The sequence below is a fragment of the Chionomys nivalis genome, chromosome 2 (assembly GCF_950005125.1).
Source record: "Chionomys nivalis chromosome 2, mChiNiv1.1, whole genome shotgun sequence".
In the NCBI taxonomy this organism is placed as follows: Eukaryota; Metazoa; Chordata; class Mammalia; order Rodentia; family Cricetidae; genus Chionomys; species Chionomys nivalis.
This window is the reverse complement of record NC_080087.1, coordinates 92242235-92530592: the sequence shown is the minus strand read 5'-3', so window position 1 is coordinate 92530592 and position 288358 is coordinate 92242235. Positions and strand designations below refer to the sequence as shown.

The 288358-nt window shown below is 39.0% G+C and overlaps 1 protein-coding gene, 1 non-coding gene and 3 pseudogenes across 4 annotated transcripts; 3 read left to right on the top strand and 2 right to left on the bottom strand.

The window, feature by feature from the left end:
- The first annotated feature begins 36565 nt into the window (after window positions 1-36565).
- On the top strand, window positions 36566-41770 carry LOC130869257 (alpha-enolase-like; annotated as a pseudogene).
- Window positions 41771-47905: 6135 nt separating this feature from the next.
- Tmem232 (transmembrane protein 232) lies at window positions 47906-280399 on the bottom strand. Of its 3 annotated transcripts, none has more exons than XM_057762323.1 (13): window positions 280281-280399; window positions 262752-262863; window positions 262288-262393; window positions 261033-261190; window positions 256159-256258; window positions 254139-254296; window positions 245251-245405; window positions 234872-234995; window positions 230289-230541; window positions 193220-193398; window positions 166703-166950; window positions 62590-62683; window positions 47906-48265 (listed from the first exon to the last, which is right to left on the bottom strand). In XM_057762323.1, exons 1-13 carry the CDS (start codon window positions 280397-280399, stop codon window positions 48029-48031), a joined length of 2043 nt encoding a protein of 680 aa, XP_057618306.1. In that variant the 3' UTR covers window positions 47906-48028. The 3 variants fall into 3 exon arrangements, with proteins under 3 accessions (XP_057618306.1, XP_057618309.1, XP_057618307.1); XM_057762326.1 differs by having other exon boundaries at window positions 245251-245384; XM_057762324.1 differs by having other exon boundaries at window positions 261033-261187.
- On the top strand, window positions 127928-128034 carry LOC130870639 (U6 spliceosomal RNA). The gene has a single exon (XR_009056775.1). It is a non-coding gene; the product is annotated as a U6 spliceosomal RNA (small nuclear RNA).
- LOC130862571 (ribosome biogenesis protein WDR12-like) lies at window positions 147491-156642 on the bottom strand (annotated as a pseudogene).
- LOC130869861 (nuclear autoantigenic sperm protein-like) lies at window positions 156735-158276 on the top strand (annotated as a pseudogene).
- Window positions 280400-288358: the final 7959 nt, after the last annotated feature.

Below are 288358 nucleotides of genomic sequence, written 5' to 3'. Positions count from 1 at the left end.
CCTTCAGATCTTTTAACACTATATAATCAATCTGCTATTCTACTCTGTACTTAGCTTGCTAAGGTTTAAACTCCCTTTAAAAACATAATTTAATTCCTTGAATTTCTCATGTAATCAACTTTTATATCGTAAGCTAAGTGTATAGCTTTAATCTTGCTGTGTACTAAGGGCCCTGACCCAGGAAAATGTATGTATGCTTGTATGCATGTTATTGCAATCATTTGCTGAAAAAAAAACTGGACAGGTTGAAAGCAATCTTAAAACAAATATCTATAATAAATGTTGGAAGCAACATGGGTGTAATATGAGAACATCTGTTGGCAATTGCTTTTCTGAGAGCTGTGGAGTCAGTAAAATTTTTCCCTTGTAAAACTTGGTTAACAATTTCTATGAGGAATCCTGCATTCCTTTCCCTTGCAGTACTTTCTGCACTGTCCAATTAATAGAGAGCAAAGTCCATTGTTACAGAGAGACAGAAGACAAAAAATGGGAAGTGAAGAATTCAAGCCTGGGTTCACTTTTGAACAATTAATCTGAGAGAATCAGTCTGTGATTTCATTACTTAATTAGAAACTAATACATCATTATTCTTTTTCAGAAAGCAAAGATGTTGTTGTTGGCATTTTCTTGTTATTTATTGTTTTGCCCAATATCAATGAGTTTTAATCAACGTCCTAATAAGATCGCATCTCCTTACCTTTTCTCCAAAATGAGACTTTTGAGTCACAGAAAAGATGGGGAAAGATCATCTGGGCTTTCACTGAAACCTGTACTCCAGGTCTGTATCACCAGAAACACTTTCCAAGAGCCCTTGCTGGTATTTCCTGTGATCATCTGATTCTTTGCAAAAATAGAAACTGGAATTGATGAGATTCTCCCTCCACAAGTGTAGAAGGAACAGTGGGCTGCATTCCTGCCACCCATCCTCTGGCCGCCTGGCTAGCTTATGCCTTGAAATAATTACACGGAAACTGTATTCATTTCAACACTGCCTGGCCCATTAGCTCTAGCCTTTTACTGGCTAACTCTCACATCTTGATTAACCCATTTCTATTAATTTGTGTAGCACCACAAGGTGGTAGCTTACTGGGAAGATTCTAACCTACGTCCATCTTGGGCTGGAGCTCATGGCATCTCCCTCACTGCCTTTTTCCTCCCAGCATTCTGTTCTGTCTACTCCACCTACCTATGTTCTGACCTATCAGGCCAAGCAGTTTTCTTTATTAATTAACCAACAAAAGCAACAGATAGATAGAAGACCCACCTACATCACACAGGTTGCCATATAACCTATACTAGGACTTTGTCAGTGTATTTAGGCATTAAGCTAATATGTCTTGCCTACAACAGACTCTATTTCAGGGCATTAGATATTCAGGTGTCAGTGCTGTCTTCTATGCTATCTGTCCATGTCTTTCCTTACATTTCAGATTAGTAAGTAGTCATACATTTTGTGCTAAGTTCAAGAATGGCCACAGAATTTCAGAGGGTTGCGGTTGCTGCTGTGGTGGTTGTTGCTATAATAACAGGAATGATGGTGCTCTTTATAGCATTCTGTATTTTGAGCAGTAACAGGAAGTCCTAGCATATACAATATTTAACTGGGAAGATAGCCAGCTGGAAGCAAGACTCCATTTCCTGGTCCCTCATGACTCCATCTTCCCAATTATATGTATGCAGAAGTTGTGCAACTTCCAACAAATGTCCTTAAAAGGAAAATGGATGCGTTTTCTTTCCATTTCTTTTCTTGCCCTGCTGACTCAGCAGCCTATGGGAGATTTAAAGCTCGTGTCAGCACTTTGCAATGTGAAGTGGATCTAAGAATAGAGCGCATGCCCAGAAAAAAAAGAGTAGGAGAAATGCCACAAACTGCTGTGTTACCTGAGATTGAAATAACTACCTTGACTGTTTTGTGTCATGTGGGATAATCTCTTTAATTGTCAATTAAATCTTCAATAATAAGCTTATAACATTTTGTGATGAACTGTTGGCATCGAGTAGAGAGCACTTTGAGGCATTGGGCTGCTAGTTGGCCTTTCCAATACAGTAGACTTTCTCCCTCCTATATCTACCTTCATCACCCAGCATCTGGGCCAGAGCTCACAACTAGTAGCATTTTACCAATATTCAATGCTGAAATGTCTACAGTTAGCACACAGCTAAGGCTTTTCCAGACTGTAAACAAGCTGCTACTTTATTATGTTGTTTTACATACTGATTTCTAAGGACCTGGTGCAACTGTTCCTTTAAGCTGCCCTTTTGTCAGAAATAATGAAAAGATGGAATTATTTTTCGCCTCTGTTGATACTTCTCACTCTTTGAGATGTAAAGAGAGTTGAAGAAAAGAAAAGCGTAAGTCCAGAAAGGAGAGAGACAGAGACAGACAGGGGAGAAGGCAAGGTCTGAAAACTGGTAACTACAAATGATATCCTCTCCTCACTGAGAGCCGGCTCCAGGCTATCGCTGCAGACGATTCTTCCCTCCTTGGTTTTTTGACTGAAAGTTGGGTCATGATAGGATTCTTGGAAGAAATATTTCATTTTCCTTCCCAGAAAGACAGTATCTTCCAGTTATTTATGTCACATGCTGAAGAGGATAACACTTAAAGTGGGTCTCCAATCTGTCACTAGGCCACAGAGAAAATGCTAACACTGCAGCCAAGAAAGCCAGGGCCACCTCGGCTAAATCGTCAATTCCTCAAGATTAAAATCGCTGCCATCCATTTAAGTTTCAAATGTCATGCCACAAAAAAACATAATATGTAATATTTTTTTACACCTATAACAGCTGTTACTACAAAAACATCAGAAGCCAGTAACTCGAAGGATTTAATTGGAGATAAAGGAGGCTTTATGAAAAATATCCTTTCTCCGTGTAAAAGGCTAAGCGAATGCACGCATCTATTCTCTCCATGTTCTGAGGCTTATCTGCCTCCCTTAACACATCAGCCCTTGAAGGATAATTGCTTTGAGTCATTTGCTAGCCACAGAGAAGGTAAGATTAATAAAAGAACATTTATTATAACTTTGCAACCAATTTATGTAATGGACTCATAATAAATAACCACACTTAGCACAAGCATTCATCAAAACCAATTTACACATCAATTTGTTCACTGTGTGTTAAACCAACCATTTGTACGAATAAGTTGGTTGCTTTCTATGTCTTCTATTCTCGCTATTCAAGTAAAAATTATTGTTAGATATGGTAATTTTTTGGCTCTCATAGCAGCAGTATTGATAGTGATGTATGTTGACTTCCCAGCTGCTGCTACATGATGTATAATTTTGCACAGCATGCTGCTTCAGTCTGAAGTAAAAGGAAATTATTATTTCAAAAATATAAAGCTATTATTGATAGTCAGTGACTTGTCACCCCAGGTATACACAGTTCACCCCATGGGAGGCTGTGGGTTTCTATAGACTCACTACTCATAATCATTCACAGAGAAATAGACACAGGTAGCACAGTAAGCGAAGTTCACAAATCATAAGTATTTTATTTAAGCCATTTTCATTTGGGTGTGGTGGTACATGTCTACAGTCCCAGTACACTGGAGACCAAGACAGGATTAAGAGTTTGAAGGCAAAGTGAACAACAGAGTGAGAACCTATTTCGAAGACAAAACAAAGCAAACAAACCCACATATATGCAGAAATTATTCATTACCATATTACAAAGATTTCACCAGTATTATGTTTCCACTATTATAGGAGGAAGGCGGTTATTTTTATGGTATGCTCTAAGATAGCCTGTTAAATGTTCACGTACAAATACATGTATAAGTAAAATGGATTCACAGCATTCTGCTGGCATGGAAAAAACTGAAGTCAGCATTATTGTTTATGATTGCAGAGAAGAAAATCTTCTGCAGAGGACTTACATTTAAATGTTTGGGGAGTTCATATAGTATCTTCACAAGGCCCATCCTTTAAGAAATCCATACCTAATTTCAGAAACCTATGAGTATGTTAGCCAACATGGCAAAGGTTCTTGACTGTTGTCTTAGGAAGACATAGGAAGAAGGTTCTCATTTTCCCAGGAAGTACCAATGCAATCCTATTATCCTTATAGGAAGGAGACAGGCAGATTAGAATTAAACAGGCAGTTGAGTTGTTGGCCTGAGAATATCCACAACCTTCAGGAGGCAGAACACACCTAGTGCTATTGTAACACAATGCTATGGATTGGCCGATTTGTGAATGACAAAACTGGGTTTTACTGTTCCAGACACTGAGGAATTCAAGACTGAGGTACCAGTAGTTGTATCTCATGCTGCCTCTCTGCAAAAGAGACAGTGTAGAATCATGTCACTGTGTCCCTATTGAGCAGAAAGTAGAAAAAGCAAGATAGCTCTCCCTTGGACATCAGTTCTTTTACACGGGAGCTATGCCAACTCATTTGGGGACCACCTTTGTCTTCATCGGCCCCTAAAAGCCACAGCTCTTCATAATGTTCTGTGGGGATTAAGTGTCATTGTGAACATTTGGGTAGACATCATCATTCTAACCAGGAAATGGGCTTTCCTACGGAGTGTGTCCTGTCACCCATTTGATTAAAGAAGTCTGGTGTCACCCACTTGATTAAAGAAGTCTGGCATCTCTCTTCTGATATTTGAGATGATCTATGAACTCCCTTCCTTGTACCCTTTTGATTCTTAATTTTAGAAAGTATTTATTCCCCAGTGCCCATGCCTAAATATTCACCCATTGCTTTCCCATTGACTCTGCCTTGGCAAAAGCTTTCCTATGTGACTGTGTTGATCATTTACAAAGCGAGTACAGCTCACGTTATCCTAATTTACAGTCTGAACCTTACACATCATTTCAGCTTTTCCCTGGCTATTGTCATTCCAGCTCTCACGGAACGAACCTCAGTTTATTTCTTGTGTCCTCTGCTAATTGTCTTATGTGTATTATTTTTATTACTAAGAAAGAAAAAGTTCCTTAATTTTCTGAACCATGTTTATCTGAGACCTTCAAACACTACAGTCAGTTAATGGTAGACAGTATTTATTTGTATGTATAGCGTCTCTGCATGTACACGTTCATGTGTGTGGGTGCACATGTACGTGTAGATGCCCAGGCATGTATGCACAAGTGTGTGGAGGACAAAGGTAAATATCCTAGATCTTCCTCAGTCATTCTCCAGCTTAATTTCCAGGACAGGGTCTGTCTTTGAATCAAGAGCTTCCCAATTACACTTCATGGAGCCCCATGGAGCCGCCAGCCTCTGCTTCCCTAGTGCTGGAATTAGGGGCATGTGCAACTATGCCCAACATTTCACATGGCTACTGAGGATCCAAATGTGAGTCCTCCTGCTTGTTCAACCATACAGTCAGCACTCTACTGACAGAGCCATCCTCCAGCCCCAGGGCTTAGACACCAGCCTTTTCATTCATCCTTCATTCTAATATTTATGTTAAGTATCTGGAATGAATGACATCTTTAGGATTTTATTTCACATCAAAGTTTTTTTTTTATTTTTGATTTATGCTAAAGAATTTTCCCCTGTATAACTCCATTCTGTTGAATGATTCCTAATCCTCCCATCAACTCCTACTTGCTTTTGAAATGAATAGGCCTGCACTGTTGTGCTCCAGCCTCATCTCACCATTGCTGTGCAGAGAAATGGTCTGTCGGTTTCTACGCCCCTCTTCTAGACAATGGATCCTGAGTCAGACTTAAAGTCTGTGAATGGGTGCCTTCAGGTTGTGCATATGTACAAAAGAGGCTGAGGGGGAGGCGTGGTTGTGTGTGAAACCATGGTGTTCCTTCCTTCTCTTCCAGGCAGAAGGTGCAGCCTTGGTACTCTGTTTACTCTGACTTACTATGTTCATTGGCTGTGTGCTCACAAAGGTTCTACAGGAGATAAGAGAGTCCTGAAGCATACAGATGATGCTGAAAAAATTCCAACCTGTCCAGACCATGACTGCTTAATCAAAGAGATGGACAATGACCCCTCAGTCTTTCTCAGCTCTCAGACTTCCTTTACATCACAGATATTCTTCACTGAATAGGATCAGTAATTACTAGGGTTATGATTTGGGGTAACAGCAAAAACCGAAGCTACCTAGTTTGCTGACCAAAAGTAAATAAACAGGTAATGAAAATGACAGCAAAGGAGTTCCTTTGGACAGCGCTGGAGGTGGCTTCCTATGTGTCAAAAGCAGCAGGACCCTTGTAACCTGTTAGCCATGGGGACACTGTTGCTGGCATTCATACTAGAATCTTTTCCCACAGCATCCAAGGATGAATGGCGCCTACCCTATGGTCCTTTGTGCTTTTGCTTTCAAGTTCCGTGGACCGCCCCAAAGAACTCCAATGAACGTCCCATCTAGGGGAGGGAAAGGTTTACATAGAACAAAAGGGTGGGGGAAGAAAGCTTTGAGAAGAAAACTTTTTTGACACTTGGCTTTCTCCCAAGCACAGCCATTAATCCTGCTGTCTGGAGGAATAAAGGCACTTCCTAAAGAAGGTGTGAAGAGCTGAGCCCTGTACCCATCCACAACAGCATCTAAATGCCAGTAAGCCCTCAGAGCCTCCCTCCCCCTGCTTACTTGCTCTGCCACAGACCCCTGTCAAATCTTTGGTAAAATAAACTCTCTTGCTTTAGACCCAGAAATAAGATACTTAATCTCTTTGGGAGACAACAAGTCTGCAGGAAAGCCAAGATCTTTCTATTTATTGATTTCTATTTTCATGTTTGAAGGGAATGAGGATTATATAAAGATGAGGGGGGAGGGGTCGGAGGAAAAGGAGAGAATTGAATTGAATTATTCTTTAAATACGCTGTCTATCTAACCGTTACGACAGAAAGAAGCAGTACAGTAGGCTAATTTTCATAGCTGTGCTTCATCCACTTCTGACAGGTTCACACACTGACCACTCTTTGGTTGTCTCTGCTCAGGGTATCCAGCCACTGGTAACCATGAGGACCCTGGTGGGATGGGCCACTGAGGGCAATCCCCAAGTGGCTTATTTACCACTGCTGAGCAATATGGTCTATTGCTGTTGCTTTCCTATCCAGCCCTGAAAAGACAGTGTGTTTGGGCTTGTTAAGTCCTGTCTTTTTCCCTCACCAGACTTCTTTATTTATTGACAGTCAGTCTCCAGTCCCTCCTCATCCTCTGAGAGCCCTTCCTACTTTCCATTCCTCTCCAAAGCATGCTGACTTCTCTCTATTGCTGTCAGAGGCAACAGTAAAACAAGGCAGTCCCTCTAGGTGGCAAAAATGCAGAACTTGCAATAAAGTTTAAAGTTCTGACTGCTTCACCTACAAAATATAGGACATGAAGCCAATTTAAAATAATAATAATAATAATCTCAGTTTTCTGTAAAAAATAAACAAATAAATAAGTGGTATCCACAATTTAGCTGGTATTTTGATTAAAACTGAAGTGATACAAGAAACATAATAATTTCTTCATATCATTATGTAATCAAATAACTTATATAAATTCCGCATCGGTAAGAAGCCAGATTTATTTTAATAGAAACAGAATATTTTGCCACAATAGTAGAAACCTGAACAAACAAAAACAATCTGGATTTAAAACAATCTGGATTTAAAAGCACATCAGATTCCATATGCATATTATACCATTTGGGTCTATCATTGAAGGTAATAATCAAATAATCCTGTTCTATCACTTCCTGCTTGTGCAGTTCCAGAAATCAAACTAATTATGTTTATTTTTGTAGGAGCCAGCCCTGGTAAGCTAAACAGAAACAGATCACCAAAAGGAATTTCTTTACTTCTAACCATTATCACCTGCCAGAGAGTAGGACTCAGCCATGGATAAGTTTAATGGAGACCTGAGTTTCAGTAGTTTACCCTAAGCAATACCTGGTTGCAGAAAGGACCACAAACTAAGATTACCTGAGCACCACCCAAGAACAGACCGTCCAAAGGAAATGCCTAACCTTCCAACCGCTGTAGATAGGATCACCTGCTAGCACACATTCATTAGGACACACCTACACAAATGTCAGCCAATCAGGGGTTCTGAACCTCAAAAAACCCCTCACCCCCACCTTTACTATTATAAAAACCCAACTCTAACTGAGCTTGGGGCTCTCCGTTTATTCCAATATGCTGGACATGCGGAGAGACGAGTTTGCAAACTTGCATTTTAAAAAAGACTCTTTGTCTCAGTGGGTGGGTGCACCCCTCGTGGCCCTGACTTCGTTGTAGATGTTCTCCCTCCTCCTGCTCCTCATTAGGACCTTGGGAGCTCAGTCCGGTGCTCCAGTGTGGGTCTCTGTCTCTATCTCCATCCATCGCTAGATGAAGGTTCTATGGTGATGTGCAAGATATTCATCAGTATGGCTATATGATAGGTTCATTTCAGGTTCCCTATCCTCAGGTGCCCAAGGAACTAACTGGGGACATTGCCCTGGGCATCTGGTAGCCACTCCAAGTTCAAGTCTCTTGCCAACCCTTAGGTGGCTCCCTTAACTAAGATATGAGTTTCCCTGCTCCGATCTATTGGGAGCTCACCAAGGCCAGCTGGACTGTGACTGAAAAAGCATGGGATAAAACCGGACTCTCTGAACATGGCAGACAATGAGAGCTGACGAGAGGCCAAGGACAATGGCACGGGGTTTTGATCCTACTTCAGGTTCTGGCTTTGTGGGAGCCTAGACAGTTTGGATGTTTACCTTCCTAGATCTGGATGGAGAGGGGAGGACCTTGGACTTTCCACAGGGCAGGGAACCCTGACTGCTCCTGGGACTGGAGAGGGAGGAGAAGAGGAGTGGGGGAAGGGGGAGAGGGGCGGGAGGAGTCGGAGGGAAATGGGAGGCGGGGAGGAGGCAGAAATTTTTTTTTTTCAATAAATAAAAAAAAAATGAATTATGATTGAAATCACAGAGATAGGTAAATGCCAGCTGGGTATATTTTCTTTTCACTCCATGAGACAATAGATATATTGGTCTTTATAGTCTAAAAGTAAAGAGTTTGTACAATGAAAAAAAAATCATGACGTCATAAAAACCAGATTGAGTTGATGTCGTGGGGCCCCATCTTCATCCTGGAAACTTTAAAGATTACTGTAGGAAAATTTATTGCTTGTCATGGGAAATTTAAACATTAACAACAAAGACATATATTGAAATATAAAGAAAGACACAGATATGAGGAAAGGCAAAGAAAGTTTATCAAGTACATAATTATTCTTATTCTGTCCCATTTCATGGCTCCTGACCTGAGACAGAAACTCTGAGATATTTCTTATCAACAGGCTTGGAATTGAAGAGGGACTGAGCCATACTCCAACTCTAAAACCAGCTGTACATATTTATAAAGAAATTTTTAATAAGACATATAAAAAATTAATACTTACAAAATGTATAGAATTTTATTGTTGATGCTTAGTGGGTCATAACTAGTTTCTATCCATCAGTAATTAAATACTCAGGGTCCCTTAAATTCTTTGAAGATGAGTATTTTCCTGTGGAGATAAGAAAAGAATCCTGCCCCCAACCTATTTGTATTTCTTACCATCAGTATGATCGCCATCCTTGTGAATAAATTGTTATTTATCTTTTCAAAAAAAAAAAAAGAAAAGACTCTTTGCTCGGTCTCTTTGTTGGCTTTTGGGGGACTTTGTGGATTTGGGCATAACAATTTTGTTTGTATTTAAAATTTATTTTTAACTAACAACACAAAAATCATGATATTTGCCTCTATTTATGGGGTACTAGATATCATTTTAATACATAAACCCTTGTATGCCATTTGGACCAGGTTAAAGACATCTAGACCCTCAAATATTTTTCATTTACTTACAGTAAAGACACCAAAGTCCTTTCTTCTGGCACAGGACACAGAGCAGGCCACTGTTATCTACTGTCACTCTACTGCAACATCATGCCATGACTTATTCCTGTCTAGTTCTAACAGTGCTCATTGGGCAAGCTGTCGCACAGGAAGTTCAGGAATAGCATGCTAGAATCTACTGAAACAATGACTTCCATGAGCAAACAGATGCTTCTACTTTTCACAGACACACTTGGACCTCTATGTCCTGTGTTTTGACGCTATCACTGTGGTTGTCACACTTGGTGATTTTGTGCTGTGTTCTCACATTTCCATAATTATTTTAATCTTGTTCCTAAGGCAATTGTGATGTGGGAGTCCCTTCTGTGTGTTGCTTGTATTGCTTAATAAATAAAGAAACTGCCTTGGCCTGATAGGGCAGAATTTGTGTAGGCCGAGAAGACAGAACTGAATTCTGGGAGGAAGAGACCAGAGTCAAAGAGAGACACCATGGATCTGCGGCACAGATCTTGGGAATTTTGCCTGGTAAGCCACTACCACGTGGTGATGATACACAGATTAATAGAAATGGGTAAAATTAAGATGTAAGAATTAGCCAATAAGAAACTAGAGCTAATGGGCCAAGCAGTGATTTAATTAATACAATTTCTGTGTTGTTATTTCAGGGCTAAGCTAGCCAGGTGGCTGGGACGAACAAGCAGTCTCTCCTTTCAACACAATTGAGTTCCTTCATATGTATAGGCATTAGGAAACAGGGGTTTTCTGAGGGTTCCCCTTCTATTTCCAATCCTTAAAAGCAATGTGTGTCAGAAACCACCTTCTGCTTGTATTTGGGAGTCTTGTGTCGCTGAGAAAAGCAATGCTTCTTTCAGTACACACACGCACACACACACACACACACAGAGAGAGAGAGAGAGAGAGAGAGAGAGAGAGAGAGTATGGTGTACATGAGACTGATATATTTTGGAAACTGCCTGTTTGAAGCCTCTATAGTTTGCCTAATGCATCTGGACAGTGGTGGCAATCTTATTCTCTTCTAGGCTTAAAGATCCCCCATGACAAGACAGTGGGTTGCTTTCCTCAGGAATCCAGCAGTGAACCATAGTAACCCCAAAGTAATGTGACATGGGTATAACATTCATTGCTAAGCTCTGGGGACTGCAAGACCTGAAATGAGTAAGCTTCATAAACTTGTATCGACAACGAGTGTTAACCTGTTCCTACACATCACAGACTGACTGACTACACAACCCCACAGAGAGATTCACCTTCCTAACGTAGCAAAGTGTACCTTGGCTCCTAAGCTACCAGGAACAGGGAAACTTTTCACATTGCCCTAATGTGTCCTCCAGCACATTTAGGCCCTCAAGGACCTTGTCTGGTATCTCTGGGTGTTTATCACACAACTGAGGTGTCCTGTTAAGGTTGATGCATTTGATGTGTTAAAATATAAATAAAAATCCTCTGTTCCTAAGACTTTTAAATGCCTCAATTTTGTATCAAATATCATGAGTTTATTTCTCTGTAGCCTAAGAGCAAAAGGTGAATTGGTTTATTTTTTAAATCAACTTTAATATATAATAAAGATATTATTATACATTTAATTGAAAACATTTTTTTCTAATGACTTTTGGTAACATCAGAAGCTATAGCAATATTGAATAAATCTTCCTGACAGAAGTAGCTGGTTAGAACTGAGGGGTGCTGTCTCATTTAAAGGGGATGGTTCAATTCCTGAATAACAATGACCCCTATGACTTTCCAGAGAACAAGGTTGAGTTTCAGCCACTTTAGTTCTTACATGGGCATTGTTATTTTTCTTGGAGTAAACAATCTAAACATGACTTTTCCTCAGCAGAGGAAATGAGGAAAACCAGACCAGATCATCATCCTCATGGAAGCAGGAAGCCCTGCCTATGACCCACCCATCTATGTCACTTACTCCCAACAGATGCTTCAGTTTGAAATTCTGGTTCTAAAGCTTGTCTCTAGGGGCAGCTGGATACAGGGTCCTGTTGCTCTGCTAATTGCTGCTGGAGACTGTTCTGACTAAAACTGCTACATCTTCCCTCAGAGTACTGACCTATGCTTAAATAGCTCCTTCAGAATTCTACTCTGAATATTAAAATAATTATTTGTCTGTTAAGAAATCAGGGCCTGACGGTGGTGGCGCACGCCTTTAATCCCAGCACAGAGGCAGGCGGATCTCTGGGAGTTCGAGGCCAGCCTGGTCTACAAGAGCTAGTTCTGGGACGGGCACCAAAGCTACAGAGAAACCCTGTCTCGAAAAACCAAAATAAAAAAGAAAGAAAGAAAAAAGAAATAAAATCAATTCCTGTTCCCTAATTTTGATTCCTTAGCACACAAATATTTATTTTAATATTTAGAGTAGAATTCTGAAAGAGATATTTAGGCATTGGATTGTAAAATGAGAGAAGCCAGTTTTGCTTTTTTAAATATATATATATATATATATATATATATATATATATACAAACACACAAAAGAAATCAAAATTGCAGATAGATTATAAAGCAAGTAAGCACTATTAAAATCACCTATCATCTAATGGGAGACATCTTTATAAGTCATATTTCTATATAAATAATACAAGAAAGTCCTAGGCAATTTAACAAAATGTCGTTAGGATTTAGGAAGGTTCCACAACCTGTAATGGCCCTGGAGAGGGAGAGGCTCAGTGAGGTGGAAAGAGCTCAGCTCACAGAACTTGAGTGACAGTTTTTTTGTTTTGATTTGGCTTTTATTTAGGGTAGTTTTACTAGGTCTTTTTTTATGTTGTATGCATTAAAATTTTTTCACCATAAATGGCTTGTCCTTTCAAATTGATATGGATATTTTAATTAGGAAATGTTCAAATATGGATGTTATAGTTATTAAGTCTTATTCTCTCTGATATTCTCCGTGTTGTTCATTTAGAGCCTTTTTATTGTTTTTATTGAGCTATATATTTTTCTCTGCTCCTTCCCCTTCCCAACCCCTTTTACCCTCACCTGTGACCACCCACACTACCAATTACTCAAGAGATCTTATATTTTTCTCCTTTCTATGTAGAGCAAAGTATGTCTCTCTTCAGGTCTTCTTTGTTGTCCAGATTGTCTGGGGTTGTGGACTATAGGTGGATTTTTCTTTGCTTTATGTCTAGAAGTCACTTATGAGTGAGTACATATTATATTTGTCTTTCTGGGTCTGGGTTACCTCACTTGCTATGCTTTTTCTAGATCCATCCATTTGCCCGCAAATTTCAAGGTGTCATTAATTTTTACTGCTGTATAATACTCTATAGAGTAAATGTACCACATTTTCTTAATCTATTCTGTGGTTGAGGATCATGTAGATTGTTTCCAGGTTCTGGCTATTATGAATAATGCTGCTATAAACATAGTTCAGCACATGTCCTTGTGGTATGATTGAGCATCTTTTGGATATATACCCAACAGCAGTATTGTTGGATCTTGAGGTAGATGGTTTCCTAACTTTCTGAGAAATCACCATACTGATTTCCAAAGCTGTTGCACAAATTTGCACTTCTCCCAGCAATGAAGGAATGTTACCATTACCCACATCCTGCCTAGCATATGCTGTCATCAGTATTTTTTTTTATCTCGCCCATTCTGATTTTATCTTGCCCATTCTGACAGGTGTAAGCAGAATCTCAGAGTTTTTGATTTGCATTTCTCTGATGGCTAAGGATGTTGAGCATTTCTTTAAGTGTCTCAGCCATTTGAGATTCATCTGTTGAGAGGTTTCTGTTTAGATTTGTACCCCATTTTTATTGGATTATTTGTTCTTTTGATGTCAAGTATCTTGAGTTCTTTGAATATTTTGTTGATCAGCCCTCTGTTTGATGTGGGGTTGGTGAAGAGCATTTCTCAATCTTTAGGCTGCTGATTTGTCTTGTTGACCGTGTCCTTTGCTTTACAGAAGCTTCTCGGTTTCAAGAGGTCCCATTTATTTGTTGTTGCTCTCAGTGTCTGTGCTACTGGGTTAATTTAGGAAGTGGTGTCCTATGTCAGTGCACTCAAGCATACTTTCCACTTTCTCTTCTATAAGATTCAGTGTGGTTGGTTTTATGTTGAGGTCTTTGATCCATTTGGACTTGAGTTTTGTGTAAGGTTATAGATATGGGTCTATTTGCATTCCTAAATGTTGATATCCAGTTATGCCAGTACCATTTGTTGAATATGCTTTCTTTTTTCCACTTTATATTTTTAGCATTTTTTGATCAAAAATCAGGTGTTCGTAGGTGTGTGGATGATATCTGGGTCTTTGATTTGATTCCATTGGTCTTCCTGTCTGTTTTTATGCCAATACCAGACTGTTTTCAGTTCTGTAGCTCTGTAGTAGAGTTTGAAGTCAGGGATTGTGATGCCTCCAGAAGTTCCTTCATTGTACAGGATTGCTTTGACTATCCTGGGTTCTTTGTTTTTTCATATGAAGTTGCATATTATTCTTTCGAAGTCTGTGAAGAATTTTGCTGGGATTTTGATGTGCATTGCATTGAATCTGTAGATTGCTTTTGGTAAGGTTGCCATTTATACTATGTTAAGTCTACTTACTCAAGAGCATGAGAGATCTTTCCATTTTCTGGTGTCTTCAATTTCTTTCTTCAACATTTAAAAGTTCTTGTCATACAGGTCTTTCACTTGCTTGGTAAGTGTTACCCCAAGATATTTTATGTTGTTTGTGGCTGTTGTGAGGGGTGATGTTTCTCTGATTTCTTTCTCAGCCCATTTATCATTTGCTACATTACTAAAGGTATTTATAGAATGTAGGACTTCCCTGGTAAATTTTGGAGTCACTTATGTATATTATCATATTGTCAGCAAATAGTGAGAGTTTGACTTTTTCTTTTCTGATTTGGATCCCCTTAATCTCCTTTTGTTGTCTTATTGCTCTTGCTAGAATTTCAAGTACTTTATTGAATAGATACAGAGAGAGTGGACACCTTGTCTTGTATCTGATTTTAGTGGGAAATTCACTTTGAATTTCTCTTCATTTAGTTGGATCTTGGCTGTTGGCTTGCTGTATACTGCCTTTATTATGTTTAGGTATGTTCCTTGTATCCCTGCTCTTCCCAAGACTTTTATCGTGAAGGGGAATTGAATTTTGTCAAAGACTTTTTTAGCATTTAATGAGATGATCCTGTGTTTTTTTTTTTCTTTCAGTTGGTTTATATAGTGAATTAAATTGATAGGTTTTTGTATGTTGAACCATCCCTGCATTTCTGGAATAAAGCCTACTTGGTCATGATAGATGATTTTTCTATCATTCATCTACCTAGATGAATTCAGTTTGCCAGTATTTTATTGAGTTATTTTGCATCAATATTTATGAGTGAGATTGGTCTGTAATTCTTTTGTTTACTAGTGTCTTTGTGTGGTTTGGGTATCAGCATAACTATAGCCTCATTAAAAGAGTTTGGCAATGTTCCTTCAACTTCTATTGTGTGGAACAATTTAAGGGGTATTGGTATTAGTTCTTTGAAAATATAGTAGTATTCTGCGTTAAAACCTTCTGGGCCTGGGCTTTTTGTTGTTGTTGTTGTTTGGGAGACTTTTGATGACTATTTCTATTTCCTTAGCACTTACAGGTTTAGTTAATTTGCTTATCTAGTCTTAATTTAATTTTTGTAAGTGATATTTATCCAGAAAATTGTCCATTTCATTTAAACTTTCCAATTTTGTGGAGTACAGGTTTTTTGAAGTATGACACTATGATTCTCTGTATTTCCTCCGTGTCTGTTGTTATGTCCCCATTTTTTTGCTGATTTTGTTAATTTGGGTATTCTCTCTGTGTCTTTTGGTTAGTTTGGATAAAAGTTTGATTGGTTTGTTGATTCTTCTCAAAGAACCAGCTCTCTCATTGATTCTTTGTGTTGTTTTCTTTGTTTCTATTTTGTTGATTTTAGCTCTCAAATTTGACTATTTCCTGCTGTCTAGTCCTGGTGAGTTGGCTTCTTTTAGTTCTAGAGTTTTCAGGTGGTCTTTTAACTCACTGGTGTGGGATTTTTCCCTATTCTTTATATAGATATTTAGTGCTTTGAGCTTTCTACTCTTAACACTTCTTTCATTGTATCACGTAAATTCAGTTACATTGCACAGTCATTTTGTTGAATTTTAGGAAGTATTTAATTTCTTTTTTTATTTCTTCCTTGACCCATTGGTGGTTCAGGTGAGCATTGTTTAATTTCCATGTGTTTGTGGTCTTTCTGAAATTAGTTTTGCTGTTGAATTCTAACTTTAAACCATGATGATCTGATAAAATGCATAGGGTTATTCCAATTTTTTTGTACCTGTTTTCTTAAAATGACAGTTTTGTTAACATGCTTCTGAAGACAGGTAACACTGCCAAAGAGGCATGGTTTTATTTTTTTTTTCTGCTTTGTTTCTTTGTTTGTTTTCTGTCTTATTCTCCCATTTCTTAATTTCAGACTCAAAGTCCATACAACCAGCATCCCCAGAGAAAATGACATTTTCCCCCAAGAAAAAGTCAATGTACCTTGATTGCCAATCACACCATGGAAAGAATAATCATTTTCTAAAAAAAAGTAAATCAGACATTTAGGAGCAGATCAAAAGAGGAAGGATGCTAAACCAGAGCAAATGCCCCTTTCTTTTGTTTATTAGAGTCTATTAGGAGATTTCTTTTTTATTTATTTATTAAAGATTTCTGCCTCCTCCCTGCCACCATTTCCCTCCCTCTCCCCCATTAAGTCCCCCTCCCTCGTCAGCCCTAAGAGCAATCAGGGTTCCCTGCCCTGTGGGAAGTTCAAGGACCACCCATCTCCATCCAGGTCTAGTAAGGTGAGCATCCAAACTGCCTAGGCTCCCACAAAGCCAGTACGTGCAGTAGGATCAAAAACCCATTGCCATTGTTCTTGAGTTCTCAGTAGTCCTCATTGTCCGCTATGTTCAGTGAGTCCGGTTTTATCCAATGCTTTTTCAGACCCAGGCCAGCTGGCCTTGGTGAGTTCCCGATAGAACATCCCCATTGTCTCAGTGTGTGGGTGCACCCCTCGTGGTCCTGAGTTCCTTGCTCGTGCTCTCTCTCCTTCTGCTCCTGAATTGGACCTTGAGATTTCAGTCCGGTGCTCCAATGTGGGTCTCTGTCTCTGTCTCCTTTCATTGCCTGATGAAGGTTAATATTCAGGAGGATGCTTATATGTTTTTCTTTGGGTTCACCTTCTTATTTAGCTTCTCTAGGATCACGAATTATAGGCTCAATGTCCTTTATTTATGGCTAGAAACCAAATATGAGTGAGTACATCCCCTTTTCCTCTTTTTGGGTCTGGCTCACCTCACTCAGGATAGTGTTTTCTATTTCCATCCATTTGCATGCAAAATTCAGGAAGTCATTGTTTTTTACTGCTGAGTAGTACTCTAATATGTATATATTCCATACTTTCTTCATCCATTTTTCCATTGAAGGGCATCTAGGTTGTTTCCAGGTTCTGGCTATTACAAACAATGCTGCTATGAACATAGTTGAGCATATACTTTTGTTGTATGATAGGGCATTTCTTGAGTATATTCCCAAGAGTGGTATTGCTGGGTCCAGGGGTAGGTTGATCCAAAAATTCCTGAGAAACTGCCACACTGTTTTCCAAAGTGGTTGCACAAGTTTGCATTCCCACCAGCAATGGATGAGTGTACCCCTTTCTCCACAACCTCTCCAGCAAAGGCTATCATTGGTGTTTTTTATTTTAGCCATTCTGACAGGTGTAAGATGGTATCTTAAAGTTGTCTTGATTTGCATTTCCCTGATCACTAAGGAAGTTGAGCATGACCTTAAATGTCTTTTGGCCATTCAAACTTCTTCTGTTGAGAATTCTCTGTTCAGCTCAGTGCCCCATTTTTTAATTGGGTTGATTAGCCCTTTACGGTCTAGTTTCTTGAGTTCTTTATATATTTTGGAGATCAGACCTTTGTCAGTTGCGGGGTTGATGAAGATCTTCTCCCAGTCAGTGGGTTGCCTTTTTGTCTTAGTGACAGTGTCCTTTGCTTTACAGAAGCTTCTCAGTCTCAGGAGGTCCCATTTATTCAATAATACCCTTAATGTCTGTGCTGCTGGGGTTATACGTAGGAAGTGTTCTCCTGTGCCCATGTGTTGTAGAGTACTTCCCACTTTCTCTTCTATCAGGTTCAGTGTGTTCGGACTGATATTGAGGTCTTTAATCCATTTGGACTTGAGTTTTGAGCATGGTGATAGATATGGATCTATTTTCATTCTTCTACAGATTGACATCCAGTTTTGTCAGCACCATTTGTTGAAGATGCTCTCTTTTTTCCATTGTATACTTTTAGCTCCTTTATCAAAAATCAGGTGTTCATAGGTAGCTATTTACAGCAAGCCGACAGCTAACATTAAATTAAACGGAGAAAAACTCAAAGCCATCCCACTAAAATCAGGAACACGACAAGGATGTCCACTCTCTCCATACCTCTTCAATATAGTGCTTGAAGTTCTAGCAATACCGATAAGACAACATAAACATAAGGGGATCAAGGGGATTCGTATTGGAAAGGAAGAAGTTAAGCTTTCGTTATTTGCAGATGGTATGATAGTATACATAAGCAGCCCCAAAAACTCTACCAAAGAACTCCTACAGCTGATAAACACCTTTGGGAATGTGGCAGGATACAAGATCAACTCCAAAAAATCAGTTGCCTTCCTATACACTAAGGATAAGGAAGCAGAGAGGGAAATCAGAGAAGCATCACCTTTCACGATAGCCACAAATAGCATAAAATATCTTGGCGTAACTCTGACCAAGGAAGTGAAAGATCTATTTAACAAGAACTTCAAGTCTTTGAAGAAAGAAATAGATGAGGACACCAGAAAATGGAAGGATCTCCCTTGCTCTTGGATTGGGAGGATCAACATAGTAAAAATGGCAATTCTACCAAAAGCAATCTATAGATTCAACGCAATCCCCATCAAAATCCCATCAAAATTCTTCACAGATTTGGAAAAGACAATAATCAACTTTATATGGAAAAACAAAAAACCCAGGATAGCCAAAACAATCTTATACAATAAAGGATTGTCTGGAGGCATTACCATCCCTGACTTCAAACTCTATTACAGAGCTACAGTATTGAAAACAGCTTGGTATTGGCATAGGAACTGAGAAGTCGACCAATGGAATCGAATAGAAGACCCTGGCTTTAACCCACAAACCTATTAGGAGATTTCAAATGTCTTTAAATTCCATAAAGATGTGATAGAATGAAAATGGAATGGCTAACTCTGCACTCCAGCTACAGATTGCTTCCCATGGAAGCATGTGTTGGTATGTGTTGGCCATGTGTTGGCAGCCTGAACCCCTGTGTAAATAAATATCCGAAGTCCCCACATAAATGGAAGTGTCTTAGTCTTGACATTTCAACTCTATAGAAACACTTAGAGAGCAGAATTAGAAAATGTATAACTGTATTTAAGCTGCTATAAGACAGAAAAATAGATCTAAGAGCTAACCAGCATTTGAGTTTTCTCTAGCAAGAGTAGCCCTAGTTACCAGCACTCTCAGTTAGATAACATTAGTCCATGATGGTGCCTCAGGATGGAACTCAACTTCCCCTTTAGGATTTGTTAGAAAAACAAAGAATGCCCCAATCTTATTTTGATGTGTTCAGCTTTTTTTATCCATAGACTTCTCAGCAGGTGAGACAACAGCATGGCTGAGAGCTGCCAATAACCAGTCAGTGCTCAGGAGATTCAGCCAGAATATCAGAAAATATGTGGAGTTTGTGACATGGTAGACATGATGCAAGGATTCATGTAAAGAAGAGGGATTATTTTTGCCAGAGGGAAGAATCACAATAGGAACATGTGGGGATTTGGGTGGATGAATTCAAAACTGTGGTGAATTTATCTTTTGTTTGTTAATATAATCCAACAGACTTTGAAGCCCAGCAAGCTGAAAATGGTCAGTAGGTAGTGTGGGCCTCTCAGCAAGATCTCTGAAATTATTGCAGTTGAAGGAGAAAGACAGGGAGTACGGAAGGGAAGTGTGGAAGGAAGACATTATTTTAAGCAAGAGCTGGCTGTAACGTTTGCAAGTCCTCTGAGTGAAGGAATAGAATAAGCAAAAAAAGAATTGGTTACAAATTCCAATAATTAATTAATTAATAATTAATCTGTGTTTTGCCACGTGACTATGGCTTACCAGATAAAGTTCCGGCATCTGTCTCTGGTGAAGCTACATGACATCTATTGACTGCACCTTCCTTCTCCCAACATTCAGTTTAGTTTTCCCTGCCTATCTAAGTTCTGCCTTATCAACTGATGTGGGAGTCCCCTCTGTATGTTGTGATTACCATTAATGAATAAAGAAACTTCTTGCTATAGCAAGGCAGAAATTAGGTAGGCAAGAAAAGCTAGGCTGTATGCTGGGAGAAAGAAGTGTGGAGTCAGAGACGCCATAGAGTTGCTGCCAGAGATAGACATGCTGAAACTTTGTTGGAAGGCCACGACCTCATAGTGATATACAGATTAATAGAAATGGGTTAAATTAATATATAAACATTAGCCCAATGAGAAGTTAGAGCTAATATGCCAAGCAGTGATTTAATTAATACAGTTTCTGTGTGATTATTTCATGTCTAAGATAGCAGGGCAGCCGGGACTAAAAAGCAGCCACTCTTTCCAACAATCACCAGGCCAAGGCAGTTTCTTTATTCACCAGTGTTATTCACAGCATACAGAGGGGAATCCCATATTATATTTTTTTAGCCATTAGAAAAAAAAACTACTTTGAAGCTTTAGCTTAATACAGCCAAAATGGCTAAGATCAAAAAGAAAAAAAATACAATAAATGCTGTCATAGAAGTGGTGAAAGAGAAACACCATTCACTGCTGCTGGGAGTACAAAGTGGTGTAGTCTCTATGGAAACCAGTGTAGAGGCTCTCTACGAGAAGTAAATCTACCACGTGATCCAGCTATGTAACCCAAATGTCTCTATATCCTAACTGATACCTGCTCATCTCTGCTCCATTCATGAGAGCCAGAAAGTGAAAATGGATGGTAAAAATGTGCATTTCTACACAATGAAGATAGAATGCAGTAGCATAAAGGTTTAAAGGGGAATAATGGAACAAGAAGGGTTAAATTGAGGTAGGGAATGGAGCGGAGAGTAGAGGAGGAAATATGAGTTGAGATTCCTAATACTAGCAATTAAGGTTGTCATGAAGTTTCTTTCTCACCTTACCACCTCCTTGATATACTAAAAATTAGTACAGAAGAGTCATATATGAATATACTTTTACACTCTACCCTCTCTCGTCTCAAAGATAGGCAATACAGAAATGGTGATTCAGGCAATTGGAGGAGGGTTAGGCATATGGTGCTCAGTGCTATGAGTAGCAAAAGCTGGCCTTCACTATGAACACCCCAAACCATGGTGTGATCATCTTACAGCCAAAGAGGAGTCTGGAATTCTGCTCCCAGACAAAAGAGTAAACTCACAAAAAAATTTACATCATAATCTATAGTAATATCTAAAATATAGAAGGACATCTGAAGATGATGAAAGAAGAAACAGAAAAATATTTTCCATTACCAAGAGGAAAACGGGCCAGGTAAGTGGAACTACAAAAGAACAAATATTGTATTTAACAGATCCAAAGTTAATTCTATCTGTTGAGGAGTAAAAGATAGTTTAAAATGAATAAAGAGATGAAATGCATAGATATTAACAACTGTCATAAAATGAAAAATTATCAAACCATAATTCTAATAATACTCATACTTGACAAGTAGGATTGCATAACACTTGAAAGCTTCAGTACAGTACAGTATAAAAAATTTCGCCTGCTTTTCTTGTGACAGTAGATTGATATCTAGAATATAGAACAAACTAGAAAAGTAAAACACACAAACAGACACACACACACACAATCCAAGCCATCTAATCAACAAAGGGAGAAAATAATCGAATTGGCAGCAAAAGGAGAAACACAAATGTCAATAAGATTGTGGGGGAAATATTAATATCCTTAGTCAGCAAAGAAGTGAAAATCAAGTCTGCCATTAGATTCTAATTTACCCAGGCATATTGACTGTCATCAAGAAAACAAAGAACAAGTCACATAGCTGTCACCCACATTCAGAGGGTCCAGTTTGGTCCCAGCTGTCAGTCCACAGTCCGTGAACTCTCACTAGCTCGAGTCAGCTGACTCTGTGGTTTTTCCCATCATGCTCCTGATCCCCCTTGCTCATATGACCCTCTTCCCTCTCTTCAACTGAACTCCAGAAGCTCAGCCCCCCAGTACTTGGCTGTAGATCACTGCATCTGTTTCCATCAGTTACTGGATAAAGGTTCTAAAATGACAATTAGGGTAGTCACTAATCTGATTACAGGGCCAGGCCAGTTGAGACACCCTCTCCACTATTTCTAGGTCTTAGCTAAGGTCATCTTTGTAGATTCCTGATAATTTCTCTAACACCAGGTTTCTCCATAACACCCCATAATGGCTGTTTCAATATGTCTCTCTCTTTCAGCTGTGTGGTGGGGGCTTTAATCTCAGCATTTGGGAGGCAGAGGCAGGTGGATCAAGGAAAAGGCAGGTGAATCAAGTGTTCAAGGACAGCCTGGTCTACAGAGTGAGTGCTAGGACAGGCTCCAAAGCTATAACAGAAAACTCTGTCTCAAAAAAAAAAAAATCCAAAAACATACAAATAAATAAATAAAGGTATCTCATTTCTTTCCCACTCTGTCCCTCCCCCAACATGGTCTTCTTGATCTCTCATGTTCCCATCCCCCATTCCTTCCTTCTATACACCCTCCCAGTTTACCCAGAAGATCTTAACTATTTCCCCTTTTCTGGGGCTCTCCATATATGTTCCTCTTAGGGTCCCCCTTTTACCTAGCTTCTCCGGGGCTGTGGACTGTAGCCTGGTTATCCTTTGCTTTACATCTAATATCCACTTATGAGGGAATACATACCATGCTTGTCTATCTGTACCTGGCTTACCTCCACTTGGGATGTTTCTTTTTAGTTCATCCATTTGCTTGCAAATTTCAAGATGTCATTGTTTTTTATTCCGTATTAGTAGTAGTATTCCATCGTGTAAATATACCACATTTTCCTTATCCATTCTTTAGTTGATGGTCCTCTAGGTTGTTTCCAGGTTCTTGCTATTACGAATAATGCTGCTATGAACATAGCTGAGCAAGTGTCATTGTGGTATGAGTGAGCATCCTCTGGGCATATGCCTAAGAGTGGTATTGCTGAGTACTGATTCCCAATTATGTGGCTTGATCTGTTGGGGGGCCCTGGCAGTGGCACCAGGACCTATCCCAGGGGCATGAACTGGCTTTGTGGAGCCCATTCGCTATGGTGGGATACTTTGCTCTGCATTGATTCGGGGTGGGGAGGGCCTTGGTCCTGCCTCAACTCGGTATGGCATACTTTGTCAACTCCCTTGGTCAAGGAAAGCCTTATCCCCTCTGAGGAGTGTTTGGAGGATGGGAAGGGAGGAGATGGAGGGGGGCGAGAGAAAGAGAAGGAGGGGGAATTGGGGTTGGTATGTAAAGTGAAAAATAATTTCTTTAAAAAAATTAAAGTTAGCCAGGTGGTGGTGGCACACACCTTTAATCCCAGCACTTGGGAGGCAGAGGCAGGTGGATCTCTGTGAGTTTGAGGTCAGCGTGGTCTACAAGAGCTAGTTCCAGGACAGGATCCAAAGCTACAGAGAAACCTTGTCTCAAAAAAAAGCAAAAACAGGTGCTGGAGAGATGGCTCAGAGGTTAAGAGCATTGCCTGCTCTCCCAAAGGTCCTGAGTTCAATTCCCAGCAACCACATGGTGGCTCACAACCATCTGTAATGGGGTCTGGTGCCCTCTTCTGGCCTGCAGGCATAACACAGACAGAATATTGTATACATAATGAATAAATAAATATTTTTAAAAAAAAGCAAAAACAAAAACAAAAAAAACAAATTAAAGTTAATAAAGCATTATGCAACTGAAAAAAAGAAAAGAAAACAAAGAACGAAAGCTGGTCAGGGTGTAGAGAATAAGGATCTCTTACACATGGCTGGCAGACATGTCACTAAGCAGCGACTATACAGATTAGTATAGAATCTCACAAAATGAAAGACAGAACTACTGTATGCTTGGCTTGGGGAACTTCTGGATATACACCTGAATGAATCTATGTCAGTATACTACAAAGAAAATGACATGACACATTCACGTTTATACGCCTCTTAAGTTTCTTTTCTATTTACCTTTTTTGAGATAGGCGCAATGACATGACACATGTGTGAAAGTCAGGGGACACTTGAAGGAGTCAGTTTTCCTCTTCAACTTTGTAGATTCTGGTGATATCACACTCAGGTCATCAAGCTCGGCAGCAAGTGCCTTGCCCCCATTGAGCCATCTCAGTCACCCTATATTACATTTATTAGGACACTATTCACAGCATCCGAACTGTAAAATTAGCCTATCAACACATGAATGCATAAAGAAACTATGGTGTATGTACAAAGTTTTATTCAAACATAAAAAAGAACAAAATCCTGTTACTTGTGGAAAAATGGATGGAACTAGAGACCATCATGTTAAATGAAATAAACTGGACCAAAAAGACAAATATTGCATCTTCTCTCTTGTACACAGAATATAATTTAAGTATACATTTAGTTAAATATAAACATATAATTTGCATCTTTATAATGAAAACTTAAGAGAGAGCATTAAGAAGAATAAAGATTATGAGAGGACACTGAGGATGTCTGGATGAACAAAATACATGACATAATGTAAGAAAATGCTATGATAGTTCATGATTTTATACACTAAAAACAACTGAAATCCTAATAAGAAGGAGGCACTGGAGCATTTCTCTAAGCCCAGTTACTTTGGGGGCTAAGACAAAAAAAAAGAAAGAAAAAAAAACCCTCATACAACTAGAGACTAGCCTATGTGATATAGCAATGCCTGCTGAAAACAACACAAATTCTACTGCTGAAAATTTTGAGTCAGAGAAATAGCTCAAGGCATAAAGGTCCTTGCTGCCATCAAGCCTGACCACTTAAATTCAACCCTCGGCGCTCAACTCACTTGGAAGAAGAAGAGTGATTTCTATAAGCTTTCCTTGGACCTCCACATGCACACCACTCTGCAAGTCAGAGCAAACCCTGATGAGAGCAGATAAAAGGGAAAAGTGAGTTGTGTTGACATAGAGTTGAACCCTCATATACTTATGGGAATACTGTAACATAGTACGCAAATTTAAAACATATTTTAGTTTTTCTTATATAGCTTGGCTTTCATACACCTACAACTTAGATGCAGTGTTGTAGGTATCTATCTGGAAAAATAAAAGTATTTTTAATGACACATTTCATGTCAGCATCTTTATTGCCAAAACTGGAAGCAACCATCAACAAGAAAAAGCACAAAGTCTTCAATAAGCTCATGCTATGCAGTAAGAGCTTAGAAAATCAAAGAATGAAGCTGCACACATTGTGAACGAAACTTAAAAACCATACTGAGCAACAGTTTCAGATGGAAAAAACAACCCACATACAATATGAATCCATTTATATGAACTTCTGTGGATTAGGTGTGTAGGCATATGACTGAAGCAGGAGGGTCATGAGTTCAAGACCAGTCTGGGCTACATAACAATGTTATTTATCAACACGCACAAACACGCATGAACAAACACACATATACACACATGACAGAGAGTGAGGAAGGGGGAGGGAGAGAATAAAATGAAGAACATAGAGGGAAAAGGTTGTACAATAGGCAAAAGTAATCAATACTTATAGAAATGAGAATTGTCTTTTCCTCTCTGTAAGAGGAGAGTCTGCTCAGATATGGAGGCAGCAGAGCTTTAAGAGTTTGTTCTATGCAATCAATACCTTGAATTTACTCTGTATCCTTCAATATACATCTAACAATACTCATCAAAATAAAATTCTATTCAGTATAGAAATTATTCTTCAATATATCAAGACCTACAAGGTAAAAAAAAGACACAATGGAATTTTATGACTAAGTTTTGAAAATTAGACATAATGATTACATTTTTATTCAAATGCAAACTTCCAAATGAGCATAAGAACCTGAATGCTGTGGCAGCTATAAAATCATTTGACCTAAAGTTCAGGGAACATTGCAAAAGAGAGGACAGAAAGGCTGTAAAAGTCAGAGGATCAGAGAGTTTGCTGTGAGATTGTGCCTCCTAGTAATATCGGAAAACATACCCATAAAGTTTCACAAACATGACTGACTACCCAAACTTGAGTTGAGCAAGGACAACTATAGGCATGCTAATGTAAACAGGGAAAGCCTGTGAGGCCTCGATCCTATACACATAGCTACAAGCAACTAAGAAATTCTGGGACGGGAGAAATAGTCTTCTCCAGGGAAGAGCACACCAATTAATTATTGGATTACAAATGGTCATCTCTGAAAAATACACACAAGTAACACTATACAGACTGAGCATGTTGTATTTGGGAATATTTATGTGCACAACACATGTGCATGAAACAACGATTAATGAAAAAAGAAGACATGAATTGGAGAGAGCAACAAGGGGTGCAATAGAGGGTTCGGAGTGAGGAAGGGGAAGAAGGAAGTGATAAAATAAAATAAAAGAAGTAATAAAAAAACCATTTGTAACTATGACAAAAGAGTGTTTCCAAGGTTTGTCTGCCTATCTCCTCTCCACCTCTGCCTGTTTGCAAATTCCTTATTCTGTGTCAGACTCCTGTGTTTTGATCTTGGATCTGAATCCACTGATTATGGTCCTCTAAAGAATAGCAGAGAAGACAAACAGCGATGAGAAAAGAAGAGCATGTGAACATGGAGTCAGAGATGGGACATTTGTAGTCAAAGGCTCGAGGCTGCCTGGCAGAAGACCTGGGTGGAGCAGGCATGGCCCTCTACGGGACCTTGGCACGGACAGCAGCCTTCCTACACCTTCGTTTCTCACTTTTGACCCCAGAACTGAGAGAAAGCATTTATCTTCTTTTGGGCTGCAAATCTATGATCTTGTTTGTGGCTGCTCCAAGGTATGAATACAGTGCTTTCTGGGAAGAAATAAAATAATTATTTACTAAATGTGCAGTTTTCATGGGTTCCTGGGAAAGGGTGATATGTATCCACATTCATAGAGAGGAAACTTTACTCACATGATACTTATATATATCAAATGAAGATAGGTCATATATTACCTATAATATTTATCTTTATTCAGTAATAACCATGTTATTCAGTAAATGAAAGAACAAAAGAATAATTAACATTTGAAAGATGAGGAAAGAAGATTGAAAGTTCAAAGTTGGAATACCTACTGCAATCCTATGTCAAAAAAATAAAAACCCTTACATTCGATAATTTGTACCATCACTGCTCATTTATAGCCTGTTACTTGGAGTGGCTTAACGTAAAGATTAAGTTCTTTAGCTTTCTAATTTCTCTCTTAGTAACCAAGACTATGGCTGAATATATAGGGTAACACTTGTGGTAGAAATAAAAGATGAGTCCAGATCGTCAGAATGTTCTTCATCTTTCAACAACTGTCTGTACTTAGACAGCTTGTTTGGGGTGTACTAGATACGACAGGTTGTGACCAGACATTTGGGCACTGTCCCTGCAACTTCACCTGCTCAAATAAAAAGAAAATATATTCCTTTCACACTTTCAATAAGCCACGAGGAACTTCTGGCCTCTTTCTGCTGTTTATGGGCATAGTGAGTCGGAGTATGTTTCAGAATTCTCTTGCCTAGATAGACCCCTTCACTTACACCAAGTACACAACTACACATGACTCAGAATTGGACTGGAAACTACAGGCAACCTAGTTTCTGTACTAGATTAAGAATGTTGATGAATTTGGCTTTTTTTCCTTTAACTATTTTTGAATTAGTGTGTAAATATGTGAACCTGTGTGAGTACGTGGGCACCCCATGTATGAAACAGCCCCTTGGGCCAAGCGAGGGTGTCAGATCCTCTAGAACTGAATAACAGCCAGTGATCAGCAGCAATGTAGGTGCTGGGAACTAAACTCGGGTCCTCTGCAAGAAGGGCAAGTATTAAGTGCTAGACCATCTCTATAGCCCCTACTGGTGACTTTGGAAGTAAGAAGTATTGTATCAGACTTTCACTAACCTCAGATTTTATTTTATTTTTTTTCTATGAGTTACAATAGAATAATTACAGGTGATTTTGCTGCCAACAGAAATAAGATGTTTTTATATAATTTTACAGATCTTGAAGCTATTTGGGTATGTCATTTAAACTTATAATTATCAGACCCTTGGCTAAATCTTAGGTAATGCAAAAACGCAAATCATTTAGATTATTCTATTCAGATGCCGTTTTTGTTATCTTGACAGTTGTCTTATTTCAACCTATATTTGGTTTTCCTTATAATGTTATTTTACTTTATGCAATTAAGATTATTCTAAAGAGTTCATGAGTACCCATAATTTACCAAAATTACATCTGGGAAGGCATACTCCTCAACAATCCTGTGTTTTCTGACCTTTTATTCTAACTGGTGTTTGATTTATGTATTCTACCATGTTCCCATTCAGACAGGCAAGAACCACCCTCTATGTTCATCCCAACACTTTTATTTACTCCCCATATTTCACCAAGGATGGGAAAATAATTCAAACAGTTATTTGATATACAATGCTGTATAAATTCTTTCTTTAATTGTAATTTCAGTTCCCCTTGTTCCTTGAGCATATATGAATGGCATTGTTGCCACGGAGATGAGTTCTGCAAGAATGAAATTAAATAATCATTAATTCCTTTTGAAAATGCTACCATAATGTTTTTCCTCTAGCGCATTTCCAAACCATCACGAACGTTATTCATTATAACCTAGGTGTCTCTGCCATTCTTTAATGACAGTTATTTCCAGGCCTGTTTATCTGTCTAATCCCTCCATTTTCCAGCTTGAACTGGGCAGATAAAACAGATTCTTCCCAGAAAAGAAACACAAACTGCCATTACTATGTGGGAAAAAAGCTTAATATCATGGGCAACTCAAAACTACACTGATACCCATCACATCCCAGTTAGAATGGCTAGTTTGTAGAAGCAGATAGTAACAGATGCTGCAAGAGGTCTGAAGAGCAGAGTCTTTGCACACTATGAGGAACCAGGCAAATGAGTCTAGTCATTACAGGAAAAGCATGGAGGGTCCTCTAATTAGAACCACTATATTAAAACCACTATATGATCTACCCATGTACTCCTGGATATGCATCCAAGGCCAATAAAGTCACCACCCAAAAGAGATAACTACATCCCCATATTTAGTATAGCACTATTCCGATACCCACGCTATGGAATTGGTTGAGTCACTTGTCAACAGATATCTGGATGAAGACTATCTAGTATATACACAGTAGAATCTTATTAAGCCATGAAGAAGAAAGGAATCCATCATTTACCAAAAACAAATGCAGCCGGGACTAAACATCATGTTCAGCAAAATAGGCACAAGAGAGAGAAGAGGAGCTGGGGACCGACAGGAGAAAATGACTACTAAGGACGGGGAGGAGGAGGCTCAGGGAGTCAGAAGAGCAAATGATCACGGTCAGCATAGGACGGGATGGGCATGGAAGTGTGTATATAGTCGGCTTGGTGAAACTCATCAGTTTATATAATGAATGTGTTAACAATTGCATTTTTAATCAGATTCTGGGATCTTTATGAAAGTCTCAGCTCCCACTGTTAGAACTGCATCTTTTTCTTCTGGAAGGTTTGCTTCTTAGAGGCAGCCCAACACCGTTACCCCACCCTTCCCAGTCATGGTGAAACCAGTGTGTCTCTTCCAGCATGAGAAAGCTATGGAGGGAGGAGATGCCTCTGCTGAATGATGGAGGAAGGTCATTGGCTAATAAAGAAACTGCCTTGGCCCATTTGATTGGCCAGCCTTTAGGTGGGTGGAGTAAACAGAATAGAATGCTGGGAGGAAGAGGACGTGAGCTCAGATGCAGGGCAGCTCCTCTCAGAGGCAGATGCAATGAAGCAAGCCGCCAGGTCAGACATGCTGAATCTTTCCCGGTAAGACTGATGCTACACAGATTATTAGAGATGGGTTGATCGGGATATGAGAATTAGCCAGTAAGGGCTAGAGCAAAAGGGCCAAGCAGTATTTAAAAGAAAAAAAAAGTAAAAAAAAAAAAAAAAAGAAAGAGAGTTGTTGGGTGTGGTAGTACACACCTTTAATCCCAACACTTGGGAGGCAGAGGGAGATTGACCTCTGTGACTTCAAGGTGTGGTAGCACACGCCTTGAATCCCAATGCCTGGGAGGCAGAGATGGACGGATCTCTGAGAGTTCAAGGACAGCCTGGTATACAGAATTACTCCAGGATAGATATAAAGAGAATATAAAATAAAAGTAAAATAAACGAAATAGAGGTTAAAATAAAGTACACAAAGATGGAAAATAAACAGAAAATCTTGATACTGTATGCTATTATGCTCTCTTTGAATTGTTTGAATGCTGAGGAAAGAGCAACATCTGCTAAAAGATATTTGTTTATAAATGCTGCTGAACTAATCCAACACAGATATTTGGAAAATACCTTGACTTCAGAATTTGGATCTAAGGACATGATACTTTGGAAAAGAGTTTCTTTTGTTTTCACAGACGATGAGACCCTGTGTATTGCTTCCATCCCGATATGGTATGATAGACCACACCCTCCTGAAGGGTTGATGTGAACACCTTCAAAAAATTACTTTGCTCAACTGCCAACTGAGATGAACCTAGCACACAGATTATACCATAAAAGACCTAATTAACAGCGCCCCCATTCAGCAGGAAGCAGTTTGGAGAGAAAAAACTGCGCCCATGTTTCCAAATATTGTTTATAAATGTTCTTTTACATTTAAAGGGGGATGTGATATAGGTATGAATAATTTGCATTGATATGGATTTTGCTTTAGTGATTTAAATTTAAGGTCAATTTTGTTATATGTATATGTATTTCTGATATTGATTAAGGTATTGTGATTGTGTAGCTCATGTAAAAATGTTATGTATATAAGTTGTTAATGAATAGTTATCTATAATAGTCAAGTTTGTAGTCATGTTAGATTTTCTAGATGTACATAGATATATTTTAGATAGACATTCTTCATATCTTTCAAAGACTACGGAATATGCTATTTAGTGTTTTAATAACTTAGGACTTTTCATGACAATGAGACACTCTGCTCCTGGCAGCACCAATCTACTTCAAGAAGAAGATGGGCATCGAAGAGGATCCTTATGGAGTTTGATAGTCATTTGGGCAAGAAACTGCTCTTGCCTGGACTGTTGCATAAACTGGACACAAAGAACCCGCAGAGAGAGGACTGCTGAACTTGCCTAAAGGTGAGATGATCTTTCGGGGTTCCTGATCATGAAAGAGTCTGCGAGACATTCTGCAGGACACAGCAGATAGTGACTGAGTTGCCTTTGAAATTTCCTGCTTCATGGAAATGTCTGCTGGAAACTATGGGCCCGTAGTCCGAAGATGGATGCCCCAACGGTACAAAAGAACTTTGGGTGACTGTCCAGGCAGCGAGATGTCTCTGTCAATTCTAGAGTTTGAAAGTTGCTTATTTCTTGTTTGCTTAGGTAATATTGTATCTTTCTGGAGTCTTTGATGGAGTTGAAGAATAGTTATAGTTATAGTTTTCCTTAGTTATGATAAAGATACAATAGATGTAAATATTGTAATTTTTACTTGGTAACTGTTTTGTTATAAGTAATTTTGATATGTTAAAGTTAAAGCCTTCCTTTTTTTTTTTTGTTTAAACAGAAAAAGGGGAAATGATGGAGGAAGGTCATTGGCTAATAAAGAAACTGCCTTGGCCCATTTGATTGGCCAGCCTTTAGGTGGGTGGAGTAAACAGAATAGAATGCTGGGAGGAAGAGGACGTGAGCTCAGATGCAGGGCAGCTCCTCTCAGAGGCAGACGAAATGAAGCAAGCCGCCAGGTCAGACATGCTGAATCTTTCCCGGTAAGACTGATGCTACACAGATTATTAGAGATGGGTTGATCGGGATATGAGAATTAGCCAGTAAGGGCTAGAGCTAATGGGTCAAGCAGTGTTTAAAAGAATACAGTTTGTGTATTGTTATTTCTGGTGTAAAGCTAGCCGTGCGGGAGCCAGGCAGGATGAAAAGCAACCCCGCAGCTCCCACAACAGCTGAAGACTGCTTAAGGAAGCAGGCACTGACCCTCGGTTCAAATCCTCTCACGTGTTTATCACCCCAGCCGAAGTGCAGCTGTTGTGTCATGTAAGACACATGTATGCATGGTCACTGCCCTTTCCAGCTCCCAACTCCAGTGACCTCCCACGCTGACCTTGGCTTCTATACTACTATCTAGCTTGTGTTTAAAAGCCTGATAGAAAAAAAATAAGTTCCTATAGACCCCGGGCTTCACAAACAAAATAATTACAATTTTAAGGTATTATCTCTTGAAAGGGGTACTATTTGTATACTCAAATAAAATCTACAATATTGTTCAATCATTCTTTAGTGATAGATCTACACGATCCTTTATTTGTCCACATTAGCCTGTCCTTACTTTGATTTTTTTCATTTTTAAAGCATTTGCTGACTTTTCTCATGTTCAGTTGTCTGCACTGATATGTGACAGTCTTCTCACACCTGTCAGTGTAGGGATCTCTGCCTCACACTGGGATCCCTGATACCCATGCCCTTTCTTACGTAAACTGGTAATTTCCTTCACCAAAGAGCAGAGACCATTCCCAGCCCATAGCTTTAGTCAAGACTGCCTTGGCATCTGTCCCCAGATAACTAACAAACACTGACGCTGACACTGTGAAGATATTCTGTAGAAATGAGCCAAGTTCATTATCAGAATATTATCCTGGGAAATCCCAGTGAGACCAGTCCTATCGGTTGAAAGGCTTTAAAAGTATATGAGAATCTCCCTTTCTAGAGCCAGGCCTTTGGATAGTGTATAATATTTTACTCTTTTGCTTCTTTGAAGGCCCGTCACCCAGCTACCAAATAAATCACACGTAGATTTGTTCTTACTTCTGAATGCCTGGCCTTAGCTTGCTTGTTCCTTGCCAGTTTTTCTTAACAAATTATCCTGACTACCTTTTGCCTCTGGGCTTTATCTTTCTCTATTTCTGTATACCTTTTTTTCCTTCTTACTCTGTGGCTGACTGGGTGGCTGGGAACTGGCCCCTTATGTCCTCCTCTCCTTTTTCTCTTGCTCCTCGTTCACTCTTTTTTCTCTCTACCTGCCAGGCCCACCTATCCTTACTTCTGCCTCGCTATTGGCTGTTCATCTCTTTATTAGGACCATCAGGTGTTTTAGACAGGCAAGGAAACACAGCTTTAGTTAATCAAATGCACCATAAACAAAAGCAACCTACCTGAAAATATATTTCCCAACATATGGATTTCAGACTTGCCTCATTAGACAACCCTTACAACTGTATAAGCCACAAAGTGACAGTGATGGCTATTTCTCTTATGGTCTCCTGGCTACACTACTGTGTTGTGTCCTCTAGGCTGAGTGTGATCAACAGTGTACCAGTCCAAACGAGGTTCTTAGGAGACCACAGATGTTTCACTTGTTCTTGTTCATTCTTTGAGAATTTGGTACATGTATACAGTGTGTTAATATCATAGCAAACACCATCTCTCCCCTTTAATTTCTCCCAGATCTCCCAATATGAGTTCCTGGGTTCATGTCTTCTTTTTTTCCACTCATTCATTTTGTCTTCAATCCTAAGAAAGAGAAAAGCATGCTCCACTAGCCTGCTAGTCCTCGGAAGTGTCTAGGAACCATGTGAAACAAAGGCTTGAGAAATTGAGTCAAAGTGCTGTTTGCCTTGACCAGATACTTTCGTGACTGTAGATCAGTTATTTTAAACCTAGGACTTTGTGGATGGGGTTAGGTGATGCTACTGTATCAAAAGGTAATCAATAAACTAAGCAAGAAAATGTCCATGACTTCACTTTTGGGGGGTACCCATATTTTAAATTTCTACTTTGAAATCAAATTTAAGGTTGGTTGCAAATATTCTAATGATAAGCATTATTTCCCTCTAACTTTCAACTGGTGCCTACTGTTTCTGTCTTCTTGCACACAACTGACTTGCTTCAGTGCCAATTCACAATATAATCCTTTTGGAGACATTTTAGGCAGACATTTGACTCAGTTCGTGAAGGCCCAACAATGCATACAGCTCTTGTGATGTAAGGTTAGCTGTAAACCGCTGTGATCACATTCATGCAGGCATGGACACTAACAGCCTTGTCACAACTGCCACTGTGTGACAGTCGTTGTGAAGTATCCTCAATTAGAAAGCCATTCCCCTTTCAAAATGATGTAATGTAAGATAAATGTGCTCCTTAGAATCAGATTTTTTGTAAGAAAGAGAAAGTAATTCATTGTGCACTGCATTCACAGCCTGAATTGTTACTGTTGAAATTTGAATTCGCTCTGTGGATGAATTGTAGGTGTTTAATGACCTTCCAGCTCATGGTTGGAGTATCAGAAAGGTCGGTACCTGTTGTCCATGTCAGCATCTCTTGACATGAGATTGGTGCCTGTTGTTGATGTCAGCATCCCTTGACGTGAGGTTGGTACCTGTTGTCAGTGTCAGCATCCCTTAACCTGAGGTTGGTACCTGTTGTCAGTGTCAGCATCCCTTGACCTGAGGTTGGTACCTGTTGTCAGTGTCAGCATCCCTTGACCTGAGGTTGGTACCTGTTGTCAGTGTCAGCATCCCTTGATCTGTGGTTGGTACCTGTTGTCAATGTCAGCATCCCTTAAACTGAGGTTGGTACCTGTTGTCAGTGTCAGCATCCCTTGATCTGTGGTTGGTACCTGTTGTCAATGTCAGCATCCCTCAAACTGAGGTTGGTACCTGTTGTCAGTGTCAGCATCCCTTGACCTGTGGTTGGTACCTATTGTCAATGTCAGCATCTTTTGACCTGACAGTACAAGGTATCCATTCACAAACTTGACATGTGGGCTAGATTGCAAAATCATGTGCCTGTGGGAGAAAAGGAAGAATAGAGCCACAGGCTTGCTTCCTGTGGTCACTAGGTTTCAACTAGGAGCATTACGCTGACTCTAAAATCTACTCTAGCCTTCAAGAAAGTATGGTTTACAAAGTAAAAGGGCATATTGCATTCAACAGTTTATTAACTTGACTTCTATCTATTAAATATCTGTGCTCTTAGTAACTGAGTTCTGACTGATTTCTAGACCCAGATGTCAAAGTGTTAAGGACAAGCACACAGCTTGGGAATTCGGGAGGATTCTAGAAAATGGAATGAGAAATTTGCTTCTGTGCATTTGTACAAAAAGTGTTTTTATAGAACTTCTCTGTTTTCCCTATTCCATATTCAATTCAGTGGTAGAAGGTGGAAGGCTTAGGCTTCTCATTTGAAGCTGACTCTTATTTCTACAAGCAATACTGAGAAATTCACATTTGCTAATTCTCATATTTCTTTTCAATGATAATAAAAGATAATGACACATTTTGAGGATTGTGTGCCAATACTGCAGTAGAATTTTTCACATGCAAAATAAACTCATTTAATCCACAAGTTGCAAAATGAGATTTTTTTTCAGTTTTATATTACTGTCTCATTTATATTCTTTCACCCAGTTGAGCTGGGTGCTGTGCTAAATACATACTCTTAGACTGAGATATCCCCTCCATACTAGACAAGTTTTATTATTGGCACATCTAAACAGTACAATTCAGGGATGGGTAATGAGTCAACTTGCACAAGGTTACAAAGCTTGAAGTTGAAGGAGCCAGGAATGAATGTCAGACAGTTGAGCCTCCGAGACCACAATGATTTCAGTGTTGCTGTCCTACTTTTCCAGATAGTGACTCCACTTCTCTTTCCCCTAGACCCTGGCAACTGTCATTGTATTTTCTGTTTCAATGCATTTGGCTACTTTGGGTATCTTGTATAGGTAGAGTCATGCAACATTTGTCTTCTCATAGACAGAGATCCTTGGGGACTGTCCATGTTATACAATGCACTTAAATTTATTTAACTGTTAAAGCTGAAACATGGTATATATGTGTTCCATTTTGTCTGCCCATCCACCTGACAATAAACATGTGTAGCTTCCACCTTTTGGTTAGGATAAATAATGCTACTTTTTAACTCCCCCTTTTCTTTGAGTAATACAGTTTTTTTATTTTTGAGACAGAGCCTCACTCCATAACCTTTTTAGGCCTTGAATTCACTATATAGATGACATTGGCATCAAACTGGTACCAATCCTCCTGCCTCAGATTCTTGTATCTGGAATTATAGGCATGAGCCACTATATCTGGATGGATAAAGTAACATCTAATGATGAAGGGAGACTATAATTTATGGAAAGAAAATAAAATATGTAATATATATTAATTAAATATTTTCACAATATAATTCCTGCTGTATCTGCATTACATCTTTTTAGAGTTTTGATCTCAGAGTTTTGATCTCAGAGACACAGAAACAAACAGCCAAACAAACACACTCATCCACTTCTCCGGAACAGCACCTGCTCTTTCTTCCTCTAAAGGGAATATGATTTTCACATTAGAAATAAGTCAATATGAAAGCTAATTGCATTGGATACTGGAGACTTTGTTTTATCTTGCTTCTTACAGCAAAAAATAATTGGGAATTCAACCTTGAACAAGCCTGTCTTTCACAAATCCTGTTAGTGGAAAGCAACTGCCAAATGTAATCAAATCTATTTTCCCTTCCGTTGATATGGCAGGTACACAGTGAATGAGAACGGCGGCACACCTGCATATCCACACTGAGAGCACCAACCTGTTTTTACTTCAATTGCTACCTCTCTGGCTCAGGCTGAAATAATCATGACCGTTGATTTACCAAATACATGATGTTTCTGAGTGAAAAAAGTTAGATGGATCTCATTAAATTTGCTCCACTTCCTTTTCCCACAGCAACAATGGCAGGAATAAACCTGGATTACATAAAGTTGTGCCCATGTTTTCTTGTGACGCACCTTTTCCCAACACAACTCAAGACAGCTGATAAAAATTTCGTGTTTGTACTTGCGTGTTTTTATATTTACCAAGTTAGTATTTCATGCTTCATAAATTTCAAGATGTTTACAGAAGAAAGATATTTAGAGTCTCCCTTGTTTTGCCTGATAACATAAAAAATTGAAAGTTGAAACTTTAAGTCAGAAATTTACGCTGAAATCTGTTGTTTAAAGATTTTTTAATTAATTTGTTTAGTTTTTAGGAAAATAAATGAGGAGTTAGGCATATTAGATCTTCATTTAAAGGCATAATGATGTGGCTCAGTGGTAGTGTGTTTATCTGGAATGCCCAGGGTTTGGAATGCTCAGATTTGTATCCCAACACCTCACGAGAAAGAAAAAAAATGCAAACTTCAAATTTAAAAAGAATCATTTCACTTTTCAACATAAAATTCAAAGCATTGCATATTTGGCTAAAATTATTTAACTGGTGGATTAGCTTCATTGTTCCCATAGAAGAATTTCCCACTCAGAAAAAAATGCCTACCAGAAGCCTCAGCCTCCCTGGTTACGTGATCTATGCCAAACTCACCTCTTGGGTTTGACCTCCTTCCCAGAACTTCATCAAGAGTTCTGCAGTGTCTTTTGCTTTTCTTTGAGCATGTTAAACTCAAAAGAAACCACGTCATGCTAGACTGGACCGTTCTATAGTAACATAACTCTTAAAATCTCAGGCTCATATAGCAGAAGACTTTGTCTTTTCAGGTTTGTCATTTTTATTAAGGAGCTAAGAGAAAGAATCAGTTTTGAAAATTATTAGTTTGAAGAGGGGTGAAAAGTTTGTAAATTCTCAATCCAACACGTAAGTGTTTTAGCTCAAGGTGACACCTATCCCTTCTAGTTGCAAACACAGGGTGAGTCACGTGACCCACCACAACACAATAGGGACATAAAAAACTATTGACCAAGAGGAATGGTGATGTTTAACAAGAAGCAGAGATCATGACCCCACAGCCCCTCCTCCCGTTTTTTGTGTGTAGTGTATATGTGTGTTCATGTGGAGATTATATGAAAGTTGAGAGTCATCAAGTGTCTTCCTCCATCACTCCCTGTTTTCTGAGACAGAGCCTCTCACTAAACCTGGAGCACAATGGTTTGCTGAGGCTGACTAAGCCCCAAACTCTTCATTGCCTCTTGCTTCTGTCTCCAGAGTGCAGGGATTACAGGCTTACACTGTCATGCCTGGCTTGCTATGTAACTTCTGGGATCTTGAACTCAGTTGTCCAGCTTGCCCAATAAGCCATCTTCCCACCCCTATTTTAGGGAGTATTAATTCTGTTTTCCTTTCTCAAATACCGGACTGTAGATAACTCCCATGGCCACCGCATTCTGATCTTTGTCAAAGCTCTTCCGGGGTCACTCCCATTGGCCCTACTGAAACACACCTTCCTGACCTTCTCATTCACCGCCCTACTTAATCTGTGTCTCTGTGAAATAATATTTTGCTTGTTATTTGTTTTACATACACATTAAATTTACACACACATTAAATATATAGACTGCCGTGCTTTCTGCAATATACATTGATTCACTGATATATCTCGAGGGACTGACAGAGTATCTAGAATTTAGCAATCAATTAACATTTTTGAATAAAGAAATGAATGAAAGCAGCAGACTGATCGATGTACAGCTGTCTAGACACAGGCCTCTATCTATTCATGTATATATGCATCAATGTCAGTTTCATAAATCTATTGCAAGTAAACAAATTTAACTGCATGTTGCATTTTAAATACCAAAAGAAAACCTGTAGTTTTTGAAGTGTTGTGAGAACACCCTGATTTTCCTCATGAGTTTCCCTCTTCTGATGGTACTCTTGGAACGGGGCAAATATTAGGCTCAGGAGCTCAGATTTACAGTTAACCAAATCCAGCAGATGGAGAGACTCTTTAAATGGGAACCTTTCCACTTTGGAAAGTCAACTCACCCTTCAGATTCCCTTTCCCGTTATTATCCTTTCCGAGACCATATTGGAGTGCATAGGGTAGAACAGAGTCTGGGTGAGGCGGGAGATGGGAGCCTGGGTCCTGAACCATTCCCTGTGCCCTCTGGTTCCTCCCTGGTCTTCACTGCACAGCGAATGAACTGAGGGCTCTCTCTACTGGCGTGCCCTGAGGTGAACTAATTCTCTCAGCTGTGTGTATTTGATGTACTGAAAGACAAGGTGTTGCCTACTGTTAATTTGCTACTCACTTCCCCTCAACAGTCGTATCTTAGGAAATGGTTGTGTTCAATATTTGTTCTGTTGACTCACCCGGTCCTCAAAAATGCAGGGGTTGATGGTACCAGCCTGCTAATCCTTGGCTCTCTGAATGCTTCTAAACCATGTCTCCCTCATATCCTGCCGGCTTCCCTTGAGGGAAAGGCTGTGGTTGCAAGGACCCTTAAATCTATCTTTATTTGATGTTTCACAATTTCTCTTCTCATAATCAGCTGGAAGAAACTCTACTTTTCTTTTCTTATTCATTATTTTTTGAGTATAAAACTTTTCATTGGGAAGGCAAGAGAAAATAAGGTCTAGAGACAAACAGATTTCCTTCTCCAAATTTTGTCCTTTTTTCTCATTATTTGAGACACCATTGAATACATTACTGCGGCACGGGTATCTAGATCTTATTAAAATTACACTGAATCCTGAGATGTATGACCTTTTACTTAGTCAGTTCATAAGAGGATCCCTTTGTTGCAAATAGACTCAGTTTGGGACATTAGATTGAAAACTTGGTTGCCAAAATGTTCACCACCACGAAACCACCTTAGGATATGTGTCTTTTTGTTTATTTTAGGCTTCTCAATGAAGCAGTTTAAAGAAACAAGGCATTAGGTATTATGTAAATATGTCCCTTGGGTAAAGTGACTGTAGGAAAGAACGAGCTTGAATAACTTTAGAGCCAAATTATCCTTGAAATCTGTGTCACCATGAAAAATTCATGGAGCCCAGAAGCAACCAAATCATCAACAGAATTTTCAAGACCGCACAAACCTACGAATTTTATTTTATACAAGATAATCATTTAAAATGCATTTCCCCCTGGTTGCATACACATTCTGTGCCAGGGAAAATAGAGTTAGCACAAAGAAACACAAAAGCACAGGTCTCCAGAAGTCAACCTGAAGGCGGAACAGTTCAGTTTGCTTACCACGGGGCAGTGGAACTGCGTTGTTATGATTCCTGCCTTACTTTGCATTTAGCATTGATGCTCAGTGATAAAAAGCATTCATTAATTAAATATAAAACAACAATAAATCAAAATTCTACCAGAAAACTCCTAGAGCTAACAAAACACTTTCAGCTAAGTACTAGGACACAAAATTAACATTCAAAGACAATACTCTTCCTAGATACCAATGACAGACTGAGAAAGAAATCAGAGAAAGCGCTCCGTTCCAAACAGACTTAAGAAAAATAAAAACCTCACAATAAATCAAAGCATGGAAATGAAAGAGCTCTACAGTTAAGATAGTTAAAACACTGAAGAAGGAAACACTGAGTGGGATTCTAGCAGGAAAACATCCCATACTCATGGATAGGAAAAATTATGAAAATGTCCATCCTGTCAAAAACAATTTACAGACTTAATCCAATCTCAGTCATCAAAACAACAACTCAGTTCTTCACAAAAATAGATTCATATGGGAACCCAAGGGATCCTGGATGCCCAAAGCAATCCTGAACAATAACAAAAGCATGTTTGAGGTATTGATATATCTGAAAGCAAATTATATTAGAGTCACAGTAACATAAACATCATGATGGAGCATCTGGGAAAGTGGGGCACCTACATCTCTCTCCTTAACGTTCTCCTCACATACGTAATACTCTCTGCTCCCTGCATAGCAATCCAGCCACCAGAAACAGACCATGCCTATTTTCAAGACGCAAACTAGGGAGATCTTAGATAGTCATGAGAATCCCACTATTGTGATTGACCTCCGCACCTCCAAAGCTCTATTCTGAACTGCCATACCCAGTATCATCTGGAATCTATGAGACCCTGGGACTTTGAGACATTGATAAAATCCACTACATAGGAAAGGTTGCCCCAGTGGCTGTAAATAATGTGTGTGTATATATATATATACACACACACATAATTGTACCTGCTTTAGTTAACAAGAAACTGAATGTAGAACAAGAAAAGGCTAACAAACTATTGATTGAGATCTCTGAGACTGTAAGTAAATCCAAGTTTGGTGGAAATGTCATCCTTAACGTGTCCTTTGCTGTCTGCAAAGCTAGTGCTATGGCGAAGAGTGTGCCCTGTACCATCACATCACTGACTTACCTGGTAACCCCACAGTCATCCTGTTATCCTGGCTTTCGACATGATCAACAGCAGTGCTCACATAGACAAGCTGGCCATGCAAGAGTGCATGATAATTCCTGTGGGTGCATTCAGGCATTCAGCTTCTGGAAGGCCACGAACATTACTGCAGAGGTCTACCACAACCTGAAGAATGTCATCAAGGACAGATACATGGGAGATGCCACAAAAAGTGGTCAGAGAGTAGGTTTGCACTTAACAACCTCAGGAACTGCTGAAGAAGGCAATTGGGAAGACCTACAATACTGGTTAGGTTGCCACTGTCGTGGATATGGCTGCCTCTGAGCTCTTCAGGACTGGAAAATACCACCTTGACTTCAAGTCTCCTGATGGTATCAGGAGGGTCATCACACCTGACCCGCTAACTGACCCTCACATAACCTTTATCCTGTATTATCAAGTGGTGCCCATCAGAGACTCCTTTGACCAGGAAGACTGGGATGCACAGCAGACAGATGTTCACAGCTAGCTTCAGGCATCCAGGTGACTGGGAGTGATCCCTCTTTGACCAATCCCAAGAGAATAGCCAAGGCTGCAGGCCAGGAGTCCTGCAACCACCTCCTGCTCACATCTTGATTAACCCATTTTTCTGATCTATGTTAGCCATGTGGCTCAGTACCTTTTTTCAGTGGGGTAGATCACATCCTGCTGCTTCGGTGGTCTGGGCAGGAGTGGGAGGAATCAACTTCCTCCTTCCCAGAATGATTGACAGAATACAGACAATTCTCCCACATTCCTTGATGTTCTATTAGCAAAATAAAAACCTCAGTACCCACCCTCAATAAAATCAGCATGGTTTTGACACAAAACCAGACATGTACATCAGTACAATAGAGCAGAGGACACAGAGATCAGCCCATGTAATGACAGTCACCTGATTTTTTTTCTCAAAGAGAGCAAAAATACAGTGGAGGAAAAAAAATAGCATTTTTAACAAATGGTATGTGAAAAATACACATATATGCAGATAGATAGATAGATAGATAGATAGATAGATAGATAGATAGATAGATAATAGAAGAAAACCTGATTCTTGTCTCTCATCCTGCATATAAATCAAATTACAAGTGGATCAAGGACCTCAACGTAAGACCTGAAAGTCTAAGATTGCTAGAGGAATAATTAGGGAGTATACTACACAATATAGACACATATAGACATGCTCCATGGGACTTTGGTTGCTCAAAAAGTAAGGCCAATAATTTGTCAAGTGGGACCTTGGGGGATTCAAAGATCTCCATACAGCAAAGAAATCTGTAAAGTTAGTGAAGACATAAAAAGTCTGTGTTAGCTATACATTTGATGTAAGACTAGTGGATAGGCTACACAAAGAACTAAGCAAAAAAAAAAAAAAAAAAAAAAAAAAAAAACTAAAATCCAACCAACCGAAAACAAGGAAACATCTATGGAACTGAATGGAGAACTGTCAAAGAAATACACATGACTAATAAATACATTTAAAGGTGTTCAAAGTCATTATCTGTCAGGGGAATGCAAATTAAAACTACTTTGAGATTCCATCTCACTCCAGTCAGAATATAAATGTCAACAAGTGCTGGCAAGGATGTGGCCAAAGGGAATTTATTATACTGATGGTGGGAGTGCAAACTGGTGGCAGCTACTATAGAAATTAGTCTGGATGCGTCTCAAAAATGTAAGAATAGACCTTCCATATGATTCAGATACACCGCTCCTGGGAATACACCCAAAGAACTCTCGATCCCACAACAGAGATACCTGCTCATCCATATTCATTGCCACTCTCTAATGACTAGATTTAGGAAATGGAACAAGACTAGACATCCGTCAGCTGAAGAATGGATAATGAAAATGTGGTATGTACAGACAATGGAATTTTATTCTGCACTTAAGAAAAATGAAACTATGAAATTTGCAAGAAAATAGATTGGACTGGAAAATACCAAGCTTGGTGAAGTAACCCAGGCCCAGGAAGAAAAACGCCATCTGCTCTCTCTTTTTTATGAAGATCTTAGCTTTGAATTTTTATATTTTTATTGTCAAGCTTGTGTGTGAGTGTCTATAGCAGCCAGGAAGCAAGAAATGATTTTTTGGGGGTGTGCTTCGGCAGGGGGAGTGAGGCAGTAAGACACATTTGACATGAAAGAAGAAGGGTAAGATGCTGGATTTGAAAAGTTTTCTGTGAGAATAGGATGTGGGAAAGGCATGTGGGGAGAGAGCTACCCAGAACTAAAGATGCAATCCATATGGAAACCTACTACTAGATAATATAATTAAATAATAATAATATAACTTTTAAAAGAGAGTTAGAACTGAGGCTATTGTTTTTTGTTTTTTGTTTTTTTGTTTTTTGTTTTAATTCCAATGCCAAGCACAGAAGCTCTCCTATGAGGTTTTTCTCCACAGAGGGCTAGGAGGTTCCAAAACAATACAAGCTACTGCCAGTGCTCCGAGCTGCCATCAAAACTAGATTTTAATACCTTATTGCCTAAGATAAATTTTGGACATCGTGTGCAAAGAAGTCAAGCTGGGACCTATCTGGAGGTTCTTGCCTTGCTGACTAGTGTTCATAGTGTTACAAGGAGCTATTCTGGCTGCTGGAGGAGTAAAGTCAACATTTTCAACCAGCTGTTGTCTCTGTATGCTAGAATACCAACCTATTGGGCAAATAGCCTCCATTGGCGCAAGAGCAGAATTAAGGCCTGGGACTAGGGGGTGACTGATTTCTGAGTAGATCTGAGACTTATTCCATAAGGAAAAATATAAATGTATTATCAACCTGGTCAAAACCAAAGGGCATAGGTTGGAGCTTACTACTGTTCTTCTGATTAATGAACATGTCGTGAAACTGTCTTCTAAATATTTGTGTTCATTCACATAGTCTTACTTGACTTGCAGCAGATGAAAGTCAAGGCAGACTCAGAACTGGTCAAATTCCTGAGATTAAGTGACTATTTAATACTCAGCCCTAAGTGGGACCTTCATAGCACCCCTTCCAAGATCCAGGCAACACTGCAGAAGGGTGTCTGTGAAGGATGCAAATGCCAGAAGTCGGGGAAAAATGCCATAAAACACTCTCTTCTCGGTACAGCATCGTTAGCATACTTGTGAATTCCCAACAGCTGTGGATATCTGCATGGCCTCTACTGCAAGGAAGTGAAAAGTGCAGGTGAACAGTGCAGATACACAGAGAATTCCACCTATTAAACTATGACCCAGCCATAACAGCAGATAGAAACCTCCCAAAGCACTACAGATGTGAATATAATCATTTTGGTGGCATGTTTGGAGAAGACAATCTCTCCACTTCTTTATGGGTCCTAAGCCATATGGTCCAACTTATGGATGACATATTGAAAATTCCTTTGAATTTGTTGATACGATAAACTTAAAAGTATGAGGAAGAACACTCAGGATTACCAAGCTAGAAAAGAGTGACTTAGAATAACTGAGAGAGAAGAATGAGTTATTTAAACTATAACATCCATATGTTTCCATGGAGTTTCAAGATTATTAATGTCAGTTACTTCTGAAACTTACCTCTACATAGTGATTCCACTAGCAACCACTTAGCCAAGGCTGGGATGACGTAATTTTGGTGGTCCTGTCTTCTTTAAACATATCTCTTGAGTTCTGCCAAACCTTCGCAGGTCAATTGACCTGAGCTTTTATAATTAGTACAGAAGAAATAATCTTTTTATGCTGTGATTCAGAATGAATTACTGCTTCCTCTATTTCTTTCCTCAACGACACACACCTTCTACTTCTAGTCCTCCTGGAAAACTAAGCCAGAGTCTTGTGAGTGAGTATCTCATTCTCAACCATGTGAAAGGCTATGAGTTAATTTGTGTGGAAACTATATTCTTTTATTTTGATAATACTAGGGGAAACCTACAGAAAATCCATAACCAATGAATTCCAGAAAGCCTTGGTTTAGTCTTTCAAACTGGAAGCAAATATAAAATGTAAATTACACTAGAAATGTATTTTAGCAAAATAAAAAAGGTAGAATTCCTTACACTGCATAGTCTAGAGTGTTCCAGGCATTGTGCTACACATTTTTGCTAGCCATTTAGCAATGTCGGTTCTACATCCATCTCTCTCCTTTTTTGTGATGCTGGGAACCAATGGTTGAAGGATAACTGAAAAGAACAGAAGATCTGAATGTTTGTGGAGTTTGCTTTTTCCCAGCAGCATGTTCAACTTGTACTTGTTTTGATGATTTCTTTGTCTGTGCTCCTTAAATCAGATGTATCATGTCCCTGAGAGGCACCAGCAACAGGAGGGTGGTCTCCTCAACAAAGGTCCGAGTCTTCCCCTGAGGTGTCTCCTCCCAGCTCCAGAACCCCAATTTTGCCCTAGTGTTTTTGAGGCCATGGATCCAAAGGGTGAGCATTCTCCTGCAATTCTGAGTTACTTCTCTATTCTCCTTTCATTAGTTTCAGCTCTAATTCAGCAGTTTCTTGGAGCTGGAGAGATGACTCATCAGTTAAGAGTACTTACTGCTCTTGGAAGGAACCTGACTTCAGTTCCCAGGATGCATGTGGTTGCTTACACCAGCTTATAACTGTAGTTCCAGGAATCCAGCATGGTATCTGGTCTCCAAGAACACCTGCATGAATATGGTGCCCGTGAGCTTGTTCAGGCCCACACATACACACACTCACTCATACACACATAAGAGCTTTAAAATCAATTCTTTATATTGAATGCTCTCTGTTAAAATTATTGACAACCTTGTTTTTCTAATTAGATTTTGTCTGTGGCAATCTTTACCTAATTATATCAACCTTAAAGGTAAATGGGTTAAAGTACAAGGGCCTGATTAACTTGTCTACTATTTCAGAACAACCACAAATCAAAACTAGAATATGGATCCAGATCTATGAGCATAAAGTTGCTAATATATTTCAGGAGGAATCAGAGACAGAGAAGAACAACTATAAGAAATATGTGTTCTCATATTTTAAAATATAATTAAAGAAGAGAGGTATAAAAATCATAATAATCTCCTCCTTCTCTGATAGTTCCCTGTATCATTATCTACCTATAAATAGATAGATCCTTTTTCTGCTTCCTTCCAAATCATGACTGTGACAGAAAAAGGTTATAAAAACAAAGCTATGAATGTGCAAGGATAAAATATGATAGCATGTTGGAAATATTGAGAAAATTACGGCACTGTGAGGGTATTTGAATAAGAAGGATCAAGTCGAACTATTACAGAGAAAGATAAACAAAAGTCTCCAAGGGGATCAAAACTGACCTCAGATACCAGAAAAATTAAGAAGAGGAGGGACCAGTTCCTTTCTACAAAGGTGATATAGAAACAGGATTAATGGAAGTTCTTATCAACAGCAGATAAACTATCCAAATCCCTTTCCTACATTTTATAGCTCAATGCTAACAGGTACCAATAAACCAGTAGATGACATTAAGCAACAGCCAGATCTTGGTAAAGTTCATGTCAATGGTGGTCTTAATGAGATTCTGGTGTGAGTAGAAGGATGGTAGGGAATCTGGACCAATTAATTCCATGTCTTATGAAGTACTTCCCAGTGGTGGGAAGCATCTAAGGATATGGAGAGTATCTCATAAGACATGGAATTAACTGGTCTTCTGTACGAGTGTTTCATCTTGCATATGAATAGAAAGCAAAGACCATACAGATACGTAGGAAAGATGCATTGTGAGATTTTCTATAGGATGGAGGGGAAGAAGCAACAAGTTGGTGAAAAAAACTAAATATGAACCAGCTAAATGAGAAATGAAAACAGAAATCTGCTCATAATATTTTTCTACCATTGGTTACTATTATCCTGAGCAACAACAGCACCACAAAAGAAAAGTGATACCTCAAAATCATATTATACGGACCACAAACGTGGGGCCAACTGTCCTACTGTGAGTTCTGGGAAGCAATAACTGGCTTTTAAAAAGAAATCCTATCTATAGCCTTCTTGAAAGACTAAGAGAAACCACAGTGAGATGCATGCACGTGTGGCAGACTGATGGATTTCCCCTAGGCTCCTTTGCTAACTTAGGGTACCACCTGACCTGTGTCAGGATTGGACATTCCTGGCAAAGAATTTGCCTCTTGAGTATCACCAGACCACTTGTGTGAAATTGAAAACCATATTATCTATGTTTTCTAAAAGAAAACTATTAAGCACCAAAGGAACCCCATCTTTCTACACTGGCCCATAGACTGAGTCACAGATGAAGTGAATACTATTTATAAAATAGTTCCCGATTGGATGAGCGCTTCCCGTATTTGGTACCAAGCTTTCCTGACCCCTGCACACCCGTTTTCATAAACTCATATAGCAAGCTCAAACCACTGTCACTCATTGGTCTCTTTGGCCGTCCATTAAATATCAAGCTGATTTTGGGAAAGCACCCTTTCCAGACTTGCTTCTGCACAGTAATTTACAAGATTCTAGTCATTAGTGTGGAGCATCGGTCTTCAAAAATTGATGATAAAATACGGACCCTAGAATCACTGTAATTTCTTTATTGAAACAAAAGCGGTCAAAGGGGTTTAAGCCCATGTTCACTCGTGCTTTCAAGAACAATTCTCATCCCCCTTACACCTTCACTCATTAGTCTTCAGTTCACTTCCTTACAGTACAGTGACTATCAATGCTGAGAGAGCCCGGAAGGGCTACACCAGAGCAAGGGGAAACAGGGACAGACAGCTGGTAAAACCACCTCACCTAAGTGTGACGAAGAGTTGACTGTTAATGTGAGACTACACCATGACTACTAAGACTACAAACTGCTACCAAGATAACAATGCCTTTTTTTAAAAAACGGCCTCGTGTTAATTCCAAGAAGGCTTTCCAACCTCTTAGCTCACTGAGCTCCGTTGGTTGTTGTCGTTTCCGGCCCACAGAACCCACTTTCCTTTCCCGGGTCATCTTTTTTTTCTAATGAAGTGATTTCATAGGGTTTAGTCTGCTTGTTCAGTTTCTTCTCTCTTTGCTTCATAATTTCTTGAAAGCGAATTTCCTCCTTTTTCTCCTCGTCTTTCCTTTTCAGGGCCTCACACACTGCTTCTTCTCGCTTTCGAACCTCCATTTCTTTTTGCCACTGTGATGGAAGTAATAATTCATTTACATATTATTTCCCATGAAGAAGCACACATCAACAGAGCTTTTCAAATGCACATTGTTACCTGCCACTCTCCTTTCCCTGCTGTGCAGAAGCATTCCTCAGGTTTCTCACACTCTAACATATGAAAACTGCAGAAACATATACCTGCCCCGCAGAAACAGAATTTCCTCCTAAAAGTAGCATCTGTTTCTACAGCACAGAAAATTTTTCTGTCTTGTTCCATACTGACATTTCCATGACAGCATCGATTATAAAATGAAAGATCTAGCTGAAGCGACGCAATCGACCAAAGGCTAGAAGAAATATTAAAAGGGTGCAATCTCATATTATTCCTAATAAGGTTTAAAGTGGAATTAATAGTCAGGCAACCTCTCCACCGTTAACCACCATGGTGAGAATTAGGAAGGTGTGACCAGTGTTGGAACTAATGAGAGAGAAGAAACCTCCAGGACTTCCCCCTCTTCTCACACAGCTGGCGGGGGAAATGGCTAAAAGAAGTAGTAAGCCCTCTTCAGACTGGAGTGGAGTCAACAGTTCAGAGTGGAGTCACTCCTGGCATGATGCGCTAGACACTCATAAGACTCCTGCATCCATTGTTCTTTGTGTCCCCCTCAGCTGGGCTCACAGTCTGCCATGCAGACTTACCGACAGTAACAGTCTTGCAGAACGTTGAAATACTCGTCTGAGTAAACATTAAATCTAAAGCATAAGAAGCTACATGTTTATAGTATATGACCTGTTTAAATTTTAATGATACAGGAAATAAGTTACTATCGTGGTTCTTGAGATGTTCGCTGCACATCATTATTACATATTGAGTTTCTCATAAAATAATTTTTTCCATGAAATACTCAGAAACCGGTGGCAAAACATCTATACTATTCAGGCACAGCCTGAAATTCATTTAGTTTCTAAATCTGTGATATTCAATGGCAACAGATACATCTTCTCATATATAAAGTCTTATACTTTGTAGTTGGCCTTTTAAAAAATTTTTATTGTTTGCCCGTCTCATAAAATTATACCATGAATTTCAGTCATTGTTGCATGCTCCTGTTCCCATCTCATTCCTTTCCCTCTTCAGCTGGAACCCTTCTTATCAGCAAGTCCTCCCCTACCAGATTTTCATGTCTACTTTTTGTAGTTTAATCAAGTTCATACCCAAATGTAGAACAGAGCTTATTTACTAGAGCAACTTACTAGCTGTTATCCCACCAAAGAAAATGACCCCAGCCTCAATAACTGCCTATGGCCAATAGTCTCTCAAGGACATGTGAGGACTTATATATAATGAAATGTGCAAGTGCCCAATCTTGTGTAAGCCTTGTGCAGGTAACCATGACAACACGAGTTCAATGGCTGTGACATAACCAGAAGACATCTTTTTGCTTTGTATCTCCTGATCTTCTAGTACATACACATATATGTGTGTGTAGTTTTTATATTATTTTTAAGTAAAAGAGAATTACATCACTTACCCCCTCCATTTCATCCCTCCAGCCCTTCCTAGTCATCCTCTGCTTTAAGAAGCATTATATAGCAGATTTCCGTATCAGGTTTTTTCTTTTATATCTGCCTTCCTCTTCCCTGTGCTTCCCCTCTCCTTGCTATGACTTTTTTATTTCCAGCATCACCCCTTTATACTCTCATTTCCAACATGTTCCACTATTCCCCCTGCCCTAAGGTAGGCCTCCTCCTACCTTCCTTCAAATGACTCCTATCCTTCTGGGCCTTATGGACACTAAAATTTAAGCACACCCTCTAAAACTCCATAGCTAAAATCTGCACATAAGAGTATGGTGGTATATTATTTGTATTTTAATAAGTAAATCTTGCCAGAAGACCAGAGGCAAAGGTAAATCCACTAGAGATCAGGTAATGGTGACACACACCTTTAATTCCAGGACTTGGGAGACAGAGGCAGATGGATCTTTATGAATTCAAGGCCACCCTGGGCTACACAAGATCAATGCAGAAACAAATCCAGGTGCTGGTGACTCACACCTTTAATCAATCCTAGCACTAGAGGGAATATAAAGTTGGAAGAGAGAGAGACTTAGGCTGTTTTAGTTTGTAGTCACCCAGCCTTGGTAGAGATAAAACTTCTCCAGTGGCTTGGCTGTTTTGTTTCTCTGACCTTCAGGTTGAACTCCAATTTCTGTCTCTGAGATTTTACTATTCATGCTACATAAGGGAGAACATGAGGTGTTTGTCTTTATGGCCTTTATTACCTTATTGGGTATAACATTTTCTAGATCTACCAATTTTCCGGAAATTTTCATAATTCTATTCTTCTTTCCCACTGAACCAGAGTCTACTGTTCATCCGTGCCAACATGGAAGTGCAGGAACGTCCATTGTGAAGTATGGAGTCTTTAAGTGTGTGTCTGAGAGAGAGTGTTAGAGTTGAGCTGTGCAGCAGCACGATTTTCAGCTTTCTGAGGAACATAAACATTGATTATCACAGGGGCTGCACCAGTTTCCACACCCACCAACAGTGATGAGAGTGTCTCATTTTCATTCACCCTCACCAACATTCATGGTTACTTATTTTATTAATAACAGCCACTCTGACTGACGCACACTAAAATATCAAACTACTTGGATTTTCCAATTTTCTAGAGGCTATGGATGGTGAACATTTTTAAAAAGTATTTATTAGTCATTTGTGTTTTTTCTTTGGAGAACTCTATCTTCAGTTCCTTAGACTAATTATAAACAAATTATTTGTCTTGATATTTAGATTTTAAGCTCTTTCTCTATTCTAGAGTCTAACTTTCTGTCATGTTTGCAGCTGGCATAGGCTTCCTTTGCAGTGTCAATCCTTCCTATTTGAATGACCTGCCTATATATTCAAATATAGGACGAATATTTCTCAGATAATTCTGCAAAATAGAAATGAAGGAATACTTCCAAACTCCTTTTACAGAATTAGTATCATCCTAATTCTAAAACCAGACAAAGACATACCAAGAAAAGAAAATTACAAACCAATCTCTGTGGTGAACACTGACCCCAAAATTCTGAGTAAAATACCTGCAATCTAAATTCAAGAACATAAAAAAAAATTTATTTACCTTGGTCAAGTTGAATTCACTCCAGACATGCTGGGATGTTTCAGCATATGAAAATCAATCAATTTAATTAATTACACAGGCCTTTAAGACCTGCATACATTATTTCTAGTAATTTCAGATTTTCAAATATAACACTGAGGTCTTTGATCCTTTTGGAAATGATTGATCCAAATACTATATTAAACAAACATGAAAAAAATGAACACCCTCTCCTTCTCCCTGGTATTAATGGGAGGCTTCAAGTTTTTCTCCATTTAAGCATGATATTGGTTATAGGTGTGCCAAATGAAGTCTTTTCTTAGTAGACATGTGACTCCGTCCATCCATAGTCTCTCCAGAGCTTTTATTTTGAAGAGATTTTGTTAAAGACAATTTCTGTATCTATTAAATGATTGTATGATTTCTGTCTTTGATACTGATTTGTAGACTTATTACACAGTGATCACATGAAATATAAGGAATCATTTCTACTTTCCTGTATTTTTTGGCATTTGTTTTGTGTCCTAACATGTGACCTGTTTTAGATAATGTTCTATGCATGTGCTACTGAGGAGAATGTGTATTATGTAGTTTTAGTATAATGTTCTGTAGATGTCTGTTAGGTTCTTTTGATATATAGTATCATTAATTCCAGTGTTCCTCTGCTTTATAGTATTGAGAGCAGAGCATTAAAGTCCCTGACTATTACTGTGCTGTGATTAATATCTATTATGTCTACCTGATCTATGGTATCATTTAATTCCAGTGTTTGTCTGTTGACCTTCCTAATGGAGAGATGGGGGAGTGAAGCTACTGACCACTCATTTTGTGATTAATATGTAAGTGTAGATCTAGTTGCATTGTTTTATAAAAATTAGTTGAGCCGGGCGGTGGTGGCACATGCCTTTAATCCCAGCACTTGGGAGGCAGAGGCAGGCAGATCTCTGGGAGTTTGAGGCCAGCCTGGTCTACAAGAGCTAGTTCCGGGACAGGCACCAAAGCTACAGAGAAACCCTGTCTCAAAAAACAAAACAAAACAAAATTAGTTGAGCCTGCCTTCAGTATGTATATATCTAGAACTGTAATTCCTCTTGATTGATTTCTCCACAGTTATCAGTGACTATCTCTTCCGACTAGACTCAGGTTGAAGTCTATTTTCTCACATATTAGAACAGTGATATCTGTTCACTTCTTGGTTCTTGTTGCTTGGAAGGTCTTTGTTCATCTTTTCACCCTAATGGTAGTGTCCATCTTTGATGATAATTCATACTTCATGAAAGCAGCAAAAGAAAGGAACTGTTTCTAATCTAATCAGCTAGTCTATGTCATTTGATAGGAGAATTAATACTATTTTGAGTTTTCAATAATACATGTGCGTTGATCTTGTCATTTTGTTGTCTTTGTAGTTTTTTTATTTTATTTTTTAAAATAAAAATGAGGCATTATTAAAGCATTCAGTGGGTTTTCTCTCAAAATCAGATTACAGAAGTATCTACACTTTTAGCACTAGGTAAAGGCTTGACAACTTCAACACATTTCTTGGGGAATCTCTGGCATTGAATTTCTAAAGTGGAATGAGGCACAAACCCAACACAATGGTAAATATTTAAATGCTTTGTCTGCAATATGAATTTTCTAACATACAACAAGTTTGGAAGAAAGGTTTCAGTACATTATGTGATGGACGTTTCCTGGGGAGAGGTATCAGGTACATCTATCTGCTCACACTGAAAAGGGAACTGACAGCAAACCAAAGTATGGATGCCAAAAAAGTCCAACTTGGTGAACCAATGCACTGTTTGAGAGTTACTTACAGGAACATGGGTAAGGTGTTATACATAGGTGCAGAAGGGACTCAAAGACAGCTGCATCACAAGAGCCTACCCCGAATGGAAATTAGGTCAAGAATGCCTGAAACCTGGCACACTGTATCCATGCAGGCATCATAGGAGGCTGGAGAGTGTCCGTTCCTGGTGACTGTTGGTTTCAGCCTTGTGCAGGCAGCATTATAGGCTGGAGTGTCTTCTAGGAGGTAGCCTGGTTGCTTTGTCCTGGCTGCAAGTCTTGTCTGAGAGAGGCTCTCTACATTCTCTTCTGTCAGTTTACTCTTCTGCAGGGGATCTGCTCAGGTTCAGGGACCTCCTGGAGCTATGTTTAGGTGCTTATTTACTGTCTTAATCCACTCCCATCATGAGGGAATGTTTCAGTCTCCTGGAAACTGCCATGTAATAGCACATCCTTCAGGCTTCCCCCATTTTGTCTTCAAAATAAATTTTTTCAAGTTTGAAAAGTAAAATGTCTTAAGGAAAGATTTTTTTCTCACATTGTCACATATTCAGATTTTTTTCCAATATCAACTCTTGATGTTTTCTAAGATTTAAACGTTTCTGTAAGTCTTGCAGAAGTTTCTCATGTTCACGATGAGTCTGCAGTGTGTAGCCTACAGAGGTCTTTAAGGACAGAGCTCTGGATAAAGCATATGCCACATCACTCATTATGGAAACTTTTCTCTCCAATGTGTTTTCCTGATGTTTTCTAAGACTGGGCGCTGGGTAAAAGATTTGTCACATTCACTACAAGTGTAAGGTTTTACGCCTGCATGGATTGTCTGGTGTGCACTGTTTTGAGGTCATTTTAAAGCATTTGTCACAATCACAACACTTGTAAAGTTTCCTCCTGAGTCCACTAATATGCGTTAAGATCTGAGGACCTGGAAAAGCATTTTCTGCACTTGCTACATTCGTAAGCTCTGTCTACGGGATGGACTCTGTAGTGGTCTTCAACGAGAAACAACAGAGAAAAGCATCTGTCATGTTCTTTACATCTGTGCGGTTTCTCTCCTGTGTGACCTCTGACCCGCTGGTAAATGATATGTCACATTCACCGCATTTGCATCTCCAGGATGGGTTCTCTAATGCTTTTAAAGGTCCAACCATTAATGAAATGACTTAGCACATTCTTTACATGTGTAACATTTCTCGACAGTCTCGATTCTCTAATGTGATTTAAGACTCAAGTAATTGGTAAAGGATTCGTCACATCCCTGACATTTGTAAGATTTTTTTCCCATATGGATTCTGAAGTGGATCTGAAAATATGACAATGTGTTATAGAAGTTGCCATGTTCCCCACGCTATGAATTATCTGATGTTTGCATGTAACGTCAAAATTCTTATCATTTCCTTTACATTTATTTCCCGGGTGGATTCTCAGACTTTGACTAATGCTGGAATGCAAATGTTCTACATAGTCTTTAGTTTGCAAAGTTCTTCTCTGGTGTGCCCACTTTTACATCTGTTTCGGTTTGTTGATTTAACACAAGCATCACTGTGGTTATGAAATGCACAGCTGCTGCGCTTTCCTGTAATATCACTCGTGTTATAAGGTGTAAGTGGGAAGGATCCAGGAATCATTTTGCTAAGCTCATTACATTTATAAGACTTCTCTTAGATAGCCATGGGCTGATGGACAATATGTTTTGAGTCTTAATCCAAGAATTTCTTATGTTTATCACACCTTTAGTATGATGGTTCTCTGGGAGTCATTCTCTGGAGAAGCAGCCATTCCTCCCTGTTGCTCTTCTCTGGAATTTTGCCTCAGGTATGGTGGGTGACTGAACCTCTGTAATATAAACGTGAGGGCAGAGTTCTCATGAGCAGCAACAGAGAAACTGATCACACCTCAGTCCTGCTCCTGGTGCCTGTTCCCAGCCACACAGTTCCTCTAAGGTCTGCCACTGTGGTTTCCTGCCTAAGTCCCTGTGCCACCACCACGTGGCTCCTGGCGGCACCTCAGAGAATGGCCTTTTTCTGTTTCCTTACTGCTCTTTAGTTCAATGATTGCCTCAGCATTTTTTTGTAAGTCCTTGGGTATGTTTAGCTTTCTCTTTAATATTCAACATTCCTTTTATTATTCTTTGTAGAGCTTTCATGGTGAGCATAAATTCCTTTAATCTGTTCTTATCATGGAAAGATTTTGTTTCTCCTTCAAGTATGATGGTTTTACCTTGTACATTAGGTTGGGTTGACAGCTGTAAACTTATATACTTTGAAATACATCTTCCAATCCATTCTTACTGTCAAGGCCCCCAGTGAATGACCAACAGTTATTTGGATGGACCTTCCTTTCCATGTGACTGATATTTCTTTCTTGCAGCTTTCAATATATATTTGTTCTGCATAGTTAGTGCTATAAGGATGATACGACATTGGGAGTTTCTCTTTTCGATTCTATTGATTCGGCATTCTGTGAGCCTCTTGTCTCTGGATGGGCATCTTTTAGATTCGAGGAACTATCTTTCAAGATTTTGTCTAAAAAACATCTATTCTTTTAGCATGAATTTATTCTCATTTTATGATTATAATACATAAATTTTTCCTTTTTATGGTAGCCCAAATATCTTGTAACTCCCATTCACAAACTTTAAAAAAAAAAAAAAAAAAAAGCATGGGATAAAACCGGACTTGCTGAACATAATGGACAATGAGGACTACTGAGAACTCAAGAACAATGGCAATGGGTTTTTGATCCTACTGCACGTACTGGCTTTGTGGGAGCCTAGGCAGTTTGGATGTTCACCTTACTAGACCTGGATGGAGGTGGGTGGTCCTTGGACTTCCCACAGGGCAGGGAACCCGGATTACTCTTAGGGATGATGAGCGAGGGGAACTTGATGGGGGAGGGGGAGGGAAATGGGAGGTGGTGGCCGGGAGAAGGCAGAAATCTTAAATAAATAAATAAATAAATAAATAAATAAATAAATAAATAAGCAAAAAACAAAAAAAAATTGTCATTAACCCTGACAGAATGATCTGATCTCTCTGGTTTGTGTTTGAGCCCTGAAATTCTGTCCTTCACATGATTAATTCTGTCACTGAGGCATCCCACTAATGCCTTAATTTATTTATTATATTCTTCATTTCCATCATTATTTTTGTTTGGTTCATCTTCAGTGGTCCTGTCTCTTTACTGAGTTCAATTTTTCTCTCTTGAATTGACTTCTTTATTTAACCCAACTGTTTGTGTTCTCTTAAAATACTTCTGTGCCCTCTACAAGAAGTTTTTAAAAAGATGTTTACAGTTGTTCTTTTTTAACTGTTTGGAATTTTATCTGGTCATCTTCATTGGGGGACATTACTATGGGATTGGTATGTGCTAGTGATAAGTTGTCCTGGTTTTTCGTTTTCCTTGCATTTTTACAGTGGGACCTGCCCATCATGGTTAGCTCAATGGTTAGCATTTGCTGTTGCTGCTGTTGCTGGATGGCTTTTCCACATTCAGTGGAGACATTTGCAGATTTTAGGAGATACTAGATTTTAGTTAGTTGAGATGAAAATTTTTTTTCTTTTAGTCTGTTTCTTAGGGAACAGGCTCTATCCTCAACCTCACTGTGTGTTGAATATTATTCTGCTACAACAGTTGCAGACCATCAAAAACCCACATGAAAATGGATATCAATTGATTGCAAAATAGCCATTCCTGAATACCCATTGTTATGGGGAGTAAAAAGACACCAATACTATGGTATGCACTGGTATATTAATCATTGTGGGTGTGAATATAGAGAATAAAGAGGAGTAAATCATGGTGGGGATGCTTATTAATAACTTGTTTATGTATGAGAGGCAGAGAAAAGGAACATGCATAGCAGAAGGAGTGGCAGAAGCAAAGAAAAAAAAGATGGATTGACAATGTGAAATTTTCCCTAAAAGTACACTGGAAAGAGAGAGGTAAGGTTATGCACTCAATGTAGAACAGTGTATTTCTCAGAAGGTTGGATCAAACATGCTGTAAACTGGGTAAGCTTGTGTCCTTTGGGAGATGTAAAAGAATGATAAATACAGAGGAAAACAAAGATATGAACAATGAGGGGCACAGGTGGCCTCAAAGGCTGACCTTGGGGAATATATAAATAATGAACAACCTACAGGGGAATGAGAGCTGAATGGAGGCTTGGTACAGGGCTTGATTCTCAACCAACTTCTTGACACACTAGGCAGACCTTGGAATTGGGATGGAAGTATAGGTGGGTTCACTAACCAGAAATGGTAAACCAAAATTGAGGCCAAAGTACAGGCAGATTTTGTAATTTCAAAGGTGATAATTACCTCTTCTTTTTAATTTTCTCCATTTAAAACAATTAAGTCTTTTTATGATAAAATAAATAACAACATTTCTTCTTTCCTTTTTCTCCCTCTAAACTTTACCATGTATCCCTCCCTGCTTTTCTGTCAACTAATGGCCTCTTTCTTACTAATGATTATCAAATACACATCTATCTATCTGTCTATCTATCTATAGATAGATGTGCATTTGATATATATATATATATATAACCTAATATATAAACCTAAATATAACCTGTTTATCCATATGATGTAACTTGTATGTATATTTTCAAGGCTGGCCATTTGGCAGCCAATTGGTGTACCTCTTCTGCTCCCAGATTTCCTCAATTGCCTGTTGCTCTTTGAGTAGGACTGAGATCTTGTGGACTTCCCCCATTCAGTTTGCCATGTCTGTTGGTGTCATCCTTGTTCCTTTCACATTTAGACAGTCATGCAGATAAAACTTTATGGGTGTAGCTTCTAATGTTATGAGAAGACACACTCTCATAGCAAACTCCCTGGTTCTCTGGTTCTTGCAACCCTTCTGCCCCTGCTTATGAACTATTTCCAGAGCCGAAGAAGCATGAGTATTTATTTTATAGATGTATCATTTGGGACTGGGCTCCACAACTCTGCATTTTGATTGAATGTGGTTTTCTGTAGTGGTCTCTGTCTGTTGCAAAGAGAAGTTTCCTTGATGAAGGCCTTGGACTTCCCACACAGCAGGGTTCCCTGTCCTCTCTTAAGGAAGGAGGGGGAGGGAGGAGGGGAGTGGGGGAGTGGGAAGGGAATGGGAGGTGGGGAGGAAGTGTAAATTTTTGAATGGAAAAATAAAAAAAAAGATGATGAAACACTGTAAGAAAAAAATAAAATAAAACAACTATACTTACAAAAAAAGAGTGAATATACACTATCTGTAGGTGTAAGGACAAGTGTTTATAGCCTGCTTTTAGGGCTGATGCTGATTTCGTAAAGTAGTTGTAGATTCTCCTCCAGTAACCGTGACTTCACTAGCAATGAGTAGTTAGGTAGGTTTTCTAGTACCAAACATGGTCTCCCTCTTGTTAACCAGGTCTCAAGTCCGATTAGAGAGCTATGGGCTACTACCAAAGTATGCCGGCCACTACTGTACCCTCAACATCACTGTGTCATGATGGCTGTTGTCACAGCTGGGTGGGAATTTTGGCTGCCTCCCTCTGGAAACTTGTATAATATCTTCTGATATCATGACAGCTAATTCTTCAAAGAGGGGGAATTCAGGTCAGTTCCAGGCCGGGGTGTCTCTGGGCTCTATTTCTGAAGCAAATAATGTCTTCAGCAACAGGGCCTTAATCTTTTACGTCTTGTGGTGTAAGCAAGAGAACAACAGACTGTGTGTTTGAGGAGTGTCTTTGACAGTCGTAGCTGAACAACAAAAAAACTGTTCATGGCTGGTAGTAGGGTTTTTTCAGGTGGTCTTTGGCACTTGGAGAGTGCACTGTGAATCCAGATGATAAAAGTTTATTAAAATTGCATATGTATATTTATGCACAGAATTACATGTATTGTAGAGGCTTTTAAAAAAATAATTAGTTAATAGTATGATTCCTTGTGGGCTTTTCAGACATCCTTACTATTATTCACCAACCTCTTTTATCTCCCTCCCCTTCCCTAAAGAGCCCCCCTTTTCCCATTTCCTCCTGTGATGATTAACTTTTAAGATTTGTAAGTAAAATAAGATGTTTTAAAAATTCCTCAAATAACATATATAAATATTTCAAATGTATAAAAACAGTTCATAGGTTCTATTTATATCATTATTGTCCAGAGATTAGATTTTCTCCTTTTCCCACTCTTCAAATTTGGTATGGTCACAGTCCTTTTCACTGGCCTCCGCACCATAAATACAATGCCAGTTTGTCTTAGCAAACTATGATTGTGGCAATTTGGATGACATAGTGTATTGTTTGGACTCTTAATTGCCATTATTATTTTCATTGTGCTACCTTGAAGTTGGTGGGAAACAGAAACACCAGGAAGTAGTTAATTCAACCTCTGCACTAAACAATGCAGGTGTCATGCTATGGGCTACTGCAATGTACAAAATAACAATTTATTTTGAGTAACAAACTAACGCCCCTATTCCTTGCATGTTATAGCCACTCAACAAAATAAGTTGACTTGAGAGGAGAATGGCGCCTGGAAGCTACAAGCATATGTTTTTGTTTCTTCTCAACATTACAGATCCTACACTCTGACAATTCTGCTTAATGGCTATAATCTAAGCACTGAAATCAGCTGCAATGAGGTGAGGAGGAAGGTGGAGCACGAGCTCTGGAACTCCCATTTTGTGCACACACTCAGGGATGTGCTCGCTTTAAAACTTAGGGCAAGCAATTGAACCGCAATCCATAATTCATTGTTCCTGTTGGTAAGCGTTGAACAGGGCTGCTGTGGTTTCAGGGTGTGAAGTATAAGGACAAATCACTATTGTCTTACTCATCTCAAAGGAAATGGCATATGCAAGAAAGCTTTAATAACATAATACCCCAAAGCACATCCATAACCTTTCCCAGATTAAAACGACAAACTATTAGCAGTTTTATTAGGTAATATATCAAACAATTTGGATTTAATTTTTCCATTTGTTTTCAGAGAGGATTATTTCATACTTACTCTGCTATAACACAAGCAAACCCACAGCTCTAGGAAAAGCAAAGGATGATGGCTCATAGAAGCTATCTCATAGACTCTTTTCTGTCTATCAGACTATTATCTTCCATCTTGTTAGCCTTAAAGATTCCAAATCCACTTGAGTACATGCACCTATGTGTGTATATATTATATAACAAGATGGTGTGTGTGTGTATATACATATATGTATATTATCTGTGTATTATATTGATAAGTTGTTGTCTAATGTAATATATCTCAGATAGTTTTTCTGAAGTGATTAGGGAAATATTAAGATTAATATGTTGAAATTTGTGAATAATTAAGTCCTGAGAAGACTTATATATAATATATTGATTAGTCAACAAAATCTTTCCTTGTCTATAGCAGAACAGTAGTATACCTCTGAATTTGTGATGCAAATAATATCAATCAATCTCTAAAAACCCAATACTTATCACTATTATTAGAGTTGCTCAAATACTGTGTGATAATTAACCATTCAATGTGGTCAGTAATTGAAATAATGCCTTCTAATTATTTTAAGAAATCACCAATTTAGTAGAATGCAATATAATCTAGAATATAACCAAAATCTGATAGATCATATTAAACTACTAGCAATCAGTGTTAAAAAATAATTTAAACACAAACTATATACCATTTGGTATTTGATGAGAAAATAGAAAATAACATCTCTCTTACTTCAGTTCTGTTGCTTTAAAATGTAGAAATAAAATGATGCTTATTAGGTAAGAAAGTATCAGCAAAATGGATTAAAATATTTTTGTGAAATTTTTTATATTGCCATTGCTTGTTTAACTCTACTAAGGACAAATAAGTTATAGGTCCTTCCTAACTGTTAAGAGTAGGCTCATTGGAAAGAGAATAGAACAATCTTTGTTCTAGTTTTAGAACTATACTTCAGAAGTAACTAGTGCTCACTACCTAACACCAGATTTTTGTTGTGAGATATCAGAATTAATTCTGAAAACAGGGCTAGGTTAGTGTTTCATGAAGTGTCATGCCTCCGTTAAAGCATTAGGTACCACTGTATAAGCACTGTGGTACTTCATAGACAAACCTGGCAATGGAAATCATGAATCAGTTCTTAAATATCACTCATTCATGCTTCAGTATCAGAAAGACATTAGATAAGTCAATTTGCTTCTGAAGAATTATAGTTTTTATGCTAGCTTAAGAAAAACATTTCCAAGTAATGTCAGGAAAGCTACACCCATGAAGTCTCATCAGCATGGCTCCCTAAACAAGATCTGAACAAGGATGACACCCCTAGACATGCTAACTTAAAGGGGGGGAAATATCATAGAGTTTCAACCCTAGACAAAAGAAAGCTACAGATAATTAACAAATGCTAAGAATGGGAGAGATAGACTTCCCCAGGGAAGAGGTTCAAAATTGTTTATCCGATACCAAGTATTTAGCCCTGAAATTATGTACATACACTTCACATTACACAGACAGAACAAGTTGTATTTATATATTTAGGAATATATAAAGGTGGAAGAGGAGTGGGCAAGGGCTAAGGGGAGTGGGGAGGAGAACATGAGAGATCGGGAAGGTCGAGTTGGGGGAAGGACAGAGAGCGAGAGCAAGGGAAGAGATACCTTAAAAGAGGCAAGCATCATGGGGTGAGTGAGAAACCTGGCACTAGGGAAATTCCCAGGAATCCACAAGGATGACCCCTGCTAAGAATCTAAGTAATAGTGGAGAGATTGTCTTAACTGACCTTCCCCTGTAATCAGATTGATAACTACCTTAACTGTCATCATAGAAATTTCATTCAACTGATGCAACTGATGGAAGCAGATGCACAGATCCACAGCTAACACTGGGCCAAACTCCCAGAGTCCAGTTGAAGAGAGGGAGGAGTTATAATATGAGCAAAGGGGTCAAGGCCATGTTGGGATTACCCACAGAAACAGCTGACCTGAACTAGGAGGAGCTCAGCTCCAGACAGACAACTGGGAATCTGCATAGGACCAAACTAGGCACTCTGAATGTGGGTAACAGGTGTGTGACTTGGGCAGTTTGTGGTGCCACTGGCAATAGAACCAGTATTCATCCCTAGTGCATGAACTGGGTTTCAGAGCCCATTCATTATGGAGCCTAGATGTGGGGAGAAGGGGGAGATCTCAACTTGGTCCTGCACCAGTGAGGAATGAATGGGGGTTAGATGAGGGGAAGGTGGGGGAAGCGGGAAGAGGGAAGGGAGAGGAAACTGGGATTAGTATGTAAAATAAAAAAGACTGTTTTTAAAAAGAAAAGAACATAAAAAGGAATATATATTTATATATAATACATATTTATATATATATATATATATATATATATATATATACAAACACTTTCAAGCTATAGATTTGAAGGAGAGTGTGGGAAGGTTTGGGGAGAAGTAAGGAAGGGTGAAAATAATGTAATTATATTTAATTCTTTAATTTAATAAAAAAGAAAGTCAGTCTTACATGATGGTCAACGATTTCTGCCAATTTCTTATCTGCCTTGGTGAAGAAATCTGGATATGGAAACATGGAAACTTCTAGTACAGAAGAATGGTCCCTTCAAAAGAACACACAAAAAATACATCTAGCATTAGATTTAGGTACTATCCTTCATTAAAACATGTTTAAGTCATAATTTGCTATTAAGTGTCTTGATGCTACCTTACTAACCTAAAGAGCTTATTCTGACTAGATTACCAGTATGTTAGCTTTTAGTTTGTCAAAATCATTTTGGATAACCAAAACTAACATTTGGGAGGATAAGATATGACATACACAATAAAATCTAGAAAATGATCATTTTAACCATGTAATTCACTTGTGCCAGATACAAACGCAACAGCTGGCTGATACGCAGCAAATGAGACGTAAGGACACAAAGGGTAGAGTTAGGATATTAGAATTATCACTCTACTTGATGGGGAGGTGAACATGCCCATCTTTCCCTCATACAATACAACCCTGCCACCTTGAAAGCTCTATGGGATGCCCAAGCCTACAAATTTGACCTAAGAAATTATGAAAACTATTGTTGGAAGGCCGCTTAGTCATTTCCAGCAGCTCAGACCTAAAATAATCACATAGAACCTATATTATTTAAGTCACTGCTTGGCCCATTAGCTCTAGCTTCTTATTGCCTAACACTTACATCTTAATTTAACCCATTTTTAGTAATCTGTGTATCATCACGAGGCTGTGGCTTACCAGATAATGTTCCAGCGTCCGTCTCTGGCAGGGGCTACATGGCTTCTCTCTGACTCTGCCTTTCTTTCTCCCAGCATTCTGTTTAGTTTTCCCTGCCTCACTCTGTTTCCCTATAGCTCTGCTATAGACCCAAAGCAGTTCCTTTATTAACCAATGATATTCACAGCATACAGAGGGGAATCCCACATCAGAAAACATGATGAGATTTTAATATTTATTTAAGTTGTCATATAACTGTGGTACTTCAGCAAGAGCTTGTAAATTTGCTGCTGTTATAAACCTAGGCCCCCAATTAAGACAGATTTAGAGCAAAATTGTCCACATAATAATTCTACTATTACAGATACTAAGAGAAAATAGGTTATACTGGAAAACATGTAGAGGAATGAAATGGTAGGAAGGGGGGGGTAGTTGAGAGAAAAAAATAGAGTTTTAAAGAGAAAGGCTTAGGGAAGCGGGGTGGGGGGGAATCCTGAGAAATTTCAATATCCCCAAATGAAATCTGATCAATATATTAGTTTGGAGTTCTTCACATTAATTTTCCCATGTTTGTTGCCTAAATCACTCTAACCAGTTCTACATTCTTGATTTCCATTGTCTCCTGTAGAACCACATGGACTATTCTGTCCCATGGTGAATCCTTCTCAGATCTCCATCTATCATCACCACAATGCTCACTTCCCTGCAAACCATCCTCTCTCCTCTGGACTCAAGTCTCTTTGGAATGTGTGACTCAGTGTGGTAGTTTGAATGAGAATGGCCCCATGGGATTATTTGGTCAAGTACACTTGATTCCCAGTTGATAGAACTGTTTGAGAAAGATTAGGAGGCATGCCCTTGTTAGAGGAACCATGTTACTGGAGGTGGGCTTTAAGGTTTCAAAGACCCATGCCATTCCCAGTGAGCTCTCTCTATCTCTGCATAGTGATTGTGTCTCAAACTGTTAAATAAATGAAAGCCAAGCTACAATCAATAGACCAAGAGAGAGTTATATAGAGAGGAAGGGACTAGCAGGTATACACAGGATCTATACACGGATCAATATAGACAACCCAGGCTACTTCCAAGACAATAGGTAGCTCTCCACAACATGACAGCAGGGCACCATTGTTGAAGATGACACTCACATAGCTCACTGCATATAGAGAGTCTGAGCTGGTGACTACATAGAACCTTTACCCCTATGTCCTAGTGTCTTTGGTATAGAAAGATACTCTGAGTGCTACCACAAAGGAATCCTAAACACCAACGGAGCCACAAAACCTTTAATCTACAATGATGTCCTGCCTACAAATATGCTCAGGCAATGACAGCACAAAGCCTGTGATAATAACCAACAAATTTCTGGTTTGACTTAAAGCCCACTCCACAAGATGGAACCCATACCTGATACTGTTTGGGCAACCAAGAAACAGAGACTAGATAGTCCAGAGACCTAGGGTAAAACCAAATACTACTGGTCTTTAAAAAAAAAAAAAGCAGTAATAAAATGGCTTGAATTGATATTCCCCTATACTCTATGATCAGTGCCATGTTCAGACATTATTATATCTACATCCAAGTTATTCAGACGATGCTGATTATCACTGTCAGAGAAGCTTCTTCCTCCAGATGGAAATAAATACAGATGCACATGCAAACATTACACACAAAGAGGGAGACCTGTAGACACACAGTTCTAAAAGGGATGTCACCATCAAATTCCTCCTCTCAGAGCTCAGGAAACCCTAGAAAGAGGAGGAAGAAAGCACCAAAGGGTGTGGGGGGCACCAGGAGAACAAGGCCTTATGAGTCAACCAAGCAAAGCTCATATGAGCTCACAGAGATGGAAGTAGTAAGCACAAGGCTTACACACATTTTCCCTAGGTTTGTCATATACATAATAGCTTTCAGTTTAATATTTCTATGGGACTCCTGAGTGTATGAATGACAGGTCTCTGATTCTTGAGGCTGCTCTTGTGCTCTTTTTCTTCTGTTGGTTTCCTTTGTCCAACTTCATTGTGATGTCTTTTGTTGTGTTGTGTTTTGTTTTGTTGTTATGTTCTTCTCTGATGAAGAGAAAAGGAGTAGATATGAATGGGGGCGGGAGGTGGGCGCAAACTTGGACGAGTAGAGGAAGGGGAAACTGTAATCAGGACATATTGTGTGAGAAAAGAATCTGTTTTCAGCAAAACGGGGAAATACGTAAGCTCTCGGGTAGTGGTGGCTAGGGACTCAATCCTCTAAAACTATAAGAGACACAAAAAACTCTTTTCTCTATAAGTGCCTTAGGTCATGGAGTCTCATCACAGCAGTAGAAAAGTAAGACAGAAGTTGATACCAGAGACTGGTTGCTGTGATGGGCCTGATCATACTATTTTGAGATTTTGGACAAGAAAACCAGCTGAAGACTGTAAGCAGGGCTTAACCAACGATCCTAGTAGGAACTTGGAAGACAGATAAAGGCAGTATGAGCTATGGAGGCCCAGCTCACGTGGTTTCAGAGGGTAACAAAATTAGCAACCTGGCTAGAGCCATTTTTGTGATATTTTAGCAAATAGCATGGCTCCTTTTGCCCTTGTCCTAGGAATATACTGCAGGCTAAATTGAAAAGTTTTGGACTAATTACAGCCTAATATTGACTCTGTTGCCTGGTTATCAGCAATTACTTTTATACAGATCTATAATGAAAAAGAGCAAGCAGAGCAAGAAAAATCGTACAGTTTGAAAAAGAGCAAGATGACATTTAATGCTAGAGATGAGTCTTATGCTCAAAAAGATGAGAAGTTTAAAGAAAGGGCTCATGGGGAGTGGAATAAAGGGAACAAAGTAGCTTAATAAAGTGGAATAAAGGGAGCAGTCCCTCAGAGCAGGACCTCATCCAGCTCAGCTTCCAACTTGTAAGAAGGAAATGTCTAAAAAAAAAAAAAAAAAAAGTTTCCTCTTCCTAAGCAGAGGAAAGCTTATTCAATAAAGGAAAGCAACACATCAAAGCTTGTGTAAATGCAATCCAAGGGAAGGGACAGATTCCAACCAAGCAGCAAGAGAAGTAGGCAGCATCAAGCATGTGATTCCAGCTTTAGCGTCGTGGATACAGTAGTAAAGGGGTTGTGGACTCTTCCTCCATGTTAAGAAAAGCTGCTGAGGGCAGGAGTGCAGAGGGAAGTTCCCTGCGTGCAGGCCCTGAGAGGACATTGTATGAGGCTGTGAAGGTGAAGCCTGGATTGTGTTGGAGACCTCAAAATGTCAGAGATGCCAGAGCCGTGAGTTACCTGGCAGAAGACCTGAAGACAGGGAATAGAACCAACCTACAGAAGAGAAATGTGTTGCGTTTAGGAAAGGTGGAAGAGAGGAGCCGTCCAAGCCCTTTGATCACCTGACATAGAACTACAAGATTTGGACTTTTCCCTGTTGTGTGTCCTTCTTGCTTTTGTCTACTATCTTATCACTATCCTCCATTCTTCCTTTTGGAATGGTGTTGGGGCTGCAGACCTTTAGCCCCTTGACTTTCTTTGCCTACCTCATTCCCTTTGCCTGCGGGAGTGAACTGAACAAAACAACGTGTTTACCTGTGCCTACAGCTGCTCTGAGCACGAGACCCTGATGGCAGGGGAGTGGGTTCTGGTGAGGCCTTCAGCTGAAAGATCCTGAGAGCTGGGGCATGGCTATCAGTTAAGGATCCCTATATAAGCTTCCCTGGAGCACAATAAAGTTGGAAGTCTTGTATTAAGGATGACCCGTGTCCCCATCTATCTGGGTGTGTGTGTTTTTAAGTCTCCAGCCTAGTTCCTGGCTCACGTATACCATAGTACGTAGAACAGACTCTGTGTTTTACAGAATGGCAACATAGATTCTGCATCATTGTGTTGGAAGCATATAGTTTGCTTTTTTGATTTTATTTTATTTTTTTTTTTTTTTGGTTTTTCGAGACAGGGTCTCTCTGTAGCTTTGGAGCCTGTCCTGGAACTAGCTCTTGTAGACCAGGCTGGCCTCGAACTCACAGAGATCCGCCTGCCTCTGCCTCCCGAGTGCTGGGATTAAAGGCGTGCGCCACCACCGCCCGGCGCTTTTTTGATTTTAAAAGGTTACAATTAAGGAGTTGCCCTGAGTCTTAGGAGAGACTTTGGACTTTCTAACTATTCACTCTCTCCCTGTTAACCACCATTAGGGAATCCTGACATGGACTATGTACTGGTGAAAGCAGTTTAATAATATGATTCCCAGCTGTCTTATTTCCCTGGGTTTACCTGCCCCTAGCTCACAGGTTCACTTGCAATTGCTTCAGCACCTGTTCCCCTCGCTGCTGTTAGTCTGCAGACGCTGTCAATCATTTCCCTATCCTCTTCTCCTGCTCTTCTTCCATGCTGATTCTCTTTGGTACACTTACCTCCATTGTAACTTTACATTTGTCCCGAGCCTATGCGAATTTAGTGTTTTCCTGAGTAGCTACCTGTCGAAGGGGATTTTTGTCTGTTTTCTTATCAGTCTCAACACCCCATGATGTTTGCATGTTTCCCAAATGATTGGGAAACAAGGGGAAATTTTAATATGCTTTAACCCTCTCTATGTTCTAGAAGCCTATTCCATAACTACTAAGAGGAGCAGTACCCAAGGATGTAAGAGGATCACAATCTCAGGAGTCAGGCTGTAGAGCGAAGCAGATACTTGGTTCAAAGGCAGCAGCATGCTGCCGGGGAGCTTGGGGTGTCCCCTGTACTACTGAGAAGCAGCAAGGACCAGAGAGCACTGCTCTCTCCCCTCAGCACTCTATTAAAACATTAAAGAGAAACGCGACTCTAGGAAGCTGAGACCTGGAGGACAGGCAGGGGCTGACACTTGGGTTAACTATATTCGTTCCACAAAAGCTGGGCATAGCCAAAGTTAAGAGAAATTGCTAAGTACTGTGAAGAGTAAGATAGAATCGTAAAAATTATTTAAAGGTTAAAAGCATTTGACTGAGTTGTTTCAAATCCCTTCTTAAATAATATATACAAATTTTAAACAGTAAATTACATAAGGCTAAAAGGAAAACTTACATGAGTCTACTTACATATCTGTGGTTTCTAGCTCTAACTGTTGATGCATTCATACCCAAAAAAGCACGAATAATGATGACTGTATTCCGGGAAATAAAGACAATCATGTTAAGCACATGATTTTACTCCCTCATATAGTTTTACTGTATCCTTAATTTGGAAAAATAACACTTCCCACATCAAGGAGGTGAAGCATGCATCAAACACTGCACAGGTCTCGGTGTAACATCGTTACGGTTGTCACTATCAGCCTCATATAAAGGAGGAAGCCACGGCTTTTAGCTCAGACCATCAATTACAGGAAAGGGAGATAAATAAAAGAAAGGCATGCCAGTTTTGATGTCTTTAATGAGATGAAGTATTTTGGTGTTTTATAGTGAGAAGTGGAGAGACACTTTTCCTGCAAGGCCTTGTTTCACAGTTCTGGAACACAGGCAGTTCCTCTGGCAGCTCCAATGGGCATGCAGTTTTGGGGGAGTCGTACCTCCAGCTTCTCCCCCAGCTTCTGGAAGGATTGGCTATCCTTGTGATCCCCTGACTGGGGGAATACATTATCCTCATGTATATCTTTCCAGGGGCACCACCTTTTGAGCCTCCATGAGTCTTCTTTACTGGTTCACAATGGCTGCTCTTTTAAGAACATAGGCATATTGTCACCAGATTTTAGAGCCAAGTGACCAAAACAGCCCTAGTGTTGTTCCAGACTAACTAAGCTGTAAGTGGGTGTCTTTTAGGCTACAGGCTCCTAGCCTCTCCCTAGTTTTACAACCCAGAGAGTTTTCCTCACGGACCCAGAGCCATTCCTTTAAGTATAACTTTAAGTATAATTTAAAGTATTCCTTTAAGTATCAATAAAGTGAACCACTGAAATCCACCAGTCTCTGTGGGAAGTCTGGCCTGGGATAAATACTTCTTTGATGCAGCTGCCTAACCAAGAATGATCTTATCCTCATATTAATTACATTTGGAAAGACTTCTTTTTATTTCCAAGTAAAGGCACATTCAAAGGCACTGAGAGTTGGGGTTGGGAAGCATCTTTTGGAGAATTCACACTGGAATATATAGTGACTGCAAAATATAGGGACAAAAAATAGGAGAAAACAGAGAAGTTTCATCTGGGGAGAAGTGTGAAGACCCAGGACTAGAGAAGGTTCATCTGGGGAGAAGTGTGGAGACCCAGTGTGGGTGGAACCTAAAATGCAGCGAGGACGAAGTGCCTCACTTACTCCCTTTTCACTAAACCAATACTTACTGCAAAGAGAATGCTGTCATGAGGACTGACAAAAAGAAAGCATCTGATACTGTCATTTGAAGTTTCAGCGTTAACATGGAGAGATACACAAGGAGGCTTCTATAGGACCCTGGAAAACTGTTGCAAAATGGTATAATACAGTTTTGGAGTGGATTATGACCTGTTGAGCTGGATGAAACGTCACACTTGTGGTTTACTCAGTTTCATTCATATGTCAAGGATGAGAAATACACATGGATGCTTTCCAAAAGGCATGAGTGATGATAGGGTGATTCCTGATGCAATGCTGTTCCTGGGCCAGGCAGGACACAGGGCCACGGGGCATGCACAGACCAAGGCCTCTATGATCCTGTGTCTCACACTCTGACCTCAGATCCGGCATGAAAGGCAACTGCAATAACTAATGGAAGATATTGTATCAGCAATGCAGACCATAGAAACTCATTCTAATTTTAACAAATCAACGGCCAGACTTTGAGTTAACATAAAGCACAGCATTACACACCTTGACATAAGACTCAAAAAAAAAAAATCGTGATTCCTGTCTGTCACTATAGAACTATGACTTAAAGTAAACCAAGGCCTCTATAGACAATGGCCAAAATTACTTAAAAAAATTGTTTTTAAAGCAATATTAATTTTAATGACCCATGGAAGCAGTCAGAACAAGAATGGCCAAAACCTCAGAGAAATGAATCATTGGAGATAAGCCATGCATCTCCATAAGAGTTTTATATATTGAAGCAAAGGGGGAAAGCCGAAGGAAGGGGGTTTCTCAGAGAGTAAGAAGTTAATAGAAATGTTGAAAACCTCACAAGACACGGTGACACAAAATCAGATGCAAAGCAATCAACAACACAGAATTGAGGAAAAGAGCATAAAAAAAGCAAGTGCCACTTTCATAGCCAAGTTTGCCCTCAAAGGGATTGCTTAATACTTGGAGAAAGGTGGAAGACCTACTAGGAGTCAATGGCAAGCCCTGTGTGTGTTTTCAGAACTTTTAGAGCAGCACAGATTGCAAACTTTGAAGTCCTGAACCTGCAAATTTGGAGAGACCTTTCATAATTACCTCAGGCTCACATTTGGGTCTCATGAAAAATCTAGAATTTGGGATTATTTATGAATCATAAATAAATTTTAAACTAATACTTGGTTCTGCTTGAGTCAGATGAGCCATGGTTAGACAGACACCTTCACAATAATCGAGTTACAAAACAGAAGACGGCAATTGTATTCGGATGCACTGAGTATTAACCAGATTTATATATTACTTTTAAATGTTTACATTTACTTAATATGTGTGGGTGTTTTGCCTATATGTATGTCTGAGTACCATGTGTGAGTAGTGCTGGGGTCAGTCAAGGGAAGTGAACCTGGGTCCTCTGTGAGAATAACAAACGCTCCTAAATGCTGAGCCATCTCTCCAACCACGGGATTTATAATTTTTCACAAATATGTCTCACCTTTCATTAAGAGTGACAAAGTATACTTAGAAAACATACTGAAATTGTGAGCATAGGTTTCGAAATGTCTATGATAGCCAGGCAGAGGGTTGCCACAACAGTAGAGTGCTTGTCCAGCGGGCGTGGGTGCTGGGTTTGTTCGCCTTCTACCACCCCAAAACAGAAGAAAATAAAATAGTGGAAAAACACCAGGAAATTGGATCTTATATGGATTATATTCTAATAATCTACATATTACTGCTAGAATTAACAAGGTCAACACACAAAATGTAAAATGTTCTCAGAATGATATAACTATGGGCAGAAAAGAAGAACGAGTGGGAAGATTTTTAAAAAGGAGAAATGTCTCTGCTCAAATAAGGACATACAAAGCAAAAGAAGGGAAGAGATGAACATGGGAATGCTCAACATTGTATTCTTATAATAATGGAAAGCTAGAAATTACCAAGATTTTACCAAAAAATATGTATTTTTATTTTAAATATACTAAGTGAGTGAACCACATAAAATAGGAAACCACATAAAAGAGGAAAAGCAAAAAATTATATAAGAAAATATATAGTATAATTTTACTACAAATATTCAAATCAAATAAAAATAAATAATTAAATTTTAAGAATTTACAGAATGGAAGAAAATAATTTTAAAAAAGCAAAAGAATGACATAAAATTTATAATATGTTGTAGGAGGCAGCTTGTTCATTTCCCAGCCACCCAGACTTCAGAAATAATCACGCAAAAAACATATTATTTGCAATACTGTTTGATGGAGGAGTTATTTTTATTTAATAAAGAAACTGTCTTGGCCCATTTATAGGCCAGCCCTTAGGTGGGTGGAATAAACAGACAAAATGCTGGGAGAAAAAAGCCGAGTGAGTGAGTCGCCATGATTCTCCCACTCCAGACAGACGCAGGTTAAGATCTTTCCTGGTAAGCCAGCTCATGGTACTACACAGAATATTAGAAATGGGTTAGATCAATATGTAAGAGCTAGCCAATAAGAGACGAAAACTAATGGGCCAGACAATGTTTAAAAAAATACAGTTTCCATGTAATTATTTTGGGTAAAGCCATGTGGGCGGCCGGGTGCTGGAGACGCAGCCCGCCGCTCTTATTACAACAACTGTTTGGCCTATTAGCTCTAGCTACTTATTGGCTAGCTCTTATACTAATTTAACCCATTTCTATTAATCTGTGTATCACCACATGTGGCTTTGGCTTACCAGGTAAAGTTCCAGCATCTGTCTCTGGCGGGGCTACATGGCTTCTCCCTGACTCTGTCTTCTTTCTCCCAGCATTCAGTTTAGTTTTCCCTGCCTAGCTCTACTCTGCCCTATGAAGCCAAGGCAGTTTCTTTATTCACCAATAAAGAGTATATTCACAGTATACAGAGGGGAATCCCACATCAATAATAGTTTTACTTTCTGCAATGAAAAGAAAGCCAATCAATTAAAGACAAATTCCTCGAGAGTTTCCAATTTCAGTAATCTTTATTACTTTATCTAGATCATAGGGATTTTTCTCTTAGTCCTATTGATGACGATCATTACTAATGGTAGTATTAAATTTACACATACATACATAAAAGCCAAGTAAAAAGTACATTTTCACATACATGATGCATTTCTGGTGTAGATTTTCCTGCACAATCAAAATGAGATACAAAGCAATCTTTGTATTGATAACTGGACAGGTATGAAACGTAAGTTTTTAAAATTTAAAATACAGTTGTAATGGAACTAAAACAGGCTGCCCATGTTTGCCTCTGCCCTGGCTAGGTCCAACACAAATTACAAAGAGTATTTCATATGCTTCCACTCAGAGCATCCATCCCCCAAAATGCAGTAGGTTTTTTCCTAGAACACTTACAGCCCAGTAGGTGCTCAGCGGACAGTGTGACTTCTCCACACAGCCATGGAACAACCAGCTGAAAGTGCACCTTACCATGCCAGGCTTTCCAATAATGTGTGTTTAAGATCCCTAGGCTCGTGTGCTAGAGATACCAGGGAACTGACTGGTCTCAGTCTGCTTCACCAGAAGGCTCCATTGTCCTACATGATGCATCCAATACTGAGCATGCTCTATCCACCTGTGGCTTCTGTTCATGCTCCTTTCTCAGACTCTTTTCTTGTGTCCACGGATAACCTATTTCTCCAGGTCTATTTGATACCATACAATTGTCCGCTGAGCATATTGTTCAGTATAGACCATACTTGTCCACAGACACGGGAGTACATCCTCTGTTTAGATCCAAGATCTCAGTTTGCTTAGTGAGGTCTCAGGGAAGTCCTCCATAACATCTATTGTGAGCTGTATGTCCCATTTCATGGTCCCAAAAATCGTAAGTCTTCTTCCTCTAGTACATATTTGCTCTGTACTTAATGAGGTTCACTTAAGATTGCATCATGCTTTGTAATACATTTTCCTTTTCTATTGGAGTCACCCATTTCACTGTTGGGTTATCAGGTTGAGGGAAGGAAATGCAACATAATTTGCAGAAAATAAGACCAGAAGTCAGACTTCAAACAGATCCTAACTTTCTCAAGGCCCTGAAAGTCCCTGAGTTTAGTCTACAATGCCTTACCCACAATCCAATGCCAAAGGTCAGCTAGTCTTCAGAAAATAAGACTTGAACCATCTGTTAATTTTTCAGTCACATTTTTCTCATTTCATTTTTCTTAAGAGCTATGCCTAGAAACTAAGGATTTCAAATCTTTAGGGACATATTCATCTCTAACTTTCAGACTCAAAAGCCCACCTGTCAGATTTAATTTTTCATGCATTTCTCAAAAAGGGGGTTTAAAAGTGGGTGATTTTCTGAGCATTTGGAGGAAAGATCTTTTTCCCAATTAAATATTTTTTTAATTTTCTATTTGGGATTGCTGAGTGATGCAAATTATAAATCATGTCTGATCATACTTTGAATATTTTATTTTATTTACCTTAATTGACTCACCCAAGCACAGTCTTAAGTTTATATGCAGCTCCTTAGAAAGGATAAGATTTAAAGTACTTTTCATGGAATGGCGTCTAAAGAAACCACAAAAACACTACCACCCAAACCAAACTAACACCAGACTCGTTTTCTTGCCTACGTCTAAAAGGCAGATGTGTGAGGGTTTGTTCTCCCACCGCCTGCTCCCACACTTAAAATTCCTTGTTCTGTTCCTAGATTTTAGACTGTTGGTAGGTCACAAACAAAAGCGAGCATACTCTGCTCGCTCTTCCCTCCTCTAACTGGGCTAGCCTGAGCAAAGTTCTCATAACTATTTAATGGGGTAACAGTCAGAGGGAGACTCTGGGGTCATTGGGCTAATGACACTCCCAATAAAGCTGTCTCAGGGGCTCTGTCTAAGACATTGGTTTCTACAAGTTGAGTCTCAACATTCCCTGCCAGGCAGACAGCTGATCTACTGGTTTCCAGATACTTCCTTCTGGAGAGTTTCGAGCATCATCGCCATGTTGACTAAAGCTGCAGAAGCAAGAAAATAACACATCATAAATGCTTTTAAAGTGTTTTTTTTTTCAATTGATGGTCAAAATACCCTGTATACGTGCTCCATGGAAGCAATTCTTTCTGTATTTTTAGACGTAAAATGCTCCAGTTTGGAGCCAAACAAAATCGGCAGACACTCATACATTGCCCACTCGCTGAACGTCCTCCTGCAGCTTGTCGACAATCTCCTAAATCAATTTATAGATCAGAGTCTGGGCCCTTTTCATTACGTGAAGTGTAGACACTAATCTATGTGATTTTCACAACAGGGTTGTGATATGTTTGATGTAAAAAAATTTCTTTTACTGTCAGAAGATTCGGTCTGAGGATGATATGCAAGTGGTTTCACACAGCAGGTGACCGGGCAGGGCTCCTCCAACAGCGCGGCTCCAGCTGCACCTCTGAAACAAATCTGCAGAATGAGGAGGCAGCGCAGAAGTTACTAAGAATTGCGCTCCCTGTGCCACAAATGGCTCCGTGCATGATGTAAGCGGCTCCAAGTCTGATGCAAGGGAGAGAAGCAATGCATCCTGAAACACAAGACTAGTGAAGAGCAAGGAATGGTTTCCAGCTTGAATTTTAGTGGCTTTCTTTGATTGGTTGAATTTTTTTTATTGTTGGGGGGTTGTCAATTGCTTGGTTTGGTTTTGGTTTGGGTTCTATTTTGTTGTTGTTTGGGGTTTTGGTTTTCTTTTGCTGATTTTGTTTGCTTGTTTTGGCATTGATTGAAATTGGCTGCTCTCTTGACCTGTTAGGATAGTGTCATTATCATCCTGGGAATACTCTGTTGAGACACTTTTTCCATGTCTGTCTTCTCTTGGAACCAAGCCCTGCTTCCTGTTTCCTGACCCAGTTCTTCATTTGAGGGAGCACAATAAGAAGTTACGTAAAGAATATAACTAGTGAGCAGAAGTTAGGAGTGTGACGCCTGGCATTGCATTCTCAGATTCAATAGACTATGTTGGGATACATTTAGGTACCATTTGTTATCTTAATTCTACCCAAACAGAATAAATTTTACATAAAATCTTTCTAACTGACCAAATATTATCAGCCAAACACATCCCAGGATAGCTCCAGTTCTAGAGTTGCTCTAATTGGTTTTCAATACCCTGAAGCAATTGTTTCACGATCCTCTTACCTCTAGCGCATGGTATCATCATCCTCATCTTCAAGAAAATGATGTTAACCATGGCTCTGCCTCTATGTTCTTCATGCACCACTTGTCAATTGTTTGTGCTTATGAACAAAGTAACGCAAAGACATTTGGAAGCTCTGGTTGGGTTTCCGGGCTTGATGAAAAACGACTCTGGTTGGGTAGCGATTATATTAGTTACATAACGCTACATAACAAATCACCCCCAAATTAGCAGGCTAAAATAACAGACGTTTATCTTCTCAAATTTTCCGGGTCAGGGATTGGGGCAGTGCCCAACACAGAAAGGCACTGTCACCAAGTACCTCAGACATCTCAAAGCTCAGTCAAGTGAGCAACCACTTATGACTTTACTCACATGACTTTGGCAAACCTCGTGACCTTATTGGCTGTTGGTCAGACACATCAATTTCTTGCTACTTCTGTCTGTCCTTAAAGCAGCTCAAAATGTGGCAATTGATTTTCTTTAGGCTAAGGGCCGCCAAGACAGAAGTCACATTTTTCTACCTAACCTTGGAAGTGGCTTCTCATCATAAATGACCCACTCTATTCCTTAGAAGTTAAGAATTAAGTTCCTACCACAACCATGAAACCTATTAGGCATCGACGTGTTCACTCAAGAGTGAAGGATTACTGGGGATCATTGTGCATCTGCCCTCTCTGGAGCCAAGCCCTTTTCTTTGGAAATTCCCCCAAATGTCAGCACGTGTGGGCCTTTCCTACTGCACTGAGAAAGGGACATCAGATAGCCCTGTGCATAGGTGTGTCACTGGGAGCCTTAAGATGAGGAAGGAAGGGGTCAAAGTGGGAGTTACAGATAAAGCAGGGGCTCCAAATCCAACCACAATTTTAGACGACATCTTTGCCTTTATTCGGGACTAGAGCCTTGTAGTCTTTCCTTCCAAGCAGGAAAACAGAATGATCAGAATCCTGTTTCAAAATCATTGCTCTGACGATTGGGCAGATTGAACAAGAAATACTTAGCGGTGTGGGACCATTTCTGAACCAATTGAAGTAGAATGGCGGTGGTAATTATGAAAGATTGGAGGAGCGATCTTAGCAGAAGAGCAATTGATTGCCATAGCAACTATACAGACTTGGAGGAGGAAAGAGGAGGATGTCAAGGGTATGCTTCCCCCTCTTTTCCTGCCTCTGAGTGACTTCCTTGCTGCTGGATAACATACTCAATGGTGTGTAACTTTCAGTTTCAGACTGAACTACTAGGGATGCCAAACTTGAGTGTGTCGGGGCTGTCTCATTCTAGAAGCTTTCAATTATGATGTATTGGTTTAAGGGAGCATGTTTCTATAATTATAAGATACACTGCCATTATTAGTAACGGTAACAAGCACCAAGTCTGGCCGTTATTCCTTTTTATGTCCAGTGCTGTAGATTGACTCCAGGGTCCCAAACCTGCCAGGCAAACACTCTTCCACTGAGCTACATCCACAGTTCCAAATTATTATTTTAAAGTAGAATATCCTGGGCTTGGCTGCTCGCTCCCATTCATTACAGTATGGCCCTTGTATAGAATTTGATTAGTGGAGCCAGCATGCTGAAAAGTGAGCACAACCTGGAAGCAATATTTTCTATGAGGCCGTACCATGATCTAGGAGCCACGGGAACTGTATTTGAAAATGAGAACCATTTAAATAGAAGTGGAGAAAGTGCTTTTCAGATTCCAGTCTGAAAGTAAATGCAACCATTTGTTTTTTAGGACAGCACAGGTAGAAACACCACAGGGACTGATGCTAGCACAATGAAGCGCCTTACCCTCCCCACGTCAGATCGCCTACAATTACACTCCACAAGATAGAAGAATAATTAACGACAAGTAGAAGCAAATCAAGGGATAGAGTTTGTAGTATAGCCTAGGAAGAATACTTACCACAAATAAGAATCTGCTGAAGAAGAAAAGAAAGGAAGAGGGAACTGGGAAGGACCATGTTTCAGGTAGAGTAAGAATTGTCGTCACTGGAATACATGAGATCCAGAAAGGATAGATAAGAGACTGTCACATCCAATTCTCATGAGCTCTTTCTTCTGTTTTACATGACCATAGCCATCTTGAATCAGAGCTGCTGAGCTGTGGTGAACACCCTCATGGGACACTCGCGAGGTCAGGCCTAATTCATCCTTGGTGATACAGGTGGAGGTTCACGAGAATCTTGGACCTAAAGGGATTCCAGGACTCAAGGGGCTCATGAGGATCCTAAGGTTTGAGAGCACTTATGAGGCTCCCCCTTTCCCTGAGACTATGTAAGGGTGAAACAATTCACTTTGGTGGTATAGGTGCCCAATGTAGGCAGGAGGCTCTTCAAGGCACAGGTTTTCACAAGCCACCTGCACGGTGGATGAGTGGGACTCTTCGGGTACATGTTAGTAACCAAGGATACTTCCTGGTGGTGTAGATGCCTTTCGGTCATCCACATTCCTGTAAGTCACCCCAATAAATTCAGTGACTCATCCAGCTGGATTTGGATGGAATTCTTCATTTGATCTGTAGGTGTCCTCTCTATATGGGGTCAAGAGGTGATGTGTTTGGTGTTGTTTACATCTCAGGAAAATCTACTTGACATCAGCACAGTTATAGTCATAAATGCCTTCTAGAGCTCAGGAACAGGTCAGACATTTTGATTATCACCATGCCATATAGATGTGAATCTAAATGGTCTCCCACTGTCACATAAACATGAAGGCAGAGGCACAAAGACAATCTATAAAAATGTCTACTGGCAAATGCCAGCCCTCTACAGAGTTCACTTTCGTACACGCTGAGTAGAAGAACATTGTGAAAATCTCAAAATCGTTGCAAGGAAAGAATATTGATCCATCATGTCAAAGATGAAGGCGAATATATAATTCTAAAGATTATTTTCAGCGAGAACAGGGGAAGGCAACAAAAAGTGGCACTTGATACTTCTGACAAAATGTAAAGTGTAATGTCTATAAAATAGGAGACATTTATAAAAATGGAGCAAAGAAGAACACTATGGAATGGAAAAAAATGGCAGGAAATCAAAAGGTGTCACGGAAGAGATTAATACAGCGACAGCAATCAACAAAACAGAAAAGATATCATGAAAATAAATCTATGGTATGAATTAAAAATATAGAAGATAAACTAGAAGCATGACTGTATCTAAACTAGTACCTGACTATAATCCCTGCTGCACTCAGGTACTTGAGATTATGAAAACGAGGCAGCCTTCATTACATAGTGTGTTTGAGGTTCTCCCCGTTTTAGAATTTATTTTTAACCTTGGAAATTTTCTCATTCTTTCCAAATATCTACAGTTTTTATTCACCTCTTAAACTATTGAAAGTTCTGTCATGCTAAAGCTAACCCTCACTCTATAATGCTTCCACAGAAGCAAAAAAGCAAGGAAATTAGTCTTGGTGTTTTCACGATTACATGACGTGAGCACCAACTAGCCAGAAGGGTGGCATAAAGGTTCCGGGCAAACAAGCTGATACAGATGCTGACAACCAAACTCAGCTGCACTAGCGCTGTGTCAATCTTTGGATGTATGCACTCTCATCTATAGATGTGATCGTTGGGCCAAAACTGCTATATACACATCAACCTCTTAAAGTGCCCGTCTTTTGCATCCAGTTGGACCACATTTACAGTTTTATCAGTCTTGAGGGATAGAGTAGTAACCTCTGCCTTGTCTGTGTCAGTTAAAAACGCACACCTCTCTTGGTTATCCTTATCGGTAAAAAAGGCATTATGCACCCAGGGAAGAATGGAGCCATGAAAATCAAAGAGTACAAGTTACTGGATGACCACAAATTAGGACAACAGAGAAGGCACACCACATTGACTATAGTGGATGAAAATAAATGCTGGACCGTGGTCAGTTTAGGGTCTGTATTGGGAGCAAACTTTGCTTGGGCAGGTTGCTGACCTATTCTATTCTTCAGACTCTGTTAGAGAAGAATTCAGTGTATGATTCACATGCTTTTGTTTGAACATTTATCTTTAAAATTAAAATGCCCAGGCAATAATTTTATTTCCAGAAGTTTGTGTGTGTGCATGTGTGTGTGCGTGTTTACATGCGTGTTTGTGTGTGTGTGTGCGTGTGTGTGCGTGAGTGCTTCCCGAAGCACCCTTTAGATAATCACATTTATAAATGAGAACTGCATTTTTCTGCTGCATTTCAGCAGCTCCGGATCTTTGTGGCTTGAAGGGTCACTCTTCTGTTCCTCAGGCACAGCCTGGAGTGGGTTACTTCACCATTCACCACTTCTTCATTTCGTTGCTTATTCCTCTTGCCATTATTTTCAATAAACTCTCATAACCCTTTGCCTTCATGGGTTTTTTTTAATACTGCTCTTTCCACTTAGAGCAGCTCTCCTCCTTCAGTGCCCTCAGTTGCTTCTTCCTTCAAGGCTTAGCTAACTTAATTGCCTATAAACTGAACATTTCCTAATCTCTTTCACTGAGTTTCCTTTCTGGAATCCTCCTAGCCCATTATCTTCCTTATGGTTTTTATTATTTAGAGTTAGAATAGCTATTTATAAAAATATTGCATATATAACAGGCATTTTAAAATCTCAGTGAATGTAGAATATTTCCAGGTATAAGATCCTTTTTTGCAAATACAATAAGTCATAAGATTTCATTTTTAATAGTTCAGCAGTTTATTTAAAGACAAATTTATTTATAAATAAAGGCTGAAATGCTCAAAGAGGCTTCAATTACTGTTTCTGTTCACTGGTTAAATGAACCTTGGTCATTTTTGGTCCCTTCTTTACAAGTCCCTCCTAAAGGAAGGGTGGCGAGAGAAAGTAAAGTAGCTCAACTTTTATGACTAGGGTGAAATAATTTTCTCATGTGCCAAAAGGTTGATACATCTGCTCAAAGAAGTAAAATAAAAGACAATTTGTATTAAAGTTTATCGAATTCATTTGAGTCAGTAAATAAAATATCCATAACATATTAAGCAGGAAAATGTGTTTTGTGTCACTCATGACTGGTGCAAACATTGCCTAACTGGTTTGGTTAGTATCTTATGGTGTTTTAGTTCTTTATTTTGACACTCCTCTCAAGTTTGAACAAAGCAACAGAGCACACTTGTATTTGAAAAACTCATTCAGATCACTTTAAGTTCCTTGGGATTGATTTTAGAACCTCTGAGGTACAGGAAGTGTTTTGTTCTGTGTGCATATGAACAAACCCTGAGTGATTTCAAACGAGCCAGGTCAGTGCAGATCAATGTAGGCCGTGGTGATCCATGAGGAGATGCAAATTGAGACTCTGTAACTGAGCCCCAAAAATGGGTTTCTTCAAACGCTCTCTGTGCAAGCACTGAAAATCACGGTAAGAAGGGCGGCCCTGCTCACCCCAATTATACTATAGCAGTGTGACTGAGAGGCAATGACAGGGACAAGCATGTTAGAGATAGCCAAGCAAAAGAACGTGCCAGATGAATAGTCTTTGTCTTCATACTGTGTTGACCAGTTTAGGAGCAAAGCCCCATAGGAAGACAACTGATAGGAAAACCACTAGAGACTTCACACCGATTGTGTGTGCCACTGGCCACTTCTCTTGACCAAATGATCTTCTATTCCCAGTGTCACATGCAGACACTCCACACGCACGCGTGCAAATACTCTTTAAGCGTGTGAGTTGCTTAACATGACGCTTTTGGGTAAAGCACCACGGAAACTAAAAGATATCAACTATTCGGCAAAGTCACCACACCTGAAGGGAAAACATGCATTATCGGAATCACATTACTTAGTAGTAACTGCTTTATGATCGCTTCTGTGTCTGCTCCGTAACTCATTTATTAATCTCCTGTAAATGACCTTATAGCTTCTTTTGTTCCACTTCTCTACAGCACAGTGAGGTCTCCCTTGGATCTGTGAGCAGAGCTGTGCTGAGAGCCTCGGGTAAAAGCTGCAGATTTCAATCTCTACCATACACCCTAACCCTCAGCTTTAGAACTCAGTAACAAGAACTCAGAAAAAGCCATCTATAGACACATCTCAGGTTGGGCAGGACTCCAGATCCATAGTGCAAGGACTTCAGCTCTGCCTGTCACTGGCTAGCTGGGTACATCACCTTGTGGAGCTTAAACTCATCATTTGAGCCTCTCCTAGGAGCCGTCACCTCCCTGTCCAGACTCTCTAAACCTGGGTGGCTGGTTTTGAAGCTTTCCACCTCAGCTAGTCTTTTAGATTCTTCTACCATTTACTTTTTGATCAGCAAAGGCTCAATTTCAGTTTCATATGCCAAGAAATGAAAGTCCAGTGGCCACATCTATAAATCATAATCACCTTAGTCAGCATCACCTGAATAAGGAACAGTGTCAGGCTAGAAAGAATATTAATGATGAGAAAAATATCAAATAAAAATAAAGAACAATCCTAAATGTATATGCTTCTGAAATTCTGAAAATGTGTATGTGTCTGAGAATATAAAAAGAGAATAATGGAATTAAAAACAAACATCCATAATTATACTTGAGCACTTCAACAAGTCTCTTTCAATATAGAATGCAGAAAAAAGTCAATAAAGACATAGGAGACTGAAATAACCCTGACAAGTGTCTTTATGTAATTAATTAACACTAACAGAACTAACAGCAGAATATACAGGATTTTTTTAAAATATTTATTTATTTATTTATTAAGTATATAATATTCTGTGTGTGTGTGTGTGTGCGTGTGCGTGTGCCTGTGCCTGTGCCTGTGCCTGCAGGCCAGAAGAGGCACCAGACCCCATTACAGATGGTTGTGAGCCACCATGTGGTTGCTGGGAATTGAACTCAGGACCTTTGGAAAAGCAGGCAATGCTCTTAACCTCTGAGCCATCTCTCCAGCCCCTACAGGATTTTTTAAGTACACAAGAAACACTCACAAAACTGGATAATATTCAGGATCATAAATCAAATCACAACAAATATAAGAGAATAAAAAGTTATATAAACAGGGGGCCACAGGAACTATGTGTGATGAAATCCAGGGTCATACAAAGCTGGCCCAGCTCTTCATTACCCTGCCCCTCCCTGGACACTGCAGCAAGAGAGCTGGTACAGGCCCTCATGGGTGAGCTCTCCCCAACCCACTCCCAACTCATGGAGACATGGCCCACACATCACCACGGGGGGAGAGCTGACAACGTGGGCATAGGGGAGCTGGTTTCGCCCCTCACCTGAGATGGGCAACCCCAGGTGGCCTGGACTGGCCAGCTCAACTACCACCAAAGCCCATAATGGAGCTGGGATTGGCTCACCCTAACATCTACCCCATCTAGCCCCTCCTGAAGCTCATTCAGGGACCGGTTCTGTGAAAAGATACCCACGGGATCTCCATGACTACGTGGAGGTAGCCATAAGATATCCAAGGGGAGTTTCAGTGAGGGTCCAGTGATTCATTGCAATGAGCATTTACAAGAAAAGCTGATTGGACCAAATGGTACACCGTGTGACACACCACGAGTCCCAATCCTACCAGGATGGATGAAGGGGTGTTGAAGAGGTGAGAAAAGTGGAGGAGCCAAGAGGGGTGTTTTGGGGGAGGTTTTCTTTGTGTTTTGTTGTTGTCGTTTGTTTTGGTTTAATTTTGTTATTTACTTTTTTATTTTTCTTTTTGGTTTTGGTTGGTTGGTGGCTTGCTTGCTTGTTTTATTTTAGATTGGTCTGATTTTTTTCGGGTGGGCACTGCAGCGGTGAGGGAAGGATATGGAAGGACTTGGAGGTGAGTGGAATTAGGGTGTCTGATGAAAACTTCTCAACTATTCAATAAAAGTTATATTAATTTAGTTTAAAATAATGTTAATTGAGTTTTAAAAAACTCAAATGAATCGTAAGACCATGAAAATCTTAAACTAGGATAAAAGTAACAGAAAGGAACCTAAAACACCTCCAAGTACTCAGAATTACACTATATATTTCTAGATGTCCCAGGATTCAAAGACAAAAATCACATAAAGGTTATAAAGTGTTTTAAACAGAAAGACGCTGAAAACAACATGTTGAATGCAGTTAAAATAGTCATCAGTCCTTAGAAGGAAATGCAGAATGCTCGCTATGTTAGGAAATTTTACAAACTCTTAAAGCCATGGTCTTTAACTAATAAAGAAATACAAATTCTGCCCTCAGAAGTAAAGGGAAACATAACAAACACAGCAAGATTAAGAAATAAAATTAAAAGTAGAAAGCAAGAGAATAAATGGAAACCAAATCTCTGCTCTCTGTAAATATGAATTTTATAAAAAGAGACTAATAAAAATGGTCAAAATTTGACTAGAAGTAGAAATCTCATTTTAGAAACTCAGATACTTAAAAATTTAATACCACAAGCAAATTATTTCTCATCACTTTATCAAGAGAGATAGAATGGGCAAATGTCCTGAAAACCATGAGACACAGTAGATATTTGCTCATGAAGAAATGAATACAGTGTGACTATAAAGTACATTAAGGAGTTGAGCTCAGAGTTAAAGCGCTTCCACAAGTAAGGATGCTGTGCTGTGTCCATTGGATTCTGTGACTCGTGAAGGAAGAAACAATGTCAACTGATATCACTAGACTCAAAATGGAAAATCTTCATAGGTTTACTTCAACAAATGACATAAAACCTTATATCAAAATTCAATATAAGTTATCCACTCCTTGAAAACTAAGAATACAAAAGAACTCCTCCAACCTTAAAGAATGTGACAGCCCGTGCCCTTTTCCACAAGACGAAGACAGTTGAACACCTAGTTGCCCGAGTCAGAAATTTTCTCTCATAGCTTCCCTTCAGCATTGAGCTGGTGTCCAAGCTAGCCTCAGCTGTCAACTTGACACAGCTAGAGCCACCTGAGCAAGGAATTCAGCTGAGAAATTGCCCAGGTCAAACTGGCCTTTGAGCTGGTCTGTAGGGATTATCTGGATTGGGAGTTGATGGACGAAGGCCCAGGCCACGTCAGCAGCATCCCACATGACCCGGTGCAATAGGAACACTAGCTAAGCGTGGTCCCATAGGCTGGCCAGCAAGTACACTGCCTGTGTGGTCTCTGCTTCATACTCCAGTTTGATTTCCAGCCCTGCAAGATGGACTGTGACTTGGAAGTAGAAGACAAACAGATTCTTCCCTCTTGTAAGATGCTTTTGGTCGGAGTGTTCATCACAGCAACAGTAAGGAATCTAGGACAGGGTGGTAACTAGAAATCTTAATTTTTTTTAAAGAAATAAGAAACTAATAGGTACAAAGTTCTACAACTTGTCCAAATGTTACTTGACAGGACTATCTAGAAAGTCTTTGAACATTTTAAGAGTCATTAAATTTATCACCGAGTTTAATAAAGTTATGTGACAAGACATTTGTAAACATAAAAGTCTTGTGATTTTTATATGCTAGAAAACTAATTAGAAATTACAATAAAAATCTGTACTTACATCAAAAGTGCAATAACAATATAAATTTGAGAAATTATGTGTAAGATTCATGTACTACAAATTTTAAAACACTGATTTAAAAAAGCACCCAAATTTATGTAGGTAAAACCAAATACTACTATTCTGCCAAAGGCACAGAGCAAGAAAATGATTACTAGTGACGTTCTCATGTTCATACTTATCTTCCCGGTCATCACCAAAGAAGCTTCCTCCTGTACTAGGTGGAAAGAAATACAGAAACCCACAACTGGAAAATATGCAGTGGGTGAGTGACCTGGATACACTCGGTCCTAAATGAGAATGTCTCCATTAAGTCCCTTCCCTCAGGACTCAGAGGCAGACAGACTGTAAGAGCCAGAGGGGATGGAGGACACCCGGGGAAGAAGACCTTTCAAATACGCAGAAGTGACGTGCCACGTGTGTGAACTCAGAGACTGTGGCAGCATGCATAGGTCTGCACAGGCCTAGGCCTGATGGGGTCCCAGCACTTGAGAGCAGAAGTGGACTCAAGTCCACATCCCCAACCCAGAGGTATCCCCATTGATAACCATTCCCAAATGAAACATTAGTTTTCTCCAACAGAGTCTCACTGAGAAAGCAGACGGCTCTTAAAGACGGGTTCCATGCCGACAGTAGATAACAGCACAAAACAAACTTAGTCACATTTTTGGAGGTTTCTTTCCTCCTGGTGCTTTGACAAGACGTTGGTTTTCCTTTCAAGCTCTTTGTGTATAAATTATGGTTTCCGGTTTTCTGTTTTTATGGGATTTCATTGTGAGAACCTGTGTAACTCTGTGTCTATAGTGTTTCTTGAGCTTTTGCTTTTGCTTCTTTTTTCTTCTGTTTGTAGGTTGTTTTGTCCTATTCTGGTTTGTTTATTTTTTAATCTAATTTTGTCTTATTATTATTTTTAGATACCTGTTTGTATCTTAATGAGAGAGAAAAAGAAAGAATGTAGCTTTGGATTAGTAGTGAATGAGGAGGAACTGGGGGGTGCTGGGGAAGGTTCTCCAAAGAACCTTTCTTGAGCTATCACTGGTCAGCCATTTCAGAGTCATGAAGTCTTTAGCAAGGCCTTCTGGGAGGCACTGGCCCCTCTGAGCAGTTTTAACCCAGAAGCCACAGTCAGAATATATTGTATGAAAAAAAATCTACTTTCAATAAAGTAAAATAAACTTTTCCATTGGACTGGAGGGGAAAAAAAGAAAGGAAGGAAGGAAAGGAGGGAGGAAGGGGGTAAGTGAGGAAGGGAGGGGACAGGGAAGAAGGGAGGAAGGGAGGGAGGAAGTGAGGGAAGAAGGGAGGGAAGAAGAGGGAATGGAGAAAGGAAGGGGAAAAGGAAGTGCAGTTTTTTTTTAGCTAGGTTAGCAGACACCGAAGTGATTCCATTTTACAACTGACCTAGAAGTGGAATATAATCTCCCTGAAAATTCTTGGAAGATTTTAAGCAGTCATAGACAAACTTCAGAATTTACAAGAAATAGCAAAATTTAAAACTCTGATATAAGGAAAATGGTACTGAAAACTAAGAATACTACCTGGTTTCAAGACCTAAAAAGCTACACATAAATGAGAAGGTATGGCTTTGATATTAAAACTGACAAATACATTTTTGCAAGAAAGGAGTATACTAAGAAGTATATTCCTATACTCAGCAATGTTGTTTTTATGAAGGAAACTGCACTTGCAATAGGGAAAGTGTCTGTTAGACAAAGGGTGCTAGGTAGGTTGAACTCCCATGTGTAATAAAGGTAACATTTATCTGTATCTTCCATGACATAAAAGTGGAATCAAAATAGGCCATAAACTTAAATATAATAAGATATAAATAAAAATAAGAAAATTTTACAATAAAAGAAGAGGAAGGAGAAAACTTCCATAAATTAGGCAAGGCTTCTGATTTTCTGTTCCAAAAACAAGACCAACTAAAACTTAAAGACTGGATTTCATCCGTTTTTTTTTAATATTTCCCTGTTATTTAGAATGCCAAGAACTAAAATAAACAATAGGCAAGGACAAAATGTTTGTTAAATAACTGTGTGCCAAAGTGTCTATACTATGAAAAAATTATTGGTTAAATGTCATTGATTAATAAAAATCAAAGTGGGCAAATGGTTTTACAAAAGATGATATGGGATAAAGGATGGTGTACAGATGCCTAAGTAGAACACAAAATTCATTATATATACCGAATCCTTCAGCAAATGCAGCTTCAAGCCACAGCACGCCCATGAGAACAACTATCAGCAATAAACAGAAAACCAAAAACACTAATGACAAGTGCTGCCAAAGGGAACTCACATAAATCCCTGATGGGAAAACGAAGTGGGAACCGCATCTCTAGACACCATCGTATCTGCTTTATTAGTGTACTGGCCAAGCATCTACCACACAACCCAGAACCCCACCTGCAGGGGTTTAACCAGGTAAAAGAAAATAAAAATATGTTGATTTAAATAATGGAATATTTATGGTCCCAAAAAATTTCTGGAAAAGAAATCGCTAGAAATGGCACAGAAGTAAACACTCGGCACGTACACACGATGAAATGTTCGGCAGTATAATCGTGTAGCTACTATGGCACACAACACAGGGACATTGGAAGATCTCAAAGGCATTGCTGTAAATGAAGGAAGCCATTTAGAAGAGATTGTAGGCAATTTTGGGTTAAAGAAGTAAGAATGTGTCGCAGAAATAATGGTACATATTAGAAAAACTACTCAAACTGCTCATATTAGAAAAAATGACTCAAATAAAAAATAACTGAAAATTAGATCATTATAAAAGACATGCATTATAATTCTAATATAATTTTAAGGTAACAAAATAGTCATATATAGCTATATGAATAAATACATAATGTTTTATTATGTTGAGGATAAAAATTATATCTCTTCTCTCAATGTTTAATCTTATAAATCAGGTATTTCCCATCAACTACATCTTCAATGTCTTATACATGGTTATTATAGACCTTTAAGAGCTATTTTCTGTTATTTCAAATTGAACGAAAGCACGTTTCAAATCTTGATTTGTTTGCTTGATTCTCTTTTGTTACATGATGGTGAGAATTTGGGCTACAGGTTCTGGCTTTGTTTTTACTTTGCTTTGAAGTCCTAAGAGCACTTACCAATGGAGATGGAGATGTTAGGGGTATGGGGTTGCAAGGCTCTGTGGCCTGATCTCCCTAACCTCTCATTCTTGATGTCTTAGATGCTGATAACATGTACCCTGCACGTGGATGTTCAGCTGAGAGATTAAGATGCTCATCACTGATCCAAATGTGCTGGGTATTTCAATCAGTTTTTATGAAGCTCATCTTTTGCAGGTTTTTATTTTTAATTTTCTCTTTATTCCTTGGCAGTTCTGTGCCTGTAGGTGTTTCTTAATCATCCTCACCTCAGTTACCCTCCCTCATCCCTACGCCACACACTGAAACCCATCCTCTACCCAACCCATCTCTATCGCACACTCAGGCCTTTTATGTGTGTAACACACTGAGTGTGATCAGGGCTGCTTTAATGAGTGCAGGTGAGAGCTCAGGTATCAGGATACACCACTGAAGAAGGTGACGCCCTTTCCCCAGCTACAATTACCTGTCAATGGGCCCTCTGAGAAGGATTAATTAACTCCTAATTAACTTAATTCTTAATTAAGTTAATAATTAACTCTTAATTGACTAGGCTCAATTAACTCTTCCCACTTCCTTGGTGAAATGTTGAGAGGCCAAATCTAGTGTAGGTTTGTACTGCTAACCCCACTGCTGTGCGTTTATGACTGTGCAATGGCCAAGTCATGTCCATATGGTCTCTGTTCAACGTATACCCATTAACTAGTTCCTCTAGTCTTTCTGCTCCTCCTCCTTCAATGCTACAGAGTGCCTTTAAACATTTTGTCTTCTCTCTCATTTCTCCACCTTTCACTTGCTATTTTCTTCCTTGTCTCTTTCCCCGTGTCTTAGTTCTGGAATTTAATTTTTTTTCCCAGGGTGGCTCATTGTTTTGGAAATAAAATCAAAGGTGATGTGTGGGCTTCATGGAGCTCCTGTTGAGGAAGAAAAGGCTAATGCCAGCTACCAAGCCACCTGGAGGCTAAGCTCAGTCCCTCCTTCAGGAATTATAGCTCTTAGTTTCCAGGAACATAGCCAGGTGTAAGGCCCAACCCTAGGCAGCCATAACAGGAAGCATATTCAATACCCTTTACAGGAGAGATGGAGCCAACTGAAGGACAGCGATGAGCTGAGGGTATGTCTTCACTGCTCCATGCCTAGCACTGGGGTCGTGTCCACTAGTCTAAACTCCGTTCTCTACTGCCCCTTTCTTTTCTAGTTTTGTTAGGATTATTTTTCCTTATTTTCTTCTAGTTCTGTGGATGTTAAAGAAGATTGTTCCATCTCTCTCAGTGTCTGGAGCAATCAGAGAAGATGAAATGTTCAAGAGTTAAACATGAGTCTGTTTTTCTGCTTGGTTAGAAGTTTCAATGTGGAAAAATCTCCAAATAAATATTTACCAAACAAACTTGTTTAAGTTCTTAGATGAAACAATATACCTATATTCTACTAAAATCCCTTTTCTTGTTCTTACTTTCAATCTACGACAGCATACCAAATAAAAATGAATGCTTCTAGTAGGGTAACAAAAATTAGTTCCTTAGGATGGGTGATCTTCAGGCATCTTTGAGGCGACAAGGGTAGTTCCAAGTATATTTACCGGCCCTTTCGACATTCTCTTTGTTTACATACTGCCTGCAGCAAATATCAAAGGTTACATTTTATTCTACTGTATTAGAAGCACCAGCTTTCTGCTATTTCCATCTGCACTGGCAGCAGTCCCTAGCCCCTGATGATATGTAGGCATGATAGAAATATCTCTAAGCTGTGTGGACCAACTCTTCTTTTCGCTGAAGGTTTTGCTCTTTGATGCACCAGCAGGTGGGTGTCTCTCAGTGTCAAAGGGCTCACAAAGCTTCGAAGACACAGAGCATAAAGACTGATCTTGAAAATACAAAAATCAAAGGCCAATTTCTTTAATCTTATGAGTAAGCCCTACCTTTTTACTTTATACTAGTGAATTTAAAACTCTGCCAAAGCATTTATACTACCCATTGAAGTTAAAAATAGAAATAGTTGACTTCGAAGGTCACTAATTAAGAATTGAAAAGCTATTCTGGGAAAATGCTAACTCATCACTACAGTTAAAATTAAAATTTTGGAAGAAAAATGTCATAACTTTCCAACTTTATAGCAATACAAGAAAACCATGACTTTTAAAACTAGTGGGTAAACACTTAGCAAGAAACAGGATATTTAATAATAGCAAAATGTTTTCCTTCAAATTTGTTAATTAGAAAAGGAATGAAAAGTAGCTTTCCAATACAAGGATCTATGGGACACCCCTTAACCAGGAGCTGAAAGTGAAAGTTAGCAACAAAAGAACAGGCTAATAATACACCCCGGCTACAGTGCACCCACAAGGACGTTTATGGCTCCACTATTCATGCTGAAGATGGATCACCTGAAACCAACCATGATGGAAAACAGTCAGGTAAGCAATCTCCTGTGGTCCCTAGAAATGTTAAGATCAAGAAACACAAAGAAAGGATGGAGAATGCTTCAAATGAGAAGAAAAATGGAGAAGCAGCAACTGAACACAATGTGGGTTCTGGCAGCAGAGGCTGGACCTGGAGGAACACTAACTACAGAGACTGTAAGATGCGTGGAAACAACAGGTCATGACTGACTCCATGACAGCACTGTATTAACGTCTATTTCCTGGTTTTGATAATTGCTGTGTGTTTATATAAGAGAATGCTCTTCATTTTTATATTTGAAACTATCAGGAAAAGGGGGTGAGGGGGTACCAAAAATGCTTACAGCAGAATGCCAAATGTTTACTTATTACAAAACATTACAAGACATTTACTTAATCATTTGTCAAAACATTTTTTTTAAAAATTATCTTTAAGGAAACAGTGCTACTTCACACACACACAAAGTACTGTGTGTATATTACACACAGTAATGTGTTTATCACACACATAGTACTGTGTGTGTATCTTTTGGATATTTACTAGCTATATTAAACTTTATATGCTCCAACCACTAAATATACTAATTGTATTCATTCAGTCCTGCTTTCCCCTGTCTTTGTAAGGCATTCTTCATTATATTTTTGTAATATTCTCTCTGCTGCAGAGCCCAAACATGTAGAAGCTATTCCTGTGCTTTTTGGCAGCCTTTTCCATGGCTCAGCTGTACTGATAGTCCTACTTCCAAGTCACTCTCCTCTAACTCTATTGCTCATTCGCTAGTCCGAGTCCACTAGTGGTCTCACCAGTGTTACACTAGCATTTCTACCTGGTTATATGGGGTTTTGGTCACACTGGCTTTTCTTCTGTCCCTTAGTCCACTAAGCTGAGGGATTCCTACTTTGGGGTCTTTGTGATTGCTCTCTGAAATCTTGAGACTCCAGGTTTTCAGGGCTTTCTTGTTTGTAACATGTAGACCTTAGCTCAGCTGTCACCTGCTCAGGGAAGCCTTTCCTGTTCACATTTTAAAAAGGAGCCACACTCAAATTTTCCATGCCATTACCCGAACATTTTACTGGCAATTTCCACACACCGATCTGTTGTGGAATATTATTTTAATTGGGCAAAGATGTGTTACATTTATTTATGCTGCATTTGTTTAATGGTGAAAAAGTATGTTGAATTTGTTTCACCTTGCCTGCCTAATCAAGAGCCGAGTGGCCAGTAGCTAGGCAGAGAAAGTACAGGCAGGGCTGGCTGGCAGAGAGGATAAATAGGAGAGGAAATTTAGGTTCGGGAGAAAAGAACAAGGGAGAAAAAGAGGGACACTCCTGGGGCCAGAAATCAGGTAGCCCAGACAGACAGACAGACACTGGAGGAAGAGGGAAAGTAAGATATACAGAAAGAATGAAGGGAAAAAAAAAAAACCACAAACCCCAAGGCAAAAGTAGATAAAGAGAAGTCAGTTAATTTAAAAAAGCTAGCCAGAAACAAATCTAAGCTAGGCTGAGCATTCATAACTAGTAAGAAGTCTCCATGTTGTGATTTGGGAGCTAGATGGTGGCCCAAAAGAAAAAGCCTAGTACACTGATATTAATATTGTAGTGATTTGTCTTTTCCATTAAAAGGGGCATAAGAGGAAAAGAACTTTTCTATCCTTTTAATATTTATTGGCTGAGTAAATTGTATATGATCAATAAATGGTTATCAGTGAGTAAAATGTGAAAATTATTCATCAAATAAATGGAAAACAAGTGCTCCATAGAATCACTGCCTTGTAATATTTCCTCAGAACAACAGCATCTCACTGTGCAGTGCTCTCGCCAGCAATTTTGAACCATGTTGATTCTGAGTAAACAGGCAAATTGCTGAGTTAAAGAAAGCAAGACATCTCTCTTCAAGTCTACACAAATCATTCCTTGAGACCAACTAAGTCTTGAATCTAGACTGATGGATGCTGAAAGTTCGTTCAGAACGCCGTTAATTGCTAAGTGTTGTCAACTGGAAGGCTGCCAGAAATATAAACGGAAGCCTGGGATCTCCGCCTTGCTGCATATGGTGTGACCTTTAAGTTCAAATTTATTCGGATGACTCTCATACTTAAAAGCAACATCTTTATGTAATAAGGAAAATTTGGCATACACTAAGGATAATTATTCTGTATTTTAAAACATCTAGAGAGAGCTGTCATTTTTAACAAAAGATAACTGGGATTAATATTAATATAGCACTTGGATATACCAAGAATCTTCTACCTTTTCATGTATCATGTATCTACTTATCTGTCTATCAATCTAGCTATCATCTATCTAGCCATTAGTCACATATCTATCACCTCTCTTTCATATTTACATAATATATATATAGATCATCTTTCATGAACTTTTTATAAAATTCTATGCTTCCAGCCACTAAATTGCATACATTTCAAAGGACCTTAATATGGCAACTCAGAAGGGAAGCATACCGATGTTTCTACTGCTAAGTTCACAGAGGAAGCCCACACGAGCCTATGACTGGTTTCCTGAAGTTAGTCCATCCATAGGAATTGACAATTTCTTCCTAAAGCAGAAAGCAATCAGAAACCACACCAACAAAGCACCATCTCCACTGTGGAGAGAGAGGAGGAGGTTGTCTTCGCTCGTAGTGACTGCATTAGCACTCTGTCAGAGGAATATGCTGATGAATGAAGACAGGAAGAACGGGATCAAGAGGATCGCCCTTCTTGGAAAGCTGTTTTGGTGGCATGCTATCATCAGTGAGGCATCAAACTGGAAATTCCTCAGAGCTGTGGTCATGTCCAACTTTCTCTTTGTCACTGAGACCTTTCCCTGACGTAAACGTCACATCCAACTCCTGAAGCCACTTCATCACTGCCATTTATGATTTATGGCTAGCATCCTATGACAAGGCAGGGTTCACAGAAGGGTAGTCACTTTACTGGCCTTAAGTTAAGTACTTTATCATTTTAACTGGATCAAGACTCAGAACAACAGTTTGAATATAGCAAAATGCTATTTTATTTTTATGTTTAGTGTCCAATTTATTTGTTGAAGATCTTAATTTTCTATTTAGATGATGATCTCATCTTCATATATAAATAAAGATATTAAAGGTGTTCTTAACAACTTGACCATTCAAAAATATGCATATATGCAGGAATCTGGAAGTCAGCACTAGTAAAGTTGTGAGGTGACATATCCCTTAAGGACAAAGGTGCATTCTGGAAAATGTGCCTTTACATCGTGCAGCTCACATAGAGGATATCTACATTAGCTTAGACAGTCAGTTTGCTGTACATCTAGTCATATGACACCAATGCTGGTAAACAAAGACATGGCATATATAATATAGAATAACACATATGTTTATTATGGTTGACAAATATAGAGCATAAGTTATATATGTGCACATATATTACTATAAATATACATTATATTTATATTATATATAACAAATATAGTATAGTAATATATGCACATATAAAAGTATATATGTACACACATATGCGTATTACTATTCAGCCTATTGTTTCTAGGGCCATTAAGAAGAAAACAGTATGAGATTAAATCAAATACAAGAAGAAAATGCCTCAACTCAGATATGGAAAAAAAATATGAGCTGATGATAGACTCACATAGTTTGTTGCTTATAATAAACTTTCTTTTATATGAAAGTTTACATTAAAAGTCATATATGGGAGTATAATAAATTTACAAGCCAGTAACAGAGCCATGCACTATCATTATCTGGTATTAAGTTATACACACACATGACTGGCAGTGTGGCACTGTTTACACCAGCATCACCATACTCTACAAGACTGTGGCTGCTCCGATGTCACCAGGAAACAGGAATGTTTTGGCTGCATCATAGGCCTATGAGATCGCCATTGTAGACAAGGTCCATTGTTGCCTGAAGCATCATTATTATTCGCATGGCTTAATAAATGTATGCACAGCTGTGCCCACAAAGCCTCCGTCTCTGTCTTTACTCTTCTTCCTTCACATTTGGGCTTGAACCAGGGAATTTTGCATACTAGGCAAGTTCTTGCTTTACCACTGATCTACAGTCATGACATGTTTTTCCTTTTTATTTTGACATCAAGTTTTCCCAGGTTTCCCAGACTCCCCTCGTACTCTTCCTGTAGCCCACACAGGTCTCGAATATGAGACTCTTCTGCCTCAGCCTCCTGAGGCCAAGTCTACTGGCATTATGGATTAAAGCAACCATTTTGAATGTTAACTAAATTATGAGTGATACAAGAATTGACTGAATTAGTCCCAGCACCTGCATACAACATGTTACAAAGAACTCCTAAATTTGTTAGGAAAAAATAACAGTGTACTAATTCATCTTTTAGTTATTTACCATCTACTCTATGTTGGCTCCTTTCTGCTCTAGTAAAGAAACATAGCACTAATCCTTCAGAAAAGACCCTGCTCTTGTGACATTAATTCTAGAGATAAGTAATTAACTGAAAAAATATTTCCCTCATCCAGATAACTGAGAACAGGAACTTTTAAAAAGCATGTGCTAGCTAAGTCTCAAAGGTATAAAACAAATGAAACATATTCATCACGTGAGTGAGACTATTGGAATAGAAAAAGGTGATGAGTGCAGAGATTGAAAGTCACACACACACAAAAAAAAAAAAACCCAAGTAGCTACATTATCAGATTCCCCACACTATGTGACAATATGGACACAGATACAGCAGCAGCCCATATCAACACAGGGTAATAGGGGGGGAAAAACTCCAAAAAATCTTTGAACAAGATAGAAAGAAAAAATGCAGAATTTCAAGGTAATAATTTACAAATAAGCCTTTTTAGTGCCATAATTTGGCTCTATAAAAGACTATTCTTTGTATAAATCAACTATAAACAAATTGTTTGCATATTGAGAAAAAAAACAAAATAAAATTTTGGTTTTTCAATGTTCAATTTTTGGTTTGTTGTCTCCTGTAATCAAACATTCTCTCTTTAAATAAGTATGCTTCAATGAATGGGGACTTTCATCTAAGGAAATATATATATATTCTCTTTCCATTAAGGTGAATTAATTTCTAAATTTTAAAGATCATAGAAAAATAATATAATACTCTTCAACTTATGCTTTTAAAATTATGAGAAAAACATCAAAACTAAATTCCAGAAATGAGAATGTGAAATACAATGAATGCCTTAGCTGTTCAGAGGAATAATTTTTTAGAGTAACTGGGGCTTGAATTATTGGCTCTGCACAGGGGAGGAGAGGGTTGATTCCTAAGGCATACCACTTACAAAATCCACCTCTTACAAATTCTGGTTTGAATTATGAATGTACACTTACATATGGGATGAAATAATGGTTTCATATTTATGATCATTTGAAAAGAGGCATTTTAAATGAAAATATACATAACTTTCTTGACACACTGGACATCAAAGAAAGAAGGAATGGCCTCTTTTAGGAGAAACAAATATACACATTTGAGGCAGTTTGGAAGCTGAGAAAGAGCCCCGAGAAAATGTTAGAGAAGAGTCTCTTCCTGTGCACAAAGGGCTGTAATAACCCCCTTCCAGCTCACACAGGAGTCCCACAAAAACACACCAAGCTAACAGCCATATCATGTGTGTGAAGACCCATGCAGGTGCCATGCTTGCCGTTTCACTCTCTGTCAGCCCATGTGCAGTTGTCGTCAGACAGGCTTCCTCCAGCAGCAGAGGGGAATGGTACAGAGACATACAGCCAGACAGTATGGAGAGAGGGACAGACAGACAGACAGAGACTGAGACTGAGTTTAAGTTGGAGGACTCCATTACATCAGGTCTATCCCCTTGGAGATCAGCGAATCCCCAGGAAGGGGGGAAGAAAAACTATAGAAGTCAGATGGGAAGACACTAGAAGGACATAGCCCACTGAATCGGCTAAGCAGGGCTCACATGGGCTCACAGAGACGTGATCAGATATCAGCATCTAAATTACAATCTTCCAGTTACTAAATACCAGTGTAAAAACACAAATCAGTGACAGACAGACAGCACACGATGTCTCCACTAGGGCCCAGCAACCATACCACAGCAGGCCCTAAGAAATGCAGCCTAACTGAAATACAAGAAAGGTCTTAAAACAGCCTTTATGACAAGGATAGTGGGCATTGAAGAGGAGATTAATAAATCCTTTAAAGAAATCTATGAAAACAGAAACCAAAAGTGGAGGAAAATGAATAAAACAGTTCAAGACCTAAAAGTAGAAACAGAATCAATAAGAAAAACCCAAACTGAGGGAAATCTGGAAAGGTAAGATTGAGGAATTCAAACAGGAACCTCAGAGGCAAGCCTCACCCCTCTCCAACAGAACACAAGAGATGCAAGAGAGAATAGCAAGCATTGACGACATGATAGAATAAATGGATACCTTGGTCAAAAAAATATTAAATATTTAAAATCACATAGCAAAACCCATCCAGGAATTTGGGGACACCATGAAAAGACCAAACCTAATAACAATAGGAATAAAGGAGGGAGAAGGAAACCCAGATCAAGGGCACAGATAATATTTTCAGCAAAATCATACAAGAAAATTTCCCTAACCTAAAGAGGAAGTTGTCTATCAAAGCACAAGAAGCATACAGAACACCAAATATATTAGACCAGAAAAGAAAGTCCCCTCACCACATAATAATTAAAATACCAAACATACAGAACAAAGAAAGAATTTTAAAACCTCTAGGGGAAAAGACCAAGTAGCATATAAGGGCAGAACTATTAGAATTACACCTGACTCTGATAGAGATTCTAAAAGCCAAAAGGGCCTGGACAGATGTGCTACAGACTCTAAGACCATAAATGTCAGCTCAGACTAAGATAGCCAGCAAAAATTTCAATCACAATAAATGGAGAAAATAAGACATTCCATGAAAAAAAAAACCAATGTAAATGATATCTATTACAAATCCAGTCCTACCGAAGAAGGAAAACTCCAACCTAAATACACAAGAAAACACAAGGAATGAATAATCCCAAATCAACAAATCAAAAGAGCAGAAACACACACACAACAGCAACAAAATAGCAGAAATTAACAAATTCTGCTCAGTGATGATTCTCGGCATCTATGATCTCAGTTTCCCAGTAAAATGATGCTGAATAGAGAATGAATACAGAAACAGCACCCATCCTTCTGCTGCATCCAAGACATTTACCTTAACACCAAAGCTAGACATCAACTCATTGTAAAAGGACTAAAAAAGATATACCAAGCAAATGGGCCTAAAGAACAACCTGGTGTTATCTGACAAAACAGACTTCAAACCAAACAAATCAGAAGGGATAGGGAAGGACATTTTTCCTCATCAAAGGAAAATCCAACAAGAAGACATTGCAAATCTAAACATTTATGTACCAAACACAAAGGCACCCATGTTCATAAAAGAAACACTACTACAGCATAAATCACATATTGCCCCTCACACAGTGATAATGAAAGACTCCAATATCCCACTCCCACCAATAGACAAGTCACCCAGACAAAAACAAAACAAAAACAGCAGGAGCTGACTGCCGTTATAAGCCAAATGCACCAAACATATTTACAGAGCATTTCACACAAACATAAAAGAATCTACCTCCTTCTTTGTAAATCATGGAACTTCACCCAAAACTGACCATGTACTTGATCACAAAGCAAGTCTCAGTAGATACAAGAAACTGAAATAATCCCTTGCATCCTCTCGGACCACCACAGATGAAAGCTGGACATCAACAAATATGAAGCCTATATGTAAAAAAGGGAGAGTCCTCATATAGGTAATTTAATAGCACACTTGAAGAGGCTACAAAAAAAATCATCACAGTCAAAAGTAACATACTGCAAGAAAACATTAAATCCAGACTGAAATCAATAAAATAAAACAAAAAGCAATACAAAGAATCCATGGGGAAAAAAAAACAAATTGGTTCTTTGGAAGACTCAGTAAGATTGACATACCCTTATCCTGATCAACTAAAAAGCAGAGAGAGAATATCCAAATTAACAAAATCAGAAATAAAATGGGGATAGGTGGTGGTGGTGTACACCTTTAATCTCAGCATTTAGGAGGCAGAGGCAGGTGGATCTCTAGGAGTTTGAGGCAAGCCTGGTTTACAAAGTGAGTTCCGGGATAGTCAAGGATACACAGAGAAACCCTATCTCAAAAAAAAAAAAAAAAGAAAAGAAAAGAAAAGAAAAAGAAAGAAGGAAGGAAAATGGGGAACATAACAACAGACACCAAAGAAATCCAAAGTCATAAGGAAATACTTTAAATACTCGTACTCTACGAAATTGGAATTTTTTTTTAAAAAATCATATAATTTTCTTGATACATACCACTTACCAAAGTTAAATTGAAATAAGGAACTTAAGTAGACTTACACATCCTCATGAAATAGTCATTAAAAGTCTTCCAACCAAAAACCCAAAGCAAGATGGTTTAGCACCACATTCTACCAAAATGTCAAAGAAGACTTAATGCCAAGAGTGTGCTGCCAAAAGATAAATATAATCACCAATCCAGCCACAAGCCTTTGAGTCAACAGCAGTGTTCTACTTGCAGAAATGCTAGTGCAATAGTGCACAAAGCATGTGGGAGTAACCAACCAATATCTGCCTTGACTCAAGGCCACTCCAGGAGATGAACCCATACCCAGCACTGCATGGTAACCACAAACCTGAGATTAGATAGCCCAGGCACCTAGGAAAAACTAAATGCTACTTTTCTAAACAAATAAGCAAAAGCAACAACAATAACAAACACAGAAATAAACTAACTCCCAGTGACTTTCTGCTATGCTCGTAGATCAGTGCCTTGCTCTCATCTCCTCACTGTCAGAGAAGCTTCCCCCTGCAGCAGATGGAAACAATTACAGAGACCAACAGCCAGACATTATGCAGAGAGTGAGAGACTTTGGAACACTCAGACCTAACTGGAATGTCTACATTAAATCCCTCCCTTCAAGGTTCAGGGAACTCAGCAGAAGACAAAGCAGGCAGATTGTAAGAGTCAGAGGGGATGGAGGACACGAGAAAACAAGGCCCTCTACATCAGCATGAGCTAAGCTCATATGAAGTCACAGAGACTGAAGCAGCGTGCACAGAGCCTGCCTGGGTCTACACATATATTATGTATGCTATGACTTCAGCATTTTTATGGGATTCCTGAGTGAGCGAATGAGTCGGTTTCTTATTGCGCCTTCCCTTGGGCTCTTTTCCTTCTTTTTTATTTATTTTTTACAATTCTAATGTGCTAGTTTTTGTTTTATCTCATTATATTTTATTTTACTATTACCCCTTAGAAGATCATTTGTTTTCTAATGAGAGACAGAAAGGGAGTGTATCCGGATGGGAGGGGAGGGGAGAACTGGGAGAAGTAGAGGGAGGGGAAACCATAATCAGGATATATTATATGAGGGGGGGAATCTATTCTCAATAAAAGGAAAAAAATTCAAAAGAAAAATATTTTTAATTTCAAAAGGTTAACTTAAAGATATAGTGATTGAACATAGAAACTGAAGTACAAAGAGGGATGAAGAGGACCATGTAGAGTAGGCACATCCCCAATAACACTGCAAAACAACTGGGAATGACCGGCATGTCTGGTCTGGGAAACAGGGTGATAAACTGAAGAAATAACAGCCAAACTTCTTTCAATTTTGGTTTTCCTTTTAGAAACAGGATGCAGACATGCTGCCCAAACTCACCCTGAGGTCATGATTCCCCCGCCCCAGTCCTTTCCATATAAGTATTATAAGTGTATGACATCAAAATTAACTTCTTCCAAACATTCCGAACCCGAGCTAGAAACCATAGGCACCTAAATTCTAACCAAATTACTAAATCAAACTACTAAACATCAAGAATAAAGAGAAATATATTAAAAGCAACCTTGGGAAAAAGATGTGTGCACAAAAACAAAGATAAAGGCAACAGCAGGTTTTTATGTGTATAGCTAGCACAAGATAGAAAATCACACAAGAAAGAAATAGTCAAACTGTGTTTAAAGAAACAACACTCCCAACGCAGAACTCATTCCCTATAATAGTCTCTCTCGGATACTAAGGTTCAATAAACAATTTTCAGACAGACTTAAAGAATCCATCACCAGTTGGCTCATATGTTTTGCACAGCAAATATATATTTATAAAAGCCCTTCAGGCAAAAGGAAAAGAGCTTCAGATAACTCTGGGTTCTGCAAAGGGGTGGTGAATAAGAGAACTGGAGACTCTGTGAATACTGAGCGAGTTCCAGGCAGGACTACACAGTAAGACCTGTCTTAGAAAAACAAAAGAAAAATAAGAAAAATTGGTGTATATGCACAGATGCATGGGGTATATTATTAAATCATAAAGAGGAGGGAAGTCCTGCATTTGGACAAAAGTGAGTGGAACCAGAGGCCATCCTATTTACCTTAAAAATATCAAACAGAAAGACCAAAGTGTCGGGTGTTTTATCTCATACACTAAAACGAAATGATAAATTTTTAAAATGAACTTTAAAAAGAGTGCTAGGGACTAGCAAGGGGCAGGAGTAGGCAAGGAGGATGACGGTGACAAACATGAGGGAACAGAACCATTGGTCTGTACAAGGAACATGTGTTAACATTTCCTGAAAAAATATTTCATGTCTATGAAAACGCCCATTTGTGAGGAAAAGCCACAGAAAGACTGCCTATGGTATATCATAACACTCATGAGTGATCCTAGGGTTTAGGTAAAGACCTGAGTGAGGCAAGGCAGGGGAAGATTTGATGGCATCCTTCATCATCCTCCCTTCATCTTCCTGCTCTGTGGCTGGGCTACAGCAAGAAGCAAAGGCACAGCTGAGACCTGGAGACTGTGTTCATGTCTTCTGTCCCCTCAAACACTTGGGGAATCGTTTGTGTAGGGCGCCACCACTGGCGAAATGATTAAACAAAGACCTGGACAGAAGTATGGGAGTCCCTTGTCTTCGGAGCTGGAACCGTATCTAGTCTCGAAACGCCTACTCCAGGTTCTGCGGAACACTTATGAAATGAAAGAGCACCCAGACCTTTCCCAAGTCCACAGCAGGCACAGGAAGTCTGCTGCAAGCTGTTACACTCTTTCGAGTAGATGGGTTATTTTCTTAGCTGTTATTATAAGTGAATCATTTTATATCATTGACCGCTAGAATGGCCTGGCCAGCAGATCAAAGAGTACAAGAAAACAAGTTTTTTTAGCTCAAAGAAAAACGTTTCTGAATTAGAAACTATGTTTCAGAAAAACAACCATCTATTATGTAGTAAAAATAAATAAATAAAATACCGCAATTACTAAAATGCAATTGTCTCTTGAAATTATGTCTCCCCACTTCGGAAAGGCTGCTGAGTGTATAAACAGTCACATGGCCACTGCTTCCTTTAATCCTCGGACAGAGCCCACCGGCAGACGTGGTTATTCCCATTTGACATAAGAAACAAGCTCTGAGGGCTGACTGGATGGAATCAAAGAACTGAAGTCTTTGAACAGCAAATACAGCCATACCACTGTTCCCTCTGCTGTTTGTGGCTAATGAATTAAACCTGAACAATTGACCCAGGTGAAAATTATATTTAAAAGCATACTCTTCTTTCTTTAGAGGAGAAAGAATGAAAAAATACTGCTTTCTTTGATATTGATTTTAATGTCAGCACTGAAGTCTATATTTAACTAGCAAATTGACTATTTCATTTTTTCCTGACAAATTAACCTAATTGAGTTGCTTTGGTGTCATCTGTTACACTCAGTCAAAACACTGGGTAAGTATTCTTGCCTTCTGTGAAAAATAACAAGCCAGCAACTCACTGTTGCAAACACGTTTGCTTTACCCTGATAGGTTCCCGATCGGAAAGTAATGTGTTTCTTCAAATTATAATTACTTTTATCCTTAAAAGAATTGTTTCACTCGGTTTTCCATTTCATCCTTTCCTATTAATCAAACAGAATGTAGAAGATCTACTACCCAGTCAGAGAAGAAAACAGAAACAAAATGCATCGTCCTATTACAGCACAGTCTAAGTGCTGGGAGTTGTGGGAGTTAGCAGAATGGTGGAGGCTGGGACCCCACAAGTTTCCATGAATACTAAAGATAACCACTCTGGCGGTCATTAGTGAGGCGAGGCAGTAAGGATCCACTCCTTTGCATCTTTGGAGCTACTGAAGTCCTGTCAGAAGCCCCTCCACTTCTCTAAGAACAAAAGGTACACTCCCGAGTAAGACTTCCCTGGGAAAAGTAAGGGGAAATACTGGTCCATTGGTGGAAAAGATGAGATGGGAGAGACGCAAAGCACAAAGTATAGACAGAAGTTCCGGCTGCTGTAGTTGTCAAGGTGAAAAATGAAGGCAGCATGACCTAGAGCCGCACAGTGCAGAGGGGAAAGGGGAACCCAAGTGGATTTTCTGGGAAGGGTGCCTATATAACTGAATCCAAGACAGTACTCAGAAGCCCTGGGAGGAGAACGCTATATTCAAAGCCATCTGAGAAACCTAAGCTTCATAACACTGACCACAAAAGCCCCGCCTTGTTTTCCTCGTCTTTGTCTTTTCCTGCTTCATAAATGAAGAAGAAAATGTTCCATTACCATCCACAATCCATACAGCAATGCTGTAAATTTCTTGTCACTAAAGAAGCCACAGAGTAAACAGTCAGGGTTTTAATTATTTTCTTTTAAATCTTCAGAGAATAAAAACAAAAAAGTATCTGAGAATAAAAAGGAAAAAAATCTCTGTCAAATAACAATAAGCCTAGTGAGATTTTAGTACCGTGAATAAGCAAAAATTCACAAAATCTGAAACTGATTTTAAAAATTCTAATGTGCTTGTAAAAATCAATATAGAGATGTTAAAATAAGTACTTATAAAGAAGATTAAAATTGTTAGATGTTAAAAAGATTACTTTAGTAGAAAGAACTGGATTACTTTAACAAGATATAGTGAAAATAGAGCAGAAAATATTAAAAATTACTTAAAACATCTTACAAAAAGTTCATAGACGAGTAACAGTCAATCTGAGCATCATGCCACCCCCTTAATCCCCAACAACTGAGAAACTGAGGCAGGAGGATGACAAGGTAAAGGCCACCCTGGACTATGTGAGACCATGTCAAAGTGAGAAGGAGAAAATAAGGAAAGAAAGAAAAGGGAAATGAGGGAGGTAGAAAAAGGAGTGGGAGGGTTGACTGGCCACAGACTGTTTAAATACTTAACCTTACAGTAACTCATAATTCTAAGAATGTTCTCCCCAAATTTAAAGAATTGTTGGGAATAGTAAAGCTGGGAGTGGGGAAATGGCTCAGGGAAAAATGTTTCCTGTGTAAGAACAGGAACCTGAGTTTGTGTTACCCACATAAGAAGCTAGGCATGGTGGCACATGTCTTCAACCCTGTTGCTGAGTGGGATCAAAGATAACAAGAGGACTCAAGATTTCTCAGCCAAAATGACAACCAGTTTTAGCCAGAAACCTAATCTCAAAAATTAAGGTGGAGTGCAAAGCAACAGAGGCAGGTACATAGTGTTGCTCTCTGTCTCCATACACACACACACACACACGCATGCACACACATGCACACATACACACACACACATGCACGCATACACACAAACCACACGGACAAGAACATCAGCACACATGCATCATATACACATACAGGGTCAAGCACATCAGCACACACACACATCATACACACATACACAAGCAGGCACATTAGCACACACACACACATACACACACGGGCAAGCACATCTGTACACACACACACCTCATCAACACAACACATAGGCAAACATATCAGCACACATGCATCATAAACACACACATGGGCAAGCACATCAGCACACACATATCATACACATACACAGGCAGGCACATCAGCGTGCACACACACACACAATAAAACAAATTCATTAGGGAGCACAAATAATATGATTTTTAAAGAGAATCAGGATGAAGGAATCACATTTTATTCTTCTATAAAGGACATACATGAGAGTGTGAAAATATAAAATAAAAATCCCAAACAAGCTGTTTTTTCAATATATTAAAAATATTAAAAAATATTGAGAAGATGCTAAAGTATAATGAAAATGCCTCCTATAAGATACCATTGGCAGAACTGATGAAGATGAGTTCATACAAAATGCCACCTATTAAACAAAACATTAAACTGACAAGGATGGAATCTTATGTCAGTGAGATGTAAATTCCACATAAAGACATAAAGACAATCAGTGCTGCTTTTATATACTCTCCAGAAACTTGCAAATGTAGAGTACATGGCAGTAATTTAAGGAAAAATAAATTATTACCAAATACTATATTTAACAATTGTATAAGAATACTTCAGTGTTTAAATATTATGAACATAATGTATCACAGTAACTGGTTAGACAGAAAAAAAATGTGCTCAAGAAGTGAGTAAGAACTGCTAAGTTGCCGAGTAGTGGTGGTGTACACCTTTAATCACAGCACTTTGGAGGCTGGGCAGGTGAGTCTCTGATTTTGAGGCCTGGTCTACAGAGTGAGTTCCAGGGCAGTCAAGGCTATACAGAGAAACCCTGTCTAAAAAACAAACAAAGCTGCGCTAAGTTCCAACAAGCACATGTTAAACTCACAACCAGCATACCCATTCCCTCCACAGCAAGGAACGTCTGCCTTTTCATGGGTGACTCAAAGGCACCCATTAGCCAGCATATGTTAACAAGATTGCCTGCACACCCTGGTCTACAAAAATTAAAGGGAGGGAAATATACATGTGAGCAATCATGACATCATAGGTGAGAGAATACACAACATAGACAGGCAGTTATGATAGGTGAGACGATTACAATATAGACAGTTGAACATGAAAACTTCAAGACAAGTGAGACAGTTCAACAAACCCACAGTCGTGATGTTGAGGAGCCATTTCGAATTATATGGAGAAATGTACATAATCTCGTTTATAGGCAAAACATCTAAATGAGATGGAATTATTATTTCCCAATAATTCAAATTAAAATTCAAGTAAATTTCCTTGTAGAATTATTAAATTGATCTTTAAACCTACAGAGAAGTAGAGGATTATAAATATATAAGATCAAGTTGCTTGTGAGAACTGAAGGAGAAGATTGGCTCTGACGCAAAGACTTGTGGGAGAACCCCAACCATTAAAGCCATGGTACTGGCACAGACACAGGCAAAACACAGAACTCAGACGACACTGGGTGTGTATGGTATGTGACAAGCATAGCTGTACACACCTTCTGCAAAAGAATTACATACCTAGGGTGCAAGATAAATTGTACTGTACATGAGAAGATGATAAAAATCACTACAAGGTGCTGCACACTAAAATAAAATACTCAGACAGGTGAAAACCCTAAGTGTGAGATCAAAACTGTGCTGGTCTGTTAAAGACAGGTCACAATATATTTAGGTAAGAAAAATCAAAATATCTTGTAAACAAGATACAAGCACTCAGAACACTTAAAAAATAGGGAGTTGAATATACTATACTTAAAAACAAAAACATGAAAATAAATCCTAAGAAAAATGAACAGAAAATATAAACTTTGGAGAAATATGGGGTGAGAATATTCATTTAACTTAAGACTTAAAATTGGGATCAAATGTGTCAAACCAAAGAATAGAAAACTTAACAGAAGATTTGAATCAGAAATCACTGAGGAATAGCCATTCAGCCTCTTGAAATACCACAGCCCTTAGAGAATAGCAGGATGAAAATCAAAATATGTCACCAAGTGGCAAAAAAAAAAACAAGGCTTTAAAATAAATTAGCATCAAAACTAAGAATAACAGGAATCCCCTTACACATTTCTGCGCAGATTACACAACCTCCACGCAGAGAGATCACACCCCAGGCAGAAGCTGCACGTGAGCATCTGCTTCCTGAACTCAGCACTTCTCCCAGGCCTGTCTCCCTAAATGCCTCACTTACGTTCCCAAGGAAACCTGAGCTAAAATACACACATAACATTGGTTGGCATTTGGAGATCATATAATTTCCCTGTCCTTTTTCTCCCTCCAAACCCTCCCACACACACCTCCTTCCTCTCCTTCAAATTCGTAGCCTCTTTGTTCATTAATGGTGGTTATATGTACATATGTATACACATACATATTTCTAAATATAACCTACTCTGTCTGTGTAATGTTACTCAGATGTATCTTACTAGAGCTGACCATTTGGTTTTGGATAGCCAACTGACACGCTTTTCCCTGGAGAAGGCTACTTCTCCCATTCTCGGTTTTCCCTCATCGCTCATAGTTGTTTGTAGGACTGAGGCTTATGGGCTTTCTCCAGTCCACTTTAGCAAGTCTACTGGCATCCTCCTTGTTTAGGCAGCCATGTGAAAATATTATAACAAGGTAGATTGCTTACTGATACACTATTATATAAAATAAGTATAGGTCACCATGTATGAATGAAGCAATACCCTTCACTCAGAGTAGTATTCATTTCCGAAGACAAGAGAGCAAAGGATAGTAACATAAGAAAAGGGTGTGTGTGTGTGTGTGTGTGTGTGTATTCAAATAATATGAGAGGAATGAATCTGTGCAAGCTGAAATTCCAAACAAGCTCACGCCTTATTTGAGCTTTACAAGTGCGAAGGTCCCTCTTCCCTAGAGTCCATACTTTGTCCATGGGAAGCACCCGTGCATCCTCCAGCCTGACACATTGCATGTAACTGCAACTTCACAGAGACACTGCTCATTCTGACATCAAAGCCCAGAAAGGGTTGAGAAATGTCTGTTTTGTCCACTCAGACACGAGGATGACTCTGTTCTGAGAAGGCAGGCACACTACACTTCAACATTCACCTCCAAAGAAATTTTCTCCCTTGTATTTCCCCAAAAAATTAAAAGAAACTTTTTGTACAGTGCATGTTTGTGCATGTTTGGCGGATCCTCTTCTTCAAATGGGCTGAGGTGTCTTGCATGGAGACACCAATAGCACGTTAGCAGGTAGGACCCTGGTACACGATAGTGTAGCATGTTCTTTGGAACCTCAGCTGAATCTGCGCTAAACCTAATAACCACATTCACGTGGATTCTGTGAGCACACACACTTATGTGCACATATTTTTGAGGCATTAATTTAACAGATGTTAACAATATTCATCCATGAGAAGTAGGTCATGGCAGCTCCTTCTCCTTTTCCATGTCTACATTTTCCATTTTCCCTTGGAATATTCTTGTCTTAAATTTTTAATTTTTAAATTTAAATTTTTAAAATTTTTAAGTTTTAAATTTTAAATTTTTCTTTTTAAACTTAAAATACAGAGGCAGCAAAACATTTGAAAAGACTGGGGTACACATTTGCACTCAGACCAATGTGTGCTCAAAAAACAATGAAATACAAACTCACTAATACAAATACAATCTTAGCCTATCAGCTCAAGCTACTGAGAACTCAGTCTAATTGAAGTTATGCTTGTAACAATTGTTCAATGCCATCTCTCTCGCCTATGGAATCCAGACAAGACACATTTTTATAATACTTTTAATTATAATATAATTACATCATTTTACCATTCCTTTTCCCTCCTCCAACTTCCCATATGTATGACTCTTGCACTCTCTCAAATGCATGGCCTCCTTTTTCTTTAATTATTGTTAAGTGCATATACACACACACAAACACACACACACTCCTAAATACATAAATACAACCTTTTAAACCTCCATTACATTGCCTGTATTATTTATCTCAGTGATATATAATACACTACAGAAAACCACACCCAGTCAAAATGCAGAGAACAAGAGGTTGTATGGTGCCCAGGCCTAACTAATACATCTATGATACAATCCCTGCACTTGAGGCTCAAGAATCATTGATTAAAAACATGGCAGAAAGATGAGCCAGGACAGGAAGTTTTCTGTGAGATTGTATCTCCTAGAGATATCAAAGAGGCTACTACATCCATGAGATCTCATGGCTGCCTGAAGAGGACCAAAACAAGGACAACACTAATGAACATGCTAACAAGGACAATGCCAGTGGACATGCTAACAAGGACAACACCAATGAACATGCTAACAAGGACAACACCAATGAAGAACATGCTAGCAAGGACAACACTAATGAACATACTAACAAGGACAACACTAATGAACATGCTAACAAGGACAACACCAGTGAACATGCTAACAAAGACAACACCAATGAAGAACATGCTAACAAGGACAACACCAATGAAGAACATGCTAACAAGGACAACACTAATGAACATGCTAACAAGGACAACACCAATGAACATGCTAACAAGGACAATGCCAGTGGACATGCTAACAAGGAAGGAGGATGGCAGGTGGGGTCTCAACCCAAGACAAAGAACTGCAGCAACTAGAGAATGCTGAGCGTGGGAGAAATGATCTTCCCTGAGGAAGAGCTCCCAGCCAGTATGCAATACAAAGAGGCATGCATACAAGTAACAAGCTACAGACAATATTTAATGACATAATGGGGAAATATGTAGAAAATCTATCGGGATTCCAAGAAGAGTATAATTTTATTTCCTTTCTAATTTTTGTTAAATGGTTTGGCCTTGTAGTCATGTAACAAAGTCTTTCTTAAATTTGTTTAGTGGTAATATATTTTAAAGTACATATTTTTTTTAAGTACATTGATAGTTTTTTTTAAGTGCTTGATAGTTTGATTTTGGACCTTGTGTATCGGAACCATGAGAAAAAGACTTTCCGCTGTTACTAATGCAAGATGTCCTATTTTGTTGTGGCATTCCTAGAATGCTGGTAAGATGCATGCTCATTGAAAATCGGAATGGATAATTTCTGTGAAATAGATTTGAAGTTAGCATCAAAAGACTCTCGAAGGTTCTAGATCTCAAGCTGAGCCACAGCCAGCATGGTGGCCAGCAGTGTCTTGGGACTGCAGTCATTACCCACATGGCATTCTTGCTGCACTTTTGATGTTGTTTATTTCCCTGCATGCACAATGTACCTGATGAGCTGAGTTTTTAAGGGAAAAGGAGTCTTTTTCAGTTACCTAGTTCTCTGTGTTTTTAATGTAAAAATTTAACTTTCAGGCTTGTTGGCTGTATAACACTGATACATACAGGATAACAAATATTTTTTAATAGATGGAATTTGGAATTATGAAAATCACTTATGTATAGTAACCAACAAATATGATGAAAGTCTGTGGACTGTTTACTATTCGATCACTGTGATAAAGCACCAGGACCAAGGCAGCCTACAGAAGGAAGCAAATATGTGAGTTTACAGTTCTTGATGGTGGAGCAGAGACAAAGGGCTCACACCTTGACCCACAAGAAGGAAACAGAGAGCAAAGTTGGAATGACATTAGCTTTGGACATCAAGTACCCAGGAAGGCCACACCTCCTAACCCTAACCTAAAGGGCTCTGTAAATGGGGGCCAAGTATTCAAACATCTGGAGCCTAAGGCTGATGTTCTCATTTAAACCACCATAGAATGTGAAATCAAATATGCCTTTGAGAATAAGAAATTAACTTTTCTTCTAGTTCTATTTAAAAATATTAGGAGTTTTTTAAAACAAACCCAACACCCATTTAAGTGTTAACAAGTATTTCTAAATAGAAATTATTTAACACATTGATTGAAAGTCCAATATTTTTGTCATGTATGTCACCCCCAGGATGACAGGAAGAGAAGAGAAATGACTCCCAATTCACTGCAGCAAAGCTTGCTTTGGATTAGACTGCTGAGCTTCCATATGAGTATCTTTCTCAATCCACCCTTGCTGTATTATACTAATACTAGAAGTGAGAAATAATGTTCTTGGCAGACGATATCAGCCATTATTCAGCAGTTGTTATTCAAAAGAACAAAGATGGTTTTGTAAATGTCTTAGTAAATCATTCAGAGAAGGAATCCAACTTTATGTCATTGTACATTTTGCTCAAGTAATTATATTTAATTATTATGTTTTGCCTGTCGGAAAGTTGAAATGCAGAACTATAATATTAACAAGAACATTATATAAAGCAGTCTGTGCGTGTCAATCACACCGGTTCTTGATTGTTATATTAACTATTGCTCTCTTAAGCAAAACCAACCTACCAGTATTCAGAAAACACCATTCCCCCCAGACCACCCAACACAGTTCCCTGACATATCTGTTTCCTTTGACGAGCTGCCTATGAGAAGACAACAGTTTGTAATGATGATAAACTATTGTCAGTTCACTATATCAGCATCCATCAGATGAACTAATTAAATCTACATGCTCATTTTGTGTAATGGAAATACAATCACTGCCATACAGCACTGTCGCGGGATCAACATCGTCTACTTGGGAAATGAAAGTCTTGCCTTTGGCTTGGCATTTTCTGAAGCAGCAGGAGACCATTATCTTGTGACAACATTTTATTTCATTGACATCTCAAATATATTCTTAATACCCTTTATATTTATATGCAGCTTAGAGTGAGAGGATTAGAATAGGTGTTATTATGGCAGACAGGCACTCATTATCCCATTCGGGATAGCATTAGCATGTGCCGCGGCTCAGCCCTAAGCATCTCGTGGTTCACACTGCACCTTTTACTTTTGCGCAGTCACAGCAAAACTGTCTCAACCTCGACCTTTCTCTGTGTTAATCATACACATTCACCCCCTTTCACTACACTCTGCCTCCAACTTTACCTTATACACTGTGAAAATCAATCGGCTCACCAAAGTGTCAATCAATTATTACTCGGTTTTCTAATTTTAAGCCAAAATAATAATCATGAAATACATTGTTTCCCATTCATTTTGAAATCACTATCCCCATGGATCCAAATGCTGAAGTTTGTGGATGTCTGTAAAATAGAGACGTACAATAATTGTCTTTATAATTCAAACTAGAAGAAACATAACTTCACCGGAAATTTCAGCAACTCAGGCAATTTGGGGGTGGGTTTGGATTATCCAGAAAAGAGCTCCAAATCTCCACCACATTCTCCATGTGTGTACAGAGAAACAGACACTGGAAACTATTCAACATAAGCTTCGGGCTGCTAAACTTGAAGTGGATGCTGGCTAAAGAAACTATGAAAATTCTTCTGCAATCATAGATGTTGAAAGTCTGTATATGAGGCAAAAGGAAGAGGCATGATTTTCAAGATGTTTTCATACTGAAGCAATGTTTTGAGTTTCCAGAGTTTTTAATGTATTAAATTTTTCTTGTTTGTGCTAGACCAGGGATATGACTGCCTTTTCACTGCCTAATAGAATGGAAAGCACTATTTGGTCTATTCATTGTTACAAAAGAAGTGTGTTGAGTAAGAGCAGATGGAGATAATGAGGCCTAGGGAAGGGAATCTCTCTTGGTGGATTAAGAGTAAATCAGCCCAAAGAATCAAAAAATATAAAATAGAAAAAAGAAAGCATATTTAACAAATGATGCTGGCACAACTGGATGTCAACATGTAGAAGAATGAAAATAGATCCATATCTATCTATCACCATGCACAAAACTCAAGTCCAAATGGATCAAAGACTTCAACATAAAGTCAGCCACACTGAACCTCATAGAAGAAAAAGTGGGAAGTACACTAGAACACATTGGCACAGGAGACCACTTCCTAAATATAACCCCAGCAGCACAGACACTGAGAGAAACAATTAATAAATGGGACCTTCTGAAACTGAGATGGTTCTGTAAAGCAAAGGACACAGTCAACAAGACAAAATGACAGCCTACAGAATGGGAAAAGATCTTCACCAACCCACGTCAGACAGAGGTCTGATCTCCAAAATATACAAAGAACTCAAGAAATTGGTCATCAAAAGAACAAATAACCTAATTTTAAAAAATGGAGTACAGACCTAAATAGAGAACTCTCAACAGAGGAATCTAAAATGGCTGAAAGACACTTAAAGAAATGTTCAACATCCTTAGTCATCAGAGAAATGCAAATCAAAACAACTCTGAGATTCCATTTTACACCTGTAAAAATGGCCAAGATCAAAAACACTGATGACAGCCGGGCGGTGGTGGCATACACCTTTAATCCCAGCACTCGGGAGGCAGGCAGTTCTCTGTGAGTTCGAGGCCAGCCTGATCTAGAGGAGCTAATTCCAAGACAAGCTCCAAAAGCTACAGAGAAACACTGTCTCAAAAAACCAAAAAGAGTAAATAAATAAAAATAAAAAAAATAAAAAGAACCCACTGATGATAACTTATGCTGGAAAAGTTGTGGGGTAAAGGGAACATTCCTGCATTGCTGGTGGGAGCGCAAGCTGGTACAGCTCCTTTGGATATCAGTATGGCGATTTCTCAGAAAATTAGGAAACAACCTTCCTCAAGACCTAGCAATACCACTTTTGCGTATATATCCAAAGCATGCTCAATCATGTCACAAGGACATGTACTCAACTGTGTTCATAGCAGCATTGTTTGTCATAGCCAGAACCTGGAAACAACCTAAATGCCCCTCAACTGAAAAATAGATAAGGAAAATGTAGTACATTTACACAATGGAGTTCTACAGAGCAGAAAAAAAAATAATGACATCTTGAAATTTGCAGGCAAATGGGTGAGGTAATATATGTACTCACTCATAAGTGGTTTTTAGGCATAAAGCAAAGAAAAGCACCCTACAAATCACAATCCATGAGAACCTAGACAACGATGAGGACCCTAAGAGAGACATATGTGGATCTGATCTATATGGGAAGTAGAAAAAGACAAGATTTCCTGAGTAAATTGGGATCATGGGGACTATGGGAGAGGATTGAAGGAAAACAGAAAAAAAAATGTATAGCTCAATAAAATAAACAAAAGTAGATTAAAAAATATGTCATATGTAAATGTTTTGTCAGATGCAGAGGGAGGAAAAAAGGCAACTGAGATCATGATAGCTGGTAAAACTAGTATAAATAAAGGATGTCTTCCTGAAAAAAAATATGTCAACCCTAGAAATATATACATGAGTGACACTAAATGGAGTCAGCAGGTTGTTTTTATATGTTTATACTTATATGTGTAGTAATGACAATAATTAAAGCAAAAGAGCCCATGAATTTGAGGAGTGGATGGAGGAGGTGTGGGAGGAGTTTGGGAGAGTTTGGGAATAAGGAGTAATGCAAATAAAGTATTCATATGTTGTAGAATATTATTTTAAGGTGTGGTGCTTTTGTTTATGTTCTGAAACATTTATTTAATAATGAAAAGATTTGTTTCATTGCCGAAGACCAGCTTTGACGAAACTTGTACCTTCCAGGGTAGGAGCGTGAGAACGGAACAGAGATATAAGAGAAATAAGAGACAGAAACAGAGGACAGCATCAAGAGGGACATTCAATGAATACAGAATCCACCTAGTTTGTTTTCCACACACTTATATACTTCACTCCAAAAGGAGAGGAGGGAAACAACAGCCTTCATTAACATGATATAAGGCATAGACTTGAATTCTCTGACCTTTGGTCCAGGTGGAGCTGATCTACCTCTGTACCCAAAATACTAATATGCCACACCCTAGTATTGCTCATTTGTAGCCACACCTATTGTCAACAACTTTGAGAGAGCAAAATAAGCTCACACTCTCTTACCTCCAGTCAAGGTGGAGCAGGCTCACAACTGTGGATCCCCACATTTCATTAAATAAAATTCACCTGCAGTCAGGATGTTGAACCGGTAACTAGCTGACAGGAAGTGGTAGGGAGGAGGCAAGTGGAGAAGGGTTTTAAAGGAGGAGCAAAAGAAGGAAGAAATAGTGCTAGGGGCCAGCCAGCCAGCCATGCAGCCTGCCATGGAGTAACAGTGAAAGTAAGTTATACAAAAGTAAGAAAAGGAAAAGGACTGAGGCAAAAGGTGGACAGGATAATTTAAGTTAAAAAAAAAAAAAAAAAAAAAAAAAAAAAAAAAAAAAAAAGCTAAGGCCAGGAACTCGTAATTAATCACAAGCTTCCATGTGTGAGCTATTTGGGAGTTAGTGGTGGGCCCCCCAAAAAGCCAAACGAGCAAAAACATCTCACAGCAATGTATGAAAAACATTATCTCATTAAACTATCCCACTGTTTGAAAAACATGAATAAAGAAGCAAAAATGTTTCCTTGGTTAGGACATATAACCATTAAACTGTCGTTGTGTCTATAGGTAGATCAACATGTTCCTGGTAAACTTAAAAATTCCTGAGAAAGTAGGGAATTTATTCCAACACTGCATAGTCAGTCCCTGTGGTTTTATGACAATCATTTTTTTCCTGAAATATTCAAATAGAAATCATGAACAATGTCTTTCAGACATCAGATACTAATTGGCTAGCTTTTGCCTTGTTCCTGTTAAAATATGATGTAATTTGTACACAGGTAAAGAAAACTTTTTAACCTTAGTTTTCTGTTTATAAGCACAGTTGAGATATAGCATAAATATATAGATTTTAGGGCACAAGTGTACAATTTGAATTATCACCAAGTCAATGGATTTTGTTAAATAAAACTCAGGTCAAGAAATAAAAACAAATTACCCAGATAACCCAATGCCCTTCATGCTCCACTTCCAGTCATTAGCCATTCTCCAAATGTGACCTCTATTCAGCCTTAAAACTCTGTAGCCTGTTTGTGATTTTTCAACCTGATGAAAATGGCATCATAGAGCGCATACTTTATATCTTGGTTCTTGAGGTCATTATTAATTACATGGAAAAACAGTCTGTCTGTTCTTCTTTTATAATAGTTAATTAGCGTACCATAACCCATTTATCCTATTGTCAATGCACACTTTGAATTCTTAAAGTTATCTACTTGATAATCTTGTTTTTACTTTTTTGTAGCAGTTGTTAACTAAATGTATCGTTTTCCAAGTAGAGCTGTGTTAATGTTTATTAAGGCACTCTTGAATGCAAATGACGGCCAGCAATAGTCAGTTGTGTTCCCAAGTCCAGGAAGCCCACTGTAGAGCCTTTCTTAAAAAATTCACTTGAGTTCACATTCATATCTATAAGGTATATATTTACAGCTATCAAAATTCAATATAAATTTTAATGTAATACTTTTTTCTGTAGAGAGAAAAATATATAATATTTTAAGTTATCCCCATCAATAAGATCATTTAATAATATTTATATTAATTGTCTTTCATATGTAACTTCTTTGCTTTGGCTATTTCTTTCTGCTTTATCTCCTTCAAAATTCAATGATATTTAAATCTTATTTCATATCTTATAGAAGAAGACAGGAGTTCATGTTGAGTGGTCTCAGTGTCCCTTAGGAATTGCACAGGAGAAAAATCCACCTTCTGTTTTCTCTATGAAACAAATGATTTCCAGAAGCCAAGACTTGCCACTGAAGATTCTATTTCATGTCTTGCAGGACTAGTCTGAGTGTGTTGGTGTTGTAGCTGTCATTTGATATGCAAATGCAAGTCTTTAAGAAGCTATCATACTCAGATACAGAATTTAAAGTGTTCTCCAAAGAAGCTAGAGACAATTAATAAATAAAATGATGACAATTAGTGAGTTAGATTACTAGCCTCATCTACTTTTTTTTCTTTTTTTTACATTTGGTTGTTTTTAAGATAAGGTGTGGAAAAATTGCTCCATCCCACAGGGCCCATCACAACTTTCTTGTGACCAAATTTTCTTACTAACTTCTTTGATATTGATGGGGAACTGTTGCTGGCCTGGCTCTGGAGATTATGGTGTGGAATAGAAAAATGGTAAATGTTGGCAGAGGCTGTTTGTTCGTTCCCAGCTGCTCAGACCCAAAATAATCACACAGAAACTCTATTATTTGTAATACTGTTCGGCCAATAGCTTAAGCATATTTCTAACTAGTTCTTACATCCTAAACTAACCCATCTCCATTAATCTGTGCATCACCACGAGGTAGTGGCCTACAGGCAAAGTTTCAGAGGATTCCAGTGGAGGCATCTGTCTCCTGTGGCAGCTACATGGCTTCTCCCTGACTTCGCCTACTCTCTTGCTATATCTCTGTTTGGATTTCTTGCCTGGCTTTACTCTGTTAAGCCATTGGCCAAAGCAGCTTTGTTCATTAACACCAATAAAAGCAACACATATACAGAATGACTTCCCACACCAGGTAAAGATAGATGCACATACTATACAAAGCAATGGGCTTTATTAGAGCATTTCAATATTTGCCTCTCATGTCTCTTAATTATATTTACTTTCATTGTCTTCTATTGTTCCCCTCCTTTTCCCTTGGGTCTCCTCTTCCAAAATATTCTCTATTATACTTTTTATATCATAAAAAAACAGAACTGTAGGTTCTGATTTTGAGTGAGAAATATTGTATTTTTCTTTGAGTCTAATTTTGCTGAACACAATGATCTTCTGTTCTTTCAATTTCCTGCAAACTATGTGATATGTTTGTGTGTGTGTGCCTTATGTGTGTGTGTCAGTGTCTTTGTGGGTGGCTATGTTGTGTGACTATGTGTGTATGTGACTCTGTGTGCCTATGTGTTTGTCTCTATGTGTGTATAGGTGGTGATAATTTGTTTGTGCCTAAACAATTAAAGCTTGAATGAAGATCAGAGTGCAGAGTTAAACCACTAGTTAACCAGAAGTCAAGCAGATGGATCTTGAATTCAAGGCCACCCTGAGCTACGTGAGATTAAATCAGTCTAAAAGAGAAACAGAGCCAAGTGGTGATAAGTAGTTCATACCTTTAATCCCAGCACTTGGGAGTTGGAGATGGGAAGTGATATGGCTGGGCAGAGAGAGGACTATAAGGCAGGAGACAGGAGCTTAGGATTCAGTCTGAGGATTCTTAGAGATGGCATTCAATTTAAGAACCTATAGAGACAGAGCACCCCCATTTGGTCTGAGAATTTCATAGACGTGAGAACTAGTGACTGGCTGCTCTGCTTCTCTGATCTTTCAGCTCTTACCCCCTAATATCTGACTCCAGGTTTTTATTATTGAGACCAATTAGAAATCGCACTATGTGTGTGTGTGCCTGTGTGAGGTACCTATGTGTGTGTGACTCTGTGTGTATCTGTGTCTGTGCGTGTCTGTGTATGTGTATGGGTGTCTATGTGTGTGACTCTGTGTGTATCTGTGTCTGTGCGTGTCTGTGTATGTGTATGGGTGTCTATGTGTGTGACTCTGTGTGTATCTGTCTGTGTCTGTGTATGTGTGTGTGACTATGTGCATGACCCTGTGTGTATCTGTCTGTATCTGCCTATGTTTGTGTATCTGTATGAGTATCTATGTGTGTGTAACTCTGTATATGTGACTCTATCTGTGTCTGTGTGTGTCTGTGTGGGTGTCTACATGTGTGTGAGACTGTGTGTGTCTGTGTGTGTACATGTGATGCTTTCTTTATCTATTCATCTGTTGATGGGCACTTAGGTGATGCCTATCCTGTAACTTGGCTGCAGTGAAGAGCATCACTGAGCACACAACAGAAATCACCTCCATATCCATGCTTATTTTGACCCTGTCCACAGTAACCAAGGAGATTCCATTCTATGCCATAAGAATAGATAGGAAAAGCCAGGCAGTGGTGGCACATGCCTTTATTCCCAGCACTTTGGAGGCAGAGGTAGGCAGATCTCTATGATTTCAAGGTCAGCCTGATCTACAAAAGCTAGTTCCAGGACAGTTAATGATGTTACACAGAGAAACCTTGTCTTTAAAAAAAAAAAAAAAAAAAAAAAAAAGGATAGGAAGAATGGGGAAAAAGTCAGAAGTTCAGCCAATAAGGTAACATCAAAATAAATACTTTGTAATTGTTTTGTGTAATAAAAAGCAATTCACTAATTTACAAGAGTAATACACTAAGAAGTATATTTCCTCAAGCCGAAGACAAGCCAGTATTTCTCATGTGAATGAAAAGATTGTTTTTGATCAAAATAATCACCTCATTACTTTATAGTTTGCTTAATACAGTAAACTAAAAGATTGCTTTGCTTAATTTAACCTTATGTACCTAGTCAGTATTTGCTATTTCTTTATTTATTTGTTAGCCATCAATATTTGTAATTATTTGCTGAAGACATCTTTAACATGTACATGATAACTGAATGAACACCAGTAATCATCTTGGAACACATAATTCCATGCAATAATATTATCTCCACCCTCATGTTATTTCACGTGCTGCTTTTTATGTCACGCTCTTATCTCTTCCTGATAATTTTATTCATAATATTTCAAAGACAAGTTCTGCAGTTATGTAGGTGGGTGATGAAATTACTTCTAAGACTATAATTTCATTTCAAAAGCTTAGTGTGGGGCTGGATAGATGGCTCAGTGATTAAGAGTATTTGCTATTCTTTCAGGACCCCTGGGTTCTGTTCCTAGCACCAACATGATGGCCCACAACCTCTTCTAACTTCATGTCAAGAGGATCTGACACCCTCTGGTGGCCACCACAGGCACACATGATGTATACATGGAGACAAAACACAAACATTAAAAAAAAAAAAAAACTCAGTAAATCTTAATATGAAAAGTGTGACCAGAAGACAGAAACAGAGCTCAGAAAATCAAACGTTCATCACAGAACTGTTGATGAAGCGATGAAAAATATATATGGAAAATTTGTTTTAAGCTATATTTTACACTTGAATTAAAGACATTGACTGGTATATTTTGATTGAACAAACTCCCTCTTTTTAGCCATACAACATTCTCCCCTATGTTTCAGCAGCTACAGAAACCCAATAAGAAAGCTAAAAGAAAGAGTAAAAAGTGAGAAGATGAGGTCTTGGCACATGCTAACTGGTAATATTTCCCTGTCTATCCCTAAAATAAGAAGAAGCAAGGTAATTACATAGACCCAGCAATACTGATAGGTAAAAGAAACTTTTAAATGGAAAAATCAAGTATTTAAAATCAAGAGTCATTAACTGTTCAGTTAGAAAGACCCCTAAACCCACAACAAATTGCCATCACAGAAATTATAATTAGTAGAACAGAACACTGGAAGATGACACCCCCATCTACAGAAGAGGGGCAGGCATTTATAACCAAGTTCCCGGCAGAGATTGCCGCCACATAAGAAAATCTGTTGAAACATTTAAAATAGTCTTTTAATTAATGATGAATGCAAATGATAGAAAGCAGAGGCAGCAAATGGATTTAGCACAGTTAAGAAGACTTTTATAATTAAAACCATAAATTTAAATGAGCAAAAGTAAATTAAACAAGCACACAGCTCTGCCATCTGAAAGGGAGTAACAGGCTAGGTGGAAGCCGGTGGCGGGGTGCATTCCAAGTGCTGAAGCCAAAAGGCAACAAACAAAAGTTCTATGTGCAGGAAAAAATGCTTTCCCTCAAGTATTGACTCTTTCCGTAGCCCACCACCCACAAGGAATTTCTTATGATGGAAATGTATGTCACACAGAACTAAGTCAAATCTATACAAGAACACAGTGCACTGGTAAAAGCAATATCATCGGCAAGTATCAAAGAAAGAGAAAGGGTATCTTTGTTTGTTTTAAGCCCTTTTGTCTTCTATATTTTAAATTACTTCAAAAATCAATAATTATAAACCTGCTGGTGGTACAATCTGTAAATATAAATTTGTCCAAGAATAAGTAGATAGGAAGAATAATGTTCTTAAGACCAAAATTTATGTATTCTTGAAATTAAGTTGATACCAATGTGAACCAAGATTTATGCTTTAATCTCAGCGCTTGGGAGGCAGAGGCAGGCAGATCTCTGTGAGTTCAAGGCCAGCCTGGTCTACAAAAGGTAGTTCCAGGACAGTCTCCAAAGAAACGCTGTCTCAGGAAAAAAAAAAGATTTAAATAGTAATTATCTTAATTACAGATTGCAGGGAAATATAAAAGAAATAGCAACAAAATAAAACTGAATTGAAATATTTCGTTAGAAAAACAGCTTGTACAAAAGGATACAGAAATGAAGAAAACAATAATAAAAAGTGTGACTTACATAGAATGTTGACTAATGCCTGATATCAGTAACTGTATCAAGTATAAATGGAACAAATACTCCAATGTAAGGTAGAAATTGGAAGGATGAATTAAAATGTAGCACACACATATGCTATTAGTAAGAAACATACTTATCCTTCAAAGGCACAGATAGATTCAAAGTTAAAAGATTTAAGAAATGTATAATGCAAACAGTGCTAAAGGGCGGGTGGGACTGTCCATGCTTACATGGAACAAACGGACTTTGATGGGGAACCTCCTTCAGCCAATGGCCGCCCAACCTGATCCAGCCTTTCCAAGGCCATTGGCTGAAGGAGTTTCCCCATCAGGCCTTAAAGACTAAGCTTATAACAGGATAAAGGAGCTCTAATAACAACAAAAGATCAGCCTATCAGGAAGATCCAACAATTATAAAGGTAAATGATTTAATAAAAGCCTTAAAATACATGAGTAGGAACTGTATGCCATGGAGGACCACTAGACAGCAGAGCAACAGCAGAGTCTTCACGAAATCTCTGTCCATAACATGTGAAACACACAGTCCTGAAACACAGAGGAAACAGACAACTTGAACAACGCTGCAAGCACCTTCACCATCCCATTAACCGCTGAATAGACTTCTTCCATAAACAAAGCTGCTGTGTCTGCTATGATCAACCAAATGTCGACCCACAAGCAGATCTCAGTGTGTTTCCAATATTTTAAATCAACTCATTGCACAACAGAATGAGATGAGAAATAAAAACTGAAGTTTAATATTTATACACATGAAAATAAACTATATTCCTAAATATTAATCTATTGGTCCAACAAAAATATAAGAAGTTGGAAAATACTTTGAAATGAATTAATACTAAAACACAACATATCAAGAAATTGAAAGAGAGAGATCCAAATCGTTAACCAAACTTTCTACCTTCTATGAAACTAGGAAAAGCAGACCTAACTCAAGCCAGACATAGAGTTGGATATAAAAAGATTATAGTGCAAATACATGAAACAGAGGCTAGAAAAGCACTTGAGGAAATGAGAGCCACACATTTTCCTTTGAGAGATCAACAGAAATGGTAAGTTTTAGTTAGCGTGATCAAAGAGAGCAGGAGACAGATGGGAGACAGAGGTACAGAAAGAGAACTTCAATTTCTAAAATCAGAGTGAAGATGAGCTATTGTTATAAGTGTCTCAGAAATCAAATGGTTTCTCTAAAGAAATACTGTTATTACAATAGGAAACCTTGGCTGGTTGATGATTCAGCAGGTGAATCACTTGTGATACAGGCCTGGCAACCTTCATCCAAAAAATATCAATCTACCACAAGGTCCAGCTACACCACTCTTGGGCATATGCTCCATGGGACTCTAAGTCCTACTACAGAAATACTTCTTCATGATGTTCATTGCTGGTCTATTCATAATAACAGGAAATTGGAAACTGCCAACAGCTGATGACTAGATAAAATCCGATACATTTACACAGTGGGATATTATTCAGCCATTAAGAAAAAATGAAATTCTAAAGTTTTCGGGCAAAGAGATAGAGCTATACACAATCATCAATATCACCGGGCTACAAACTCTGCTACCTAAATAGGGACCTGCCTGCAAGATATACTGTTTCAATAGTAGCACAAATGTTATGGAGTAAATAATTAGTTTCTTGTTTGATTTAAGTACTGTTCTATGAGACAGAAACCTTACCAGGCACTGCTAAGGTGGCCAAGAACCTGAGACAAAATAGATCCTGGCCCCTAGCAGAAATTCTGCTACCATGACAATAAAATGACCCCTAATGACATAGGATCGTACCCATTGTTCTACCCTCATTGGAGAAGCTTACTCTTGCAGCAGATGGCAATCAATACAGAGACCCACAACTGAACGATGTGAAGAGAATGGAGACTTTGGAACAGTTATTCATAATTGGGATGTCTTCATCAAATCCCTCTACTCAAGGCTCTGTGCAGAAGAGGAGGCAGAAAGATTGCAAGGGCCAGAGGAGGAGGAGGATTTCACGGAAACAGCATCTGCCAATAGAGACGATAGATGTAGGAACACAGAGACTGTGACAACATGCACAAGACTTGAACATAGTCAAACCAAACAAAACCCCAGCACCGAGTAGAAGTGAACACCAAGTCCCACCCCTCACCAAGATGTTTTGGTAATCTGTAACTTCTGGGAAAGGGAAAATAAGTGTTCTCCAGTAGAGAGTCACAAGGACACTTCAGAGCAGTTTTCATGCCCAGAAGTAGTTGGACAACACAAAACAGACTCCATGATGTTTGTTTCCTTTTGGTTTTGGTTTGTTATTTGTTCATCTTATTGTTTTGTTTGTCTTGGTTTGTATTGATCTTCATGGAGGTCTGTTCTTCCTTTTATAAGAAACAGAGGAAGAAGGAGAGAGATAGACAGAGACAGAACATGGGTGGATAGGGAGGTGGGAAGGATCTTGAAGGAATTGAGGGAGGGGAAAGAATATGATAAAAGTAAATATATTGTATAAAATGTTAAATCCATATTTAAAAAAATAACTTCAAAATAAAACAGAAGAAGTATCCCCCCCAAAAAAAACAAACAGATATGATGGGGGGAGGGAGCCTGTAATTCCTTCAAGCTTCCACCACAGGTGGGAGGCAGAGACAAGTATTGCTGGAAGCTCCTGGGCCAGCGGGCCAGGTGTATGCCATGCAGAGAGACTCTATCTCAAGGTAGAAAGGCAAAGCCCAATACTTAAAGGTTGTTCTCTGTCAACTGCATCATGCGAAGCCATGGGAACACAGAGATTCACACACACACACACACACACAAATCCCACATGATAAATTGACAAATGAAAAAACTGCCAATAAACCAAACAAAATAGAAAAATATGTCACAAAAACAAATTGGGAACACAACTAGACTTATAAAAACTTAAGGTATTTAACTTGTAACCTGAAAAAAAAAATGTATCAAACAAGACTCCTGCCCAAAAGTCAACATTGGTGAATTCTATTGCTATTTATAGACTTAACTGATGCTTCACACCCTCTCCACTAAAAGTCAATAACTTTCACCTCATTCTAGGAAAATAGGTAAATAACAAAAGAAATAAATTAATAGCCGCTAACAACAAAAAAATGCACAAATCATAGAAAACTAAGTAAAAATTACCTCTGAAATTCGAGTAATCATCAATATGATTAACAATATTTTTCTCCTATGGAGAAAAGGTTTATTTGAACATCTGGAAATGTGTTGATGTCCTATATGGTTATCTTCCTAATAATGAACAAAACTACACAATCATCTCACCAGACACACACACACAGAGAGAGAGAGAGAGAGAGAGAGAGAGAGAACCTCACAAAAATGAAATGACACAAAATGAGTCACACTTCATACCACACACAATGAAGAAGTACCACAATGCACTTCTCCAGTCGGAAAAAGGCTGCAGTGTTGAGCCCACAGATGACATCATGCTTGTCCCGGGGATATGAAGAAATACCTTTGATGTCACACATGTTCAGTATTGTACCGGATGTTCTAACATGGCCAGTGATGTAAAGAAAGTAACAACACTCAGGTTGGGAGGAGAAAACAAAATGATATAACCTTGGATGTTAAATGCTATGAATACACAACACATACATGAACAAAAAAAAATAAAGTACTAACAAATGAATTCACCAAAATAAATAAGGGTGTCATCCCAAACTCAACTCTTTTCCTACATACTAATAACCACCATTCTGAAAAGCTTGGAAAATAGTTTTCCATAACAAATTAATAATTAATGAAAAACTATGGTGAAGATAATGATAGGGAAAATTTCTCTATACCTCTATGCTGTAGGAACTCCTTCAGCCAAAAGCCTTTAAGATACCCTCTTGGGGGTGGTCTCTTCTACTATAAATGCAGCCATAAAGCTTCCGCACTCTCTCTCCAGTTGCTGGATTTGGTTCCTGTTCCCTGTTTGTGCAGAGGACTGTGATCTGTGAATATATCCCTAAATAAATAGCCTTTTATTATACTCAATTCTAAACTGGTATGAGATTACTTTATAGCGTCCATCTTCATCTCTATATATTTGAAGTTAAAAACTTCAAAACACAGGGCTAAAGAGATGATATCTTGGTGGTTAAGAGTACAGGCTGTTCTTTCTGGGAACCCTGGTTCAATTCCCAGCAGCCACATGGTAGCTCACAACTGTCTGTAACTACAGTCCCAGGATGCTCACCCCTGGCCTCCACAAGCACTGCACACATGTGGCATATAGACAAACATGAAAGAAAAACACTCATTCCATGTAAAGTAAAAATAAATACATTTTAAGGGAGATTTGGTGACAAATTATCCATATAATAACTCTACTATTATGAAAGAATAAGTCATAGTGAGAAACAGGAAAAGCAATGAGATGGTTGAAGGGGGCAGAGAGGGAGAAAAGACGGTTATAAAGAGAAAGACTTAGGGAAGAAGCCAAAGAAAGGAAACTCTCGGGATATTTCAATATCCCCAGATGAAGTCTGATTAATATATTAGTTTGGAGTTCTTCACATTAACTTTCCCATGTTTGTTGCCTATATCACTCTAACCAGCTCTACATTCTTGATTTCCATTGTCTCCTGTAGAACCACATGGGTTATTCTATCCCACAGTGAATCCTTCTCAGATCTCCATCTACCGTCACCACAATGCCCACTTCCCTGCAAACCATCCTCTTTCCACTGGCCTCGAGTCTCTTTGGAATGTGTGACTCAGTGTGGTGGTTTGAATGAGAATGGCCCCAGGGGCTTATTTGGTTGAATACTTGATTCCCAGTTGATAGAACTGTCTGAGAAAGATTAGGAGGCATGCCCTTGTTGAAGGAGCCATGTCACAGGAGGTGGACTTTAAGGTTTCAAAAACCCATGCCACTCTCAGTGAGCTCTTTCTTTGCATATCAGTTGTGTCTCAAGCTGGTAAATAAATGATAACCAAGTTATAATCGGTAGACCCAGAGAAGAGACTAGGGAAAACAGATGGATCTCCTTATAAGGAGAAAAGAGAATAGATTGTATGGGTGAATTGGGGTCGGGGGAAACTAGAACAGGGACCTCAGGTGGGTGTGGAGGTGGAGTGGAGGAAGGAAATTCAGAGAGTAACAGTATTGAGGGACACTTGAGGGGTGGTATGGAAACCTAGTACACTGGAAACATCCTAAAACACATTAAGACAATCCTAATAAAATCTCCAAATAATTAGGGAGATGGAGTCCCAACTGGGCATCACTTGTCACTAAATGAAGCTGCCAGTACCAAGGCTGGCCTTCATCCAATTGATGAAACAGGTTGGCCAAAGGAGTTCCATAGACCCCAAACAAACTAAGCTGTTGTCAAGATAATAGGTTGCTCTCCACAAACTGACAGCAAGGCCCCATTGCTGAAAACAACACCCACACAACTCACTAAACGTGGAGAAGTCAAACTGTTACCTACACAGAACCACAAGGTTCTACATATTCAGACTACCAAAGGATATCTGTAAATTCCAACCCAGCTACAAAACCTTTAATCTACAATGCTGTCCTGCTTGCAAAACGGGCAACAGTAGCATAAAACTTGTGGAAGTAACCCGCCAATGTCTGATTTAAGGCCTACTCCACAAGACGGAACCCATACCTGCCACTTCATGGGTGATCAAGAACCAGAGACCAGATAGCCCAGAGATAGGGGAAAACCAAATACTGCTTGTATTAATAGAAGAAGAGAGGAGAAAAGAGAAGAGGAGAGGAGGGGAGGGGAGGGGAGGGGAGGGGAGGGGAGGGGAGGGGAGGGGAGGGGAGAGGAGAGGAGAGGAGAGGAGAGGAGAGGAGAGGAGAGGAGAGAAGAGAAGAGAAGAGAAGAGAAGAGAAGAGAAGAGAAGAGAAGAGAAGAGAAGAGGTAAAACAACTCCTACGGATATTCAAGTATACTCGTAGATCAGTGCCTTATCCAGTCATCATCAGAGAGGCTTCCTCTGGCAGTAGATGGGAACAGATGCAGAGACCCACAACCAGACATTATGTAGAGAAAAAGCCTAAATTAGAGGTCTCCATCAAATCCCCTCACTCAGAGCTTAGGAAGTCCTGCAGAAGAGGAGGCAGAAAGATAAACACCACAGGGGATGGAGGGCATCAGAGTAACAAGACCCTCTAAATCAACTAAGCAAGGCACATATTCAGACTCACAGAGAATGAAGTGGCAAGGACAGGGCCTACATAGGTCTGCACCAAGTCCTCTGCAGACATGTTATAGCTATTAACTTAGTATTTTTATGGGACTCCTGACTATGAGAACAAGTGGGTCTCTGACTCTATTCCTTGTTCTTGGGATTCTTGCTCTTCTGTTGGGTTGCATTCCTGTTCTTGGGATTCTTGCTCTTCTGTTGGGTTCCATTCCCTGTTCTTGGGATTCTTGCTCCTGTTGGGCTGCTGTGTCCAACTTGGATAAGAAAGTTTTTGCTTCATTTTATTATTCTTTATTGTGTCGTGTTTGATTATTAATCTCTTAGAAGTCTTCTCTCTTCTAATGAGAGACAAAAAGGAAATCAGTCCAGAGGGGAGGGGAGGTGGGAGGAATTATAACCCAGAGAGAGAAAAACTATAATCAATATGTATTATATGAGAAAAGAATCTATTTTCAATAAAAATAAAATTGAAAGCCTAATTGAAATGAATTATGTATAGAAATTAAACTGGTAACATACACAAAGCCATCCCATTTTCTTGGATTGGACCATGCAGTATTACTAAAATTTTAATAATTTTCAAATATATATAACATAGTACTTAAAACCCAATTAAATCTTTTTTGCCAAAATTAACTTAATTCTAATTTGTGGAAATGTAGCAGAACAAAATCATCAAAACAACCTCATAAAATGATTGAAAATCTGCAAGTGTTCATGATTCCCTCATTTCCAACTGGTGGTGTAAGAACAAACAAATGTAATATTAATAGAGTCGACTTGGAAGTCCACGAAATTCATTTGTGATGCCTGTCCAGACATTTCAAAGCAGCAAACAGTTCTCAGAGTAAACAATGTGGGGGCAATGTGTTAGTCACATACTGCAGAGTGAACTCTGACGTCTCCCAATCCAGAGAAAGGAATTAGCTAAACTGGGCTAAAGGCTTTGGCATAAGAGATAAATAGGTAGAATAAACAGCTAGAAGGAAAACATACAACTCTGTCACTGGAAACTGGGTGACAGTGGCTTAGCTATGGCATCACATTCCAAAGCATGGGAAGCAGAAGGGGAAAGCTGCACATTGTAAAATACAATTAATGTAATATATTAGCATTAATGTTAAACTATACAAAAAGTAGAACTATATACAATGGGGGAAAGTATTTTTAAATTATAGATCTGACAAGAGATGCATTTGCATGATAACCAACAAATAACAAGATTAAGGTGCTCGCTTCGGCAGCACGTATACTAAAATTGGAACGATACAGAGAAGATTAGCAGGGCCCCTGCGCAGGGATGACACGCAAATTCGTGAAGCGTTCCTTATTTTTAAAAGTGAATTAAGTCTGTTAAAAAAAAAAAAACAAGATTAAGAAATGGGCAAATCATTTATTCAAAGGATCCTTAAATGTTAAAGATTGTGGGCACAGGCTTCATTTTAGATTGATTCAATTATTTGAGAATTAGATGTGTTGGTGATTACACACTTACTAATATGAGAAAGTATTGAATTTGACAAGCCTAAAAGGTTCATTTTCTAGACTACGAATTACATTTCAATTTAAGATAAAACCCTCCATTAATCTGAATTAGACGGGTACAGTAACATGAGAAGAATAATTAGGGAAAATTTTTAAAGATAAACATTATTTGGGTGATATTTCCAAAGTAAATAAACTTGAAATATAAGAAATGTCAGCAATATTAGAAAAGAACAAAGTAACAGATTAAAATTATAGTGAAAGATTACTCTGATTATGACCTAGAAATATATTTTAAAATGTTAACAAAACAGGCACATTTTAAAGCCTCAAGGAGTACTCTAAAATATTGTTTTAAATGCAATTAACTCAATACAATATTAAAGTCAATATTCAACAAACTTGCAGAGCATTGTCCAGAAGTCATGTGCTAAACCCACGAGAGGATAAATGACAGACTGTGCCGGACACTGAGGCTGATATCATCACTAAATGAAAGTTTGGTGTAGTAGCCAGGCAAGGGAAGAACATGTCATGACCTGAGGACAAAGTCCAAGAGCTTAAAGATTATCAGGTACAAATTTCACTGAGAAAAATGCAAAGATTATCACTAAGGGGAGAGTTTTATAAGTTGGACTGCAGATAAATATACTTTGCTACTTTGGGAGATGTAGTATTATTTGGGAAAAAAGTTGAGACCATAATTCATTACTACTTATAAATAAACTTAGGTGATAGCAGCGATAGGCCAGAAATAACCTGGATTTGATGAGCAAGGGGTATTAAGATTAATAAACCAAGATCCAGATGGGATTAACTGGCGAAAATGGGGTTTGTATAGAAGAGGGAAAGTGTAACACTATCCTTTCTGCTTTTCTACATGCTGTAGAGTTTCCATATAATAAAGGAACAGTCATAAGAGCAAAGCACGAATCAAAACGCCACAATAAAACAAGTGAGCTGATCTTTATATAACAGCTAAAGTTGTGGTGAAATCCAGAATTAATGATAAGTTATGCCATGGTCATAAGGATGGAAACAGTACCATGAACAACTTATCCCCCAAACTTACGGATATGAAATGACATAGCCGTTCTAGTTTTCCTTTTTCCATTAATTAATTTTACTTGAATACATTTGTGCAGTAGCATGTGATTCTTCAATAACACATCAAATTGTGCAGTGATTAAGTTGGGTGCAACATTTTATCTCCCCAAATACTGACCGTTTCATTTTGGTACAAACTCTAAATCCTTCCTTCTGTCACTTTAAAGGCTATAGCTTATCTGAGTCCTGGGTAACTGTAGTTCACTTAGTACCTGTTCATCAAATCCACCACACCTCTTCTGCCCTTGCTTTCTGAGAAAAATGCAAAGGTTACCATACTACAGTAACTATAATCCTATTTTCAAGTGCTATGAAGGCAACCGCTTTAGGCTGTGCATGCCACAGCAATTACACAGTCTATTATTGATTTTTTCATATAACACAGTTATCTTCAGTTTTCTTAATACTGCATATGGTAGATGGCTGCACAGTATTCCTAGATGGATGATAGATAGATAGATAGATAGATAGATAGATAGATAGATAGATAGATAGATAGACAGACAGATAGATGATAGATAGAGATACCACACTTTCTTATCTATTCATTAAAATAAAAAATCTAGATAATTTCTATTTGTAGCTATTGTGGCCAATGCCATAGCACACACATGAAGGTGTGCATGTGCACACACATGCACACACACACACTAGGGCCTGTAGTTCTTTAGCATGCTGGTTCCACTTCCCTTGGATACAGGCCCAGTACTTAGGACGTCAGGTCACATAGCAGTCGTAACTGCTATTTTGAGCCTATTCATAGTATTTTGTATTTTGCCTTAGAAAATATTATACAATTCCAACCATGAGCAAATGTTCCCTTCTCACATCTTTGTCAGTACTTGTCGTCTTTTGTTCTTCTGTTGTCATTTGTTTGATACAGTTTCTGACTTTGTAGCCTAGGATAGTCTCAGCCTTGTGATCCTCCTGCTTCAGCACCTAGAGTGCTAGCTTTGGAGGTGTGTGTCATATCCTAGCTGCCTTTTCCCACTTGGTCATATTATATCTTTCTCCCCTATGTTAACTGGATTATATTTTAAATGTCGGTGATATTTTTGAGATTTTATATACTCTGCCAATCCTTTGTAAAATCAGTATCCCCAGTGTTGATGGTGCCTCTTGTTCTACAGGTTTATTTACTGGCAGGGGAAGACTTGGTTATAGTCACATTTGTATATTTTTTTATTTCCTGTGCTTTGGGATGTCCTCCAGAAAATTTTGCCAAACCAACATCAGGAAATATTTCTCCTGTTTTGATTTAATCTACTGTCAGAAACACTAAATCAGTTGAAGGGAAGGACACTCTGAAGAGAACACTGGTAGCACTGGAGTCAAGACCAATGATGTGCGAACAAGGAGACAGCAAAATCAGCTCCTCAGGACTATATATACTGTATACATGTATGAAAATATCACAGGGGAATCTGTACACATATACAATCATTAACTATTAACTGTTCAATTGTTCGTGGAAATATGAATGGTAATGCTCTGGTTTAATTATTAAACACTAAACACATCATATCAAGTTGTCGTATAGTATCCTATAAATGTGTACAGTCAAAATAATAATTGACTACGGGTACTGAAGGTACATGCTAGAGCAACTGTTCTCATCTGTGAGTGGCGACCCCTTTGGCAACCTCCATCTCTAAAAATATTTACATTACAATTCACAGCAGTAGCAAAATTGCATTTATGAAGTAGCAATGAAACTAATGTTGCAGTTGGGGGTCACCACAACATGAGGCGCTGTATGAGTGCATATGTTATAGGTTGCAGCATAGGAAGGCTGAGAACCACTGGAGCAGAGGCTCAGGTAGGAGTGTGAAGGATACAGAGCTGCCTGGGTCCAGCAATTTGATGCCAACCTATCTCATAATAAGATAGTTATTATTATCTTAGAAACTGGGCCTGCCTTTATCCTAACATTTCACACTCTCCTTCCATTTATTCCATTTTGTTTCCAGACTTGGTTGCACATTGAGTTTTTTAAACAATAACAGTGTCTAAATTCCACTTCCAGATTTAATCTGACTATGCCTTGACTTCGGGCTTTGTGAAAACCCTCTCAGGTGATTCTAATGTGCACCAAAGTACAATAACCACAGATCTATTCTAAAATAATCGTGTTTCAGAGACCAGCCCTCGTAGTGAGCAGAACAAAAGGAAAATGTACTTGCTGGTTAAATAAAACATTACGCTTGGTCTAGTGTCTTCCTTTAGAGGAAAGCTGTGCTAACATGAAAACAGAAGGCTTTTGAGATAGAACATGCCAGATGTCATAGCCCAGAGAGTAACGAGAAGAGAATACACAGTGAGAGAACTGTGGTGGTGATCAATGCAAGGTAAGTCGGATACAATGTTTTACTTCCTGACCCATTATGACAATGATAAAAATGTATGCCATTAAGTTAGTAACACATTTATATCCTTTATCTTCACTGGAACCAAAATGACAGAGATCTTGTCTATTCTTGACTCTGTGACCAATTATTAATGGGGGAAATAAATATTATGTAATAAAAAGTACAAATGCAGGATTTTCTTATACAGGAAAAAAATAATGTATCTTCAAATACCATTCCAGTCTAGTGATTATCCATTTTCACTTTTTTTCAAGTACAATACAGTGATATGAAATTCAATATCATGATTTCTTAGGAAACTTGTTATCAAATAACAGAATTACCAAAATTTCAATTATGAATAATCTGGGGAAACCTAGAGATTTTGCTAAGAACTTAGAGCTTATTTTCATACTTTTATTGTATAGTATTTTTTCAGGATTTTTTTCATTCTTATGTCTTAAAATTAGTTACATTGAATTTACTTATACAGTATCAAGACTCTTTAACAATTTAAGATGATCATGAATGCTATTTTTTTTCATAAAATCAGTGGTGAGGTTTTCATACTAGACTCTGGACAAAGAAGCTATAAATAATTTAAATGAGCTAAGATCCTGAGAAATGTCACTCATCTGGATGCTCTGGAATAGGAGCACATAATTTTCTTATCTGTAAAGATTTCTGATTTTGGAGCCGGGCAGGGGTGGCACACGCCTTTAATCCCAGCACTCGGGAGGCAGAGGCAGGCGGATCTCTGTGAGTTCGAGGCCAGCCTGGTCTATAAGAGCTAGTTCCAGGACAGGAACCAAAAGCTACGGAGAAACCCTGTCTCGAAAAATAAAAAAAAAATAAAAAGATTTCTGATTTTGTCTCAATGTGGCGTCTGAAGAAATGTATTCAAGATGCTGTCCTCTGGTGCAACAACTGTATTCCACAGGTAAGTACATAGCAGCAGAGAACTTATCTCTACTGTAGCAAGGCTGCAGTTTGGTTAATAAAGACTTTAAGGGGTGAAGACTAGTTCGAATGAGTGAGCACATGCCGTCTGTCCTTCCATAACTGTAATTCCTTCCAGACTGCAAGGATCATAAGGGGGAATAGGTGGACAAAATCAAATGCTGGAATAACTGAGTTAGGCTGACTCACCGCCTCGCCATTGCCAAATTAAAGCAATTGGACAAAGTGTCAGAGACTCCCAATTGTAAGAATAAAAATGTTGTACTTATGACTTTGGCTATAAAGAATCCAATCCCAAGGGCTGGAGCTAGCTCAGTGGTTAAAAGTACTGGTTGCTCTTCCAGAGGACCCGGGTTCTAGTCCCAGCACCCACATGGCAGCTCACAACCCTCAGTAACTTCAGTTCCAGATAATTAGATGCCCTCTTCTGCACTGCAGGTACAACAACACACATAAAACAGAGAGAGGGAGAGAGGGAGAGAGAGAGAGAGAGAGAGAGAGAGAGAGAGAGAGAGAGAGAGAGAGAGAGAACAACAATCCCAGGTCTTTCTGCTACACTAAGACAAAGAGATGGCATAGTGGAAGAAACCTGATAAAGAGATGCTGTGCTACAGGTGAGGAAAATATCTTTTTCTGAACCTACTGAGTGTCTTTGAAAAGAAAAGCTAAGTATTTTAATCCATACGGATTTTTAAGTCAATTAACTGAGTAGGCCTTAGGTTTCTTGTATATCAAATAAAGGACCTGGATGAGATATATCTGTGATCTCCCCAAAATCAAGATATTTCCTTTAGTTTTACCTTTTGTTGTTTTTTCTAATTATTTCTCTTATTTTCAAGATTATAATCTAATTATATAATTTTTGTCTTCCATTCCATCCCTTAAAACTCTCTCACATAGTGCTCCTTGCTCTCTTCCAAACTCATGACCTCTTTTTCTCTAATTGTTTTTACATCCATGTACATATATGTATATACATATATACTCATGTATACAACCTGCTGTCTCTGTATAATGTTACTTATTTGTTTTCAGGGCTGACCATTTGGTACTGGGTAACCAGTTAGTGTGCTCTTCCTTGGGGAAGACTATTTTTCTCCCTCTCAGCATTCCTAAGGTGCCATACTTTAAGAAAACTCATAATGAACATCAACCATACACTAGTGAATAAGTACTGAAAAATCTATAGAAGAGATAACTGAAGGATCCTAGGGACTGAAGCTCAATTATTATTGCACAAGGACAATAAAAATAAGCTATGTAGTGGTCTATAAACCATAAATATAGATTTCATAGACGCCAAAGGTAAGCAGGAGAATTCCAACAGCTCTGTGGTAAATGTGAAATGTGGCTCAAAACCATAAAAGTGGGGTCTTGGTGGATTCTTATGAACAGGCATTTTACCTGAGCAAGAATGAATTAACAAATGGAAAAAGAACAAAGACCAGAAACAAAAAACAAGCAAATGGGTCTCCATGCATTAATTTAAATATGTTTGATGAAACTTTATGGATACTTTAATTGTGAGGAAGTTTCAAACATACACACACAAAAAAAACCCTAATTTCACCTTCTCTTGAAAATGCAGATTTGACATAATGGCCCATGACTTAGCCAGTGGTGAAGGCTACCAAGACCAGCTCTGTACATAATGAATGCATGCTTCCTCAACGAGTCCTACCCTCTAGAATATTCTAATGTTTCTCCAACTAGGAAGGCTGTACATGTTAATTTTGTCAGTGTCTACTATACTAAACCTGAATAGTCCACCCCTTAACAAGGTCCAGGTGGAAGGAATGAGTCAGTTATGAGTAAAGAGTTCACCTCAAACCTCTTCCACTCCAGTCCTTTCGTTTGATTGCTTAGTCAATGTAGCCAATATGAATAGAATCTCATTCATACATCTTACTGTTAGTATATAGAAACGATGCTGATTTGGCTTATCGATATTGTATCATGCAAGTTACTGAAATTTCTTACATCCCTTCGTTAGTGTTTTTATGTTTTTTTTCTGCACGTAAGATTGTGTTAGCTGCAAACAATATAATTTGTTCCCTTTTGTCACGGGTGCCTTCATGTCTTTCTTGCCTAGATGCTCTGACTAGGATTGTAATTCTATGCCGAGTGGATGTAGAGATGGTGAGTACCACTGTCTTCTCCTGACCTCAGAGGAAAAGCTTTCAAACTTTCCCTACTCTGTGAGACATTAGGTGTGTCTCTGCTGTAAAAGGCTCAGCCTGTGTTCTCATATCCACACTATCCTAACGACCTAAGAGGTTTTATGAAGGAATACTGAATCTTGTCAAACATCTTTATTTTTTCATGAAATGAGCAGGCTGCCTGCCTTTATTCTGTTAATGTAATTTGTCGCATATAATAAACAACATTTCCAGCATTGGGATTAACCCTACTTGATCATGGTGAATGACTATGGTCTTTAACATGCTTTATAGGAATGGGGATATAGCCCAGTGGTATAACATTTGCCTACCGCATGCACGGTCCAGGGTTTGATCCCAACAACAACACATACACAAACACAAACACATACACTGCTCTTGGTTTGTGTGATAGCATTTTGCTGAGGTTGTTGCTTCTTTGTGTTCAGCAAAGATGTTAGCTTGGTTTTGTCATTGTTGTTTTAGTGCTTTTGATTAGTGCCTTTGATTTTGATATTGGAGTAATAATGGTTTTATAGAAGGAGTTATAAAATGTAAGTTCAGTTTTATTGGAAGTTTGAGAATTGGCACTGACTTCTTAAAACAGTTGCTGGAATTCAATGATGAAACAGTAAGGACACGGATTTTTGTATTTTGGAAACATTGTTAATGTTCCCATCTCTTCACATATATTTTTCTTTATTTGTGAGTATGCACGTGTGTGTGTGTGTGCGCGTGTGTGCATGTGCGTACAGAAGCCAGCACTTTTTACATGAGTGCTCAGGATCTGAACTTGGACCGCATACTTCTGAGGCCAGTACTTTACCCACACATACATCTCCCCACACCCCTCTTTATTTATGAATGATCTGTTCAGTTCTCCTGTTTATTCCTAAATCAGTCTTTGCATATTGAATTGTCTAGGAATTTATTCGCTCATCCAGATTTCCTAGTTTAGCACATAGCTCTTGATAACAGCATCATATGTTGCTCTGCATTTCTGCTGGGTCATGTAACATCTCTACTTTGCATTTCTAAATCACGAGATTTTTTTTTCTGCTCAGTCTATTTAACATTTTGGGGAGTGGAGATTTCTTTTCATTCCAAAAGCACAGTTCTTTCTCTCTGCAATCTTTGTAATGGTTTCCTCTATTTTGTCTGTTGTCATTCTTATTTTTTTTTCTAATTTGTTGAGAAATTAGGGGCAGGTTTGAGACATGAATGCCTTGCTTCATGTCATAGATTGTAAGGCAGAAAAGAAATACAGGTTATCATGGAAGAAGCCAGGTTGGAGAAGAACGCTGAAATTGCTGCAGGACCCATGAGGCACTCACAGAACCAACGGCTCTCAAAAATGAATTTCTAATCTGTTCCTTATGTCGGGGCATCAACATCACCCTCTGGGACTCACCCTCAGGAACACCAACCTCTGCTGACGCTCTCTCTCTCTCTCTCTCTCTCTCTCTCTCTCTCTCTCACACACACACACACACACACACACACACTGGGGCTCCCTCAGGAGCATCAACCTCTGCAGACCAGCTCATACTCACTCACATCACCCACATCACATCATCCCAGGGCTCACCCTCAGAGCATCAGCCTCTGCTGGCTCACACTCACCCACATCACACACACGCACACCAGGGCTCACCCTCAGGAGCATCAACCTCTGCAGGCCAGTTCATACTCACTCCTCTCTCTCTCTCTCTCTCTCTCTCTCTCTCTCTCTCTCTCTCTCTCTCTCTCTCTCACACACACACACACACACACACACACACACACACACTAGAGCTCACCCTCAGGAGCATCAACCTCTGCTGGCTCACACTCATTCTCTCTCTCTCTCTCTCTCTCTCTCTCTCTCTCTCACACACACACACACACACACACACACACACTGGGGCTCACCCTCAGGAGCATTAACCTCTGCAGGCCAGCTCACACTCTCTCACATCACCCACATCACATCATCCCAGGGCTCACCCTCAGGACCATCAGAGGACTCTCCTATGTTTCCATTCTTTGTTTTCTTAGATCCTCAAACTACAGCACTAGGTCTTTGTTGGGTTCTCTTTCCTTCTCTGATGTAGCACTCACTGTCTTAAAGGGTCTCCTTGCAGCTGCCCTGTCTGCTGGCTTTTGCATGCTGCATTTTCATTATTCTTTATCTCAGGAAAAATTTTAATTTCCTTTTCTTTGTTGACATAACAAATTAAAATAAAACACTGAATTTTGTCATTTTACAAATGACTAAGGGTCAGTGAGATAAGTCAGCTCACAAACGCCCTTGCTGTGCGTGCCTGATGCCCTGACTGACATCCTAGAACCTATGGGAGAAGGAGAGCGTCGGCTCCAGAAAGTTGTCCTTTGACTTGCACAGGTGTGTACATGCGAGGTATGTATACAAACACACACGAGAATAAGACACTCTTTAAAATATGAAGTAAAGGAGCAACAAAAGAGAGTTGGTAATTTCAACGTCTCATACTTTAAATACATCCATTTTATGAATCATAAGTTAAACACTCATGAAATATGCATGGGAAATTTATGTAGAGTACATGTGAAATAAGGCATTCCCAAATCTGGAAGGCTTTATATGCACTAATATTATGACACAAACTTCAAATTATAGCAAGAAGAAAGCATGTCTGCTTTATTGAAGCCTTCCCATAGCAACAACATTTAGTTCAACCTAAGAATGAAGGGACGGGGACCACAGAGGTGGCTCAACAGTTAAGGGTGTGTCCTGTCCTGCTCTTACAGAAGACCCAGTTGAGCTCACAGAACCCACGTCAGCTGGCAGGCATTCACCTGTGGCTCCAGCTCTGGGAGCTCCTAAGTCATTTTCTGGCTGTGTAGGTACCCGCACATATCACACATGTTGTGTGTGCATAAATAATAAAATAAGTACTAAGTAATAAAATAATTTAAAAATAAAGAAGCTGATAATAAAATAGATAAAAATTTTTAAAAGATAACTACAGTAGTCTGGATGTTGGGAGGGGTTGTTTGGGTTTGGGGAGGTTCAAGACAGGTTTTCTCTGTATAACCCTGACTGTCCTGGAACTCACTCTATAGGCCAGGCTGGCCTCAAACTCACAGAGATCCACCTACCTCTGCCACCCAATAACTGGAATTAAAGGTATGCACTACCACCACCTAAAAATAAATTCATTATGACACATAACAATCAAAAAATTAAGTGTCCATACTAAAGAAGGGATATTAAAAGCTGAAGAAGAAAAAGACCAAGTAAGATAAAAAAAAAAAAAGCAGACCTATTAGAATAATACCTGATTTCTCAGTGGAGACTTTAAAAGCCAGAAGGGCCTGGAAAGATGTTCTACAGACTCTAAGAGGCCACAGATGTCAGCCCACACAATAACAATGGATGCAGAAAGAAAAACACTCCACAATGAACCAAATTTAAGAAGTATCTGTCTACAAACCCAACTCTACAGAAAGTGATAGAAGGAAAACTTCAACCTAAAGAGGTTAATGACACCAAAGAAACACAAAGAATAACTTAATCTTAAACCAGAAAATCAAAAGAAAACCATACTATCACAACAAAATATCAGAAACCAGCAAACACTGTTCATTAATAACTCTCAATGCCAATGGTGTCAATTCACCAATAAAAAGGCACTAATAGGATGGGTGCAAAAGCAGGGTCCATCCTTGTGCTGCAACCAAGAAACACCCTTTAACAAGGCTAGACATCACCTCAGTATAAGAGGATTATACTGATATTCCAAGAAAATGGGCCCAAGAAATAAACTGCTGTTATCTGACAAAATAGACATCAAACCAAATCTATCAAAAAAAAAAGAAAAAAGAATAGGAAGGACACTACATACTCATCAAAGGGAAAAAAACTCCACCAAAAAGACTACCTTAGTTAGGGTTTCTGCTTCTGTGAAGACCATGACCACAAAACTCCTATAAAGGAAAACATTTAACTGGGACTGGCTTACAGTTTGAGAGGTTTAGTTCATTATCATCATGGCAAGAAGTATGGAGATGTGCAGGCAGACATGGTGCTAGAGAAGGAGCTGAGAGTGCTACATCTTGACCTGGAGGCAGCAAAAGGAAAAACTATGTACCATGTTGGGCACAGTTTGAGCACATAAAATACCTCAAAGCTTGTCCCAACAGTCACATACTTCCTCCAACAAGGACACGCCTACCTACATATGCATGTATGTAATATATTTAAGACATGGATATGTGAGGAAAAGGTCAGAATTACATATAATGCAGAAGAACTCGAATGGAAGTAAAATGTCATGTAAGAAAGAAGAAGCTTTCTAGCAACAAAGAAGGATGTTTCTCAACATTAAAAGGATTGGTTTCTCAAAAATATTAATATAATGGATGTGCATACACTTAACAAGAGAGCCTCCATAAGCAGAGAGCTGATTCAGACGGAAGGGGTAACTCCATGGAAACTACATCTGTAGCTGGAGATTGTCATACCTTTTACCCACTAACAAACAGAATTCAAGAGATTAATTACTGAGAAATTTCCAATTACATTTGTGGGCTCTTTGTCCTAAACTGGTGCACTAGAGCACCACACAGTGGAAGAGGGTGGGCAGTGCCTGTGCCTCTGGGGCACAGCAAACAGTGGATCATAAAAAGGCCCATTACACTTGTTAAAATTGATATTTTGTATTTTATGTTTGCTCTGATCAGAATGGAGCTAAATTTGATATGAATATAATGATAATCATAAAGTTTCTCAATATTTGAAAATTGGAAAACATTAGTAATTCTAAATAACCATGGGCCAAATAGATAATCACAAGGATAATAGGGAACTAATTTTGCACTCAGTTCTCCTGAAAATATCAGATCTCAAAGCCTCTGCTTAGAAGGGAATGTTTAGTAAAAAGAAATATTTGAGAAAATAATAATAATTTTAAAACCAAGAATCTAAAGTTTAACTTTAAGATGCTAAAATTAAAGAACTAGACAATGTTTACCCAAAGTACAAGGAAATAGAAAAATAAATAATATAAAATATTTTCTATTGTTTTATTAAGCTATACATTTTTCTCCACTCCCCTCCTTCTACCCCTCTCCCCTTCCACCCTTTCCCATGGCCCCCACAATTTTAATTTACTCAGGAGATCTTATCTTCCTATATAGATCCATATATGTGTCTCTTAGGGTCCTCTTTGTCATCCAGGTTCTCTGGAATTGTGTACTGTAGGCTGATTTTTCTTTGTATTATGTCTAAAAGCTACTTATGAATGACTACATATTAATTTGTCTTTCTGGGTCTGGGTTACCTCACTCAATATGGTTTTTTCTAGATCCAACCATTTGCCTGCAAATTTCAAGATGTAATTATTTTTTTCTGCTGTGTAGTTCTCCATTGTGTAAATGTACCACATTCTCCTTATCCATTCTTTGGTCAAGGTGCAGTTAAGTTGTTTCCAGATTCTGGCTATGACAAACAATGCTGCTATGAAGATAGTTAAACACATGTCCTTGTGGTATGATTGAGCATCTTTGAGTATATACCCAAAAGTGGTATTGTTGGGTCTTGAGGTAGATTGTGTCCTAATTTTCTGAGAAATCCCCATACTGATTTCCAAAACAACTGTTCAAGTTTGCACTCCCATCAGTAATAGAGGAATGTTCCTCTTACCCCATAATCTCTCCATCATAAGTTGTCATCAGTGTTTTTGATCTTGGCCATTCTGACAGGCATAAAATGCAGTCTCAGAGTTGTTTTGATTTGCATTTCTCTGATGACTAAGGATGTTGAGCATTTCCTTAAGTGTCTTTCAGCCATTTCAGATTCGTCTGTTGAGAATTCTCTGTTTAGGTCTGTACCTCATTTTTATTGGATTATTTGTTCTTTTGGTGTCCAATTTCTTGAGTTCTTTGTATATTTTGCAGATCAGACCTCTGTCTAATGTGGGATTAGTGAAGATCTTTTCCCATTCTGTAGGCTGCCGTTTTGTCTTGTTAATCATGTCCTTTGCTTTACAGAAACTTCTCAGTTTCAGGATATTAACATGTAAAACAATGCAAATAGATCTATCTCTATAGCCATGCACAAAACTCAAGTCCAAATGGATCAAACACCTCAACATAAAACCAACCACACTGAACCTCATAGAAGAGAAAGTAGGAATACACTTGGACGCATTGGCACAGGAGAGCACTGCCTAAATAGAACCCCAGCAGCACAGACACTGAGAGTGACAATAAATGGGACCTCCTGAAACACAGAAAATATTTTTAAAACACTACAAATATGGAATAATAAGACCAAAAAGTTGGTCACAATAGATACTTCCGAGATCCAAGGATTAGGCTAGTATTGTGCTCTCCCTAAAGTTGGGAACACCAATCTCATTAAAGTGTCATGGAATGGCCAATTAGAAAGAAGAAAAAACCAGATAATCATAATAATAATATTCAATATAATCATTGAATTATGAAATTGAAAATAGTTCTTTCCTTATGCAAAGAATTTCCCGCCACTTTCTTAAAACCCTGATGAACTGGTAAAAACGTAAGCCCTAAAATGGTGTGCCTGCCGGCAGTGGTGGTGCACGCCTTTAATCCTAGCGCTTGGGAGGTAGAGGCAGGTGGATCTCTGTGAGTTCGAGGCCAGCCTGGTCTATAAGAGCTAGTTCCAGGACAGGCTCCAAAGCTACAGAGAAACCCTGTCTCGAAAAAAAAAACAAAAAAATAAAATAAAATAAAATGGTGTGCCTGTTTTTGCAAAGTATTCTACTTTTTCTCACAAGTGTTTGTTTTACTTTGACAATACATTTATCCGAGGTAGCAAATGGCCTCAACTAAAGAAAGTGGCTCCCCCCCCCCATTCTTTACAGGCTGTAGCAAAAACTCATGATGTGAAAACACCGTCTCGATGCTTGTACTGGAACAGATGCGGTAAATACTGCTTGTTGTCCTAATAGAAACACTGAAGAAGCACTGTAAATGTGGAGAACAACCCCCAGTGCACTGAATCTTCTGAATATAAAATATTAGCATCCCATCTATTAATTAGCTTCTCCTTCTAAAGCAACTGTAAGAGGAAGTTAGAATCAAAATAGTAATTAGTCTGATCATAACTAATCAGTATACTTTGTCCTCAGGACCACGTCATATAACCCTTAAGAGGGAGCTAAAATGACATTTTAAGTATAATCAAGGATTAAAACTTTGGAGTACCCATATTCAAAAGTTACAGCATAACTTTTAGTGAGACAGATTTATTTCACAGACGTATAGCTTAAGATTTCCATCTCAAGCAGTGTAGGTCATCTCTTTAAAGATGCTGCATGAGTTATGATTTAGGGAAATGAGAAATGATTTAATTCCAAGTAGCCCTGAATGAAGAATTTCCCACATTAAAACCCCATTCTATAGGGAGGTAGATAATGGACTACCAAGATCCTCTTTAAAAATTCAAGTAACTGCAAAAAAAAAGGGGGGGGGTCATGAAGATACTGTGTGTGAATTCTCCCAAAGCCATCAGTGGAATGTGGCAGAGTGTGAAAAGGGTTGACTTGTGGGAAATATCACCACTGGAGGAGAAATTACCCAATACCAGGACTTTGCTTGAGTCAGTGGAATCGGATAATCTTCTAGGGAGGAGCTGTGGTTTAGTCCTACTGAGTTTCAATACAGTTCTACTGTGTTATTCTGCAAGAGTACAGTAGCTTGAGATACTCAGGTATAAGAAGTACGTGAAAATTAAAATACATTTGATCACTGTCAAAATACAAATTTTTCCTGTTTATCATTAGAAATTTCATGATAGGAAAATACATGACTGCCAGATGAACTTCATTATTGTCATTAAGATAGTAAAGGTAATTATTCAGACACAGATAATTATTAAGATGTCAAATATTTTGAGATTATTGGTAGTTCTGTGGATTTCATTTTCACTATAAACTCCATTAACTTGTATGGTTTTGAAACCAAACAAATTAAATGCTACAAATACCTTCAGTGAATAAACTACCCAAAAGTAAAGGCCAGTTAAACAATCTGACCTTTTAAGGTTATTAGAAACCAAGAAGAGTAATTCTTTTTAAGTATTCCCTCTATTTCTTATTATTTCAATGACTTGGTCAAATGTTGCCCTCATCAGGCCAGACGTAGTTTACCACTGAATTTCAGCTGGCATGGGCTGAACTCCTCACTCACTGAAAGGAAGAGCTCCAGCAGGGAAAATTCTACAGATAACTAGTATAAACCCAGGTCAATTTGAAGACTAGTATTAATTTTGAAAAGGAAATGGCATCAGAGAAATGTCTGTTCAGCTCAGGCAATAATCCTTGCTTTTACTAGCAAATTAGCTTTGTCACCCCCCTGGTCAAAATCACATCCCTTTGTCGTCTGAGTAAAACTGAAGAGCTAGTTCAGATTTATGAACCCTGCCTACCCTGGGTCAGTGGCAGCGTCACGTGCCTTGCTTCCCATTGGCACACTAACCTCCTCGTTCATGACCACATATGGCCATCTTTCTCCTTCTAGGCCTTGCGTCAGCCGGTACTTAGTCAACAGTCTCTGCCCACACAGTCAAACAGGCAGGGCTGTCCTTTAGCAGGTCCCCACTCTACTGTCACCTCCTCAACGAGATCTTTCCTGGGTGTCTAAAGTATAATTATACATATTTAATTCAATGTCCTGACAGTTCCACTTGCAGGACTTAAAACAATCTGTGCCTCATTTGCTTGCTGGGTTATCTCTTGTGCATTTTAGACTATTGTCTAGGTGTACCTGTGCAGTTAATTCTAAACTCTGAAATTGCTTGCCACTCTTCTCTGGCACACAGCCCTGTGTGTGATGCAGGTGGATTTCGGTTCTGTTCAGTTCAGTCTTCTCTTATTTTTACCAATAGTCAAAAGCTTAAGGAGAATTGCCATGACCACTGGACTGTCTTGGCTGACAAGTCACTTTGTTTTCCTTCTGAATCAGGTAGAAATGGATGGAACAGTGACTACATTTTAGAAACTTCTGGAAACAAAACTATCCGATAGACTGAGTATGGGATGTGAACAAATTAGTGAAAGCTCGTTTCCACACCCATGGAAACGGAGACTTAAATTTGCTAACTGTTGGAAAATTCTTGGGGATGAGTGGGCATGAGGGAGATGGACACACTTTCAGTTTTGTGTATGTTAAATCCTAAGTGTTTATATATTCATTGAAATGATGATAAAATGGTGGTTATGTAGCTGAATATAAAGCTGACGGCAAAATCAGGCTAGAGGACCACTGGCGCAGGAATGAAAATCACCATTGTTGTAGACCTTCCCCACGGGTGACTGGAGTGACGTACTCCACCTTCCTTCTATTCCAGACACACACTTAGGCTCTCTGAGTTCAGATGCCAGTGCACTCGAGTGTGTGCAGAAATCCTACGCAATTCATCTGCACGGCACTTCTGTTTCTCCTCCATTCTTCATCTTGGTTTCCATGTATCCACTACCCTAGCTCTGTAAAGGAGACAAGGCCAGAAATTTCACTGCCCAATTCACAGAAACTCTTTCTCCTTCGCCTTACTTTTTCACTTTAAAGACATTAACCTGTGTGTTTGCCAAATGACTGCGCATTAAATGGAGATGTCCAACTTCCTTAAAGGAAAGTGATGCCTTTGGCTTGTCTGTACCTAAGGAGGTGACCCTTAAGATTGTATTATATCAGAGGATAATTGATGTTCTGCGTGTTCCGTTCTTGTTATTTTCCTCCTATTAGATGTTTGCATGGCAAAGAACATGTTCCTTTGGATATCTTAGCAATTTATTATCCTGAACCAATCAGGTCATTGGCAAACACAGCCCAGCACGTCTGTGTTCAGCTATAAATGAAAACAGATGTCTATTTATAGATCTAGCAGTCATATTAGTATGATTTTAATTCATTACTGTGAGTTTCTGCACAATTTTTGTCTCACATGTGGTAGAAATTATAAAATCCTATATTAAAACTATCTTTTTAAGAGGTAGGGCTATGGACTACTGATTATAAAAAAATAAATACAGACAAAATAGTTTAACACAGTTGCCTGAGCAGAGCAAAGTGGCTTCCTTGTAAGTCCTTAATTTTGAGCTCTCAGAAAAAGAAGCTAATGCTGGGGCAGAAATGTGCAAAACTGAAGCATTACAATATTCTCGAAACTAACCAAATCAGTCAGAGTTCTGCCTGAGGGAGAAGGGAAGGAGCGAGGCTACTTGAGGTGGTTATGAAGGCTCACAAGACATGCAGGAAGCAAGATGGCAATGCAGGTGAGACCTAGAATCTCTTGTTTTCATCTGAAGGATTAAGACACAAGAGACTTACCATTTAAATTCCAGTCTACAAGTGTATGGGGAGGGTGTCAAAGAAAATAGGTGTATATTTCACTTTCAGTTTGAATCAAGAAGCCTGAAGGAACGGCCACCCGCGCTCAAACAGTTGGGAAGCAGGATGTCCCTACCACATGAAGGCCAGTCTTTGTTCTAGACAAGTCTTGGGTTCACTGGATTTTAACCTCTCAAGCAAGGAAGGCAATCCCTTCACCTCGGTCTATCAATTCAACATTCACATCAGCCAACAGCATTGTCAGAGACACTCACATAAAGAATGTTTGATGATATAGCTAGACATTGATGGCTCAAACAAGATGACACATTAAATCAGCCATTTCATTGCTGAAGAATTATGATTGCATATTTATTTTTATTCAGGTGTCCCAAAGAAATGACTCAAGAGATCAACAAAATTCATGTTAGTTCTTTTTCATGTATACCATTTCTTTCCCTGAACACTTACTTCAAGTCTTAGAAGACTACTATAATTCAATAATTTGGGGAGAGTTTTCCTCAAATGAGACTAAGAAAATCTTAGCTTCTGGCTCCATGTCCACTGTACTGCTTCTTATCTTGGTAAATTCAATTAGTGTTATAAAATTCTACTCCTCTTGAGTCCAAGAAGCGTACTGGACCCGGCAACTCCTGTGGATCTCTCCTAGGAATGGCTTTGAAACTGGAGACAGTTCTTTACTGCTCTGGCTGAGCGGATTCCTCATGAGTGGAGATGAACTACCAACTCTCAATACAAGTGGTGGATAGTGTGGCAGAAGAACCAGGCAAGCATGACTAACCTAAACTGTTTATTGACCCAATAGAAAAGAACGATAAGTTCATAATATCCATGATGTCCGCCAATAGGCACAGTCACATTCATATTTATGCAAAACTGTACCAAGCTTTTTTGTAATTTAGTTTGGGCTTAGGGGAGAAAATATGAGAGGTGAAGGGAACTAAATAATTTAACAGCTCTTTCGGCCAGGATGTGTAAACCAGACTTAAGCATCTCATTCTTTCCATTTCTTTAAGATAAATACAAAGGTTCATTGTTTTGAGCTAGTTTCACTATCAGTGACTCCTTAATGTTTGCTTGCTTGCAAGACTGTAATAGACAGCACCCCTCTGTGGTCCCAGTCACACAGACCACTTCCTATTGTATACTGCAGATCAAAGCAAATATTAAATTGAATAATTTTCCTACCAACCTTCTCTTATAGTTCTTAACTTTTAACACTTGTGTGTATATGCATTTATGCATATTTTTAATAAGTTACCCCAGGTTATCTTTTTGCTTTTCTTTGTGTATGTGTATACATGTGGTACGCATGCTTATAAGCATTTTGATGAAGGTGCACATGCACATAAAGATGCATGCATGTGAAAACCTGGTTGTTGCCAATAATCTTCCTCAGTGATTCTCTTCTAGATAAACTGTTTGAGGCAGGGGCTCTCAATCAAACGAGAGCTCCTGGATATGGATAGCAACATTAGTAGACTTGTTCTGGGAACTGCATGTCATACAAACCTGGAATTACAAACAACCACTAATGCCCACCCAGAATGTAAGCTTCTACATTTAATGGCTAGGTCAACTTCCCAGTCATGCCATCTTACTGTTAAGTGTAGAGATTTTTTTAAATAAAATTGCATTTGAGGTTCGGAAGAAAGTCCATAGTGAAAAACACAGATTTATTTAGGGTTGATTTTACCCCTTATCAGCTTATTTCCCCAAAAAAATCTAAATGCATGTCCACTGCATAAGCAGTGTTGCAGGCAGTTGTCATACATTGATTTGAAGACACTACAATTATCCCACTGTGCCTACTGATGAAGATAGCCAGATAAGATCGCTCAAGTCAGGGGTCTGAATCCACATTGACTAAATTAGCTGTCCCCCCTTTCCCAGTTCTCATTCATCAGGTAATATGCAGCTACAATTAAAGGTGAGGGTCATGGTGTTTCACTGACAGTGAGGCCTGCTCAGCCACTGAACATGTGGACACTGAGCAAATTGAATTTCTGATGATTGGAAGCCCTCTCGGGTCCAGTGGATTACAAGAATCTATGGGAAAGAAAGAGACTAAAATGCCCTGAGCACTCTGTGTGCTTCCATTTATATAACTATATTCTTTCCTAAAATAGAATGTTCTGCCTTTACATCCTTCTCAAAAAGTCATTGTATTTTTTTCTATCATATCTTCCAGCCAAATGACCATTGTCTTGGGCTTATTAATTTATCATCCCCTGAACATATCATACCAAGTAATAAAACTGAACTACAGGGCCGTTCTTACTGATTTCTGGGAGAGGATTGGACAAATTTATAGTAAAACTGTTCACTGAGTCTATCTTGACTTAGGTACAATATTAGCCGGTACCTAGTCACCAGAACTTAAGAGGTTTTCACTGTTTTTCCATTGGGCTGATCCATAGACAGTACATGAAGCTGAACAAGAGAAGTAAAAGGCAGCTTGAGAGTTCTTTTATGTGGCTCTCTTTTGATGCATGCACTTGTCACAGCCCCCTTACTTCAGGTTCTAAGCTTAGCTTGTGTTGATTGTTTGGCCAGCTGTGTTGAGAGTTCTGCATGACAGCAAATCTGACGTGATAACTGGGAACAGCAAGGATGCAGGTTGGGAAGTACTTCTAAAAGCAAGTGTGGGACTTTGCTAATAGATCAGAAACCCGGTTATTCAGCTGTTTCTGCTGCTTCTGTCTTTCCAAGTCAGAACAAGGGCAGTCTTAAAGCTGTGCAAATCAACTCTCACTCAACTAGAGTGCCTCAGAGGCCACCTCATAGAATGCCAGTACAAAAAGCACAGAAGTAGGGCCTCAAGTTCTCAGAGAAAGGCTAGTTGACCCAGCAAGGTCAGTGGCATATGCTTCTTCACTGACTCAGCAGTTACTCCAGGCCAAATAGAATTCTATTTTGGAAGTTGGGTGCAACTTGGACCCCACCATTGAAGTTCCTTTTCTCTTGTATTTTATATGTTGGTAGAAGGTGCACATTATTAGAAGGGGACCAAAAGGCATTCTGTGAGGGAATAGCAGATATATTTTATGAATGCGTGGCCTTTAGTAAGAGGTTCTTAACAGGTCTCTGCTGGCTACATCCCAAGCTATTTTTAGCCCAGAAAGAAAAGAAGCTAGAGTAATTGCCATGTGGCTGTTCCCTCGTGGCTCACCTATCACTATCGCTCCATCTTAATGACAATACCGTAAGAGGTGGTTGATTTGTCAGCCGGTCAGGCTCAGAGTGCTTAGAATTATGTCTGAAAACACCAGTTTGCTTACATAAACAGCTTAGTAAAATTTCAATGCTTAAAGTAGGCTTTTTTTTCCTTTGAATAGTTTTACATTAAAAAAAAAAACAAAGAAAAACACTTGACATTAATTCTGACTCAACAAGACTCAGGTTAGTGAACTATTGTGGATTGCCAAGAACTTAGTGACATATCACTTCAGAAATGATAGATGCTTAGCAATTACTGATCTCATATTGCACTGACAGTCTTGGCACTGAAAGTGGAAGCTGTTCGGAATGATAAATGGATATGACAATTTATTAAAGATCAAAGGCACGATTAGCATTGGGTACAGATGAATCCATTTAGAAAGGACATAGGAGAAGGAAAACAAAAACAAAGATCAAGAGGATTTAAAATGTAAGAATTTAAACTTGGAATGAAAGGCATACCTGTAGTACACATTCCATTTTTAAAAGCAGAAATTCTAGAAATGTAGCAGCAATGTACCTTAGAAGTAAGGAAGGCATAGGCATACGTGAAACATGCTTCTAACACTTTCATGACCTCACCTACCCATCTCCTGATGGAGTCTCCCCTTTCTCCTCTTCTGGTCATAGGTGTACACTACCATGGCTTAAGGCCTCTGGTTTGACTATAGTCCTTGCCATGGTCTGGCTAATTTCAGTGCCGAATTTCCCTCTCTCAAATGGAAATGGAAGACATGAAGTATTAGAACTGAAAAAGCTATGGAACAAAGCAGTTCCCCTCATGACTCTGTGGCATGTCTGCTAAAGCAATTAGTAGATGCGACATACTGGTATTTGTAATGGTACATATAATTAACAAATCTTATATGAATACAGTATGGAATACTATTAAACTGGAAAGAAAAATGAAACCATGCCAGGGTGGCAGTGCACGCCTTTAATCCCAGCACTAGGGGGTGGGGTAGGTGGGTCTCTATTAGTTCATGAACATTCATGAGCATCCTAATCTACAGAGTAAGGATAGTCAGGGATATATAATAGGATACTGTCTCAGAGAGAGGGGGAGGGGAGGAGGGAGAGAGGAAGAGGAAGGGAGGTGAAGGATGCTTAAAAGAAATCCCACACTAGCTCAGAATTGAGACTAATAGAGGGTTATTTATTTAGGGGCAGACTCACAAATCACAATCCTCTGCTGGAACAGAAAACAGCAACCAAATCCTGCAGCCCGAAAAGAGGCTAGAGGCCTGTTTTACATCAGCATAAATAGTAAAAGAGGCCACGCCCAAGTGGGCGGGAAACTTAAAGGTTACTGGCTGTAGGAATTCCTACAAGCAGGGAGGGAGGGAGGAAGAGAGAGAGAGAGAGAGAGAGAGAGAGAGAGAGAGAGAGAGAGAGAGAGAATGAATCTGAATCATGAACCTGCCTGGGATGAATGGAACTAGAAAAGATCATACTATGTAAGTAAGTAAGGTACCGAGTAAGGTAGCCCAGAAAGACAAAGATCACATGTTCTCTCTCATATGAGATTCCTAGCTCCTGCAGTAACTACAGAAAGTAGCAAAGTAAAGGGGACCATCACAGGGGTGGGAGAACAATAGAGACAGGAATGGCAGAGCGCATGGGATCTGAAGGGGGAAATGGGGAAAACGGGGGGGGGGGTTCTGTAGTTAGGGAGATGTAGGAAAATAAATACAGACTAAGAAGGGATGGGGGTAGATAACAGTAAGAATGTTTGAAAAAGTCATGAGGAATCATAATATTAACTACCTAAAACTCCAAAAACATACATAGGTTTGTGTTTAAACACACATACACTTCAAATAAAAATTTCCCATCTGGGCTGACTATGCTCTCCCCATGACCCAAGGACTACCTAAAAAAAACTCCCAACACTCGGTATGAAAGCCCTCTTTTGAGTCATCACTCAGGAATGTACAAGATATTCCCAATATATTACAGGGTGTTGCTGTGCTCTTGGTTGACCCCCAGTGTTGAAAGTCCCAATTACTGAAAACCTCAGGTGGTTTGAATAAGGATATTTGAGTACTAGGTCATTCGGGAGTGGTGCTAATTGAGAGGGATTAGGAAGTGTGACCTTGTTGAAGTAGGTATGACCTTTTTGGAGGAAGTGTCTCTCTACAGGGTGGGCTTTGGGATTTCAAAAGCTCAAAGCAGGCCCAGTGTGGTAATGTGAATGTAACTGGGCCCCATAAGCCCAGGGAGTGACGCTATCGGGAGGCACAGCCTTACTGAAGGAAGTGTCACTGAGGGGGCAGGCTTTGAGGTCTCTTCTCAGTGTCACCGTCCATTTCCTGTTGTCTTCTGACCAAGATGTAGCCAGCACCATGTCTGCCTACATGCTGCAGTGCTCCCCACCATGATGATAATGAACTAAACCACTGAAACTGCAAGCCATCACTTCAATTAAATGCTGTCCTTTCTAAGAGCTGCCATGGTCATGGTGTCTCTTCACAGCAATAGAAACCCTGACTAACACATTCAGTGTCTCTCTTTCTGTTCCCTGCCAATCTGGATATAGAATTGTCAGCTCCTTTCCCCAGCACCATGGCAGCCTGCATGCCATCATGCTTCCTCCCATACTGATAATGAGCCAAATCTCTGAAACTGTAAGCCAGCCCCAACTAAATGCTTTCCTTTCTATGAGTTGCCATGGTCATGGTGTCTCTTCATAGCCTTACAACTTCTTGTATCCCACAGTTTGACAATGTTATCTAAAGAGCCTGAATTCAGCTGTTGTTCGTGGATACGAGACCACTGATGTTACCCAGTCCGTAGGTGAGGTGAAGGATAGCAACACCAAAGAGCCATCATTAGTTCAGGGACCCCACAGTCTAACATACCTATCTGTGCTTCCAGGTGCCAAACATTTACAACAGGGAGAATAGAGACTACAATTAAACACTTTATTTCCTGTCAAAGTTGACTTAAGACCACCATGTTCAATATCCCATCCTCTAACTGCATGATCCCAAGGTGCACTGCAGATTTCTTCAGCATCTGACCAAAGTAGTGAGCAAATTGTTTCTGTGTGGCCAGAGAAGGTCACCAAGGGAGTCCTTGTTAGCCCCAATTGCTGATTTTGGTTTCTTTCTCAGCTGATTTATTGATTCTTCCACTTCATCTTCTTCATCTGCAGTGACTGCAAACCAGATCTTTAGCATCTTATCCCAAGAGGCATCACAAGATTTAGTTCCTGAGCTATCCATGCTATAGACTCCACAACCCCAGCATGACTTCTGGTCCCATAAGAGAACAGTCTGGTCCACTGGGGCACTCACTAGTAAACAGGACAAACTGTCCTTTTTCACCCATGTCACATCTTTCACAAGATTTGTGTGTCCCACAATGGTCATTATTGACTTTTCTTCAAAGGATCAGATCTGAAAAGTCTTATCATAAGAACCAAATAGGGTCTATTCTTCTGCCTCTTTGATTGAGCTGACCCAGTCATCATGGAACATGAATTGCTCTGAGTGGGGTATGGTCCATTTTTCCTCATTTTCTAGTCCAACAACCTCTTCCAATGAGATGTTTTCTAGTTCTATGTATTTGACCAAGGACATTCTGATGTGGGAGGTCCTTCTGACTATGTGTTGTTTTTATTGGTTAATAAATTTAAAAAAAAAAACTGCCTTGGCCTGTTGATAGGGCAGAACTTAGGTGGTGGGGGGTGGGACTGGACTGAATGTTGGGAGAAGGAAGGCAGAGAGAGAGATGCCATGGAGCTGCGGCCAGAGTCAGACATGCTGAAACCTTGCTGCCACGTGGCAATACACAGCTTAATAGAAATGGGTTAAATTCATATGTAAGTGTTAGCCAATAAGAAGTTAGAGCTAATGGGCCAAGCAGTGATTTAATTAATATAGTTTCTGTGTGATTATTTTAGGTCTAAGCTAGCCGGGTGGCTGGGAAGAACAAGCAGCCCTCCCTCCAACTTGGGTTGACACTCAAGTAGCTGTAAGTCTGTGGCTAGTGCAGCAAAAGCTTGGCTTCTGCTGTCTTCCTTTGGTTTCCTCAGTTTATACCATGAGGTTCCTTTCCACAGGCACCCAGCCCACACACATCAACTACCTCAGACTGCACAGCAGAAATACAGAGATTAAATTTAGTTTATATCGTGTAATGTCCTATTGTCTACATTTATTGTGGTTGAAAATTTTACTGGGTATAGTTGGGCCTAGCATCTGTGGTCTCTTAGAGTTTATAGAGCATCTGTCCAAGCCCTTCTAGCTTTTATAATCTCCATTGAAAAATCAAATGCTATTCTAATTGGTCATCCTTTATATGTTATTATATATGCATATGTATATACATATATACTATTTCTTTGTTCTATGCATTTAGTGTTTTTATTATTATGTGTTGAGGGGACTCCCTTTAATGGTTCAGTCTATTTGGTATGCTCTATACTTCTTGTAACCTTGATAGTCCATATCCTTCTTTGAGTTAGGGAAAGGTTTATCTATGATTTTGTTGAAGATATTTCCTATGTCTTTACATTAGTTTCTTCTCCTTCCTATATTTCTATTATTCTTACATTTGGTCTTTTCACAGTGTCCTGGATTTCCTGGATGTTTTATGCCTGGAGTCTTTTGGATTTAATGTTTTCTTTGACTGAGGTATCCATTTTTTTCTAGCATGTCTTCAGTGCCTGAGTTCCTCTTCTATTAGACTTGCCCACTGAGGTTTCTGTTCAAGTTCCTAAATTTTTCATTTCTAATTTCCCTCAGTTCAAGTTTTCTTTATTGATTCTATTTCTATATTCAGGTCTTGAACTATTTTATTCATTTCCTACTACTTCTTTATGTTTTCATATATTTCTTTAAGGGATTTATTAATTTCCTCTTTAAGGATGTCTATAATATAAAGTCTATTTTAATGTCTTTTTCTTGTGTTTCATCCTATTGGAATACGCAGGGCCTGTTGTGGTAGGGTTTCTAGACTCTAGTAGAGACATATTGTCCTGACTGTTATTTACTGTTTTCACACTTGCATCTAGGTACCTAGGTTTGGAAAGATTGTAATTCTAGGTGTTAATATCTGGTCCTGTCTTTGTTGGGGGAATGTTTTTCTTTGTAGTTTCTGTTGCCCTCTCTGGTTCTTAGGAAAGTATGTTGGTTGTGTGGTACCTGGAGGGAAATTTTTCTGGGATTCTGATAGGTGTGACCATTGGAGATTCAAGGTAAAATCTATTTTTAGGTACTGAGAGCTGACACTTAGGAATGGGAATGGGCTATGAGGTAGAATCTCTGATGGATTTCACCCTCAGAAAGCAGGGTGTTCCACCAGGATCTGCTTAGTCCCTTGAGACTGGGAGCAGAGAATGAAGAGATGCTGTAGCTGGGAATAAAACTGGGGGGATTGGATTTGGAGATATGGATAAAGATTTCCAGATCTGTCTTTAGCCTGCTTCACTAGCTTATGGATCCCAGGGAGTGCCTCTGAGGTTGGGAGATGGGACAGAGCAATGACAGAAAGGAGGGAAGTTTGGAAGAGAAGATCTGTGTGGTCCAGTGGAAATGGGGGCAGGGGGACAAGTGTGACCTCAGCAGGTGGTGGATGCAGACCTGTGGATAAGACTGAGGAATGGATTGGAGAAGTTTAGGGAGTAGTGAAAATCTGCAATTAATATAACCTCTTCCCTCTCAATGTTTTCATTGTGTAAATCTTTTCATTACGCAGACATGTAGCTTCTTAGGGAGTATATATACGTTCTATTTGAATGACTCCATGATGTCTCCTGTATTCACTGAACAGAATGTGCTGCCCAGAGGTGTTGAAAGATGAAGATTCTGTCACTGCCTGGGCAGTCTTGAATATTTTTTTTAAAAGCAAAACTAAGGTTTAAGGTTATCAAGGGTTTCTATGCTTTTTCCTGCAGATTTTTATAAATTTCCATGGATTTTTTTCTCCCAGTTCCTTGGCTCTTTCTAAGGTGTGTTTTACCATTTTATATCACTCCCCTTCCTCCAGACACTGAAAGGTAGCATTCCTCAAAGTTCTACCCTAGCCCTGCTGCCCATCCTACTCAAGGCTTTTTGCCAAGGCAACATTCCTTCCTCCCATGCCTTCAGTCACTGCCTTCATTCACAGCCTACACTTCTTCCTGAGCTGCAGAACTGCGAAACTCACTGCCCACTTGACACTTCTACTGAGAGAATGTAAAAAACACCACTTTCAGCATGTTCCAAAGCAAACTTATGTCTTCCCCACCCAATCACACCTCGCTGTCTTCCTTCCCATCTTTGGAGTCCCTGTTGGACTCTCTCTCTCTCTCTGTCTCTCTCTGTCTCTCTCTCTGTCTGTCTGTCTCTCTCTCTCTCTCTCTCTCTCACACACACACACACACACACACACAAACCCATCACTCAACCACATAAAACACATCAAGTATTTGTCCTAAGATGAAACTGGAAATTCTGACCACTTCTTGAACCCCTTTACCCAGTGATGCATGAATCAACATTATCATTCTTTGACTTACTTGTTTTATTGCCCTTTTCAACATAGGAACTTCCATATTCTCTTTCCTCTGCTTAGCATCCTAACTGCATCCTAAAACTCCCCTCGCCATCCCAGTGAATGCTTTCATATGCCTTCATAAACACACCCATCCCTCTGAAACATCACGATGGTACCGTAAACTCCAGTTACTCACACTCATTATTACAGATATTGAACATATATGTTTGGTTTTACAGTCAGGTTTTAATCAATATCTATCTATAAACTTGATTTTAAGATCCCCTGGGAAAGAAATATAGCTACGTTATTATATATTTTATCTGGGGCATCCAGAATATGACAATTGAAGAAGTATGCACAAAGTAAGCTATTTGAGTACACACAGGTTTGGATGAATTCTACTGGGAAGATATGCTGGAAACACAGATGCTGATCTAGATGAGAAGCCCTGGCTGTGGCTTATATTTTTCTTTATTCTGTGGCACCTTACATTTCTTTATTGTGTGGTACCTAACACAATGCCTGCATACAGAGGAGTTCAATTATTGGTTTGTGAAGGAATACAACTTACCATGGGAGTTCTGTTTTCTGTTTACCATTTAAATCTGTAGAAAGTGTCTTTGGCAGTAAAGCTAGGTTAGCTTTGAGTCTCCTTTACCCTGCCTGAGAGGTGACAGGTGCTCACTCAGTTCATGCTCATATTAAATACATGACTCGATCAAGCATTTAAAAGAGGAAAAGATTAAGTCATGTAAATTGTTGACTCCATGTTTTCTGAGAGCTCAGAAAGCAGAACAATTGTAAAAAATTGATTAATGTCATACCCAAGCTTTCATTCTAACCAAGCAGGTAATAAATGCTTGTCAACTACTGTAAAAACATTTTACAACAAGCTGAATGCTGCCCTTTTCTTTGACAGACCAAAGAGCATATGAAAAATGAAACACAAAACAAAACATGTAGATTTTGTTTTCTGTTACATAAATTTTTGTCCCATAAGGTTGTCATTTTGATTCCAGTTGATCTGTATTTGAAATATACAATGTTTACTATCTCACTGATATCATTTTAATACCTATGTCATGCTGAAAATTCTACATGTCATGCCGCCTTTAATGGTGAGTTCATGGTTGTTTTGAAGGCAAACATCGGTGGTGAAAAAGGGGAACTAAAGCTACAGCAAGGTTCCACTGATGCAAAACAGAAGCTCCTGCAGAGATCAAAGCTCTATTCTGGCAATGGAAACAGGGAGGAATAGTATCTATAGCAAAGACAGGGAGGGCCACCTTTAAGACAAGATTGTGAATAGCACTGAGATGTATGGTGGAAATAGACAAATGAAGCATGTTTTTAATTACTGGCCACTGGATTTTACCTCACAGCTCTTCCATATCAATGGAATAAAATAAAGAAGTGGGAATACATAAATCTGCAAAACTATATAGCAAACAAAAAGCATAAAAAGTCAACCCTTGTGGTGGTTCTAAGCTGTACATATAATAAAGAATTAATACCTTACACAAAGAACCATAGGCAAGTGAGGAAAGCTGGGACCAGTTGAGGTGTCCTTCCAGGAAAGAACTCACCAATTGTTCATCCAGTGCCCAAAGATCAGCCTTTGAAATATGCATACAAGTAACATTATATGGACTCAACAGGTTATATTTAAGAAACTATACATATATACAAATACATAAGCATGCAGTAACAAAAGAGAGAACATAAATTTGAAGGAGAGTGGAGAGGGAGTTATGGGAGGCTTGGAGGAGGAAAAAGGAAGAGATAAATGTTATAATAAAATTATAATCTTGCCAATACGCCATTTTCTGTACCTGAGTAAATCTTTGCTGCCCTGAATGCTCTGTTTTCTTCACAGGCAGTATTCTGCCCACTGCTCACCACCTCGGGGGGAACTATGACCACAGAGTCTACAGTCACTGCTGCCATCGCTGGGGAGCTGGTTTCCACTGACAAAGAAGCCCCACCTCTTTCTACCTATGCAGATAAAATGGACAGTCTGGATGTGGCTAGTGAAGCTAAGAAACTTATGGGATTAGAACAGAAACATCTGGTAATGGGGAACATTCCATTGGCGGTTAATGCATTCCAGGAAGCAGCTAGTCTTTTAGGTAAGAAGTATGGAGAAACAGCTAATGAATGTGGAGAAGCCTTCTTTTTTATGGGAAGTCACTTTTGGAATTGGCCAGAATGGAGAATGGAGTGTTGGGGAATGCCTTGGGAGGAGTGCATGCAGGAAGGAAGAAGAAAAGACAGAAGATGAATCTTTGGTTGAAAATAATGGTAATGAAATGAGGAAGCAAGGGAAGAGTTGAGAGAACAGGTTTATGGTGCCATGGGAGAAAAAGAAGCCAAAAAGGCAGAAGGCAAGTCTCTGTCAAAGCCTGAAATTGGCACAGCGCCAGAAAGTGGAGTGGAGAAGGGTGGAAGAAAAGATATGGATATAAGTGAGCCTGCAGAGAAGCTACACGGAAAAGATGACTCGAGTTCAAAGCAGTTAACTGAACCCTCTGGAGGGGCAAAAGAAGCAGCAATACCAGCACGGAAAGAAGCTGAGGTCGCTTCTGGGAAGACAGAGCAGGCATCATTGTGTGCTGAGGAAGGAAAATCAGTTTCTAGGGCTTATGTTCAAAATAAAGAATGCAGAGAAATGGTGCGTTGGGAGAAGGAGAGGAAATAATAAGCATAGGGGAAAAAGTCAAAAGAAACTTCAGAAGACCAGCCTGTTGGGACTCCAGAAAAGCAGGGCACTGCAATGAAGGAAGAAGCTAAAACAGTAGATGCTGCAGTCAAGTTGGTGGGTGTGGGTGGGGAGGGACCAAAGAATCAGGTAGCTACCTCCGAGAGTGAACTAAGAAAGGCTGTTCCTGAGCAACTGTCAGAGCAAGATGATGGAGAGCCACCAGTGGTGACTGCAGAGGCTGGGTCAGATGTCTCTGATAAGCCAGGACAGGAGATTAGAGTTCTTCTCAACAATGGTTCAGTTGACGGGCCATCAGCCGCAGAAGATCAGACTCCTAGGGAACCGCAGACTCCTGCAGAAGGACTGACAGAGACTAAAGATGGTTCAAGCATAGAGGAGGTCAAGGCAGAGCTGGTTCCTGAACAGGAGGAAGCTATGCTACCTGTAGAAGAGTCTGAGGTAGCTGGAGATGGGGCTGAGACCAAGGTCGCCCAGAGGGCCACGGAGAAAGCACCTGAAGACAAATTTAAGATAGCTGCTAATGAAGAGACACAAGAGAGAGACGAACAGATGAAAGAGGGTGAAGAAACTGAAGGCTCAGAGGAAGAAGACAAAGAAAATGACAAGGCTGAAGGAAACACAAATGAATCAGTTCTTGAAAACAAGTCTCTTCAAGAAAGCAAAGAGGAGGATACTGGGAACCTAGAGCTTGTCTGGGATGTGTTGGATTTAGCAAAGATCATTTGTAAAAGGTAAGAAAGGGGACCGTGGAGTCTGCAGCTACAGCTGAAGGCACTGCATCTTAAGAGGGAACAGAACCTTTCTCCCAAAGGAAAGTGGTTTTGTACATAATATATTTTTTCACTTTTGGGGATTCTTTTTGCATAACTTCAATAAATATTGTAGGCAACAACAAAAGAAAAGAAATTATAATCTAAAAAATGAACAAAAAAGGGTTACTATCCAAAATATGTAAGGAACTCATACAATCCAACAACAAAACATTTTTTTTACAAACTAAAAGTTAAATCCACAGATAACTTGATTATTGGCAAGGACAATTTAAGGAGATTTTTCTAAGAAGTCATTCAAATGACCAACATGTGTATGGACAAATCTTCAATCACTGATCAAGCCAACAGTCCAAACCACAATGGCCTATCACCTCAGACCGGGGAAGGTGGCTATTCACAGTAAGTCTGAAGACAAGTGTGTGAGACATAGATAAAAGGGAACGTTCATAGAGTAGAGAAACGGCTCAGGGGTTCAGCGCACACGCTGCCCTTACAGATAACCCAAGGTTCAGTTTTCAGCAGTCCTGTTGGGTGGCTCTCAGGCACCTGCAGCTCCAGCTCCAGGAGATTTGGTGCCCTCTTCTGGCCTCCACAAGAGAAAAAATATAAAACTTCAGCAAAAAGATGAAACAAGAACTTAGAACTATGACCTGACTCCAGATCCTAGTTACAGGGATATATCCAAAGAGGGGAAAGAAAAAAAAATACAGTATGTTGAAGAATTATTTGTACTCCAAATCTCCAGAAGTTTTAACATTTTGCATGATTAATGTGAAGTAGTAATTGGTTTCTTATTAATCAAATATTTCATGGGGGATAAAAAAGTAAAACCCATCCTCTGAAGAGCCACTGCATGCTCTTTATTTTTCTCCAGATAATGACTGCAAGCCACAGTGGTGACTAGTACTGACATCTCTACTTTACTTTTCTTTCATAAGTCTGCTCAGCACAACCACGGTGGTTACTATTGATTCATTTGGTTGGATCTGGGATAGACTAAGAGAATATGCCTAGGTGGGTCAGTGAATATTTCTGGAAAGGAATACCTGAACATGGAAGAGCCCCTATCAGTGTGTATGTACCTTTTAGTGCATGGCTCCGATATAGCAGTTGGAGCAGAAAGCCATGCTGTTTGTTTGTCTACATTGGCTTCTGGGAGTGTATTTTATCCTCCTGCTCCTGATGATGGTGATGATGATGATGATGGTGGTGATGATGATGATGATGACGATGATGGTGATGATGATGATGATGGTGATGATGATGATGGTGATGATGATGGTGGTGATGATGGTGACGATGATGATAGTAATGATGACGATGACGGCGATGATGATGATGATGATGATGATGATGATGATGATGATGATGATGACAATGATGATGGTGATGATGATGACGATGACGATGATGATGTTTCCATCCTCTGCTGGCACCAGCTTCTAGATTCTTCAGCTCTACAGTACACTGAAAACAAGTAACTCTTCATGAATCTTCTAGGTTTTCAGTGACAGTCTGGAATTGTTGAAGCATTTGGTTCCATGGATTTAGAATTTTCATCCTCTCCGGATGCCTATTGTTGAACTACCCAGCCCTTAGCATGCAAGTCATGCTACTGAGTTGCCTTTTATAATACGCATGTAGTCTATTGGTCCTGTTCCTATAGAGACACCTATCTAATGCAGCTGTGAAGCATACATACACACACATGTACATATGTGTCATGAAAACAGGATAGAAACTGCTTTCTAACTAGATAGAAGCAAGAGAAGAAGTATATTAAATATTCTAAGCAAGAAGAAGAAATATATTAAATATTAATATATGTAATAATATATTAAAACAATCATAACACTATGTGTTCTCTGGAGGTTCCTAGCAGGTGGTATCTTGAAAAAAATACAGGCAAAAACATAAAATTTATTTATTCTTTATTAAGTCTTAGAATAAATTAACTTTATGAAGAAAATAAATATTTACGAAAATCCACTAATGATTGAACAAGAAGATAAGGAACTAACATGTCTGGGCACTTTATCTACATTCTTCTCTTTAGAAGAACCAATCATACACATCATTCAGCTCTTTTATAGGTTAAACTCCCAAGGTTTAGAGATGTTAGCTGACTGGCATCAGTCAGAAGGAAGCTGCCAGAAAACAGAACTGATATGTGTGACCATAAACGTTTTTTAAGTTTTAAGTAATCATTCTTTAAATATTTATGCATTTTCTGTGTATGAGTCTTTGGTCTACAAATACGCACACGCAGCATGCATATGTTAAGGGCAGCGATCAGAAGACAGAAGCAAGGAATTGTAGCACTGGTTCTAATAGGTCTTAATAATAATAAAAGCCCAGAGCCAAATATAAGGGGAAATGCTGAGAGATCAGAGAAACAAAGGAGCAAAGCACAACCCCTTACCTACTCAAAGTCCCAGCCAGAAAGAGACTGAGCTCCTGTCTCCTGTCTCCTCCTGCCTTATCCCTTCCTCTCTCCACCCAGTCATATCACTTCCTGCCTGTCTGTACAGACCTCCAGACCTCTATGGTTAGCTACTGGCTAGCTCTGCCCTCTGGTCTTCAGGCAAGCTTTATTTGTACAAACAAGATATCACCACAGGGATATTCATAGACTATTCACCTGATAAGGTATTAATGTTTAGAACTACAGGAAGGACTCAAAAACTTTTTTCACAAAGAAGTAAGCAATCTAACTAAAATGTACTGATGACCTAAATAGACACGCTGCAGGAGATGAGACTCAAATGGACAACAGGTTTCTAAACACATATGTATTAACCATGGGGGAAATTGAAGCAAATCCAGATAAGATGTCATCTTACTACACTACAGTGGCTGCCATGAAGATGAAGAATACCAAGTGCTCACACGGGTGTGGAGAAAAGCAAACTCATCTACCGTTTGTAGAAATGCCATGGAGAACAGTGCGGAGGTGCTTCAAAAACTTAAGAACAGATGTACGGTCAGATCCAACTCTATCACTTCCAGATGTGAATCCAAAATGTGAAGTCAGCATACCAATGACGTATCTCCATGCATGTACTTACCAGTACTATCCACATGATCAAAGATATACCACGAACTCGGGTGTTCATACATGAATGGATGAGGAAAAGCGGGGGGTCTCTGTACAGTAGAAGATGATGTACCATGAAGAATGAGCTCATTCGCAAGGAAATGGATGAATGAGAGGGGATACATATTGTGTTAAACTGACTTTATTTTATCTGGATGCAGAATGGTGGTCATTTAAGGTGGGAAAACATAGGAGAAGGGCGAAGGGAAGTTGCCTAATGGACACCCAAACAAAGGCAGACAGAAGGAACGAGTTTTGACAGTCCTCAACACAAGGGGATGACGACAGTTTATAATCAGCTGTGGCATTTTTAAGAACACTTAAAAAGAGAAACGCCCCATAGTTCCAAACAGGAAGCTGTGGCAAGAGAACTGCTGCCTCGGTCTGGCCATCCCACTCACTATGTACAAATATTACAAGTCAACCAAGAGCAAAACAAAGTGTGTCTCTTGCCTTGCTCCCTGCATGAAACAGAAACAGCTTTATCTGCAGGAATTTGTATAGGAACCCCAGAAGTAGAGTCCAGCCCAGAATATCCCAAATAAAAGACCAATTCAATCCTTAAGACTCTTTTTAAGTCTCTGTACATATACTGTTTTTCCCATTAGCTTTGGAAAAGTCATGGTAATTAGAAAGTGCTTCCTGCTTGGCATAAGTTCCCTATTCATAAACTAGAGAGGTTCAGAGCCTACTAAAGATATGCATCCTAACCAACATCAAAATCAAAAGGCAGAAACTGAAAAGAAACCTACAGAAGGCCTTCATTTTTTATGGGTTCAAAACAAACTTTCTAACAGTTGCTCAAGTCTTTGAAAACAAATGACATCCCTGGAAGGAGAAGAAAAAGAACTCGGTGAACGGGAGTCAAAACGTCTGTATTTTAAATCCAAACTCTAGGGTGAATGACTGTGAACTCTTAAATCACATTTTCCCCAACATAGCATTTTTATTAATTGTTTGCAATTTTCATAGAACACACCCCAATCATACTCAATTTCCACTCTTCCCAGGTCCATCCTCCCGTCCTTTCACTTCCCCCCACCAAGTAAAAATCCACCACATACAATTTGTGTTGCCCATATACTCATTGGAGCCTGGTTGAACTGCCAGTGGCCCAGTCCCTTAAAGAAAACTGAGTCCTTTCCCCAAACCCCCACCAGAAGCCACCAACTGCGAAGAGCTACGCTTCAGCATCTTTAGCACAATTTTTAAGGACTCTCTACAATGGGCTCCTGTCTGGATTTTCTTTGGGGTGGGGGCTTGTCAGAGAAGGTGTCAATGTCTCTCATTCTCAGTTATGAGTGTGCAGTCATCCATACCATCGCAAGAGAAACTTCCTTGTCCATAGAAGTCTGCAGCAGCACAGATCATGAACTTCACATGGTTTCCAGCTGCACAGATCATGAACTTCACATGGTTTCCAGCTGAACAGATCATGAACTTCACATGGTTTCCAGCTGCACAGATCATGGACCTCAGAATGGTTTCCAGCAGCAGCACAGACACGGACATCAGTCTGGTCTCTGGACTAATCAGATTCCTAAGTCCCAGTGTCCTTGTTGGAGGAAAACACACCCAAGGGAATGTTTAACACTGCAATATTCTAACAAAGCCACGAGTGTCCAGTGGGAAACAGAATTTATCTTCAATCATCTAGAAGCTGGCTGCCAAGGACTAAAGAAAAGACTTAAGGGTCTCTCCCTTGATAAAGGTTCTTTTAAACTGAATTTCCCAAAAGTGTAAATGGCCCCCTTTTACCATGGAAATGGGCATGTCTGAAAGACTCCAGACTCTGCATTTCTGACATTTCCAACATTCCTTATGTGGCTAATACCAAACTTCAGTTGGCTTGACCACTACTAGATGGATATGGTGGTACATATCCATAACCCCAGCATGAGAAAGCTAAGGGAAGAGGATGACATTAGCTCATGTGACCAGCCTTGACCATATAGGGATTTAGAAACTAAGAACATTATTTATTTATGCACCAAAAAAAAAAAGTTTTCATGTTTACCAAAAATGAGAACTGTTTATTCCTGAAATCCATGTCCAAATACAACCAATTGCACCTACAGAACTCTATATCCTTATCAGTGGGATAAGAAGAGAACATGATATTCCTTTTGCTCTAGGTCTTCCATTTAAGTCTTTTTTCCCCCTCCTATAGTGAATTTTCTCCAGTATAGATGAAATGCAGAACTTAACTTTCTACCTTCTCACTATTGGTTAAATGACACTTTAGAACAGGGTATCTTTACGGAGGATTCTTCAAAGGAGAAATTATCCAGCAAGAAGGTTTGCAACATCTGCACTAACGGCAGCAGAAGCTGGCAATCTATATTTGCTCGATCAGCCTGATCTTATTGCAAAGGCTAAAGTTATATTTTAAGTTTAAATTACTATACTGAAGAGATCTATAAAATAAAAGTGCCCCTAACCTGTAAGCCCCACTTGTCCAAGGATGGATAATTTCCTGGAAGGTTGCAGGCTATTTCTCATGTAAAGTAACAAACTGCATGTTTTCACATAGGTGAACAAGGTTGGTTGCTCCAATTGCACAGGATATGCTCTACTACAAGTAGGCATGAGGTCATAGGTGAGAGGTAAGTTGGCAGGAAGTACCTCAGGATGTATGCTTGCTTCCGACTGGACGAAGGTGGGAAGTATGTAATCTTGTGGGCTTTTCCTTTATAAGCACCTGACTAACCAAATAGAACATCATTCTCTGGGAATCCCAGGTATGAACCTGGCCAGTGTCCACTGTCCTGGCCAATATTAAGTAAAGTTTGCTTTAATGGGACAATTGTGGATTTGGTCTTTCTGTTTGCTTGTTAATTAATGAAGTCTTCAAACAAAGCTTTGAGCAGCTAAGCATTATTAGAGATAAAATTTTCATATTCTCCTACTCTTCCATTTATGTGGAAATTATCATGAATTTCCAGGTTCAAGGTATGAGCACAGAAGATGTGCATTTTAGAAACTCAAACACAAACAAGTTAAGAAATGAAAAGTTTTTTTCACTTGGTTTTGGGGGTTATAAATGTTCAGCCTTGAGGTAAACTTCAGATACTTTTATCGACAAGGAGAGAAAAGGGAAAACGCTGTGCTTTCAAGTGGAAGCATTATGTGCCTTGGTTCCTAGTTGCAGTTTGTATGAAACAGCAAAGAGCCATAATGATATTTTTCCATTTTAAAAAGGATGCTAAGGGGCAAACAAACAAGAAAAACAAACCCTGGCACTGACATGGTCCACTAACTTAGAAGTCCCACCGCCACTCCCAGTTTAACACAGAACCAAAATCATCAATTTCCTTTTTGAGAAATTACGTGAGAGCGGAGTTCTATAAATCACCAAAATAAAAATATGTGCTTACAAGTGTATAAAAAGACAACAATTTTGAATAAATTATAAGCCAAAACCATGATGCTGTCTCCAATTCTTTTGTGCTAAAAATAAAAGGGAAACTATCTGTCAAAACATGACCCACAGCAAACGATCCTTCAGCATGGAGGCTCCCAATTGTCCCTCGCAAGTGTGTTTCTAGATTTCCACACTGAAATCAGAGTGCTCACTTGTGCGGAAGCAACAGAGAAACTTATCATCTTTACTTCCTGTCTGGCCCCAAAGAAACTGAGGACAGATGGCTGAGGTGCCTATTAGCATACCAAAGTGCATGCTGGCATCCAGGCCAGGCTCACTGGGCCCCTGCTGCTCCTCTCTGCTTTGCTCACCCCAGCCCCCTCTTCTCAACCATTCCAGCCCTGCGGCTTCCCTGAACTTCCCTTTCCCCAGCTCTATTCCTAACCTGCAGAAAAACTAACCTTTGTACTTGGTAAAACTGTGTAGCTAGAAAACTAATCTCCAAGGGAATTTACTAAGTCTCTGCCAATTACTCTACAAAACATCACAGCCTGGAACACACATGAGAAACAACTAAAGAGGCTTAAATATCGAGAAAAGACTATATTAAGAACAAGATAGATGAAATATTTAGCAATGAACTTATCTAGAGAACTATATATAAGTTCAAATACTAGTAAAGAACACAAAGAAAACAATTTTCAATCCGTAAGCCTATGGACATTCATATACTTTGTATTTGTGGAGGTGAGGCAGTATTTTTTAAATATTCAGTAGACATTTAAAAATCAATAGTATTTTAGTCAAGTAATAAATAAAGATAAATACTTAAGGAAAGTCATTTTCAGTAATGGGAATAAAATGCATAATTAAATCTAAATTTATAGATACATTATCAGCAGTGATTTAGACCAACTAAATTTATTCACTGTGTTCAGATCAGGCAAGAAATAAAAGATTCGGAGCACACAGGAAAATGATGCAAAATAAAGCCAATCAGGAATAATTTCTAACATATGGAGAAATGGCAAATGCAATATTAAAATAATCTGGTGTATAAGGTATAAAAGTTTAAAGTACAATCTAACCATCATCAGTCTACAAATATCCTGCTCAACTAAAATCTAACCAGCAAAAGAGAACTGTTTAAAAGAATGAATTCATATGAGTCCTCTGTGATATTGTCAAAATTAATAGCAAAAATATATATATAATGTATTCTTTAAATGAGCTGGGTTGAAGAATAAATAAAATCTTTCTGTTTTGAGTAAAACTTTACAGAAATATTTAACAATGCAAATCATAGCCCATAGTATAAATCCACAATGGGATTCTTCATGTTTTTTTAATATATCAGAAGATTAGAAGTAGGGAAAATATCTAAGTACATTTATAATAGGTATCATAAGACCCTGAAGAGAGCTATCATTGAAGATTTGGCAAATACATATTGAAAATTAATTACCTAAATCAATGTATTTTATTAAACCCAATTCTACACTTTCCTAAGACATTAGAAGTAAACTTAAAGACATTCACAAGTATTTAAAGCATAAACCGTAATAATTACCCTCATACTTGCAATTTATGAGGTGATTACTCTTTAAGACTATTAGGCTACATGTATTTAATATATATTAAAACTTTTGAACATTGGGTATGATGTTTTGTTTTTACTTGTATTCTTCCTACACAAAAATTACATTAACATGGATTTACATTGTGTGCTGATCTCTGTTCTAAACATGAAAAGATTATTCCTGAGAAGGCTGCAGCTTTCTGAAGAGCCTCCTCAGGATAAAACACTTAGCCGCTGGCTGTGCCAAGAAATGTAAAGGAGAAACTGAGTTAGTAATATGTCGCCTGATTATAATGTCTGTCCCTGTGAACTGTCATGAGTTAGAGTAATAAAATACTATTCACTTACTTTACAACAAAATGTAGAACTCTGTGCTTTGTGGGTTGCTGTGTTTTGACCACGTATTTTCTTTGCAGATCAGTTTCTGCTGACTTCTTTGAAGGGAGGGCACGGGCATCAAGAGAAGGGAAGAAGAGCTTGGAGAGCGTATTGGCGATCCTCCACCCAACGTACTTAGAGAAAACTTCTTCGCCTAGGCTTGGTGCAACTTTTGTGCTGTATCTAGTAAAAGGGTCGACTGGGTTGTTTATTTCAGCCTGTTGAAGTGAAAAGAAGAGCAGTTTGAATATGATTGAGTTAAAGAAAAATCCAAGCCATTTAATAAAAGATAAAGTGTATATTCATTTTCTTTGAATAACAGTACCTTCATCGGGTCAGTTAAAGGGCTCGGTGGTAAAGGTTCTTGACCCAAACTCTGATGACCTGAGCTTGACCCACAAGTCCCACACAATGAAAGGAGAGAACAGACTTCTATAAGCTGTCCTCAGACCTCCATAACATACCTTTGTACACACAGAGCGTACTCAACACAAAATAAATAAATATAATTAAAATTGTGTAAAAATAATCTTTGTAATAAAAAAGTTTTCCCCAATTAAAAAAAGGAAGAAAGCAATATTCAGTAAAGAGAACAATTGTTTATTGGTTCACATTAGGTAATTATTTAATGTAATAATAAAATTAACATTTTAAATATGATACAGTTGACATACAAGAGTTTCATAAAAAACCAAGCACTTAAAGTGTTGCATACTTATTATATGAAATTTTCTTTACTCTGCTTATAGCTTAGAATCCCACTAAAGTGAACAGAACATTTCCAGAGAATGGATTTTAAAAGCAAAAGAACTGTAGAAACAATAGTTTTGCATTTAGCAACAGTTGAAAATGTTTTTGGATTTTTTTATGTTTTTGGAATTTTATTCATTGTTTTTTATTTATTATTTTTATTTATTACAGGCACACAAAACATGAAAATTGTTGCGCTGGCTAGATTTATGTCAACTTGACAACACTGTCATCATTTGAGAGGAGGGAACATCCATTAACAAATTCCTTCATAGAACATGATTGTAGGCAAGCCTGTAGAGCATTTTCTTAATGGGGGAGGGCCCAGTCTATGGTGTATGGAGCCATCCCTAGGTTGGTGGTACTGGGTTCTATAAGAAAACAGGTTGAGTAAGATGAGGAGCAAGCCAGTAAGCAGCACTCTTCCATGGCCTCTGCATTGGCTCCTGCCTCCAGGTCTTACCCTGTTTGAGTTCATATTCTGACTTCTTCCGATGATGAATAATGATATCAAAGTGTAAGCAGAATAAAACCTTTCCTCCCCAACTGGCTTTTTGGTCCCAGTGTTTCATCAAAGCAATAGAAATCCCAACTAAGACAACTATGCATATTAATCAAGTACAATATTATATTTCAAAGCAGTAGATGCTAATTAGTGCCGTATGCCAGAGCCATGACAGAGTGGGAAAGTTCCAAAATGTTTCATCAAATTCTATTCAAACTGAGATACTGTTTGAAATCTCCAATATGTATTCGATACCAAGACTAACTCTAAACACTTTTTAAAAATTCAGAGGCTTATTTTCTTTGGTCTGACTTAGTAATAGCAAATAGAGATTTACTAAAACCTCACACGTTATATTTTGCAGATGTGCATTTTATAAGCTGGGTGCTGTTTGTTTTTATTTACAGTTTAAATTTTTTTCTGAATAGCATTGGTCTTTACAGAGCTCTTCACCGTCACATGGAGTTCATTTTAGATGACTGAGGTCCCTGTTATAACATCTATGTGAGCAGTTAGAGCTGAGCAGACACTTTCGTCAATAGAGTTACCTTCCCAGCAGGCATCAGGCCTGAACTTTAACCCCTAGGATCCATGCCAATAATAATAATAATAATAATAATAATAATAATAATAATAATAATAACCTTCCCTTGTCATGAATTGCAGTGAATACAGAGACTGCTGGATGTTCAAGTGTTGGGAATACATGACAGTTGAGAACTCATCCCTAAAAAGGTCATCTGGATCGTCTTCTTGAAGGCTCAGGGAACATTGTGACAGAGAGAGCAGGGAAGGGATCCACAAACTGCTACGTCCTCAGCGTGACACAGCCATAGCAACAATGATCTCACAGATTTGGTTGTCCGCACTACACCTGCATGAGACTGAGCGTGTCATTCGTCAGTGACGGGTGAGGAGTTGTCGGGGATAGAAGGGAAATAGGGGAGTATGTGATTGGGAACAACCTGGATGTACACTGTGCACATATGAAATTGCCAAAGAAAAAAATCTACAAAAATATCTTTAAAGTTCAAATTTAAATGCTCCCACAAGTTTACCATTCAGATGAACTATTATGAGCATATTGAATTGCTGATCTAAGGTTTTATTTCATGTATGTGTGAACATAAATAAATATGCTTTATGTGCTTAAAAAAAAGAACATGAAGTTTTGGGTGTAAAAGAGGCAGTGACCTCAAAAGATCTATTTATAGCATGGTGAATGCAGTTGATAATTGTGTCATTTTTCTTTAAAAATGCCAAGAGAAGACTTTAAATGTTAGTCATGTGAGACACGTTGGTTGGCTTGATTTAGTTATTCCATAGTATATATAAATTTCAATGAACCTTACTGTACTTAAAAGTATATACAATTTTGCCAACTAAAAAGAGAAATTAAATGTTAGTAAGGGACATCATCAAAGCAGGGAACCTTATTGTGCTGTTTCAAGAAAAAAAAATTTTATCAATAGTTCTCATTGAAATATATCCACTCTTAAAGCATTTAAGTTCAATTATGTCTAGACACTGTATTCAGTATACAATTACATTCAGACTATTTACAGCTGAGCTGAATCTGCTGCCTACTAATGAGAAATCCTGGACAGAGCATTCCTGAGACACCAAGTCCAACTGTGTCTGAGACGTGATGGCTGTCATGATGTGTAGCAAGAGAGCCCACAGAGCCATTGGATGAGCCTTGAATTCCAGAGTGGGAGCACCTATGTTTTATTTAAAGTCAGTGCTTCTTAGCTGACTTCTTCCTGAAGGATTTCATAGCCTTTGCAAAACTCCATCATGAGAGGATCTGGCAAACCAGGAGGTCTCGTGGCTGAGGATTGCTTAGGCAAGTGGTTCCTTCAAACAACTCCCGCTAAAAGATTTGGGTGTACAGAAACTGGTTTGTCAAAAGTGTGGTATGTGTAACAATAAAAAGAGGGTTTTACAAAGCCATGAGCACTCTGTCCATCAGAGGTTGGACTTCCTCTAAAGAGAGCCTACAATTCACCTTTGAGAGACCCCTTTTCTTCTATGGACTTGTGTAAAACAGAACACCAATGTGATGTACAGGACATTATTTAACACTTTGGAGTCTAAAGCTTTCTCTGTAAGATGTCAGTCACACCTGACTGTGTCTTCAACTTACCAGTTGTCTTAATTCTCATTAAAAAAGACACTTTAAAATATATAGTAACATACGTTATAGCACACATGTAAGAAATTACTATGAGCATACAAATAACTAGGATATAATAAATGAATAAAAGAATGAACGAGTATCTAGACCAACAAAAATAATGTTGTCTCATAACATCATATATGAAAAACACCACATTCTATGGAAGGCTGCATTCCTCTAACCCTACACTTTTGATGCTGTTTTCGACATGTCTCATTTGACTGTTCCTCATGTTTTTCTATTCAAGGTAGAACTGGCTGTATAGGTTGATGTGTCAGCTGGCTTACCAAGATGAAGACATTTTTCATCTCTCCTCTGGTACCCTGTTGGAAGCTCAGGGAAATCCCACCCTTCATTGATGTCAAAGGCCTTCTCATATCTCAATCAAACAGATATTTTCCTTATTTGTAAAACCTTTCCACCAAAATAGACTTCCTACTTTTTCACTGAATGTCCCTTTTTTTTTCAGTGATGTCTTTGTAGGCTTTAGTAAGTCAGGGTTGTATTTATTGTTGGATTGTTAAAAGTTGACCTTTAGTTTTGTTTGGGAAAAAATCTCAATTTTTACTGTCTATGAAGCTTAGAATTAAAATTTTATGAGTGGAATTCCTGATGGTGAGTTCTCCTACATACATATTCTAACCACAGGCAAGAGCAGATGTTTGCCCTTTGATTTCATAGTGGAAATAAAGATGTGGAAGCCAGCATTAATGCAGGTTGGTAAGTAGGTGGTAAATCAGCAAAGCAGAAATTCTCCCAGGGAAACAGCATACACTAGCGATCCAAAAGGCAAAAGCTCTCCAGAGTCCCAAATTTTGAATCAATAATTAAGGAAATGTAGAAAATGCAACAAAATCTGAGCTACTGCTCAGATTGCTAGTGATGAGAGATGTCTCCACAGTTTCTTAAGTAATATTAGAAATGAAGTTGTTTTACTTCCTTTGGTAAACATTTTTGCAAAGTTAAGGGTCTAATTGTTGCTTTTTATAAGAATTCTAACCCCACAAAGAATAGCAGCATGGGTAATTCTTAGTCATTGAAATTCTGGTCATGAGGGCATCATTTCTCATCACTGTGGAGAGTTTTATACATGCAGAGTTACAGTCTCCACCCTTGTAGGGACATTAAAGTCTAAAGCAAAATGACAATCAGGATTAAAGTAAGGATTGAATGAGAATATCATGTTTCCCACTCACAAGTTATGTGATTTTTCTGTACGTCATTCAATTTGGCTGTACATTCTTCCCGACAGCTGAGTTGAAGACATAACAACCTGCCCAAGAGTAACTGCAAACGTTGAACGTGGAAGTTGACCATGTTTCCCAGTTCTTTGTGACCCTACCTCTCTCAATGCTAGCGCCTCCTTGGCATTTGCTTTCAGAAAGAGCAGGATGTAGTGTAAGCAACAGAGTCTTTGAGTACCATTCACTGACAGGGCATGAACCCCCTGCCCCTTGTTGCACCCTGAGCCACACTGGCCACGATGGTAGGAGGGCTGTGGCCTTAAGTGGGCCTAATGTGTCAGTTAGTGCTTTGCCTCGCCTGTGTACTGCAAGGCTCTCTGAGCACCACTGCAGTCTTCAACATGGTTCCACGACTTCAGCATTTTGTTACTGAGACACAGTTCTCCAAAAGGAAAGTCAGACATGAAGGAGTAGAAAGCCGGGCACAGAGACACTGATGGAGACCGACCACCATCTTGTCTGCTCAACAAACTGCATTGAGACTATGGAAAAATCACTAAGTATCAAAAACCATCTTAACAATCTCGCCGTGAAATTATAACCACAAAGGGTTTTACCTGATGAGTCAAAAACACTCTGAATAAAGCCACACATTCATTTGGAGTGTGTATATTTCTCTTTGATATTCCAGGTCATGTACCAGATGGGAGAGAGCTGTTACACGTGATGGCTTCTCCTGCATGTGTCAACATATGCTACTGAAGCCCCAGCATGGAGAAGCCTTGCTCAATACAAGTATTTCTGGAAACATTTCAAACAAAACACATTAATTACCATTTGTTTATTATGCCACTCTGCGTAAATGACAGGTTTTTTTCTCTATATTGGGTTTAATATTCACTTTGTTGCACAAAGGACTCGTGTTTAGGGATCTATTCAGAATTGATTTTCACTTTAAATATTCTTGTTACATTTTTCACCTCTCTCCAGACCTCCCAAAGCATCAAATATTATGAATAGATATAACAATATTAATGATGGCAGAATGTTATTACAGATTAAAAAGTATACAATGCATGGTAGTACATAATGTAGTCAGCAATGGGTTTATCAGTAATAAAGATAAATTGAAGTTTTAATTTAAAAAAATTATTCATTTGATGTGGGATGTCCTTCTGTATATGTGTTGCTTTATTGGTTGATAAATAAAGCTGCTTTGGCCAATGGCAGGGCAGAATAAAGCCAGATGGGAAATCCAAACAGAGATATGGGGAGAGAGTAGGCAGAGTCAGGGAGGTGCCTTGTAGCTGCCAAAGGAAACAGATGCCCCAGAACCTTACCAGTAGGCCACAGCCGCATGGTAGTGATACACAGACTAATAAAAACGGGTTAATTTAAGATGTAAGAGTTAGTTAATAATAAGCTTGAGATAATAGGTCAAGAAGTGTTGTAATTAATACAGTTTCTATGTGATTATTCGGGTCTGAGAGGTTGGGAAACAAACAAGCAATCTCTGCCTACAAAATGGCGCCTGAATGACTAGGACTAATGCACATGGCCTGCCACCCACTTTGGACACAGTTTCTGTACACCCATTCAGGGTTAGGAGGAAAGTAGCTGAGAGCACACCAGCAGCTCAGCACTTTCTGCCTGGGTAACCTGCCAAATAAGGTCCGCTAGTCATACACAGGCATGAAAGCATGGTGAATTCCTACCACCATACACAGAGATATTTGCAGGTCATAAAGTGTACTGCATGGCAGATTTAGTTTTTGTTCAGATAAAAAAAAGGTTTTATGTACTCCACGCTTCTTTCCCCAAACTGAAGTGGAGAGCACAACTCTTACCTGTTGGTCCCAGAGCTGACAGTAAAGTTACTTCCACCATATTGTTAGGCTTAGAGAGGTGGAGCCAGCATCCAGGGCCAAGGTGACCACACTGCTTACCATTTTTAAATGCTCCTTGTCAGAAAAGGCTTTCAGATACACAATAGAACAGATTTAGACATTAAAAAACCTCTAAACAAGACACAGTGTGTTCAAAAACTGTAACACCATATTGAGTGAGGTAACCCAGACCCAAAATGACAAATATAGTATGTACTTACTCATAAGTGGCTTTTAGACATAAAGCAAAGAAAAACCAGCCTACAATTCACAATCCTAGGGAACCTACACAACAAAGAAGACCCTAAGAGAGACACACATGGATCTAATCTACATAGGAAGTAGAAAAAGACAAGATATTGTGAATAAATTGGGAGCATCAGGATTATGGGAAAGGGTAGGAGGGGAGGGGAATGGAAGGAAGGGAGCAGAGAAAAATATATAGCCCAATAAAAAAATTTTTTTAAAAATGTACATAGGCTTGGGAGATAGAAGAAACAGAGTAAAAATATTTTTTAAAAAGTCTTTAAAGAGAAAGTAAAAATAATATAAAAGAGTACAGGCAGACATAGATTAAAGAAGTAAAAATATTTATAAAAGTCACATAAAGATGAAAAATACACAGAGAGTCTGGATTATGTACACTATTTTGTTTAATTTTTTGACTGCAGAGAGACATTTGATTGTGGGGGCTGCTAAGCTAAATCAATATATATATATTTTAAAGGTATCTTGACTTCAAAATTTAAGTCTAGTGATATGTTGCTTTGGAAAAGAGATTCTGCTTTTGTTTTCACAGAAAATGAAAGCCTGTGGATTCCTTCTAGGATAATATGCTTTGATCAAACAGATCCCTTGAAGTGAAGTGGTCCGACATCCACAACAGCTTCAGGACTGATGGCTGAGATGTACTAACTACACAGGATACTATTTAAAAGTCCTAATTGACAGCACCCCAATCAGCAAAATGTAATCTAAAAAATTACACCCAAATTCCCAAATATTGTTTATAAATTATTGTTTTCATTTAAAGCAGATTGATTGCAAGTGATTTATCATCATAGTCAATTTCTATTTTAAAAAGGATGATATGATATAGAAATAAATACTTTGCATTGGTATGGATCTTGATCTATTGATACAAATTTGAGGTAGATTTGTTACATTGTATATATGTATTCCTGCTCTTATTTAAGGTATTGTGTTTGTGCAGCACATTTATAAATTTAATGTTTACTTAAAAATACAGATTAATAGCTAGTCATCTATAATAGTCAAACTTGTAGTCATGCTAGTTAGGTTTTCTAGATGTACAGAGATATATTTCAGAAGGGTAGGCATTCTTCAGCACTTCAAAGACCTACAGAATATGGCATTTAAAATGTTTTGAGAACTTGGACTTTCCTCCACGGTGAAAAATATCTGCTTCTGGCAGCACCAATTACTTCAGAGAAGTTGATGGGCATTGAAGAAACTTGTTGTGGAATTCGCCTTCAATATGACAAGGCTAGCCATTTGGGTAAGAAACTGCATTGCCTGGACTGATTTATGGTATGCTGTATGCACTGGATGTGCAGGAACCACAGAAAAGTGACTGCTGAACTGTTCCAAAAGATGAGAGATGGCCCTTCAGGGTTCCTGCCTCACAGAAGAAACTTCCAGACATTTTGCAGGTCACAGAAGAAAACAAGTAATGAACTTTGCCATTACAAGGCAGAACAGATCTTCAAATGTTCTGCTTCATGGAAAAGTCTGCTGGATAGTATGGGCCTATAGACTGAAGATGGATACCCCAACATTACAGAAGAACTTTAACTTTGGTCCAGGCAATAAAATGTCTCTGGCAATTCTAGAGTTTTGAAAGTTGCTTACAATGCAATTTCTATTTACTTAGGTAATATTATATCCTTCTGGGGTCTTTAAAGAGTTTAAGACAGATAGTTATAGTTTTCCTTAGTTACGATAAAGGATAAATTAGATATAAAGCTTTAGACTCACAAAGATAGGATAGATGATAGATTATTTTTCTTATTTTTTCAAATGTAAATGGACTAAATACTGTAACTATAATTATTGCTTGATAATTGTTCGTATATGTAAAATTAAAATCTTCATTTTTGATTAGACAGAAAAGGGGAAATGATGTGGAATGTCCTTCTGTATATGTGTTGCTCTATTGGTTGATGAATAAAGCTGTTTCAGCCTATGGCAGGGCAGAATAAAGTCAGGCGGGAAATCCAAACAGAGATATAGGGAGTGTGGAGTAAGTGGAGTCAGGGAGATGCCATGTAATTGCTGAAGGAACAGATGCCCCAGAACCTTACCAGTAGGCCACAGCCTCGTAGTTTACACAAATGGATAGAAATTTAAGATGTAATTTTAATATAATTTAAGAATTATAATTTAATATAATTTAAGTTAGTTAATAAGAAGCCCAAGCTAATAGGCCAAGTAGTGTTGTAATTAATATAGCTTCTGTGTGATTATTCAAGTCTAAGCAGTCGGGAAATGAACAGCAGTCTCTACCTACATTCATTAAATTTTAAAGTCTATTATATAAAATGCACATTTGATTTCCATGCATGAGAAGATGTCTGTATAACTCCATAGACACTCTAGTCCATATCTTTCCCATACCATACACAGTAGGTTATAACACAAGCTTGCATGTCACTCTTGTTAAGTTACAGTATTGTCTGACATGAAGACCAGTTGAGATAGCAAGGAATTAGGACAGGAAAGAGCAAAGCTTTTGTTGTGGACATAGTTATTGGCAGTACCAAAAATAACAGTGTAATAGTACATTTTTAACTTGGGCCAGATTTCTTAAGTCACAAGCCATCACTGTACAGGTGTTGTTTTTAATGTTCCCTGCTCACGTGGAGTATTAAAGGAACAGCTAAAAATAGGAACGCTTTAGTCACTCATGAAGGGCATCTTCTCAACAGTTTCTATCACAGAGTCATCCAAAGCAGCATCAGAGAAGACACTTAACATGGTCCTGTAGGACTTCTAAATAAGTAAGTTATTAAAGAAGCAGAAGGACATGTAGGAATAAACAACTAAACTTTTTGGAGTTTTGTATTGCAAATGCTATCAACAGAGTGCCCAAAGGAAGAAATAAAAGAGAGAGGTTCATCCTTTATGCTTTACTGTAAAATAAAGGTCACTTGTTTAAAAAATTTTCCCATTCCTCATGAATTAAAAACACCATTTTAATGGAGCCAAAGCATTCATCCCAGTAACCTGTGGGTCAAATGTGTTCATTTTCTAGACACTGACTTTGGTCTGCCTTACTTATCTGATGTGGCATTTGGTTAGCTGTCTTACTGTGATGATATTAAGTGTCTTAAAAGGAGAGATGTAAAAATATAATGGAGGTGTGTGTGCTTAACTTGGAAAGAGGCACAGAGGGTAAAAGTGTTGGTTTTGGAATTCAAGAAATCCAAATTCCACATAGCAACACCAGGAGCAGAGGGAGGCAAAGACTGCGGCTGAGAGTGGTGTTGAGAGAGATGCCTTTGGCAAACTACTTTGGTAGGTTGAATATGGAAATTCTTAAGGACATATTTTAGAGATCATTTCCCATAAAGCCAATAGCATCTATGCCATCAAATAATAAACTTAGAAAAATCTTTTATGACCAAAGACATAAAAATGAGGCAAGAAAAAAATACTGAAATAATTAATAATAAAGCAATTGATTGTATACTTAAATTTGCATCTTTTCTGTCCCACTATAAAAAAAATCTTGGATTATAAAACTACCTGTGGTGGTTAGCTTTAATGTCAATTTTACATAACCTAGAATCAGCTGAAAAAGATAGTCTTGGTGGCAGATTGTCTGGATTTCATTGGCCTGTGAGGGACTGCCTTGACTGTGTTATTGAGATTAAAAACCCAGCCTGACAGTAGGTAGCTCCATTCTCTGAATTTGGGTTCTGAACTACATAAAAACAGGAATACAAGTCGGCATGCATTTGTCCATTCCTCTCTGTTCTTTGGTATCACGTGGTCACTTCTCCCAAGCTCCTGTCATTTGGCTTTCCCTGCTGAGATGGGCTGTAACCAGGAATCATGAGACAAAACAAACCCTTTCCCTTCTTGTTTTCATCAAAGTATTTTATCACAAAAACAGGCAAGGTGACTACGATGCCACTAAAAATTTAAATTGTAAAATTAAACCTGAAATAAATGAAATCTTACAAAATTCCCTACCACCTAAATCACACTACGTCCAGATGTGCATCACCCAGGCACATCCTGATATTCACACATGCAACTCAAATCTTAACCTATGACAAGGATAAAGCAGCCAGAGCTGTCATACAGTTTGGGAGGCTTTTTGGGTTATTCATGAAAGCCTTTCTTATGACCCAATCGTTTCATTTTTCAATACCCAGTCTAGTCAACCCATGTAAAATTCCAGTTTCTGCATAACAAAAACTATTTAAGTATCAGCGTATCTACAAAGTAAAATCAGATTTATGAAATTTCTGGGGAAAAGTAGATGAATCTGAAAAGTATAATGTTAAATAAAGTGACCCAAATTCAGGAAGATAAAAAACACAATTTCTCTCTCACATGCAGATCCTAGCTTGTAATGTAGACATGTATTATATAGACGGGTGTAAGTGTGTGTGTAGCCTACAAAACAAAAAAAGAAAAGAAACAAAAAGAAAATAAAACTAGGTGCCAAGGAAGAGGCAATAGAACATATATGATCCAAAAGCAGAAAGGAGACTGAAGGTGAAGTTACAAACAAGGGTCGAAGAGGAAGGTGGTGGAGACATAAGAAGGTAGAAGCATCCACTATAATAAACTTGGAAAATGCCATAAGAATAGGTAATGCCATCTATGTTAATTTTTTAAAATAAAAGTTAAATAAGTGTCAGATATTTTATATGAGACAATGAAAAATTTTGCACCAAAATGTACAAGACTGTTTGTGATAAAATATTCTGATGGAAAGTTCATGTATCCGAATCAACAGGAAATATGACAGATAAATTATGTATTAAAATGATGATGCTGAGCCCCAATTAAAACTGTTACACAGACTATTGAGGAATCTTATAAATATGTTAGCTGCCACAGACAAATACTAATTATGTAATATATGAACCTACTCACATAAACAAAACCTAGAGGTCAGGATAAATGCCTTATTATAGGGAGAACCTGGTGATTAGAAGGGATAAATGTGTGAAGTCTTTGTCTTTTAAAAATTTTCACTAACTCTTTACTTCTTAAGTGTTTACCTTTGATCTCTCAGAGCTAAACATTTTTATTCTACATATCTTTGTTTCTATTTCAATAAAAATTAATGCTAGGCACAAAGCTATAGAGTGCCAGAAAGTACAATGAATGAAAAATTAAACCATACACTGCAACATTGCTTAATACCAGAGAATAAGGAAGTGCCAAACAAGAAGAGGAACAAGAGATGGAAGAAGAGGAGCAAAAATGAAACCAAAACCCACGATGACTAGAGGTGTGTGAGAATCACAGAGGGGTGAATTGAAATAGATCGCGAGCGACACAGCAGAAACTATGTGAAAAATAATAAATCGTGTTGGATAACATCCAGAAAAAAGTTACATCTCAAGTTTATAAAAATTACTAAATAATATATAAATAACTTGAGACAAAAAGACTTTTGTGTTTTCAACTCACAAATGAAGGAGATCCAAATGGTGAAGAAGTGAGAAAAATAACGTTTACATTAAAAAGAAAACATTTATACCACAAATCTATCCCAACATACCAGTGTTATTCCTCCATCTACACAGAGGACCTTCTGTCCCTCCATCCACAGAGATGACCAGCATCCCTCCATCCACAATGAAAGCCAGCTCTTCCTCCATCCACACAGAGGACCAGCTATTCCTCCATCGACACAGAGGATCAGCTATCACTCCATCCACACAGAGGACCAGCTATTCCTCCATCCACACCGAGGACCAGTTCTTCCTCCATCCACACAGAGGATCAGCTATCACTCCATCCACACAGAGGACCAGCTATTCCTCCATCCACACAGAGGACCAGCTATTCCTCCATCCACACAGAGGACCAGCTATTCCTCCATCCACACCGAGGACCAGCTATCACTCCATCCACACAGAGGACCAGCTATCACTCCATCCACACAGAGGACCAGCTATCACTCCATCCACACAGAGGACCAGCTATCCCTCCATCCACACAGAGGACCAGCTATCCCTCCATCCACACAGAGGACCAGCTATTCCTCCATCCACACAGAGAACCAGCATCCCTCCATCCACACAGAGGACCAGATTTCCCATGGTCTTAGGGTCACTATTGCTGTGATACATCATAACCAAAAGCAACTTGTGGAAGAAAGGGTTTAGTTTGCTTACACTTCCACATCGCTGTTCATCATCAAAGGAAATCAAGCAACAACTCAAACAGGACAAGAACGTGGAGTCAGAAACTGATAGAAAGGCCATGGAAAAGTGCTGTTAGCAGACTTGCTCCTCATGACTTGCTCAACCTACTTTCTTATAGCATCCAAGACCACCAGCCCAGATGTGACACAACCCACAGTGAGCTGGGCCCTCTCCCAATCAATCACCAATCAAGAAAACGCACCACAGCCTTATCCATATGACAATCTAATGGGGCCTTTTTTCAGTTGAGATTCCTTCTTCCAAAATGACTCTATCTTGTATAAGGTTGTCATAAACCTCTAGCCAGGATTATTGACCTCTTGTCAACATGACAAACTAATACAACACTATTTAACAATATTTTTTTGTATTCTGTTCATCCCCAAGGTCTCACATTAATAAACATCACAATATAAACTATATTACAAACATAAAAGTAAAAAACTTTACAAATTCCAACACTTTGAAATTCAATCTTTTTTAAAAAAAAATTCAAAATCACTTTTAAAATCTAAATCTCTGTAAAACTCCAAAATCTCTTTAAAAGTTCAAAGTCTGTCAACTGTAGATGTTGTAATGTGAGCGGCGGGTCTGCGTCCCCGGCACCCAGCCGCCCACATGGCTAGCTTATGCCCCGAAATAATTACACGGAAACTGTATTCTTTTAATCACTGCCTGGCCCATTAGTTCCAGCCTCTTATTGACTAGCTCTTACATATTGATCTAACCCATTTCTAATATTCTGTGTAGTACCATGAGCTGGCTTACCAGGAAAGATCTTAACCTGCGTCTGTGTCTGGTGGGCGAATCATGGCGACTCCTTACTCAGCTTCTTTCTCCCAGCATTCTCTCTGTTTACTCCGCCTACCTAATTTTCTGTCCTATTAAAGGGGCCAAGGCAGTTTCTTTATTACTTAACCAATGAAACAACAGATAGAAAGATGACCCACCTCCATCATGTAGATTCATGTAAAATCAAAATAGGCTAAATGTTTTCTTATTCCAGAAGGGAAAAAGCCAAGGCACAGTTAACAATCTAAAGAAAATAAAACCAAAGTCAGGCAGTGATGATGCGTGCCTTTAATCCCAGGACTCGGGAGACAGAGGTGGGGGTCTCTGTGAGTTCAAGGCCAGCCAGGTCTACAAGAGCTAGTTCCAGGACAGGCTCAAAAAAGCCACAGAAAAAAAGCCCTTTCTCAAAAAACCAAAAAATAAAAAATAAAATAAAACCAGCTCCAACACCCAAAACTCAGGGTCAGACTTCTGGGATCTACTTTCCACAGTCTGGGCTCCTCCTGAGGGCTTGCTGCAGCACACAACAGCTTGTCCCATAGGCTTAGGAAGACCCCACTCCACATCTGCTGCTGTGTTGGCTATCCCATGGCACTGGCATCTCCAAAATGCTGCAGTTTCTTGTTACAACTGGCTTGCACTTTAACCTTGCCTCTCCTGGGCTCCCTTCATAATACCAAGCCTCAACTCTCTGCACGCCCCCTTCAATTCTGAGGCTTCTGTTGCTAGTGAAGCTGTACTTCACCAATGGCCTCTCCTGGCCTCTCACAGTACCAAATTTTAGCTGTCCATGAACCCTTCATGACTTCAAAACCACGCGGGCGGTTCTTATACATGAGCAAGTTCTAGCATGAGGTACAACCTTGACCACCTCTGGAATGTGGACAGCTTCCGTGCGCTGAGACTCCGGAACCACCTCCCAGACTTCACCTCAATGAAGCTGGTCTCCTCTTAATGCCTGCTAATTCCTCACTCCAGCTGACCACCATCAATTGCCCCATCAAAGCAAAGGTTTCCCTTAGGTGATTCTGTCTCTCGTTAATCACTGCTGTTTCCTTGGCTCCAGCTGATCAGAACCAGAGATTATTGACTCAAAATTGCAAATGGCCCCATTAGAATCCATAACTTCCCTCTGAAACTTCACAATCCAGGCCTCCCATAATCTGCCTTACTCTCAACATTTTCATCTTCCAAGCTCCTGCAGAACAGCCCACTGAGCTCTCAATACGCAATGGCTTCTCCAACATTCTAAAGTTCTTCTACAATCTTCCCAAAAGCAACATAGTCACCTCTGTCACAACAATTTCCCATGATCCTCTGTCAACTTCCACCTGTCTTAATTAGGGTTACTATTTCTGTGATTAAATACCATAACAAAAAGCAACTAACTGGGAGAGGAAAGGGTTTATTTGGCTTACACTTCTACATCACTGTTCATCACTAAAAGAAATCAGGACAGGAACTCAAACAGGGTAGGAACCTGGAGACAGGAGCTGATGCAGAGGCCACGGAGGGGTGCTGCTTACTGACTTGCTCTTCGTGGTTTTTTCAGCATGCATGTGCCATACTCACACACAAATGTGCACAAGCAATACACTCACACTTTTTTAAAGGAATTCAGCAGAGGAAGGGAGAACCAAAATATAATAGGGTTTGATTTCAAGCAGTTCGGGTAGCTGTATATCTAAAAGAGAGTTAATGTTGGAGAAAATATGAACCCTCATTTATATTTTCAATTTCCACATTTGCAAAACACATGTAGGGCACATAGTAAACACTTTATGAATTTTAATAACACTATTACTGTCTTTTTTAATGGCAGGAGTGAAACAGAAAGGTGTTACATGATTATAATTTTGCTTCTTAGAAGGTGGAGGCAGTCAGGAATTCAAGGCTAGCCTCTACTACATAGCAAATTTGAGACCAGTCTTAGCATAAAGAATCCTCAGCTCAAAATCTCAAACAAAACAAAAAAAAAATGAATACAGTGTAGTGGGATAAAATTCCATTTTTATAGTTCTCAGACCCCAAACTGACTGTGTAGGAGTATCACTTCTAAACTCAGAATCTTAACAACACTGCCATTTATTTAACCCACAGCTGCAAGATCAGTGCTGAGCTGGGAACAGCAGAAAGATGTTCATGATTTTATTGGACTCATTTCTGTGCTGCTGGGTCCACTGGAGACTTACCAATCTTGGGGAGGGAAGGGCATGAGCTGGGAAAGCTCTGCTTGGCACCATGTTGTATTTCTTCTTCTAGTGGATGACTTTGGGACAAGATAGCTAAGAGGTTCCAGGAAAAGACACAAAAGACTTTCATGTGTAAGCATCTTTCAAACTTTGTCTTGTGTAAAACTTGCCATTATCCAAATCTAGACTTGAAATAGGGAAAGTTATAAAAATGTCAAGAAAAGAGTCTCAAACAAAATGTGAGCAATTGCTATATACTACAAGTTCCAAAGCAGTAGCTCATTATTTTGAATACATACAGGGAATTTTGTGTATGAATTTTACACTACAAAATTACCAAACAACTAAAATCAGTGAAGATAGCTTTCTCTTCAAACAAATTGCTCTATTTAGAGTCTTTATATAAACTATATAATATATATATATATATATATATCCAAGCAAATATCCACACTTTGCTATTCTAAATGTACCTTTTAAATTAATGCCTACTACTGCACAATCCAAACTATTTTCCCCACTAGACACGTCAGTCAAAGACTTACTGATAGTAGTTCGTCATCTAAAAAATGGTCTCGTACCCAGCCACCTTCCATCAAGGATTACAGTCATAATTTATGTTTGCAGTCCAAATACTACTTGAATTTAGCAATGGTTTATTTCTCAATAATATAACATAGCAGTATGTGAGTGTCCAGAATGTGCAATGTATTTTGATGGGGCTACCCATATGTTTAATCTCCCATTTAAATTATTGATGTATTTTTGGAGAATATGTCTCCTGGGCAACATACTGAAGTCATATGTCAAGACTATTGTTTTAGATTTCTTTGAGCTTTTATATTAAGTAAAAATAGACTTAGCAGGGCTCAATAAGTACATTTTTATATTTTTACTTTTTTAATTTTTAGAATTTATTTATTTGTATTTTAAAAAGGAACAGTTGAAAACAGTTCCCTGAAAGAATCTAAGTGGGAAAATACATCCAATACCCTGATGAAGCACAGGTTTATCCAACTGAGCAAAACCTCATAGATGCTGTTGCTGACATCAGACTGACAGCTTTAGACTGTTCTGAATGCACAGTGGTAGAACTGACAATATTCAGTCACATCTGTTCTTTCCTGAATATGTAAAAATCAAAATACCAACTTAAAAGCGAATGTATCTTCTCCCCAAATGTTTCTTACTGATACAATCTCAGTATTATTATTTAATAGTGGTTAATTAAGAAATGTGTTTTACAGAAAACAGTCCAAAGAATCAATGAAACAAAAAGTTGGTTCTTGGAGAAAATCAACAAGATTGACAAACCCCTATCCAAACTAATTAAATGACAGAGAGAGAACACGCAAATAAATAAGATCAGAAATGAAAAGGGGGACATAACCACAGACACAGAGGAAATTCAGAGAATCATTAGATCTTACTACAAAAGCCTGTATGCCACAAAACTGGAAAATGCAAAAGAAATGGACACTTTTTTAGATAAGTACCATATACCAAACCTAAACCAAGACCAGGTGAACGATCTAAATAGACCTGTTAGTCGCGAAGAATTAGAAACAGTTATCAAAAATCTCCCTTCCAAAAAAAGCCCAGGGCCAGATGGTTTCAATGCAGAATTCTACCAGAACTTCCAAGAAGAGCTAATACCTATACTTCTTAATGTATTTCACAATATAGAAACAGAAGAGTCATTGCCAAATTCCTTTTATGAAGCTACAGTTACCCTGATACCAAAACCACACAAAGACCCAACCAAGAAAGAGAATTACAGGCCTATCTCACTCATGAACATCGACGCAAAAATTCTCAATAAAATACTGGCAAACCGAATCCAAGAACACATTAGAAAAGTTATCTATTATGATCAAGTAGGCTTCATTCCAGAGATGCAGGGCTGGTTCAACATACGCAAATTTATCAATGTAATCAACCATATAAATAAACTGAAAGAAAAAAACCATATGATCATTTCATTAGATGCTGAAAAAGCATTCGACAAAATTCAACACTCCTTTATGATAAAGGTCTTGGAGAGATTAGGGATACAAGGGTCATACCTAAATATAATAAAAGCTATTTACAGCAAGCCGACAGCTAACATTAAATTAAATGGAGAAAAACTCAAAGCCATCCCACTAAAATCAGGAACACGACAAGGATGTCCACTCTCTCCATACCTCTTCAATATAGTGCTTGAAGTTCTAGCAATAGCAATAAGACAACATAAGGGGATCAAGGGGATCCATATTGGAAAGAAAGAGGTTAAGCTTTCATTATTTGCAGATGATATGATAGTATACATAAGCGACCCCAAAAACTCTACCAAAGAACTCCTACAGCTGATAAACACCTTTGGTAATGTGGCAGGATACAAAATCAACTCCAAAAAATCAGTTGCCTTCCTATACACTAAGGATAAGGAAGCAGAGAGGGAAATCAGAGAAGCATCACCTTTCACGATAGCCACAAATAGCATAAAATACCTTGGGGTAACTCTGACCAAGGAAGTGAAAGATCTATTTGGCAAGAACTTTAAGTCTTTGAAGAAAGAAATTGAAGAGGACACCAGAAAATGGAAGGACCTCCCTTGCTCTTGGATTGGGAGGATCAACATAGTAAAAATGGCAATTCTACCAAAAGCAATCTATAGATTCAACGCAATCCCCATCAAAATCCCATCAAAATTCTTCACAGATCTGGAGAAGACAATAATCAACTTTATATGGAAAAACAAAAAACCCAGGATAGCCAAAACAATCTTATACAATAAAGGATCGTCTGGGGGCATTACCATCCCTGACTTCAAACTCTATTACAGAGCTACAGTACTGAAAACGGCTTGGTACTGGCATAAAAACAGAGAAGTCGACCAATGGAATAGAATAGAAGACCCTGACTTTAGCCCACAAACCTATGAACACCTGATTTTCGATAAAGGAGCTAAAAGTATACAATGGAAAAAAGAGAGCATCTTCAACAAATTGTGCTGGCAGAACTGGAAGTCAATCTGTAGAAGAATGAAAATAGATCCATATCTATCACCATGCACAAAACTCAAGTCCAAATGGATTAAAGACCTCAATATCAGTCCAAACACACTGAACCTGATAGAAGAGAAAGTGGGAAGTACTCTACAACACATGGGCACAGGAGAACACTTCCTACGTATAACCCCAGCAGCACAAACACTAAGGACATCATTGAATAAATGGGACCTCCTGAGACTGAGAAGCTTCTGTAAAGCAAAGGACACTGTCACTAAGACAGAAAGGCAACCCACTGACTGGGAGAAGATCTTCACCAACCCCGCAACTGACAAAGGTCTGATATCCAAAATATACAAAGAACTCAAGAAATTAGACCGTAAAAGGTTAATCAATCCAATTATAAAATGGGGCACTGAGCTGAACAGAGACTTTTCAACAGAAGAAGTTCAAATGGCCAAAAGACACTTAAGATCGTGCTCAACTTCCTTAGCAATCAGGGAAATGCAAATCAAGACAACATTAAGATACCATCTTACACCGGTCAGAATGGCTAAAATCAAAAACACCAATGATAGCCTCTGCTGGAGAGGTTGTGGAGAAAGGGGCACACTCACCCATTGCTGGTGGGAATGCAAACTTGTGCAACCACTTTGGAAAGCAGTGTGGCGGTTTCTCAGGAAAGTCGGGTTCAACCTACCTCTCGACCCAGCAATACCACTATTGGGAATATACCCAAGAGATACCCAAACATACAACAAAAGTATATGCTCAACTATGTTCATAGCAGCATTGTTTGTAATAGCCAGAACCTGGAAACAACCTAGATGTCCTTCAATGGAAGAATGGATGAAGAAAGTATGGAATATATACATATTAGAGTACTACTCAGCAGTAAAAAACAATGACTTCTTGAATTTTGCATACAAATGGACGGAAATTGAAAACACTATCCTGAGTGAGGTAAGCCAGACCCAAAAAGAGGAACATGGGATGTACTCACTCATATTTGGTTTCTAGCCATAAATAAAGGACATTGAGACTATAATTCATGATTCTAGAGAAGCTAAATAAGAAGGTGAACCCAAAGAAAAACATATAAGCATCCCCCTGAATATTAACCTTCATCAGGCGATGAAAGAAGACAGAGACAGAGACCAACTTTGGAGCACTGGACTGAAGTCTCACGATCCAAAGGAGGAGCAGAAGGAGAGTGAGCACGAGCAAGGAACTCAGGACTGCGAGGGGTGCACCCACACACTGAGGCAATGGGGATGTTCTATCGGGAACTCACCAAGGCCAGCTGGCCGGGGACTGAAAAAGCAGGGGACAAAACCGGTCTCGCTGAACATAACGGACAATGAGGACTACTGAGAACTGAAGAACAATGGCAATGGGTTCTTGATCCTATTGCACGTAATGGCTTTGTGGGAGCCCAGGTAGTTTGGATGCTCACCTTAATAGACCTGGATGGAGGTGGGTGGTCCTTGGACCTCCCACAGGGCAGAGAAACCTGCTTGCTCTTTGGGCTGAGGAGGAAGGAAGACTTGATTGGGGGAGGGGGAGGGAATGGGAGGTGGTGGCGGGGAAGAGGCAGAAATCTTTAATAATTAAATAAATTAATTAATAAAAAAACAAATAAAATTGTTTAAAAAAAAAAGATATTCTATCCAGCTGAAATTGAGAAGTAATCTCCAAAAACTTCTATGTCCCCTGTTGTCTGATCACCACAGTAATTCCTCCCAATCTTCTAGTCATCATAATTATTTCTATTTGTGAGTAATGTGATCCCACAGTTCAGCAAAGTACAGGTGGTCCTCCTTGAGCACACAGAGGGTCACATGCAACAGCCTCCCATTGCCTTCATGAAATCTTCAGCAAGTCTTTTGGTCCTGTTCAGAATCAGCCCTAATCACAACCCTGGAGCTCTGGTTCCCCAAGGAGTCAGCCAGTACACATAGCCAACAGCAGCCTGAGGAGAAAGCTGGGGGATTGTTTTTGCTATCTGGAAAACTATATTAGCCTATACGAAACATATAACTTTTCCTTCATTTGTACTAACTTAATAGTAAGCAAATGCAAGATGAATTAAATGATACTTCAAAGTCACAGTAGATCCTTGGGGTTTGTGTCTAGAAATCATATTTTTGCTGTTCAGTAATTTAATTGGCTCTATCTAATCCTAAGTAGCCCTGATAGAAGGCAGGCCTAAACTGATTGTCTTTTGCTCTTCCTCATATACACATACTTGTATCATATTATATAATACTAATTTAATACTGACTTAATTTTATACTAAATTAATATAGTTGCTTTCAGAAATTTCTAAGTTAGAGTTTTCTCTGGAGAAAACTTGCCTCCCAATCATTTCCTAGTTTAAGCAACTGGTACCCCTGGAAAGTCTTCTGAGCATCGAAAATGACTCATCATGTGTAGTGGCTGAACCCTTGTCTTGCCTGTCTACTAACCAGCTGAGTACCACGGTGTTGCCAGCATCATCTAGCATCTCATATATTTGCTATGTCTGATTGACTTGTGAATTTCAAATGTAATTATCTAAAGATATTTACTAAAACTCTGAAAGCAGAAGAACAGCCTATATTAATGATTGGCCCAGAAGACAGGCATATAAACAGAACTCTAATTATAGAAGATACAAATAAGAATTGGCTTACTGAGTTGCAGTATCATCCATTTGAGATTTGAGGAGGCATAGAAAGTAGATAAAAGATCAGAAAACGGCAGACATAATTTAAAGGAGTCATAGAAACAAAGAGAAAAGTATAAGGCCCTGTAACGGAAATGTCTATGCTGCTCTGTAAAGTGTTGTCCAGAACTCTGAGTGCCATTCCCATTATGCTTCCAAGGGGTCCTTAGTCAGCAATGGGGGTCACAGAGAATATTAGACTGTGGAGAATTCCAGTCCCAAGTCTCAGTAGAGAGACTATTAAGTGATATGCTGGCGGGCACTACAATTGATTTGATATTTTCTTTTTATTGTTGTTTCATTCTAAGTTCTCAACAGAAAAAATAAAGGTAAAACTTACATGGAGCATAATGGCAAACTGGTGAAACTAAAGTATTTTAGTTCCAGTAGGCAATCAATTTTCTGTTTTCTTCCAAGGGAGAAAAAAAAAGAGCCTCCTAATCTTACATAGTCCTAAGGATAGTCACTCTCAGTATACTGAGGATTACAAAGCTAGATAACCAAGTTTCATTTTGTACTCAGAATGTGGATTACAGACTCCAAATCAACAGGGACCACTCACATGCTTTGAGAATACACTGTATACAGTGGAGTCAATCAACTGACCTACTTATTAATGCTTATTAAACCCATAATATTTATATAATTGAATAATCACTAATTTAAACTCACAAAAGAACAAGATACTTCAACAACAGAAAAAAAAGTATACATGCTGTGGAACAATGGTCTTGTACCCTGTAAAGATTTGTCACTTGTATTGCTTTAATAAAATGCTGATTGGCCTGTAGCCAGGCAGGAAATATAGTTGGGGCAACCAGAACAGGAGAATTCTGGGAAAAGGAAAGGCTCAGTCTGCAATCATCACCCAGATGCAGAGGACACAAGATGAGAATGCCTCACTGATAAAAGGTACCAAGCCACATGGCTAACACAGACAAGAATTATGGGCTAATTTAAAATGTAAGAGTAAATAAGAAACCTGAGCTAATAGGCCAACTAGTTAATAATTATTGTAGGCCTCTGTGTGTTTCTTTGAACTAAATGGCTGCGGGACCAGGTGGAGCAGAAACCTCTGTCAACACTTTAAGGTGATGAAACATTGGTCAGACCGAACATGAGACAGGAAGAAGAAATGGCAGCATTCTGGAAACTCCCATGGTGCCATGCAGGTGAAGCATCACTGCCACATCCTATCTGCTGTTTCAGGAGAATGACTCAGCCACCTCAAAACAGCTTTCTTGGAAAGAAATGCATGCTCATCCAGTGAAGGCCACCAGAAAATGGAAAAGGTAATTTCAATTTAAGGAAAAGGACTGGAGTGCCAATGAGTCCAGAGAAAGGGAAGCTTTAAGTTAGATGTCTCCGGTGCTTATTCACTGCTGCAAGCAAGCTGTAAAACAGCCATGAAAAGAGAGCAAGTCATAGTGTTTAGTCAGTCTGTTTACAAATGCCTCTAAAGAAAACAAACCTGGACAGAACACTTTGCCCCTCACAGTGAATTTCTCCAAGCAGTTTATTAAGTGTAGCCTCGACCGACATGCCAGTCAGCATGGCTGCTTATCCTCACCACCCAGAGATGGAAACCTGAGGGACCACCAGGATGCTTGCTCAAGCGCAGAGATTCATTCACAGTCATGTCCAAGGGCAAGAGTAACTCATCCCCAGGAGAGACTGATCAGTACCAGCTCAACTTCCCCAACTCTTGTTTTGGAGCCTTGTGAGTAACATCAGTAGACATTCTCAAAACCAAAGGAACTCCAGCAAGTCTGGGAAGCCTTTGAAGACACTACAAAAGAAAACCATTTCTTAATTGGTTTCCTTTGTGTCGTATCTTCTATTCCCTCAAAATATTTTTCAATTTTATTCTAATTTCTTCATGTGAAGTTTATCAACATTTGACGTTATGTTTTTATATTGAATGCCAGTATCCCCTTCTCCCATAATTCCATTATAGAATTATTAAGAAGACAAAAGCTTTAAAACACAACTTTTTATCTTTTTATTTATTTTTTTAGCAAACTTTTATTTACCCTATAACATTAACTCAATCACCACAGGAAACCAATGCACTGAAGGCTATCGGCCTCACTTTCTGAGAAGGACTGAGGCAGAAGTACATTCAAGGTCACCTAAGGATGGTGTGTCTGTACTGGCCTATATGTAGTTGGTACTAGGACCTCCTCACTGGGGTTTCTGTGTTCTGTGGGGATTCCCTCTCTTCTGTGTGTCCAACAGCATCTCCGCCTGAGAGCAAGTAACTTTTCTGGAGCACCTAGCTTCCCAACATAAGACAACTGAGGCTGTGGGGTGTAATTTGCTCCAAGTCCAGGTGACTATATGAAGTTGGAATTTAAATTCTATTGCTTCATTTCTGTTTGTGGTCACTCCAGTGCTGAAGTCTGAAAAACTTCTTCATCCTTTTCATTTATTATCTAACAAGTTTTTAAGGGCAAATAGGCATACATAGAGTGCAGGTAGTCACAACTAAGTACCATGTTAAACAAGGTAATGATGAATACTTTCATCTTGGTTGTCTGCATACACTAAATCAATTCTATCATTTTTTTTATTTTCTCAAGAAATCATTCATTCTCACTGTATTAGTCAGGGTTCCCTAGAAGAATAACCAATAGGATGAACATATATTAAAAGAATTTATTAGTATCAGCTTATATTAAAATAGTAACAATTGTTTCACACTTGAGAAGCTGAGAACCATCAGTGGTTGGCCACTGGGGATGGGTGTCTCTTCAGTAGGATGAGACCCACTGAAAATGTCTCACATTGGAGGAGCCCAGCAGTTGCTCAGTCCATGATGCTGGGTGTTAACAGTCACCATTTGGTGTCAAAAACCTGGGAAGAAAAAAAAAAAAAAACCTGGGAAGTTCCTGGAGAGCTTCAAGTCCTTAGAGAAGAATGGAGGCCTGGAGACTCTGGGTCTGAGAGCAGCAAAGCGGTCAGCAGCAGCAATGTGCAGCATGAATCAACTCAGAGCAAAGGGGAAGGCTGAGCCAGCAAATCTGAGAGATGGTCTTTCTGTCGTGCCCTTTTGATCTGGGCTCCCATCGGAAGGTGACACCCATACCTTCCCATATCAATTACAGCAATCAGGGCTTTCTTTTCTTTTGTAATTGTGTATTTAACTTTAATCATTAACAATTATTGTTCAATTAAATCTAAACCATTATTTATTATCATATTATTTATATGTAGAATAAATAATAAAAACGCAGAGACAAAAACTGGGGTTCAACCATAAAATCAGAAAACAAAGCAGTCAAGCCACTAGAGAAAGACTCTTATGTCTACCAAGGCTGGGTGACCACAAACTAAACAGACTAAACCTCTCTCTCTCCTTCCACTTTATGTTCCCTCTAGTGCTGAATTAAAAGCATGACTCCCTAGTACTGGGATTAAAAGGTGTAGACCACAATCACCTGAATTTATTTCTGCATTGATCTTGAACTCACAGAGTTGTTTTTGAAAGGTACATTCAGTAATCTACCTTTTCATCTTATATCTATATCCTCCCTTTTTTCTTTTCAGAGTAAATTCAATAATCTACCCTTTTCTCCTATCATTTATATATAATAAATTGATTATTTCTGAAATGGTCTAAGAATTCAGAAATGTTATCTATAGCTTTGGAGGATGGATTTTTTATATTACTAAAACATAAATCATTCCCTCTTGTTCTTTTTGCTACCTTCAACTCCTACTGTGTTCTTTTCTCCTCACTCCCTATCAAATTAGATAGATAGATATAGATAGATAGATAGATAGATAGATAGATAGATAGATAGATAGATAGATAGATAGATAGATGATAGATAGATAGATGTAAGTATATATATATATGTTCATAAATATATAAACACAATCTGTTGATTCCATTTGGTGTTATCTATATGTATATGATTTCAGAACTGGCCACTGGTATTGGATAGCCAATTAAGGGGCTCATCCCTAGCTGTCATCATCCTTTAGTGACTTGTAGGGTTTTGTTGTTGTTTTGTTATCTAGGGGTCACCTCTGGAGATTTCCTCTTTACATGTTAGCATGTCTGTTGGTATTGTCATTATCTATGTCTTATTTAGATGGCCATATTTTTCAAGTATCACCCAGAAAATCTTCTGACTTCCTGGTCCCCTGGCTCTTACAATCTTTCTTCCCCTCATCTTTGATGCCCCCTGAGCCATAGGTACAGATATTGTGTTGTAAAGGTTTCCAGTGGGCCTTGCCATCACATGATCACTTGTTCTCTGTATTTTGACCAGTTAGGGTTTTCTCTGGTGATCTCTGTCTATTGCAAATAGAAGCTACTTTGGTGAGAGTTGGGAGCTATGCTAACAGTGTGTTAAGTATTTAGAATACAGTTAAAAGTGTGCTGGTTTAGTAAGTTAATGGTAGTGTGTTCTCTTCTAGATCCGTTATTTCACTAGCCTCAACTAGTCAGCTATGTTTCCAGCATCAGGAATGATTTTGCTTCTGTTGAGTTAGCCTGAAGTCCAGTTAGAGAGTTGTTGGTTAGCACCAAGATATGAATGCCATTATTGCACCCTTAGGGAAATCTTGTCTTGTCAATCATAGTTGTGGTTCTAAGGCTTCACAGCTGTGTGAGACTATTGATTGCATCCGCTTGACAGGTTTCATAGCACCTTTGAGGACAACAAAAGTTACCCCCAGGGAGAAGACTTTCAAGTAAGGTCCTCAGACTCCTGTATCCAAAGTTCACCGTGTCTTCAGCAATAGGGACTTACCTTTGATCTCTGGGAAGTGACCAAGGGCAACAGTCAATTAGGATAATACTTCATTATATTTTTCAAAGAAAACTGACAAACATGATTCCTGTTAATAGAAGGGAAAGTTTGTGGATTTACCTGAGCTATAGTTAGTGCACTTTGGATTCGTGGGTCTTGCTCATAATCCTTTATCTTTTGCAATGTTTGCCATATCAAGTTTCTAAGTCCATCCTGTTCCTCATCACCCTGAAGCTCCCATGACATCTTCACCAAGTTATACACTATGCCGTAGTATCCAATCCAGACCACCTTGGCACCTGAAAAAGTGAGGAGGAGGAGAATAATTCTTTGAGAATATACTGTCTTAGAGTTGCATGAAGAAAAAGACAAATTCCATTTTATTCACATTGATAATAATGAATGTTAATTAATTACGGAAATTGAAATTAAAAATACTCCCCAATTTAAAAGTTTCAAAACAGTTAGAAATTTAACTATATTAAGTTCTACTCTCAAGATTATCCTTAGAGTGAAATAATTTCATTTATTCTTAAATTACTCTTTTTACCTGATTATAAAATATTTCTATGTGGTGGCACTTAACATAGATAATTCTGACTTAGGTAGAGACAGGAAAAATAAATTTCAACAATAAAATAATAATACAGTGCTCAGAGGGGAGATAAACTAAATTTTGTCAAAGAACAATATGAAAATTCTGAGCCTATGTGAAGAACTTAAATTCTCAAAAGAAAAAGAATAAACTTTCACAAAAATGATGGAAGTTTTTTAAAACCCTAAAATTTCAATAAGAATAATTGCTATTTTAAAAAGTCAGGCATATAAAAAAAAGTCAGGCATAATGGAACACACCTTTAATTCCATCACTCCGAAGGCAGAAGCAGGCAGATCTCTGTGAGTTTGAGGCCAGCCTGGTCTACAGAGTGAGATCTGGGACAGCCAGGGCTACATAGTAAAATCCTGTATCAAAAAGAATTATTATTATTTAATTGGCATAAACTGGAGCACTATGTCTAGATTCTGATTCTGCTATGTAGGCTTTCCTATTTCATCACACAAAAGGAAACACATGATGTCAACTTGTTTAGAAGGTTCCCTACTGTCGATAGGTGAATCCCCATACATGCCCCATTTCAGACAAGAGATTTCTTTTTTCTACTTCACACGGTTCAGTCATAGGAAGAAAAGACTAAAAGGTACAAAAAGTTAGTGAAAGACTAGGAGTTGGAAAGAGAAAGTGTGTACACATCTCAGAAATTTGTGACAGAAGTTGAAGAAAGGAAACTTTCTGATGCCTCTCCTGGAGATGTTTCACTCCCTAGATCCCTGGTGCTTAGGTAAGAAGTGCAAACAGGAGGCTGCAGCTAACAAGACGTTTACAGAGCTTCTCTCCTCCCTTTGTCAACTAAGTTATGTGCAATTAAGGGACTCTGGTGTTCAAAATTCTGTAACTGGAAAAAGATGGCTCTATTAATGAATAGTAATGTTCCTCGCTAGAAAAACAGAATTTAATCAAGGAAAACAAATTCAATTATATGTTTTCTTTCTTGGGAGTTAAACAACCGGTGGCTTCAAGCAGTGGGCCAGAATGGGGAGCTACAGTGACTCACATGAGAATTCGGAGAACAATAAATCCTTGAAAAGATGATGTACTGGAACTGTCAGAGCAAGATTCTCGGTGAGGACTGGCAGAGGAAGGAAGGGAGCTGAGGAAGGAAAGACCTTCCATGACCTAGTCAAATCAGGCAATTTGGAGAAAGGATGGGGAAAAGGAGGTTGGAGAATGGCTGCATGTAGGAAGGTAACCTGACAAAAAGGTGAGCACTGGAAATAAACGTTACACTAGATTCCTGCTTGCTGTGCATTCATGTTTACTGCAGATTGAGTCACCATTACTAAGCCATGGCATGTCATCCATCTCTGTATGTCATCTCCAAATTGGAGAGCCAGGCAACCATGGCTCTCTCCAATGTTATTTAATACATCATTTTACAATCATTTTACTCCTCATTCATTCCCATCCCACTTTCAAAAGGAAAAGTGAACACAAACACTGGAGTTCTGAGTAAATACTTAATTTAATGCAAATTACTCATTTGGTTTAACTGTAAGTCCACCCATCCAACAGTTCATTGACACTCTAGCTGCCTCTGATCCATTCTTCTGCTCTCTTTCTATTCAGAAACTCTCTCTGAATCCTCATGGTGAGTGTCTTGCCTTGCCCTTACAAAATTATGATGGGGGAGAGTCTTCTGTTTTGTGTTGATTTCATTGGTTAAATAAACTGCCTTGGCCCTTTAATAGGACAGAAAATTAGGTAGGTGGAGTATACAGAACAGAATGCTGGGAGAAAGAAGCCGAGTCAGGAGTTGCCATGATTCTCCCACCAGACACAGACGCAGGTTAAGATCTTTCCTGGTAAGCCACACCTCGTGGGGCTACACAGATATTAGAAATGGGTTAGAACAATATGTAAGAGCTAGCCAATAAGAGGCTAAAACTAATGGGCCAAGCAGTGTTTAAAAGAATACAGTTTCCGTGTAATTATTTCGGGGCATAAGCTAGCCATGTGGGCGGCTGGGTGCCGAGGACGCAGCCCTGCTGCTCGTATCTCAACAAAGTGGTGCCCCACGTTGGGCCCAAAATGTAGCGGCATAAATGAACAGCAGACGGAAATTATAATAAAATATTCAGCTTTAATTAGGGAAAGACTCACAGAACTGAAGTTCCAGCGGAGAACAGGAAAGCAGAAGGGAAGGGGGGAAGCACACCCGCAATCTTTATAAGAAAAAAATACCCTCAGGGGACCCCACCCTATGAGCAAGGTGATTGGCTGGGTCTCCCCTACAAAATTACACTTATAACATATTGGAATTGTCATAGTTCTAGGAAGATAAGGATTATCGGAGTCACTCTGACATATATATATAAGAAGAGGCAGGGTGAAAACTATCATCCATTTGTCTAGGATGAAGGTGCTGCTTAAAACAGAGTGCTTTTGAGGACAAAATTGAAATTGTGCTAAAAAAAAAAATTAGGCTAGTTGCACCATTATTAGGACTCCTGTGGAGATGTAGTTATGAGGAGAGAGAAGAGTGAAGACAACTGGGAGGATTTCACACAGGGCTGAAGAAGAGCGTTCATATACATAAGGTGCTATAAAATAACTAACCGAAAATGGTGCCCTAGGTAAAGGGTGATATTTCAGCAAAGGAGTAATTCCACATCAATCAGTGAGCTGGGTAGCCTCAACGGGAGTTGTATGAAGTAATATAGGTCCTTACTGTAGAAGGCAGAAAGAGGTGAGAGGAAGAAACAGAGACTGAATATCAAGGAAGGAGGGCACTTAATAAAGTCTTCGCTTTGAGTGGAGGGTGTGAGGGTCAAAGAAGAAGCACAGTTTTAAATTTAGAAAAGAAAAACAATAATAAAATTACTTGCAGGTGTGAGCAGCCGAGCAGTTTCAGAACTGCCCATTCCTTTTAACTAGCCTACTTTATTTCGTAGTATTTATTGACTTGTTTGATTTCTTATGTAGGCTTTTGAGTAATGTGTGCTTGTTTCATTGTTCCATCTGCCTGTAGTATCTCTTCCCATATTTCATGCTGAGTTTGAATGTCTTCAGTGGTAAGGTGCATTCCTTGAAGTGTGCAAATAGACCCCACTTTTTGTTGTTGTTTTCAACTCAAACTGCTAGTCTGTGTCTTTTGATTGAGGAATGGGGATCACTGATACTTGGGGTATTTGAAGGGTGTGTGCCCGTTCTTGTCATCTTGTCAGCTTTTTTGGTGCCTAGTGTTTCTCTGTTTGTCATTTATTAACTGTTCTTCAGTCTTTAAGAGTGGTTTACACTTTCCTATTGCCCCATAAACATGCTTACCTTTCTCTTTAGTCCAAAGGATTCCTTCAATGTCTTCTGTAAAACTGGCTCAGTGTTGATAGATCCCTTGTTTGTTTTTACTATGAAATCTTTTCGTGATCCTTCGATTACTACAGCTTTGCCAGATAGTCTGGATTAGTATGTATTGTTGTTCGGGGACTGCAATACAATATTTTAAATCCTTCTGGCATTTAAAGTTCCTGTTAGGACATCTACTGCTATTCTGATAAGCTTACCTTTGTGATCTGGTGTTTCTCTTGCAGTTGTCAGTATCTGTTCTTGTAGTATATATTTAGTGCTTTAACTATAAGATGCCATTGACCGGTTCTATTTTCATTTTGTCTGTTTAGGAATCTAAAAGCTTGTTGTGCCTGGGTGTGTATCTCCATGAAAAGACTTGAGAAATTTTCTCTTATGGCTTTTTAAAAAAAAATGTCTTCTATGTCTTTTACGTGAAATTCTTTTCCTATTTCTGTGTCCACAATCCATAGACTTGGTTTGATCTTAATCTCCTGCAAATATTCTGTGTGTACTTTCTTATTAATCTAACTTTGTTATTATCTGAATACTCAATTAATCTCTCTTGTCTTCAAGCCCTGTATTCTGTTTTCCCTTGATCCATTTTGTTGCCGAAGCTTTCTTATCTTTTTAATTCAACGTCCTGTACTTTTTATTTCTAGTCATTCATACTGATTTTTTTCACTATTTCTATGTGATTATTAAATTCAACTTTTGTATCAATTTCTTCTTTTCTTTCTGTTGTTGATGTTCTCTTGAAATTCACTCAAGGGTGTATTTGTGACTTCATAGATTTATTTGAACAAACATAAATTATTGTGTTTGAGACATCAACTAATTTACTCTCATTAGAGGGCACTCCTGTAAGTCTCAAAGGAGTCACATTGTTTTGGTTTTTCATGTTTCTCATATTCATACATTGGTATTTTCAGATATGGAGTTGGATAGTTGGGTGGCTATGTCTTTTAATCACCCTCGTTCACTCAGTGGAAATGTTTTCAATGTTCAAAATGTTTAGGAGGGGCTTGGTTTGAGTAGAATTAGGTTTTCATTTTTCTTTGCTAAACTGGGGGTCTAAATCACTAATTAGATCATCAGCACCAGGATCAATATCCAATTTTGAGAGAAAAATAGTTTCTATAAGAACAACTATCAAAGGAGAGTGTCACTATGAAAATGCAGTAACCATCAAAATAAAAAATGATCACCTCTTTAGCTCAAATAATTTTAGGAAGTAGAGGAGCATTCATAGTACTGTGTACACTGAGGTATTAACTACTGTGTGTGAGTGGAAGGAAAAGAGAGGAAGACTAGTGGTTAGGACTGGAACAGTGGATAAACAAAGAAAAGAGAGCAATAGATAGATGTGGAAAATAGGGCTGAGGAGACAGTTCTGCCATCAAGGCTAAGGTTCACAACCAAAAATGGGAAACAGCAGGGACAAAGGAGGGAGAAGAGGTGTCTCACTAATGGGAGAGTAAAGGAGCTGGAGAAAAAATACAATCTGATAATCTAAAACAATCCCGGCTTTCAGGAGTCAGAGATATGAAGAATCCAAGATTAGGCCATTCTGTGTTCCTTGGAGAAGCCTATCATCATCGTCATCATCATCATCACCAGCAACATCAACACCATCATCATCATCATCATTATCATCACCATCATCATCATTATCATCATCGTTGTCATCATCATCATCACCAGCAACATCAGCACCATCATCATCATCACCATCAATATCAGCACCATCATCATTATCATCACCATCGTCCTTATCATCATCATCATTATCATCATCGTCATCACTATTATCATCACCATCATTACCACCACCACCACCATCATCATCATCATCATGTAAACAAAGGAAAATGAAAAAGAACAGACAGAAAAAAATAAAAATAAACAAGTGTCCTGGTAACTTGACATTGGTTACTGAATAAAGCAGAAATAAAAGAGAAGGGCAGAGTGTAGACAGAAGTTTCTAACCTGCCTGGTCCTGCAGCCATTCAGTCACAAAAAACAAAACAAAACAAAACAAAAAACAGAGGCTTAGCCTATTGTTCAGGCTTATTATTAACTAGCTTTTATGACCTAAATTCACCCATAATTCTTGTCTTTTTTTTTTTTTTTTGCCATATGGCTTGATATCTTTTCTCAATAAGGCATTCTCATCTTGCTTTCTCTGTGTCTGGCTGGTGACTGACTCTCTGCCTTTCCTTATCCCAGAATTCTCCCAGTCTGATTGCCCCACACCTATATGTCCTGCTTGGCTATGATACATCTTTAATCCCACAGCGGGAGAGAGATGAATGTGGACTCAGACCCTTAATGCAGTCTCTTGCCTGCTTAGCATCCAGATTCTCAGTGTTCTTCCTGGACTTTCAGATGCTGTCACACCTGTGGAAGGGCAGATCACAGATGCTGACTGGGCCCATCAGTGAGAGGATCTCTACAGGGTGGGCTTGGAATACTGACTCCTCCCCCAGGAGGTTCTCGGTGTCTATCATATGTGATTGTAGACTGTCTCAATATTCCTGCTGACTCTGGTTCTAACTGGACTTCCACCTCACCAAATGGTTCTGATTCTGCTTCTTCTCTATGATCTAGAAGTCCTGGTGTCCAGGTTTTACTGTCTACCTGTAGGGACATAGCCCCACCCTTTGGGGGCGTGTTCGCCTCGGGCTAATGTTTACGGATAAATCTGCCGGGCGTGAGCCCAGCAGCCCTTTTTTTCTTTTGCTCCACCGCGGGAACCTGTGGTCCTGTAAGTCTATTTCCTTATTAAAGCTGTATATATCTATATAATCTGTCTGCATTCATTTACGACACCACATCTACCTTCACTCTGGGTTTGCCTGATTGTAATCCACAGAGGGTCTAGGAAAACCACACCGCCTCCTGGAGCAGGGTCTTTTTTTTTAAATGACTTCTCATCCTTTCTTCAGTAGAATGCCTAGAAGGGAGGTTCTTCCTCTTCTGCCAGGGCCTCTCCTCCCTCGGCCAGTGCCTTAGACAACTTCTATGTCCTTCTTCTTTCTTTGCTCTTCAAAGTGTCTGTTAATGAGTGTGTAGTACACATTTTCTGAAGTTCTCCATCATGACTCCTGCCTTCTGGGGTTGCATTTCCGCTTCCCTAAGAGGGAAGAATTTTCAAATGCACCGACCCTCGGGGATAATTTATAATTTTCCATTTTATTTTGTTACTTAAGCCACTGATATTTAGCTATCACCCATCTCTTCTGATAGCTGTTATCCAATATTCCAGTTTATTATCTGGAGATTCTAATCGATCATACTTGTGTGTGGTTCTTCAGCTTCTATTCTCTTGGTCCTACTCTTTTGATTCTCCTCCTGCCTCGGTCTCCCAAATAGCTGATATGCTCCCATGCCCATGTCCAAACCTTTTGACCTTATAAAAGAATGGCTAAGATATGTACAGAACACATTTTTTACACATTTAAGTTATTAATTGAAGACAAAATATTTTATAAGTTTTCAGTAGTTCACATCAAATTGAATATGATTTGGTTTTATAGTCCTCAAGCTCAATAACAAATCTATAAAATAGATTCTAATAATTGTGTTCTCAAACTCAAAATTCTTTTAAAAATTCCTTATTTTTTTAAAGTAAGCTGCATAAACTCCTCTAGAGTACTGCCGATAGACAACATCAATGAGAAGAATCTATTACATCTAGTGTACCGACAGCTAATGATGGGGATGACCTTTTGGAGACAGATGGCGCGCACTGGAGCTACCGCAGAAAGCCTTCTCTTCTGCACATCTAGACACTTCCCATGAAGCATGCCCGCGACAAAACTCCTAATCTGGGGACCAAGTGCAACATAAGGCAGACTTCCATCCCGCTATCGGAGACTCTGTGGCAGCTATCAATTGCACCACTTTAAATAAACAGAGAGAAGCAGTGTCTGTGTGTGCAACTAAGCAGGCAGTGCCCCAGGAGAAGGGAGAAAACGAAACCAAACTGTGAGTTCTCAGAATTCATTAAGAATCCATGCCATTTGGAAGCCAGTATTAGGAGCGCTCTTTTATAATAATGTTTTGTTTTAGTGACTGGATTCATTATAGCCTTCAATTGACATTCTTGATATATGTTCCCCAAACAGTCAGCAACCAGGGAACACAAATGTTTCTATGTGTTTGGATACAGCCTTTATGGTTTCGACATATACAACTCTAAGTTGTGCACGGCTGAAAGGTAGCTAAAACATGTGAAGAAATTCAAAATGTCGCCTTTATTAAATGTCATGAAGAGTGAAACTGATGAGAACAGTGTGAGAAAACTAAGGCAGGAACAAGGCTCACCAGCAAGCTCCGCACTGACAAATGCAGAGCAGAGGCTTTCTGCCAGCCACTGCTCTCTACGCCAATGAAAATTACATCAGAGCCTTTGGAACATATTCTAGTGAAAAAAGCAGGTATGAAGAAAGTAAGCAAAGCGGCATCACTTTGCAGAAATGCTACAGGAGTCGTAGATGATAGCATGACAATGACTAGAAGAGAAAGATGCTCAACCAACTATCTGAGAACCCCAGAAAAGTATGCCCAACAGGAGATGGAGAACACAGAGGCTTTGGTTCTGAGGCAACGTACATGTTAAGAGAAATAGAGGAAAGGATTTTCTGGTTCAAAAAAATGTTTTCTTACTTAGAGGGGCCACGGGGCTGGCTCAGTGGGCAAAGGTGCTTGCTGCTAAGTTGGATGTGGTGACTTTGAGCCCAACAACTCATATGATGGTGGTGTAGGAGGTCCTTCTGTCTATTTGTTGCTTTCATTGGTTGAATAAAGAAACTGCCTTGGCCTTTAGATAGGGAAGAAATTAGGTAGGCGGAGTAGACAGAACTGAATTCTGGGAAGGACAGATAGGCAGACACCATGAATCTCCTGCCTGAGATGTCCATCATAGGTTAGAATCTTGCCGGTAAGCCACAGTCACGTGGCGATACACAGATTTAATAGAAAAAGGTTAATCAAGATGTGAGAGTTAGCCAATAGGAGGCTAGAGCTAATGGGCCAGGCAGTGATTTAGTTAATACAATTTCTATGTAATTATTTTGGGTGTAACCTAGCCAGGCGGCTGGGACCAAAAGCAGGCCCTCTCTCCCCTACAACATGATGGAAGAAAAGAACCAACTCCCCGAAAATGTTTTCCAACCTCCACTAGCACACCATGATACACTCATTAACACGCATGCCTGGCCACCACACACAGATAGATAAACAATTTTTTCAAAAGGATCTGCTTGCTTGGGAAAGGTAATCCATGATTTGAAAATGTGATTTCCCACGGGTGAACTGAGCTACATAAAATCAGTTCAACCTCTGGAAAATGCCAGAGAGGAGGCCAAGCCATTCTGCTACCTGTCTTTTTAAGAGGCACAATAAGAACTGTGAATAATAAAGCTTGGGGAACCCCTGAAGCTGCATGTACTCTTAGTGCCTATCACTCATAGTTACTAGAGGAAAATGCACCCGTACAACCCCATCCTCCAAAGACAGGAGGGATGGATAGCTTAACACTCTCCCTGGCTCTGCTTTATGTACCCTATTTGGGGGGAGAGGGCCAGTTATAATTTGAATCCTTCCATAATTAGGGATTGGTGGTTTTGTTAATTTTTTGAGTCCTTTAACAAAATACTGTAGTCGGACCTTTTCATTGAGACCACCAATTCCCAAATAATGAGACAGAGACTTATTAGTAATTATAAAAGTTTGGCCAGTAGCTTTGGCTTGTTACCAACTAGCTCTTACAACTTAACCCATTTTATCAATCTATTTTTTTGTCTTGTGACTTTATTAGTTTATTCTGTACTGTCCATGCTGCTTCCTCTCTGTCTGGCTGGCAAGTCCCTCCTTCTTCTTCCCAGTATCCTGTGTGCCTGAAAATCCTGCCTTGCTATTGACCATTCGGCTTCTTACTAAACCAATCAGAATGATACATCTTCATGGTGTACAAAGAGATTATTCCACAGCAAAACAACAAGTACAAGAGTTGTCTCAGGGATTCCGAGGATCCCAGTAGGTGACAAAAAAAACAACCTGGGAGCCCTCAAGCTTGTATCTGCTGTCAAGAGTTGAGATATTCTTGGGGACTCCCAAACTTCATAGTAGGTATGAACAGGGACAGACAAGAGTATGAAAATGAAGGTTGCCCTTTTGGTTGCATAATATAATCACTCCAGAATATTACTACACTAGAACAATGATATTATACATATATAATACATTTAACATAATAGTATCAAAAGTTATTTTCCATATATAATCATGTTTGATTACTACTACATATCTTAAGCAAGTAGGCAACAGTATAATGATGTGGGATGTCCTTCTGTATATGTGTTGCTTTTATTGGTTGATGAATAAAGCTGTTTTGGCCAATGACTTAGCAAAGTAAAGCCAGTTGTAATTCTGAACAGAATATATAAAAAGATTAGGCAGAGTCAAGGACACTCCAGCCAGCTGCTGAGGAAACAAGACATGTAAAAAATGAGGTAATGTCATGGCCATGTGGCAATGCATTGACTAATAGAAATGGATTAATTGAAGATGTAAGAGCTAGCTAGAAATATGCCTGAACCATTGACCAAACATTGTTATAATTAATATAGTTTCCATGTGATTATTCGTGTGTAGGAGGCCAGGAAATGAAAGTGCAGTCTCTGTCTACAAAATAAATTAAAGAGAATCATCCTTATAAATATACTCATCATTTTTGCAGGTAATACTAGATGCCAAAGACAAAAAAATCAGCAGATTCTTTTGTTAGAATGTGATAGTTGACTGGAATAAGATACCACCAAGTACTGAGCCAAAATGTTTATGAATAATTAAGAAAGTGAGTAGAACATGCCTTACTTAAATTTCATAATCTTTTCCAACTATAAATTATGGAAATCTGTTAATTAAAATAATTATTTTCTGGAATTGCAATTGAGAAGGACAAGAATGGTTCATTTTTTATCAGGACTAACTGAGATTCTTACAAATAAACTTAAAAATACCAGACTCCTAATTCCTTGATTTCCTTTAAATGCTACCATGAGATATGGATTATCTCAACAGAAGCAGGTAATTTCACAAGCCTTTATATCCCAAGATAAAAGAGAAATAAGAAAAAGAAAATTTTAAGACAACCTTGGGAAGTAAAGCAAAGTAATAAAAATGTTATGTTTATAGGTATGTTACATAAAACAACAATAAAAAAGTCTTTCATGGACTGGGAGATTACTCAGTTGGCAATGTACTTGCTGTGCAAACATGAAGACCTGGGCTTAGGTCCCCTGAGCCCACAGCACAGATTGTAACCCCCTTCCCAACACTGAGGGTAGCAGAGACAGATGGAGTCACTGGCCAGACAGTCCAGGTAATGCTCAAACTCCATTCAGTGGGAAACACTGTCCCAAAACCTAAGCAGAGAATGATTGAAGAACAACATCCAGTGTCAGCCTTTGTCCCTGCATATATAGATGCACATGTCCACACTAGCAAGTTCACACACATCCCCCCACACTTCTCTCTTTCAAAAATATATAATCCTGAATAGACTGAGATTCTGAAAGATAAGTTTCCTAAAATTCAGAACTTGATGACAGAGAATGTTCATCTTGAGTTTCAGGCATGCAAATTTTCTGACACCAAGTCATGTCCAACAAACTGGCGTTTTTGTTTGTTTGTTGTCTTGTTTTTTATCTGCATCTGTCCTTGCTATTCATCTCTCTCCCAATCTCTCACCAATTGTCTTATTTATCATCCTTCCTGATCAGTAGATACTTTGGGATCTGGCTTATAAACAAAAGATGGTGACATCAGAGCAAGCGCACAACAGGAAAGCCTAGATCCTCCAGTTCACACTGGGAGAAATGCAGATACTGAGAGAAAGGTTTCTGCATGCTGGGAAGTGGGAATTTAACCACACCAACACCAGAAGGAAGGATGGAACCATTTACATCGTAATCTCTCCCACAAGCACAGCATTATAAAACTGGAATGTAATAGTCAGCTAAACCATCCCCAGCCTGGAGAAGGAAAAGAACATCTAAATCCAGGAAGCCCACAGGATTCAAAAATTTGTACAAATAAATCTACACCATGGTACACTACATTTGAATGGCAACAAGAGAAAAATTCCTTGTCATGTACAAGGTGGGTACCAGGATAGTAGTGAGTGCCAAAAGACTAGAGAGTGAGTGCCAGTAGACTAGAGAGTGAGTGCCAGGAGACTAGTGAGTATCAGGAGACTAGTGAGTGAGTACCAGGAGACTAGTGAGTGAGTACCAGGGGACTAGTGAGTATCAGGAGACTAGTGAGTGAGTACCAGGACACTAGTGAGTGAGTACCCAGAGACTAGTGAGTGAGTACCAGGAGATTAATGAGTGAGTATCAAGAAAGAGACTAGTGAGTGAGTATCAAGAGAGAGACTAGTGAGTATCAAGAGAGAGACTAGTGAGTGAGTACCCAGAGACTAGTGAGTGAATACCTGGAGACTAGTGAGTGAGTACCAGGAGACTAGTGAGTAAGTATCAAGAGAGAGACTAGTGAGTGAGTACCCGGAGACTAGTGAGTGAGTACCAGGAGACTAGTGAGTAAGTATCAAGAGAGAGACTAGTGAGTGAGTACCTGGAGATTAGTGAGTGAGTACCTGGAGACTAGCGAGTGAGTACCAGGAGACTAGTGAGTGAGTACCCGGAGACTAGTGAGTGAGTACCAGGAGACTAGTGAGTGAGTACCCGGAGACTAGTGAGTGAGTACCAGGAGACTAGTGAGTGCGTACCAGGAGACTAGTGAGTGCCAGGAGATCAGAAGCAGCATTTTCAGACAACTTCCTGAGGAGAAAAGAATGGAATGCTATGTTCCATGTACTAGAAAAATAACTGTTAATCAGTACCATTATATCTACAAAACTGGACTCCAAAAATGGCAAACAGAGGGCCAGAAAAGGATTCAGTAGTTAAAAACAATTGCTGCTCTTCCAGAAGACCTGAATGTTTCCCAGCAACCACATCCGGCAGCTCGCGGCCATCTGTAACTCTGGTACTAAGAGATCCAGTGGGTTCTGGACTGCACAGTCATAGTGCACTCATATGAATGTACCCACTCATAATTTTAAAATAATAAAAATAAAGTTTTTAAATGAGAGACTTAGTCACACAAATTATGCATAATCCCTACAATGTCTTATAAGAAATGTGAATGGAAATTTCTAAACTAGAAACAACAGGAAGGAAAAGAACAAAATGATAGGAAAGAATACAATATATGCTCTCCAAAAAAAAGGTCACATATTTTTAAGGACCCTCACAGCCTGTGTGATGGTTTGAATGAAAAAAGTCTCCCCAGAGTCTCGGCATTTAAATACTTGAACCCCAGCTGGGTAGGGCTGTTTGTGTAGGATTAGGAGGTGTGGCCTTGCTGGAGGAAGTGTGTCACTGTGAAGATGACACAGGGCTTTGAGGTTTCTTTTGCTCAATTTCGCTCAGTGTGACCATCAGTTGACTTCCTGTTGCCTCTAAGATGTAGTACTCTCAGCTCCAGCACATCTGCCTGCATGCTGCCATGCTCCTCATCATGATGATAATAGACTGAACCTCTGAAACAGTAAGCCAGCCACCCCAATTAAATGTTTTCTTTATAAGAGTTGCCGTGGTCATGCTCTCTCTTTACAGCAATAGATACCCTAACTAACATCATAAAAGCCAGAGGACCAGGACATTTGCTGCTAAACAGTGTCTTCTAGATATGGCAGAAAAGTCACACCCTTGAAATCTCAGCTATATGGTTACCTAAACAAGTTAGGAAAATGACTCCAGGTGACAAGCCAACATGGGTGGCCCCGCCCCTAGATGAAGAGCTTGAGGCAGCCAATGACTGCTGAGAGAGGAAGAATGGTTTCTCCAGGAATGAGTCTCTGATAGGTTACCAGATTCCAAGTGGTCAGCCCTACACATGTGTATGCATGAACAACACTAAATGAACTCAGTAGGTCATATGTATGTATGTATGTATGTATGTATGTATCAATAGTAATTAAAGAAAACAAGGTCATGAGTTGGAGAGGGAGTGGGGAAGCCATGAATTGAGAAGATGGGAAGGTAAAGAGTATGCAAATACAGAACTCACAATTAAAATTCTCAAAAAATAAAATATTTAAATAAAATAACAGAGAAATGTATACAAAATATTCATTTTTCAAATTATGTATATGCATTGTGTGGGAACATGCATATGATGTTGATGTAAGAACAGATGCCCACAGAAGCCAGAGGAGCCCTGGAGCTGGAGGCACAGGCAGTTTTGAACACCTCACATGGGTGCTAGGAACTGGACTTGTGTCTTCTGCGAGAGAAATACCAGTCAATCTTGCAGCTACCGCTCCAGCCTCCATTGTTTTTATATTAGAAAGAACAACTTAAAATTAGACAGCAATTAGAATGAACAGACTTAAGGAACAATGGAGACTAACTAGGCCTAACAGACACAGACAGAACATTGAATGTGTAATTAGGTACAATCTTGGAGAAAACTAGATCATATAAGGAATCAAAAGAGAGAGTGGAAAACAGCCTAAGACAAACAAGAACACAACATAATGAAACTCCAGAACGGTACCACAGCAGTATAAAGGAGGATGCTTATCATGACGAATATTCTCAAATTATTTTACAATCAAAGTAACAGAAAGAGACAAGCTAAACCCAAAGCTAGCAAAAAGCAATGAAAGAATTTAATAGAAATAAAGGAATCAAGAATAGGAAAATTAGAATTTAAGAGTTTTTAAATAATGGGGAAAAGTACAATATTAGTTTGGCTACACCAGTAATAAGAAACAGGTAAATGTTTAAAATCGACAGCAATACCACAACTGATGTAAGACATAAGAAAGGATAGTAAGAAACTACTATCAAAAACTGTGACTGTAGTTACACAATCCAGTATAAATAAATGTTTCTATAAAGGTGCATCCTATCAAGGGTTAATTATAAAGAGAATATGAGTCCACCTGCAACTAGTAAGATGGCTAATTCAGTAACCAAAAACTTCACACCTAAGACAAGCACAGAGCCAGATGATTTCAATAGCACACTCTATCATGAATTCAAAGACTTGATCATGGGGGTGACCCGACCCAATTTAAACATCTACAACACAGTTCCTGCACAGGTTCAGGGGACATCACAGAAGGGGAGGCAGGAAGGTTGTGAGAGTCAGAGGAGCAGGAAATCCATTGGGAGAAAGTCTCCTGGAAATGTCAGGCGAGTCACACCCATAATACCACAACGTATGGCTGCCTATCCAAGACCAGAACGATGCCAACACCAATAGACACGCGAATGTAGAAGGGGGCAAGTCTCACTAGGCCAAATTTCTAGACAAAGAACTACACACAACTAAGGGATGCTGAGAGACGAAGAGCTAGTCTTCCCCAGGGGTGGGCCCCCGAATTAGAATTTCATGTATATACTGTATATATGAGCAACATTAAATGGGCTTAGCAGGTTCTATTTATATAGGTGTGTGTGTGTGTGTGTGTGTGCGTGTGTGTGTGTGTGTTATAATAACCATGAAAAAGAGGTCATGAATTCAAGAGAAATTAAGGAAGGGGATACAGGAGATGCTGGAAGAGGAGGACACAGAAGGGATTGAAGGTTGAGAAAGGATTTGGGGCGAGGAAGTTAAAATATTAAAGTAAAAAATAATAAAGATGACAATGTCATCACTTCTCAAACCTTTCTAAGTGATAAACTGCAGAGGACAGAGCACTTTCAAACTCATTTTATGAAATGAAATATGATGCCACAAGAAAAGATAAATTTGTGATACCACAAGGTAAAAATATGATACCACAAAAAAGAAAAGATATATATCAATATCCTGATAAACTCAGATGTAAAACTCCTAACAAAAAATACTAGTGTGGACGACAGCTTTTCACTCCAGCGCCAAATATCAGTGACAAACAACTCAAAGGGAGGAACCATTTCCTATATTTCAGCTCATGTTTCAGAGGCATCATTTATGGTGGCAGGAGCCTGTGGCGCAGGAGTGTTTTCAACCTGTGGCTTCCAGGAAAGGAAACAAATAGATGACTGTGACCCAGTGCAATCTTCAAAGGCTCCAGTGCCACATTTCCTCCAGCTGAGCCCCACCTCCCAAATGATGCCACCATCTGGGGATCAGGCATTCCAGTCATGGCCCTGTGGGGACATTTCATATTCAAACCAAATTTAACTATGTGTTAACAAGATCACACACTGTGAGCAAAACATGATCCCAGGGATAATAAACATAGTTCTATAGGGTAAATCATTTAATATTATATACATATGGAAATACTGAAGGGCAAACTCCCACATGATAATAATAATTTAAGGTGATGTCTGGTTGTTCTCAATTAAAAGAAGCAGACAGGGTATTAAAAGCTAAACAAAACAATGTAAAGGTCTCTTTATACTTGTTGAGAGACAACATGCCTGGATCTCTGCAGCCATGAAGAGTGGTCAAGAATAGCAGAAACAAAACCACATTTGTTTAAGATGTTGTTAAAGAAAATGATGAGAAAATATACTTGCAAATCATATTATGCTAATGATTAATCTTCAAAATATATAAGTGAGTCATAAACTCAGTGAATAAAAAGCAAGAGGACTAGCAAGATGGCCCAGAGGGTAAAGGCATCCTCTGCACAAGTCTGGTGACCTGGGGTCACCTGAGGGTGAGAAACAACCCCAAAGTTGTTCTCCTCTGACCCTCACATTCGCAATGTGACATGTACACCCCCTACACCATACATACACACATTAATCAGAAATGAAATTTTAGAATAATTGCAGCCAAGTAACTTGAAATAGAGAAAGTACACAGGAGGATTTGGAGGGAGGAAAAGGAAGAGAAAATATATTATACTTTCAAAAATTAAAAATATATACTGTGAAGAGAGATGCTGGGCTCTTGATCTTGGACAGACAGATGCTTGATTACATTTTGTAATAACATTTTCTAGCTGTCTCCACCGGGGATGTGTGTCATGAGAGTCCTTCCTGAGGAGACAGTGACTCTCCAGAGTCACAGGATGACTTTGTATCCACATCTCTCTCCACAGCCCAGATGCAAACCCACAGGAGGGTGGTGCACGCCCACAGGAGGGTAGTGCACGCCCACAGGAGGGGGAGTGTACGCCCACAGGAGGGTGGTGTACACCCACAGGAGGGTGGTGCACGCCCACAGGGGTGGTGCACACCCACAGTCCCAGCCAGGAGGATGCAGCAGAAACAAGACTTCAGAGCCTTGTAGTGAGTTCCAGGAGAGGAGTGGCTACGTGACAAGACACTATCTCAAAGAGACAAACAAACAAAACCAAAATATAAATTTACCAATTTTCTCAGAAAATAAAACAGCAATTACCTTGCTCCCACAAAGAAAGAAAGAAAGAAAGAGAGAGAGAGAGAGAGAGAGAGAGAGAGAGAGAGAGAGAGAGAGAGACAGAAAGAAAGAAAGAAAGAAAGAAAGAAAGAAAGAAAGAAAGAAAGAAAGAAAGAAAGAAAGAAAGAAAGAAAAAAAAGAAAGAAAGGACTTGAAAAGTCAGTTTCTCTAAAGAAGGTCTACAAATGTCTAAAGGGATAGGAATGACGCTGGATGTAATCATCAAGACTGGGAAGAACCTGGAATTCTTTATGCTTTTGTTGAGAATGTAGCACGACGCAGCCACAATGAGAGGCGGTAAGCAACTTCTCTGAAAGCTTCAAAGGCAAACTGCGAGAGGTTCTACTTCGAGGGATTTATCCAAAAGAATTAAAATGAAGATCTAAACGCGTATTAGCATTCCTGTGTTCATTAGCTCTGTTACCTGCAGCAGCGTGTATGAACTTTAATGAAATTGTGGCAAGTGAAGCAAGCCAGTCACAGAAGGGGAAGTACTTCAATTATGTGTATGGCAGGTAATAAAAATGGTTACGGTCAGGTATTGAATGCAGCAAAACTGGCCTGATGCACAGATGGTCGGCCAGACTCTGGATAGGAGTGACATGCAAATTCCTGAAGCAGTGGTGTCACACATGCATCATAGACATGTAAAAGCAACGTGTATTTATGCACAAATGTACATATATGACTATACGTAATATAGTTATATAATTTATGTATAATTTGGACAAGAAGCCTAAACCTCTCCTCTCTTTTCTTTGCTGATATACTTTTATGAAGTGGCAGGTTAGAAGCTGCTTTGGTCCTCTAATGCTTGAAATACTGTTTTCTTTCTGATTCATTACTCTTTTCACATATTTTTATACTTCACATACATTTATATAATTCATATATGTTTATATCTATCATATATATGAAAGAGAAATTAGGACAATTTGAAGGGAGGGAATTGACAGTGGTAGGGAAAGAGGACAAAGGTGGGTAAAGGAATGAATAGTGAGGAGGTATAGAGACGTTTTTTGATGAAAATATAATGAGGGCTGGAGAGATGGCTCAGAGGTTAAGAACTCTGGCTGCGCTTCCAGAGATCCTGAATTCAATTCCCAGCAACCACATGCTGGCTCACAACCATCTGTAATAGGATCTGGTGCCCTCTTCTGGCCTGCAGGCAGAACAACATGGTATACATAAATCTTTTTTAAAAAGATGACATATGAATCATTTTTTTCTGTGAATGTTAAAGAAGGAAATGAATAGCAAGGGAAAATAGTTAAACTCAGAATGGAAGAGCAGAACAGCGGGTCCAGGCGTGATGCGCTGCACAGACATACAAGTCCTGAGGTCTGTATAGCAACGTGAGCACAGATACTATGCTGTAAAATATTCCTTAATTTATAACGAACACAAGGAATATTAAAGGACACGTGTCCCAAATGCGGCGATGTGGAGTTACGTATGTGTGCATGTGTGCTTGTACATGTACACATGTGTGTGTGCCTCTATACACATATAAAACTTAATATTACAATTTAGTGTTAATCACATCAAAACATTGAAAAGACTATCCACTCAAAACCTCTACAAGTATCAGACAAAATAATGTGCAAGATTAGTGATTTCTCTACCTGAGCACTAGCAGGTCACTCTCTGTCGTTCTTGGTGGTGGTGGTGGTTGTTTGTTTTTTGGTTCTTTTGGTTTTTTGAGACAAAGTTTTTCTGTGTAGCCCTGGCTGTCCTGGAACTCTCTAAATAGACCAGGCTAGCCTCGAACTCAGAGATCCACTTGCCTCTGCCTCCTGAGTACTGGGATTAAAGGCGTACACTGCCACCACCAGGCAACTGGGTTACTTTTGATAGATGGGAGTGCTGGAAAGAAAATTATTAACTTCCAGGCTAGGTAAAATAAAAGAATAAATCATTCCAAAACACACCGGTGACCTTAGTTCTGACACATGAACACAGAATTTACAAGTACATAATGAGTTGCTTTTTATTAATGCATATATATCAACTCCTTAATTAATCTGGACAGGAAGCCTAAACCTCTTGCCTTTCATTGTTGATACACTGTTATGAAGTGACAGGTTACAATGTATCCAAGTGCTTGAGAAATGGTGTGTTAGCTTTAGGTCATTGCTCTTTTCCCTCTGTGTTCAGCTAGAGATGGATTTTAGGTGACTGAGCCAAATGAAATACTTTGTGTTGTCTGTGCTTCAAAACTGCTCATTCATAAGATGGTTGAAATCTTCGTGTAGACAAATGGCCTCAAGATTTCCGTTTGTTATTTCACCCTAAAGCAGTGGTTCTCAGCCTTCCTGGCCACCCCCCACCATAGATGATTCTCATTGCTAACTTCATAACTATAACTTTGCTACTGTTATGAATCATAATGTAAACATCTGTGTTTTCCAGTGGTCTTAGGCGACCCCTGTGAAAGGGTCACTCAACCCCCGCAAAGGGGTCTCCACCCACCAGAGATAAGCAGAACAAAATAGTAGTGACCCTTTAATTTAAACATACACAGAGATGAATAGGAATGAAGACAAAACTTCCTGAGAAAAATGGAAATAAGTGGCCCTTTGCCTAGTGAGTTTGGATTTATGAGAATCTTAAAATAAATGTAGACAGTTTCAGCTTTAAAATCTAAAATTACTTGCTTCAGATGTAACAGATTACATGGAGGGGGGGGATGCCTGCTCTCATGTTTGCTGAGCCCAGCATCGTCATAGGCCACCGAATGCAGCTGTTAACTTCGCCTTGGGAGACGGAAGAACAAATGGGCCATGGGGTCTTTTCTTCCTTTACACTTGCTATTTCCAGTTATTGTCACCCATTCTCAACTGAAAACACTTGCTTCTGCCTCCCCTGCAGTCTCCTGAACTCTCTGCCCAGCTCAAGGCTGCTACATGAAAGAAGAAAACAAACCCATGACAGTTCCTACCAAGCTGCTCCTGTGCTCCAGGGGCCCAAACCCAAGGCCATTTGCCTTGCAGTGGGGTTGGTCCAGACCCCTAGCCCCACCTTGAAGTGTAAGAAAACGGAAAGCTCTCCCTGGAGAGCTGAGGAGCTTGTCTCAAACTGGATGCTATAGGTACTCTCTCAAGAGAAAGTCACAAGGAGGGGGAATGTGTTTAATGTTCCGAAACCTGACTTACAGGTCATATTACACCACACATATTCATCTCATGGAAGGGGGCATGTAGCACAGATTCTAGCTGGTCTTAGTAATAAAGACCCAAAGTCGGATATAGGGGGTAATGCTGAAGATCAGAGAAGCAGATAGGCTAACCACTACAGAGTTCAGACCAAAGGGGCTATCCTGTCCTCAGTATCTCCAGACTCCATCTGTCTCCACCAAACCCCAGACTGCAGCTGTCTCCATCAGACTTCAGACTGTGACTGTATCCACCAAACCTCAGACTGCGTTGCGCTCCTGTCTCCTTCAGCCTTATATTCCTCTCTCCACCCAGCCATATCACTCCTGTTTCTACCTCCCTAGTGCTGGGATTAAAGGCGTGGGATCCCAAATACTGGAATCAACTTTATGTGAACTCTGTTTCTCTTTTAGACAGATTCAGTCTTATGTAGCCCAGGGTGACCCTGAACTAACAGAGATCCCTCTGCTTCTGTCTCCCGAGTCCTGGAATTGAAGTGTGTACCACCACTCCTTGGCCTCTAGTGGCTTAGCTCTGCACTTCTGTCTCCAGGCAAGCTTCTTTATTTGTTAAAACATAAACAAAATCACACTACAGGGCAGTTGAGAAAAAGAGATACACACGAGGTAGAGTTTGCTGTTGGTCCAGCAATAGCCACTATCAAGCTTAGAAAGGGAGTGAGGATGGCAAAGCAGCAAGAAGGGAGTTTCTTTCATCATGCTCTCTACATCATAACATGCACACATTCTCCAGTCTTCATCTGCATTTTAATGTTAACCAACTTCAATGCACAGATTTTATAAAATTTTTTTGCATATTGTCTAATTGTATCTTTTAACACTGTGATTTCTGTTTTACGGATTCTTTCCTTAGGAGACATAAAAAGAAACTGTATTACAGTTTCTTTTAGTTATCTAATGGACTATTCCACAAGGAACTATAAACTTATTATGTACAGCTACAATGCGTGATCATTAAAATTTTAAATGTCAAGTGGATAATTAATTGTACAAGCTCAACTTACTGATAATTCTTTTCTCCCCCTGGTTGAGTGCTACATTTTCAAATGTACCATGGACAGCATGTAAACAAGTATTTGTGGCACACATTCATGCATGTAATTCTGTGTGCATGCTTATGCATATGTGTGGGAATGCATAGAGAAGCATACTGCTTGAAGGCGGACTATCTCCCAACTCCCAAACAGTCTTAGTACAAGCAACACACACAGAGCCAAAGCCAAGCTGTTTAGTACGGTTCATCTCACAGATGCAGCGCAGTAGCACAGCAGCGGAGCTGTTTCTTTCCAGGATAGACTTTTCACCAAATACATAAACCACACAGACAGGCCTGGGTCAAGTTTAGGTCACTCCTCAAAGAGGATTAGACCAAGCCTCAGGTGCATTCGGTCAAGTTATATGTAGCTGTCAAGGCATATGTAATATTCTCAAAGGAGCTTGGTGTTTGAGTTACTGAGTATTTCTTTTTTAGAACAAGAGAAATGGAAGTAAGAAATGGCAATATAAACTAAGTGAGAAAACGAGAAAATTATAAAGTTTAAAAAAATTGAAAAGGTGGTATTTGACAAATGTAACAAAATAATCAGTATCTAAACAATGATACATTTTAAATAAGAACAGAAGTTGTCAACTCAAAAAAACTGTTTACACACATATGGGTTATATGTGAATAAGATAAAATAGCATTCTGGTGGTTTGAATAAGCATGGCCTCATAAGCTCATATATTTGAATGCTTCGTCACCGGGGAGTGGAACTGGAGACACGAGTAGGGTTAGGAGGTGTGGCCTTGTTGGAAGAAGTGTGTCACTGAGGGTGGGCTTTGAGGTTTCAAAAGTTTCAAAAGGTTTCAGAAAGAGACCCAATATCTCTCTCTTCCTGTTGCCTGGGAATCGGGATGTAGAAGTCTCAACCACTGTAGCACCCTGTCTGCCTGCAGTGATGCTAATGGACTAAACCTCCGTAAACAAGCCCCTAGTGAAATGCTTTCTTTTATAAGAATTGACTTGGTTATGGTCTCTCTTCACAGTTATAGGGCAGTAACTGAGACAAGCATGACATGCCTCAGGTGTCTGTGAAAATAAAATAATATACCTATTCTATTTCCATTCTTCTGCTGCGATAGATGATTCTGGCCAAAAGCAACTTAGATTGAAAAACGTAAAAGGAAAGAGGGACCTGTGAAAAAGTCTCATTGTCCTTCATATTCATTTATTTGTATGATGTGTTTACCCTAGTCTAGGCAAACCTTACAAAGGCATCATCTCTACTGGGGACCCTTCCTCTCATAGGGCTTCATTACTGCAGTCAGTAGTTACCTGTATTTCTTTGTGTAACTGTGGGACACAAACTTTTCTCCCTTCCCTGTCAAGGCAAGAGAAACCTCCTTTCATATGGGTGGCCAAAATAGACCAAGTAACTCCCTAACCAGGTAGACTACAGCTGTTGCCCTTGGTGGCCTCTCAGGGGTTGAGGGTAAGGCCCCATTGATAAGGACACAGTACGCTTAGGACACAGGATTCAGATTACTTGAGCTGAATCTAACCTGACAACTACCTTCTTCTAGTCTACTTTCCACAGTACCAGGAAATATTACGCAATTTGCCAAGAGAGGAAAGCAACCGATAGTCCTACCAGACTGCAATTCCTTGGTCACAGCAATGACCAGCATAGCAAGCTATCCATAAAAGTGCATTAGTGGCACACACGTGATGGTGGAAACCAACAGCCGTCTAACTGTACATCAGGCCCTCTCTACAGGAGGGAAGTCATGCCTCATACTGGAAACCAAGCCAACTTCCCAAAGTTTGTGCCTTAGAAAGCAATCTGCGATCACCACTTTGATAAATCAGCATGATTCCTTTGTACATCCTAAATCTTACCCTTATATCCACATGCAAGCATAGCTACCACCCCTCAACAAACAAGTTTCTCTGTACAGCAAATGGTGACCATCATAGAAAACTACAGCTAGACACAATGATGAGATCAGGTTATCACAGTGAGCCCAGCCCCGCTAGATACAGCCACATCACAACTCTTCTATCTTAACTTAGGGAACGTCACAGAAGAAGGAGCAGAAAGACTGCAAGAGCCAGAATACCAGGAAATCTGTTGTGAAGTAGTTTCTTCATTGAAACATTTTTATTAGCAATATTCCATTAGAATGTTCTTTGTGCTTCTTGGATAGAGCAGGATACTGAGATTCCATTGACAGATCCTCCGTCTGCTCTGTGCCTTGCACAGTGTTTCTTGTGAAGGGACTGAGTCACATTTATTTGGTCTGAAGGGTTTTTTTTACTAGTTTTTCTGTTGTTAAACTGTATAGTCACTATTTAGTCTTTGATGTACCTTGTACTTTACAGTAGAATATGGCTGTATACCACCTGTAATTCCCTACTGAATCAATTTTAATTATGAATATAAAATGTTGAGTTTGAATATTCAAAGATACTTTAAATTTATTTTACATGTATGTCTGCATGATATAAAGTACTTAAAATTTTCAAAATTACATAAATAGAACCGAACACGTATCTTATATGTAATATTCAAACTACAGGAAAAACAACTGTGTGTGTACAGATGCAAATATACAGATATGACTTCATTTTTGTTTGTGAAAATATATGGTTCATTATTTCACTAATATATATGCATAGAATTATAGTAGTTTTATGTTTACAAAACTTAATGAATTTCCTTGAATATTGTGTTTTAGAGTGTTCATAAAATTAACTTGAATATTTTGAAAATTCTATTGTAATTACCCTTGATTTGTAGACAAACAAAAAAACATAAATCTTTGTATGACAAAGTTCAAATTGATCTATTTGAATTATCTTTTCAAATAAAGTTTATGGATCTTTATTTTCTTATAACACATAGCCCTTGGAATTTTGTTTTGCTTCTGTTGTACATGGATTGTTTTATAAAATAGTTTTCTATTTATTTACTACTGATATACAGGAAAAGTATTTATAAGAATATGTATTTCTTATAACTGTCCCCTAATGCCAGGGATAATATTTTTATTATCAAATATTCCAAGCAGACATTTGAATCACCCACAGATATTTTCTCAATATTATTTTTGCTTCTCTTTCCTGTTTATCACATTGGTTAGGACATTCATATTATCATAAAATATCCACGGGTAATGTAGAAATTCTCATTTTCTCCTTAACTTAAAGGATACCACTTGTATTTTTTCGGGCTTATGTCAGATGTTGATTTTGGTTCTTAATTAAACCCCTGTGAACTTAAGAAAATAAGTTTGTATTTCTAATTTTTGTTGTTTTTTGTTTGTTTTAACCACACACTTGTTTTCAGTTTAATTGGTGCCATTTTGGTAAGCTTTAACAAATAACTCCTTTATCCTTACTGAGCTACAGAAGATGAGACTTCCTCATTTGACTCTTCTTGAATCCTTAGGGGAAATGCTCTGATGATGGTACATTATCAATTTAACACACTACTAGATTTGATATGCCAGTATTTTAACTAGGATTTATACATTTATATCATTCAGAAGATGTAGTCTGTTGTTTCATATCAAGTTAGAGAAATAAGAGTAAATAAGTTTCATATTATAGGAACTATTCCCAAAATTAAATTTTCATGTATTTTACCACTACTACTACTACATTGCTTGATATGTTAGGGCGGGTTTATATGTGCATATCTGTGAATGAGCATGCTGGTACATAAAAATGACATTAGCTTGGGGTCATAAGTCAAGAGTTCTTCCATGTTATCATTGAAAGCAAAGAATTATATAAAAAGCAAGCATAGTTTTCCATTAACATATATTTTATTAAAATTATTTGAAAATGTGCTATGTGAGTAATCAGATAAAATCATCTAGTTGAGAGAACTATATTTTGTTTGTTGTTTAATGATTTATTTATTTTTAAATTTTATGTGTATTAGTGCTTTATCTGCGTGTGTGTTTATATGAAGGTGTTGAATCACCTGGAGATGTTACAAACAGTTATGAGCTGCCTGGTGGGTGCTGGGAATTGAACCTCAGTCTTTTGAAAAAGCAGCCAGTGCTCTTAACCACTAAGTCATCTTTCCAGCACCCGTTATCATTACTCTTCAAATCTATTAGAACTATCCTCGACAACTACAGCTACCCTAACATATTAAAAGTCTTCCTCAGCCCTGGACTGATGGTTCAGTCAGTGAAGTGGCTCCAGGGCAATCAAGAAGACCTAAGTTGAAATCCCTGGCTGGGCGTCACTGGATACATATCTAATTCTAGTCCTGGGATAGGGGGGATCAGTGGGTCATCAGAGCTTGCAGGCCAGCGAGTCTAACAAGTCAGTGAGCTCTAGGAAGAGACTCTGACTCAGTGAAAAGCAGAGAGTGAAAATGAAGATACCTGAAGTCAACCTTGTTTTCCACATGCATGCACACACACACACATAGATGTAACACACAAGTGCATGCACATATAACATCCAACTACACACACATAGCACATGTACACACCCATAACACACATATACACACATATATAACACATGTGTACACACATAACACATGCTAATGGACACATATAACATGCATGTTCACATACACATGTATAACACACATGTATATACATACATTTCTCAGCTACTAGTAACTTAGAAGATATTTGGTTTACTTTACTCCAAATATCACACAATGCTTACTGGGTGAGAGAATATTGCTAATAAATAATTCTGTTATGATTTGCTAGCACTTCAGTTTTTCAACCTATGTATTAGGTGCACTTGGCTTCCATACGGAATAAAGCTTATTCAATTTTGTATCCTCTCCATCTATTAAAATGCTTTACTCTGCAAAATTTCAAAGGATATATTTTCAGTGAAGAGATAATCCTTGTTTCTTCAAAAAGAACCTTAAGATAATAGACCTAAGAGTCAAATGTACTAACGTTTCTGTAAATAAATGTTATTATGTGGGGTTTGTACACAAAAGTTTTGTACAGATAAACTGACAGCATCAACAGGCCAATGGAATCCCAAAAATTCAAAGTAAGAACTGAGCAAACCTAGGTTTTCCAGGGTCTATATGAGTCTTTCTCACATGGCAATGTATGTGTTTTAAAAAGCTACTAGAGGATTAAGAGAAATGTATGTGTATACATGTGTGTTATACGTGTGTATGTGAACATGTATGTTATATGTGTCCATGAGCATGTGTTATGTGTGTACACATGTGTTATATATGTGTGTATATGTGTGTTATGGGCGTGTACATGTGCTATGTGTGTGTAGTTGGATGTTATATTTGCATGCACTTGTGTGTTACATCTATGTGTGTGTGTGTGCATGCATGTGGAAAACAAGGTTGACTTCAGGTATCTTCATTTTCACTCTCTGCTTTTCACTGAGTCAGAGTCTCTTCCTAGAGCTCACTGACTTGTTAGACTCGCTGGCCTGCAAGCTCTGATGACCCACTGATCCCCCCATCCCAGGACCAGAGTTAGATATGATTAAGAGTAAGGGAATATTCATCCTGACCCCTCAGGTATTTCCATTGTGTATTCCAGGCTTGAGGTACCAGAGTCAGCACTTACTCCAGCCAGCCTAGCTGCCACAATAACCACTTGAATTCTCAAGTTCATTTGGTGCCTACCATCCTCTCCTTACCAACACTTATCTTGTCTCCTTGTTCAAAGTCTAGTGTAGGAAAAAAATTTATCAAACTGTAACTCAATCCCTATTCTCCATAACTAAACCATTCCATATATGTGCAAACTTAAAAAAAAACAGCTTTTGTTCTCTATAAGTTATTCATGTAAGGTGAAGACTATTCAAACTCATATCCTAATATTTATGATGCATTAAATAAAGGACAGTTCTTCTTCTCTTGATTAACAGAACTGATGATAGCAATTTTTAAATGAATAGTGTAAATGGAGTGTGTAAACACACATCATATAAAGAAAGTGCTTAATAATAATTTTGCACCTAATAATAAAAATTTGCCATACGTGATTAAAGTTATAACTTAGTGTTCTACCCACAAACATTCTCTTTTCTCTCTGTCCATGACAGAATTCTACTCCTGTTCAAATTTGAAGGTTTTAGGAGAGCCCAGGGGAAAAGTATTGACTTGTGTAAACCAATCACACCAATTTCACTCCAGTTGCCAGTAGGCGGTAGCTAACAGATTGCAACAAATTCATGACCAGCCTAGGTTATGGGTTGAATTTGAGACCAGTGTGACTTATAAAAATGAGCCAAAAATAAGAATAATCCTAATAATTTTAATTCAAGAAACCTATTAATAGAAGAGAGTTTCTGAAAATGGATAAAAAGCCACCTATAAAAAACCCACTGTTAATAAATAATTTAGCCGTAAGAGGTCAAATGCTTCACTCCGTCAGTGTCTGCTCTCACCACATCCGTTCAACACTATACAAAGGTTCTATGAAACATAATGTCAAGTGATGGAGGTGGGTCTTGTATTTATCTGTTGCTTTCATTGATTAATTAATAAAGAAAACTGCTTGGGCCTGATAGGACAGAAAATTAGGTAGGCAGAGGAAACAGAACAGAATGCTGGGAGAAAGAAGCCAAGTCAGGCAGTCGCCATGATTCTTCCACTCCAGACAGACGCAGGTTAAGATCTTTCCTGGTAAGCCAGCTCGTGGTGCTACACAGAATATTAGAAATGGGTTAGATCAATATGTAAGAGCTAGTCAATAAGAGGCCAGAGCTAATGTGGCCCGCTGTTCCAAATACTACAGAGTGGCACCCAACGTGGTAATGAACTCCACGTAAAAGCTAAGAGGGCTTAAAAAGGACAGAAAAAAATTTAAGACAGCTTTTTGCTGTTTATGGGTTGCGTGCCGCAAAAAAATTGTCCTGACTCAGCAGCAAAAAAAACCTGGCTGTTTTAAAATGCCGGCTTTCTGGGTTGTGCCGCCATCGCGATCTCTGTCTGGCTCCTGCAGGAGACAGAGCTTTTGAATGGAGCATTTGAAGTAAAGTGCTACAGCTTGCTTGATGGCAATGTGGACTACTGTGTGCCTGGAACTGTCTGTGGCTCAGGGGCACCAAATGGCTCTGAGGCAGGAGCAGCTCAGCTCCCACCATGCTAAACTGTGCTGATCTCAGGCAGAAACTACCGTAATTACCATAATAACAGCACAGTTAAAGTTTAGACTAGACAGGACACAAGCAGTACCATATTACCCCTACATGATTCAACTTAAGTTGTTAAGAACTGCTTAACATTTTTAAAAAATGCTCCTGGATAGTAAAAAAAAAAAAAAAAAAAAAAAAAAATTACGGATTCACAATAGGACAGATTCAGACCTATAAATGGATCACAATGTTGGATAAATGTACATAGGCTTAAGAGAGAAAAAAATATAGAAAATAAAATTAATGGTTTAAAAAAGGATAAAATCTTTAAAGAGACAGAGTACAGATAGTTATAGATTAAAAAATAAAAAAATAAGCCATGTAAAAATAAAAATTCACACAGAGTCTGGATTCTTTATATTATTGTGTTTTCTTTAAAATTATTGACTGTAAAGAAGCTAAATACAAAAAGACATTTCATTATATGGGCTACCAAATGAAACCAGAATGGATATCATAAGGGTATGACTTCAAAATTTGGGTCTAAGGATATGATGCTTTAAAAAGGGTCTTCTTTTGTTTTCACAGAGGATGAGACCCTAGGGATTGCGTCTATCCCAATATGGTATGATAGACCACGCCCTCCTAAAAGGTTGCTGTAAACACCCTCAAAAAATTACTTCACTCAACTGCCAACTGAGATGACCCTGGCACACAGGTTATACCATAAAAGATCTAATTAACGACGCCCCCATTCAACAAAAAACAGTTAAAAAAAACTGCGCCCATATTCCCAAATATTGTTTATAAATATTCTTTTACATTTAAAGGGGGATATGATATAGATATGAACAAAATGCATTGGTATAGATTTTAAGGTCAATTTTGTTATATGTATATGTATTTCTGATATTGATTAAGGTATTGTGATTGTGTAGTTCATTTAAAAATGTAACATATATAGGTTGTTAATGGATAATCATCAATAATAGTCAAACTTGTAGTCATGTTAGTTAGATTTTTCAAGATGTACATAGATATATTTTAGATAGGCATTCTTCATATCTTTCAAAGACTGCAAAATATGGCATTTAAAATATTTTAATAACTTAGGGTTTTTCATGACAATGAGACACGTCTGCTCCTGGCAGCACCAATATACTTCAAGAGGAAGATGGGCATCGAGGAGGCTCCTTATGAAGTTTGATAGCCATTTGGGCAAGAAACTGCTCTTGCCTGGACTGTTGCATAAACTGGACACAGAAAACCCACAGAGAGAGGACTGCTAAACTTGCCTAAAGATGAGATGGTCTTTGGGGGTTCCTGATTCATGAAAGAGTCTACGAGACATTCTGCAGGAAACAGCAGAAAGTGACTGAACTGTCTTTAAATTTTCCTGCTTCATGGAAATGTCTGCTGGATACTATGGGCCTGTAGGCTGAAGATGGATGCCCCAACGGTACAAAAGAACTTTGGGTGACTGTCCAGGCAGCGAGATGTCTCTGTCATTTCTAGAGTTTTGGATTTCTTGTTTGTTTAGGAAATATATCCTTCTGGAGTCTTTGATGGAGTTGAAGAATGGATAGCTATTTATAGTTTTCCTTAGTTATGATAAGAGATAAAATAGATATAAATATTGTAACTGTAATTCTTACTTGATAACTGTTTTGTTATATGTAATTTTACTATGTTAAAGTTAAAGCCTTTCTTTTTTGTTTAAACAGAAAAAGGGGAAATGATGGAGGTGGGTCTTGTATTTATCTGTTGCTTTCATTGGTTAATTAATAAAGAAAACTGCTTGGCCCTGATAGGACAGAAAATTAGGTAGGCAGAGTAAACAGAACAGAATGCTGGGAGAAAGAAGCCAAGTTGGTGAGTTGCCATAATTCTTCCACTCCAGACAGACGCAGGTTAAGATCTTTCCTGGTAAGCCAGCTCATGGTGCTACACAAAATATTAGAAATGGGTTAGATCAATATGTAAGAGCTAGCCAATAAGAGGCTAGAGCTAATGTGCCAAGCAGTGTTTAAAGAATATAGTTTCCATGTAATTATTTCGGGTAAAACTAGCTGTGTGGCAGGACGCAGCCCACCACTCCTCATCACTACAGTCAAGGAAATAGAAATGTCCATACTGAAAAACAAGAAGTAGATTCTATCTATTTGTAGAAGGCATAGTGATAGATATAGAAAATCTGAATGAGTCCGTTGAAAATCTGCCTGAAACTAGTAAATGAATTCAGTAAGGCCAAAGAGTATAAAAATTCAAGATGTATCCATATGCCAGAAGTCTGCAATCAGAAAATGAAATGCAAGAAAATAATTCTCTTTATAATTGATCAGAAATATTTAGACATACATTTAGCATAAAAGTAAAAAGTTGCAATGACTATGCTGCTGAAAATGTTGAAAATAGTTTAAAATTAGGTGGGTATTACAGTTACACTACTTCGAGAATGTACTAAAAATATATTTTATAATACACACACACACAAACACGCAACCAGCTTTTCCTCCATGGCCTTTATTTCAGGTTTTTCCTCCAGGTTCCTGTCTTGAGTTCCTGACTTCATTTTGTGATGGACGTTAAAATGTAATTGGAAATAAGCCCTTTTCTGCCCAAGTCTCTTTTGGTCGTGATGTTTATCACAACGATAGACACCTAGCTAGGGCAGGCTGCCAAGTTCTATCCTGTGACATGAAATAACGGACGCCATCGCGGTCTCTCAGCACCTGCAGCTGCCTGCGACAGGCACAAGATGGGGCCTATCAGCAGTTAACACGAGGCCCTGCCCCTTCCCACTGTTACAAGCTACTAATGGATTCTGGGAGAGAGAAAGATATCTTTAGTCACACAGACACTGCTGAGTCAGCCCATCAGGCTCCAAGGAATAATTCCAAACTCATGGTCACATAGATGGCCATGCTCAAACTCAGCAAGCCATAAAACTATATGTATAAAGGAATTGTAGGGGTGGGAATAAAAGAAGGACTCAAAAATAATAAAGGCAGCAGGTGACCCAAACAAACTCAATGGTATTTTTCTAAATTTTTTATTTCGTATTTCTTTGTTTGGGGTTTTTTTCCTTACTGGTCTTTTACTCTTATGCTATGGTTTCTGATTTTGTGTTTTTATGGTTTTGTTTTGGTGGGGGGCTGTGTGGAGGAGGTGACTGTGGGTGTGTTTCTTGTGTCTCTTTATTTTTATTTATTTTTTTATTCTGGTTCGTTTTCATTTGCCTGTTTCCTAAAGAGAGAAAGAGAGAGGGAAAGAGAGAGAAAGAGACAAGGTGGAGAGAATATGAAAGCATTTGAGAAAGAGAAAACAGTGATCAGATATGCTGTATGAAAAAACTCATTTTTAATTTAAAAAAGAGAGAAAATTGAAAAAGCACAAGTTTATGTGATGGAAGAGCTGGTTTTATAATTTTTATCAATCACTTTTTAGAACGGTGGACCTACATTTCCACCATTTTGGAAAAGCCTACACTGAGGGCTCTGTTACCCATGGCTGTGTGGTGCTGGTGTTCCCTACAAACGAACATGACAGTTACGGATACAAGAAGCCATGCACCCCATAGAAACATGAGAGTTGACGGTTCAATATCCTATGTTCAGAGATAAAGCTAGTGACTGTGTCTCTGCCTTTCCTCTTCCCAGAATTCTCCTAGTGTGGGCACCCCACTCATAACTTCCTTTCTGGCTACTGGCCAATCAGCATTTTATTAAACCAATTTGAGTGACAAATCTTTACATTTTTCCACAGAATTTCCCCCTTTTTCTCTTTTCAAAACAAGAACCCTGAACCTAATTTTCTTTGTTTAGCTTTTTTTCTAACCATTATCCATAACAACTTGTAACCAACATGCTAAACAAAGACAAACATCCATCATCCATTTTTTGGGAATGTGAGCATCGTTTTCTAGACACTTCCTACTGAGACAAGCCCTGCACTTTCCCATTACACAAATACTAAAATATCAGACAACAAATGATGCAGCTACCTCTCCTAGGACTTGACAACTAACCCAAACTTTTCTTTTCAGGATCCCCTAAAGATACCATTACTCCCAGACAGCAGGAAGTAAATTTAAGAATATGATATCCACATTCCCGGGTGGGTGGTTTTGGTCATTCAATGGATTATGGATATTTGTCATTGTTTAGGGGGGTTGTTTACATGTTATTATTGGTAATGGTCAGGAAAAAAGATAAACAAAGGAAATTAGATCCAAGGTTCTTGTTTTGAAAAGAAAAAAGAGGCATATGATAGAATAAAAAAGGTAGATTATTGAGTCTATCCTGAAAAGAAAAAGAAAGGATATAAAAGTAGGATAAAAGATAGATTATTGAACTAATTTTAAACAAAAGAAAGCAACTACCAGTCAAAGTATCTTATATTGATATAAATCTATGTACATTAATACTAATTTGAGATTAATTTTTTAGAACATACTCTACATACATTTTTACTCTTGTTCAAGGTATTATACCTATACAGCTCATTTAACAATGTAACGCGAATTTCTAGTCCTTGAAAGTTATTATCACCAACTATTTAGGACATAAAGACGTGCAAGTTAGTAGTTAGTCATTACAATCAAACTTGTAGTCATATTGAGTATATTCAAAGTCAAACAGATATTTTAGATAGATCAGACACTTCAGAGATCCTCAGAATATGGTATTTAAGACGTTTTAATAACATAGGTTCTTTTTTATGACAGTGAGACATGTCTGTTCATGGCAATACTAATCTATTTCAGAGAGGATAATGGGCATCCAAGTAACTCCATATGGAGTTTACTTTCTGTATAGCAAAAGTAAGCCATGGACAAGAAAGTGCCCTTGCCTCGACTGCTGACAGTATGCTATCCTAATTAGACAAGTAGAACACAAATTGAACAAACAAGATACAAAAGAAAGTACTGCCAAATTTTGCCAAGACAAGTTATGATAAGCCCTACAGAATATCCTGTATCACAGAAAAGTCTATCAGATATGCTATGCCTGTATGCCAAAGGTGGATGCCCCAAAGTTGCAGAGGAACTTTGAGTGACTGTTAGACAGCCAGCTGTCTCTGTCATTTCTCACACTTTTTGGAAGTCACTTGCTTACACTTCCTGCTTACTCAGGTAATATTATTTCCTTCTTGGGTCTCTGGTAGACTTTATAGCTATAGTTTTTTTTTTCTTACCAGATTCAGAAAAAGAATTCACTAAGAGGTGTAAAATGAATAATGTTGTGAGACATTAAAAGATAGTTTTGGTAATATAAGTTAGAATAGAAAGTGAATTAGATACAACCTTTTGGACTCACCAAGATAGGATACATGTGGGGTATATTTTCTGAATTTGCCAATTGCTAATGGACTAGATATCTTTTATGTATTTATTGCCTGTACATATTATATATAGTTATTGTATTTATTTTCTATCCTTTTTATTAGTTATAACTTTTTTATTTTAGACTAAAAAGGAGAAATGGGGTGATATTTTGTTTGTACTCCTAAAGATCAGAGGCAGATCTAGACATTAGTTAACGATAGAGGTCTGGAGGTCTGGACAGACAGACAGGAAGTGATACAATTAGGCAGAGAAAGGAAGCAATAGGGCAGAGTGGAGAGAGGAGCTCTGTCTTTTCTCAAGCTGAGAGTCTTAGAGGTGAGAACTCTAGTGACTGGCTGCTCCGCTTCTCTGATCTTTCAGATTTCACCCCCTAACATCTGACTCCAGGTTTTTATTGCTAATATGTCCCAATTAGAACTTGTGCAATAAAAAGCAATCATGGTGTCAATGAAGAAAAAGTTATTCATTGTCTCTACATCACATGTGAATATACCAAGAGCGCCTTCTAGAACCCAATTTGTTAGAGACTATTGCCACCTACCCTCTACTATTATCCATTCACAGAAGGAAACAGTGATGTTCAGTCATCTGTAGACCTGTCTCTTAAATCCATAGCATTGCCTGGTGGCTGCTACATTCAGAAATCCCTGGAGGGTTTACCCAAAGGCAAACAGCTATGGAATGGTACTAACACTAATAAAACTATTGTTTCTTTTGGAAGTATCTATGTTTGAGAAAGTTAGCAAAAAAATAATCAGAATTTTTGGAATTTGAGGTTATCATACTTTCCTTTTATATTAAATCCATACCAGACGGAAACAAGTGTGTGTACCAGGATTTATAGAAATGTAAAGAAAATGTCTATAGGCAACTGTGCTTGGCAAAGGTGAGTTCACAGAGCTGTCTTCAGGAAGTGGCAGTGCGGCGGGAGGAAGGAAATGCACACATATATCAAGAAGGTGCCCAATATGTCTGCTGATGACACCATTGCATGGGAAAGACAACTTTGGGAATGTGTTTGCCTGAAAACTGAATGGTACATGGTAGACGATAGGAGAAGCACAGTGCCTCGTCCAAGGACTCAACCAAATTCTGGAGCAACATAAAATCTAGAAAAATGAGAGCATTTAAAAATGTAAGAAAATATTAACAATGAACAAATTAACTTGATGAATTACCAAATGTCTGGGGTAAATAGACTGCAGAAGAGGGGGTAAATGACCAGTTTTAAAGAGGTCCCAGCTTAGGGAGGTTAAGCATCATCCTGTGAGGAAAAGTCCCCCCTTGGAGACACCATGTCTGGACTCACTACCAAAGAGGTCAGACATACCAAGTTCCACAAGACAAGAATCAAAGCCTACGATTTACAGAACACTTTCTTCATGGCCGATCCCAATAACATGTATTGAGTTGCTATAGGAGATGAGTAAATAGAGGTGTGACCACCACTTATCAATATTGCTAACACTGGGGAAATAGAATCGTGCACTAAAGGATAAAGGCCTGTTTAAAACTGATACCTATAACAGAAATGATTTTGAAAAACAAGAAAAAGTGAAGTATATTGACTCAGAAGTTATAGAACACAATTTGTTAATTAAAACAATATATACTGAAAATATTTTAAAACAGAAGGGAATGTGGGGCGGATCCTGGAGGAACTGGGGAACTGAAACTATAACTAGAATATATTGTGTGAAAATACTTGTTTTCAATAAAATAAAAGTAGGAAAAACATATCTAGCCAGATTTTAAGAGCTAAATCTTAAAATCTGCCACTGAAATCTATTACAAATTACATTAAACATAGTACATGCTGCACCAGGAAATTACGGTTTTGAGTAAAGATGTATAACCAAGAGGTGGTTCTCTAGACTCAGTCATAAAGGAAAGTGTCATCCAACCACAGCCTCAAACAAGGAGCTGCAACCCGTGAGGTCCAATCAGCCTGAAAGGTCTTCTTAAATTAGGATCCCTCTTTCAAAAGTAATATCAGTGCTTCTGCTTGTCTCAAGAATCATAGCACTAAAATAAATTTTAGATTTGGCATTCAAGGCAGGTATGGAGCCAGGGATGAGCAATAAACCACAGTCAGAGGTACCATGAGCAGAAGGAAACAGGTGTCAAGTGTGTGGGAGCAGCCTGACCCCAGTATTGGGGGACTGAGGCAGGAAGGTGGTTAATATCTGGCCAACTGAAACCCTGTAGCAAAATATTAAGTCATAGAAATTGATGGTGATGATGATGATGGTGGTGGTGATGATGGTGATGATGATGGTGATGATGATGGTGGTGATGGTGGTGATGGTGATGATGATGGTGATGATGATGGTGGTGATGGTGGTGATGATGGTGGTGATGATGGTGATGGTGGTGATGATGGTGATGATGATGGTGGTGATGATGGTGATGATGGTGATGGTGATGATGATGGTGGTGATGATGGTGATGGTGATGATGGTGGTGATGATGGTGATGGTGATGATAGATAAATAAAGAGAAATGTCTTGATACAAAAAGAGCAGGAGAAAAAGAGAGAAAGGGCAGGCACTTACAGAAACGGAGAAGAAAACTCCTTAGTGAGGAACAGCGTGAAGAGGAAGAGCAGTGCAGGCACATCCCAGTCACCTCAGTCATCTTAACTGTGCAGGTTACATCATGGAAACCAGAAACCCATTGAGCTTGTCTTACATGTTATCTGTCTCACAATTATTGATTTTTTTTCTTTTTATTGTTTATTTATTTATTAAAGATTTCTGCCTTCTCCCCGCTACCACCTCCCATTTCCCTTCCCCTCCCCCATCAAGTCCCCCTCCCTCATCATCCCTAAGAGTAACCTGGGTTCCCTGCCCTGTGGGAAGTCCAAGGACCATCCACCTCCATCCAGGTCTAGTAAGGTGAGCATCCAAACTGCCTAGGCTCCCACAAAGCCAGTACGTGCAGTAGGATCAAAAACCCATTGCCAATGTTCTTGAGTTCTCAGTAGTCCTCATTGTCCATTATGTTCAGCAAGTCCGGTTTTATCCCATGCTTTTTCAGACCCAGGCCAGCTGGCCTTGGTGATTTTTTTTTTTTTGAAAAATCTATTTTATAAAATACTGACCCTAGGAAGTCTTGCTGACTTGAAAGCTATTTTTCATATTTAAATGTAAGCATTTTGTGAATCGCTGTTATTATACATAGAAGACAGGGACATTGAGGAAGTATTATTCACTAAAATGAATGCATGTTACTTACAATTAGCAGAGATCTTAGAACAAAAATATTTCAAAAGACTTAGAATGTTTGTTCCCTCTAATTCGGGATGCTCTTCTGACTTGTCCATGAGCAAAACCTCCTCCTGTGGAGTTGAGCAGTCACAGAACCCAATTAAAGCTGTTTTCCTCAGATAGGAGGTAGCTGCGTACAAACACACTTCCGAAAGAATTGTTGTGTATATGAAGATAATGCCTGATGCCCAGGAAAGATCATACACCTTACTGTTCTCTTCCTGAAACAAAAAAATTAAAAGTGCCCTTTAGAAAATGGAAGTACATCTCGTCAGACTTAGACACCGTATGTGTGGTAGGGTTGTAACAAAAAAAAAAGTACTCAAATGTTATGCAGTTGTTATAAAACAAATTAAAATTTCTAAAATATACTCATTAAAACTTATTTTGGGATGGGTATGCTTTATTTTAAAATGGTTCAGAAATTTAAGTAACAGATATATATAGATATAGATGTAGATATATAAATATATATATATTATGCAACAAGAATTCAGTTTCTTTTGTAATTAATGGAAGATAAATTAATTCATTGGGGTGAGTCTGTTTCATTCAGGGATGTTCTGCCCAGGTGGTCGTCCAGTGGATAGCCTTATACCAATCCGCATACCAGCAGCATTAAGTGCTCTCAGAGGTCTGGAAACAAAAACTATAAGAAGTTGGGAGGAAAAGTAGGAGAAAGCAGCATGAAAGTGGAAGATAGACTTGATCAAAATAGACTATTTACATGCATGAATTACTCAAATAAATTTTAAAAAATTACTTTCCACATTACATTGGAAAATAGTCTTTTCTAGTGTATATAACTTCGATATTCATACATACAAAAACATTACAATGCCGGGCGGTGGTGGCGCACGCCTTTAATCCCAGCACTTGGGAGGCAGAGGCAGGTGGATCTCTGTGAGTTCGAGACCAGCCTGGTCTACAAGGGCTAGTTCCAGGACAGGCTCCAAAACCACAGAGAAACCCTGTCTCGAAAAACCGAAAAAAAAAAAAAAAAAAAACATTACAACTTCCAGGACAGAATTTAAGAATGTGCCCCAAGAACCTGTTCATAGGACAGCTCATAGGGAAAGAAAGGAGACAACTAGAGGAGATGTAGCTCCATGCATAAATGCCTGCGCTACGAACCTGAGGACCTGAGTTCAGATCCCTAGAACTCACAGAAAACACCCAAAGGTGGCAAAACACAGGCCCCGAATCTTGTCATTATGACAGAGAAACAGAGTATCTCAGGGGCTCACTGACCAGTCAGCTTGTCCGTTCTGTGAGCTCCAGGTTCAATGAGAGACTGTCTCAAAATATAAGATAAAGCATATTAGACATTAGTCTCTGGTCTACCGACACACATACGCAAGCACAGACAGTCACAAACAGCACACAGGGGGCGGGGGAGGGGGGCAGAAAGAGAAAGCGATCATATTATCTCACTAATTTATTTAAAAGGAACGGTGAAATGCAGTTAAAATTTCATTTCTAAGAATGCCGGTTCTAGACGCAAAAATCCTATTGCCGATAACGATACTACGTACTTTGGTTACAGATAAGGGGAAGCAAGCGGGAGTGAACCTAGAAGCTTCCTCCACAATGGCTACAGGTCCTAGTTCCAGTGTCCTGTGCAGACTGCTGTGAGACAAGATCAGCAGCAGTGCCCGGCTGTGGACCTGACAGCTACAATACCAATGTGCAGGCGACACAAGCCCACTGCGACACAAGCCCACTGCGACACAAGCCCACTGCGACACAAGCCCACTGCGACACAAGCCCACTGCGACACAAATAGCCGCAGGACTTTCTGCGAGTAACCAACCACTTTGTAATTTCGTCTGAGGTCTAGTCCACAGAACCGGATATCTGATACTGTAAATATGGTCAAAAGTCTGTGGCTGTGGTGATCACAGGCCTTAGGTGGGAATACACTAATGATTTTTACTAAATGGACACGAGGTCAAAGGGCCTTCTAAATTTTCATGTTTAAACCCATAGGCTAGTACTATGCTGTTCTTAACCTTGGACAGTGCAGTGGTTCAAATAAGAATGGCACCTACAGACTCATATAGCTGAATGCTTAGTCATCATGGAATGGCACTTTTTGGAAGGATTAGGAGGTGTGGCCTTGTCAGTGTAGGTGTGGCCTTGTTGGAGGAAGTGTGTCTCTGGGGGTGGGCTGTGAGGCTTCAGAAGTTCAAACCTGGCCCACTGGCTCTCTCTCCCTGCTTCCTGCAAATCTGGATATAGAAGTCTCAGCTTCTTCTCCAGCACCATGTCTACCTGCATACAGCCAAGCTCCCTGCCAGATGGCAATGGACTAAACCTCTAAACTGTAAGCCAGCCCCAATGAAATGCTTTCCTTTTGAAGAGTTGCCATAGTCATGGTGTCTCTTCACAGAAAACAGAACACTGAGTAAGGCAGACAGAGAGGTTGTCTTAACTCTAGACGGCAATTAATATAGTTTCATGCCTGGTCCAATGGTAAGACTGAGCGTTGAGTGCTGAGCCCTAAACAGGATGTGTATCTATGTTTCCCTCTTGAAGGCCCAGAAAACATTGTAGAAAAGAGGGTGGAAAGAAGGCAAGAGCCAGAGGATGGACAGACTGCTGTGAAAACACTGTTCAGGGCAGGACATAGCTGCTGCAATCACAAAAGCACAGAAGCTATGGGTGCCTGCCTCGAGCCCACACCATCCTGAGCCCACACTCTGTCATTGCTGCTGGAGGGACTCCTGAGGCCCAACCCCCTCCAGAGAATCTCTTAGCAACTAATGATTTTCTTCAGTTGCATAGCCACTGGAAAGTAACTCAAATCTAGTGAACAATCCCCTACTCCCCCTCTTCCAAGCAACTCTAACTAAACTCAGCAAGTGTCAAAAAGAAGATTCCTCAATGTTTATGCCACTATTGCATGAGAAGCTCTTTCAGGCAGCTTAGCTTGGTAGATCACAGGGTTTGTAGCTTCGTTGGTGGCTATCTTTCTCCTCTGGTAGCATGCAGAACACCTTCCAGTTACATTGGAAGTCATTGGGGGTCAAGGCTCTAGTTAGGCACGAGTTTGGCTTCTCCACATTCAATAAGATATCTAAGTGCTGTCTTCAGCAACAGGGTCTTACATTCAGTTTGTGGAAAGCAACCAATAGCCATAACAACAGCCTGAGATGTATAGGGGTTTCAGTGGAACCCCTTTGGCCAACAATTCAATCAGATGTAACCCATTCCTGGCAATAAAAGTTTTGCTTGGAAGGAAAAACATGTCTAGTTTGGGAATTGCCTCCCCATTTTTGGTGGCTTCATTTATATTTCCTTCATGTACATATATATTTCAAAAAGCTTCTACATGTTTTGCTTATATATTATGGTTTCCAATTCTGTGTTTTTATGAGTTTTAGTGTGTGTGTGTGTGTGTGTGTTTCCCGTGTACTTTCTTTTGTATGTTTGTTGGTTGGTTGGTTGATTGGTTGGTTGGTTGGTTGGTTGGTTTTAGTTTTAGTTTATTTGTTTTCTAAAGAGAGAGTGAGAAAGGGTGTGGAGATGGGTAGGTAGAGAGGTGGGAAGGATTGGGAGGAGTTAGGGAAGGGGAAACCATAATCAGAATATATTGTATAAAAAATTAATTAAAACAAAAGTGAAAATCAACCACAAAGAAGAAGGGAAATGACATAAAATAGTAGGGAGGTCAGCAGAATTGGAAGTGGCAAGAGAGAATAATTAGGATAGATATTATCACAATACATTGTATTCATATACGAAACTGTCAACGAATTCAAAAATAAATTTAAAAGACTTTAGTTCAATATTGTTTCTTAACTGTTAAAATGTAAAACAAACTTAATATTCAACAATAAAGAATGAAATAATCCCCTTTCCATTGTAAAATTTTCAAAACTTTTATAAATATTATTATAAAGAATTTTCAAATAAAATAAACCACTCACTAAAATTAGCCAGACCTGAACTTTATACATCTTAGTGAACTTCTATATTGTTAAAATAGGCATTTAGAATTTCACAATGAATTGTACACTTTTTCCCTCATGTGTGGAATCTAGTCAATAATATATGTTTTGTGTAAACAAATGCACACGTGGTTACAGTACAACATGCACAAAAGAGAACAAGAAAGACTTTTGGGAGATAAGTAAGGACTGAACTCAGGTGATGAACACAGTCACAAACGAGCATATGAAGCTAATTCCTTTTCTATTTCTTACTCTGTCATGGTGTGTGTCTTTTCTAGTGATGGATAAGTGCATACGAAGAGATTTAAGAGTGAAAGAGCAAAACACAAAGTGTAATAGACATGATAATAAAGAAAAATGTTTATGATAAATCCTGAAGTTGTGGTAAGTAATATTCACTTTTATATTTAATATATAATTAATTATATATTAATTATATTTATATAATTATAATTATAAATTAATTATATTTAATTAGAATTAATACAGATTTATACACATCTCATGCTCAAATGTGATATTCAATTTACAGAATGATAAGAATAAAGCATGTTTGCAGTCAGGTCTTTTTCACAAATAAACTGCAAGGTGGTACCTGGTTCTGAACAGACACGATGCCCAAAAGGAAATCTCTCACAACATCCATCAGTGCTTTCAAACAGGCCATGTTCAACTTAGCAGCCTCCCCCAGGACCAGCAAAGCCAGTGTTGAATCCAACCTGGATTGTGAACAAGTGACAAAGATCTTAATAAAAAAATAATAGCAATCAATTTCAATGAAAAAGTGCTGAAGACAAAGGTTTACATTATCAGATATATTTATTTTCTATATGGAAAGATTTTGATTGGCATAGATTACAGAAAAGAGTGACATTTTGGAAGGATTATGAATTTAAGATACTGGATTGACAAGGTTGGCATAATAAGTGCTAAGCATCTTTCCCATCTGTTCATAGACCCTGTGTGATGTAGCATTCAAAGGCTGTAGCTCTCAAGAGAACCCTCAGGTCATTACAAGGGCCTCCAACTTCACTTTCTTGTGACTGATTCAATGGGATCAATTTGAAGAATGTTTTCTTTCCAAACTTACAGAACAAGTGACAAACTATCTAGGCAAGTATTCCAAAAACTTGGTATTATGTTATTTTTTTGAAAAGTGACATACCTCAAAATAAAATGTCTATTTCACAAAAATGATTGAGATCATAGGCTAGTTTTTTAATGCTATGTGAGTGGGAATTTATAATTAAAGTCATTAGCCACAGATGTTCATATGTAATAAGGTTTTCAAGAAATATTACATTTCATGCCCTTGTTTGCAGTTCACCAACTGGAAGAGAAACAGACTGAAAGAGAATTAAGAGACAGCAACTGTAAAACTGCCTGCCAATAGAGCTACTTACTGCCTTGGCTTTAGGCAGCTAATAAACCTATCTCCCAGGGTATTTAAGAAGTATGTCTGAATTTCACTACTGCGCTACTCAGGCCATTAAGGTGAGGTCTGTTCTTCATTCTTTGTCTATGAATATACTCAGTTTGTTAAGTGAATTGAGCCAGGTTCAGAAAAACAAGTACCTCTGTTTCCCTTTTATTCAGAATCTAGATCCCCAAAGCAGTCATGAGATAAGAAGGCATAGAGCAGACCCTCTGTGGGAAGGGCTGGGAGCCTGCGGGATGGGGGTGAAGGACTGAGGGAGAGCAGTGGGGTGGGGTAGATAAGATCAAAGTACATTCTGTGCCTGTATGAAAATTACATAATGAAAGCCGTTATTTTCTACCATCAATAAATGCTAATAAAATAGGTTATAAAAAGCACAAAAAGGAAATGCCTTTTACGAGACAAAGACAATTCTAAATACACAGAGTTTTTCAGTTCTTAAAAGAGCTTTCACGCCAATTATCCTACCTGATTTAAATTTGACAGCTTCAGACTCATTTCAGACTTTTCACATACCTTTCTCTTTAACATTATGGATTGTAGACTCAGATAAGCCTGAGAAACACGACTACATTCCCTTTAATGCCCACTCGACTGTGACTAAGATCTTCCCCGGCATATCGTATGGTTTTGCAATCTTTCCTTTTCTAAGTCTTGCCTTAAGTGTTTCAACACTAAACCTCACTATGGTGGGTGTCGACTGTTGCCTGCTTAAAGGAGCTTCATTCAAGACAGCAAAATTCTTGGCACAGATTGTCCCCTCAACATGGAATGTTGTGTGTCTTGGATGGAATATATGAGTCAATTTGTCAGAAACGACAGATCCATGTCAAAATGCACCGGGATACAACTTAGATATATCTCAGTACATTTGACTTAGAATTAACTCTTTACGTCCTTGACTATTGAAAGTACCATGTGACGTTGATTGACCAATGAGATAGAAACGAAATGAAATCACCGAGTGTGGGCGCTGCATGCATGTAATCCCACCACTTGACAGGCTCAGGTGGGAGGACTCTAAGGCCAAAGTCAGCCCAGGCTACACTTCAAGACTGTTCCAAGACAAAACACAAAAGGAGACAGACAAAGACAGACTCCTAGGTAAGCTATCATTTTTCTTTTTATTTATTTATTTATTTTTAATCTTTTTTCTGGTTAATAAAAAAAATAGCATATTTAGAAAAAGAAAACTTTCATCTTCTTCATACATCCTTTTCCTCCTGCGGGGAATGCACACTAATACCAGAATGTGAACTCCCACATTACAATGACAATAGTGAAAGTCAGTGCTAGGGGTGGCAGAACACAAATCAGGAGGACCTAAGCATCTACATCAGAATGCATCTTTGTCCTGTAAAAGCCAGAAGCTCTATCTGGTCACCCAAGTGTGGTTAGATTTCTCTAACACAAATAAGACCGAATCCCAACAGATACACCTAACACAGGATGTACGAAAGAGAACTTCGGAGTCAGAAATACGGCATGGAACCCTAGATCTGCTACTTAAAAAGTATATGCTGTTGAACAAATGGTACAGCCCTTTAAGACCCAGCTCGGTCTTAATTTAATTGTCTATATAAATAAATAAGTAGCAAAATCTGGCAGTCACGGATCATCGCCAACTTGAAATAATTGGATAAGAGTGTTGAGCTGAACTGAACGACTATTTCTCCAGTGCTAAAAAGAGTTTGTTTTCTCTGTAAAGTCTCAGAATCGCTGAGAAGAGCCCAGTGACCTCCTAGTCATTCCTCACACTCACCAGGCATGCTCCATAGGAGGGTCAGGTCTCAGGGAAGACAGAGTTCAGAAGCTTCCCCCACCCCGCCCCGCCCCTGAGGATATCCTCCCTCCATAGCCTTTCTCTCTTCTGTCTTTTTTTTTAATATCTGGAAAGCTGTATTCAAACTAGAGCACACTCACTGAACTATGGATTGAAAACCATCTCCGTGCCAGCCGCTTGCGGCAGGGAAAAAAAAAAAATGCTGCCTCACCAGAAACGCACTACTTTCAATCAATGCTGCAAACTGCAATACCGTCTATAAGCAAAACTGCTTCTGCCAGAAATAGAATAGATGCATCGATACGTAGGAGCTGAAATTTGTTAAAAGTCAAAGTTGAAAAATCAATACACGCAGAGGGACGGGCTAGAGCCAGAACGGGCTGATCACGTCAAGTCACCTCTAACTCCTTCTCAAGCTCATTAAAAATGCAGGAAAAGCTCAGTTATCAGCAACTTGATGTCCCTGAGCTTTGAAACTAAAGAGCTACCAAGAAAGGTGTAGTAGGTATTGTGCATTTCCCCTAATCATGTAAACAAAGAGGCTGATCCAGGCTTCGCAATTCTTTACACCCACATACATATGTACAGAAGACCGGCAGCATCTGAAAGAGTTCTAGATTCTCTCTTTGTCTCTAAACTGCTTTCTCCATGAGCGGGTGGACATTTCGGGGTGGGGTGGGGGGGATGAGATTAAACTGTCTCCAATTAGTTACATTCATAGAGGTTATCCCAACCTTGCTACACGTATTTCAGAAAACATTGACTGTATCAAAAATCCACAGAACCTTGAAAACGGGTAACGAGGAAAGGTGACACACAGCAGATTAAAGGGACAGCTCAAGCCATGAAATTGGCGGACCTGGATTAGGAGGCGCACTAAAAAAATGGCCTGGGAAATGCTGCAGCCTGTGTCCCACAGAGAAAGTGCAGGGGAAAATAATCACGGGAAAATTATCTTCAGTTTGTCCCGTGAGTCACAAAATCAGGCGAAAAATACAGATAATCCTTTTCCTTAGGATACTGGCATTTTTTAAAAGTGTATCCAGAATCTTCATTCTGTAGTTCATTTTTCCCTCTTTGTTTTTCTTCAGAGTTAGCAAGATTCAAATGATAGATCCTTAGAAGTATGGGGAGGGCACAAGGAGAAGTGATGCTGTCGGGGTGCAGGGGTGGTCTTTCCGACGGGAGCGAGGACACATGGAGGACCGACCGTGAATATTACAGTATCAGGGTCACAGTCTTCAACTACTTAAAGCCACTGCGCTAAAACACGATGCTAACGTCTGTGAACACCAAAATCTTAGTTCAAAATGTCTAATTTCATGGGTTCCTTCTCATTCTGGGATAAGTAAAGAGAAAACTGGACAAACAGATTCCCTTGGGACCCATGAAAATATATGACAAGGGCTAGGGAAAAGTACCAGTCTGATTCTTGGAGAAGACCACAACTCTTATGTCTTACAGGGGCCCAAGGACATGGTTTGGTGGAAAAGATACCAGCCACACAAGTGCAAATACCTGAGTTCTGATCCCCCAGATCCGTGTAAAGCTGGAGGCAGCGTGGAATATACCTGCAGTGCCAGGGCTTCCGGGACAAGATGGGAAGCGGGATGCGAGGATTCCCCCAAAGCATGCAGAATTAAATACAAACATACCACTCATTCTCTAAGTAGAAATTAGCAACTTTTAAATAATTAGGCTAATGTCATAAAGAGTATATTAACAAACGAAGTAGTGTAGGGTTGGTAGAAATCTATTAGTCCAGTCTTCATTGTGTAAGGGATATTGCTGATGTCACCCTACTGGACACACAGCTAAAAGAATTCTTTTCTCTTGCACTGATTGCTTTGTTTTATATTTGAAAGAGAAGACTACATGAGAATTCTGATCTTGATCCTGTCTGCTGAGGTCCTTCCGCTGGGTGACAGGAGTTCCTACATTACTGTGGAGGCAAGGAAGCCATTGGAGCAGATGAAGGCACTGTCAGGGAGCCGTGACTACTGTTTCTCAGGCACACCACCGCCGAGTCCCCTCTCCCGTCAGTCCTCACAGCCACTCTCGGCTGTCTGTGTGGCTAACAGCAGTCAATCCACAGGATCTTTCATTCGTGCTCTTACTGGTTTTCCAATGTCACGTAAGTTGTACAACACTGACTGGGGCTCCCGTGTCACGAAAAGTCATTCCTTAGTAAATACTGTCAAGCCGAAGAAGGATGCAATCACATTGATGTTGTAATCCTGGCAGTATATGGCATGTGACACGTATTGAGGGAAAGATTCACATCCAAGAGACCAGTTAGGAAATGACAGTAGCAACAGATGCTAAAACATTACAGCAAAGCTATGAAAGTGGGACCAGAGACTAGGGAGCGAGTGTGATGACAACAGATGTATTACAGCCATTCAGACACCAGGTTAGGAAGGGGAGGTGGGGTGCAGGCAGAGGCAGGCAGAGTTCTGAGTTTGAAGCCATCTTGGTCTACATAGTGAACCCCAAGCTAGACATGGCTATGTAGTGAGATTATATCTTAGAAAGAAAGGAAGGAAGGAAGGAAGGAAGGAAGGAAGGAAGGAAGGAAGGAAGGAAGGAAGGAAGGAAGGGGAGTTGAAGGGAGGGGAAGGAAGGAGAAGGGAGGAGAGGAGAGGAGAGGAAAGGAGAGGAGAGGAGAGGAGAGGAGAGGAGAGGAGAGGAGAGGAGAGGAGAGGAGAGGAGAGGAGAGGAGAGGAGAGGAGAGGAGAAAAGCCAATTTGATTAACTTATGAGGGGGTGTGTACTGAAGTAAAATCGCAGCCAGCCAGAGGCTAACTGAGAAAAATTGGTTCAACTTTGAGTTAGAAGAACATAAAGCAGGGGAGAATTGTCTTATTTAAACCTCTCAGAAACTTTTTAAGAAGCCAGAAAGCAATATACATTTAAGTAACATTATACAGCCTGAGCAGGATGCACACACACACACAAACACACCCACACACATATATATCTAAATGTTATATGTTTGACGTATACACACACACACACACACACACATAACAACAATTAAAGAAGTCCAGGTTTGAAAGAAAGCAGAGGTTTATACAGGAGGATGTAGAGGAAGGAAAAGGAAGGGAGAAATGATGAAAAAAGGGTGGTTCTTTTTCCTCTAAGCAACCAAAAAACTGGTTCATCATTGTTAAGTGACTCATTGAAAATGGTACGATAGAAAGAAGTCCAAAACATAGGTCTCCAGACTTGAAGGTGAATGTGTTCTTCACTGAGTGATGACGTAGTTATACATAAATTTGCATTTCTCCCGCGAGCAGATTAAATGCTCACAAACAATGCGGAGGATCTATAGATCTATGAAGAATAAGATATGAACCGAGAATAACCAAAAAAATAGAAACCGAGCATAAAGGGAGATTGCACTTCCGTTTCCTGGCAACCCAGACCCAAATAATCACACAGAAACTAATTACAACATTGTTTGGCCAATGGCTCAGCCATATTCCTAACTAGCACTTATATCTTAAATTAACCTATTTCTATGAATCTGTATCGCCACAAGGCTGTGGCTTACCAGTAAGGTTCTGGTATCTTTCTCCCACAGCAGCTACATGGTGTCTGCCTGACTCTGCTTTCTTTCTCCCTGCATTCAGTTTAGCTTTCCCACCTACCTATATTCTGCCTTGCCATAGGCCAAAGCAGCGTCTTTATTAACCAATGGTAATACAACATATTCACAGCATACAGAGGGGAATCCCACATCACTTGAGTCTCACACACAGCCACCTCAACTCATGGGAGACTGAAGGGAGACTATACTGCAACATTTTTGTTTAAATGCGTCCGGTGAGACCTCCCCATGAACACTGGCGTTCCCAGGACTGAAGATACACACCATGGTTGGCAGTGATCTACCTGGAATGTTCAGGATCTACTGCCCTCAAGCACCTGATTCTGTCTTCATTTTGATACAAACACGGCTAAATAGTTGCCACATTGATATAGTTTCAAATCATCAAGTGTTTGTTTTTAATACTTGCAAGGGATAGAATACACTGATTAGTTTGTTTTGGGTGATGGGATTTTGTGATGGTGTTCTTCTGAAATGCCTTGCTACATTTCTCAGCAGGCTCTGTTGGCCAGCAGTTCAATTAGAACTACAATAGTCCATGTTAGATTGGAAAGTCTTTGGAATTGGTTTGAGATGTCTCTCCAAAGCAAGTGGGGCATTATGTGAAAGGTCAACCTACTACTGGGTGGAGCACTGAGAGTCTGAGATACAAGACATTCAGCTAGATTAAGAAGAGATTTGCCTCCCAGCAAGGTGCCTGTCTCTAGCTCTGAGTAGACAAAGGTCATTGCATGGCAGCTGGGGGCTTCTGCAGTCTCCAGTCCTCTGATTGGTTTTAGGACACCCATTCCTCTTGGGACATCATGAACCTCAGAAATACTGCTCTAATCCTATGAGAGAGAGAGAGAGAGAGAGAGAGAGAGAGAGAGAGAGAAAGAGAGAGAGAGAGAGAGCCCTCTATGGATCCTGGCCCTGTTCATTTTCAGACTTAAAAACTCCTGATTGTTTTTCATTCTTTTTGTATTATAGATAGTCTAAAAATGGGGTTACAAGAAATCACACAGGGAGATATATGAGTTAGCTACAGACCAACCAATTAGAATGAACAGAAGATAACTACTTTGTATGCACAGATTTGGCCACCATAAATAAAATCTCATTAGATATCTTAGTCAAGTTGTCTTTCATTGCTTTAAATATTTCCATGTTAATCATCATTGTGTTGTCTCTGACACACAGGGACTAACATTTCTTAGATTACTTCTCTTAACTCTCAATGGTGTCATATTTTGGGGGATGGAAGATGTCTTCCCTCAAGTGTCACAACTGAGAAAATCATGACAGGGTCCACTTCTCACCATCCCTTCACTATCTCTAGTTACTCTAAACAGAGCTCACTTCCTCAGTTTTCTCCTTGGCCTCAATGATATCAGAGAGTAAATGGTGAGAATATCAGAAAAGATTCCCTTGGAGGCAGGAAGGCATTTGGGTTGAGTTCTGATCACTAGATCAGTGTTTGTCTTATCTGCAAGATGACCTCATGGCATCTGTGCATACTGTTATGGACATACTCTAAACACTATATTAAGAAAGTTATTTTTATATTTAATGTGTTGCTACTATGAACAGACTTAACACAAGCTTTAAAAAAACTTTTTAAACTCTTAAAGATACCTTTACATTTATTTAGTTGTGTGTGCTCACATATGTGCATATACAAGCACATGCCAAGGCACATTTGTGTAGGTAACAGTTAGTTCTCATCTTCCACCATGCATGTTCCAGGGATTAAACTCAGGTACTCAGGCTTAACGGCAAGTGAGTAGCAATCTCAAAGGTCCTAGCAAGTCTTTAATCATCAATAGGTTTTTGTTGTTGTTGCTGTCATTGTTAACTAAAATCATGTTTTTAGCTTTTTAAAGAAAGATTGCCTTCTTAAAATGAAAGATTCAAGAAACAGTATCAAAACAATTTGGCAATTTAGACAATTGTTGCATCCCTTCTATTGTGTACAGTCATTGATGACCACTTGATCGGTTTACCCCTCTATTCTTCAATACTATGCCTTACTTTTCCCAGCTTATGTGATCATTCTCACATCCACCCAGAAATCAGAAAGAAAGATTCAGGTGGCCCAGGCTGTTATCAGTTGACACTGATATCCTGAGAAATATCCTCTGCAAGACTCTTAGAATCTTGCTCCAGTCTCTAGCAAACACACTAAACTGACTTCAGTTTCATTTTATAAATAACTACAGTCTATATTATTTTTAACCCCAAATCTATGAAGTATGATCCATAATAGCAGTTCTTAAAGGTCTGTTGAGAACTTTAGCCATAAATAGTCAGAAAATTAATTAAATATGTGTTGATACAATAACATTTAAAACAGTTAAACCATCAATAGAAGGCTGAGGCAGGAGAGAGAACCACAGATTCAAGGCCAGCCCAGGCTGCACAGCAAGTTCAAGTCTAAACTGAGCTACATGGGACTCTGTCAAAGAAAGATGGAAAAAAAAAAAGAGAGGAAGAAGGGGAGAGGAAGAAAAATGGAGGAAGAGAATGAGAACTCATATGTGGAGGAAAAGTATGTATCTAATGAATTAATATCTAAAGTAAATAAGGAACTCAATAATTCAAGATCAAGCAAACAAATAACCCAATTTAAAAGATGAAGGGCCTGACTTAATAGTCCTTCTTTGGTTTTCGGGGGTGGGTATTTTGGGGTGGGGGAGCGGTGTTTTTGTTTGGTTTCATTTGGTTTGGTTTGGTTTTGGGTTTTTGAGACACGATTTCTCTGGGTAGCCCTGGCTATCCTGGAACTCACTCTGTAGACCAGGCTGCCTTTAACTCAGAGATCCCTTGCCTCTGCCTCCCGTGTGCTGGGATTAAAGGGGTGCCACCACTGCCCAGCTGACTCAGCAGTTTTTAAAGGAAGCCACACAGCTCACAGTTAGATGAACAATGTTCCACTTAGTCATAGTCATAGTAATGAAAATTGAAGCCACAATGAAATCCCGCTTCACACCTGTTACTGTGGGTATGTATGCAGCAAGAAGGACAGCACCCTGAGGATGAGACAAGAGAAGGCTTGGGCAGGTTGGAATGTAAGGAAAGCTAAGTTGGGAAAGAATATGAAAGCCGGGCGGCAGAGGCAGGTGGATCTCTGTAAGTTCGAGGCCAGCCTGGTCTACAAAGGGAGTTCCAGGAAAGGCTCCAAAGCTACAGAGAAACCCTGTCTCGAAAAACAAAAACAAAAAACAAAACAAAAAAAAGAATATGAAAACGTCTCAAAAAGTATAAATAAGATGCCCTATGACCCAGCAATCTCACTCCTGATTGAGCATCCTAAGGAACTGAGATCAGAATGTTGAGGAGACGTCAGCTTTCCTCTCAGGAGAAAGATAAAAATTCAACACAGGTATTGATAGGTAAACAAATTTTGTTTTGTTTTGTTTTGATATTGTTGCTTTTGTTTTTGTTTTGTTTTGTTTTGGAGACAGGGTTTCTCTGTGCAGCCCTGGCTATCTTAGAACTCACTCTGTAGACCAGGGTGGCCTTAAACTCAGAGATATACCTGCCTCTGCCTCCCAAGTTCTGGGATTAAAGGTGTGTGCCTTCATTGCCCTACAATGAATATATTTTAAATGTGGTGCATGTACACATGAAATACTATTCAGACACACACACTGAACTTCACAAATATAATTATTCCCAGTCATCCATTAAAAACTACAGTCTTCCTTCCTCTGCACCCATCCTGCTTTTGTAGGACATCTATGTCCTTCTTAAATTAAGACATGGACTAGAAGAAGCTAACCCTCACTGATGTTCAATGTCCTAGTACATCTCTTTGAAAAGCACAGAGAAATAGGATCAGTGCACTCCTTTCAAGTATGTAACAGATAACTTCATTGCCAGGATCTAACAACATGAGAAGTAAGAAAATGTTTTCAACACTGGAATGAATTTCTTATCAGTAGCACATTTCATTTAATAGAGACAACTATACAGAGCATCCAGCAAACCAAGACAGCAGACACTGCAACAATTCACTGATACAAGCAGTATAAAATATGCTCATTGCTTTTGTCTTTGGAGCTGAGACTATAAAGCGTGTTCATAGTCAACGGAGCCGTGATTAACATTTCAGTACAAAGGTCTCTCGGAGTCACCCTGGATTTATAGAATTGCCCTTACCAGCATTTCATCTGAAGCTGCGTTCTGTGGAAGAGGAGATGCTCAAGCACTGTATTCAGCTGAGGACTATTGTTCTGAACACAGGACCAGGCAGCCACGCAATGCCAGAGCAGGTGGTTGACTTCATAGCCCCCCTCATTCAACTTCAAATGTGTCTGAAATTACAACATGGAGACAGGTTTGCCAAAGGGTTCCTTAACTTGCACAGACTTGAAAAATACATGTTAAATATAAAAATCAAAATGAATATTTACTTATATTTTATATGTTAGTGAGGTAATTTGTAGGTATTTTATGAGGTATGTATAGCTGATATAAGCTTTATATTTTTATAATAATTATGTGTATTTATTATATAAGCTTATTATTTTTTACACAAATCCATGTGCTCAGTGAATTAGTCTACAGTAAGACACAGTTTCCAGATCTTCTGAAGGGCCACTATTGGATACACGATTCCAAGACCCTGTGTGTCTCCCTTCTTCGCAACAGCTGAAATTTCAAAAGGCAACAAGGAAAATTTGAACAAAGATCTAGTGATGGACTCTGAGATGCAGATTTCTCTACATTAACAACCAAATACATGTCTTAGAGAACATGGCCAATGCCGGCTAAGCAACTATTTTTAAAAGACTACAAATTCAGACACAACTAAGAGTTTATACACTCTCTCCAAGTGATCCCTGCCAACTTCATTAAATAATTGGCCTGCTAAAGTGATCGGTATTCCATGACAACATAGCACTCCCATCCTTTTATTTTCTTTTCAGCCGAAGGTACACACCTGTTCTACGTACTCAGTTCAGTGGCTGTTTCTATTCCATACTGTTAAGAAACACTTTAAACATAAAGGGCTCCATTGTCTTCGGTTATTATATACAATCTCATAGCTAAATTCAAAGATGGTTTTCATGTTGAGTCCTCTTAAAAAGCTTGAGGTTCCTATAAAATTTCAAACAAAACTTCTCAAGTTTCCAGGGAGCTGTTTAGTTGTGTTCTTTGGAAGTGTATTGAGTCTTTTCGTGTTAGGGATGGCTAGATACTAGAGAGGAAGGCCAGAGCCAAGGTCTGCAGAAGCTTGCTGGCCCTGGGAGTGCAAATTCAGAAAAGAAACCCTAACGGAAGAAGCCGTGTTTGGAGGGTTGCAGTGTTCCACAGGGAAGCTGTCTTCGGAGCTAATGTAAGGCATCGGGCTGAGACATGCTGACTTCGGCAAATGCACATATAACTCAATTTTCTGCTTTGTGGTGGAGCCCATTCAAAAAGCAAAAGCTATATAAATGAAATTGTCTCCGTAGCCCCAGGTGTCTCAGCCTGCGTGTCTGACAGTCCTCAGATTCCAGACAGAGTTAGTCCACATAAACAGGGATAGAGATCAGCTTTGAAACTTTGAGATGAGTTGATCAATTTAATTAAAACAATACTTTTCTAGATCATAGATAGATACTATATGGCTACAAAGACTATTAAGATATGTGTGTGTGTACATATATACATACATATTTTTGTGTGTGCGTGTATTTGTGCTAACACATAATAAAAATTACATTAGGAGGTATACTGTGTGACCAAAGCCTTTGATCCCAGAACAAGAGAGGCCGAAGCAGGAGGATGACAAACTTGAGGCTACCTTTGGGAAATTTAGGGAGATACTGTCTCAAAGAAAAAATAAAAATAATAACAAGGTAATGTTTGGGATTATGAACAAGATCCATGTTTTATTTCAATTTTCTATGACATCATTTTCACACACCACGGACAATGAGAAAGGGCAGCCTCCGCTGTCTACGACTCATCTGACGCCACTTACTACAGTCGGACCTGACACGGTTGGGTCATTTTGCTCTGCCTGATGTGAGCACAAACTTTATGCCTCAGACAGTACTTCAAGACCATGATTTTTAAAAAGCCATTTAACAATGTCTCTTCTTCAGCACGGACAAAAACAAAGCCATGGTGTCACATATGAACTACCCAGTCATAACATCGACCCTACTTTTCAATAGGAGAATCTAAAGGAACTGCTGCTTCCTCAGGGTCCCCTCGATCTTTCAAGGTCTAAACGCTATTTAAAAAAAAAATGCATCCAGCTCCTCCTGGAAGCTCTGGCTCACTTGGGGCTCTCTCCACCAAGGCGTAAAACCCATTGTTCCTGACAAACGTGTGCTCCTCTTCTTGACCTTTGGCTTAATGGCCTTGGCATTATCAAAAGAAAAGACTTAATGTAATAACGACAATCACATGATTCGACCCAGCACAGACCAGGAAAGAGCAGCCCTGACAGTTATTAGAAGCCACAAAGTCTGTTGTCAGTTCCACTGAATCTGTCTGATATGCTTGGGAGATAAACACTGCTTACAAACCATCCGCAAGAGCTCAGAGATTAACGAGCATTTTAAAGGATTACAGCACCCTGGCAGAATGATTTTATACACATTCAATCGAATAAAAATTAAGACAGACTTTATTTTTTTCTATAATTCCTTATTGTGCGAATTGTCAGGCGGTGATGGCTTTAAAATGGAAAAGGGTGGGGTTGGGAGGCCGTTCAGCCAGTGAAATGTCTTCTACACAGAATGAGGTCCCCAGCAAACAACAGAGCTGGGCATAATGGTGCTCATCAATAACCACAGTAAAGGAGTAGACAGACGCAAGAAGACACAGGTACCCATCGCTGGCTTCCACAAACACATGGACACACACTTGCATATGCGTGAGAATGTATACAAATGCATGCCCCAAAAAAGGGGGGGAGGGCGACACTTTGCCACACGATGCTTTGGTAGGCCCAAGATTCGGTGGCTTCAGAGGACACTTGTCCATCCCTTTCTGCTTGCCTGCCTACCTTCCTTCTCTGTTCTTTTTCTTTTCTTTACCACTTCCTGTGATTTCTCCAACTCCGTTGACTGCTGCTCAGCTTCGGACTGTCATCTGCAGCTTGAGGAGTGCCTGCCGTGAGAAGCCCCATTGGTTTCCTGGGAATTCAGAGAACTCCAGCACCTTGGCATTTATGAGACTCTAAGAACACTCCCTTTGAGCGACTGATCAAGTCTTTACAGCAGAGACAAGCTTGGAGGTCTGGGCTCTGCTGTGGCGGCTCAGACGAAATGTTTTGAGTTTCCTCCTGCGGGCAGTCATTTTAGGGGCCGCTGACATTGTCATGAAAAGACCTCTCAATACAAATGTGTCAGCCAAATAATGAGATGAATCACTGGATGATGCTCCTAATTTTAAAAAGTGTGGGTCTGTCTGGTTATGAAGCTGCCGCTAGCACCATTTACACTCACGATGTGGCAGAGTGTCCCAGATTTTGACCACGACTTTTTGTTTACCAAGTATGTAGGGTGTGAGAAGACAAGATTGCAGGTCACATCGGAATATAAAATCGGTACATCTGCTGTTTTTCAGGGAACTATTTGTACTTTAGAAAATGCAGTTTAATAAAATGTCTACTCCATTTTAGTTGAGTTTAAGGCCCAAAGAACTATGTTATTATTATGATGTGACCTCTGTGCTTAGAAAACTCAGCTCTGTCACTGAGCAGAGGACGGAAATCTGCGATTGCAAAGCTAATAAAAGTGCACCGCTTGTCAAGGTTGGTAGAAACTATGGGTCTGGATCGCTTAAAAGCCCACTTAAAGAAGAAATTGTGTTCAGGAGCAAGGAAAAGAAGTTTTCTATCTGTAGGCAAAACCAAAATCCGTATTGTGTACCTTATAATATGCAAATTCTACAGGATTTTTAAAGCAATTCTAGCATCGGTTGTGCAACAAATCCAGCAACTGCTTTTGCTCCATTTCTATAAGCATTAAACATAAAATATTTTACAATGGCCAACATAGGCTGTGAATGGACCTTTTAGTATAATCGGAAAATAAGGAATGATGGATAGATCTATAAATCCTGGACTGTAATATAACACCAATAAGGACAGGATGGAAAATGGCCACTGCGGTAGCTTTTACATTCTATTGCTCTTCTTTTTTTTTCTCTTTCATTTCCCAAAGTAAGGAATGAAATGGGTATCAAATGGGCAGATGCTCAGCTGAACTGGAGAGGCTGGCTTAGAAACGCCACACTGGAGAAATCGGGTGGAAACGAGGGAACTTTAGGGCTTGCAATCACACCATGAATCAGTGCTGATTAGACGGGCCGTGATTTAGGAGCGTCATGGCTCCACTATCCTTTATAGTCTTTATATTATGAAGTAATTGGAGAAGAAAAAGAAAGGCAATAAACCCGACAGCCCCAAATGTGTTATAGTCCCCTCCGAGAATCACACGGATAGAGCTGAAATAGAATTGAGGTCCTTTGTTCTACAAAGTGCAAATGGTACAGAAAGACCCAGTGACGGCGCGTGTCTCTCTCAGCAGATGTGTTCATTCCGCGAGCTCTCAGCTTTGCCCCCCTTCCGGTAGCACACTCCCACCGCTTCCAAGGGTGGAAATAGATTTGTTCTTCATGAGCACCAGCATGGAAACTAACAGAGGCCTCACCCGAGCCAGAGCATGTGTGTAGCGTGTAGATCGCACAGCACTGTATTTGGAGATGCAACACTCAGATCACTGGCTACGTTCAGTGCAGTCATTGTCTCGGCTGAAAGCCGTTGTGAACTGCCCAGGTTGAAGTGAATACTTGAATACATTTTCAATTATTGACGCCTGGATTTTTATGTCTTTTTCATTCACAAAGTACAATTTTGTTTACTCAATTAAAGCAGCTCTGATGGCGATGATAATGGTGGTGATGCCCACCATGATCACAAAAATGAGCAGAGCATCTTGTACAAATGAGCAAACAGTGATCTAGAAAAGCTAATCAGACCTCTCCATCACACAGGCAGTGGTCAAGCAGGTTAATACTCTTCAGGAGCAATGTTCTTTTTGCAGCTTAATATCTTATTTTAAGTATGTTTGTCATCAAAACACATTTCTTTTTCTTTCTTTTGTTTTTTTTATTGATTTTTATTGAGCTCTACATTTTTCTCTGCTCTTTTCCATGCCTCTCCCCTCTCTCTTCAACCCTCCCCCCAGGGTCCCCATGCTCCCAATTTACTCAGGAATCTTGTCTCTTTTTACTTCCCATGTAGATTAGATCTATGTAAGTCTCTCTTAGTGTCCTCATTGTTGTCTAAGTTCCTTAGGATTGTGGTTCATAGGCTGCTTTTCTTTGCTTTATGTTTAAAAACCTCCTATGAGCAAGTACATATAATAGTTGTCTTTTTGTGTCTGGGTTACCTCACTCAAAATAATGTTTTCTAGCTCCATCCATTTGCCTGAAAAATTCAAGATGCCGTTATTTTTTTCTGCTGTGTAGTACTCCATTGTGTAAATGTACCACATTTTTTTTATCCATTCTTCCGTCAAGGGGCATTTAGGTTGTTTCCAGGTTCTGGCTATGACAAACAAAGCTGCTATGAACACAGTTGAGCACATGTCCTTGTGGCACAATTGAGCGTCCTTTGGATATATACCCAAAAGCGGTATTACTGGGTCTTGAGGAAGGTTGTTTTCTAATTTTCTGAGAAATCGCCATACTGACATCCAAAAGGGGTTGTATCAGCTTGCATTCCCACCAGCAATGCAGAAGTGTTCCCTTTACCCCACATCCTCTCCAGCATAAGATGTCATCAGTGTTTTTGATCTTGGCCATTCTTACAGGTATAAGATGGAATCTCAGAGTTGTGTTGATTTGCATTTCTCTGATGACTAAGGATATTAAACATTTCTTTAAGTGTCTTTCAGCCATTTTAGATTTCTCTATTGAGAGTTCTCTGTTTAGGTCTGTATTCCATTTTTTATTGGTTTATTTGTTCTTTTGATGTCCAATTTCTTGAGTTCTTTGTATATTTTGGAGATCAGACATCTGTCTGATGTGGGGTTAGTGAAGATCTTTTCCCATTCTGTAGGCTGTTGTTTTGTCTTGTTGACCATGTCCTTTGCTTTCCAGAATCTTTTCAGTTTCAAGAGGTCCTATTTATTAATTGTTTCTCTCAGTGTCTGTGCTACTAGGGTTATATTTAGGAAGTGGTTCCCTGTGCCAATGTGTTTACGTGTACTTCCAACTTTCTCTTCTATGAGGTTCAGTGTGGCTGGCTTTATGTTGAGGTCTTTGATCCATTTGGACTTGAGTTTTGTGCATGGTGATAGATATGAGTCTATTTTCATTCTTCTACATGTTGATATCCAGTTATTTCAGCACCACTTGTTAAATACATTTTCTTTTTTCCATTTAATATTTTTTGGTTCTTTGTCAAACATCAGGTGTTCGAAGGTGTGTGGATTAATATCCGGGTCTTCTATTTGGTTCCATTGGTCATCCTGTCTGTTCTTATGCCAATACCAGGCTGTTTTCAGTATTGTAGCTCTGTAGTAGAGTTTGAAGTCGGGGATTGTGATGCCTCCAGAAGTTCTTTTATTGTACAGGATTGTTTTGGCTATCCTGGGTTTTCTGCTTTTCCATATGAAGTTGAGTACTGTTCTTTGGAAGTCTTTGAAGAATTTTGCTAGGATTTTGCTGGGCATTGCATTGAATCTGTAGATTGCTTTTGGTAAGACTGCCATTTTTCCTATGTTAATTCTGCCTACCCAAGAGCATGGGAGATCTTTCCACTTTCTGGTGTCTTCTTCAATTTCGTTCTTCAAAGATTTAAAGTTTTTGTCATAGTTGTTAGAGTTACTCCGAGATATTTTATCCTATGTGTAGCTATTGTGAATGGTGTTGTTTCTCTGATTTCTTCCCCAGCCCTTTTATCATCTGTGTACAGGAGGGCTACTGATTTTTTTTAATTAATCTGTATCCTGCTACATTACTGTAAGTGTTTATAAGTTGTAGAAGTGCCTTGGTAGAATTTTTTGGATCGCTTATGTAAACTATCACATCATCAGCAAACAGTGAGAATTTGACTTCTTCTTTTCCAATTTGTATCCCCTTGATCTCCTTTTGGTGTCTTATTGCTCTAGCTAGGACCTCAAGAACTATATTGAATAGATGTGGAGAGAGTGGACAACCTTGTCTTGTTCCTGATTTCAGTGGGATCACTGGGAGTTTCTCTCCATTTAGTTTGATGTTGGCTGTTGGCTTGCTGTATATTGCCTTCATTATGTTTAGGTATGTTCCTTGTATCCCTGCTCACTCCAAGACTTTATCATGAAGGGATGTTGTATTTTGTCGAAAGCTTTTTTTCGGCATTTAATGAGATGATCATGTGGTTTTTAATGTTTCAGTTTACAAAACACATTTCAAACTTTGAAACAAGTGCCTCTTTTTGCATGACACAATTTGCATTCATTACCAATTATAACCAAATGGTTCAAATGACTTAGCAAGCACCACTCTTTATATAGATGGTTTATCACTAATGAGCCAAGAGACAAATACTTAAGGCTTAAAAATTACAAACGTACACAATAAAGTGTATTTTCTCATCTGTTAAATTTAGTTAATGTTTTAAAGGCACTAAAGGGGATGTGGGAAGAGTATGAGGTCACACGTAAATAAGAGTTTTTAAAGGAGTTTTCACAAGTGTCCTTATCATTATAATTTATATTAGACTAAAAGAATTTTCCCCAGACTAGAGAGAGGACTCGGTGGATGAAGAGCTTCATGCATGAGTGTGAGTGTGAGAAGCAGTGTGTCACTCCACAGGACACACACAAAATCAGGGCTGCTCGGGTATCCCACCTGTAACCCCAGCTCTCTGGAACTGGGCACAGGGTCTCAGAGCAGCTGGCTAGATCGTCTAGCCAGGGGAATGGACCATCTCCAGGCCCAAGGAAAGACTGTGTAGGTCAAGAGAGTCCAGAGCAATCAAAGTAGTTTCCAACATCTGCCTGCGGCCTCCCCATCCACATAAATGCACATGTATGAACATTGCACATATGCATTCCCACATATATGCAGACATGAATAAACCTGTGCATGTACACCACACACACAAGCAAAAGACATGAATATTTTTCCTTCTTGAGAAACTAAAAAGGATAAATTTTCCATTAATAAGCTATCAAAAATTAAAATAATGAAAAAAATCCCTGCTTCACAGTGCTCACATTATTTTTCAGAAAACATTTGAGTAAAGGAAATAAAGAGATTATTATTAAAGACATTGAAGTTTGTCCTTTGAAAAACATCTTTCATATACACAATTATGTGGCTCATTGAACTTGTGTCTGTGTGATTATTGTTTATTGCATAAATAGATTATTAATAACATAGGTAAGAAAGAAATTAAATTCATGTACTAGAATCACTTTAATCTCTCAATGTGAACTTTTTTGGAGGGGGAAGGGTCTCTCACTGTGTAGCTTTGACTGGCTTTAAGCTCACTAGACAAGGCTGGACTTGAACTCACAGAGATCTGCCAGTTTCTGCTTCCCTTGTGATTAAAGGCATGCACCACCATGCCTGGACAATTTGAGGGCTATGGGAAGCCTTTTGTTGGCTTTAATGGAATATTAAATGTTATTTCACATAAAACATGAAGAACATGACATACTATATTTGTTCCATGGCGAGTCTATACTTTATATCCTTCCCCTTAATGAAATAGAATATGCTAAAATGTTAACTTACAATCTAAGTTATGCTATTATTTGTTAAGTGGCTGATATTGGGACCCATGTGGAAGAGGTGTTATGTCACTGTGCCTCTCAAAGAAATAAGGGATCATATTAATGGTCCATTCCTCATCTAGCAGTCTATGATCCAAGATTTGTGCATAAGCGAAAAAAAGAGGTATATGCCAGTCTCTCTCCCCTTCCCATCCCCCGCCCCGCTGACCTCAGCTTCAACAGGGCCTGCTTGATTGATGAGAGTAAGTATATAATCATAGCAATTTTATCTTATAGCTATATGACAGGGAAGACCCACCATGTCTGGTTACCTACCAAATCAGAATCTGCGCCCTTCACGCCACCTTTATTTCCCACAACTGTTTCAGAATGGAGTTCTCTATTACAGATGATTTCTGACGTTTTCAGAATGAACTGCACATTTGTGAAGATGTTTGGATACTTACAGTAGGATGCTTCAGAGAAATAAAGTGCTGTTGGGAGAAAAATCATGTGTGAGAAATATCTTATTACTACCCTGCATTGTGTTCCGTTTGCCTTTTAGCTATTAAGGGGCAATCAAAATCAGTACTTCTGAGCCACTACTCTTTGCCCTAACTAGTTAAAACTTCTAATGGTATGTGTGTCCCCTGGTGGTGAGGGAGAAAACTACACCTTCAATAAATCACATGGGAGGTTTTGTAATTCAGAGCAGTTTTGTGCAATGGCTCCTCAATGTACAATTAAATAACATATCCGCCCCCTCTTGGCAGCCACTAATTATAGTATCTCCTCATTGAGGAGTAGAACTTTGTGAGATTTCCCCAGTGGTCAGTCCAAAACATACACACACGAGCAATACTAAATGGGTTCAGCATCCTCTACTGATAACATAGGCACGCGGATGTAATTAAAGGAGAAGAGGTCATTAATTTGAAAAGGAGTCTAGAGAATTGGAGGGGAGAAAAGGGACAAAATGATTATAAGTATAGTTCTCGTTTATGAAATTCTTAAAAATGTTTAATTAAAACGTATATGGTTTAACATATTATGCATATTACATATTATAACATACAACTATCTGTTGCATGTGGTATATGTTAATGCATACATATGGTTACTACTCAGTTTTCTCCAGGGATGAGCTCCCTGATAGATTATCCAGTCGCAGGTGGTCAGCCCTAAACATATTTATATATGAGCAACATTGGGTTTTTATGTGGGCTGTGACACCCCAGCACACCCTCGGGTGTTCTTAGCTTTGTTGGTCACCTATATCTTACTCCTCGCTTGTTTGTGATGGTCAAGTTCACTGTTGCATTTTTCCAAATCTTGACCATATTAGTCAATATAAAAGCATCACTTCTTCCTGATTTCTTACACACACAACCTAGAACCAATTAACTAAAATTAGCCACTCTGCCCCATGGCATCCCCACTGCAATCGTTTCCATTTTCAATATCCACTCCTCCACAGTTCCTTCTTCCCAGCGTGTAAGTGGATGCAGATCATAATGTGTTGAATTGCAGGGCAGAGGGTATTTCTTTTTTAAAAAATATTTATTTATTCATTATGGATACAATATTCTGTCTGTGTGTATGTCTGCAGACCAAAAGAGGGCACCAGACCTCATTACAGATGGTTGTGAAGCACCATGTGGTTGCTGGGAATTAAACTCAGGGCCTTTGGAAGAGCAGGCAATGCTCTTAAACCACTGAGCCATCTCTCCAGCCCGCAAAGGGCATTTCTTCCTTTGAGTGTCAATCAAAACAATTGAAAGGACATTGCTCTGCTTTATGTACAGTTAAAATAATCTGCCGTGCAACCAGACTGAGATGGTTCAGAACCCTCTTCTCTTCTTATTCCAGTTCAGCATCTACAGCGCCAATAGACGCACTTTAGAATTTAGCTTCGTTGTTTTCTGATTTGCTTTGACAGCTGTGGTCACAAGAGAGAAAACTGAGTCTCAGTCATAACCATACACTTGGGAAGAAAACAAAACAGCTGCTCCCAGAAGGCTGGAGGAAGGTGGGGAGAAGAACGGGAAAAGCAAGGTGGTGGCTGAAGAACATGAGGTTAGATCCCGGACATCTGTGGCACGGGCTGTGACTACAGTTTCATAAGAATTCTGAGTTCATTCGGATTCCGAAGGTACTGAATTTTTAAATGTTCTCGCCACAAGAAAGTCTAAGTTTCTAAGGGAAAACAAACACTGAAGAAAGGCTGCCTGGCCCAGGGGCATCATTGCAGGTATTACTCTTCATGAAACATAAAGCAACTTCTGCTCTTTATAGTGACAGTCATCTTAAAATGCACCGTAAAACATTTATAAGTATGAAATAAAAAATATTCTACCGTATAAATATGGCTGCAGCCTAAGTAAATGTTGTTTAAAACTTTCTAGGTGGCCATGCAGGAAAAATACAAAAAGCCGTAAGAAGATCAAATAGCCAATCTGTCAAGAGAGAAAAGAGAAAAACATTGTTTGGATCACACCAATAAATGCTTAAAAACCATAGAGAAGGATGAACCACTTTATTATTACATTTACTTTTGGATAAAACAATTTCAAACTCAGTTGATAGTATGTGCTTTTGAAATAACTTTAAAACATTTATGTCAAGATTGCAATGCTGGTTCAGCCAAAAGAACTTGAATCGATCGTCTCCACCCTTTCTCAAGTGGCCCGCACTGGGTGTTCATCCATTCTGTATCCTTCAGAGCAACATTGGTTTTCCAAATTGTAGATCATAGTCCTTAAGTAACTCATGAAATGAATTTACGGGGTTTTATATAAAAATAAAATCCATGAGAAGAGACAATACCATAATCTATTTCCCAGTTCCCTTTATTTCAGTATATTGAAGTCTGTACATTGTGTGTGTACAGATCACAGTGGGTTATATATTTCTTCCTATGACTCTTCACTGAAACAGTTTGAAATACAGACTTGGGGAATGCTGAGAAATATTCTGCTCTTCATAGTTTACCGCCCCCATCTCCTCATAAAAAAAAAAAAAAAAAAAAAAAAAAAACTTTATCATGTCACTCAGTAAACACTGCAAACTCTTACTTCTATGACCAAAAAACTGCATCTATAGCTTAAAATGGGTCGTTTTACATGAGCTACAGAAAGTGAATGATCTGTAGAAACATATTATACATATTTCATATAATAATATGAAAAGACATAAATTTTTGAAACAAATATATTGCATTCCGTGTGAGTTACTAAATCCCAGAGCCCTGTAAAATAACAGGAACAATCACTATCCAGTTTCATGTGAGAAAAGCCAAATACTTTAACGGTGATGCCAAATATTAACTGTGATATACATTAAAATACAGCAAAATAGGTGAATCTGGCCAAGTCCCAAATGCTTCACCCATCACTGTTAAGGAAATAAGAAAAATAAAGGCTATTACAGGAATGTGAAGCTAGGATGCTCTTTCCCAAAATCCACTGCACTCTCAAGAAATCACTGAATCGCCGGGCAGTGGTGGCGCACGCCTTTAATCCCAGCACTCGGGAGGCAGAGGCAGGCGGATCTCTGGGAGTTCGAGGCCAGCCTGGTCTACAAGAGCTAGTTTCGGGACGGGCACCAAAGCAACAGAGAAACCCTGTCTCGAAAAAAAAAAAAAAAAGAAAGAAAGAAATAACTGAATCTCAACTAGCTCCCCTATTTTTACCAAAAGCCTTTATTATTAAAATTAATTTGATAAACAGCACTTCGTATTTAAATTTTTTTCTAAAATTTACGAACACCAGCCTTTTAGATTCACAAATGAAAACAAAGTGTCTGCGGTGTGCACCGTGGTCTCTTTGTGCAGTTGACTCTAAGAACATAAGGTTGAAGGACAAGAAGTGAAAATCTAGGGTTCTCGTGACATACAGCAGTATGTCCAATGAAGCTCTCACAGGTCATGTGACATACAGCAGTATGTCCAATGAAGTTCTCACAGGTCACATGACATACATCAGTATGTCCAATGAACTCTCACAGGCACAAGCTCCCATAATTATAGATGGAAGTTAAAATGCTCATGGGGGAAATTGCTTAGGATTTTTTAAAAGGGTTGACGACTATACTGAAAAAACTAATAAAGCATACTCATACTGTATTATACTCTAACTTCATAGTCAGTGTTACCTGACCAGAGGGTGTCTACTGCTGCCGAAAAAAGAAATTTCTAATACTCTAAAGACTATTTTTTATTGAAAATTGTCCCTTTCCCTATCTCCCAGGATTCTGGGGACTCCTCTACATACTGTACACTTTCTCTCTGCAGTCTGACAACTCAGGATCTGCCCCAACGTGCCTTTGTCTCCCTCCCTTTCTTAACCCTTGCTTCTTTTCTGCTTTTCTTTCTACCTATCCTGTCATTTCCTGGACACCTCTATCTGACTGTGAGATAAACCCAACACCGGGGCTATCTTGTTTTGTATTTTCATATTTATATGGAAGCTCAAGACCAAATTTTTATTTGTAGCTCACATATGTCAAACTAGTTGGGTTTTTTATGTATTACTCTCTACATTTTCAGAAGAATGCTTCAAAAATTAAGATTCCACATTTAGGAAATGGAGAAAAGGAAAGACTGTGCACACAATTCAAAATTAAGGCAATGTTCCAGAATCATACATCACTTATTTAATCAGGATTTAATTATTTCACTAAATGAGGAACAAAATGGAAAAGATGGAGATAGAGTGCTTCTGGCAATACTACTGCAGTAGCATTGAAGACCAACTTGGGAAAGCTGCTTTCCACTCGAAAGAATCTGCCTCTGAGTGGTGACAGGCACTGTCTCATCCCTTAAGATCTGGTGTCGTTGGGATGGCCAATCATTTGGTCAAGGAAGGCAAGGTCAAGGACAACCCCTCAGGAAGGCAAGTTCACCATAAGTCATGTTGAAGAAATTGGAGGAACGATTAACCCTACGAGATAATGTAATAATCCCAAAGACTCAAGGAAAAAAAACACTGACCCAAGCCATCATGACCAAATTAATTCAAGCAATTAATTAAAGCAACCTTTTTTTATTTGTGTACACAGGCTGTCTTCCCCAAAGGTGAAGTTCAAGAGGTCAGCACCATGATGTGAGATGTGAAAAAAGATAAATCCTTATAACTCGGAGGTAGAAGGTTTCCAAATGGGGAATTTGGTGTGCAAAGTAGGTGGGAGCAGAACATAAGCGTACCAAAAGTTAGTCATAACAACCTCCTAAAGCAAAAACATGATCGCAAGGTGGTCACAACAAGGTAGTCAGAACATAAGCACACCAAAAGTTAGTCATAACAACCTCCTAAAGCAAAGACATGATTTCAAGGTGGTCACAACAAGGTAGTCAGAACAGCAGGTAGTAATAGAAATCTTCTGAAATGAAGGTAGGGTAGTAAGATGTGCAATATTATATACATTCTTCCATGCGATTGTATTATATTTTTAATATAGTCTTTATATGGCCATTATTGTTATATAGAAATATGATTGGTTTCTTAAGTCCTATTAATTTGCTGCATATACTAACGTATGTGTTATGTCATCTCATTGGGACTATCTACATAATAATATGGTCTACAATACAAAATATTTTTGTCTTCTTTCTCAACCTTTTATTTATGCCTCCTAGTTTTCTGCAATAGTGTTGTTTCTCCTCGAGTCTTTGGGATTAACAATCTACATCTAAACTCTGATCTGTTTCCATATTTTCCATTATAAACACATATCCATAAAGAGCAGTTTGACAAACACAACGCATCATCTTTTTAAACATCATTGTAATCTCACCATGCCAACACAACATGTAATGCTTTTCTTCTATTCAGAAATTAGGTCTTTGCTTGAGCAGTCTCTGGTATGCTTTCTGACCTGCCGCCTTTTACCTCTGAAGCTTTCAGAAAGCTCCAAGACTAGGGTGATGTAGGTGAGTCTTCTTTCGATGTGTTGCTTTCATTGGTTAATTAATAAAGAAACTGCTTGGCCTGATAGGTCAGAACATAGGTGGGTAGAGTAGACAGAACAGAATTCTGGGAGGAAGAAGGCAGTGAGGTAGACGCTATAGCTCTCCTCTCCAAGATAGACGCAGGTTAAGATCCTTCCCGGTAATCCACCACCTCGTGGTGCTACGCAGATTATTAGAAATGGGTTAATCAAGATGTGAGAGTTAGCCAGTAAGAGGCTAGAGCAAATGGGCCAAGCAGTGTTAAAAGAATACAGTTTCCATGTAATTATTTTGAGTAAAGCTAGCCTGTGGTTGGGAGCCAGGCGGCGGGAAGCAGCCCGCTGCTCCTCACTACACTAGGATCATGGGGATAAAATATAGCCATCTCCCCAAAGCTGCCTAATGGTGGGTAGATGCTGGAAGAGTCCCGCATAGCCAAAGCTGTAAAATACACAGTTTGCTCAGTCAATTCCACTTGTTTTCTAGACATGCTGCATGCACTGTAATCTTAAGGAAATCTTTCTAACCTTTCCTTTTTTGTGACTTAAACCTAATTTATTTGCAATAAAACCACCAGTTATTCTTAAATATATTTTTATAATAAATTTTTCCCAGGTAAACTGCAGCTATTACAAACACTGGAAGCATTGGATGAAGAGCTTTATAAAGCATAACCCATATGATGGTGACTCTGTTGAGTCACTCTAGAACCACAGTCTGCTGACAAGATTACTCATCTCAAACCGAAAGATCAAGGTTATTTCTCAGAAGTTTTAAATAAAGGACATAGCATTAAAAATCCCTGAAAGAAGGGGCTAGAGAGACAGTTCAGTGGCTGAGCTTATGTTACTCATGTAGAGGAGTTGGGTTCAGTTCCCATCACCTACATGGAAGCTCACAACTAGAGTCTACACACACACACACACATATGCACACACACACACATATGCAGGCACACACGTATGTACAAGCAAAAGACCCATATACTTAAAATAAAAGTGAATAAATCTTTTCTTTTTAACCCTTAAAAATCTATCTATGCATACTTAGAAGAACAGCATGACGATTTTTAACTAATTATATTCTTACACAGTTAGTGAAATTCTGTTTTCTCTAACTATTTCAGCTCGGCTGTCAACAGCACTTCACCGGCCCCTCTGCAAAGATATTACGTTATCCTCGGATATGCCAGTGCCCTGGCTGCTCCCGAGGCAGACAGCACCGTCGTTTCCTACTGCTTGCGTTCAGAACGATTAAAACACTTTCTCAAATTAAAAACGTACCTTCACCAGCTTTATTTCAACGGAATATAAAAATCCCTTCATGAATGCATCACAACAGAGTCGATATAGAACTGATTCCGCCAGGAAAAACAGGGCAGGCAGCTGATCGTAATCGAAAGGAACGTGGTCCAAGGAGGCGTGGAGCATGTTTAAAGCTTCTGGAACGTCAACAACGTGGAATTTTGTCACGGAAAAGTTAATCGTGCCTTCCTGTTCCTTATACTTACATCTTACAATTCATTTTTTGTCCTTCAGATTCTGGGATTCTGCAGCCCCATAAATGCTTAACACCCTTCCCAAGGAGAGACATCCCAAACCTCAATAGTCCTAGTGACTACGCCAATCAACAGAACCCAGAAGAAATGACAGTGGGTGATTTCCAAGGCCAAATCCCCAAAAGAAAGACAGCCTCTACCTAATCCTCCACCCCCGCCCCTTCCCCACCTTTCTCTTCCCCTCTCTGCCTTTCCCCTTCTCGCAGACACCCATGAGGCTGCTGGCGGTGGTAGACCACAAGACCGACCTCCCTCCCACAAAATCTGGTAAACGTCCAACAGAGGTGGCAGTGCCGGAATGAGGGACCATAAAAATAAGCTAAGTGAGCTCTCGGGCAGCATTACAAATCCCCATTTACATGGGAAATATCCTCTGACCTTAGCAGTTAACATCCCCAAGCTCATTTTAGAAGGCGTACACATAACATTTAGTTTAACGACAGAAGGAATTGTATCCCCTTAAAAGGAATGCTACTTAATTTCCTTTTTAGATTGGGTAGAGGCTGCTCGAAAGGAGCCGTATAAGTGAGAAGTAAAAAATGAAAAGGTTATGAGCAACACTTTCTGTTCTAAAGCAGAAAGAAATAAAGCCAAGTCAATGCCATTTGATTTATGTTTCATAAGTCAGAATATAAAGTGCAAAACCTCCTTTATCTAGGCGCCAGGTATTGGTGGACTTATTCAAAGACAGTGTACAGTGACTTTTAAATGAATTGCCAATTTTAGGGGAAAGATATAAAGACTATACTGAGGAAGAGCTTTTAAAAGCCATTTTGTAATTTTAAAGTTTAATTGTCAAAGTTGTAAGTTCAGAATTCCGAGGAACTTTCATAATGACACGTCATGAGATATTCTGATGGAGAATTTACAAAGCATGCTTCAAATTTACTAAAAAAATTACTTCAGATTCTCAAATCATCTCCTTGTGGCTCTACAAACACTTGGGGAGCATCCGCAACTGGCTCGGCACACGCACATACCATCCTGGATCTCCCCTTTGCACTGAGCCAGGTAGATGACCTCTGCCCACGCAGTCGGAAGGTGCACGTGCTTCCCGGTGCCCAGCGTCTTGAGACCCAACTTTCTCTGTGATGGAAAAGCAAATGAAGAAAACAATAAATGGAAATGTGGTATTTTTTTGTTGGTTTGCTTTTTTGCCTCTTTTTTATACTCTGAAAGCCATTTTTCCACACCAATATCATGTGACTGCAATTAGAGAAAATTTTATAATTTTCTCTTAAGGAGAACCTCCTCATCAAAACTATTTGATTAAAAACTTTACATTTAATTGACATTATTATTTTAGCTCTGCCTACTTGCAGTCAAAGGTAGCTGTCTCTACCCACATCCTTACTTTTTCCTTTAATATTACACAAAATTACCTAACATTTACCAACTGCAAAACAACGTTTACTTGCGGAGAAACCATGAAACTGACCCTTACCTTACACCTGAGAAGGAGTCTTCTAGCTTGTTCCAGCAGTTCTTCCTGCTCTACTGGATTCCGTGTGTGGTTGAATTTCAGTATGAACTCTTCGGTGATTGAAAATGACGGCCTGTGCGGAAAAGCAATAATTATAGCTGTTGTTTTCAAATTTTAATTAATCATCCTCTAGTGGGTAAGCTGTTCTAGGAAAAGTACCTTACCTTTTTTAATTATAATGTTTCACAGACAAACAAGATCAGTAACATCAAAGATCCCCAAGCACATCACCCAGATTTACTGAGAAACAAATTCTCATTTTCGAAGGCATTTGTCTTGTGAAAAAAAAAAATTCCTGAAATGGTTGCCGGCAATCTTTTGGATGTTTCCTTCACAGGTAAAATCGAGCACAGTTTCAGTTATGCTGAAGGTTGATTTATCTCCTCACATCAATCAGTGCTGGTCCCATTTAAGCGAACTCTGTATTCCCTCCATGTGGGTTCATTACAACTGTGGCTCCAGGGAAGTGTGAAGGGAGAATAGGTACATGGAACAAAAGCAGCTGGAGTAACCACGGTGACGGTGCATGAGGGAGAAGCCATTACAGGGCTTCTTCAAGAGAGTGGCAGGCCTTAGGGCCCTTCCCAAGGCTGCTCTTGTGATCAGCTGAGAGCTGGAGAGGAGGAAGTGGGGCACATCTACAGTGATAGTCACCCATGTGGTTAGACAAGAGATAATGATGGTGCCGACCAGGACCGCAGTGATGGAAGGAAAGAGAACAGATTAGATAACGTAACCACTTAACTTTGGGCTGACCAAAGAGTTATCCACTAGGCTTAAGAAAGGAGTCGTGATTAAACTGTCTCACTGAAAGGACAGAACTGCTCCTTACTGAAGGGATGAAATCTGCTAGGGGTACATATGTGACCTAAGGGTAGAGAATAAGTTCAGGATAGGACAAGTGTTGAGATGACGGCAGTCAGACAAATGGAGATCGGAGAGTAAGCATCTGGATATAGAAACTTCAGTTACAGGATGAAGATTCAAATCAGATGCGTCTATTGTACATTGTCAATACACATCAACGTGGCGGGATATTGGTTTACACGGCGTGAAGACGTGTTTTGCCTCACCTGCCTAAGATACCTTCTGAGTGGTTTAATAAAAAGCTGGGTAGGAGAGAGTAGGCGGGACTTCCGGGCAGAGAGCGGAACTGAGGGTTAGAATCTGGCTCTGCAGGATTTCGCCAGGGAGATGCGGGACATACAGAGTGGAGGACAGGTAAAGAGTCACAGGGCAGGATGCAGATGACTTAGTAACAGGGTAATTTAAGTTATAAAAGCTAATGGGAGCAAGCCTAAAGCTAAAGGCAAGCTTTTGTAATTAAGTCTCCGTGTTTTTATGTGGGTGCCAGTGAGCCAGAGAAAGCCTGACAAGAAAGACCTACTCCGTGTCAATAACTAGGCTCATACAGAAAGATAAGAATTGTTTTAAAGAGAAGTAGGAGGGAAAAGTTGAGGTCGTGTAAAAGACAATGAGTGCAGCACTGATGAACTCTGGGGAACTAAAGGAGGCTGTGAGTGATACTGAGTGGAACTATTTCCTTTCCTACCCAGCCTGTGAATCTAGTTATAGGAGAAACCATATCATATACTAGATGTTGGTTCAGAGAACATATTGTCTTCTGGAAAGCCCTGTTCCAGCCCTCTGGGCTACTGTCACTTGATTGGTACTGGAATTATTGTTCTGTCCGGCTAGCTGCTTCGGGATGGTGGAGAATGTAGTAAGATGAATGAGGCTATGATTGGGGACCCTCAGTCGCACTTTTCTGGCTGTGAACTGACTTCCTTGGTCAGAAGCAATACTGTGTGGACTACCCTAATGGTAGATAAGGCATTCTCTAAGTCCTTGGATGGTGGTCTCAGTAGAAGCATTAGTATAGTGAAAATGGCCATTCAAACAAAAGCAATCTACAGGCTCAATGCAATTCTAACATAGTTCTTCAAGATATTGGAAAAAAACTATCTCAACTTCATATAAAAATACAAAAAAGTATAGCTAAAACAATCTTGAATAATAAAAGAATTGCTGGAGGTATCACCATCCCTAATCTCAAATCACACTACAGAAGATTGCACTCCACCTTCAAAAAACTTATATTAGACAGAATGGCTGGGCATAGAAGAGTACAAATAGATCCATACTTATCACCTTGCACAAAACTCAACTTCAAATGGATTGAGGACTTCAACATAAAACTAGATATTCTGAACCTGATAGAAGTGAAAGTGAGGAATAGCCTTGAACTCACTGGCACAGGAAAGAACTTCCTGAACAGATCACCAAAAGCACAAGTGCTAACACCAACAATTAATAACTGGGACCTCATGAAGCTGACAAGCTTCTGCATGGGAAAAGACATTATTATTCAGGCAAAGCAGCAGATCACAGAATGAGAAAAGATCCTAACTAATTACACCTCCAATAGACAGTTACCTAAAATATACAAAGAGCTAAAACACATAATATCGGTTAAACAAATAACCCAGTTTTCAAAGGGGAGTACAAAACTAAGAAAGTTCTCAGACTATGAAATACAAATAGCTGACAAACAAAGAAACTGTCAACATCCTTAGCCTTTAAGGAAATGTAAATTAAAACTTCTGTGAGATTTCCTCTTACCCCAGTCAGAATGGTCAAAATAAAAAATAAACAATCTTTTAAAAAATGAGAGCTAACACTAGTGTTGATGTAGGAAAAGAGAAACACTTATCATAAGTGATGAGAGTCCCAACTGTATAGCCATGGTGGAAATCAGTGTAGCAATTCAATGGATCTACCTCAAGATCCAACTACACCACTCTTGAACATATACCCAAAGGACTTTACATCCAACTACAGAGATACTTCTTCATCCATGTTCACTGACGATCTTTTCATAATAGCCAGTAATTGGAAGCAGCAGAGATATTAAGAAAAGCGCTATCCTTTGCTGCTAACCTATTTTCTACAGATAGATTCAGGGCAAGGAAGAGTCATTGTGTGCAGTTGTGTATTGACTAGTGATTCCACCAAGCTCCAGTAGGTAATTTCAATCAAATCGTCAAAGAAATGACCCCACTGACAGCAAATGAGTCACACAACAAACGCAGAAACCATGAATCTGGGAAAAGGACAGGGTGGAGTTTGTAGGGATGAGAGGGAATAAGAGAAGGCTTTGCGGGCAGAGAAACCAGAATGCATTATATACATGTAAGAAATGGCCGGGCGATGGTGGTGCACGCCTTTAATCCCAGCACTCGGGAGGCAGAGGCAGGCGGATCTCTGGGAGTTCGAGACCAACCTGGTCTACAGAGCTAGTTCCAGGACAGGCTCCAAAGCCACAGAGAAACCCTGTCTCGAAAAACCAAAAAAATAAAAAAATAAAAAAAATTATCAAGAACTATTTAATCATCAAAAAGAAAGAAAAAGAAAAAAGTCTGGCAAGCACTGTTACTGAAAGCACCATGTGCCGGAGTCACAGAACATGGAGAAACCAAGCTGCTGCTCGCCAGCAAGTGTTAGCCCTCTTGGTGAGCTTTCACGGTGCTGGCAGGTGCACTGCAGGCTCCTGGAGAGGAGAGCTCGCCACGACTCTTACCCAACTCTGAACCCATCGAGCTGTAACCATGATGGGCTGGCAAGACACGCCCACTGGTGCAAGAGTTGCGTGGACATCACGGAAGAAGTCAACCACTTCCTGATCAGATTTAGTCACTAATCCGTAAGATAAAAACCAGATATTACACTATCGTTGAGTCAAGGGCCTGTATCTAGACAGGCCATAGGACCCAGGGGCGATGCTACAACCCATCAAGGTGCAGGGAATAAATGATTGCAGAATGTTCAACCCTTAATGAAACATCTGTATCACAACCCTCCCAAAGGCTCAGGGATCACTGTGTAAGAGGGGGTCGAGGGAGTGGGTGACTGCAGGGGAACAATGTTTTCTGGACAGAGCAAGACAGTTAAACAGATGGGCTCACAATGATAGAGACAAGAAGACCTGTGCAAACTCACGCCACACCAAATCCCAGCTCAGAGAAGAGTAGGCGGGCTAACCAGGGTGGCTGCTGGAAGAGGGAAAGTCAGGAGGTTTCTCTCAGAGTGCAGCCCCTGGCAGGCTGAGTGTGCTCCAGCAGAAGACCACAGAGCCAAGGATAGGTGGGTAGCACCAACGGGATCTAATGAGTCTGAAGAAAGGGAGAGAGCACAAAGTTGGGTGGGTGGTGAGAAGGACTGGTCCTGGGGGGTTAGAGGAGGGTGATAATGATCGAAGCACATTGTATGAAATTCTCAAAGAGCTAATAAAAAATGAGAACAAATAAAATATGGATGCTCTGATAAATAAACCAATCCTTTTTTTTTAAAAAAAAAAAAAAGGAGGGGAATATACAAACTAAATATTTACACACTCTTTGCAGATATGTTTGTCTTAATGTAAGTTTTTTCACTGCTATACTGAATGTGGACACACATTAAATTTTCCTGTGTATACACGATTATGTTTTTCCTTTACTGTTTAAGAATTTTCTCTTAGACAGAAGGTAGCCTGGAATCTTGGGAGATGTATAGATTGTGAGGTAGTGTTAGAATTTTATTTCTGATGTGATCGGAAGGGAGTACGGAGTTTAAATTAGAGCACGAAAAGATGACATTTGCGTGCCTAAAAAGAACGCTGAGGCTGCTGTTCAGAGAACAAGTGGGTGAGTGTAGAAACAGGGACCAGTGGGAGGCTGGGCACGATGACAGGAATTGGATGAGACCGACTCGAAGGGACAAGTGATGACAGCAGCAGAGACAAAGAGAATGTCCTTGGAAATATGTAATTACAAAGCCCCAGGAACTCATCTAAGGTCTAGCTGTAAGACCACAGAAATATGCTCGTTGTTTTAATATTGATGCAGCTATCTAATATTCATGGCTGTAGCTTGAGTTTCTCTATATTGTTATGTATGTATGTATGTGTATGTTATTAATATATATTATCCATTGTCATTAATTAAATATAGATTAACATATATAAATTTGCCTAATGAACATCTGGTATTTACTTTGTATATGCTGATTAAAATATACAGAGTGTACATTGTATTATAAAAAGAAAAAGAAGGCTTAAATATCACACTGAAGTACATATGTTTCAAAGTTAAAAAAAAAAACAATATTTAAAACAAGCGGCAACTCAGCCAGGCGGTGGTGGTGCACGCCTTTAATCCCAGCACTCAGGAGGCAGAGGCAGGAAGATCTCTGTGAATGAATTTGAGGACAGCCTGGCCTACAGAGAGAGTTTCAAGACAGCCAGGGCTACACAACACAGTGAAACCCTGTCTCAAAAAAACCAAAAAATTAATTAGTTAGTCAATGTATTAATTAAATAAATAAATAAGTTGCACCTCAAGATCCTGGGGCTCTTTTTGTAGTATCAGTCAGAATCATCTGTAGAAGCTTGAAACATATACATCTTCATAATAAAACAATATTAATGAACTTGAAAAGATTTCCCTCATACCAAACATGGGCACCCCCACGTATACCTATAAGCATACTATCCAGGGTTTTAAATATAAATTTAAATTTTATTTTCTGAAATTAAATATGTTACCTTGACTTCCTCATAAACTCAGAGATGCATTTCTTTCTAAAGCAAAAGAAAGTCCTGGGATTAAAATAACAGCTAAGCCGGGCGGTGGTGGCGCACACCTTTAATCCCAGCACTTGGGAGGCAGAGGCAGGCGGATCTCTGTGAGTTTGAGGCCAACCTGGTCTAGAAGAGCTAGTTCCAGGACAGGAACCAAAAAAGCTACGGAGAAATCCTGTCTCGAAAATCAAAATAAATTAATTAATTAAATAAAATAACAGCTAATTCAAATTCATGTGCTTAGAACATCTTATAAACAATTTTATTTTTGTTCATTTTTTTCAGTGCAGGTTGTGGCCTGTAATGCTCCATTGGGAATATGCAGTTAATAATTTCTTACTTTCAGTACAGATATTGAATGCCCTAATTGATCTCCCACAGATCATGTTAATAAATATTAAACAGGTGATAAATACAGCTATTTTTAACTATTTCTTTCCCATTGAAAATAGAACAAATTAACCCTTCTACTAGTAATATATATGCATATAATATATAATAAGCCACAGGAGGAATGGTAAAAGATTAGTGCAGGCATTTAAAAAATAAAATACAATTTAGCTTCCTACATCCCAATTTCTTCAAAATATCGAAGGATTTCACAAAGATAAACCCAATCTATTCCAGGAATGAAACGTACAATCTTGTTTAACAGGCAGCCCACAAAGATCATCGTTTAAATTTTACATAGAAAGCAAACACACTAAAGTCTCCTGGTTGCATGGATACCTAATCCAAGCTGACTATTTATATCAACAGCAATTCAGTTCATTCATAAGAACGTAATGAAGATTATGCTAGCTCCAAGGAGAGCTAGCTGAAGAATGAGAACCGGCGTCGGGAAGCTGGCAGTCTGGGAAAGAAATATGGTGCTTGATATGCTCTAACTGTTCTGTCGCTGGACGAGACACCATGACCGTGGCAACTCTTATAAGAAAAAGCATTCATTTGAGAGCTTGTTTACAGTGTCAGAGGGCTAGACTCCGTGACCGTCATGGCAGGGAATGTGGCGGCAGGCCAGCAGGCATGGTGCTGACCCACAGGCGCATGACAGAAGGTTAACAGAGAACAGTGTGAGCTTTTGAAATCTAAAGCGCACCCCCAGCGACACCCCTCCTCCCACGGGGCTACACCTAACCCTTCACAAAATAATTCTACCAACTAGGGACCAAGCACTCAGATCTGCGCACCGGTGCGGGCCGATAGCATTCGAACCACCATACGCACATTTTGCTTAACGAGACGAGACATACTAGGAAAAACTAGTGAAATGCCATGAGAATTTACCACCCTCTGGTGACCCACTATAGGTGAGCTGCAATTTCCCATCTATTGAAACGGAGACCGTCTGTCTCAGGAATTTAAAACGCAGTAGCCCAGAACACCTGCCTGTTTGCTGGCATAAACCTGGTGCTGGGTAAGTTATAAACATGACTATTTTCCGTCGACAATTCAGGAAAAGCCTGGTGCTTGAACTTGCACATCCACGGTAGGACGGGATCTGGAGGACTGAAGAGCGGACACTGTCCACTCCCAACCCTTTCTCTGTTACTCTCCGGTTCAGAGTCACACAGCGCAGAGGGATTGGGCAGAAGCCAACGAAAGCCATGCGAAATCAAGCTAAAATCTAGAAAGCTAAACCCAAAAGGCTTGAGAACTAATGGGGGAAAGGAGATTGTGAGCTGGGCACGCAGATGGGCTCAAGGTTTTTAGCCTGCGTGGGATGAGAACACCATGAGAAGCAGACAGGAAGAACTTAGGCAGGTTATTTATACTACTCAAGATGTGCCTGTTTGTTTTGTTCCTATGAGACAGCCATACATTATATTCATGAGGCAGGCATTGAAAAGGAGATAAAACCCGCAAGTAAAAATTTAATTTCCCCTCTGCGTCAGTGATAGTTAAAGCCAAGACGTTTCGAGTAGAAAATTCCTAAGAGGAAAACAAAAGCCAAGAGGAGATGTGTGAATGAATCCAAGAGAGGAAAAAAAAATAGGATAAAAATGACAAAAAGCTATCTAGGAGACTAACAAGTAGGATTCAAGGCATATGTAAGTTGACAGAGAAAACTGATATTCAAAATGCCTGCTGACTGGTGTTCCATATTTGGCCCATATGTCTGCACGTCCTGAGGCAAGAACTAGGCTAAAATACAGTAAGTAGCCTTTGGACCTGCAACATAACAACCTCTGCACAGAACTGGAATTCTAGTCAGTCCATCGTCTATGAAGATACAGCTTCTTCAAAAAATATCAAATGGAAAAAAAGAAAGCATATTAACAAATGGAGCTGGCATAACTAAATATCAACATGTAGAATGAAAATAGACCCATATCTATCACCATACACAAAATTCAAGTCCAAATGGATCAATGACCTTAACATAAAGCCAGCCACACTGAACCTCATAGAAGAGAAAGTGGGAAGTACACTTGAATGCATTGGCACAGGAGTCCACTTCCTAAATATAACCCCAGAAGTCAGACACTGAGAGAAACAATTAATAAATGGGACCTCCTGAAACTGAAAAGCTTCTGTAAAGCAAAGGACACAGTCAACAAGATAAAATGACAGCCTGCAGAATGGGAAAAGATCTTCACTAACCCCACATCAGAAAGACATCTGATCTCCAAAATACACAAAGAACTCAAGAAATTGGTCACCAAAATAACACAAAATCCAATAAAAAAAAATGGAATACAGATCTAAACAGAGAACTCTCAACAGAGGAATCCAAAATGGCTGAAAGACACTTACGGAAATGTTCAACATCCTTAGTCATCAGAGAAATACAAATCAAAACAATTCGAAGATTCTATCTTACACCTTTAAGAATGGCCAAGATCAAAAACACTGATGACAACCTATGCTGGAGAGGTTCTGGGGAAAAGGGAACACTTCTACATTGCTGGTGGGAATGCAAGCTGGTACAGCCTCTTTGGATGTCAGTGTGGCGATTTCTCAAAAATTAGAAAATAACCTTCCTTAAGACCCAGTAATACCACTTTTGGGTATATATCCAAAGGATGTTCAATCGTGCCACAAGGACATATGCTCAACTATGTTCATAGCAGCTTTGTTTGTCATAGCCAGAACCTGGAAACAATCTAAATGCCCCTCGATTGAAGAATGGATAAGGAAAATGTGGTACATTTACACAATGGAGTACTACACAGCAGAAAAAAAAATAACAGCTTGAATTTTGAAGGCAAATGGATAGAGCTAGAAAACATTATTTTGAGTGAGGTAACCCAGACACAGAAAGACAATTATCACATGTACTCACTCATAGGTGGTTTTTAAACATAAAGCAAAGAAAACCAGCCCACAAACCACAATCCCTGAGAACTTGGACAACAATGAGGACACTAAGAGAGACTTACATAGATCTAATTTACATGGGAAGATCTATCTGATTTACATGGGGACCTTGGAGGAGGGTTGAAGCAGGGAGGGGAGAGGGAGGGAGGGGAGCAAAGAAAAATGTAATGATGTCTGATGTCAAAATGCTCTTCAGATCTTCAGCTCTTTTTCAGCTTTTGTGGACTACAACACACTTCTTACTCTTGGATTGTTTCCACTCCTTATTAGTAGCTCTTCTTTGCAGGTATTCTACAACTCTGGCATCTCCAGCATCTTGGGGTTGCAATCCAGGCTTCACCTTCACAGCTTCACACAATGGCCCCTCTAGGCCTCCATTCAGGGACACCCCTGACACAAGCCTGGCCTCAGCAGCTTCTCTCAGTCAAGGAAGCTCTGCTGCTTGTTGGGGCTGGAGCATGGCCACTTGTTCAATTACATCTTTATCAGCTTTCTAGTTTTCATGGTTTCCTTCACTAACTTTGGCTGCTCTGGAACTTGTTCTGTAGACCAAGCTGGTCAGTGATCCACCAATCTCTGCCTCCCCAGTGCTGAGATTAAATGTGTGTACCATCACACCTGGCTCTAAGGTTTTCTTTAATTCCTTTTTACAAAATGGAAAGTCAGCTGGGTGGGACCTTGCCCTGAGGTCAGCATTCCCCTTATTCCATTTCTTAATCTGCTTATCTCCTTGAATACAAGACTTTGTTCAATTCTACTTCATGGTATCTCTTTTTTTACTCACATTGTACATTTTGGAAATTTGGAGATGCCACGTAGCTGCCAAAGAAGAAAGATGCCAGAAACTTACCTGTAGGCCACAACCTCGTGGTGACATAAATGAATAGAAATGGGTTGATTTAAGATTTAAGAGCTAGGTAGAAATACACCTAAGCCATTGGCCAAGCAGTATTGTAATTAATAAAGTTTCTATGTGATTATTTGGTTTTGAGGAACCAGGAAACTAAGGAACAGTCTCTGTTTACAAAGCGGTGCCCACCATCTGGGGCATGGATCCACATAAGACCTAAAAATGCCTAGCAACACTTAAAAAATGGGGGAGGGCTTCTAGACCCACAAAAACAGGAGTCAATTGGAGCTTCTTGGTAGCCGCATATTTTCAGATAGGCTCTGTCTGCTGGTGGCAAGCAGAGGTGTGGTTCCTTTAAGAGAAGGCTTCGTGACTCAGCATTAGCAGCAAAAACTGCATGGTTTGTGCTGGCAGCATGAATGGCTCTGGCTCTTTCGGGAGATCCTGCTACAGAGCAGTAAGTGTTCGTGAGCAGAGTGCTACAAGTTCTTAATGGCAACATAGGCCTGCTACATCCCTGGAGCTGGGGTGGTGAGCATGGCTTGCAAAGGAGGTGAGCATACCTCTGCCATGTTGGATGGGGCCAGAACCAACAGGCAAAGTTGCAGCATTAGTCATAGCCACACCTGACAAGCATTTTTTTAATGCTCCTGATCAGAAAATGATTATAGTTATGCAATAAAGACAGATTCAGACAAAAATAATGAATCACAGAGTGTTTTTAAAATGTATGTAGGCTTAAAAAATAAGTATAGACAATCATAAAAAGAAGCAACTAATTTTAAAAAATAAAGCAAAGTCATTAAGGAGACAGTAAAGATAATATAAAAGCGTACTGACAGACATAGATTAAAGGAATAAAGATAATAAATATGAAAAACAGATAGAGAAAAAAGCTACATAAAAATAGAAAATACACAGAGTCAGATTATGTATATTATTGTGTTTTCTTTGAATTTCTTGACTGCAGAAAGATATTTGATTCTGGGCACTGCCAAATTAAACTGATATATATATATATATATATATATATATATATATATATATATATATTAAAGGCATCTTGACTTCAAAATTTGAGTCTAAGGATATGTTACTTTGGAAAAGAGATTCTGCTTTTGTTTCCACAGAGGATGGGAACTTGTGAATTCCTTCTAGGCTAATGTGGTTTTATGGAACAAGACCCCCATAAAGGTCTCCATAAATTCTAAAAATACTTCACCCATCAAACATCAGAAAGGAGTTTGGAAAAACTGTGCCCAAATTTCCAAAATAATTGTTTATAAATGTTTGTTTTCATTTAAAGGGGGTTAACTAGAAATGGTTAATAGTCACACTAAATCTCTTTCTAAAATGGCAGGGGGGAATATGATATGGAAATGAATACTTTACATTGGTATGGACTTTGGTTCATTGATACAAATTTAAAGTCAATTTTGTTATATGTATATTTCTACTCTTGTTTAAGGTATTATGTTTATATAGCCCATTGAAAATGTAATGTATAATTAAAATTACGTATTAATAGCTAGCCATCTATAATAGTCAAACTTATAGTCATGATTGTTAGGTTTTCTAGATATACAGATAGATAAATATTCTTCAAACCTTTCAAAGACCTATAGAATATGGCATTTAAAATGTTTTAAGAACTTAGACTTTTCTCAACAATGAGACATGCCTGTTCCGGCAGCATCAATTACTTCAAGAGGAAGATGGGCATCAAAGAGGCACCTTATGGAGTTTACTAGCCATTTGGGCAAGAAACTGCTCTTGCCTGGACTTTTTGATGATTTGTTGTGTGAACTGGATATTCAGGACCCACAGAAAAGTGACTGCTGAACTTTCGTAAAGGTAAGATAGTCTGACAGACTTTTTCATGAAGCAGGAACCCTGAAAGACCATCTCTGGGAAGAAGAAACTTTAAACATGGAGACCATGCTCAGTCTGTATAGCATGAGACTCTTAATCTCAGGGTCATGGGTTCATGTACCACATTGGGCACCAAATGTAGCTGGAGACTTTCCCTCTGTCCTGTCTGGTTTCACTGAACTGTCCTCACCAGTCCTCACAGCCACTCATAAAATAATCATTTGGAGGTTTAATATTAATTATAATTGTTTGACCAATGGCTCAGGTTTCTTACTGGCTAACTCTATATATAAATTAACCCATTTCTAATAATCTGCACATCACTATGTGCCCCATGGCTTACCGGCAATGCTCTGGCGTCTTAATCCTCTAGCAGCTGCTGGTTCCCCCACACACACACTCCCTGTTTCTTTGTTTGGATTTCCCACCTAGCTATATTCTATACCCTGCCACAGGCCAAAGCAGCTTCTGTATTAACCAATGGTAATAATACGTATTCACAACACACAGAGGGGCATCCCACATCAACAATGGGGGCGATTACATGCAAACTACCTCAGACAGCAATTTCAAATTAGTTAACATTGCTTCTCCTAGAAATCAAAAGTGCCCACAGGATGAGAGAGGTCTGCCCCTTGCTGCAGCCATGATGCATGTAGGTGCAGCAGGATCTCTGGGACAGATTAATTAACTTGCAGAGGATAAATAAGTAGTCGAGTCAGTGATATGGGGTACACAGCAGTGTGAACACAGCGCTCCCCTGAATTGGTCAAGCTTGACTCACTGATCTTGGCCTGGACTTCTGAGGTCAGACACTGGAAATACCTTCTGTCACACTTGACTTGTGTGAGTGACTGCATCATCTTCACACTGTGCATGTCCAACGGGCTTTACAGTACGAAACCAGAACAAGAAGGACTCACCTTTAATATCACTTGTGATCTGATATGGTCTCTAATTCCACTTTGACATGTCTTTAGATTTTAAATTCACAATGCAGTCTTAGTAAACACTTTGACAGTGTAGGTCCTCCAACTTAATAGCTACTAGTAAATGGAATTCTAAGCCAACATGGGAAGAAAAGGTTGTTAATACAAACTGAATTTCGAGCAAAAGACATTTAGAAGAATATTCAGAATGCTTTCCTTTCCAAATGTTTGCTCTTGAATTTACAAACTTTCTCTTCTGAGTTTAGTAACAGTACAGGACTCTCAAGGTTGTTCTTCTGAAGCACAGTTTAAAACACCCAAACTTCTGAAGTTTAATACCATCTATCCTCAAATGTTACTATTGATCTCAAAGAGATTTAGTTAAATGGGTAACTGTATTTGAATTCATTAACTGTATTTAAATAACAAAGACAAACTTTGCTTGAAATATTTTGCTTAAGAAAGGATGGACCTTCAGGGAAAGGTAGAGGAATCAGGGATAGGGAAGGAATTGAGGGGAGGAAATGGGGAGTACATGTATAAATAATAATATATTTAATTCAACAAGAAAAGACACCCATGTATTTCGTCCTTTTCATTTCTCCCATATTTCACTGAAAGCAAAATGACAAAACTGACAGATTCATACGTGAATGAATTTCCAAAACTACTGATACACATATCCACAGGACAGAGAACCCAGAAATATCTTCGTGTGCTTACATGATGATTTTTCACAAAGATACCGAGAACATATATTGAAGAAATGACAGATTCTCCATAAACAGCACTGGGAAAACTGGACACCCATATGCCAAAGATAAAAGTTGACTGCAAACACAGAACTAAAATCAAAATAGATCAAAGAACTAAATGCAGTACTTTGTGAGATACTGGGAGAAAATACGGAGGAAATGCTGGTATTCACAAAGACTTTTTGGATGACATCTCCAAAACACAGACAACAAAAGCAATAGAGATGAAATGATTACAAATTGACACAACAAAGGAAAGAATTAGAAGCTGGAAAAAGAGCCAAAAGACAGGGATAAGATATTTGCAAAAGAGACATTTGATCAGGGCAGATATGTGCAGTGTGTAAGGAACACAAACAGCTCAACAATAGTAAAACTAGGCAACAACAAGATGGAGAGATGATCTGGATATTTATTCATTTTTTAAGAAAGAAAGAAACATAAATAGCCAACAAATTTGAAGAAACAATTCTTAGCATCACTAATAATCAGGGAAATAGAAATCCCAACAATAATAATATGCCACTTTACCCTGACAGGATGGGAATGTTTGTACGCAAAAAATAACAGTGAAGTATGAAGAAAAGTAAACTGTTTTCACTGTGGGTAAAAGTAGAAACTGGAATAGTCATTATAGAAATAGTGTCAATATTCTTAGAAACAAAGAAACAAGAGAGAACTTAGCCAAAAATAGAACTATTGGATAACCCAGCAGTTCCAGAAGCCAAAGGAAGCCACACTTTAGAATAAATGAATAAAGAAAATGTAATATAAGCACACAGTGGAATGTTAGTTTGCCATAAAATGAATAAAATCCTGTCATTTTCAGCAACACGATGTCACTAAGGGACATTGTGCTAATTGGAGTAATATTTTATACTTTATAAATTTATATACTTTATAAATACACTTTGGAGTATATTTTCAGTTATATGTAGAAGCTAACATAGTTTGTCTCCTTGAATACGAGAGTGATCATCAAGTCTATAATGGGGGAAAGGAAGGGAATAGAGAAAGATAATATCAGGTACCAATCAACACAGAGATAGGAATAAATTCTAGAGCATTACATGATAGTAAGGTAAGTATAGCTTTAAAAATTATGTACCTCAGAAATATCATGAAGGATTCAAGGGCTACCTGCACAAAGAAATGATGAGTGTTCAGATTTGAACATTATATGTGCTTCACAAGTATAAAACTATCACAATATGTAATGTGTATAAAGTATCAATTAAAGCAAAATTTGAATATTAAATACGTGTGACTTTTCCATCGCGCATGAGGTAATCTGATACCACAAGGAACTATCTGATGAAATCAGGAATATCACTTCTCAGAAATAAACTCACAGAAGCATAATAGAAATAACATCCAAGGAGAAAATGCAATAAGACAAGGAGCTTTCTCATTTTCTTTCTATCAGAAGGCATTATGCTGGAGAACACTAAAATTTAGAGCATTCAAGTAGAAAATTAGGTGTTAGGAATGGGGGATAAGTCAGAGTATACTATTTGTCGGGAATGCATATAAACATCTCTTTTCTATATATTTGAATGTGTAAGAACCCAGGAAAAAAAATGGCTGTAAGAGGTAAATATTCTCTACTAATTCAGCTGGTTCAAAGCCCAAAAGTGGATGTCTTGTTCTGTCAAGTAATCAGTAAGTCGTCTGGAAAGAGAAGAAAGACAAACTGGGACTGTAAAGCATTGCTAGTAGCTTCGTTACAGAGACACTAATGTTGCAAACAACCTAGAAACACATTTGCAAAGGCGGGAGTTCAACTGATAGAAAGTGGCAAAACTGTTGTACTCAAGACAAACATTTATTTTTCCGATAGAAGACCCAAGCTATGCCATCTAGGTCAGAGTGTCTGTGCAGGAGGTCCACACTTTGTTTTCTTGCCACTTTGCTGTCCTCAACACACATCTTCCATTCTGTGAAGGCTCAAGGCATCTGCTCTAGCTGCTGCAGTCACATCCTAATTCCCACTTAAAGGAAGCAACAAAATTAAGTGATAACAAAACTTCTCCTAACATGGCACTTCCAGGCATCGCATCCACAGTCACGTTAACAGCAAGGAGATCTGAGAGATGCGTGCTTTAACGCTTCACTGCGTATCCTGCGAAAAATTCTATTAATGTGAGCAAATGGGAAAACGGATCTAGATGAGGAGCCATTAGCATAAGTTGAGTAGGAGATCCTGCCAGTTGTCACCAGCATGATCCGTTCTCAGATTATCGTTTTTGCTATGTAAGGCTAATTTCCAATTGTATCACCATCAAAGTAAACGTGAGACCATGGAGGGAAAGCATATACTCCATTACCCTAGCACGCTTCTGTGATCTTGACGATGGCAGTTTGGAAAGAGTGAAAGGGGAAAACTGGGACACAATGTGCTTGCTTCTACAGCTGAAAAGTTGAATGATTTTCTGAATGTGTTGGGGATATGGATTAGTGAGAAGATGAGACTACAAGAGAGTACCTCAGATCTGGAGAAAAGCTAAAGAATAGCCATTTCAAAGTGTATCCAATAGGTAGAATTGGTATTGCGCACTTATTGATACCTTACGTTATCTGAAGGTAATTCTGGTCACCAATAAACTAGACATGCATGAGATATATAATAACAAGTTAGTGAGATACATATTAAGTTAGAAACATGCAGTTTTTTGTGAACCTCCTTTAAATATCACAAAATACATTTATTTTTTTCTTACAACTATTTCCAATATATTCTGTTGTTATATGCACTTCATTTATTTGGCCATTCCTATATTAAGCACTGGGAAACTTGCACTTTTAAATGTAATCATATTCATACAAATGACTTTTTTTTCTGCTGGCTGGGTTTCTAAGAGTAAAAAAAATTACTAAGTCAGCATCACTCGGGCCTACTGTTTCCGTTTCCAATAGATACACGGATCATTTTTTACTTACTTATCTGATGTATTAGTACAATATTGACTATATCACTATGAGGTTTTGATAGATAATAACTTTTCCTGCCTCCCCTCATTTTTATACAGATTAGTATGATTTTAGAACAAAACCAGAACCACAACAACTGAAAAAATTAAATAAACATAGGAAAAAGTCACTTCTTGTGATTGTAAAGTCTGAGCAACAGCTCTCTTTCCTAGACTGCACTTGCATTCACTTCAGAAACATCCCAATAATTTTAAAATGGGAAAATTCTATTCTGTCTCAATTTAAAAGCAAAAGACTAAAAGTAACTAAAACAGCCATTATTAAAAGTTTTTGCTCATGCATTTCATGAATCTGGTAGCAATTTAAATTATATGAAAATATAGAAAATATTTATTTCAAATAAAATATGTATAATTCATAACTTTTTGCAATATATGCTAACTTAATACATGAAACTAATGGGAAAATATTAATCTTTCACGTTTTTATCTCCAGTTACAAAGCTGTGGGTTTTTTATAATTTCACAATTTTTTAATTATTCTTTTCTCATCTATCACATCCTGACTGAAGTTTTCCCTCCCTCCTTTCTCCCAGTCCCTTCCCCATACCTCTTCCCCCAACACCCGTCCTTCTCCACTTCTTTTCAGAAAAAGGCAGGCCTCCAGGGGATATCGGCCAAACACGGCATTTCAAGATGTAATAATAATAATAATAATAAGTATCTCTCCATCTAATCTACATAGGAAGTAGAAAAAGACAAGATCTCCTGAGTAAACTGGAAGCATGGAGATCATGGGAGAGAGTAGAAAGGGAGTGGGGAGAAAGGAAGGGGAGCAGAGAAAAATATACAGCTCAATAAAAACAATAAAAAAATTTAAAAAAAAATAGGTACCTCCCAATGTATTAAGGATAGATGAGGCAGCCCAGTAGGAGGAAAAGAGTCCCAAAGGCAGGCGAAAGAGTCAGAGACAGCTCCTGCTCCCACTGTTAGAGGTCTCCCAAGACGACCAAGCTTCATGTTCATAGATATCACTCCTGACACTGCCTGGAGCATCAGGAACCAGAGACTGATGGCCCAGAGACCTGGGATAGAACCAAACAGACCAGAAAAGAAAAAAACGGGGGGCAAATTTCACAGTTTTTTAAACTTTCAAAATTATCTATAATGAATTAGAGCCCCAACATAAAATAGCATAAAATCTCAAACTTACCTTGATTTCTGACCCTTCTTTCTGTTTGCACTTTGAGAATTAGATTTCAAGAGTTCTTCATGATAAGTGGAAGATATTACTCCAAACTTATTGGCCACAGGAGACTTGTGAACCGGCATAGTTACAGATCAGAAACCTGGAGAAAAATTGCAAATTCTCAATTAAAATACAATATAATACAAATTAACAAATCATGTGCAAAACTTATACAATATATCAAGAAGGAAACCAGGCATACTGGGGGATGGTTTTTTTTTTGTTTGTTTGTTTTGGTTTTTTTTGGTTTTTTTTGTTTTTATTTTTTTTTTTGTTTTGTTTTTCGAGACAGGGTTTCTCTGTTGCTTTGGAGGTTGTCCTGGAACTAGCTCTTATAGACCAGGCTGGCCTCAAACTCACAGAGATTTGCCTGCCTCTGCCTTCCAAGTGCTGGGATTAAAGGCGTGTGCCACCATCGCCCGGCTGGGGGATGATTTAAACTGACTTGTAGGAATCAAATCTAACATGCCCAAACCCAATGTTTTCTATTAAGTCACTATGCAAACTTATCCATTTACATGATTCATGTTTATTATAATGGAAGTCTTCTTTGCAAAACCACTTCTGGAACAGCACAGCTGGCTAGGCAAGTGGGCTACACAAGGCCAGTGGGTTTGCCTCACTGCTCTGTGCTGTATTCTTCATGTAAGCACAGAGAGCAGCTCTGTCCTGGGTCTAAGAAGGGAGCAGCATGGAATACATCAGTTGTTCACAACAGGGACTAGCATATAGCAGGCTTTTCACTAAATGCTGGTGACTGTTCGTAAAACATCATGCTTACTGGAGTTTTTTGAGACAATGTGTTAGCATCTCTTTATATTTCCTGCTTTTTTGATCATTGGGGTTCTGCTTTCTCATCTATCCCTACTACCCATCTTTTGCTTCCTTTTGAAAAATACCTGAGCGTATTTTTATGGATGTATAAACAAATTGGGGACACACTATTTATGTTTAGTGGAATATCTAATGCAAAAATGAGAGTAAAGAAATAGGTCAATCACATTATACTGAACTATTTTTCATTTCTAAGATAACTTCTAAGACAAATTCAAAAGCTAATCCTTAGTATCATTTAATAGTTTGACAGAAAACAAAGTACACGAAAATGAAGTAACTGAAGGTATTCTTTCTAAAATCATGGACAGTTATAAACAAGAGGATGAGTGGACAGTCTAATAAATGCTACAAAGCCTCAGGACCAGACTGGAAGAGGGTCACAGAACGAGAGATGTAGGAGAGAGGAGTTTAATTAAAACCGTGTCCTTTGGCTGAGAAGTGCAACCTGCTTGAGGCTGCTCTCAAAGAAGCCCGCAGACTAGGCTTCACTAGCCTCCAGCTCCGGTCCCATCATCTGCTTGTGCTTCTGATTAGCCAAGCCAAATTGGAGCAGAAGGCACGGCACAGGATGGAGGCGACTGGGAAGTGGCACTGGGGGGTGATGAGACAGGATCTGGCACAAAATGACTGACAAATGTGAACTGAGGTCTTCTATTGCTATCGCTATATGGCAAGGCTTGCTTCTATCCATCCACACCCTTTAGAATGTGGAAGCAAATTCCTAATTCAGCAGACTTGCGGAGCAACTTGGGGTGATGTCATCAAGAATGAGGTTCTATTTAGTGTGGAATACAAGCTACTCCAAGCAGAATTCATGTGTTTGGAGAATATTCCATTTAACAGCTACCAATATTAAAATTGGGCATTTCACCTTAAAAGACACCCAGTAAAAAAATTCAAATTCATATCAACCGAATATGATTTTCACAGACAGCCCACAAGCGGAAATGAGCAGCTGAGTTCATCTGATAAATCTAACAAATGCTGCAAAGTTGACAAGGTTTTAACGTGATATAAAATTATTGAGATGATACATTCAAGTAACCTATGTATCGATTATCTCCTAAAGAAGGCAGGGCACAAACCCTCTTGTCCCGAAAGCTCACGAGTTAGCCCATCGGCTGAGATGCTCAAGCTAAAATATGATGTATTCAGGTTCATTAACACATGGACAGAAAAAAAGGTACAGGGAGAAAACGTGTTTAAAGGGTGGGGTCTCTGGGACTGCATTTTAGGTTTATTGTCTCAGCTTCACACGGCGTTAAGTGTGGTTTTAAGGTTTCAGGAAGCCAGTGCCTAGTTGGTTTACAGCGTGGAAACTACTGCTTTATGATCCTTACGTGGTGTCAGATGCCTCCAGAAAAGAGCGGCTGGTCGTACCCAGGTGGAGAAGAAACATCACATTTTCGTTGAAATTTTGCAAATGCGACTGACCCTTGGTAATTCTGGAAATTGGATCCATCAGGCACCGGTTTATAAACTAAGAAAGCAGTGTGGGCCCTTTTAAGTGTTTTTTTTTTTTTTTGTTTTTTTGTTTTGGTTTTTTGAGACAGGGTTTCTCTGTGGTTTTGGAGCCTGTCCTGGAACTAGCTCTTGTAGACCAGGCTGGTCTCGAACTCACAGAGATCCGCCTGCCTCTGCCTCCCAAGTGCTGGGATTAAAGGCGTGCGCCACCACCGCCCGGCCTTTTAAGTGTTTTTTTATCAAATTCTCAGTACAGCTACAAATGTGACGGCATCAGTAGAGGAATTACGAGTGTTTCCGTTCCTGTGTTGTCAACAGGATACCGATGCATTGCGTGATATTTCGAGATTAGTTTTTCTTTCTAAGTTTTTTTCAACTAAAATACATTTTAATACTTTCAATGATTTTTTAACTTACATAAAGTCTTGTTCTCGTTTTGGCATAACCAGCAAAGCAAAATTTAAATATGATTTTAATAAATTTGTTCTAATTTACTCATGACAAATACACCTCACAGGACTATTTTTGTCAAGAAAACACAAAGCATTTGGGACCATGGCAAAAGTCATATATCAAATACGTTAGCGTGCTTTCAAATCATAACAATTTTTTTTTTCCTTTTCAAACTTTGATTCTTAAGAGAAAAGGGTCTTTTATACCACAGGCTGGACTTTAAATTCATTATGTAGTTGAGGTTGACCTTGAACTTTGGATCAGTGTGTCACCAGCCTGACTTCTGGCACTGGGGATGAATGAACCCATGCTTTGTGCCCACTAGGTAACACGTTACCAACGTCTGTCTTGTATCATATTGAGTTGGATGTTTCTAAACTACCAAAACAAAAGTATGGTTTTTTTTTTTAATACATACTGTGTAAGGAAAAAATAAATATACTCCTTAAATGCCACCTACATTTAAAAAAACAAAAGTTCAAAGTTAAACGAATTTTGAAAGGAAGCATTAAGTTTAAAAGTCAGCAGGAGCCTTGAATCGTCGTTGTATCTCTTAAGGTGGCACTGTTACTTAGCCTTTTAAAATGCACTCAGTTTTGAAAGCAACCGTTAAGGACTACATCAAAGTTGTTTCCGTGTAAAAGGTTGATTCTGCAGCAGACATAAACTCACAAAATGCCTTCCAATAGCACCACGTTCTGATGTGTTTAGCATTGGTTTACAATATAGGAACATGTTCATAGAAGAAATAAATCCAGTAAATGTCTTCATTGCAGCTTGATAAATGCACAATATTGCTTACACTGGCAACTGTTGTACTCCTTTGTAATTTTAACAGAATAGCTGGTTAAAGGTAGAATTATTGGGGCCAGTGAGATCGCTCAGAAGGTAGAGGGACTTGCCGCAAAACCTGAAGAGCTGAGTTGGATCCTCAGGTCCTACATGGCAGAAAGAGAGAATCAATTCTTGGAAGTTTTCCTCTGACTTCCACGTGCATGCAACAGTGCACATGTGAGACACACACACAAACACACAAACACACACACACACAGCACCATTCCAGAGAGGAGCAGATAAGCGAGGCAGATTAAAGTTTCGTGCAACCGCCAACTTTATTCAGAACATCAGACGATTTATCCTCTGAGGGCTAAGGAGAGTCATATCTAAAGTCTAAAATAGTGATGTCTACTCTCGCCACTACCAACATCCAGACAGAAGCTATGTTCTTTCAGGATACCAGACAGCATTCGTCAACAAAAACAATTTCCCCCAAATGGAAGGAGGTTATTCTTCTAATATAACCCTCTGTACAATAAAAAGAAAAGTCGTGGGAATAAAGTGTACAATCACAAGGAGAAACCACACGTGGCAGACAAGTAGGCTGCACGGAGCAAAACCATGTTTTTCCATAGAAGCACATAAGCAATTATAGTAGCCAGTCGTAATGAATGATCAGATGTAAAGTCCCAGCACTACCCCCAAGAGGAGCGTGAGAGCGTAAGCCAGAACAACTCCTTGTTTCCGAAGAAACTCAAGTCACAAGGCTCTATCTTGTCTTGTTTTCTTAGAGGTTTTCCTCACAAGCACTCAGAATTCTCCTTGTACAACTTTTGAACCACGTTCTAACAATAAATAAATAAACAGATCTATTAAAAAGAAATCAGTGGTGGCGACGCCTTTAATCCTAGCACTCAGGAGGCAGAGGCAGATGGATCTCTGTGAGTTCGAGGTCAGCCTGGTCTACAAGAGCTAGTTCCAGGGCAGACTCCAAACCTACAGAAAAACCATGTCTTGAAAAAACAATAATAATAATAATGATAATAATAATAATAATAATAATAGTGTGCAAGTAAAATTAGCAGTGAACTACCTAAAACTGAGAGAGATAGCATTTCTTTCTAGGAAATTGTTAAAATTAAGACACCAGCAATGACGAACTGTGATCTAGGAATGAGATTCTGTCAGAGATGGGAAATAATTCAGACAAGCAAAGAACTGTACAAACATCTTTTAAAAATGAATCCAGGTGACTTGAGTCCTACAGTTTGATTTCTGGCCTTGGCCAACCATGTGGCTGGCTTTGGATTGCATTCCTCACTAAATGCACCATTTGGCTGAGGCTGTGGCTCATCTGCGGTCTTCTCTTCCAGCTCTACTGAGGTATAATTGATGAACCTGTATGTATTTAGGGAATAGATCGAGATGCTGGGAGTAAGTGCTGTGGAAAGATGACCATGTTAACAAAAATATGTATCCCCTCACATACAGATTGCTTACTTGTGTGGTGAATACATTTAACGCTTACCTATAGCACAAGTAAATAAACCCAGAGACAGATACTGGGGTTCAAGCTGAATGATCAGAGAAGCAAAGCAGCCAAGCACTAGAGAGCTCTTACCTCTACAAAATCTTCAGACTGAAAAGAGAGCGAGTTCCTGTCTCATCCCAAGCCTTATATTCCTCTCTAGTGCTGGGATTAAAGATGTGCACCACCACCGCCCAGCTTCTGTGACTGACTAGTGTGACTCCTGTATGGCTGGCTAGTATGACTAGCTTTGCACTCTGATCTTCAGGCAAGCTTTATTTGTTAGATCATAAACAAAACACCACCATAATTACCTTAGCACTTTTCATGTATGCATTGCTAACTATGGTCTCCATGTTGTACAATAAACCTGTGGATCTCTCCTCCAATGGAAATGCATGCCTTTGGTTAAGGATTCCATGTCTACCCTCAACCACAGCCTCAGTGAGCATCATTCTTCTCTCTGCATTTTGAGCTTGATGTTTTGAGTCTACCCACAAATAAGATCATGCAGTATTTATCTTTTTGTGTCTGGCTTATTTCATTTAATAAACCATCTTTCAGGTCCACCCATTTTGGCACAAATAAGTGCTTTTTTTTCTTTTCTCAGGCTGATTTATTATTCATACATATATGCTGTATTTTCTTTCTCTGCTGATTCATCAACAGACGTTTGTGCTGATTGCATATCCCGACTCTTAGGCTGCAATGAACACCCTTTGACACCATTTCTGTCTCCTTTGACTACATCAGAAAAGTGTATTTATTCCTTCCATAGCAACCTCTTATTGTTTCTGTACTTGCTATCTAAATTTCTAAGTTTTGAAACACTAAACAAGAAACATACCCAAGCTCACCTACATTTATGATATACAGAATGGATATTGTCATACATCTGTGATTTGTGGCAATTTGGCTGTGTGGTGATAGCAAACTAAAACAGAAATATATTGCCAATGAAAATAATATCTAAGTATAGAGGTTTATAAATACAGAATTAATGTATTTCTTAGATACTAATTTTAGTTTTGATATAATTTAATAAGGGAACTTATAGGAACTCACTACTATTGAAACATTGAAAATGTGGCATTAGTGTTAAATAAAAGTTAAAGTTAATGCTTGAAAATGATTTTAAAAATTTAAATTTCTGTTATGCCTGTCATGATTCCTATTTGAAATTCATTTTTTACAATAATTATTATTAAAACAAAATGTGCAAATAACAATATGATAATTTAGTTCATGCAAAGAATAGTAAGAAATTAAGAAACTTTTATGGTTTTTTTCCAAGACAGGGCCTCTCTGTGAATCTCTGGCTGTCCTGAAACTCACTCCGTAGACAATGCTGACCTTGAACTCACAGAGATCCACCCGCCTCTGCCTCTCTGTGTTCTGGGATTAAAAGCATACACCAAAACCACCCAGTGAAATTAAGAATTTTTAAGATATGTAATAAAATATAAGAGCATTATGTCTATTACTTGTCAGAAGCATTTATCATGAGCTATTGTGGGTCATGATGTAATTAAAGCCTAAACCAATTGAAAATTCAGATGTCAACCCCCAGAGAAATTATTCTCAGATGGAGAAACCCTGTCTAGCAAGGCTTGCAGGACCACTGACTCTAAAAACTGGTTGTCTGTGTCTGTAATTTTTCCCAAGAGTCTCTTCATTTCTTCCCTAGGAATAGTTTTAAGTGTTTCCACACTGTTTGTGTGTTTATCTTGTTAAAATATCCCATCTACTGGGCACGCGTATATCTGTGGATAGTCAAAAAGATGACTTCTCTCTACACTGTGTTCTCCACATTATGGTGAGAAACTTAGAAGCCTGTTCTCTATCATTAGCCTTACAGACAGAGCAAGGTGGCCAGACATGATGTATCCTTCTGGACAGATCACAAACGGAACTTTCACAGATTTTACTTATGAAATGGCAAGTGTCTGACCTGGTAGGATCTTAGCCCTTCAAAGGATTAAGGGCAAAGTAGCACAATATTGCAGGTATCTGGCCTTGTTATATATATATTCCTTCAAGAGATCAATAGCACCTAAGTGCTAAGCTTTCTTCACTGGCATCTCCCTGCTCTGACTCAAAATAGCAATTAATACTTTGTACCAGCTTTTGACGAAATATTTTAGATTCAGTAGACCAACTGTTTGTGTTTAGGGCCTGAGATTCAGGTGATAAGAAAGGCTGCTAACTGACTAACCATGGCAATTTAAGACAACTTAAGACATGTAAAACAGTACACGTAGTCTTTGCCTCTTCCTTAGATTTCTCATTGGTTTAGTTTCTTTCCTTTGTAACCTTTGTAGCTGTCCTTTTAAGAGATAAGCTAACTTTTATGACCCACAGCTGCTGCCAGTCACCAATTAAGCTGACCAAGGCTTTGCCTTGCAGGGTTTTTTATTACTAACGAGTTGGAAATTTGTAATGGGAGAGAAATAAGTTGAAGAAGAGGAAAGAATGTAGAAGGATAAAAAAAAATGTAAGAAATGAAGAAGGAGGAGAAGAAGAGAAAAAAGAGAATGTAAAATAATTGGAACAAGAGAATTGGAACAGAGATTTGTAACAGAGAATTGTAACATTAGAATTGAAACAGAATTAGAGCTAAGAAATTGTAGACAATTGGGACAATAAAATTATAATTTAAACAGAACAATCAAAGAGCATGACTAGAACAGCACGGTGTGAGTTCATTCCATAAAGACAGTTTCTAAGTTTCCTTCGCTACACTGTGGCCTCCGACCTGAACTCTGGGAGGTATTTTTGTGAACTGGACTCACAAGCTGTCAATAATTACTTGTTGTTCTGTGTTAGTTACTTTCTCACTGCTGTGACAACATGCCTTACAAAGTTACATAAGGAAAACAGATTTCTTTTGGCTCACAGTTTGAGGGTGCACAGCATAGTGTGGCTAGCAGGGCAGCAGGAGTGTGAGGCAGCTGGCTATACCACATTGACATCTAGGGAAAAA

Bases quoted from the DNA above. Each gene is read 5' to 3' on its own strand.
- Tmem232 (XM_057762323.1), bottom strand. From the start codon at position 280,399: ATGCCGGTTCACAAGTCTCCTGTGGCCAATAAGTTTGGAGTAATATCT. The intron at 193,399-230,288 runs GTAAGTAACATG...TCACTTTTTCAG, and splicing joins TTCTAAGATCTCTGCTAATT to GTGCCAAGGTGGTCTGGATT. The intron at 166,951-193,219 runs GTAAATCCACAA...TCACTTCAACAG, and splicing joins GTGCACTAACTATAGCTCAG to GCTGAAATAAACAACCCAGT.